This window comes from Leucoraja erinacea, chromosome 31 (genome assembly GCF_028641065.1).
Source record: "Leucoraja erinacea ecotype New England chromosome 31, Leri_hhj_1, whole genome shotgun sequence".
Classification (NCBI taxonomy): Eukaryota; Metazoa; Chordata; class Chondrichthyes; order Rajiformes; family Rajidae; genus Leucoraja; species Leucoraja erinaceus.
The window spans coordinates 11260992-11549349 of NC_073407.1; the positions used below are offsets into that span (position 1 = coordinate 11260992).

General features: G+C 47.1%; 2 protein-coding genes and 1 long non-coding RNA gene across 4 annotated transcripts; 2 read left to right on the forward strand and 1 right to left on the reverse strand.

Annotated features, from left to right (window-relative positions):
• Positions 1 to 361: 361 nt before the first annotated feature.
• Positions 362 to 150278, forward strand: LOC129711912 (multiple epidermal growth factor-like domains protein 9). The gene is made up of 6 exons (XM_055659937.1): positions 362 to 748; positions 51687 to 51888; positions 95755 to 95894; positions 120164 to 120313; positions 140866 to 141129; positions 146291 to 150278. Exons 1-6 carry the CDS (start codon positions 397 to 399, stop codon positions 146737 to 146739), a joined length of 1557 nt encoding a protein of 518 aa, XP_055515912.1. The 5' UTR covers positions 362 to 396; the 3' UTR covers positions 146740 to 150278.
• On the reverse strand, positions 79338 to 83611 carry LOC129711913 (uncharacterized). The gene is made up of 3 exons (XR_008725952.1): positions 83301 to 83611; positions 80058 to 80134; positions 79338 to 79878 (listed from the first exon to the last, which is right to left on the reverse strand). It is a non-coding gene; the product is annotated as an uncharacterized LOC129711913 (long non-coding RNA).
• Positions 150279 to 273864: 123586 nt separating the features above from the next.
• LOC129711914 (tumor necrosis factor ligand superfamily member 15-like) lies at positions 273865 to 282564 on the forward strand. Of its 2 annotated transcripts, XM_055659941.1 has the most exons (4): positions 273868 to 274816; positions 275075 to 275105; positions 275202 to 275246; positions 278514 to 282564. In XM_055659941.1, exons 1-4 carry the CDS (start codon positions 274364 to 274366, stop codon positions 278912 to 278914), a joined length of 930 nt encoding a protein of 309 aa, XP_055515916.1. In that variant the 5' UTR covers positions 273868 to 274363; the 3' UTR covers positions 278915 to 282564. The 2 variants fall into 2 exon arrangements, with proteins under 2 accessions (XP_055515915.1, XP_055515916.1); XM_055659940.1 differs by having other exon boundaries at positions 273865 to 274816; positions 275075 to 275246.
• Positions 282565 to 288358: the final 5794 nt, after the last annotated feature.

The window sequence follows — 288358 nt, forward strand, 5'->3', positions numbered from 1 at the left end:
GCCTTAAATATATCCACTGACTTGACCTCCACAGCATTCAGTGGCAAATAATTCCACAGATTCACCACCCCTGGTTTAAGCCAGCATCTGCAGTTCCTTGTTACACATCAGGTAAGACTTTCATTGTAACAAATAAAACTCTTCCAAGCCAAAGCCTGGGTAAAATGCATTGTCCCGGTGCTGATGACAAATACAACACTTGAAACTCCTGCAAGCCAATGCACTGCACGTCTCCACCTAACTTGTTAGGTGACAAACCTGCTGGATGTCCGGTAGGGATTGGCGGGCGGGGCGGGCCGGCGTGCTGTGGTTGGTTGATCGGTCCGTCAGTCAGCGGGTTAGGTCCCGCCCCCCGGTTCCCGGGCCCGGCCCGGCTGTCACTCAGGACGGGTGTGAATGCGGCTGCAGCGGGCGGGCTGCGGGCAGCGGACAGAGGCGGCGGGGCAGCCGGGCACCATGCAGCCGGCAGCGGGCAGGCTGCCCCTCACCACCACCCTCACCATCACCATCACCATCTGTATCTGCATGGCGTCGCCGGGGCTCGGGCAGGAAAACGGCACGGCGGACTGGAACAGCACCGAGGGATACGGCAGCGCCAGCGGCAGCAGCACCGGCACTAGCAGCAGCAGCACCGATGCCCAGCTGCTGCCCACGGCCACTGCCAGCACCACTGCCAATGCTACAGCTGTGATACCCACCACCGCCAGCGCTGCCCCCAACACCGGCTCGACTGCCGAGCCCGTGCAAGGTGAGTGTTGTTTTGCATGTGTCAGGTTGCAGCTGACTCGCACCGCTTCCATCGGCCGGCTACTCCCCGGCATTAACACCCGGGCTTTTGACGTTTGCAAAGGAGCTGGGGATGCTTGCAATGGTTGCAAACATCCCCAGATGTTGCAATGCAATATATATATATGTATTTTAAAGCGGCTTCTCGGGAGAAAATGAGCATGAAGCAAACAAACAGTGTGGGCGACGGCTTTTGCGGATCTGCCTGCTTGTTATCAAGTAACCGGGATTTAAAGGAGGAGGATAGAGCAGTTCCTTTGCAGCACATCGAGATGCCCCAATTCCCTTCAAAACAATAGGCAGTGGCCGGCCTCAGCCTCAGCCTCTGGAGAATAAATAGGCTGATGTGTGTGTGTGTGTTATGGCTCAGTCTCTCTCCCGCCTCCAGTTCCCCTTCTCTCTGCCATCAGCCACACTTGCAGAGGAGGTAAACACAGTCTGTGGCCATCACAATGTGGCTTGGACCCGGCGTTGCTTAACGTTTGGCATTCACTGTCACATTGACATATGGGCCTGACTCACATCATCCACACACAATGAATAAATTAATCGCATTATGAGGAAACACTTGTTTATGGTTGTGTGAAGGCTAAACATGCGTGCCTCAATATTTCCTTTTTAACTTTTGCTTGAAGGATGTTTTAGTTTATTGAGGGGGGGGGGGGGGGGACGGAACAGTGTCATCGTTTTAATTCAGTGGCTGCTTGTAAATCAGCAAAAGGCCGTTGAAATGTCGCCAAAAAGTTGTGACCGACCTATTGAACGAAACTGAAGTCAGGTTCAGGTATTGTCACTTCCTTGTTGAAGTCAAGTTTCGAATGACATCATGGATTGTGGCTCTGGTCTTGGAGTGACTGCATTGACAACTGTGGAGAGAGAAGGGCATTGCACACAGCTTGTGTTCAATGCTCTGTGGGTCATTGTACGAGGGAAATTGATGTAAAACAGTGCTCATTAAATTTGTGTAGGAAGGAACTGGCGGTGTGTAAGAAAGAACTGCAGATGCCAGTTTAAACCGAAGGTAGACACAAAAGGCTGGAGTAACTCAGCGGGTCAGGCAGCATCTCTGGAGGAAAAGGAATATGTGACGTTTCGGATCAAGACCCTTCCTCATTAAATTTGTCAGACTTTCTAGGCGTTTATAACATCACTGTGGAAGTATCGTCTTGCAGTCCACTTTCAGGCAGGTCGTGTGTTTACACTGCAGCTGTAATGTTATTGTGATATCTTAGCCAGGTGAAATGTGAAACGGTCTCAACATAAAGCAAAGGCATTGTCGTTAGCCTGATGAATTACTCCTTGTGAATAAATTCAAGAACAGGGTAGCGGAGAGCGCTGTCGGTCAGAATGAGCCAGGACCTATGGTCATACAGCACGTACACAGGCCATTTGGCCTAACATGTCCATGCCGACCAAGATACCTCATCCACACAAGTCCCACCTGTCTACATTAGACCCACATCCCCCTAAACCTTCCTTAATCTCCTGTCAAAATGTCTTTTAAATGTAGTATCTGCCTCAACGACCTCCTCCGATAACCTATTCCATATACCCACCACTCTATGTGTGAAAGGTTTGCCCCTTGGGGGCAAAAATAAGTCTTTTGTATCGGTATTTAGGTGATAAGCATTTTTCAGGGTTAAAAGCAGGATAATGCTTGACTGCAAAACATAAAATGCTGGAAATACTCAGCAGGTCAATCAGTGCCGTTGGAGAGAGACGTAGATGGGGTGGGGGTGAATGCACACAGTCGTATTCCCAGGGTACTGGAATTAAGAACTGGAGCACATAGGTTTAAGGTGAGAGGAGGAAGATTTAATAGGAACCAGTGGGGCATTTTTTCACTCGGATGTTGCTGGATATGTGGGACAACATGCTTGAGGAAAAGGTTGAGATACCATAAGATGACAAGGAGCAGAATTAGGACAGGCGGCCCATTGAGCTATGTTCCGACAATCAATTATGGCTGATCTATTTACCCATCTTAACCCCATTCCCCTGCCTTCTCCTCACAATCTTTGACATCCTTACTAATCCAGAACCTATCAATCTCTGCTTTAAAAATACCCAAATTACTTGGCCTCCACAGCCATCTGTGGCAATGAATTCCACATATTCGGAACCCTCTGGCTAAAGAAATTCTTCACCTCCTTTCTAAAGGTATGTCCTTTTATTCTTAGGCTGTGGACGCTGGTCTTCCCACTACTGGAAACATCCTCCACATGCCCTCTACATGCCCACATCTAGGTACAATAACAAAATATTAGGACAGGTACATGGATAGGAAAGGTTCAGAAGGCCAAACAGGAGGGAATGGGACGAGCTTAGATGAGGCATCTTGGTTGGCATAGACGAGTTTGCCAAAAGTCCTGTTTCCGTGCTGTACGACTCGAAACTGAGTTAGTGAAGGGTCTCGACCCGAAATGTCACCCATTCCTTCTTTCCAGAGATGCTGCCTGTGCCGCTGAGTTACTCCAGCATTTTGTGTGTAATGTCCCAGGTTGATGGACCTCTTGGATTGGCTGTGTTGACCATGACCCATCGCGAGGCCTATCAGCACTCACTGTCTCTCTTTAAAGTTGAAGTACAAAGAGCTATTGCAGCATTTGTCTTGAGTCATTAGTGTTTAATTGTCATATGTATTGAGAACGGAACAGTGAAATTCTTACTTGCAGCAGCAGAACAGGCCTGTGAGCACATTCTTGTCGATAACATTTAATAAACAAAGAATCGATAAATTAATAGCCCGGTGCTATTAATAGTCCTTAATGCAACCAAAGACAGTCCACAGTTCATAGTTTAGTTAGTGCTGTGTTGCAGAGTTGTACATCGTGGAAACAGGCCCTTCAGTCCAACCTGCCCATGCTGACCAAGATGCCCCATCTGCACTAGTCCCACCTGCCTGCGTTTGGCCCATACCCCTCTAAACCTTTCTTAACCGTGTTGTGTTCAAGAGATGGTTGTTGGGAAGTAGCTATTCTTCAACCTGGTAATCATGGTCTTCAGACTCCTGTACATTCTTCCCGATGGCAGGAGCGAGATAAGAGCGTGGCCAGGATGGTGCGGGTCTTTGATGATGCTGGCTGCCTTTTTGAGGCAGCATCTCCAGCTATTTCTACTTCCACTTGGAGGTTTAAAAAAAAAAAAATGATGTTTAAAGCTGCCACAGGTGAGAATTAAAAGCTTCTTAAGGATGTGTTCTTTGACAGTGTGAGAAGGATACAAAGCTGAAGGCTGTGGGAATAAGGGGAGGGACATCAGAGCTGGGCTATGAGTAGCAAGCGGGAGAGATGGGGATTGGGAGACTGGTACCAGGTTGTGTTGGTGAGTAGGTGACTATACTGAGACAACATTGTAATGCTGGGTAATTGTCAGACGGAGAATGACACATACTTGATTGGTAAGGGTGTCAAGGGTTATTGGGGAAAAGGCAGGAGAAGGGGGTTGAGAGGGAAAGATGGATCAGCCATGATTGAATGGCAGAGTAGACTTGATGGGCCGAATGGCCTACTTCTGCTCCTATGACTTATGAACTTATGGTATGACAGTGTCTTTGTGGGGGTGCCAATGATGGGTGCCCTAGGACCATGTTGTCCAAGCTTCTCCCCTTAATCCAAATGGATGATATCATGTCCGGTACTAAGGGAATCATTTCAGGGCATCAACTTGGCATGTGCCGCAACTGTCCTGTTGAATTCATGTGAAGCAGCCTGGAATTGGATGTTCGCATGTTTTACTCTCGAAAAAAGTGGTGCTTATATAATGGTGATAAAACAGTGTTATCCAATTACATCTCCAGTTCAAATCGTTTGCCTTTATAATCACTGGTTGTATCTGCAACATAACTTTGCATGCCTTATGCATAAGGACACAAGGATCCCTTTGTTTTTAATTTGCTTTGAAACAACTGGAGTACACCAATGGAATAAATGATTAGCAGATGCAATTTTAAAGTTATTTTCAACTTCAGACAACAAAATTGATTTCTGGTGACATTAGTTATCTTCTATATTACTAAATCTCTGTTCTTGACCGCTTTTGGCCTTCTGTGCTGCGATTTCCGAGAGAACGCCGCCACCTACGGCCGTCATTTTTGGCCACCTCGCTCAGAGCCCCCCTCCGCATGTGTGCCGAGGATTTTTCCCGTCGATGAAAAATGACAGAGATATCAATGTTTTTACAAAATTCCCCATTCTCTCCACTGCCCCTGCTGGAGGGAGGGGGAGGGACTATAAAACCAGGAAGTGGTGTGCCTCAATCAGTCTCTGCAAGTGGTGTGCCTCAATCAGAGCTCTGAATAACACTGAACAATTGTCTCCACAGCTGTGAGTACCCATAATGTGGTTTGAAAATGAAAATATGGTTAGTTTGAGGAAAAAAAGCACTGCCTGCAAATGATTGTTTGGGTTGAAGTAAAAAGGCACCCTCTCTCTCTCTCTCCCCACCCTCTCTCTCTCTCTCTCTCTCTCTCTCTCTCTCTCTCTCTCCACTCTCTCTCTCCCCCCCCCTCTCTCTCTCCTCCCTCCCTCCCTCTCCCCCTCTCTCTCCCTCTCTCTCTCTCCCTCCTCCCCCTGTCTCTCTCCCCCTCTCCCCCTCTCTCTCCCCCTCCCTCTCTCCCCCTCCCCCCCCCCCCCCCCCCCCCCCCCCCCCCCTCCCTCTGGTCGGCGTGGAGTTGGTGGGCCAAAGGGTCCGTGTTCTGCGCTGTATCTCCAAACTAAACTAAACTAAAAGCCATCCTTTGTTTGGAAATCAGAGGATCTCACCGTACCCCCCCCTAAACCCCCTCCCCTCCCCACACCCCTACCCCCTTTCCCTCCACCCTCCCTCCCCCCCTGCTCCCCACCTCTCCCCTTCCCCTCACCTCCCCCCCCCTCTCAGCATACCCCTCTCCCCCTCCTCCCCCCTCTCTCCCCCCTCCCCCTCTCCCTCCCCTCACTCCCCTCCCCCCTCTCTAAACCCCCTCCCCTCCACAAAAGGGACCCTCATTGGGGTCACCTGCTCGCTCAGCATGACTCTCCGTAAAGCTAACTCTCTCGCCCTTGTTCCCTCAGTATCATTAATGTTCTTGTATTGAAATTGTTATATTCTTCAGTTAGTGATATTTTTAGGTCATTAACCACCCCCTCCCCTGCAACTGCAGAAGATGCAACACCTGTCACTATACCTCCTCCCTCGACTCTGTCAAGGGACCCCGACTGTCCTTTCAGGTTAGGCAGAGGTTCACTTGCACCTCCTTCAACCTCATCTACTGTATCGGTTGTTCAAGATGTGGACTCGTACATCGGCGAGACCAAACACAGACCGGGTGATTGTTTCGCGGAACACCTTCGGTCAGTCCGCCGGAGCCTACCTGATCTCCCCTTTGCAGGACACTTTAATTCTCCTTCCCATTCCTACACAGACCTTCTTCAAATGAACCCTCGTCAGAGCGAGGAGGATAACCTACTGACCTACATACAATATGCAATACTGTATACAATACAATACCTACTGACCTACATACACACAATACATTAAGATACAAACCTACTGACTCCCACAGCTATCTTGACTACACTTCTTCCCACCCTGCTTCCTGTACGGGGGATTCTCCTCTTCCATTATAGATGAGGGTCTCACTGGGGTCTCCTCGATATCCCGCAGCTCCGCTCTTACTCCCCCACCCCCATTCGTAACAAGGACAGGGTCCTCCCTTGTCCTCACCTTCCATCCCATCAGCCGTCGCACACAGCATACACTCCTCCAACATTTTTGCCACCTCCCATAGGATCCCACTGTTATGCCACCTAGATTGGGTAGACAGTCAGATGTGGGCAGTGAGCAGCCAAGAAATGACCCTGGCCATAAGTGCATAGACTTGGAGTTAACCTTGTTGTACAGGTTGACACTTGACTAGGAGAACGCTGTTGGAGGTTGGCATTGAAATAATCATGACCAATTTATGGAGCTTCAGTTTTTTGTCCAAGGCGAACTTGTGTGAATGGAGTGAAGTTTGTGGATGAGGAAAGGCCAGATATGTGCAGAGAATACAATTGAGAGTATCAGAGCAAGCAATCGTTCTGTGGATGGTGACGGGGATGTTACGGAATGTCAAAGAATCATTGAATGAGTGGAACTGACCGACATTTCATACAATATGGATTCAAACCCCCCCCCCCCCCCCCCCCTGAATCCAGGAAACGGAAATCAGAACATTTAGTGACTGTGCACAGGCAGAAGGCTTTTCGCATCCAAATGCACTTTAATAACCTGGGGCTCTGTTGGAATAAATGAAAAACAGGGAAAATGTCAGCTTCTTTCTCCAAGGGCCTGGAGTACGAAAAGAAGGAACGTCATGGAGGCGCTGGGTTAGAGTTGCTGCTTTACAGCGCTGTAGACCCAGGTTTGATCCCGGTTACGGGCGCTGTCTGTATGGAGTCCATGTGGGTTTTCTCCGAGATCTTCTGTTTCCTCCCACCCCCCAATGACGTACAGGTTTGTAGGTTAATTGGCTCGGTATAAGTGTAAATGGTCCCTAATGTGTGTAGGATGGTGTTAATGTGCAGGGATCGGTGTGGACACGGTGGGCCGAAGGGCTTGTTTCCGCGCTGAATCTCAAAAACTAAAATTAAAACTAAAGACTGAATGAAGATGTGCTTCAGTTACATACAACCTTAGTTGGATACCAGTTGGAGCACTGTTTTCACGTTTGGATGGTACATAGACACAAAATGCTGGAGTAACTCAGCGGGTCAGGCAGCATCTCTGGAGAAAAGAAATGGGTGACGTCTCGGGTCGAGACCCTTCTTCAGTATGAAGAACTTCACCCATTCCATCTCTCCAGAGATGTTGCCTGTCCCGCTGAGTTACTCCAGCATTTTGTGTCTACCTTCCGTTTAGACCAGCATCTGCAGTTCCTTTCTACACTGTTTCTCCTCAATTGACAGTCTCAGTGAAAATTTTGTGAATGAAAAGATTATTTTAAGAAAATGGGTAATTTCAGAAAGTATCATCTAATGTAGGGAGATAAAACAAATGTAACGTGTAATTTTAAAGAGGTCCATTTGGCAGTGGGCCATTGCATGGATGAAAAAAATGCCAGTGCTGCAGAGTTGTTTAAATGTAAATAAACTGAATAACTTTCCTTTATAATTTAGACATAGTCATACTGCAAGGAAACAGGCCCTTCGGCCCAACTTCTCTACGCCAACCATCTATGCTGCCCCATCTATACTGATCACACTTACCTGCATTTTTACCCATATCCCTCTAAACCTTTCCTATCCATGTACCAGTCTGAATGCCTTTTAAATGCCTTTATAATCCAGCTCGTTCCTTCACTGGATTAGCAATTGGAACTGTTGTTGCACTGAGGCACAATTTCTTTCTCTCAGAAGGTCATGAGTCATAGAACATAGAACATAGTATGGGCACAGACCTTTCATCGCATGATATCTATGCTGAACAAGATTCCAAATTAAACTAATCTGCATGTAATTGTCTTCCCACGATACCTCATTCAAACTAGGCCCATTTGCCCACACCTTGCCCAGATCCCTCGAAATCTTGAACTCGCTCATTGATTTGGAGAGGGTTGTTTAAAGGAAAAAGAAAAGAAAGGGTGGCGGGTGTATGGAACGTGCCGCCGGAGGAGGTAGTTGAGGCAGGTACTAACTATTACCACGTTTGAGAAACACTTAGATGGCTACATGGATAGAACAGGTCTAGAGGGATATGGGCCAAATGCATGCAGGTGGGACAAGTGTAGATGGGGCAGGTTGGTAGGCATGAGCAAGTTGGGCTGGGGGGGGCTGTTTCTATGCTGTATCGCTCTGTATAGGTTGACAGCCCAGAACAGAACTGCTTGTTTGAACAGAGGATTGTAAATTATTCAGTTCGTTCCTAATCAGTCAAATGCTTCCCACTTAGTGACTCTCTCGTTTCAGTTTTTACTCCTTCGGGATGGGAGATGCAGCTGGAGAGAAAAGCTGAATGTTACCACAAAGCTGTGTTTAGATAAAATGTGTGGGAAGGAACTGCAAATGCTGCTTTATACCGAAGATAGACGCAAAAAGCTGGAGTAACTCAGCGGGTCAGGTAGCATCTCCAAAGGAATAGGTGACGTTTCGGGTCGAGACCCTTCTTCAGACTGAGAGCTGGTTTAAACCGAAGAACGACACAAAAATCTGCATGAGTTACTCCAGCTTTTTTTGTGTCTGTCTACAGTACAAACCACCATCTGCAGTTCCTTCCAGCACATTTTTCCACTCCACTGCAAAATCTCCTCAAGGTATGCCTACTTTGAAAATGTTCTCCTGCTCTCTCCGACGAGAGGTCTGGACCCCCTCTGTGCTCTCTACATCACCGTCTATATCTCGTTTCCCTTTCCCCTGACTCTCAGTCTGAAGAAGGGTCTCAACCGGAAACGTCACCAATTCCTTTCGCTGTCTGACCCGCTGAGTTACTCCAGCTTTTTGTGTCTATCTCGGATTAGTCATTTGTATGACTGACTTGGCAAATGAAATTCCTCGTATGTTGCAAAACATACTTGGCTAATAAAGTATTATTGTATTGCATTGTATTGAATAAAGAGCATCACTTGTTCATGCCAGACCACCAGCCAGTTGGCTGCGGACGGATGTTAAGGTTGTGGTTAGTGGTTACAGAAGTTACTGGGAGTTACTGGGAACTTGGCGGCTCAACGGTAAATAGTCCAAAATGTCTGCTTGTTTCTTGTTCATGAAAGCATGAAGTGTGGGCGTGTGTTGGATGGTGTTGAGAGTTAAAGTGCTGTGACCAGGGAGGATCAGAGCATGAGAGCTGGCTTGTGCTGAACATAGATCAGTCCTAGTCATAGTCATGCATATGTGGGAACAGGCACTTCAGCCCAACTTGCCTACACCGACGAACATGCCCCAGTCAACACAAGTCCCATCAAGACCTGTCCTATCCATGTACCTATCTAATAGTTGCTTAAACATTGCGATAGAACCAGCCTCAACCAACTCCTCCAATCAGCTCATTCCATACACCCACCACCCTTTGTGTGAAAAAGGTTCCTATCAAATCTTTCCCCCTTCACCTTAAACCTTTGTCCTCTGGTTCTCAATCAGGCGTGCAGCTCTGGGTCAGGGCTTAGGGAATGTTTATTCCATGTGGAGGCTGAGGTGACAGAGTGCTGTTCACCCAACTAGTCATAAACGAAAGTGCACCCAGATATAGGAAGTACATGCTGGGTCCCTGTGAACCGTGAGGAGGTGAGAGCGCAGTCATACAGCTTAACAGATGATTTACTGTAACTTATTATTAACAAGGGAAGCACAGGGGCGCAGCGGGTAGCATTGCTGCCTCACAGCGCCAGACACCCGGGTTCCATCCTAACCTTGGGCGCTGTCTGTGTGGGGTTTGCACATTCACCCTGTGACTGTGTCGGTTCTGCGGTTGCCCACCGAGCAAACCCCACTGAGATGTGCGGGTTTGTAGGTTAATTGGCCCTCTGCAAAATTACCCCCAGCGTGTAGGAAGTGGATGGGAAAGTGGGAATAACCGATACTAGTGCGAACAGTGGTCAGCGTGGACTCGGTGGGCAGGAAGGCCTGTTTCCATGCTGTATCTCCAAACCTAACTAAACGAAACATGTAAACAAGCAAAGTTAAACCAGCCTGTTTCACCATCTGTATTAGAATCATATAACCATATAACAATTACAGCACGGAAACAGGCCATCTGAACCCTTCTAGTCCGTGCCGAACACATAATCTCCCCTAGTCCCATATACCTGCGTTCAGACCATAACCCTCCATTCCCTTCTCATCCATATGCCTATCCAATTTATTTTTAAATGATACCAATGAAGCCTCCACCACTTCCACAGCTCATTCCACACCGACTCTCTGCGGCCAAGAAGCTTCTGTCCCTTAATCTGAATCATTGAAACATTGAAATTTAGGACACAGTGAGAGGCCATTCAGCTCATCATTCCCATACTGGATAACCAGGAACTATTTGGATGAAGCTCCCGTTCACATCTGACTCTGTGACCCGTGGGTTCTGACCTGTCGATGGTTTTGTTCTCCATCACCCTGTTCCTCTTTGGTCTTCAAGTCCTTCCCGTGTTATGTTTACTCACAACTGTGCATGTTGTTCCGGTTCCAGTCTTGTTGGTGCTTTGACTCTGTTTTGCCCTCTCGACCATTGTATTTCACTGCCTCTCGTTAAAGGCAAGTATCAGCATACCTTCTTTAAACACCTCGTCCAGGTGTCCTTTCATGAGGCCTCTTGACTTTAGATTTTATAGATACAAGTGCAGTAACAGACCCTTTGGCCCACCAAGTCTGCACGGACCAGTGATCTCCCCATACACCAGCACTATCGCACACACTAGGGTCAGGTCTTTCAACTGAAATTGGAACTAAAATCAGTCTGAGGAAGGGTCTCAACCCGAAACGTCGCCCATTCCTTCTCTCCGGCGATGCTGCCTGTCCTGCTGAGTTACTCCAGCATTTTGGTTATAGCTTCGATTTAAACCAGCATTTGCAGTTCCTTCCCACACAATTTTACGACGTGCTGAATCCAGTTAACCTACACACTTGTATGTCATGGGAGTGTGGGAGGAAACCGAAGCACCCGGAGAAAATCCTCGCTGTCCCAGGGAGAACGTATAAACTCCGTACTGGCTGCAGCCGTAGTCAGGGTTGAACCCGGGTCTCTGGTGCTGTGAGGCAGCAACTCTACCGCTGAGCCACTGTCGCATATACCCCACATGTAGCTCTCCGTTGAGCTCCTCTCCTTGCCCCCACAGCACCAGGTAGGAGGCCCATAAGCCGCACCCAGTGGAGGTCAAGTTCCCTCTCCAAAGCACTGCGGTGAACTTAGTAGTTTTTCTGACATATTGTTTCTCTGGGTCATTATTTATACTGACTTTGTATCTTAGAGTGTAGTTCAGTCAATTCAACTCCCGCCTGTAGTGGTGGGATTCGAACTCATGTGGTGCAGATCAATGGGTCCAGCTACCAATTCTCTAACCACTCTCCAGTTCCGGTCTAGCTGCGATATTATCCTGCTTTGCCTCTCTGCCCTTGTGTGTTTTTGCCTCTCAATAAAGGAAATTATCTTCATGGCTTCTTAAAACACCTCGTCCAGCTTTCCTGCTGTAGGTGAGTATTTTAGACGTCCACTCCCAAGATCTCCCATCCTCCCATTTTCCATGTGTTCCCTCACCTGTACAGCCCAGGTGAGGGAACACCTCAGTGTTTCTCAGCAAGCCGGGCAGCATCTCTGGAGAGCGTGGATAGTTGACGTTTCCCGGTCGAGATCCTACGATCAGTCTGAAGATGGGCCCCGACCCGAATAGTCACCTATCCATGTTCTCCAGAGACGCTGCCTGACCTGCTGAGGCACTCCAGCACTGTGTGTCATCGTGTATTAACCAGCATCCGCAGTTCTTTGTTCCTGCCTCAATGGTTCCCATTGGTCACGAGTTCTGCCCTTGCTCCGGTAGCTCACCAAGGCTGCAGCTGGCTTGCTTATCTTGTGCCAATATTAGCTCACGATTCCAGCGCATTACAAAATGGCCTTTCTCAAGGCAAAAGATGCCGGAATAACTTGGGGTTACTTTGCCCATCGTGTGTTTCCCACAGCCCAAGCGATTGTTGCAAAAGGCTGATTAATGCACAGTCACCCCACGGAGCGGTGAATGTGTCCGATGTGGCTGTCCCTCCTACAGCAGTACAAACCCACTTGAGAAATCAATTTAAGGCAACTTAATTACAATGCTAAAACCAGTTAGAGGAGGGAATAATGTGGAATTCTTCCAAACCAGCTTGATTGCCGTTGCTATTAACTAAAAACCAAAAGCTGTAGGAGCACAATTAGGCCATTCGGCCCATCGAGTCTACTCCACCATTCGATCATGGCTGATTTCTTGTCAACCTTATTGTCCTATCTACTCCCCGCCCAAGCTAATTAAGAACCTATCAATCCCCACGTTAAAAATACCCAATGTCTCAGCCTCCACGGACGTTTGTGGCTATTAATTCCACAGATTTGCCGCCCTCTGGCTAAAGAAATTCCTCCTCATCCCCATTTTATATATTTATACTGAGGCTGTGCCACAGAGACTCTACCATTACTGGAAATAGCGTCTTCACGTCCACTCTTTCTAGGATTTTCATTGTACGGTGGGTATCTATGAGATCCTCCCTCATCCTTCTAAATCCCAGTGAGCGCAGGCCCAGAGCCATCAAACACTCCTCATGCATTAACCCAATCATTTCCGGGATCATTCTCGGAAACCTCCTTTGGATCCTCTCCAACGCCAGCACATCCTTCCTCAGATAAGGAGCCGAAAATCGCTTTACCGCATATGCTTTATGTGTAACTCTCCTCGTGCCCAGTAATTCTTTGAGTAACCCTTTCTTGATTGGGGAAAAGATTCAGTAGTCTCTGTCTCCTTAACTCTTTCATTAGCAGGCGTCTTTTACGTAAATTGATGTTGTTTGCACAATTGACAGTTTCCTGACAGTCATATTCCCAACTCAGTGGTTGATGCAATATTACTGGTAATTATTTTGTAAACATAATGTGTTTAAGTTATATCCTTCCAGTATACTATTGGGGCAGCCTCTTACTCTGTGATCATTAGACCAGGATATGCTCATCATGACTTGCGATATTCACCGTGACTGTCTACATATAACCATATAACCATATAACAATTACAGCACGGAAACAGGCCATCTCGGCCCTACAAGTCCATGCCGAACAAAATTTGTTTCCCCTTAGTCCCACCTGCCTGCACTCGTACCATAACCCTCCATTCCCTTCTCATCCATATGCCTATCCAATTTATTTTTAAATGATACCAATGAACCTGCCTCCACCACTTCCACTGGGAGCTCATTCCACACCGCCACCACTCTCTGCGTAAAGAAGTTCCCCCTCATATTACCCATAAACTTCTGTCCCTTAATTCTGCAGTCATGTCCTCTTGTTTGAATCTTCCCTATTCTCAAAGGGAAAAGCTTGTCCACATTAGCTCTGTCTATCCCTCTCATCATTTTTAAGACCTCTATCAGGTCCCCCCTGTACCTTCTGCGCTCCAGAGAATAAAGACCTAACTTATTCAACCTATCTCTAACTTAGTTGTTGAAACCCAGGCAACATTCTAGTAAATCTCCTCTGTACTCTCTCTGTTTTGTTGACATCCTTCCTATAATTTGGCGACCAAAATTGTACACCATACTCCAGATTTGGTCTCACCAATGCCTTGTACAATTTTAACATTACATCCCAGCTTCTATACTCGTATATATATATATATATATATATATAATTAACTTACTTTATTTGTCGTGACAATTTTGTGCTATCATATTTTGACTTCCGTAAGTTAAAAGCCAATGAACGGAAAAATCAATACAATTCCAAAAAATTTGGCATAATTGCAATTCTTGCATTGGCTCCAATTTCATGATTCGGTGCCAATTTAACGAGAGGAGTTTGCTCGAGCAAGAAATATTTGGATCAGATCTAAGCTTGGGTTTGTTCAGTCAACCTATCTTTCATCACGGATTCAGTTAACATATACAAGGATGAAAAGGATGTAAACATTTTGGCTGGAAAACTGAGAGCACACACACACACACACACCTTGTGGCCACAGTAAGATGCATATCAAACACAGCTCAGTATAACCAAAGCTATAATTAGATTGCTCAAATGATTAACCAATAAACGTTGGCACAAAGCGCTGGAGTAAGTCAGTGGGTCGGTCAGCATCTCTAGAGAACATGAACAGGTGATGTTCTGGGTCAGGACCCTTCTTCAGACTGAAAGCAAACCCAGTTATGTAATAAAAAGGAACTACAGATGCTGCTTTATACCAAAGCTAGACACAGAAAAAGCTGGAGTAACTCATGCAGATTTTTGTGTCTATGTATAATATAATGCATGTAACGAGTAAAAACGAAGCATTATCTGTAAATCATTTTCACAGATTTGTTGTCCTAAGTTTGAACCCCAGGGATATGCAGCAACTCTTTCTTTCAACCATTTTTGACTCCTAAAATGTTGTCTTGACATCAGACAACGTTGACTCCTTCAGTTTTCTCACTGCCAGCCATTCTTTAGGGATATGTCCATTGAGCCTTAGTAGTACCGTCGCCCCAGACTTGACGGTCCCACCTCACTCAAAGCATCATACGCATCTAGCAAGGGTCTCGCACAAAGGAAGTCAAATTCTTTAACGGCAGGGCTGGCCGTGGAGAATCCAAGAGCAAAGATCAATGAAGGAGAAGAGAAGGTGAATCCACAGTTAGACTTGGCAGGGACGTGGAACACAAGCTGTCCTCACGATATAGACAGAGTCTGAAGAAGGGTCTTGACCCGAAATGTCACCAATTCCTTCTCTCCATAGACGCTGCCTCACCCGCTGAGTTTCTCCAGTATTTTTTGTCTACCTCAGGGTATATTCATTCTGTACCTACTGTGAAGAGGGAGTATGAAAATCGAACCAGAACCTTGATGTAGGACAGACATTTAGATATCAGCTACAAGGAGAGCTTGGTTCAATGGGACTTAATGTACTGAGGTGCAGTGACATTATTTTTTGCATACAATTCAACCAACCTCATTGTGGGCCTTGCACTTTTTTTTAACCTACGCTTTCACAGTGAGTGTAATTATACTGTTGCAATGATATATTCTGCACTCTGGTACTTTTCTCTCTGCGCTACCTGTTGTACATGTGTGCGGCTTGACCGTATGGTCTGATTTGACTAGGGCTAACACACAAAGTTTATCATTGCACCTCACTACACAAGACATTAATAAACCACTACCAAGGCCAATAATTTATTACATGGGAATAATGACATGTTATAAAAAATAGGTGCAGGAGGAGGCAATTCGGCCCTTCGAGCCTACACCGCCATTCATTGTGATCATGGCTGATCGTCCCCAATCAATAACCCGTGCCTGCCTTCTCCCCATATCCCTTGAATCCACTTGCCCCTAGAGCTCTATCTAACTCTCTCTTAAATCCATCCAGTGACCACTGCCCTCTGTGGTAGGGAATTCCACAAATTCACAAATCTCTGGGTGAAAACATTTTTTCTCACCTCAGTCTTAAATGACTTCCCCTTTATTCTAAGACTGTGGCCCCTGGTTCTGGACTCGCCCAACATTGGGAACATTTTTCCTGAATCTAGCTTGTCCAGTCCTTTTATAATTGTATTCAGGAAGGAACTGCAGATGGTACACAAATCGAAGGTACACAAAAATGCTGGAGAAACTCAGCGGGTGCAGCAGTATCTATGGAGCGAAGGAAATAGGTGACGTTTCGGGCCGAAGTCGTTTCGGCCCGAAACGTCACCCATTTCCTTCGAAGAAGGGTTTCTCCAGCATTTTTGTGTACCTTTTATAATTGTATATGTTTCTATAAGATCTGCCCCTCATCCTTCTAAACTCCAGTGCATACAAGCCTAGTCTTTTCAATCTTTCCTCATATGACAGTCCCGCCATCCCAGGGATCAATCTCGTGAACCTACGCTGCACTGCCTCAATCACAAGGATGTCCTTCCTCAAATTAGGAGACCAAAACTGGACACAATACTCCGGATGTGGTCTCACCAGAGCCCTATACAACTGCAGAAGAACCTATGTACTCCTATACTGAAATCCTCTTGTTATGAAGGACAACAATCCATTAGCTTTCTTCACTGCCTGCTGTACCTGCACTCCAACTTTCAGTGACTGGTGCACTTGATCTGGATAGTGTTCCGTATAAATGAAGTCTGGCATTCAGTTAAAGCATGGATGGAGTTGTGTTGCATTTTTGCAAAGACTGGAGCTTATCATCTTTCAACCCAGGTGGAGCTTGTGAGGACCGTGACTGTATAGTTCAGACGGTGAAACCCACTTGCTCATAAAACTTTAGGAGGCAGACACAGAGTTATTTTTTGCTCAACAGAGTTTTATTCTATACAGTAAGTGGATCTCTGTAATGTGGCAAACCTTTTATTTAGGCACTTTGTTATTCAGTGATTTATGTTGAAATTTGTTGTTTTTTTTTGTCCTATTAGTCTGTGAACATCAAAGGCAAGGGCTTACATTTCCACGGAAGATTTTACAACCATCAGTGTATACTTAATGCTTTACAGTTAATTAAATTCTTAAGATGTTATTGTAATGTTGGGAACACAGCAGCCAATTCCTGTACAGCAAATTCCAACAAATTGCAGTATGATACAAGCCAGTGTCTGCTTCATAATGATCTTAGTTTTGGAGGATGATAGACACAAAAAGCTGGAGTACCTCAGCGGGACAGGCAGCATCTCTGGAAGAGGGAATGGGTGAGGTTTCGGGTCGAGACCCTTCTTCAGACTAATTTTAGAAGACTTTAGTGAGGCGGCATTGGGGTATTGTGTGCAGTTCTGATCGGCCCCATTACAGGAAGGATGTGGAGGCTTTGGAGGTGGTGCAGAAGAGGTTTACCAGAATGCTATCTGGATTAGTAGCTATAGGGAGAAGTTGGACAGACTTTAATTGTTTTCTCTGTAGTGTCAGAGGCCGGGTGAGTTAGAAGTAAATAAAATTATGAGAGATAGAATCTTTTCCCCGGGATTGAAATATCAAGGACTCGAGGGCACAGCTTTAAGGTGAGAGGTGAAATTTTAAAGGGGCCATGCAGGGCAAGTATTTTTTAACACCGAGAGTGGAGAGTGCCTCGAACGTGCTGCCGAGCGTGAAGCTGGAAACAGACTCTAGTGGTGTGTAAGAGTGTTCCAAGCACATCTATATTTAAGCTTCAGTTGGTTATTGCCACATGTACCAGGGCGCAGTGAAAAGCTTTGTTTTGTTTGCAATCCAAACAGATCAAATAAAACTATACATAAATACAATCGTCAAACACTCGTATAATAGAGAGAGCAAGTAGGACGATACAGAATGCAGAATATAGTTCTCAGCATTGTAGCGCATCAGTTCCATAGACCGTCCAATGGCCACAATGGGGTAGAGGTGAAGCAGACAGTGGCCCAGGTTATGGATATGCAGGGTATGGAGGCATATGTACAACATGCAGGCAGAGACAATTAACAGCATTGTGTCAGGCACAGACATTGTGAGCCAGAGGCCCTGATCCTGTGTTATGCTGTTCAGTGTAGCCAGGCGATCTCAGGGAGAACGTGCAAACTCCACACAGACAGCATCTCAGGGCAGGAGGGAACCCGGGTCTCTGGCACTGTGAGGCAGCAGCCGCTGTGTTGCCTTGTATTTTGCTCCTGTTCTCTTGTTGGTCTCGTGTTTGGCTTGGAATACCTTGGAATTTTACCTATGGTCCTGACCTACCATCTTTCTCATTGGAGGTTCTGGGACTATCTTTAATCAGACTTTCCTGGACTTTATCTTGCACTAAACGTTATTCCCTTTATCCCGTATCTGTACGTGGAGGACGGATTGATTGTAATCGGGTATAGTCTTTCTGTTGACTGGATAGCACGCAGCAAAAAAGCTTTTCACTTTTCACTAAACTGAAGTAAACAATCCTAGGGATATTTACACCCTGTGATGGACAGTGCTGGGATCCATCTACATTTTGTAGAGGGGAACTGCAGATGAACTCCAGACTCCTGAGTTGTTGGAACTAATTGTTTCATTTAGTTTACTTTAAGTTGCAGATACAGCATGGAAACAGGCCCTTCGGCCCACCGCGACCTCACTAGTTCTATGTTATCCTGACCAACATTTAACTTTGCCTCAACATTACTTGAAGCAAACTATCTTGTCATATTGTTTTGGGAGGAACTGCGGGTGCTGGTTTAAACCTAAGACGGGCACAAAATGCTGGAGTAACTCAGCGGGTCAGGCAGCATCTCTGTAGAAAAGGAGAGGTGACATTTCGGATCGAGACCCTTCTTCAGTCTGAAGAAGCCTCTTGACCCGAAACTTGACCTATTCCTTTTCTTCAGAGATGCTACTCCAGCCCTTTGTGTCTGTCGCACACACTGTAGATCTGTAGAGTGGACTGATGTTATTGTGTGAGTGTTGTGTCAGAGGCCTTTCCTTTATGTGACTTACATTGAGAGTGTTGCATCATTACCAGTAACCAAACTTGCTGACAGAGAAACAATTCACAGTTGTTATTACCAAGATGTTCGTGCTTCAGAAGGTGGTGGTGTGATAGTGCACATTATCTTTTGTAACTATTTCTACATTTCCCTTTTTGAAACTTCCTGTTGAATCTCTCTCACTGATCTATCAGGCAAGGCACCCAGATCACAGACACTCCCTGGGTAAACGCATTCTCCTCTTCTTTTGCCAAATCTTTTTCCTCTCTTTATCTGTAGGAAGGAACTGCAGATGCTGGTTTAAATCGAAAATGCTGGAGTAACTCAGTGGGACAAGCAGCATCACTGGAGAAAAGGAATGGGTGACGTTTCGGGTCGAGACCCTTCTTCAGACTGATGTCAGGGGAGTGGGCGGGACAGTGATAGAATGTAGTCGGAGGTTGGAGGCGGTGCAAGTGAACCTCTGCCTCACCTGAAAAGACTGGGGGTCCTTGGATGGAGTCGAGGGGGGAGATAAAGGGACAGGTGTTGCATCTCCTGCGGTTGCAGGGGAAAGTTCCTGGGGAGGGGGTGGTTTGGGTGGGAAGGGACGAGTTGACCAGGGAGTTGCGTTGGGGACGGTCTCTGCGGAAACCACCCCTTCCCCAGGTACTTTCTCCTGCAACCGCAGGAGATGCAACACCTGTCCCTTTACCTCCCCCCTCGACTCCATCCAAGGACCCAAACTGTCTTTTCAGGTGAGGCAGAGTTTCACTTGCACCTCCTCCAACCTCTGACTACATTCTATCTCTGACCCGCCCACTCCCCTGACATTGGTCTGAAGAAGGGTCTCGACCTGAAACGTCACCCATTCCTTCTCACCAGAGATGCTGCTTGTCCCGCTGAGTTACTCCAGCATTTTGTGTCTATCCTCTCTTGGGTCTATCTGCCAGTCTCATGTCGAGGTACTCTCCAGTAATGTGGGTTCTGAGCTGAAGATGAAGCCAGTGTGGGAAATTACAGGTCCTCAGCAGGTCGGGCAGCATCTATGGAGGGAATGAACACACAATGTCTCGTGTTGGGGCCCTTCTTCAGAAGAAGGGTCCCGACCCCAAACGTTGTCATCAGTCGGGAGAAGGGGATTGACATGCAATGTTGACCTCCATTCCCCCCACAGATGCTGCCTGACCAATTGAGTTACTCCGGCACCTCGTGTTCTGCACAGATTCCAGCATCTGCAGTTCCTTGTGTCTACACCATGAGCTTTGTTCCAGTTTTAAGATTTGGTCTTCAAACACCCATTTCCCCAGCTGGCCAAAGGCTGTGTTGGTGCAGGGAAGGTGAAGGTAAAGGTGAATTTAATAATTGATGTCTCCTTTAGTTTAAGAGTTGCTGAGGGATGGAACATTCTCTCTCTTTGCTTTCCAGAGTCTCACCTTGAATGTTTACTTGGCAAGGCGATGTGGTGTGACAGGGCCAGGTTAATGGATGGCATTTTTTTGCGGATGTGGCACTTCAGGCATGACTGCTGAAATGCTTCAGTCAATGTAACTATGATGCCTTGGAGCTTGGCCTCCCAAGCACTGTCTGCACTTTGCCGCTCGATGGTCGAGGTTAGGTTGACCTTGGTTCTGGAGTGGAGGATGAACAATTTCCCGAAGATAGACACAAAATGCTGGAGTAACTCAGTGGGACAGGCAGCATTTGTTGGGGAAATGGGTAAGACCAGTATCTGTCTTCAGATTCGATTCCCTCCAGAGATGCTTCCTGACCCACCAAGTTACTCCAGCACTTTGTGCTTTACCGTTGACAATGTAAGTCCGTGCCCTCTGTCTACTCTGAGGTAGAATCCCTCCATTACAACCTCTCCTTTAACATTGTCTGCTTCAAGATCAGCCTGCAACTGGAGTCCTTCATTCCTGGCACCAACTTTTTAAATCTTGTTCTGATCCAGGATCTTTTGTGGTGATGAGATGGAGTATTTTGTTCCTCTGTTTTTGATCCAGGGCAGTGCGGTGTGTTCCCATTCAGAAATAAGAGGCGCCATAGAGTCATAGAGCGATACAGTGTGGAAGCAGGCCCTTCGGCCCAACTTGCTCATACTGCCCACATGTCCCAGCTACGCTAGTCCCACGTGCCTGCATTTGGTCTATATCCCTCCAAACCTGTCCTACCCATGCACCTTAAATGTTGGGATAGTCCCAGCCGCAACTCCCTCCTCGGGAAGCTTGTTCCATATCCTCACCACCCCTTTGTGTGACAGTGTTTCACCCCTTTGTGTATTTCAGTGTGGCTGTTTCTTTAACTGGTGAAAACTTTCTGCTGATGGTTCTTTCAGCAATTAAATTACAGATAGAAATGTGGAAAATGCCAGGTTTTAGCTGAGTAAAAATGTTTAATGCCCAACAGCTTTCACATTCAATAAAGCATGGAGTGCAGAATATAATTTGTGCTGCTTTCTGCTGGCAGCAGGGAATCTCTTTATTGGAGATTGAGCAAATTAAAAAACTAGATCCTCATCAAGAAGAAACTTTCACTTTTACTCAGTAAAGAAAGGGCAGAAGCTATAGGTTGACCATATTATACTGTTTAGTTTAACGTGGTTATAGTGTGGAGTCAGGCCCTTCGGCCCATCTAGCCTGCACTGACCACCGATCACCTGTTCACATTTGTTCTACATTATCCCACTATCTCCCTACTCACTAGGGGAAATTTACCAAGTCTTTGAGATGTGGGAGGAAAACGGGAGCTCCCAGAGAAAACCCATGCAGAAACAGGCCCTTCAGCCCACCAAGTCCACACCAACCAGCGATCAGCCATACACTACTTCTATCCTACACACTAGGGACAATTTACAGAGGCCAATTTACCTACCAACCTGCACGCCTTTGGAGTGTGGGAGGAAAACGGAGCATCCGGAGAAAACGCATGCGGTCACAGGGAGAATGTGCAAACTTCACATGGACAGCACCCGTAGTCAGGATCGAACCTGGGTCTCTGGCGTTGTAAGGCAGCAGCTCTACCACTGCAACACTGTGGCGTCCATTGTTCTGACAGATGGTGTTCTACCAACAGCAGTTGATGAGTTGGGGTAAGAATTGGACCGCTCATTATTGAACTATTTATCAAAGTGGCGTGAACAGTTGTTGAAGCAGTGGTAGAACCGCTGCCTCACAGCGCCAGAGACCCGGGCTCCATCCTAACCTCCTCGTGCACAGTTTGCACGTTCTCCTTGTGACCGCGTGGGTTTCCTCCGGGTGTTTCGGCTTTCTCCCGCATCCCAAAGACGTGTGGTTTTGTAGATCAATTGGCCTCCGTTAAAATTGCACCATTGTGTGTAGGGAGTGGATGAGAAAGTGGAATGACACAGAATTCGTGATAGTGGTTGATTGATGGTTGGTGTAGACTCGGTGGACCTGCTTCCATGCTGTTTCTCTAAACTATACTAAATCATCAGAGCAGCATTGTGCATATTTTAGCGTTAAACAGCATTTTCCCACCGACTCCTCTACATATATATGTTTCCCAATCGTATAAGTGCTGTAGCAATCCCGTGCATTGATCAATGGATTTATTCCCTCGATGCCCAGAAAAATATCTTGCTCCCTGTCCTTGCTTTAACCTTTCCAATTGATTTTCATCAGCAAGAAGCATTCAATCTTCCATAGCAGTCTGATCGGTTCTTTGTAAGCCATCCGTGTGCCTTGTTACTGTGCTAAAGTCATTGTGACGTAAGGATTTTACTGTACATGGGGGACAAGTATTCCTTCTCATCGATAGTCTGTCAAATAGACCCCAGTATTAACGGTGGCAGATCTGCATGGCCGAATGCTTATAATAACTGGCTAGTAATGAGAGGCCGTGCTAGTGCATGGCTGTACACATGTTGTGATCCAACATGTCACTGTACCGCTGAGAAATGAGAATGTAATGGGGAGTTAAGTATATCAAACCCAGTAACGAGTGGGAAGGTTAAGCGTGGGCCCTGTGACTTATGCCCCTGTCCTACTTATGAAACCTGAACGGAAACTTCTGGAGACTTTGCGCCCCACCGAAGGTTTCCGTGCGGTTCCCGGAGGTTGCAGGTAGTGGAAGCAGGTGGGGAGACTGACAAAAACCTCTGGGAACCGCAGAGAAACCTTGGGTGGGGCGCAAAGTCTCCAGAGGTTTCCGTTCAGGTTTCCTAAGTGGGACAGGGGCATTAGCTTACCCAAGGAGAGTTTGAAATTCGGGCCTGTGATGTAGCTATCCCTGGGTGAGTTTAGTGTTAAAGTTAGGCCCTGTGATTTAGCTATCTCTGGCTGAGTGATTTAGCTGTTCCCGGGTGAGCTCTGAGTTAAGGTTAAGTCCTGTGATTTAGCCATTCCTTCAGTGGGTTTCAGGTTAAGGTTAGGGCCTGTGAGTTAGTTGAGGCTTTGTTACATTAGGGTTAAGGTTAGGCCCCGTGATTTAGCCATTCTGGGTGAATTGATGGTGAAGGTTAGCCTTGTGATTCAGCCGTTTTGAGTATTTTACAGCTGATTCTACACATAAGTACCGCTACTAACCTGCAGCTTCGGGCAACTCAGACCAGGCTGGGTGGGAAAGAGAAGGGGACACAGAGTTTACAGGATGCAAGGAGTCAAATTGTTTAGGTTTAGGTATATTATTATCACACGTACCGAGATACAGTGAAAAGCTTTGGTTAGCAGACTATCAAAGCAGTTCAGATATATCACATAAATATAATCGTCAAACTCAAGTGTAATGACTTGAGCAAAGGAAAGGATGCAGCGCGCAGAAGTTCTCAGCATTGCAGCGCACCAGTTCCATCCTCTGCAATTGTGTAGAGATTAATTAGGCAGTATATACAAGGACCGTTCAGAAGCTTGATAACGGTTGCTGAGTCTGGTAGTGCGCGCTTTCAAGCTTCTGTACCCTCTGCTTGATGGGAGCGTGGATAAGAACGAGCCAAAACATGATACCTACTCTTATCTGCCTTTCTGTGATCCATATCCCTGTATTCCCTGCATATCCATGTGCTGATCCAAACATCGTTTATTTATCTACAATCCCACCTGCATAGATCCAAAAGACACAAAGTGCTGGAGTAACTCAGCAGGTTCAGGCAGCATCTCTGGAGAACATGGAGAGGTGACGTTTTGGGTCGGGACCCTTCTTCAGACACTGAAGAAGGTGTCTGTAGAAGGGTCACGACTCGGAAGGTGACCTGTCCGTGCTCGCTAAGGATGCTGCCTGACCCGCTCAGTTACTCCAGCACTTTGTGTCTTGTTTATTGTGAACCAGCACCTGCAGTTCCTTGGAGGAGTTGCACTCCCTGACATGGAACAGCTCCGCTATGAACATGAGCATCTGAGAGAGAGTTGCTGCAGTTTAACCGAGTCTGGATACGTGAAGCATCAGCCGAGAGGCTCTGGCCCACGGCACAGATGAATCAGCAAACCTGCAGCTGGATAATGCTGCCGTCTAAAAATAGCTCTGGGCCTCGTGAACTCTAACCCCACCCCACCGCTTATTGACGACTTGGTCCCCGGGTTCTTAATGATTAATTAAAAAGTAGCAGGTCAGGCAGGAGGGTTGCAGATATTGATGTGAGCTCAGGCTGTGAGGCAGTTGGGGGCAATACAGTGGCTCACAGCACACTTTCATCAAGGGATGGGGCACTCCCTCCCCACCACACATACAGGCACTCTCTCTCTCCCTCTCTCTCTCTCCCTCTCCCTCTCTCTCTCTCTCTCTCTCTCTCTCTCCCTCTCTCTCTCACTCTCTCTCTCTCTCTCACTCTCTCTCTCTCTCTCTCTCTCTCTCTCTCTCTCTCTCTCTCTCTCTCTCTCTCTCTCTCTCTCTCTCTCTCTCTCTCTCTCTCTCTCTCTCTCTCTCTCTCTCCCTCTCTCTGTCTCTCTCTCTCTCTCTCTCTCTCTCTCTCTCTCTCTCTCTCTCTCTCTCTCTCTCTCTCTCTCTCTCTCTCTCACTCTCTCTCTTTCTCACCTGCACTCTCACTCTCTCTCTCACACACATTCTCTCTCACGCACTCTCTCTCACACTCTCTCACACACATACTCTCTCCCCCTCTTACACACACTCTTACACACACTCTTACTCACTCTCTCTCACACACTCTCTCACACACACACACTCTCTCACACACACTCTCACACACACACACTCTCACACACACACACACACACACTCACACACACTCTCACACACACTCTCACACACACTCTCACACACACTCACACACTCACACTCACACACTCACACACACACACACACACTCACACACACTCTCACACACACACTCACACACACACACACACTACACACACACACTCTCACACACCCTCTCACACACACTCTCACACACATCACACACACACTCTCACACAGTCACTCACACACACACACTCACCCTCTCACTCACACACTCACACACTCACTCTCCCTCTCACACTCACTCTCACACACACTCTCACACACACTGTCACACACTCTTTAGATTGTACTTTAGAGATACAGCGTGGAAACCTGCTGACCAGAGATCACCCAGTCTACTGGCACTGACCTGCACGCCAGGGACAATTTACAGTGTACAGAAACTAATTAACGATCAATGCTGCGCGTCTTTGGAGTGTGGGAGGAAAACGGAGAACCAGGAGAAAACCCTCTCAGCCTGCCAATGTGAAGGGAGCCCAGTTGTTCCTGCTCTTTGGTTTCTGCCTGTTAGCCAGGTCTCAGTGCACTCCAGTCTAACACCCCCAACTTCATGAGCCCAGCCTTGTTCAGCAACCTGTGCGGAAAGAACTCAAAAACCTTGTGAAAATTAAATGCACTGCGTCCACTGGTGCTCTCCAGTGTGAATGGGTGATCGATGGAAGGTGTGGACTCGGTGGGCCAAAGGGGCTGTTTCCATGCTGTTTCTCTACACTGAACATGAAGTCTGTAGGTTATCGTGGGGTGAAGCACAAGGCCGTGATCAGGCTCCAATCTGCAGGAATCGGCGGGAAGGATCAAGGGAGAAGTCTTTATTGTGAATGTCTTTGTCGGACTGTAGGTCTCCGCTAGTAACGTAATGTGATGGATTTCACAATCTCATATCTATCTCATATTTATAAAAGCTAAAACAGCTTCTCCCTCCTTCTTATCAGATTACTGAACACTCATACACTAGGGTGCAGTCCCGATCTTCCAATCCACCTCATTGTGGACTTTGGACTTTTTCTCTGGAACTTGCGAGTTAATTGGCCTTAGTAAATCACCCCAAATGTGTTGGGAGTGGAATTAGTGTGAACGGGTGATCGATGGCCGGCACCCATCCAATTTCCGTTTCCTTCCATGAGCAGACTGGGCAGATGCTATTAGGAAACTGCACACTCACTTATCAAAGTCGGTTTCAGTCTTGGCTCTGTTTATAATCGATGTTCGTGGTCCCGCTGTCTGGCCAGCTGGAGTCAGATTGACGGGGAGCTGGTTGTGTCCGTCCGGCCTCTGCAGAAAGAAGCAGCTGGAATCCAGAGATAAAACTCAACAATACACATTGGTGCGGGCTTAGACGGAAGACATGTAATGCATTTCGTGGACTGTAAGATGGTGCTGAGGGGTCACAGAGTCACACGACACGGAAACATGGCCTTCTGCCCAGCTTGCCCACACCGACCAAAGTGCCCCATGTACGCCAGACCCACCTGCCCGCATTTGGCCCATATCCCTCTAATCCTTTATCATCCACCTACCTGTCCAAATATATTTTAATTGCTGTTATAGTACCTGCCTCAACTATCTCCTCTGGCAGCTCGCTCCATATACCCACCACCCTCTGTGTGAAAAGGTGGAACCTCAGGTTCCCATTCGATCTTTCCCCTCTCACCGTAAGCCTATGTCCCCTGGTTCTTGATGACCTATCCAGGGTAAAAGGCTCTATGCATTCCCCCTATCTCTACCCCTCATGACCTTATACACTGGTTGCCGTTGTAATGTGGCTGAGACTGGCTATGGGCTGGAGGTGCAGTCACATTATAGGTCGGTCAGTGTGATGCAACTGGACAATTTGTGATCTATGCCAATTGATTCCACTTCACTAACGCGATGCACTTTTAGTTTTAACTGTCAAAGACGTGCAGGTTTGTAGGCTAATTGGCTTGGTAAATGTAAAAATTGTCCTTTATGGGTGTAGGATAGTGTTAATGTGCTGGAATCGCTGGTCGGTGCGGACTCGGTGGGCTGAAGGCCCTGTTTCCATGCAGTATCTCTAAACTAAACTGTTGATTTGTGAAGACACATTGGTGCGGGCACAGACGGAAGACGTGTAATTGCTGAGTATATCAGCAACTCGCATTCAGCGGGGCAGGTGGCCCGCTGCGTACTGCTACACGATTGATCTGTGTACACGGAAACTGGCCCTTCGGCCCATCGAGTCCATACCAACCCTTTCACGGTAATTCTATGTTAACAGGCCAATTAACCTGCACAAACCCGCACGTCTTTGGGAAGTAGACGCAAACCGGAGCAACCGGAGGAAACCCACGCGGTCACAGGGAGAACACGCAAACTTCGCACAGACAGCACCCAAGGTCTAGATCGAACCGGGGGTCTCTGGCTCTGTGAGGCAGCGACTCTACCAGCTGTGCCACTGTGCCGCCCCATGCCTCAGCCGAACTGTATATAAATACTGCTGGCAGCTCTGCATCGTCCCATTGGAAACACGTAGTGGATGACGTGAAACATTTGTTTTGGAAAAGCCAGTTTGACGGCATTGCCAGCCTAACCTTTTGCATTCAAACTTTGAACAAAATTAGCAGCTGCTGCCTTGGGTACCGATTCAAAGGAATTCAATTCAGAGAAATCGCCACTACTCCAACTGGCAAAGGAAAGCATATTTCTGTAAAAACAGGCTTCATAAGAACCATGTGTAGGAAAGAACTGCAGATGGTATCTGAACGAGGGTCTCGACCCGAAACGTCACCCGTTCCTTCACTCCAGATATGCTGCCTGTCCTGCTGAGTTACTCCAGCATTAAGTGCCTACCTTCATAAGAACCAAGCATCTGTTAGAACACTCACGCTGTTTCAATGGGTCGAGCTTCACAATATGCCCCAAGCAATTTTGTTCAATTTGGATCAGATGCAAGGTCTAGTGAATGTTTAGAAAAATGGTTTGAATTACATTTAATTTGAAAAGAACAAAATCATCGAGCTGACTTCGGATACATTTCCCCACTTAAGCATTTTAAGTGCATTGACTAAAATAACATGAATAAAATATCCTGTGGCGTCTTAAACACTTTTTCTCTTGCTTTTTGTATGAGAGTCGTCAGTTTCTATCCAATTGACAACTCAGCGCTATTGATAGACACAAAGTGTTGCAGTAACACAGCGGGTCAGGCAGCATCTCTGGAGACAAAGGATGAGTGATATTTTGTGTCTGAATCCGCCTGAAAAAGTGGTCACCTATCCCTGTTCTCCAGAGATGCTGCCTGACCGGCTGAGTTGCTCCAGCACTATGTGTCAATCGCCAGCATAAACCAGCATCTGCAGTTTGTTTCTACACATTTTCACTGTTATTGATGTTGGTATCATTGTGTTGTGGGGATTCATTAGTCCTCTGGTTGTCACCAGTCTGTGTACAGGGATGAGCGAGAGGATGAATGCTTTGTGGAATTCCTATTCTGCACTGATTTGTAGCTCTGGGCGTGTAAAAATACGGAATGCTTGTCCTGCTGTCGATGCTTCTGGGTGACCTGTTTCCTGCTTTATATTTAGAGATGATCTTTGTGTTTGGGCAGGGTGAATGGGATAACCGTTCATTTAGATATGGGTCAGATTTTGATAGACATGGTCCACACCCCTGGGCTGGGTTTGCTCCAGTGATAATTCTGTTTCCTTTTTATATCTCACTCGCATCTGTTTCCTGAAGTGATGTTAGCCCACATCATGTCTCCCGCCCGCCCTTCCCAGTAGGCAGACCTGACACACTAACCCGATCAGTTCGTGGGCGGCATGGTGGCACAGCGGTGAAGTTGCTGCCACACAGCGCCAGAGACCTGGACTTCGATCCTGACTGACGGGTGCTGTCCGTACGGAGTTTGTACCTTCTCCCTGTGACCGTCTGGTTTCCTCCCACGCTCCATAGACGTGCAAGTTTGCAGGTTAATTGGCTTCGGTAAAAATTGTAAATTGTCCCTCGTGTGTAGCGTAAGTCGGCGCGGACTCAGTGGGCCGAAGGGCCTGTTTTCGTGCAGTATCTCTAAAACCTAAAGTCAGTTCAGCTGTGTTTAGTTTGCCAGAGCCCTGGGTCACCGACTTAGACATTAATATTTCAGAAGGAGATGAATCTCTAGGAGCAAAGCATCGAAGGGAGACAGTGGGATATGTGGCGATTGAGATGGAGGATCCTTCTAAATATTTCCTATAGAAACATAGAAATTAGGTGCAGGAGTAGGCCATTCGGCCCTTCGAGCCTGCACCGCCATTCAATATCATCATGGCTGATCATCCAACTCAGTATCCCGTACCTGCCTTCTCTCCATACCCCCTGATCCCCTTAGCCACAAGGGCCACATCTAACTCCCTCTTAAATATAGCCAATGAACTGGCCTCAACTACCCTCTGTGGCAGTGAATTCCAGAGATTCACCACTCTCTGTGTGAAAAAAGTTCTTCTCATCTCGGTTTTAAAGGATTTCCCCCTTATCCTTAAGCTGTGACCCCTTGTCCTGGACTTCCCTAACATCGGGAACAATCTTCCTGCATCTAGCCTGTCCAACCCTTTAAGAATTTTGTAAGTTTCTATAAGATCCCCTCTCAATCTCCTAAATTCTAGAGAGTATAAACCAAGTCTATCCAGTCTTTCTTGATAAGACAGTCCTGACATCCCAGGAATCAGTCTGGTGAACCGGGAATCAGTCTGGTGAATCTGTCTATGTATCTGTCCAAGTGTCTTTTAAAAACTGTTATGGTACCTACCCCCTCAAATACCTCCTCCGGCAGATCATTCCATATACCCACCACCCTCTGTGTGAAATAGTTGTCCCCCGGATTCATTCGGATTAAATCTTGCCGCTCTCACCTAAACATTGATTCTCCGACCTTGAGTATTCACCCTATGTATTCCCCTTGTGATATTGTACACCTCTATATGATCAGCCCCTGAGCCTTCTGCATGCCCTGCTTTAGTTTAGAGATACAGCAGGTCTTTCGGCCCACCGATCCACGCCGACCAGCGATCTCATCTACACTAGCACTACCCTACACATTAGGCACATTTTTTTTAACGGAAGTTAATTAGCCTACAAAACTGTACATCTTTGGAATGTGGGACGAAACCGGAGCTCCCGGAGAAAACCCACGCGGTCACGGGGAGAACGTACAAACTCCGTCAGACAGCCACCGTAGTTAGGATCATACCTGGGTCTCTGGCGCTGTAAGGCAGCAACTCTACCACTGAGCCACTGCGCCGTCCCATGTATCAGCTGAACTTTTGCTGCTTCAGCATATTACACGTCCCGCTCTGGTCTGACCTTGGACGACTATGGCCAATAATTAATGACTGAGTCTGACTGAATCTCAATTCCCAGTCGACCACTCTTGCACTCAACATCCTGCCTTGGAGCAGAATTTGGATGCATCGAGATCTGAGAATGGAACGGCCCAGGACCCAAAGGATCGTAACCTGAAGTGATGCAGAGATCCATTGTTGACGGGAAAGGGGCTTAAACCAGGGTTGAGAATGTAAACCTTACCACACTGAAGGAGAATGACACGACTGCTTCCTTTTACACAAAACGTCCCTCTGCAGGGAAAGACATGAGCATTGCAAGACATTACCAAATGGTGCAACACTGTTACAGTAAACATTTATACAAACTGACTTCTCAGTTTTGATTTTAGTATAATCTAGACTGGTTAGGAATGGACTTTATATAAACTTTGGACTTTGTATATATTACATTATCTTCAAACGCAGTCATCCTAGGATGCAACTTAAAGCACACGGTATTGGGGGTTCAGTATTGATGTGGATAGAGAACTGGCTGGCAGACAGGAAGCAAAGAGTAGGAGTAAACGGGTCCTTTTCACAATGGCAGGCAGTGACTAGTGGGGTACCGCAAGGCTCAGTTCTGGGACCCCAGCTATTTACGATATATATTAATGATTTGGACGAGGGAATTGAATGCAACATCTCCAAGTTTGCGGATGACACGAAGCTGGGGGGCAGTGTTAGCTGTGAGGAGGATGCTAGGAGGCTGCAAGGTGACTTGGATAGGCTGGGTGAGTGGGCAAATGCATGGCAGATGCAGTATAATGTGGATAAATGTGAAGTTATCCACTTTGGTGTAAAAAACAGGAAAGTAGATTATTATCTGAATGGTGGCCGATTAGGAAAGGGGGAGATGCAACGAGACCTGGGTGTCATGGTACACCAGTCATTAAAAGTAGGCATGCAGGTGCAGCAGGCAGTGAAGAAGGCGAATGGTATGTTAGCATTCATAGCAAAAGGATTTGAGTATAGGAGCAGGGAGGTTCTACTGCAGTTGTACAGGGTCTTGGTGAGACCACACCTGGAGTATTGCGTACAGTTTTGGTCTCCTAATCTGTGGAAAGACATTCTTGCCATAGAGGGAGTACAGAGAAAGTTCACCAGACTGATTCCTGGGATGTCAGGACTTTCATATGAAGAAAGACTGGATAGACTCGGTTTGTACTCGCTAGAATTTAGAAGATTGAGGGGGGATCTTATAGAAACTTACAAAATTCTTAAGGGGTTGGACAGGCTAGATGCAGGAAGATTGTTCCCGATGTTGGGGAAGTCCAGGTCAAGGGGTCACAGTTTAAGGATAAGGGGGAAATCTTTTAGGACCGAGATGAGGAAAGCTTTTTCACACAGAGAGTGGTGAATCTCTGGAATTCTCTCCCGCAGAAGGTAGTTGAGGCCAGTTCATTGGCTATATTTAAGAGGGAGTTAGATGTGGCCCTTGAGCCTAAAGGGATCAGGGGGTATGGAGAGAAGGCAGGTACAGGATACTGAGTTGGATGATCAGCCATGATCATATTGAATGGCGGTGCAGGCTCGAAGGGCCGAATGGCCTACTCCTGCACCTATTTTCTATGTTTCTATGTTGAACAAGGGCTCGGGCCAGTCTAGTTACACAGACCAAGTCCCTCCTAAGAATTTAAAACCAGTGTGACCACAATATCAAAGAAAGATACAAAGTGCTGGAGTAACTCTAAGGGTCAGGTAGCATCTCTGGAGAACATGGATAGGTAACATTTCGGGTCTGAAGAAGGGTCCCGACCCGAAACGTCATCTATCCATGTTCTCCAGAGATGCTGCCTGACCCCCTGAGTTACTCCAGCACTATGTGTTTATCTTTGGTATAAACCAGAATCTGCAGTTCATTCTATTACATTGTGGCCATAATGTTGGTCCAAGGGGGTGAAGTAAGTCAGATAGCTGTGTGTCGTGACTGGTGGTGTGTCATTGGGGAGCGGGGCGAGGGGAACTCCACAGATAAATAAAATAAACACTGACTGATAGATATAATCATCAGTTGCATTTCTCAAACAGTTTCACCCAGTCAACCTCCGTGGTGATGTATGTCGTGACTCATGTAGTATTTAACTGTGCCAACTAAGCGATGCCAAAAATAGAACTGGGAGGAGATGGTTTGTGATCTCCAGCAGCATGGCTGGTGTTCCATCACGGCCCGATTTACACCATTCATTCCAGTTGCAAACAAATGTTCCCCCGCGGTAGAGTTGCTACCTTACACGCGCTTACGCCGCCCGAGACCCGGGTTTGATCCCGACCAGGAGTTTGATCCTCTGTTCCCCCCGTGACTGCGTGGGTTTTCTCCGAGATCTTCGGTTTCCTCCCACACTCCAAAGACGTACAGGTATGTAGGTTCATAGGCTTGGTGTATGTTGTAAATTGTCCCTAGTGTGTGCAGGATGGTGTTAGTGTGCGGGGATCGCTGGTCGGTGCGGACTCTGTGGGCAGCACTGTATCTCTAAACTAAAGTAAATTTTCACTTCATTTGCTGTCTTGCACTAGCACTCCTTTATCCTCCGGCCCTTCTGTTGTTACAAAGCTTACACAGAGGGCAGTGAGTGCCTGGAAGACACTGCAAGGGGTGGTGGTGGAGGCAGATATGTTAGAGGCATTTAAGAGACATTTGGATAGGCACATGCAAGGAATGGAGAATATACTGGAGATTATGTGCAGGCAGACAAGAGTTGGTCTTGGCATCATCTTCAGCACAGACATTGTGGGCTGAAGGGCCTGTTCCTGTCCTGTACTCATCTGTGTGGATTTACTCAACGATACTGAAAGACGTGGGATTAAATTAAAATACCTTCAGGAGGGGCTTTTAATCAATTATAAAATAACGATACAATCTGACCTCCTAATGCAATGAAATATGCTTTGCCCGCTCAAACAATCAGCCTGAAACTGATCACACGCTCGTAACAAAAGCTGTGTGATTAGCCCTTTGGCCCAATTTCCCCAACACTGGAGACACAAAAAAAAAACCCTTCCTCATGCACTGCCCCTGCCTCACTCCCTCACTCCCTGTCTCCCCCGCTCACTCCCTGTCTCCCCCTCGCTCCCTCCCTCACTCCCCGACCACCCCCCCTCACTCCCTCCCTCACTCCCCCCCAACCACCCCCTTCACTCCCTGTGTCCCCATTGCTCACTCCCTGCCCCCCTCCCTCACTCCCCCCATGCTCCTTGACCTCCCCTTGGTCCCTGACCCCTCCCCCTCTCACTCCCTGCCCTCCCAGTCTCCCTCTCTCACTCCTCGTTTCTCCTCTTGCTCCCTCCCCGCTCGCTCCCTGTCGTCCCCCCTCACTCCCTCACGCCCCTTCAGACTTCTGCATAAAACTGGAATCGGCACAAATGATCGCTTGCCTCTGTGTGTGGTCAGGTGGTCTTCTCAGTGGGACGGGAAGGAACAGTATTTGCCCTTCAAAATATCAGAGCGCATCTTATTTGAAAATGTTCCTCGGCACCGTGCCCAGTCCACAATGAGCGAAGGATCACTCGTCAGGACTAATGAGCTGTGGCTTTGTGAGCAGCCGGCTGCTGTGGGCAGGTTTCCACAACAGCCCTCGGTCCCATGGACTACTTCTGCAAGCGCGGGCTGGGCCACCCATTCCTTCCCTCCCTCCAGAGACGCTGCCTGTCCCACTGAGTTACTCCAGCAGTTTGTGTCTATCTGGGCCAGACTACGCTCCCTGCCCCCCAAACTAAACTAAAATAAATAGGTGGACATAAAAAGCTGGAGTAACTCAGCGGGCCAGACAGCATCTCTGAAGAGTAGGAATAGGTGACATTTTGGGGTCATAAGGCCATGTGATAGATGTAGAATTAGGCCCATCAAGTCTACTCTGCCATTCAATCATGGTTGATCTATATCTCCCTCCTAACCCCATTCTCCTGCCTTCCCCCCCATAACCTCTGACACCTGTAAGATTGAGACCCTTCTTCAGACTCGACCCGAAACTTCACCTATTCCTGTTCTCCAGAGATGCTTTCTGACTGATGCTTTCAGTTACTCCAACTTTTTTTTGTCTTTCATTGCTTTAGACCAGCATCTGCAGTTCCTTCCTACTAAAATAAATAGGTGATGTTTCGGGTCGGGACCCTTCTTCAGACTCATTAAACGGCTTAATCAGTTTAGAGGACAATAATTCACCATAGACCCCAACGGCAAGGAATGATATAGGTACCAGTAACCTTTTGTCTTCAGGTTGGTGGGTGACAATCTAGTGGGCTGATAGGCACAAAGTGCTGGAGTAACTCAGCGGGTCAGGCAGCATCTCTGGTGAACAAGGATGGGTGACGTTTTGGGTCGGAACCCTTCAGGCTGAAAGTAGAGGGTGGAAGGGGAGCTGGGGGTAGGAAATGGCAGGAACAAATCAGAGCCAGCAACAGATGACCAAGGAAGGGTGGAGCTCATAATGCTGGAGGAACTCAGCAGGACATGCAGCATCTCTGGAGAGAAGAAATGGCTGCGTTTCGGGTTGAGACCCTTCTTCAGTCAGAAAGAAAGGGAATGCAGGGGTAAGTTAGAGAAATCAATGTTTTCTGGGTTGTAAGCTGTAAACTCATGATGACCTTGCAAAGTATGAGTTGCTGTTCCTCCAATTAGTGCTGTGACAATGAGAGTCCCAGGACAGAAAGGTCACTCTGGGAATGGGAAGGCAGCCAGTAGATCAGCAAGTGGATTTAATTTAGTTTAGAGATACAGCGCGGAAACAGGCCCTTTGGCCCACCGAGTCCGCACCGACCAGCGACCCCCGCACATTACCACCATCCTACACCAGCGACAATTTTTACATTTGTACGTCTTACATTTGACAAACCTGTATGTTTTTGGAGTGTGGGAGGAAACCAAAGCTCTTGGAGAAAACCCTTACAGGTCACGGGGAGAACGTAGAAACTCCATACGGGCAACATCCGTAGCAGGGATCGAACCCGGTTCTCTGGTGCTGTGAGCGCTGTGAGGCAGTAACTCTACCGCTGCGCCACTTAGAGGGCTGCGTTGTCCTTGAAGGCCTTGAGTTTATTGAGTGTTGTTGGAGCTGCACTCATCCAGACTTGTGTCCTGTGGGGGATGGCAAGGCCCAAGGGCATTGGGGGAGCGGAGGGGGGGGGGGGGGGGGGGGGGGGGGGTGAGTCGCTCGTTGCAGGAGTCTCCTTCTACGACACGTTTGATGTTTAGCCGTCCATCTGGTTTAGTTCCTTCACTGTTTTATTCACAGCAGCCACGAGGCCCCTGAATGCACCATTTCAGACAGCATTTAAGAGTCGACCACTATGGTCGCCTGGTCCTACGTGGGTCAGTCTGGATGAGGGCGACACATTTCCTCCCCTGAAGACCATTTAACAAACCAGATGAGCATTTACAACAATCTGGTAGTTTTATAGCCATCATTATTGGCGACTGGAAGCTAAAGACTGTTGGCGACTGAGAGGCTGCTTCCTCAGCACACCAGGCCATCGCCTCAGGGTAAAGGAACGACAATTTAATGCAGAAACAAAGAACTGCAGTAGATGGTTTATGCTAAAGTTAGACCCAAAGTGCTGGAGTAACTCAGTGGGTCAGGCAGCATCTCTGGAGAAAATGGATGGGTCAGGACCCTTCTTCAGGCTGAAAGGAGGGGGTTAAGGGAGGGGGGGGGGGGGGGGGGGGGGGGGGGCGGGGGAAGGGGGGGTGTAGAAGAGCACGATGTGAGAAAAGATCAGGACGAATTTGGGCTGGCAACAAATGAACTCAGGCAGGATCCATCGTTAGAGTGAGGGAAGGTGCGTTCTCAAGAGAAACAATATGCAAACTGGTAAAATCACTAGGGTGGAGGAAGGGGGCAAGGAGGGTGTGGGGTGTGTAGGATTAAGATTTAAAATTAGCGAATTCAGTGCTCATACCGCTGGGTTTTAAGCTACGTCAGATGCTGTACATTGATGATAGTGCACTCCTGTACATCAGCGAGCTCAAACAGACACGGCGACCATTTCATTGAACACTTACGCTCAGTCTGCCGCAGCCTAGGGGATCTCCCGGTTGCCATCCACTTCAACTCCCCTTCGCAATCCCACACTGACCTCTCTGTCCTGGGCCTCCTCCATCTTTGCAGAAGGGTCTCCACCCGAAACGTCACCCATTCCTTCGCTCCATAGATGCTGCCTGTCCCGCCGAGTTACTCCAGCATTTTGTGTCTGCCTTCGATTTAAACCAGCATCTGCAGTTCCTTCCTGCACCTGTTCACACTAGTTCTATGTTATATCATTTTCTCATTCACTCCTCCACACTAAGGGCAATTTACAGAGGCCAGTTAACCTATAAACCCGCGCACGTCTTTGGGATGTGCAAACCGGAGCACCCGGAGCAATCCCACGCAGTCACAGGGAGAACGTCCAAACTCCACGCAGACCGTGTGGAACCGAGGTCCCTGGGTGATTGAACCCGTGTCTCTGGCGCTACGAGACAGCTGCTCTACCCGCTGCGCCACTGTGCCGCCCATTGGTTCAGCCCTGGGAGGGCTGTGGATGCACAGTCATTGAGGGTCCTTCACCCATTGAGGGTGTCAGGGGTTATGAGGAGAAGGCAGGAGAATGGGGTTGAGAGGGAGAGATAGATCAGCCATGATTGAATGGTGGGGTAGACTTAATGGGCCGAATGGCCTAATTCTGCTTCTACAACTGGTGAACATAAAATGAGAGCACAAGGGCAGCATGGTGGCGCAGCGGTAAAGTTGTTGTCTTACAGCGTCAGCGACTCGGGTTCGATCTGACTACAGGTGCTGTCTGTACGGAGTTTTACGTTCCCCCTGTGACCTGTGTGGGTTTTCTCCGGGTGCTCCGGTTTCCTCCCCCATTTTAAAGACGTGCAGGTTTATAGGTAAAAAAAATGTTGATTGTCAGTGTGTGGCATATTGCTAGTCTACGGGGTGATTGTTGATCGGCATGGACCCGATGGACCAAAGGGCCTGTTTTCACACTGTATCGCTAAACATAGAAACATAGAAATTAGGTGCAGGAGTAGGCCATTCGGCCCTTCGAGCCTGCACCGCCATTCAATATGATCATGGCTGATCATCCAACTCAGTATCCCGTACCTGCCTTCTCTCCATACCCTCTGATCCCCTTGGCCACAAGGGCCACATCTAACTCCCTCTTAAATATAGCCAATGAACTGGCCTCAACTACCCTCTGTGGCAGAGAGTTCCAGAGATTCACCACTCTCTGTGTAAAAAAAGTTCTCCTCATCTCGGTTTTAAAGGATTTCCCCCTTATCCTTAAGCTGTGACCCCTTGTCCTGGACTTCCCCAACATCGGGAACAATCTTCCTGCATCTAGCCTGTCCAACCCCTTAAGAATTTTGTAACTTTCTATAAGATCCCCTCTCAATCTCCTAAATTCTAGAGAGTATAAACCAAGTCTATCCAGTCTTTCTTCATAAGACAGTCCTGACATCCCAGGAATCAGTCTGGTGAACCTTCTCTGCACTCCCTCTATGGCAATAATGTCCTTCCTCAGATTTGGAGACTAAAACTGCACGCAATACTCCAGGTGTGGTCTCACCAAGACCCTGTACAACTGCAGTAGAACCTCCCTGCTCACACTAGGGACAATGTTTACATTTATCAAGCCAATTTACAGAAGATCTCGGAAAAACCCCGCGCAGTTATGGGGAGAACGTGTAAACTCCGTACAGACAGCACGCGTAGTCAGGATCGAACCCGGGTCTCAGGCGCTGTAGCAACTCTACCGCTGCGCCACCGTGCGACAGGTGGTGGAGTTGCCAGGCAGATTAGAAGTGAATCCTTGCTGGGGAAGGGATGAGCAGGACAATGACAAGACAGGGAGTTTTATCTGCTCTCCAGGAGCAGACTGATCAGAGTACAACATATAACCTGGTTGAACATGTCCTCGATTGATCCTGGGTTGATTAATATTGACGTAGGGTAATCTGCCACTTTCAGATCGCCTGTGATTTTCACAAATAGCATCTGACTTCCAGGTTTCACATCCCATCTTTGTGATGAGAATGGAAACTGAACTGAAAGAAAATAAATCAATATTTAATGAACAAAGAGTCAAAGCTTGTGCAGGAAGGAACTGCAGATGCCGGTTTACACCCAAGATAGACACAAATGGTGGAGTAACTTAGCGGGTCAGACAGCATCTCTAGAGAAAAGGAGTATGCGACATTTCGGGTTGAGACCCTTCTTCAGTCTGTCTGAAGACGGGACTTGACCCAAAACGTCACTGATTCCTTTTCTCCAGAGATGTTGCCTGACACGCTGAGTTACTCCAGCATAAAGCCAGAGTAACTTGTTTTTCACCAGTTCAGGTTATCTCTGGGTTGGTTTTATATTGGAGTAATGGAAGGAGCTGTACAAATGTTTAGTCAATCAATTTGTCGCTTATTACTTAGTTTTGAATATAAATTGTGATGAGGCAATTCGACATCAGCAGCTGAACGTGTTAATATAACTGAGAGCAGCCGTTGCAGTGAACATAAACTTTAAAATGAGAGCACAAGGGCGGCACGGTGGCACAGCGGTAGAGGTGAAGCCTTACGGCGCCAGAGACCCGGGTTCGATCCTGACTACGGTCAATGCACAAGAGTACCACTTTTTAGATGCCATCTTGCACTTTACTTTATACTTTATGGATTAAAGGCCGATAAATCCCCAGGGCCAGATAGGCTGCATCCCAGAGTACTTAAGGAAGTAGCTCCAGAAATAGTGGATGCATTAGTAATAATCTTTCAAAACTCTTTAGATTCTGGAGTAGTTCCAGAGGATTGGCGGGTAGCAAACGTAACCCCACTTTTTAAGAAGGGAGGGAGAGAGAAAACGGGGAATTACAGACCAGTTAGTCTAACATCGGTAGTGGGGAAACTGCTAGAGTCAGTTATTAAAGATGGGATAGCAGCACATTTGGAAAGTGGTGAAATCATTGGACAAAGTCAGCATGGATTTACGAAAGGTAAATCATGTCTGACGAATCTTATAGAATTTTTCGAGGATGTAACTAGTAGCGTGGATAGGGGAGAACCAGTGGATGTGGTGTATCTGGACTTCCAGAAGGCTTTCGACAAGGTCCCACATAAGAGATTAGTATACAAACTTAAAGCACATGGCATTGGGGGTTCAGTATTAATGTGGATAGAGAACTGGCTTGCAAACAGGAAGCAAAGAGTAGGAGTAAAAGGGTCCTTTTCACAATGGCAGGCAGTGACTAGTGGGGTACCGCAAGGCTCAGTACTGGGACCCCAGCTATTTACAATATATATTAATGATCTGGATGAGGGAATTGAAGGCAATATCTCCAAGTTTGTGGATGACACTAAGCTGGGGGGCAGTGTTAGCTGTGAGGAGGATGCTAGGAGACTGCAAGATGACTTGGATAGGCTGGGTGTGTGGGCAAATGTTTGGCAGATGCAGGATAATGTGGATAAATGTGAGGCTATCCATTTTGGTGGCAAAAACGGGAAAGCAGATTATTATCTAAATGGTGGCCGATTGGGAAAGGGGGAGATGCAGCGAGACCTGGGTGTCATGGTACACCAGTCATTGAAGGTAGGCATGCAGGTGCAGCAGGCAGTAAAGAAAGCGAATGGTATGTTGGCTTTCATAACAAGAGGATTTGAGTATAGGAGCAGGGAGGTTCTACTGCAGTTGTGTAGGATAGTGTTAATGTGCATGGATCGCTGGTGGACGTGGACTTGGTGGACCGAAGGGTCTGTTTCCACGCTGTATCTCAAAATAAAACTAAACAAAACTCAGAGCCCATCACTGACTGGTCAGCATGGTCGTCGGGCCGAAGGGCCTGTTTCCATGCTTCGTGCCTCTGTGAATGATGTGTAGTGCTCTGTTCTGTGGAGCTGGACGCTGGTCCTCCCCGGGTGATGAAGGGGTTCTGTTTCTACAGACATCCGCAAGTTAATCGTGTCCATAAGTGGTAAAATATACAAAAACCGTGCAACATCTCTGCTGTAATGTCGTGAACTCCATGAATGGGTCATAAGACCAACACCAAAGAACGATGACTAAGAGTGGAGCGAGAAAGTAAATGAGCTCTGCTGTTTGAGTGAACGAGTGTATGTACGCACACATGGGGCTTTTGAAATTAATAAGATTATGGGAGCTCACGCGTATGTAGCCATGTTGAAAAGTTGCACTTCGTAACCTTGGATGTGGGCGCTAATTTTCCCTACAGTTTCACTCTCGGTGTGTTTGGCATTTGAGCTAAACTTGTGCAACCACATTCCTCGAGGATATAAACACACCTATCTATATATATTGAGTCCTGACGCAGTAAAGCAGATACTACATATCCAGGGTAGACAAAAATGTTGGAGAAACTCAACGGGTGAGTCAGCATCTATGGGGAGAAGGAAATAGGCAAACCCTTCTTCAGATTGATGTGAGGTGGGGGGGGGGGGGGGAGAAGAAAGGAAGAGGTGGAGCCAGTGGGTTGAGGGAGAGCTGAGACTGATTACTACATATCCAGGTCTTGGTTTTATAAAAGGGAATACAAGTTCAATGCAAGTTAATTCTCGGAAATTCTAATTTTCATTAAGCAATTAACTTATTTTGCAGTAAAATGACAGGCAGTGTGTAGTGCCCACTCCATGGCCAATCTTCTCTGTACCAACAAGGAATGCAGATGCTCTCCCCATCTACACTAATCCCATTTCTCTGTATTAGATCCATATCCTTCTATGCCTTGTAGAAACAGGAAACTGCTGATGCTGGGTTACACAAAAGGACACAAAGTGCTGGAGTAACTCAGCGGGCCAGACAATATCTCTGGAGAACATGGATAGGTGATGTTCAGGGTCCGGCACTTCCTCAGACTCTGAAACGTCACCATTCCATGTTCTCCAGAGATGCTGCTTGACCCATTGCCTGACCCACTGGACCCACTCCAGCACTTTGTGTGCCTACCTTTTCTGAATCACTGGCCCAAGGTCCTGAACACTCTGGTTTGGACCAACTGCCCCACTCTATCGCTCTGTCAATCCCCTTAATTACTTCATATTGCTCAACGGTCACTCACCTCTCCTCACTCCAAAATCCATGTCAGGACAGAGCTTCATTAATCTTCATGGAGCAACTCCAAACCTGGGCAGGACTTGCAGAGTAAAAGACAGGGGCGTGCCGTGAAACAGTGGGACTTAGGGGTGGGATACAAGGTTCCATCAGAGTGGCAACACAGAAACATAGAAAATAGGTGCAGGAGGAGGTATTCGGCCCTTCGAGTCAGCACCGCCATTCATTGTGATCATTGGTGATCATCTTCTCCCCATATCCCTTGACTCCACTAGCCCCGAGAGCTCTCACTTAAATCCATCCAGTGACTTGGCCTCCACTGCCCTCTGTGGCAGCGAAATCCACAAATTCACAACTCTCTGGGTGAAAAAGTTTTTTCTCACCTCAGTCTTAAATGGCTACCCCTTTATTCTAAGGCTGTGGCCCCAGTTCTGGACTCGCCCAACATTGGGAACATTTTTCCTGCATCCAGCTTGTCCAGTCCAGCTACACAGCTACGCAGGATTGTAAAAATGATGTTTCATTCGCCAACGTACATCGGTCAAGATCTTGAGCATAGGAGTTGGGATATCATGTTACACCTCTACAAGATGTTGGTGCGACCACATTTGGAGTACGTTGGAGGTGATGGTCACTCTGCTTGAGGAAGGATTCATTAAACTGGAAAGGACGGCACAGTCGTGCAGCGGTAGAGTTGCTGTTGCCTTACAGCGCAGGGAACCTGCGTACAATCCGGACTACATAGAAACATAGAAATTAGGTGCAGGAGTAGGCCATTCGGCCCTTCGAGCCTGCACCGCCATTCAATATGATCATGGCTGATCATCCAACTCAGTATCCCGTACCTGCCTTCTCTCCATACCCTCTGATCCCCTTAGCCACAAGGGCCACATCTAACTCCCTCTTAAATATAGCCAATGAACTTGCCTCGACTACCCTCTGCGGCAGAGAGTTCCAGAGACTCACCACTCTCTGTGTGTAAAAAGTCGGTTTTCTCGTCTCGGTTTTAAAGGATTTCCCCCTTATCCTTAAGCTGTGACCCCTTGTCCTGGACTTCCCCAACATCGGGAGCAATCTTCCTGCATCTAGCCTGTCCAACCCCTTAAGAATTTTGTAAGTTTCTATAAGATCCCCTCTCAATCTCCTAAATTCTAGAGAGTATAAACCAAATCTATCCAGTCTTTCTTCATAAGACAGTCCTGACATCCCAAGAATCAGTATGGTGAACCTTCTCTGCGCTCCCTCTATGGCAATAATGTCCTTCCTCAGATTTGGAGACCAAAACTGTACGCAATACTCCAGGTGTGGTCTCACCAAGACCCTGTTCAACTGCAGTAGAACCTCCCTGCTCCTATACTCAAATCCTTTTGCTATGAAAGCTAACATACCATACTACGAGTTTGTACGTTTTCCCTGTGATCACATGTGTTCTCTCCAGGTGTTCTGGTTCCACCCCAGAGACGTACAGGTTTGTGGGTTGATTGGCTTCGGGGAAAATTTGTAAGTTGTCCCTGTTGTGTAGGATAGTGCTAGTGTACAGGGTGATTGCTGGTTGGCGCGGGCTCGGTGGGCTGAAGGGCCTGCTTCCGCGGTGTATCTGTATCTAAAGTCTAAAGAAAGGATACAAAAATAATTTGCAAGGTTGTCACTGGGTCTGCAGCGTTCTATGGAGTTCCATGAAGAGGCTGGATCAGCAGTGATTTTCTCTCCAGCTCAGGAGGCTGATGGCTGACCTTATGATGGTTCATAAAATCATGAAGAGCATAAGGAAAGTGAATAGCCACGATCTATTCAGGGTAATGGAGTCTAGAACTAGAGGGCACAGGTTTATGATGAGAAGGAAAAGATTTAAAAGTGACCTGGGGGGCAAGTTTTTCGCGGAAGGTGGTGGATTCACGGAACCCGCTGACAGAGGAAGTTTAGAAGGCAGGTATAATTATGACATATAAAAGACTCATGGACAGGTGCAATGGCAGGAAATGCCAACCACAGGCAAGTGGGTGCATGGAACAAGCTGCCAGCGGAGGTAGTTGAGGCAGGTACTATCACAATGTTTAAGAAACATTTAAATAGATATATGGATAGGACAGGTTTGGAGGGATATGGGCCGAACCCAGGCAGCTGGGACTTGTGTCGATGGGACATGTTGGTCGGTGTGGGCAGGTTGGGCCGAAGGGCCTGTTTCCATGCTGTATCACTCTACGATTGTATCTCAGAAATCAAACAGCTGGTAGCGCAAAAGTATCCCAACGTTGGAAAAAGAAATGAAAGCAGAGCCTGCCCAGTGCCCATTCACTGACGGGGCTGTACTGTGCACGTTACTCAAGTGCGTCAACATAGCTTTATTATCATATGTCCCGAAACGGAATAATGGATCTCCTACTCTCATGGTAGCATATAGGTGGTCTCCTCATGTGTCTGGTGTGAGAGGGCCCCTCGTCAGCTTCCTGTGTAAATAATCATTTTGGCAGCCAGAAATCAAATATTGTATTAGTGGTGTCGTTGTTGTGGTGGTGTTGTGGGTAGTTATTTGCTCGCGTTTCTGCTGCTCAAACCCAGCCTTCATTCTTGAACGTTGCGTCAATAGCAACTGTTGTACGCACTGCTTTAAGCTGCAGCTTAGCCCGAACCATCTCTGCAGCCACCGGCTAAAGCTTTATTAGCTTCAGAGGCAGAGGGTCAGAACTCTGACCTCCCCGTCTCACTGCAAAGTCTGGACAGAACCATCTGTTCCTCGATTGTAGAAGGTTCTTGTTACTACCTGCGAACAGCTTAACCTGTTTGAAAACCTGAGGAATTGAACCAGTTGAACTATTTTGCAACCTTTTTACAGAAATATGCCTGGCGTGAACATTCAAGATCAAATAGAGTCTTAGAGTCTGACAGAGTGGAAACAGACCCTTCGGCCCAACTTGCCCACATCAATCAACATGTCACCAACACTAGTCCCACTTGGCCCATATCCCTCTTAACCTGTCCTATCTATGTAACTGCCCAAATGTTTCTTAAATATTGCAATAGTACCTGCCTCAACTACCTCCTCTAGCAGCTCGTTCCATATATTGACCACCCTTTGTGTGAAAAAGTTACAACTCAGATTCCTATTAAATCTAACCCCCCTCACCTTAAACCTACGTCCTCTGGTTCTCGATTCTCCTGCTCTGGGTAAGAGACTCAGTCTGTCTACCCGATCTATTCCTCAGATGATGGTGATATGAAATTAGAAATGAGGAATAGGGTTATTTCACTTGTGAGACTTTTTGCATAATGCTGAACTATCAACCTTACAGCGAGTGCAAGGCCAGAGGCCCGGGTTCGATCCCGACTACGGGTGCTGTCTGTTTGTTTGTTCTCCCCATAACCTGCGTGAGTTTTCTCGAGATCTTCACTTTCTTCCCACACTCCAAAGACGTACAGGTTTTTTTGGTTAATTGGCTTGGTAAATGTAAAAGTTGTCCCTAGTGGGTGTAGGATAGTGTTAATGTGCGGGGATCGCTGGTCAGCACGGGTCCGGTGGGCCGAAGGGCCTGTTTTCGTGCTGTATCTCCAAACTAAACTATTGGTTTCTCTGATTTTAAGTCACCTGAGCATTCCCTCTCTCTCCGACCCTCCTCAAGCCGAGACGTCCGGCTCGGTTACCTGTTCCTCTCCCTTTGTTATCGCCTCCTCCACAGCCAACAATGGACCGTTGTGGGCTCCCTTAGCCATCAGTGCCGGCTCTGATTTGTTATGTACCGTTTCATACCTCGAGTTTCCCCTCTCCCCCGACTCTCAATCTGAAGAAGGGTCTCGACCCGAAACGCCACCCATTCCTTTTCTCCAGGGATGCTGCCTGACCCGACATTTTGTGTACACCTGTTGCTTGCCAGACTATATCCCGCCCCCCAACCTCTTTTCCAGCTTTCTCGCTGTAGTGCAATCAGTCCGAAGAAGGGTCCCGACCTGACCTGCTGAGTTACACTTTGTGCGTTTTTCTTTTGTAAACCAGCTTCTGCAGTTCCTTGTTTAAGAAAGAACTGCAGATGCTGGAAAAATCGAAGGTAGACAAAAATGCTGGAGAAACTCAGCGGGTGAGGCAGCATCTATGGAGCGAAGGAAATAGGTGACGTTTCGGAGACCCGAAACGTCACCTATTCCTTCGCTCCATAGATGCTGCCTCACCCGCTGAGTTTCTTCTGCAGTTCCTTGTGCCAGAGTCGAACTAATCCAGTTACTTAGCGCCAGTGGCTGGTGGCTGGGGGAATCTTTGTCACACTCTCAGCGATGCTGTATGAAATCTAGAAACATCTGTGAACCCAGCTGCGAAAATAAATCCAGCTGCACATTGCTTTATAATCCTGGTTTAATTTGTGGGTAGTTTGGAGCTCGTGGGATGTTAGTGAGCTGGGGAAGGGCAGAGGGAGAGACAAACGCACGGCAATTTGGATTTGAAGAACCGGCTTAAAAGATTTAAATTTCCAATCAAGTTAATGAACTTCACTGGATTAGCCTTTGGAACTATTGTTTCATCCGGGAAAATTTTCTTTCCCTTTCAGGAACATCTCGAAGCATTTGTTCAGAAACTTGCGTGTAAGAAACATTTAGACGGGTACATGGACAGGATAGGGTTAAAGGGGACAGAATGTGCAGGAAGGAACTGCTGGTTTACACCGAAGATAAACACAAAATGCTGGAGTTACTCAGCGGGTCAGGCAGCGTCTCTGGAGAAACGGAATGGATGACGTTTCGGGTCGAGACTCCACTTCAAACTGAGAGTAATGCCCCTGTCCCACTTAGGAAACCTGAACGGAAACCTCTGGAGACTTTGCGCCCACCCAAGGTTTCCGTGCCGTTCCCGGAGGTTGCAGATGGTTGCCGGAGGTTGCAGGTAGTGGAAGCAGGTAGGGAGACTGACAAAAACCTCCAGGAATTGCATGGAAACCTTGGGTGGGGCACAAAGTCTCCAGAGGTTTCCGTTCAGGTTTCCTAAATGGGACAGGGGCGTTAGGGGAGAGGGAAACTAAAGGTAACCAGAGGGATATGGGCCTGAAGAAGGCTGGTGGGACTAATGTAGGTGGAACATGTTGGTCGGCGAGGGTAAGTTGGGCTGCTGGGCCTGTTTCCACGCTCTATAGGGTGATTTCACGAAAGGTCACTGGATCATAGATCCTCACCCACGTGACCGCAAAATCCAACTGGGGTACAAACGTCACTTCCAGTACATGTTATTGATGCTAAAAACGCGAACTTTCACACCCGTTAAAAACCGCGTAAACGGTTAGTTTTTGAGCTGTAAATAACTGTGCCAGTCGGGGTGACCGCGAGGCACAGCTATCTTACTTTAGCGTCCAGAAGATAAAGAAAAACAAAGGTAAAGACAAGAGAGCGTTGAAGGGAAAATAACAGCGGAAGTTGTTGGCCGTGCAGATATAAAGATCGAAAATATCGGGAATTATCACGTTTGCTCACTGCACTGCATCAAAACTAAGGCATTATTGATGTTTTGATGAAATGCAGTGAGCAAACCCCCACCTCGGGGAAAAACGTACATTCACACAGAGGGTAGTGGGTATATAGAATGGCCTGCCAGAGATAAGGAACTGCAGATGCAGGTTTACACAAAGGAACACAAAGTGCTGCAGTAACTCAGCTGGTTAGGCAGCATCTTTGGAGATCATAGAGAGGTGACGTTTCGTATTGGGACCTTTCTTCAGACTTGATCTTCTGAAGATGTGTCTGAAGATGGGCCTCATCCCGAAACTTCACCCATCCATGTTCTCCAGAGATGCCGCCTGACCCATTGAGAGTGAGACAAAGCCTGCCGAGTGATAGGTGGAACTCCGTCCACATTGCGGCCTTAACAACGTCGGGCTGCCGGTCTCTTTGTTAGGAATCGACATTGGGAGTTCCAACTGTGGGAGCTTCGACCGCCCCGATCGCGGGAGCCTCAATCTCCCCGATGCAGGGGACCAATCGCCCCGACTACCCCGGGAGAAAAGGACGAAAGAAGGTACAAGTTATTTGCCTTCCATCACAGTGGGGAATGTGAGGTTGCTGAAAAACAAGATGGGTGTGCTGTCTGCACTGGTGAGGGCTCGCAGTGAGTGTCGTGAGTGCAGTGATCTCAGTGTTTGCGGGGACATCATTCCTTGAGGACATCCCGGAGTCTAATGTGAGTGTGGACGGCTTTCTGACTGTTCGGGCGGACAGGAACTGCAGTGAGAGTGACAGCGGTCGGTATAACTCTGGTCACATCGGGGTGAAGGAGCGTGTGTGTGGCCCGGACATTGAACTGATGGCTGTGGGTCTTCGCTTATGCTGTGTGCCCTGGGGATTCTAACACGCTGCTATGGTGGCTGCTTAAGTCCATGTTGAATCTTTACGTAGTTATGTATCTTGCTGCTTTGCTTTATGTAGGACTGTATGACAGATGAAATGTCACTGTACCTCGGTACACGCCACAATAAAGGACCATAGACCATTGAAACATTTCATAAATCTGGTCAACTGACGCGCCGAAAGTTTCATTTTCCATTTATCTCTTTTCCCTGCTTGTTTCTGACCCGTAATTAATTGCTTTTTATCTGATAAACAAGTGATTTTTATCAGGAATGCTAATCTGTTGTTTAAGCCAGTCCACCATGCACCATTTAGCACGGAATGCTGACACGTTGGTGGGAACGTTTCTTGGCTCAAGTGGCCTGTAATTTGAAATATTATTACGCATTCTCTGCGGCAATTCACCAGCCGGTGCCGTGCCTGAGAGATGACGGGCTTTATTAGCGTGTTGTAGATAACCCAGCACTGCACACAGTGGCGCAGCGGTAGAGTTGCTGCCTAACAGCGCCAGAGATCCGGGATCGATCCTGACTGCGGGTGCTGTCTGTACAGAGTTAACGGCCTGTCCCACTTTCACGACTTAATTCACGACCTCTGCCGAGTTTGCCCTTGACTCATACACGCAGTATGGTCGTCACGGGGTCGTAGGAGGTCGTGATGCTCGTCGTAGATACTTGTGGCATCAAGTAGGTCGGGGCGTTTTTTTCTAGCGTGATGAAAAATGTCCATGAGTTAAAAAAAGGTCATGAATTAGGTTGTGAAAGTGGGACAGGCCCTTTAGAACGTTTGCGCTGTGACCACCCGGGTTTTCTCCAGGTGCTCCGGTTTCCTCCCACATTCCAATGACGTGTAGGTTTGTACCTAGTGTGTCCCTAGTGTGTAGGATAGTGCTAGTGTACGGGTTTATTTAAAAACTTCCAACAAAAACAGGTTTGAGCGAGGCTTTGGGGCAAACCTTTAAGTAACAGCTGCAAGTAACAATCACCAATATACATTAGTTCTATGTTATCCAACTTTCTCATCCAGCCCCTGTACGGTAGGAGCAATTTACTGTGGTCAGCTAATCCATGGTCAGCCTGGATGAGATGAATGAAAGCTCAGTGTATTCCTATGACTCAAACTCCTCCACGATTTCTTGGGGAGTGGAGCTTTGATCTTCACCATCCAAACCAACCATCTTCGTTGGTGTGAGGAGTGACGACTAACACTGGAGTATTTTACCCTTCGCGCCCGCTGGCTTCAGCCACTCTCAGTCCAAGGCCGTAGTGATATCAAGGGCGATGGCTCTCACCTCTCCTCCAGAGTCCAGCTCTTTGTGGAGCGAGTGTTCTGATCACACAGGAGGCTGGGCGGGCTGTGAGTGTGAAAGCAGCCCGGGCGGGCGTACAATCTGACTGCACATCTAGACTCGCGGGACTTCACCAGCGGGACTTATCGTCATTCACCATGAGGGCCTGGCTGAGAAAAGTCCTGGAACTGCTCCCCAGACATGTTGCACCTGATGCTTGTGCAGTACATCACCTGGACATGTCTGTAAGGCAATGGAGCAGAATTATGCCATTCGGCCCATCGAATCCGCTCCGCCATTTGATCATCGCTGATCTATCTTTCCCTCTTAACCCCATCTCCTGCCTTCTCCCCATATCCTGTGACGCTCTTACCCCATCAAGAACCTATCAATTTCCGTTTAAAAAATAACCATTGACGGCAATAAATTCCACAGATTCACCACCCTCTGAGCAATGACATTTCTCCTCATACAATAGACAATAGACAATAGGTGCAGGAGTAGGCCATTCGGCCCTTTAAGCCAGCACCGCCATTCAATGTGATCATGGCTGATCACCCCCAATCAGTACCCCGTTCCTGCCTTCTCCCCATATTGCCTGACTCCGCTATCTTTAAGAGCCCTATCTAGCTCTCTCTTGAAAGTATCCAGAGAACCTTTGGGACAACGTTTTCACAGAGAGGGTGATGGGCATATGGAACAAACTGCAGAGGAAGTAGTTGAGGCAGGTACATAACAAATTTAAAAGTCTCTTGGACGGGTATATGGAAAGGAAATGTCAAGTGGGACATGGGCCAAATGCAGGCGATTGGGACTAACTTAGATGATGCATCTTGGTCGGCATGGATGAATTGGGTCGAAGTGCCGGTTTCCATTCTATATAGCTATAACTATCAAGTGCTTTACAGTCGGGGCATATGCAGGCACACGCTGTAACACTCTGTACTCGCTTGAATAAGCAGACTGCCAACAGGGCTGCGACTGTGGTGATAAAAATGTTTCACTCCATCGAACCGCATCAGCGGTGAAGTGCAGTATTGAGTTTTGGTTTACACGGTGTTCATTGTGAGGTGGTGAATGCACCCCGCACGCTGTTACGGATTTTCCCCTGCAATAGAAGCGTCCAGAGAGAGACACACGTTCCCTTGGGCTGCTCCAGGGCTGCTGTGTCAGGATGATTTCCTGCCGCCAGTTTAAGGTGGTGCTGAGACTTTGTTTTGCCGTTGAATCAGGGCTGAAGCGGCACAATGCAGCAATACTCAAGGGGCCAATTATTTTGGGCAGAGCTGCTAAATTTACACACAATTTTTTTTTGTGCAAGGGCACAACCTTTGCAAAACGGCTGATCAGGAAGAAGATAAAACAGGACTTCCTCTTCTGGACCAGGATTTCCCCATTGAATTTATTTTGCAGGGATGATGTGTTGGGAATTGGGAAGGCGCAGTATTACTGGGTACAAGTGCCGTATTCACTGGAGGGATTACTCACGTACTCGTTCACAAGTTCACTAGTTAATGGAGTAGAATTAGGCCATTCGGCTAACGAAGTCTACTCCACCATACAATCATGGCTAATCGTCTGAAGAAAGGTTTCGGACCGAAACGTTGCCTATTTCTTTCGCTCCATAGATGCTGCTGCACCCGCTGAGTTTCTCCAGCTTTTTTGTGTACAATCATGGCTAATCTCTGCCTCCTAATCGCATTTTCCTGCCTTCTCCCCATAACCGTTGACACCCTTTGTAACCTTGTAATCAAGAATTTATCTATTTCTGCCATAAAAATATCCACTGACTTGGCCTCCACATGGTCGGTGATTGTTATAAGTCAGCCAAACTCACTACAAAGCAGGGAGCAAACACAAGCAGCTATAGTTTAGTTTAGCTATGAGTCTGAAGAAGGATCTCGACCTGAAACGTCACCCATTCCTTCTCTCCAGAGATGCTGCCTGACCCGCTGAGTTACTCCAGCATTTTGTGTCTATCTTCGGTTTAAACCAGCATGTGCAATCCCGACACAATAGTTCAGCCTAGTGTAGCTCAGTTTTGCTCAGTTCAGTTTAGTTTAGTTCAGTTTTGTTCAGTTTGTCACATCTACCGAGTTACAGTGAAAAGCTTTTTTGTTGCATGCTAACCAGTCAGCGGAAAGACTATACATCATTACAATCAAGCCGTCAACAGTGTAGGGATACACTGTACAGGGAATAACGTTTACTGCAAGATAAAGTCCAGTCAAGTTTGATTAAAGATAGTCTGAGTGCAACCAATGAGGCAGGTGGCAGGTCAGAACCGCTCTCTAGTTGGTGATAAGATGGTTCAGTTGCCTGATAACAAGTGGGAAGGTAGAACAAGTGCATCACCCTTTGACTATTTGCCAAACTCAGAACAACCCCTCTCTACCCAAATGATTTAACTGACGGCCAATTCTCAATTGTTTAAGAAGGAACTGCAGATGCTGGAACCATCGAAGGTAGACAGAAATGCTGGAGAAACTCCAGCAGGTGAGGCAGCATCTATTGAGCGAAGGAATGGGTGACGTTTCGGGACCCGAAACGTCACCCATTCCTTCGCTCCATAGATGCTGCCTCACCTGCTGGAGTTTCTCCAGCATTTTTTGTCTTCCGCCAATCCTCAGTTGTTGCATTGTATTATATCTACAGCAGACAAAATGAATATAACAACCTCTTAATCTCCTTCTTCCCTTCGCAGCGCTCCGGTGTAACTGCAGCGTGGTGGGGAGCGTCAATGAAACGACATGCAACGCGTCGTCGGGACAGTGCGAGTGTCTCGCCGGGTACTCTGGCCTGCGGTGCGGTGACTGTGCAGAGGAGTTTTACCACGATGGCACCAGTGGACTGTGCACCGCGTGCGAATGCCACGACCTAGGAGCAACAAGCGCCCAGTGTACCAGGTAAGCAGTTTACCTTCTGTCCAGCGAGACGGAGCAAGGGGTCAGGAGCCGCATTATTTGGCTAAACGTTTAGTTTGGTTTAGAGAGATACAGCATTAGAGATTACAAACATGTCCGAGACACTACATCTGGACAATGTTAGACTTGTCTTGGCAGAAAAACCAGATCAATCTTTCAAGACATGGACATCCTTCACCGAATTCTTACAATGATAGTATGGCACAACACAGCTTTGGATTTAAACCCAACTAAGGGTTGGGTGAGGTGGGTCGGGGAAGGACGAGAGGCAGGTATATCACCACAATTTTTCCTCTCGTTTTCTTTTTTTTCTTTTTTTTCCTTCCTTTCTCTCATCCACTCTTTGGCGACACTACTTTGGTAGTCTGGGGGTTCGATCTTTGCACCTCTCACTTTTAGTCTCTCTCTAGTTCTCTCTCTGTTCTTTTCCTGTTCTTTTCCTTTATTTCCTTTATATAAAGGAAAAGAACAGTTAAAAAGTTAAAATTGAAGCTGTACATTAACTGTATAATTTTTATATGCCGACTGTTTCATTCTTGTACAATTGCTTCTAATAAATAAATAAATTGATAGATAGACAGATAAATAAATAAATAAATAAATAGACAGATAAATAAATAAATAAATAAATATAGATAGATAGATAGATAAATAAATAAAGAGATTCAGCTTGAGAACAGGCCCTTCGGCCCATTGAAGCCGTGCCGACCAACTATTGCCCCGTACACCAGCTCGACCGCCGACCACCCGTTCACCAGTTTGATGTTATCCCAGCTTAGCATCCTTCACACAAGGGGCAATTAACAGAAGCCAATGAACCTACAAACCTGAGATAGATACATAAAGCTGGAGTCAGTCAGCAGGTCAGGCAGCAACTTAAGAGGCTTTTAGATAGGACCATGGATAAGCAGGGAATGGAGGGATATGGATCACATTTCGGCAGAGAAGGAGGCTGAAGGGTCGTTCCTGTATTGTGCTGTTCTAAACACTGTCCTTGGCTGGTGCCGATTAGGCTCAATGTCATCTCGTCTGTGCACGAAGACTCCGGCCACTTCTTTCGGACCCAAGCTGTTCTGATTTTAAGTGCATGTCTCCAGAGCCCTCGCTAATGGTTTCTGGGTTTGTTAAATGTTCCCTGTTCTTCCTCTGGGAGCCAATTCCACTAGCTTGTACAACCACTCAGTAAACCAAGCAGCTCCCCTCTGCTTCCAGCCAACAGGCCCTGGTTCCACTTTGCACACAGCAGTGGTCCGTGTCCGGGTGTGGCTTTGCTGAAATCTCCATTGGAGAAGGAGACTATAACGGCAATTGGATTAGATTTACAAGTTGTTCCTTGACGTTTCACGTCTGCCGGGCACAGTCTGCTCCGCACATGGTGCGAATCTCGCCTACAAATAATTGGGGGAGTCAGCAGCTTGTTAAGTCTTTGGAAATGGTGGCAATCACCCAATTACCAGGTGTGAGCTCCCAGACGCAGATGACTGGATAATATTCAGGAGCAGACTGCAGCCACGTCATTCCTCACCCCGCAAGGCTTATCCAAGCCGGCTTGCGGCACCTGTAACCACGGAGGATCTGGAGATTGCACCACTTTAGAGCTGAATTCAGTCCTGTTGACGTAAGAAGCATCCCAGAAATAGCTGTGAATCAGGAATCAGATGTAAATCAGGTACACTCACCAGGTTAGTGAGATGCATGCACTTCGCCATAGGATGGGTCGGCACGGAGGCGCAGCGGTAGAGTTACTGCCTTACAGTGCAAGCAACCCAGGTTCAATCCTGACCACAGGTGCTGTCTGAACGGAGTTTGTATGTTCTCCATGTGGATCCCTCCGGGTGCTCCGGTTTCATCCCACAATACAAAGACGTACAGGTTTTTGCCATAGGTTAATTGGTCTCTGTAAATTGTCCCTAGTGTGCAGGGTAGGACTAGTGTACAGGGTGATTGTAGGTCAGATTCAGATTCAGATTCAGAATCAATTTAATTGTCATTGTCAGTGTACAGTACAGAGACAACGAAATGCATTACAACAAAATGCTAGGTCGGGGCAGACTTGGTGGACCGAAGGACCAGTTTCTACGTAGTATCTCTAAACTAAACTTAACTAAACAGTTAATGCACATGGTTTTAATTTTTCCGACATTTCTTACTTGTGGACTAGGTTCAAAAAATAGAAAATGTAATTGCTTTATTCAAAAGACATGGAGGAAAAAAGTCAGAAATATGTCCAGTTATTTGCATGTCTTTTGGTGATATTCCTCAAATAGTGGACCAGTTTTGCACTAGTTTCTGACCAGATTGGAGATGTCCGTTTTACTTTCCATTGTTCGGACAATATGGTTGTTGCTCCAGTCCTGGACGCTGTGTACAGCCGGGGTCTAACCCCTTTCCTTTATCAACCCTGGAACTCCACAACCAGGGAGCAGTCTTGAACTACTATCTACCTCTTTGGTGACCCTCGGACTATCCTTTATCGGACTTTGCTGACTTTACCTTGCACTAAACGTTATTCCCATATTATGTGTCTGTACACTGTGCATGGCTCGATTGTGAGCATGTGTTGTCTTTCTGCTGAGTGGATAGCACGCAAGAAAAGCTTTGCACTGTACCTCAGTACACGTGGCAATAAACGGAACTGAACTAAAATAGAAACTCCTAGTATCTCCATGCTGGTTGGACATTAATGTTGAGGGTTTAAATTCAGCTGCTTCACTCCACAGGGGGAGTACATTGGTTGTTTGGGCCCAAGGTGGACAAGAAAGACTCGCCCAGTGTAATCCGGCCCTGGGTCACAAGTTCACAAGTTATCGGAGTGGAATTCGGCCTATCGAGTCCACTCTGCCATTCAATCATGGCTGATCTCTGCCTCTTAATCCCATTTTCCTGCCTTCTCCCCATAACTCTTGACACCGGTTCTAATCAAGAATTTGCCTATCTCTGCCATAAACAATATCCACTGACTTGGCCTCCACAGCCCTCTGTGGCAATGAGTTCCACAGATTAACTAAAGATGTTCCTCCTCACCTCCTTTCTAAAAGAGTGCCCTTTAATTCTGAGGCTATGGCCTCTGGTCCTAGTCTCTCCCACCAGTGGAAACACATCCTTTCCGCATCCATTCGATCTATGCCTTTCATTATTCTGTAAGTTTATTCAGGGTCCACAGCCCTGACCCTCACAGCTCTGTCAGCAACAATGCAGGCACTGCGTAACTGAGCATTTCTGCACCCACTTCATTATCAATGAATAAAGTTTCATATCTGCTTGTCCCTCTTACCCCAAAATTATTGAGAGACTTTTGGACGGGCACATGGATCTGCAAGTAATGCAGGGATACGGATCACATACAGGCAGAGGAGATTAGCTTCACTTGGAATCCCGTTCAGCACTGACATTGTGAGCTGAGGGGGCTGTTCCTGTGCTGTACTGTTTATTTAAAATGTAGCAAGGACCATTGCAGCAGCAACAAGCTGCATTTTTAGGATCCCGGCTTGTTCTGGTTCTGGTTGATTACTGCGCAAACATCTGATCAGTGGTTTTCTCGCGCATGTCGGAGTGAGTGGATTAGCGATTAAATTTTGAAGTGGGTCTTTTTGACCAAGTTGAGGAGATCCAGTTGCTCAATCCCCTTTTTAAATGACAACATCGGGAGCAGCACGTGTGTTGGGTGGTAACATATCCCATTCCCTCATTGTCCTTGGGTAAAGGGAATATTGGAAGCAAAGTTTATTGAAATTTAGCGAGTTGATGATGTAGGAACCGTTATTTTGTCTTGTTTCATGGCAGTTGCTGCTCTGGGATGACGGGAGATTTGATGGCTTGATTTTGTGAATCTCCTTGCATTGTGACCAATCCACATTCTCCACAAAACCTGCCTGAGCCACTGAGTTACCCCAGCATTTCAAGTTGTTTTCCTCCAGAGTAAATTAGTTATTGTCCGGCTGTTCCTCCTGAAAGCCACGATAAAGTAGTCCACGAATAGCATCTGGAAGAGGCGATAAAAATCATGCAAAATTAATGGTAGTCTTGCCAGAGCCGCTGCTGCCTGATCCACTGTTACTCCAGCACGTTGTATGTTTTTGCAGCATTTTCATACTCCCGTTAACATTTAAACATTTAACGCTCAATCTAAGGTGAGGGACGCACGGTCCTGCACTGGTTTTTAAGCCTTCCCGCTGCTTTGTCCAGCTGACCACTCCATAACGTGTAGCCTGGTCTCTCAGACCCAGCTATGGATAGTATCTGGTCCACTGCCTAGGGGTGAGGGTTCCCAGCCGCCACATGCCCTTCATCGCTCACACCCCTAGCCGCTCTACAAGCAAATTCCCTTCCATTAGGAGAGCACTCCCCGACATCTCCAGTCCACGCTGACTGCTCCCGATCAGTGCACACCTCCTCCACCGCCCGCTTCTGTCGCTCCCTATCACGGAGTCTCAGCCGTATCTCGGCTGCGTGTGACAGTGAACTGATCTGGTGCGGCTCGTCAAACTCCAGGCTGTTCACAGGAAGCGTGGTTGCCGTGCGGAGAATGGCCAGTTTGGTCTTTGGTGTTTACTGATCTCTGTGTGAAGTTTTTCACAGCGCATCTGGTAGTTTCAGTTCTGTGCATCCTTTCACTGCTTGCATTGATGATCTTGTCAGCAGATTGCATTTTGTTCATCCATTTATCTGTCCATTTATGGATGGATATGAACTGGAGGTTCAGGCAAGCAGGTAAGAGTTGGACACAAAGCGCTGGAGTAACTAAGTGAGTCAGGCAGCTTCTCTGGAGAACATGGATAGGTGACGTTTAGAGTCAGGATCCTTTTTTGAACTCATTTTTGCACGGTCAGTCTGAAGAAGGGACCAGATCCGAAACGTCACCTATCCATGTTCTCCACAGATGCTGCCTGACCCGCTGAGTTGCTCCACTGCTTTGTGTAAACCAGCATCATCAGTTGCTTGTTTCTGCAGATAGGGCTTGGTCATGGCATCATGATCGACACAGACATTGTGGGCCGTTGGGACAGTCAGTTGCTGTGCTGTACCGTTCAATGTTTTATGTTCTATTGGTAAATAGTCCACTGTTCAATCAGTAACTCAGCGGGTCAGGTGACAGCTTTAGAGAACATGGAAAGGTGAAGTTTCCCAACCCCAAACTCCAGAGTTGCTGCCTGACCCGCTGAGTTACTCCAGCAATTCGTGCCTATCTTTGGTATAAAGCACCATCTGCAGTCTCTTTTTTCTTTACATAATAACACAGTGAATCATTGGCAAATTAAAGGTCTTAAAAATCAAGTCATCTCCTGGATGTATCCCGACAGGATAATGAGATGCAGCTCATATTAAACGTGTCAACCCCACATGAAGAACTTGGGGTTGGATGAAGGGCAGGAATATCTGAGTCCTTTCCAGCGCCGCAGCGGTAGAGTTGCTGCCTTATTGCGCCAGAGACCCGGGTTCGATCTGGACTACGGGTGCTTGTCTGTACGTGACCTGCGTGGGTTTTCTCCAAGATCTTCGGTTTCCTCCCACACTCCAAAAACGTCCAGGTTTGTAGGTTAATTTGCTTGGTGACAATGTAAATTGTCCCTAGTGTGTGTGTGGTGGATCACTGGTCAGTGCAGACTTGGTGGGCCAAAGGGCCTGTTTCCGTGCTGCATCTCTAAAACTAAGCTAAACGTGAAACATATTGCCTGTCCCTGATCGCCGACCTCTTGAACCTTCGGAGGTTAATGATGACCACCAGAATTTAACTTTACAGATTACAAGATTAACAAAAGTTCAGGTTTAATTCTAATTGAGTGAATCACGCAGCTTGTAAAGCGGAAGTTTTAGTTTGGAGATACACAAGGGGAACAGGCCCTTCGGCCCATCGAATCCACGCTGATAATCGATCACCCTTCCACACTAGTTTTAGGTTATCCCACTCTCATTCTCCTTCACTCCCTGCACACTTGGGTCAATTTACAGAGGGCCATTTAACCTACAGGCCCACACATCTTTGGTATGTGGGAGGAAACCGGAGCACCCGGAGGAAACCCACACTGTCACGGAGTGAACATGTAAACTCCCCACAGACAGCACCCGATGTCAGGATCGAACCCGGGTCTCTGGCCCTACCACTTTGCCACTGTGCCATCCAGAAACTGATACGTTCCTGCAGGAAGGACAAGTTCAATGTAGCTGAGGCAGGTAATATAACAACGGTTAAAAGACATTTGAATGATATGTGGACAGGAAAGTTGTAGAGGGATATGGGCCAAATGCAGGCAGGTGGGACTAGTGTAAATGCTGAGTGCTGAGCCCCCTCCTCTAATCCCTCTTCACCTATGACTGCACACCTGTACATGGTACTAACACCATCATCAAGTATGCAGATGATACAACGGTGATTGGCCTCATCAGCAACAACGATGAGCTGGCCTACAGGGAGGAGGTCCAGCACTTAGCAGCATGGTGCGCTGACAACAACCTGGCCCTTAACTCCAAGAAGACCAAGGAGCTCATTGTAGACTTCAGGAAGTCCAGAGGCGGCACGCACACCCCCATCCACATTAACGGGACGGAGGTGGAACGTGTTTCTAGCTTCAGGTTCCTGGGAGTCAACATCTCCGATGACCTCTCTTGGACCCACAATACCTCTACTCTGATCAAGAAGGCTCATCAGCGTCTCTTCTTCCTGAGAAGACTGAAGAAGGTCCATCTGTCTCCTCAGATCCTGGTGAACTTCTACCGCTGCACCATCGAGAGCACCCTTACCAACTGCATCACAGTATGGTATGGCAACTGCTCTGTCTCCGACCGGAAGGCATTGCAGAGGGTGGTGAAAATTGCCCAACGCATCACCGGTTCCACGCTCCCCTCCATTGAGTCTGTCCAAAGCAAGCGCTGTCTGCGGAGGGCGCTCAGCATCGCCAAGGACTGCTCTCACCCCAACCATGGACTGTTTACCCTCCTACCATCCGGGAGGCGCTACAGGTCTCTCCGTTGCCGAACCAGCAGGTCGAGGAACAGCTTCTTTCCGGCCGCTGTCAATCTACTAAACAACGTACCTCGGTGACTGCCAATCATCCCCCCCACGGACACTTATTATTTATTTTTTTAATTCAAAATCGTTTGCTATGTCGCTCTTCAAAGGAGATGCTAAATGCATTTCGTTGTCTCTGTATTGTACACTGACAATGACAAATTAAAATTGAATCTGAATCTGAATCTGAATCTGAAATGGCCGGCAGGGACAAGTGGGACTAAAGCTGTGTGATTCTATGACTGATCTGTGTGAATGCGCAGTCACCCATGCCACCAAGAATGCATGCTGCTGCAGTGAATGCGCTGAGCGGTGGGTGCAGGTAGTCTGCCCCACCATCCGTTACATACACCACCCCAGGGTGCAGGAAAAGAGGGCGAGCAGGAACACCATCCCTTGCAGTGTGACGTCTCTCACTCTTTGAAAGAGTTAACGGGATGACATTGCAGCAGCCGACATCCAGGGAACTGGGCAACGATCCAGAAGCTTTACTTCAAATCCCTCGGTAGCCGTGGAACGCAGATTCTGCCCGTGAAGAACGTAGAGTTAAATGAGTTGCACTAACAACAGTGTCTATGAAAAATGATAACAAGGAACCGCAGATGCCGGGTTAGAAAGGAAGACACAATGTGTTGGAGTAACTAAGTAGGTCACGCAACATCTCTGGAGGACAAGGAGAAGTGATGTTTCAAGTCGGGACTTTTCTTCAGACTGATTGTAGTGGAGGGGAGAAAACTGAGAACGGGGTTTATGTGAGACAAAGCCCGGCAAGTGATAGGTGGATACAGGTGAGGGTGGGGTGTACAACAGTGACTGAGATTCTGTCTGATAGGTCAAACATGTCCCCGCCTGGCTTCATATGTGGCTGGACCCCACCAATGTGTCTTGTGCCCCCTTAGCTTGCCCCAGCCGGAAGGATTAGTGCTAACACTGCCACTGGCACTCACATCCCAGGAAGGAATTAGACCATAAGACACAGGAATAGAATTAGGCCATTTGGCCCATCGAATCTCAATTACATGGATAGGACAGTTTTGGAGGGATATGGACCAAGCGCAGGCAGGTGGGACTAGTGTAGCTGGGACATGTTGGCCGGTGTTGGGCAAGTTGGGCCAAAGGGCCATTTTCCATTCGATGACTATGTGTTTAACAACCAGGTACAATGCTGGTCTCAGGAAGGTGACAGAGGGAGAGGGCTGAACTGCCTTCCTGGCCTATGTTCATGTTGGTATCTGACCCCCAGCCGGGGCAGTCAGAAGCCTCCATTGCTTCCTCCTGTGTTTAATGGTGACCCGGGTCCCAACCTGCAGAAATGCCTGACCAGCCCTCCCTTCTTGCCAAGCCTTGCAGGATCACATTGCGAGAGGCAATGAGAGAGCACGAAACATGTAGGTGATAGTTTATCTTCATTGACTAGTCCAGTGGGACGGCACAGGAGCAGGTCACTCAGTCCACCGAGCGTGGGGTAAGACAATGCAGTCAGTCGCCCCCCCCCACAACCCAACACGTTTTACCCTCTTCAACCAGTCTTCAGGTCCCTGATTGAGGCTTCTGTTGAATCCACTCAGGCAGCAAGGCCCAGGGGAACATATCTGCCCACCACCCCTCGGCCTTTCACTGACCCCCTTCCCTCACTGCCATTGATCACCACTGATCGATATTTTCCTCCCGCTACTGATCAATAGTTTCACCCCCCCCCATTCGCTGTCAAATGGCTTTGGAAACCCACTGCTCAGCCTGCCCTTAGCTCCAGGCTTGTGCGGGCAGCACAGTGGCACAGCTGGTGTCGCCGCTGCCTCGCAGCTTCAGAGACCCGGGTTCAATCTTGTCCGTGTGGAGTTTGCACGTTCTCCCTGTGACTGTGTGAGGTTTCCGCCGGGTGCTCCGGTTTCCTCCCACATCCTAAAGATGTGTGGGCTTGCAGGTTAATTTGGCCTCTGTAAATTGTCTCTAATGCGTAGGGAGTGGATGGGGAAGTGGTCGGGTTCGAACCCGGGTGTCTGGCGCTGTAAGGCAGCAACTCTATAACATAGAACTGGTGTGAGTGGTTGATCGATGGTCGGCGTGGGCTGAAGGGCCTGTTGCCATTCGGTATCTCTAAACTTGAACTAAACATTCCCGGTAAGTGGTGGCGGGCAGTAGAAGCCAGCCCTCTCTCAGCTCTCCCCTGTGTAGAGACAACAGCAAGTCTTTGACAAACGTCCAGACTGTGAGGCTGAGGCCAGCAGCTGGATGTCTGACCCTGGATTACGTGTCCACAACACTATCAGCTCCGTAATGGCCCAGGATCAGATTTCCCTCCAGCTGAAATGTTCCACAAGATGCGAGAGGCTTTCCCCCTGCAGCAGCGAACGCAAGCAAGGTTTAGAAATCTGCGGACGCACGCTCTCACCAACATGGTTCATCCTGTCTCAAAATGGAGCCACAGGTGCTGTCTGTGTGGAGTTTACACGTTCTCCCTGTGACTGCTCCAGTTTCCTCCCAAATCCCAAAGACATACAGGTTTGGAGATTAATTGTCTGTAACTTGCCCCTCAGTGTGTCGGGAGTGGATGAAAAAGTGAAATAATGTAGAATTATTGTGAACGGGTGATCGATGGTCGGCGTGGATACGGTGGGCCAAGGGGCCTGTTTCCGTGTGTATGAAGGAACTGTAGATGCTGGTTTAACCAAAGATAGACACAAAATGCTGGAGTAACTCAGCAGGACAGGCAGCATCTCTGGAGGGAATGAATGGGTGACGTTTCAGGTCGAGACCCTTCTTCAGATTTTGAGTCTTTCAGATTCTTCAGAATCTGAGGAAGAGTCTCGACCCGAAACGTTACCCATTCCTTCTCTCCAGAGATGCTGCCTGTCCCACTGAGTTACTCCAGCATTTAGTGTCTATCTTTGGGCCTGTTTCCATGCTGTATCTCTAAACTAAATTCTCTGAACTAAAATCTTTCTGTGTAGAATGAGACCACTGAGTCACAGTTGAACATTTTGTGGTCAGTTGGTACATCCGTTTTGTCTTGCAGAATGCCGTATTTGCAACCTGAATGATGAGAACATACTGCATTCCTATATTTGTTGGCCTATCACCATTCCTCCCACACCTCTCCCTGCTGCTTGTACACTGTGATCATCTGGAAAGGCTTGATGGAGGATACTGGAGTTTAGGCATGTTCTGTGGGATGACATTGGGAGGAGGTGCTCCATCTGGCAAGAGACAAGAGTGTTTAATTAAAATACAGTATGTACCGAGAGTTCTTACTGCAGTTCTTACTGCAGCAAATGCAGTACTTCGATAGATAACGTAGTAAAACAAACACAAATAAAAGTTCAATAAATAAACAAGAACAATATTAATGCAAAATAGTTCCGTTTCAAAGGGCTTTTATTGTCACATGTACCAATTAAGGTACCGTGATATGCAAATTACCATACAGCCATACTAAAAAACCAACAAGATACGCAACTACATAAAAGTTAACATAAACATCCACCACAGAGGATTCCCCACATTCCCCACTGTGATGGAAGGCTATCAAGTCTAATCTTCCTACCACATTTCTCTCCCGCGGCGGGGCGGTCGAAGCTCCTGCGGTTCCCAAAGTCGGTCTCTAACCAGAGACCGCGAGCTCTGCGATGTTAAAGTCTGCAGGCTCACATGGTGGAGCTCAGACGGCGATCCCTGGCAAAGGCATTGCGGGCTCCACGATGTTAAGCCCGCAGGCTCCTGAAGTGGAGCTCCCGGTCGGACTCCAGCAAAGGTCGGCAACTCCTCGATGTTAGGCCACAATGCGGACGGAGATACGATACGGAAAAAAATTGTAAGAGTTCAGAAAAAGTTTCCCCCAACCCCCTCCCCCACCCCTCCAATAGGAGTATATTAAGTTATAAAAGGCATAGAGATGGTAGACAGCCAGAACCTTTTTCCTAGGATGGAAATAACAAAGACTCGAGGGCATAGATTTCAGGTGAGAGGGTGAAAGATTGAAGGAGATGTGCAGGGCAATATTTTACATGGGGGATGGTGAGTGCCTGGAACTTGCTGCTGGGTTGGTGGTTGAGACAGAAACGATAATGGTGTTCCAGAGACTTTTGCTTCGGCACATGGAAGTGCAAGGAATGGGGGGATATGGAATATGTGAAGGCGGGTAAGAGTTGGTCGGCATCAGGGATATGGAGCGTCAAGGATCGCTTGCAGGCTGAGGATATTAACTTGGCGTCATGTTTGACACAGACACTGTGAGTGGAAGGGCTTGTTCCTGTGCTGTACTGTTCTATGTTCTTTGAATGGCGTGGATATAGTGTGCCAAACGTGAGGCCGTAAGACATTCCTTCTTCTGAGCCTCATCAGACGCATTCATTTTGCGAAACTGGCTTGCTCCTGGCGGAAAAATACCAGAGGGTTAGCGGCGAGATTGTGATCAACAGATTAGATAACAGCTGTTGTCCGAGCATCTGGCAAGTGACGCAAGCACTCACCTGCCCAGCCTGACGTCCCCTGCCTTGTTGGTGCAGGAGGCAGTGAATCTTGATCCCCGTCAGTCCCACCCCAGAACCCTCAGGCCAGAGTGGCCGCCAACCTCCCTCGATCCCCGGAGACTGCCTCAGGGTCACAGACAGATGAGGTGGTTGGTGAGCTCTGGGATGAGCAGAGGCATGAATCACATATGTCCAGGTGTTCTGCTCAATGTGCCGCGCCCCTCGCGGAAACACCCCCTCACTCTTCAACTCTGCTAGTTTTCATGAATTAGCCGTATCTCACGTTAAATAAGCTCGGTGTAAACATTAATGTAATCGACCTCTCGGGCCCAGAATAGGGACAGCTTAAAAAGAATGGAAAAGACACAAAGTACTGGAGTAACTAAGCAGGTCGGGCAGCATCTCTGGGTGATGTTTTGGGTCGCGATTCGAAACGTTACCCATTCCGTCTCCCCAGAGATGCTGCCTGGCCCACTGAGTTACTCCAGCTTTTTGTGTCTCTCTTTGATTTAAATCAACATTTGCAGTTCCTTCCTATATATATGTGTGTGTGTGTGTGTGTGTGTGTGTGTAAATATAATATACATATATACATACATACACACACACACCACACACACACACATACATATATAATGTGTGTATATGTGTATGGCCAGACAAAGATGGATTAGATGGGGAAAGACGAGGCAAGGGTGGGTCCAGCTAGCCTGGGGAATACAGGATAAAGATAGACCACCCTGATCCAGCCAAGTGACGTCAGACCAGCCATGTGAGGTTTGGCATCACCAGTATAGCTGATGAAGCTGAGTGACATCCTGTCCATTTCCTTCAGGCAGAAACACAAGCATTTTAGAGATTTCAAAATCAACATTTTAACCTTTGATTTCAGTTCTATTTACTTCACCATCTTTTTCTCTCTCTTGATCCAATCCATTTGCTTTTATTTTTCTTCTGCCTTATTTGGTTCTAATTCCCCTCCCCCTGTTTCTTTCTCATTGCATACTAAAATAACAATTATGAAACAGCATCACACTAAAACAGAGTGGCTTTAACCTTTGACTCCTGCAATAAGACATACTGTTTATTGAACTATGGATGCCGGTGGAATATCACTATCTTTGGACTTTGAAAGTCACTCTTGCATCACCCTCCACCATCAGGGCAACACACTTCCACCCACTGTGTAAACAAAGCTTATCCCGCTCACTTTAAACTGCACCACTCTCACCTTAAACTAATGCCCCCTGGTATTTGATATTTCCATCCTGGGGAAAATGGTTCTGACTGTCTACCCTATCCATGCCTCTCATAATTTAACATATTCTCATACTCTTATCTGCTTAAACAGATCGTTCCCAACAGTCTGAAGAAGGGTCTCGTCTCGAAACATCACCTATTCTTTTTCTCCAGAGATGCTGTCTGACCCGCTGAGATACTCCAGCATTTTGTGTCTATCTTCTTTTCCACCTTATTCAAGTGCACAAGAGCACATATGCTAGAATCAAAGTGCTGGAGAAACCCAGCAAGTCTGGCAGCATCCGTGGAGGGAAATGGGCAGGTGATGTTTCGGGTTGGGACCCTTCGTAGGAATAGAATAGACTATTTTCCAACTTCCCCACGTTTCAAGCATCCCACAACATTGTAAGGTCAATTAATAACCTCTTCTCCCGGCAGATGTATCCACGTAGGAATTAGATAATAATAATAATAATAATAATAATTTTATTTATAGAGCACTTTAAAAACAAACATAGCTGCAACAAAGTGCTGTACATCACTAATCATTGACAAAAAAGTTAATACACACCAAAAATAACAATCAAAAGAAATAGTAATGTAAAAAGACATGTAAAATAAAGAAACATCAAAAACACCACAAACAGAAGCAAAGCCTCAGGCATGGTCAAAAGCCAGGGAGTACAAATGCGTTTTAACACTGGATTTGAAGATGGACAGTGAGGGGGCCTGTCTGATGTGCAACGGCAGGGTGTTCCAGAGTGCCGGAGCAGCAACAGAGAAGGCTCTATCCCCTGTCATCTTTTACAAGAACGATGCCAGGAATGACTGGGTTAACATATGATGAGCGTTTGGCGGCACTGGGCCTGTACTCGCTGGAGTTTCGAAGGATGAGGGGAGACATCATTGAAACTTAGTGAATAGTGAAAGACTTGGATAGAGTGGACGTGGAGAGGATGTTTCCACTAGTGGGAGAGTCTAGGACCAGAAGTCATAGCCTCAGAATGAAAGGAAGTTCGTTTAAGAAGGAGATGAGGAGGAATCTATTTTGTCACAGGTTGGTGAATCTGTGGAATTATTTGCCATAGAAGGCTGAGGAGGCCAAGTCAATGGATATTTTTAAGGCAGAGATGGATTTGTGATTAGTACGGGTGTCAGGGATTATGGGGAGAAGACAGGAGAATGGGGTTAGGGGGGGAGAGGTACTATAAGTCAGCCATGATTGAATGGCGGAGTAGACTTGATGGCCTGAATGGCCTAAATCTGCTCCTATCACTTATGACCATCTGATTTTATCTTTCTGAAGAGACGTGGAGTGATCTTTTTGTCCACATTGTATGTCAAGAATTAATCTGAACCTTTGCTGTTGTTGTAATAGATAGAAATAGATTGAATAAATGCATAGAATCTTTTGCCCAGAGTAGAGGAATCGACGACCAGAGTACATAGGTTTATAGTGAGGGATAAAGATTTAATAGGAAACTGAGGGGTAACTTTTTTACACAAAGGGTGATAGGTAAATGGAAAGAACTGCCAGAGGAGGTAGTAGAGGCAGATACTATACTCACATTTTTAAGAGACATTTGGACAAGCACGTGGATAGTACAGGTTTAGAAGGATATGGACCAAGCGCAGGCAGGTGGGACTAGTGTAGATGGGGCATGTTGGTCGGTGTGGACAATGTGGGCCGAAGGGCGTGTTTCCCCGCTGTTATCACTCTATGACGGTAAAGGATTATTAATCAGTTAATGAGCCATTATGTGTATGGTCACGGTCAGTTGTGTTGTATTGAACGTTGGCCAAGTTTGTAGTTAATTTTGTACAAACATGTCTGAGAAACAAGTCTGCATTGTTTGCAAGTGTGGGTCTGGCCATTGAGGTGCTGGGAGTGCCTATTAAACAGTCACACTTCAAGCTTAAAAATAGCAAATGCTATTTAAATTGACAAAATCTCTGCTTGAACTTAATCTATGTTTTTTTCCCCCCCTCTGCAACTGTTTCCTGTCTACTCTTGCTTGATGGGATCCAGTTTTATCTGAAGTATTTTAAAACAGAGCTGCAGTTAAATCTCGGATAGAATTCTGGCTCAGTTAGGATTATTCATAGAATTCCCATGGGGTGTGTGCTGGCTTTCAGCTGGGCTGCTCACCCCCCCCCCCCCCCCCCCCCCCCCCCCCCCCCCCCCCCCCCCCCCTACCCCCCTTTCTTTGTAATAGAAACATAGAAAATAGGTGCAGGAAGAGGCCATTCGGCCCCTCGAGCCAGCACCGCCATTCATTGTGATCATGGCTGATCATCCTCTATCAATAACCCGTGCCTGCCTTCTCCCCATATCCCTTGACTCCACTAGCCCCTGGAGCTGTATCTAACTCTCTCTTAAATCCATCCAGTGACTTGGCCTCCACTGCCCTCTGTGGCAGGGAATTCCATAAATTCACAACTCTCTGGGTGAAAAAGTTTTTTTCTCACCTCAGTCTTAAATGACCTCCCCTCTATTCTAAGACTGTGGCCCCTGGTTCTGGACTCGCCCAACATTGGGAACATTTTTCTGCATCTAGCTTGTCCAGTCCTTTTATAATTGTATATGTTTCTATAAGATATCCCCTCATCCTTCTAAACTTGAGATGCAAGGAGCCGCAGATGATGTTGTACAAGAAATGTCACACAGTGCCGGAGTAACTCAGCAGGTCAGGCAGCATCTCTGAGAACATGGATAGGTTGATTGTTTGATTAGTACTTTATTCTCACGCAATGGCCCCCCCTTTGTTCTCGGCGCTCCCCCACACACCGGGTCCCTACTTGTTCTGGGCGACGTGTTCCCGACTGACAGATACGGACGAGTGGGCTTTTGATCGGCAGATGGTTCGGCCAAAGTCCAGGGATGAAAAGGCGAAAACCTTGTGTGATAAAGAGATAAGGAGAGAAGAGGAGTGAAAATGTGAAGCCAGAGGAAGGAATGTAGGTGGAAGGTGATGAGGGGTAAGGGGAACCCTTTCTTTATTTCCCTGAGCCCCAGCAAATAATTCCCCCTTCCCTGCCCATCAACTCCATTTGGAATATTTTGCTATCCGCCTGGACAAGTAACACCAGTCATTTAACCGGCATGTCTTTGGGACGTGGCTGGAAACCGGCGCACCCAGGGGAAACCCACGCGGTCACAGGGAGAATGTGCCGGGAGCACCTGACGTCAGGATCGAACCTGGGGTGGGGGTTCATAAGATCATAAGATCCTAAGTGACAGGAGCAGAATTAGGCCATTCGGCCTATTAAGTCTACTCCGCCATTCAATCATGGCTGGTCTATCTCTCCCTCCTAACCCCATTCTCCTGCCTTCTCCCCATAACCTCTGACATCGGTACTAATCAAAGTTGTTGGAGCTCAGCGGCACTACCTGCTGCACTACTACGCCGTCGGTGATGTTAATCACTTAGTGCCAGTGTTCAGAATGATGCGCTAACAATGTGGAAACTAACTTTGAGGGCCAGTGAGGCATAGTGTGCATTGAACACAGGTGGGTGAACACTGCCCGGTCCATCACACGTACTCACCTCCCCACCTTCACAGGGACCTATAGGAGGGGCTCCCTCAGAAAGGCAGCCAGCATCATCAAGAACTCACACCACCCAGGCCACGCTCAAATTTAGCTCCTATCCTCGGGAAGAAGGTACAGGAGTCTGAAAACAGTGAGCTCCAGGTGCAGGAACAGCCTCTTCCCAACAACCACCAGGCTCTTGAACACTACAAACACCAACTCAACTTCGAACTATGAACTGTCTCGGTTGCATGTGGATTTAGGGCTTTAGTTTTTTTTATTCCACACTGATATTGGGTATGGTTTGTTTCATCGTGCTATTTATGAGTAGTCGCAGACCTGATGTAAAGCTGCAAGTAAGAATTGTCTTCATTGTCTTGTTTCATCACATATGATAATTAAACCCTCTCGACTCTTTCAATGCAATCTCTGGGAAGTATAATCTTCATCAGAGCCTGCCGCACTTGCACAGAGAGACAGTCAGGAGCAGCAGCATATCAGCCCGATCTCTCTCCGCGATGTACGTACACCATGACATAATCCCCTATTAACTCCCCTTCCAAGAACAGTCTCCCAACAGCTCCAGCAGTCATAAATTGTAAATGTGTAAGCACTTTAGTACCTCGAAACCATTCAAAGCGTACGGAGCAGCAATAGAGAAACATTTTAATTGATGGCAACAAGTAACTGCAGATTTAGAAACGCAAGACTGCAGACCCTGGTTTATACCAAATATAGACACAAAATGCTGGAGTAACTCAGCGGGTCAGGCAGCATCTCTGGGGGAATAAGGACGGGTGACGTTTCAGGTCGGGACCCTTCCTCAGACGCTGGTTTATACCAAAGATAGACACAAAATGTTGGAGTAACTCAGCGGTCTGAAAAGGGGTTCTGACCCGAAACGTTAAGTTTAGTTTTGTTTATTAATGTCACATGCAGCTTCTATTTGTCTGCTACCCTTTCAAAGAATAGATTACACATGAATGTAATCAAGATTCCCACAGTGCACAGATAACAGATAAGAGATACAACGTTTAGTGCAATAATATAACATTGAAGTCCAATAAAGTCCAATGAGGTCCGGTTCAAAGGTCTCTAATGAGGTGGATGGGAGCGCTCTAGCTGGTGAGAGGGCGGTTCAGTTGCCTGATAACAGCTGGGAAGAAACTGTCCCTGAATGTGGAGGTGTGTATTTTCAACTTCTGTACTTCTTAGCCGGATGGGGAGGCGAGAAGAGAGAGTGACTGGGGTGAGACAGATCCTTGATTATGCTCATGTCATGTGAGAGGAGCAGAATTAGGCCATTCTGCCCATCAAGATTACTCCGCCATTCAATCATGGCTGATCCATCTCTCCCTCCTAACTACATTCTCCTGCCTTCTCTCCATAACCCCTGACTCCCATACTGATCAACCGTGCTGGTGGCCTTGCCGAGGCAACGTGAAGTGCAGCTGAAGTCAATGGAAGGTAGATAGACACAAAAAAGCTGGAGTAACAGTGGGACAGGCAGCATCTCTGGAGAGAATGAATGGGTGACGTTTCAGGTCGGCAGCATTCCTCAACGGAAGGTGGGTTGGTTTGCATGATGGTCTGACCCTGCTGAGTTACTCCAGCATTTTGTGGTCCTTCTTCATTGATGGTGTTGGGTTGAATCCCACCCGTCCAGCAGTAAGGACTGTGCTCCCCCTCCTCTGGATCGGATCACGACGAGAGGCTTGACAGGAGAGCGGGCTGGTGCCTCGCCACCTTGCCACTTTCCAGTAAACACGCACACACACTCACACGCACACGCACACTCACACGCACTATATAATGAAACACGTTCCATGTGCCGGCTGCGAAAAGCTCCTTTGTCTTTGTTCCCAGCTGGTGGCAGCGCAGCCAAGCAGCTTGTAACACTGAACAGGCACCTGATTAAGCGGAAGGGAAGGGAGGGAGAGGTTATGTTTCATGAAAGCCGGCCTGCCTTGGGCAACGGAGGGGTTGCTTTGACACAGAATTCCCTCGGTCCACAGACAGACAGACAGACAGTGAGAGGTGAACGACAGACAGGGAGGGGGCTGGGACCAAGTGACCAAGGCTTTGTCCCGTGGGGTTTAAATGCTCCACTGTGTATCTCACCCAGTTATACTCTGATGCGACTGTACACTCAGGCACAACCAACCCTGTCAGGCACAGAACTGGCAGGCGGACATGCTGTTAAAATTTACTCTGCAAGGACCGTGTTAGTTAAACGAACAAGTCAAAAGGTTATCACCAACGCAGCTTCAAAGGGCAAAACTGCTGCTGATTCCCGAGATACTGTTGTTTGGTTATAACGGGAGAGAGTTCCGCGGGGATAGTGGGAATGTGGGGGCTCTGAAACAACACAGCAGCAACCCACGTACAGAGGCAGGCGGCAACTTACACTCACCATCCACAACTCATCGTCCACAAGTGGACACTGCCAAACGTGTGTGTAAGGGTATGTGGATATGTGTGCGTGTGTGTGTATGTATGTGGGTGTGTGTATGCATGTGGGTGTGTGTATGTATGTGGGTCTGTGTATGTATGTGGGTGTATGTATGTAGGTCTGTGTATGTATGTGGGTCTGTGTATGTATGTATGTGTGTGCATGTGGGTGTGTGTATGTGGGTGTGTGTATGTATGTGAGGGTGTGTGTGAAGGGGTATGTGTGTGCGTGTTTGTTTGTGTGAGGCTGTGTGTAGGGTATGTGTGTGTATATGTGAGTGTGAGTGTGTATATGTGTGAGTGTGTATATGTGTGAGAGTGTGGTGTATGTGTGTATGTGTGAGTGTGTATATGTGTGAGAGTGGATATGTGCGAGTGGATGTGTGCATGTGTATGTGTGTGAGGGTGTGAGAGTGTGGGGAGTGTGTGCATGTGTGTGTGTATGCGTGTGGGGTGGTGTGTATGTGTGTGTGTGTAATGTGTGTGAGGGTGTGTGTACACTCAGTGTGATCTGTATGAGAGAAAGACAAGCTTCATGTGCTTGCAAGCAGCTGGGGACCGTCACAGTAACAGTGGAGTGAAGATAATTTTCCTGTCAGAAGTGCGATGTATTTTGGTTTAGCAGCGCTGGGGCCGAGCTCTGTGCTGGATGAGGAAATGTGGAAGCTGTCCAAACACAAGTGGAACCGACCAGACTCAAACCAAACAGCAAGCGGGTGGTTTTGATTAAACAGCGGGCTGCGCACAGTTCACCAAGGGATTTCAGCAGAGAGTGAGTAATAGTGCAACTCAACGCAGATACAGAGGCTGGACACAGAGTGCTGGAGTAACCCAGCGGGCTCGGCAGCATCTCTGGAGAAAAAGGATAGGTGACGTTTCAGGTCGGGACCCTTCTTTGGAGTGGGAGTGGGTGGGGGATGGGGGAGGGCAGTAACTGATGACCAAGGAAGGGTGGAGCCCATAATGGCCCATTGTTGGCTTGGGGAAGAAGTGATAACAAAGGGAACAAGGGTGCGGACAGTGGAACTAGTAAGGTGGTGGGGAAGTGGAACGAGTATCCATGGGTATTTGAGGCAGGTACTATTACAACGTTTAATAAAAATTTAGACAGCTACATGGATTGGATAGGTTTAGAGTGATATGGGCCAAATGTAGGCAGGTGGGACTAGTGTAGATGGGACATGTTGGTCGGTGTGGGCAAGCAGGGCCGAAGGGCTTGTTTCAACGCTGTCTGTCTCCACGACTCTATAAGTCCATTATTGTGTGGGTTTACTGTACTTCTTCCAGCTTATTCTGCTTTTGCTTCAGTTTGGAGCGGTGCCTTAACAGGGATTGCCATCCTCGCTGTTACCGTGTGCGTACACTGCACTGTGAATGGAGACAAGCCCCTGGCACCGGGACAGAGTACGTTTGAAGCATAATGCCTGACATGGATTTGACAGCAACACTTGAATTTGGTGGCTAATCTCATCACTTCTCTTGAGTCCTTTGTCACTTTGATAGAGGACTGAAGAGCAGCTTTTCATTCTAAATCCTTCCCGTGGAGTTCTGCTATTAAGTGCACACTTGCCTGGTGGTTTAGATCGATTGGGTTGCTGAGGGTACGACCAGCCTTTCTAATACAGCGATGCTTCCCCCCCCCCCCCCCCCGTGCATCGAACACATCTGTATCTGAAACCTCAGGGCAAAATGAAGTAATTTTGGAAGGGGATTTGCTTTAGGATTTGACCTTCAAATGAACCCCGGGAACAAGCGACTTGTCCCATTTGCAGAGTGGATCGTGACATCAAAGTGCCTGGCACACCGTCCTGCAGGGATTATGAAGTCCTGTTTGATTTTTTTTATTGCAAGTGAAATCAGATGGTTAATATTACACTGTGCACTTGATTGCCCCTGGAAACATGTGGCAGGAAAGATAGGGGGCTTAGACGCTCAGATCAAAAGTGACCTGAAGGATCTCGAGAAAATCTCTGGTCGAGCAACTTCGCAAAGTAAAATAAAAATCACTTGAATTGCAATAGAAAACTGATAACATGACCTCTGTATTTTGAGGGAGCAAGACTGGCATATGTAATTCTCTGGAAACATAGAAACATAGAAAATAGGTGCAGGAGTAGGCCATTCAGCCCTTCGAGCCTGCACTGCCATTCAATATGATCGTGGCTGATCATCCAAAGTACCCCATTCCTGCTTTTTCCCCATATCTCTTGATTCCGTTAGCCCTAAGAGCTAAATCTAACTCCCTCTTGAAAACATCCAGTGAATTGGCCTCCACTGCCTTCTGTGGCAGAGAATTCCACAGATTCGCAACTCCCTGGGTGAAAACGTTTTTCCTCATCGCAGTCCTGAATGGCCTACCCCTTATTCCCCTTCCCCTTGAATAAAAGAAGGATGTAATATTCGCTCAAGTTATTCATGTCAAATCAATGTTCCAGCAACTCTCGGATCAACAGCGTGACCTGCTGCTGTATGCGGTTGCGTAGATTATATTTCCGCTGTGATATTTGAGAGATCAAGAAATCAAAAGGTTAGAGTCTGCTGGAGCCAAGGAGGGTTGATGCTGCTGGCTACCCTTCCACAGACGGGCCATGCTCCCTCACTGAGAGTCGGGGACTGTGAGGAATAATGGGTTCAGCCCGAGTGAAACCCGAGAATAACTCGGCATCCAGCGAAAACTCAGTGTTGGAACCCCAGTGTGTAAGAAGGAACTGCAGTTGCTGGTTTACACCAAAGAGAGACACAAAATGCTGGAGCAACTCAGCGGGTCAGGCAGCATCTCTGGGGAAAAGGAATAGGGGTCCGACCCAAAATGTCACCTGACTGCAGTGTCTACCTGCTGCTAATCCCTTCACATGCGTGCTATTGACGTTCGTGCCAGCCAGCGGGGACTCTGATGTTGGGAAGAATCCCGGATTGATGAGCATAGGTTTATTACTCTTCTTTGTGGGAGGTAGGACTTTACTCCATGTGCCCTGCGACCAATCTTACCAGGATTGCATGGTACCACACTCCCGCGTTGGTTGGAGAAATCACCCCCACCGCTCACCCTTCCCCATCACTCTCCCTCACCCTCACCTCTATCCCCCATTTCTCATCCCTCCCCTTCTGCCCCTCACCTCACCTGTACTCACCCCTCTTCTCACTCTCCCCTCCCTCACTCTGCCTTCTCCCTCATTGGGTGTTATTCAAGAATGAGAAGCTGCAAATGTCTTTGTATTTACGAACATTTCCATGAGCGCAGAGTGCCAAGAAGATTTACAAGGATGTTGCCGGGACTCGAGGGCCTGAGCTATTGGGAGAGGTTGGGCAGGCTAGGACATTCATTCTTGGAGCGCTGGAGGCATAGGGACGACCATATTGAGGTGTATAAAACCATGAGGGGAATAGATAGGGTGAATGCACAGAGTCTATTATCCTGAGTAGGGGAATCAAGAACCAGAGTACATAGGTTTAAGGTGAGAGGGGAAAGACTGAACGGGAGCACGAGGGGCAACTTTGTCACTGGGGGTGTGTGTATGGAACGAGCTGCTGAAGCAGGTACATGGATAGGAACGGTGAAGAGGGAGTATTGGCCAGGCATGGGCAGGTGGGAGTAGCTTGAACGGGGTATCTTGGTTGTCGTGGACATGTTGGGCTGTAGGGACCTGTTTCCGTGCTGTATGACTTTGTGAGTCACGACGTTAATGACTGCACCACTCCGGTGGTTCTCCTGTAATTGCGTGGGCCTGCTCCGGATGCCGGGCTTGGTGGCAGGGGTGCCAAACTACCGTCACTCTGCAGATACACACTGCCAGGGCCATTGCTGCTGAGGAATCATTCTGCTTTTCATTTTATTTTTAACTCGGTTCCCGGACTTACACTAACCTAAATACGCGAGCCCAGATGTGCTGTCCGCCCAGATGAAAAGCAGACATAGCGGGGGAATGAGGGGAGCTGGGACTCGCATCCACGACAAGGATGCCTCTGTGCAGTCGGGGGGCATGAGACCAGGTGGAAGGGCATTCGGGGCCGTACGAGTCCTTGCCAACAATGTCTTTATATAACCTCAATACGCCGACTGATGAAGGCCAATGTGCCAAAAGCCTTTTTGACCACCCTATCTACCTGTGTCCTTACAGCTTTAGAGGCCATTGTTGGGAGAGGCACCAACACAGTTTGAAGAGTGGCTGGGGAGAACAGGTTGCCCCAGTGAAGGAGCCTGCTCCATCCCTGGGCGTTGCTGAGACAATTGGGGAGAGACGTTTTTGTTGTACGTTTTCAATCTTTTCCATTTGTAAGTTCTGCTCTACTCAGGGATCTTCTGAGGTTGAGTCACTCCCGTGTCACTCTTTGCCAATTGAAGGGCCTGCCAGGTGGGTTGCACCACCCAATCTCGCTCTGATCAATGAGCTGGGCTTGGCAGTGACACAAAGTGCTGCAGTAACTCAGCGCGTCAGGCAGCATCTCTGGAGAACATGACATGGACAGGCGACGTTTGGGGTTGGGACCATTCTTCAGACTGATTGCAGTAGGGGGTGGAAAAGTGGGAGAGAGGTGGGGGACTGGCTATGGGAGATCTCGCTAACTGTTGTCTTTTCACCTCTGGCCTTTGTCCACCCATCTGGCCATCAAGCCCAACTCTCCTGTATCCAACTATCACTCACCAGGCTTTGCCCCCGCCTCTCTTCCAGCTCTCTGCCCCCTACTACAATCAGTCATGACCTGAAACACCACAAACAGTCTGAAGAAGGGTCCCAACCCGAAATATCGCCTGTCCATGTGCTCCAGAGATGTTGCCTGACCCGCTGAGTTACTCCAGCATCTTGTGTCTCTTTCTTTACAAACCAGCACCAGCAGTTCCTTGCGTCTATATCTAACCTTCGCAGTCAGCTGGCACTCTGTAGTGGAGACCACTGTCAATTGTATGTTGTAGCCGGGTCTTTGAAAGGACTATCTTTGTGATCGTTGAATGAACTGCATGCCGCATTCCTCTTGAGCAAAGGGACCAGTGAACACTGAGCTGTTTGTAACGTCCACAGGATGTGCCCTGGACTGCAGTCGCATTGAAACAGTGACATAGACCCGCTCTGTAATACAGGCCAAAAGCAGCTCGCATCCAACGCGCAACTTAAGGACAGCTTGCTTTGAAAGCTTTTGTTCTTGCGAGTGGTTGCTATTCAGGGAAATCTGAGTAAATGAATACTGTTAAGTGTGTGACATTTGGAGGGATTCGTGTTTGGCTTGCAGTCTTTATGCCTTTGACAGTGCCCACTGTGTAACCTAGCGTGGGCTCGCTGTGGAGAAAGCTTTGGGCAGTGGCGCGATCCAGCTGCATTCACTCTAGAGTCGGTGCTCCAACGTGGCATGTTATCTGCTCGCTTCCCTTCAATGGAAGAGGCTGCAGCCATTTTAAACCACATCACTCGAGAGGCCGAGAACAGGCCGAGGATTTGTTCAGCTATTGGCATCGCAGGAAAGAAAGTCTTGCAATTTTACAGGAACTTTGTAGAAGAACGCTCGACGGCACTGGGCCTCTACTCGCTGAGTTTAGAAGGTTGAGGGGGGGACCTCATTTAAACTTACAGAATAATGAATAGAGTAGATGTGGAAAGGATGTTTCCACTGGTGGGAGAGTCGAAGACCAGAGGCCATAGCCTCAGAATTAAAGGCCGCTCTTTTAGAAAGGAGGTGAGGAGGATCTTCTTTAGTCAGAGGGTAGTTGTTAATCTGTTGAACTCATTGCCACAGAGGGCTGTGGAGGACAAGTCAGTGGATTTTTTTTAATGGCAGAGATAGACAAATTCTTGATTAGAAAGGATGTCAAGGGTTATGGGGAGAAGGCAGGAAAATGGAATTAGGAGGCAGAGATCAGCCACGATTGAATGGCAGAGTAGACTCGATGGGCCGAATGGCATAATTCTACTCCCGTAACTTGTGAACAACCGCAGGAAGCCCCAAAGGGTTTTCAGCCAACACAACCCTTTTAGAAGTGCAGCTACAATTGTACCTTAGGAGAAGCAGTGGTTGATTTATACACTGCAAGCCTTGCAGAAGGGCAGCACAGTGGCATAGTTGGTAGTTGCTGCCGCACAGCCCCAGAGACCCGGATTTGATCCTGACCACGGGTGAACTGTCTGCGTAGAGTTTGCACGTCCTCCCTGTGACCGTGTGAGTTTCCTCTGGGTGCTCCAGTTTCCTCCCACATCCCAAAGACGAGCGGGCTGTTAGGTTAATTGGCCCCCGTAAATTGCCCGTATTATGTGGATTCTCGGGGAGTTGATAGAAATGTGGGGAGAAAATAATGTGAGTTCACTGAGTCACGTGAGTTCCTCATGGTCCTCAGGAAAGTGCCTGATCAATGCTGTGTGTCCTAGTGACTCTAAGCTTGTGCTCTAGGCTTTAGCGATACAGCACGGAAACGGGCCCTTTGGCCCACCGAGTCTACACCGACCAGCGATCACCCCACACTCTGACACGACCCTACACACCAAGGATTATTTACAATTTTACCCAAGCCAATTAACCTACAAACCTGCGTGTCTTCGAAGGGTGGGAGGAAACCAGGGATCCCGGGGAAAATCCACGCAGAGAACGTAAAACTCGTTACAGACATCACCAGAAGTCAGGATGGAATCGGGGTCTCTGGCGCTGTAAGGCAGCACCGCCATCTTTCCACCCTTGTGCTTGTAATGGATCCGTGTTGAAGTGCAGAGTGAGAGGCTGCTGACAGCTGTTGTTGATACCGGATTCAGTGGCAGCGGCGTTCACCTGATTTATAGGAACACCAGGCCCGTTGTAATCCTGTCACTGTGGTGGGGAACTCTGCCTCTGGGATGAGATATTGCCTGGTAAACACCCTTCCACACCCACCCACAGCAAGGAGGACAGCGATGAGCTCTGTAGACACAGTGGACAGACACAAAAAGCTGGAGTAACGCAGCCGGTCAGACAGCATCTCTGGAGAAAAGGAATAGGTGACGTTTCGGGTCGAGATTCTTCTCCAGACTAGCGGTCTGAAACAGGACCTGGAATCCAGGTGAGTTGATGGCTCCAGCCTGGTCTCGACCCAAAATGTCACCTGTACCTTTTCTCCAGAGATGCTGCCCGACCTCCAGCTTTTTGTGTCTATCTTTGGTTTGAACCAGCATCTGCAGTTCCTTCTCACAAATGTTGTCTCCAAAACTCAGCGCGGGGTTCAAAGCTGTCTCGGCAGCCACACGCCTCACGACAGGCTCAGCTCTGCCAAGGTGCTCTCCACACACTTATGCAAACTCCCTGGCTTCAATATGGGAGGGCCATAGAGGGAAGGAGAGCTGCTGTTCAAGCAACAGCGTCCCAGGTCGTGGTGTTGAGCGCATTGCTGTAGCAGCCCGCGCAAGGTCACGTCCAGCAGCAAACCCTGCCCCAGTGCCCACGACTCCAGCTCTCTGCATGGTTGCTGGCATCCACCTGGCTTTCCATACAGGGTCTAAAGCCAACCTCACCCTCACGCCTCTCCCATCTCTCGACCCCTACACTCTCACCCTCCCATCCTGGGTGTCAGGCCCCCTCATCCCACATCTCATCCACCCCTTATTCCCCAATCCCACCCCCACCCCATCCACATCCCCCCCCTTATCCCCATCCCTTCTCACTCTCGCCCCATCTGTCCCATCACCCCCTCCCCTCGCCCCCCCCCACCTCATTCACACCCTTCACCCCATCCATGCCCCCCACCCCATCTACTCCCCACTCCACACCCTCACCCCATCCACCCCCCACCCCACCCCCACCCACCCCACCCCACCCTCACCCCTTAGACTGCTGTGGTCCTGGCCCTACTGCGTAGCCCAGGCAATACAGAGGGGAGGAAGGGGAAAGGAGGAATGGGGTGCAGGTGACCCCTGTGTGGGCAAAGGTGGCAGTAGCCCAGCGCTCTCCTGCACCCAGCTCGGGCCGATAATGCGAGCTGCGAGCTGGGGGGGGGGAGTTCAGTCCAGGCCCAGGTTGACCATCATGACGCCGCTGGCTGGTCTGAAGGCTGTTCCCAACCAGTCTGTGCAACGTGAACCATTGCCGCAGAGGGAGGGGAGCCTCCTCCCGTTTCAGGGCCCGTTGCCGTGGGGAACGGTGAACCGCTGCAAGCACCATGGCATTGCAGCGCCCTTTATAAAACAGCCGGGACAACAAGGAACCGTGACCCCAAGAAAAGCAAGATCCCCCCTCCCCTCCCTCCCCCCCACACACACACACACACACAAAATAAAATTAATCACTCCAATCTCCTGGAAGTAATCTGAAGTCTTTCTCCACCTATTACTTTAATTAGTGTACAGAATGTTGATTGCTAATCACTGCAGTAATGAGGTTTTGTCCAGCAGTGCGGGATCTACTGAGGCATCGCTGGGCCCAGAGGAGCGGGTGTAAGATTAGACAGATCAGTGGCTGAAGTGCACCAGCTAATTTATTTAATTTGCGACACGTCAGCAACTTATCAGCATCTCTGTGGAACTTTGATAATCACCATTTAGTGGTTTGACCAGAGGGAGAGAGGTGGCGTAAACACAGGATGAATCTGCACGCTCACCTACCATCCCCGAGTTACGTATTTCCCCTTTATTCCTCCTCAGTTCCCTACACACCAATCCCCTTCCACCCACATCCCTCCCTCCAGCTTTACATTTCACAGTAGGAACGAGAAACTGCAGATGCTGGTTTACACAAAAGGACACAAAGTGCTGGAGTAATTCAGTGGGTCAGGCAGCATCTCTGGATAGGTGACGTTTCGGATCGAGACCCTTCTTCAGACTGAGCCCCAAACACTCTCCCAGATTTTCCCCCTTATTATCACAATCAGTCTGAAGAAGGGTCCTGACCCCAAATATCACCTATCCATGTTCTCCAGAGAGGCTTCCTGACCCATTGAGTTACTCCAGCACTTTGTGTCTTCCTTGACCCGGCATCTTCTGGTCCTTGTTATAATTCTTCACAGACACTGTTGTGAGTGCAACTCTTTTAACTCTACGTCCTTCATGAGCAGAACCTGTTTACTGGTTATTTACTGGTGCTCCAGGGATGCAGCACACCTCCAGCACTTGGTGTTGTGGGCAATTGGGCAAGCTTGCTTGGTGTAGGCAGTTGCATCTTCCGCTTTGTGTGTGTGTTGGACACAGCCTGCTTCATGTGTCTCGTTTGTGTCACCGTTTAGCAGAACCGTAAGCAGATTCACGGCTCAGTTAAGCTGCTTCCTGCTGCCGATCTTTCCACATTGGCTGGTCGTCCCTCGAGCGGCCCAGATAAATCAGCCTGGCTGGAATCTATCCACACGCAGAAAGGGAAATGTCAAATCCCCAAAACTCAGCAAGTCACGGAGACATTCAAGATGTACGCGAGCAGGCTACTGTGTTGTCTGTGGACAGCCCATGTATCTCCCAAGACACACACACACACACACACACATTCACAGATGTTTTAGGATTTATGTATAAGCACTTACTAGAAACAAGATTAAAATCCATTATTTCTGGAAACAGCCTTTCCCCGTCTGCCAAGAACTTCCAAACATTGATGTCACTGGAACAAGAACAAAATGCTGAGATTTGCCTGTGAGCAACCTCCCACAATGTGGGAGAGGTGAGAAGACAGAAGTATCCTTGAAATGACTCTGCCGTCATTAATGCAGCCACATACCACAGTGGAGGTGTAGAGAACACTGAGCTGACGCTGCCAGGGCAGCCCATAGACTCATACAGCATGGAAACAGGCCCTTCGGCCCAACTCTGTTCAGTTTTGTTTATTGTCACGTGTACCGAGGTACAGTGAAAAGCTCTTGTTGTGTGCTAACCAGTCAGGGGAAAGACAATACATGATTGCATTCGAGCCGTCCACAGTGTACAGATACAGGAAAAGGGAATAACGTTTAGTGGAAAGTAAAGCCAGTAAAGTCCGATCAAAGATAGTCCGAGCCAAAGACCACCTTCCCCCTCCCCTGAACACCAGCAAACATTCTACTTTCCTTCCAGTCTCAGCTTTTCCATGCAGACCCCAATGTCTTGTCGAGTTTTTACCTGTCATATGTAGCAACAACGGAACTATTAGATTCTTACTTGCTGCAACTTCACAGGCTTGTAAACACGAGAACACACACAGTTAATGCATAAAAATCAGAAAGGCAATAAATTAACAACTGCAATGCAAGTAACCAGAATAGTGCAAAACCAAAGCCCGTGCAGCACCCAAGGACACAGTCCATAGAAGATTGTAATGGCTGAGGGTTGTGCTGTGTGGTGTTCAAGGTGGTTCTGTGCAAGAGCAGCAAAGAATTTAGACTTTAGACTGTCCCCCCCTCCCATTCCAAATCCAACCTTTCTGTCCTGGGTCTCCTCCATGGCCAAAGCGAACACCACTGGAATTGGAGGAGCAGCACCTCATATTCCGCTTGGGCAGTCTGTACCCTAGCGGCATGAACATTGACTTCTCCAATTTCCTGTAGCCCTTGCTGTCTCCTCCCCTTCTCAGCTCTCCCTCAGCCCTCTGGCTCTTCCTCTTCCTTTCATCTTCCCGCCTCCCCCACCCTACATCTGTCTGAAGAAGGGTTTTGGCCCGAAACGTTGCCTATTTCCTTCGCTCCATAGATGCTGCTGCACCTGCTGAGTTTCTCCAGCATTTTTGTCTACCCTCGATTTTCCAGCATCTGCAGTTCCTTCTTAGACTTTAGACTTTACAGATACAGCGTGGAAACAGGCCGTTCGGCCCACCGAGTCAATGCCGACCAGCGATCACCCAATACACCAGTACTACTAGGGGCATCATTAATACCATCACTAATGCAGCTGTGTACCACTGTGGCAGTGTAGAGAGCACTGGGCTGACGGTGCGAGTACTGTACTACCTACACTAGTACTACGTACTAGGGGCAATTCACAATTTTACCGAAACCATTTAACCTACAAACCTGCTCGTTTTTGGATTGTTGGAGGGAACCGGAGCACCCGGAGAAAACCCACACGGTCACGGGGAGAACGTGCAAACTCCGGCCAGACAACACCAGTAGTCAGGATCGAACCGGGGTCTCTGGCGCTGTAAGGAGGCAACAACTCTACCACTGCACCAGGGTGGAGTGGGAAGCTGGAGGTGGAAGCTACAATTACTTTACCGGTTACCAGGTAGGTTACCCGGTACAACCAGACAACCAAAGACAGTCCATGGAAGATCGTAATTGCTGAGAGTAGTGTTACGTCATATTCAAGAGCTTCTTTGCTCGGTGCAAGAGAAACAAAGATGTTTCTGGTGCTCTGTACTCCATGGGAAATAACCTTCTTGTAAGTGTATGCTCACCACCACATCTGGAGCTCTGTCCTCCAGATGTGGAGGTGCTGAGAGGACCAAGGATAAATAACAAACAGAACATCCATCAGACATGAAGCTGGTTCTACTTAGAGTATTTCAAAACTCTTAGCCTGTCTACCTCTGCACTGGCTTTCTGCCAGTTCTAAAGGTGACTGCTTTCAACGCAGTTTGTCAACTCCAGAGCAAGCAAGTCGAGGAGTTCTTGGAAACTTTGGCTGCAAAATATTACACACTGTGCAATAGATTATACTTTACAGTTTAAAAACAAACTGGGTCAAGACATAAAGAAGACAAAGTCAGGAGGATTAATCAGAAGTAAAAATCGTTTATAGCCACATGTTCTGGTTTATTTCAACTGTAAACTGAACATCAGATCAGGATGGCACAGTGGCACAGCGGTAGAGTTCCAGGTTCGATCCTGACTATGGGTGTTGTTTGTACGGAGTTTGCATGTTCTCCCTGTGACTGCGTGGGTTTTCTCCGGGTGCTCCGGTTTCCTCTCACAAACAAGCAAAGACGAGCGGATTTGTAGATTAATTGGCCCTCTGTAATTTGCCCTAGGAGTGGATGAGAAAGTGGGATAACATTGGAACTAGTGTGAACGGGTGGAATAAAAATGAACTGCAGAGGCTGGTTTATACCAATGAAAGACACAAAATGCTCAGCAGGTCAGGCAGCGTCTCTAGTGAGAATAGGTAGGCAACGTATCAGGTCAGGACCCTTCTTCAGACTGAAGAAGAGTCTTGATCAGAAACGTCACCTGTTCATTTTGCTGCCTGATCCAGTGATTTGCTCCAGCATTTTGTGCCTATCTTCTGTGTGAACAGGTGACTGATGGTCGGTGTGAATGAACTCAGTGGGCTGAAGGGCCCGTTTCCAGGCGGTATCTCTAAAATGAACTATACACGGGGCCATCATGAACGCAGTCTCGGTGGCATTCCCTCTCGCTGCGGGAGGTCAAATAAAGAAGTGAAAAGTGGTGTGAGCATTCTTGAGCCGTTCCGAATTGTGGTTTAACAATATTGACAGTGTAAATCCATTGGAACTATAGTCGTACAGCATGGAAACAGGCCCTTCGGCCCAACTTGCTCACACTGACCAACATGTGCCATCCACTTTAGTCCCACCTGCATGCCCATATATCCCTCTAAATCTGTCGTATCCATGTGCCTGCCTAAATGTTATTGTTAACTACCTCCCCTGGCAGCCTGTTCCGTACACCCTCCAGCCTTTGTGTGGAAAAAGTTAGCCCTCAGGTTAGTAGTAATATCCTTCGGGTAATATCTTTTGCTCCTTACCTTCACTTCACCTATTTGATTAAAGTTGTGTTTAAAAATACTGCATGCATGCATGCACACAGCTGGGCTAGACAGGTAAAGTGTGTACGTACCTGGAACCTGCAGGTGGACGCCCACACCACCACACACCACCAGCTGGTTTCCCATCAGCTGCAGGAAGAATACAGGCAGGCCAGAATTAGACACAACCCAGACAGTAATCTGATGACTCCTGCACGCCTGCATTATTGAAACCCAATTTATGTTATGCACTTCAGTCGACGCTTTAGATATTGTGGATGTGAAACCACTTTTAAATGTGGTAATCTCGCTGTTGGGAGCACTCTCTGCTAATGGAAAACTACCTGCGAAAGTCCTGCTAGATTTTGCCAGATGCCTTAATGTGCGCCACTCGCGCCAGCCCTGCTCGAGTTTGTGGGTTGTTAGTCAAAGATCAAAGCCCCCCTACAAGGCAGCGCTGGGCGGGAGAACTCGGAGGGTGCGTGTATCCGAAGGGGAAAGTAGTGCGCGGAAGAACACCTGTTGTAAATTCTGTTTCCTGACAAATTCAAGTAGAAACACATTGTTCAAAAGGGACACAAAGTGCTGGAGCACCTCAGTAGTCCAGGCAGAATGTCTGGGGTACATGGGTAGGTGACGTTTCTGGATGGGGCCCTTGTTTCTACAACAAAAGAAACACATTGTACCCGTTAGCAACTATCAATGTCAGTCTCACACAGAAAAATTGATCGACAGGCACAGCATGGAAACAGGCCCTTCAGCCCACCGGGTCCATGCCGACCATCGATCATCCATTCATATTAGTTCTCTGTTATCCCACTTTCCTATCCGTTCCCTACACACTAGGGACAAACTTACAGAGGCCGATTAACTTGCAAACCGCACGTCTTTGGGATGTGGGAGGAAACCGGAGCACCCGGAGGAAACTCACGCGGTCACAGGGAGAGCATGCAAACTCCACACGGACAACACCTGAGGTCTCTGGTGCTGTGAGGCAGCAACCCTACCAGCTGTGCCACTGTGCCAGTCTGAAATCAGTTGTAGTTTTCCCTTGCGATGGTCAAGAGTATAAAATGTTCATATGTAGCGGCAACTGAACGATGAAATCCTTACTTGCTGCAGCGTTACAGGCCCATAAATGCAGCAACACGCAGATACATATATAATAATTGTAACATAATAAATTACTAGGTAACTGTAATTGTGCAAAATAATATGAAGTGTTCTCTTCACATCAAACTGCACTGATAAATAGAGCCCTCCATGACAGCCCTCCTGAGTTTGAATCACAAATAGTTGAAGTATGGTCCTGACCTGAAACCTCACCTATCCATGTCCTCCAGAGATGCTGCCTGACCTGCTGCGTTACTCCAGCACTTTGTGTTCTATTCAAGTAGAAGCTAATTTTCATGTAAATCGCAAGAGTAAAATGACCACATGCTGATTGCTTCTTGCAGTCTCCTCTCAGCATTGTGGGAGAGAGAATGTCATGTCCAGCTCAGGGCCTCGAATCCTGGCAACGTCCCCGTGAATCTTCCCACCACTCTTTCCAGCTTAATGGCATCAAGGGAGCATTCATCTGTTTAATCAGTGATTTTGTTATTCCATGCAGATTGAATGTTAAGCAGAAAGTTTTCACCTGCTGAACAGCTCGGAGGTTCCCCTCGAAGCTTACACATCATCTTGTGCTTGAAATATTGTCACCGCGTCTGACTCCTGGACTCTCTCTCCCCCCCCCCCACACCACCATCTGTATCCCTCTGACTACAGTCAGTTCAAGAAGGCCAGCTCACCCCCCCCCCCCCCCCACCTTTTGAAAGGATGTTTCAACTTTAAGTTAGCGGGCAGCACAGTGGCACAGCGGCAGGGCTGCCTCCTCACAGCGCCAGAGACCCAGGGTCAATCCTGACCTCGGGGTGCAGTCTGCATGGAGTTTGTCCATTCCCCCTACGAGTCTGAAGAAGGGTCTCGACCCGAAACGTCACCCATTTCTTCTCTCCAGTCTGTCCTGCTAAGTAGCTCCAGATTTTTGTGTCTCCCTTTGATCACATTGGTTTCCTCCGGGTGCTCCCGTTTCCCCCCCACCCTCCAAAGAAGTACAGATTTGTAAGTTAATTGTCTTCTGTAAATTGCCCCTCAGGATGTAGGATGCACAAAGTGGGATAACATAGAACTAGTGATCGATGGTCGGCGTGGATTCGGTGGGACGAAGGGCATGTATCCACCCTGTATCTCTAGACTCTAAATAAATGCCAGTCGCAGGCAGATGGGACGTGTCGATGGGACATGTTGGCTGGTGTGGGCAAGTTGGGCCGAAGGGTCTGTTTCCGCGTTGTAAGATTCTATGCCTCTCTAAATGTTGGCCATGCACCGAGATCCCATGTTTCAATGAAAGAAACATCTGGATCTAGTCCAGTCTAACACAGAACTGTAGCCAGCACGCAGTGGGGAGAGAGAGAGGGAAAGAGAGAGAGAGAGAGAGAGAGAGACGGGTGATTAGCTGTGGATCTTCTATGTTGCATGCTGCTCAATGGGAGTTCCAGTAACTGAAGTCAGTTCACAAGAAAGTAAGATGAAAATAACGATTTATCTTCTGGAAATGCAAATGGGATCTTCAAAAGCTAAAGCAGTGACCAAGGAACACAGGTTTACGGTGAAGGGGAAAAGATTTAATAGGAATCTGAGGGGTAACTTTTTCACAAAAATGGTGGTGGGTGTGTGGAGCGAGCTGTCAGAGGAGGTAGTTGAGGCTGGGGCTATCCTAACGTTTAAGAAAAAGTTAGACAGGTACATGGATAGGACAGGTTTGGAGGGATATGGGCCAAATGCGGGCATTTGGCCCATATCCCTCCAAACCTGTCCTATCCATGTACTAGTGGGACGAGTGTAGCATGACCCTGGGACTAGTGTAGCAGGGACATGTTGGCTGGTGTGGGCCGAAGGGCCTGTTTCCAGGCTGTATGACTCTGGGTGCAGGCTCCTGTGCAACGTCTAACCTTGGATTGCAAGGACGGCATGTGAGTGCGGCACTCTAATCTCAGAGCTCGGCCCAGCAACTCCTGACCTTGGGAATCTTCCACTTGAACAATAACCACAACCTCGCCTCTCACCTTGCACCAGATTAGTGGGGAGCCTGTTGGCATGGAAACAAACCTGCTTTTATTGCCAGCACTTCCAAGATTAGACGAGGAACACTTTAATCCTGGGTTTGATCCCTATTGTGTTTTTCCGCTTGCCCTCCACATCATGTGATCATCAACCACCGCCCAAGTGAATCTTATTGAACACAGAACTGTACAGCACAGGAAGAGGCCCTTCGGCCCACAATGTCTGTGCCGAACACGATGCCTCGAATTTAGATGATTGAGGGGGGATCTTATAGAAACTTACAAAATTCTTAAGGGGTTGGACAGGCTAGATGCAGGAAGATTGTTCCCGATGTTGGGGAAGTCCAGAACAAGGGGTCACATTAAGGATAAGGGGGAAATCTTCTAGGACCGAGATGAGGAAAACATTTTTCACACAGAGAGTGGGGAATCTGTGGAATTCTCTGCCACAGAAGGTAGCTGAGGCCAGTTCATTGGCTATATTTAAGAGGGAGTTAGATGTGGCCCTTGTGGCTAAAGGGATCAGGGGGTATGGAGAGAAGGCAGGTACAGGATACTGAGTTGGATGATCAGCCATGATCATATTGAATGGCGGTGAAGGGCCGAATGGCCTACTACTGCACCTATTTTCCGTGTTTCTATGATAAACTGATCTCCTCTGCCTGCACATGACCCATACCCCTCTCTCTGTAAAGAAACTTGCCCCATAAATCTTCTTTAAACTTTTCCCCTATCTATATTTCTCTCCAAATGTCCTTTGAAAGCCGTAATTGTTTCTGTAGCTTCCACTGACAGCTCATTCCAGATCCGAACTACCCTCTGAGTGAAAGAGTTTCCCCCGAGCTCCCTGTTCAACCTCTCCTCTCTCACCTCAAGCCTATGCCCTCTATCCTGGGGATAAAGACTGTGAGCGTTCACTTCATCTGTGCTTCCTCGTGATCTTGTACACCTCAATACACGGCACAATGGTGCAGCGGTAGAGTTGCTGCCTTATAGCGCCAGAGACCCGGGTTCGATCCTGACCTCGGGTGCAGACTGTACCGAGTTTGTACATTCCACCTGTGAACGTGTGTGTTTTCCCCGGGCCTCTACTCACACTCCAAAGAGGTGCGGGTTTGTAGGTTAATTGTCTTCAGTAAAGACTGTAAATTGTCCCTAGCGTGTGTGATAGTGCTGGTGTACGGGGTGATCGCTGGTCGGCACGGACTCGGTGGGCCGAAGGGCCTGTTTCCGCGCGGTATCTCTAAACAAAACTCTTACAGCCTGGGTGGAAAGACGCATTTATTAATAATGTATTGTGTCCCTATTGCCAGACAACATGACAGACAGAGAATGGCATAGATAGGGAATGTATCCGTGCACATACACCAGTGCGGTTCCACCTGGGACTGAGCTATGCATTGAGGGCTTCTGCTCTTACTGTTGTCATAGCAATGCTCGAAGTAGGCAGCTCGTGAATAAATTAAGTCTTTTGTAGAATTAAGAGCATATTTATCAGCCCTGACAAATCGTTGCCAGACAGTGGACTTCAATGGGGCATTCTGAAGGATATGTTCGATGATTAGCAAACAGACAAAGATTTAATATTGGTCTTTAAGGAAACAATCTCGGCCTCAGCTCTGCATTTACAGCAGCTCCAGAACTCAAGCAGCGGAACACAACCGCTGATGCGGAAGTGACCTTGACCTCAGGGTTCAGTTTGAGTTTGCAGTTCTTTTTCTCTTTTTTTATAGAGGAAACTTAGCTTGGTTTAGTTTAGTTCAGTTTGTTGCCACGTTTACCGAGGTACAGTGAAAAGCTTTTTTGTTGCATGCTACCCAATCAGCAGAAACACTAAACATGATTACAATGTAGAGTTTAGATCAGACTCTAGACTTACAGCGCAGAAACAGGAACTTTGGCTCGCCGAGTCCGCACCCACCAGCGATCCCTGTACACAGTCACTAATCTATACACTAGGGACAATACAGCGCAGAAATAGGCTCTTCGGCCCACCGAGTCCTCGCTGACCAGCGATCACCCTGTATACTGGCTCTATCCTACAGGCTAAGGGCAATGTACCTCTACCACTTTGGAGGGTGGGAGGAAATGGGAGCACCCGGGGAAAACCTACAAGGTCAAGGGTAGAACGTATAAACTTCATACGGACAGCACCCGTAGTCAGGATCAAACCCTCTGCCGCTGCAACTTTACCACTGCACCATTGTGCCGCTCTCATTGACGTTATTTTTAAGTGTGTATTAGGGGGCAGTTATGGCTGTCAGTGGAGTGTCATGCCCCTCGTGTCAAATGTGGGAAACCACGGAACGGTCATATGTTCCTGACGACCGTGTCTGCTGGAAGTGTGTGAGAGGGGCAAGATTTAATAGGACTCTGAGGAGTAACGTTTTCACTCAGGGAGTGGTGGGTATGTGGAACACGCTGCCAGAGGAGGTAGTTGAGGCAGATATTATAACAACATTGAAAGACACTTGTGTAGGAAGGAACTGGAGATGCTGGTTTACACCAAAGATTGACAGAAAATGCTGGAGCATCTCTGGAAAAAAGGAATAAGCGATGTTTTGAGTCACTTTCTTCAGACTCTTGGAGAGTTGCATGATTAGGAAAGGGGATATGGAATATTTCCGTGCTCTACGACTCTGTGACAAAGCATCTTGTCAGAATTCTTGAGATATTGATTCAAGTGGTTTGGCACAAATTTGTTGGGGGAAGAAAACTGAAACTTCAATCTTTTTATTTGTAGGATATCCATTCGCCCCTCACCTCCACCCCTTAGAGCCTGTCGCTTCTTCCCTGGTCAGGTGTTTGAGCAACCCCAGCCTCATTCACCAGGCTGAACTCATCCTCATTTTGACCTCTTCTCCGTCAACTCCTAAGGGCCTGAACCACTTGGGCGTCATTTGCGCGTCATTTACGTGTCACGACGCAAGCATGGAGCGTGGTGACGTAGGCAGTGACGCGTGGTAGCTTGCGGAGCCCCAGGATTTTGGGATGTACAAAATCTTTGCGCGCCATCTGCGTGATGCGCAAATGACGTCCAAGTGGGACAGGCCCTTTACTCGGAGGCAGGCACAATTATAATTTAAAGACATGCAGATGGTTAGGAAAGGTTTTGAGCAACATGGGCAAAATGTAGGCAAAGGGGACTAGCACAGGTAGACAACCTGGTCGGCATGGAGAGGTTGTGCTGCATGGACCTAATCTACGACTATGAAAATCAAACCTAATTCATAAAACTCTAAAGGCAAACTTCAGTCTTTGTTCTATGATGCTGACCGAGAGACCTCCTGTTTGTGGCTTGCCGGTACATTTCCACCTTGCAGTGAGTACGTTTTGCCCAGGGAGCTTGCCTCCGGTTTCATAGAAGTTCCAGCCTGCAATCTGCGTGGTGCTTCACCTGCTTACTAATGCAGAACAGACGATTCGGAACCAAGGAGGATTGGCTGCTAATGATAACCAGAGCTTCGAATAAAGGATGAAACACTCGAGGCTGCAAATTCAACTACTGTATGTTAAACAGCTGACGTTGAGTTTCTCGAGAGCAAAACCCAATTTCTGTGTTGGGATGCAGGCAATGAATGCTATGTCTGCTTGCACTGGGTGCTGTGAGGAAATCTGCACAATAACACTACAGCGGGTTGCACGGAAGCACAGCAATAGAGTTGCTGCCTTACAGCGCCAGAGACCCGGGTTCGATCATGACTACAGGTTCTGTCTGTGTGGAGTTTGCATGTTCTACCTGTAACTCTGTGGCTTTTCTCTTCTCCGTCTTGCAGGTTTGTAGGTTAATTGGCTTTGTGTAAATTGTCACTAGTGTGTAGGATAGAACTAGTGTATAGGATAGAACAAACTATCTGTGTTGGTCCTGTTTGTCGACATTTGGCATAATTTTCCTTAATGACGCTGTGAGTCTGTTCAAACCAACAACTCCGTATCAATTTAAGATAAGCAACACCCTAGAGCAAGATGGTGAAACGCATTAGTGAATGCCTTGTGGTTATTCTAAACTTTGTACACACCAAGGCTTGGCACAAGGTCACGGGATCTGCTTCCGTGAGCCCTTCTGCTGGTGGGCCTGCAGAATATAGCATTTGATTTATTGAATTGGTGGCCTTTAAACAGCAGCAGTTGTCAGCTAGATGTTGCAGGTACCAATAGTAGCCCAGTGCTTTAGTTCTAATCGTAACTTTCAGCAATCTCACAAGCACAAAGCCATTCATAAAAACCTCAAGGACTCTTCAGCTGAGGGTTGTTGACTTTGAAGTTTACAGTGTGTGAGTCTCACATGGTCCCTGCCATTTTATCTCCAGACATTTCACTTTGGGTTATGATATGGATTTTAGCTGCACAAATAGTCCATGGATGCCCATGTTAAAATTCATCAGATAGACGGAAAATGCTGGAGTAAAAGCCCTGTCCCACTGTACGAGTTCATTCAAGACTTCTCCCCGAGTTTGCCCTGATTTGAACTCGGAGATTTACGGTAATGGCCGCTAGTAAGCACTCGTGGCTCTTGTGGACATTTTTCAACACGTCGAAAAATCTTCATGAGTCTTTCCGAGCTTACCTGCCGTTAGCGAGTCTTCCCGAGTACTTGCCGTTAGCGGTACATGCCGCTAAGAGACGTCCCCGAGCTCCGGCGTACCCGCTACGTTCATTCTACGTGCTTACCACGCGTTTGATTTTTTTTTTAACTCGGGAGAGCTCTTGAATGAACTCGTACAGTGGGACAGGGCCATAACTCAGCAGGTCAGGCAGCATCTCTGTAGAGAAAGGAATGGGTGACGTTACAGGTCGAGACCCTTCTTCAGACTGACAGTGGATCTGAAGAAGGGTCTTGACCCGAAACATTACCCATTCGTTCTCTCCAGAGATGCTGCCTGTCCCGCTGAGTTACTCCAGCATTTTTTTGTCTATCTTTAATTTAAACCAGCATCTGCAGTTCTTTCCTACTTAAAATTCACCAGAACTACTTAAAAAGCCCTTCACAAGTTATTAACTTTTAACAACATAGACACAAAGAACTGCAGTTGCTGTTTTATACCAAAGATGGAGTAACTCAGCGCGCCAGACAGTGTCTCTGGAGAAAAATGATGGGTAATGTTTCTGGTCAGGCTCTTCATATTCTTCAGAAAACTAACAATTACTGGTGCTAATAAAAAAGGAACTACAGATGCTGTTTTATACCAAAGAGAGACATAAAATGCTGGAGTAACTCAGCAGGTCAGACAGCATCTCTGGAGAAAAAGGAATAGGTGGGTGATATTTCGGATCGGGACCCTTCTTTCAGTCCGAAACGTCACCGATCCTTTTTCTCCAGAGATGCTGCATGACCCGCTGAGTTACTCAAGCACTTTGTGTCTATCTTTATTAACTTTTAAATTGTGTTGGAACTTCTGGGAGTCCTTAGATTTTGTAATGTGGAGGCGTTGTGGTATTGTGGTCTTAAGTGCCACTGTGGAAACAGATAGCAAGGCGTATTTACAACGTGGCTATGGATACAACCAAAGAATTATTATTCCAACCCAGAACTAATGGCACTCTGGAGGATGGTGCAATACCATTAGCGCTGCTCTTAATACCATGTTTCCTCACTATGGCATGAGTTATTGCCGAAAGCAGTTGAACCAAGAAACTAATTTAATCTTGGAAGTAGCTGTTTATGAGTGAAAAGAAGTACATTGGTCTTTGGAGAAATTCAATGCCAAACTTCCAAATGGAGCAGTAAATCAGCCCTCGGAGCCTATTAGCCACAGGAGCTCCTGAGCGATTTTCTAAAGAACTGCTCAGAGATTTTCCCATCCATTGTCTCAGATACAGTGAAGGTATCAGTCATTGAATCTACAGTGGGAATCTTTGGGGAAAGTTGTGTGCAGTTTCTAAACACTTTGAATAAGCTTTGCATTCTCTTTATTGATGTCCTGAGTCAAGAGTATTTAACTATCGCCAAAGGCAGCAAAGTGCTGGAGTAACTCAGCTGGTCAGGCAGCAAAGTGCTGGAGTAACTCAGCTGGTCAGGCAGCAAAGTGCCGGACTAACTCAGCTGGTCAGGCAGCATCTCTGGAAAAACGGGCTCGATGACGTTTCGAATCGGGACCTTCTTTCAGATTGTTATGGGGGGGGGGGGGGGGGGGGGGGGGGGGGGGAGGGGGGGGATGGGGGAAGAAAGCTGGGAGACACAAGAGAGGCAGGACAAAGCACGGTGGGTGATGTGTGGACACAGGTGAGGGGATTATGATAGGTAGACAAAATTGCTGGAGAAACTCAGCAGGTGAGGCAGCATCTTTCGAGTGAAGATGGATGCTGCCTCACCCGCTGAGTTTCTCCAGCAATTTTGTCTACCTTCGATTTTCCAGCATCTGCAGCTCCTTCTGAAACAGGGGATTATGATAGATAGATAGATATAGATATGCCATTTATTGTCACTATACATGTACAATGAAATTAAAAGCTGCTCGTACTCAGTGCATACATATAATTTAGTACAAAAAAACAAGAAACCGAAAACAAAAACAAAAGGGAGAAGGGGGGGGGGGGGGGGGGTAGGTGCACAATTCTGCAGCGCTATATACATATCTATAAAGGCAAAATGGTGAAGGAGATGTTTAAAGATTATATTAAATATTAAAAATGTTTTTTTTTTTAATGTTAAAAATTACAGTTACAATACACATTACAGTTCCAAATTTCATTACGTGGATATAATAGATGGAAGTCCGGGTGTTGGGCTGTATGATAGGTGGATTGTTGGAACGAAGGCCAGAAATTAAAACTGTAGGTGTGAGACAAAAGGATTGGAGAGTTACAAATTGTGAAGCCAGAGGAAGGAATGAGGGTGGAGGGGGTGAAGAAGAAAATAAACAAGTGCGAGTCCAGCTGAGGTACAGGGGTTGAGGGGGAGAAAGAAAGGGTGCAGGGGAGATGGGATTCTGTATTTAATTGTCATCTGCATTATGAACAGAACACTGACATTCTGAACATGTAGTAACAACTCGAGAGATGCAAAGCAAACATTTTCAGGGAATGTTTGGTGAACTAGTAAACGATTTCCCTGTGATGCGTGAAGCATGAATATTTATAACCTTTGAAAACCACATCTGGTAGTTCCAAAGTCTTATGAATAGATCTAAATTCTGGTTGTGTGTTATTCATTGATGCTGTTGGTAGAATTTGCAAACCCTGTGTTAGCGACAGATGACAAGACATTGATGACACCACAAAGTGCTCTCGGGACAAGAGTCTAGTGTGTATAATTGTCATATGTACCGGCAATGGAATAATGAAATTGTTACTTGTAGCACTTGATAGACCTATTAATGCCAGAACACAACAAATAAATATACAATAATGAATAATACAATAAATTAATAGCTGGAATGCTAGAGGACAAGGGGTCACAGTTTAATCCAGAACAAGGGGTCACAGTTTAATCCAGAACAAGGGGTCACATTTTAAGGAAAGGGGGAATCTTTTAGGACCGAGATGAGAAAAACATTTTTCACACAGAGAGTGGTGAATCTGTGGAATTCTCTGCCACAGAAGGTAGTTGAGGCCAGTTCATTGGCTATATTTATTTAAGAGGGAGTTAGATGTGGCCCTTGTGGCTAAAGGGATCAGGGGGTATGGAGAGAAGGCAGGTACAGGATACTGAGTTGGATGATCAGCCATGATCATATTGAATGGCGGTGCAGGCTCGAAGGGCCGAATGGCCTACTCCTGCACCTATTTTCTATGTTTCTATGGGACCATAATAGTGCAAAACTGAGATCAATAGTGTAACCAAAGACACAGTCTAACAAAGGTTGCTGAAGTTGGTGTTGTGTAGTTTTCGAGAGCCTGATCGTTGCTTGGATGAAGCTGTTCTTGACCTGGTTGAGCAAATGTTTGCGATTGTCTCGTTAGCATTTGGTTTAGGTTTATCATTGTCATGTGTACCAAGGTACACTGAAAAGCTTTGTCCTGCACAGTCATCCAGACAGATCAGATAACACTATGCATACTGTAAATACAATCAAGTCAAACTCAAGTACAATAGCGAGACCTCACAGGGAAGATACAGTGCAGAGTGTAGTTCTCAGCATTGAAGTGCATCAGTTCCAATTTTAGAACATATTCAACATTGCACTTTACCAAACTTTATAGAGGAACCTTTAAGTAAGTGCTGAGTCCTTTTCATTGCATCTCTCCTGTGTTCAGAGGACAGAACAGGTGACATGTTTTTTAATGCTCTGGAGGTTGAAGGGAGACCTGATAGAAGGATATCATAATTGTGAGAGGCATAGATAGGGTAGACAGTCAGAACCTTTTCCCCAGGGTGGAAATGTCACATAATTGTGTACATAACTTTATCGTGAGAAGGATAAATTTTAAAGGAGATGTGCAGGGCAAGTTGTATACACAGGGTGATCAAAGTGCCTGGGGTGATGGTGGAAGCAAATGCAATTGTGACATTTAAGAAACTTTGGAAAGGCACATGGATATGCAGGGAATGGAGGGACATGAATTATGTGTAGGTAGATAAGAGTTGGCATCATGTTCGGTACAGACATTGTGGGCCGAAGGGCCTGTTCTCCTGTGGTACTGTTCTATGTTCTATGTTCTGAAAGTGCGGTATCCAAGGATTAGGGAACTATTCTTAAATTGTACACTAACATCATTTCCTTGAAATTTAGTTTACTAAGTGAGCCAACAGAGTTCCCGAAACAAGTGTGTGAGCACTCAACAACTGTACAGACATAATGATAAAGCCGTGTGTGTAGCTGGATACAATTGGCATTGAATCAAATGGAGAACATTTTGAGCTCTGCACACCATTGAAATGACTTTTTACGATGAACTTAAATTTCTGCAAAGACCCACCTATCTTATCTATCGTTATTAAGGAAGAAGGGTCTGAAGAAGGGCCCTGACATGAAATGTCATCTATCCGTGCTCTCCAGGGATGCTGCCTGATCCGCTGAGTTACTCCAGCACTTTGTGTCTCTTTTTGTAAAACAGCATCTGCAGTTCCTAGTTCAGTCTCGATTTTCAAAGATACAGCATGGGAGCAGGCCATTCAGCCCACTAAGCCCACATTGACCATTGACCGCCCCTTCGCACTAGTTCTGTGGTTTCTCATCCACTCCCGACACAATTACAACGCAATTTACAGGCTAATTAAAGCTGCAAACCCGCACGTCTTTGGGGAGGAAACCCACGCAGTCCCGAGGAGAACGTGCAAACTCCACGCAGACAGCACCCGAGGTTATGATCGAACCCGGGTCTCTGGTGCTGTGAGGCAGTGGCTGTACCAGCTGTGCCACTGCGCCGCCCTTAAAGGGATTAAAAGTAGTTCCTTATGTCTCGGGTCAATATTACGGAGTGAGACCCTTGGTGCTGTGTGGTGGGGCAGAATCTCCATGCTCTGACATGTTTTTGCATGTGTTTTTTTTATCTACAGCACTGGAAGATGCAGCTGCAAACCAGGGGTGACCGGCCTCAAATGTAGCAGTTGTCAGGTCCTGCATTATGAGCTCAGTGAAACTGGATGCCGTCCCTGCCAGTGTAACGGCCTGGCCCTGGCCTGCGACCAACAGACAGGTAAGATCTTGATTAGAACGGGCAGCAAGGGTTATGGGGAGAAGGCAAGAGCAAGGCAAGGCAAGATTGGGTGGCAGAGATCAGCCACGATTGAATGGCGGAGTAGATTCGAATGGCCGAGTTCTACTCCTATAACTCTGTGAACATGTGCCTGAGTCTTCCACGGGTAACACCATGCCAATCGCCATGGGCACAGATTGCCATCAAGTCAACATAATCAAGGACCATGGACGTCCGGATCACTCCCTCTTCTCCCCTCTCCCGTCAACAACAAGGTACAAAAGTGCAAAGATAGATACGAAATGATGGAGTAACTCAGCGGGACTGGCCATCAGCTCTGAATGGAAGGAATGGGTGACGTCAAGAAGTAGGGTCTCGACCAGAAACATCACCCATTCCTTCTCTCCAGAGATGCTGCCTGCCACGCTGAGTTACTACAGCATTTTGTGTCTGTCATCGGTGTAAACTAGCATCTGCAGTTCCTTCCTACAGTACATGCCACCAGATTCAGTAACAGCTTCTTTCTCGCTGTTATCAGACTATTGAACGGACCTCCGAAAAGCTACGGGTGTAGTCTCGATCTTCCAACCTACCTCTTTGTGGACCTCACACTTTTTACTGTAACTAACGTGTAACTTACAGTGCTGTGACACGGTATTCTACACTCCCTGTCGCACATGTGTATGGCTTGACTGTACTCATGTATAGTATGATTCGACGTCACCCATACGTGTTGTCCGGAGATGCTGCCCGACCCGCTGAGTTACCCCAGCACTTTGTGTCTTTTTCTGTGTAAACAGACATTGTCCTACAGTTCACCGGCTTCAGAGCAGAGAAAGTCTGTGCAATGTTCTCTGTCAGTTCTTGATTACAAACCAGAGCATAAAAATATCGATGTCAATCCCCTTCCAAGTCATTGTAATTCCAGTAACATCACTGGTATGTCGTATGTGGAAATCTTGTCAGTTACCAGGGAGAGAAGTTCAACTGACGAGATAATGAGGGACTGGAGTACATTGGCCAAGTACATTGTTTACAGAGCAGAGACTCTCCAATTTAAGTCTCCTTTTCGACAAGAGCCTATATTTGTCTTGCAGGGTTGCGATGGGTGATGCAAAGTTTGCTCAGAGACATGTTTTTTGCATTGTGGAGCTTTGTCAGAAGAATGTTAATTGAAAAAGTGGAGGGTATGAATCTCAAAGATGTATTTAAATATTAGGCCTTCTCCACAAACCAGGCTGCCAAAAGCCAGTCTAACTGCCAGAGTGGATGCTGGTGACTTTACCTGCCTCTGCCAAAGCCACCAGGCTTTGGGATCTCGGATCGAGCTGCCTTCGTGGTGTGAAACAAAACACTCTGTGATCATCTGAGAGAACAACAGAGCAGGGAGGAACTGCAGATGCTGGTTTACACCAAAGATAGACACAAAATGCTGGAGTAATTCAGTGGGTCAGGCAGCATCTCTGGAGAGAAGGAATGGGTGACATTTCGGGTCGAGACTCTAATTTAGCCTTGGGAAATGGCATTGGCTGAATCATTGACTGGAGAAGAAGTTAACTTGACACCCACCCTAGTGAGTGGTGAACTCAAGCCTCAGTCAGGAACATCAGGGCAAGATTGGTGGAGGTACAGAAGCTTGAAAGTGCCCACTACCAGACTCAGGAACAGCTTCCTCCCCCCTGTTATCAGGCTTCTGCTGCGCTACAATGCTAAGAACTATATTCTGCACTCTGTATCTTCCCATTTGCTCTATCGATTGTGCTTTAGTTTGACTTGATTGTATTTACGTATAATATTAGCTCTGAAGAAGGGACTTGACCCGAAACGTTGCCTATTCTGTCTCTCCAGAGATGCTGCCTGTCCCGCTCCAGCATTTTGTGTCTACCTTCGATGTAAACCAGCATCTGCAGTTCCTTCCTACACATGTTATCTAGTCTGTTTGGTTAGCATGCAAAACAAAGATTGTTACTATAGCTCAGTACATGCGACAATAATAAATCTAAACTTGAACAGTCCTTCCATGAGCAAGGGTACTGTCTGATTCATCTCTCCCTTATTGTGGACACTGGATTTTGTAACTGATAAACTACAATACAGAGAACTATTTGTTTAAGAAAGAACTGCAGATGCTGGAAAAATTGAAGGTAGACAAAAATGCTGGAGAAACTCAGCGGGTGAGGCAGCATCTATGGAGAGAAGGAATAGGCGACGTTTCAGGTCAAGACCCTTCTTTAGACTGATGTCGGGGGGGTGGGGGGGGGGGGGGCGGCAAAAAGAAAGGAAGAAGCCGAGACAGTAGGCTTGTGGGAGAGCTGGGAAGGGGAGAGGAAGGAGGGAAAAGCAAGGACTACCTGAAATTGGAGAAGTCAATGTTCATACCACTGGGGTGTAAACTACCCAAGCGAAATATGAAAGGTAGACAAAAATGCTGGAGAATCTCAGTGGGTGAGACAGCATCTATGGAGCGAAGATGCTGCCTCACCCGCTGAGCTTCTTCAGCATTTTTGTCTACCTTCGATTTTTCCCAGCATCTGCAGTTCCTTCTTAAACAAGCAAAATATGAGGTGCTGTTCCTCCAATTTGCACTGGGCCTCACTCTGCCAATGGTGGAGGCCCAGGACAGAAAGGTCAGATTTTGGAATGGGAGGGGGAGTTGAAGTGCTGAGCCACTGCGAGATCAGGTTGGTTATTGTGAACTGAGCGGAGGTGTTGGGCGAAGCGATCGCCAAGCCTGCGCTTGGTCTCACCGATGTAGAGAAGTTGACACCTTGAACAGCGGATGCAGCAGATGAGGTTGGTTGGAGGAGGTGCAGGTGAACCTCTGCCTCATTACAGGGAACTCTATTCTGCACTGTGTATCTCCCCATTTGCTCTATCTATTGTACTTGAGTTTGACATGGCATTTATGCATCGTGTTATATGATCTGTTTAAGAGGAAACTGCAGATGCTGGAGAATCGAAGGTTACACAAAAAAAGCTGGAGAAACTCAGCGGGTGCAGCAGCATCTATGGAGCGAAGGAAATAGGCAACGTTTCGGGCCGAAACCCAAGGGTTTCGGCCCGAAACGTTGCCTATTTCCTTCGCTCCATAGATGCTGCTGCACCCGCTGTGTTATATGATCTCTTTGGTTAGCATGCAAAACAGAGCTTTTCACTGTACCTCAGTACATGTGACAATAATTTACATGAATCTGAGCAAGACTGTGATCAATGTTACAAGCAAACTGAGAAGCTTAGCTCAGGGAGGACTGGATACAAAGCTGTTGGTTTTCTGCCTTATACTGCCCCCAGTCCCCCAGATAACCAAGTGTGGTAAACTAAGTGATGTGCCTGCAGAAGTGGGGTTTGCTACAGTTTGCAGCATCAACACAGACCGGACACACGTGGAGGGTCATGGGGCAGGTGTCCACGCTATAGGAGCAGTACATATAGAACATAGTTCAGTACAGCACAGGAACAGGCCCTTCGGCCCACAATGTCCATGCCAAACACGATGCCAAGTCAAGCAGAGCTCACCTGCCCGTACATGATCCATTTCCCCCGATCCCTGCACTTTCATTTGCTCACTACTATTGTATCTGCCTCCGCCACCACCCCTGCTTCAGGTCCCCAATACCAGAGTTACAGCGCCAGAGACCCGGGTTCGATCCCGACTATGGGTGCTGTCTGTACGAAGTTTGTACATTCTCCCTGTGGCCGTGTGGATTTTCTCCGGGTGCTACAGTTTCTTCCCAAACTCCAGAGACATGCAGGTTTGTTGGTTAATTGGCTTTGGTAAAATTGTAAATTGCCCCTAGTGTGTAGGATAGTGTCAGTGTACGGGGTGATCGCTGGTCAGCAGGGGCTTGGTGGACCGAAGGGTCTGTTTCCAGGCTGTATCTCTGAACTAAACTCAATTAAAATGGAATATTGAAAGAATAAGGCTGAGGGTCCTCCACCTAAGTTATCAGACTGGCTTACAGCACGACAGGCAGATGCTCACACTCACAGTGAATGTCTAATGTCAGAGCTAACTGCACTGGAACAGGCTGAAGTCATGAGATTAGTAATACACACAGTGGCTCAGCTCTCAGCTTGGGGCAGGGTATGTTGTGTTGAAGGTGCCATTGCTGCTGTACATAAACACCCAGTCCTGGGGTAAGCAAGTCTTGTCTAAGCAACAGTCCAATTTACATTTTTAAATCCTTCTCCGTCAACACCCCATTCTAACTCCACCGTAACCTGACCAGTTAATATATCACTCAACTTAAAAAAGCCAATGATCTCCCAGGAGCGGCTGGAAGTCACGTGAAGTTCACTGCATTTGGCAACCGTTCTGCTGGAGTTTAGAAGAGAGATTCTTACCAAATGGTGCACTCGGAGCAGTTTCAGCATTGACCGAGATACGTGCAGGGAACATAACCTGGCAGGCTTGCCAGAACTGGAGGGAGAGGTTGAGCAGGCAAGGACTCTACTCCTTGGAGTGCAGGAGGATGAGGGGTGATCATGTAGATGGGTACAAGATCATGAGAGGCATAGATTGGATAAATGCACAGTCTTTTACCCAGAGTAAGAGAATCGAGAAACGGAGGACAAAGGTTTAAGGTGAAAGATTTAATGAGGACGTGAAGGGTAACCTTCTTACACAAAGGGTGGTGGGTGTACGGAACGAGCTGCCAGAGGAGGTCATTGAGGCAGGTGCTATCTCAACGTTGAAGGTACATGGATAGGATATGTTTAGAGGGTTTTGGGTCAAGCGCAGCCAGATGGGACTAGTGTAGATGCGGCATATTGTTCAATGGGAGCAAGTTGGGCCAAAGGGCCTATTTCCATGCTGTATGAGTCTATAACTCTACATCTAAGCATCGTTGTAATGCAGACTTCCAGAATGACTGTTTACAGGATCAACAATGCAACCAAAGTAAGGAGGGGGGAGGGGAAGGGAGGGGAGGGGGGGGGGAGGGGTGGGGTGGGGAGGTGGGGTGGGGAGGTGGGGAAGGGATGAGGGGAGGGCAGGGAAGGGGGGTAGGGTTGGGAGGGAAGTGGTGGGGGGCGGAGGAGGGGTGGGGAGGAGGGGGGGTGGGGAGGGGAGTAGGGGTGGGGGGTGGGGAGGAGGGGATGTGAGGAAGGGAGGGGATGGGATGAAAGGAGGGCAGAGGAGTGGTTGGGAGGGGATGAGGGGTTGGCAGGGGAGGGAGGGGGGCAGGGAGGGGAGGGGGAGGAGGGGTGAGGAGGATGTCAGCAGCTCAAGTACGTGCGGAGGAGGGAATTAGAGCTCCATTGCCTGAATTTGTCGACTGTCACTCAGTGTTACAAACACCAGATTTTAAAATAAATGGCTCAGAAATGTTTTTAAAGCATTAAAAATGTATGAAGGCAGCAGAATCAAGATCAGTGTCCCTGCCTCTTCACTGTTTGTCTCTCAAGTTTAGTGGCAACTCCAGTCAGCTTTTTCCAAGAAATTAAATCTCAAAAGCCAGGAATCACACAGGAGAACTTGAGGGTTCCTGGATTCAGAATTGACGGGAACAATTCATTTCCACGTGATATTTTTCCGAGAACGTTGTAATGCGGCGGACACACGTTTTAATACTTTTTAGCCTCAACGATCACGCATGGAGTTAAGGGCCTGACCCACTTTCACGACCTAATTCACCACCTTTTTTACCTGTGGACATTTTTCATCAGGCTAGAAAAACGTCACGACCTACTTGATGCCACGAGTACCTACGACTAGCATCACGACCTACCTACGACCTTGTGACAACCATGCTGCAAGTATGAGTCAAGGGCAAACTCGGCAGAGGTCGTGAATTAGGTCGTGAAAGTGGGACAGGCCCTTTTTAGTGCTCGGAAATAGGTTGTTTAAGAAGGAACTGCAGATGCTGGAAAATCGAAGTCTGAAGAAGGGTTTCGGCCCGAAACGTTGCCTATTTCCTTTGCTCCATAGATGCTGCTGCACCCGCTGAGTTTCTCCAGCACTTTTGTCTACCTCGGAAATAGGTCTTCGGCCTAATTCGTCCATGCCAACCAAGGTGCGTTCCTGAGCTCGACTCTACAGCTTGCATTTGCCCGTACCACTGCAAACCCACTAACGTACCTGTCCACATTTCTTTCCAATGTTGTTATTGTACCTGCCTCTACCATTTCCTCTGGCAGCTCGTTCCATATACGTATCACCCTCTGTGTGAATAACATGCCCTTCAAATGCCCTTCGAATTCAGAGACACTTTCTTCCCAGCTGTTATCAGGCAACTGAACCATCCTATCAACAACGACAGAGTGGCCCTGAGCAGCTAGCTACCTCAATGAAGACCCTTGGACTATCTTTAATCGGCCTTTACTAGACTTTATCTTGCACTAAACGTTATCCCTTTACTATGTATCATGTACACTGTGGATGGCTCGATTGTAATCATGTATAGTCTTTTGGCTGACTGGATAGCATGCAACAAAAAGCTTTTCACTGTACCTTGGTGCACGTGCCAATAAACTAAACTAAATCTTTCCCCTCTCATCTTAAATCTGTACCTTCTAGATTTTGACTTGTGTACCCTGGGAAATGGAAAGTGTCAAGATTTTATAAATCTTCATAATCTCAATTTTGTTTCCCCCCTGGGAAAATATAGTATTTTTAACGACTGGATGTTTCCACTAGTCGGAGAGTCAAGGACCAGAGGCCAATGCCTCAGAATAGAAAGGACATAACTTTAGAAAGGAGATGAGGAGGAATTTCTTTAGGCAGAGGGTGGTGAATCTTTGGAATTCATTGCCACTGAAGGCCGTGGAGGTCAAGTCAATGGATATTTTTAACGCGGAGATTGATAGATTCTTGGTTAGTGCGGGTGTCAGGGGTTATGCAGAGAAGGCAGGAGAATGGGGTTGAGTGGGAAAGTTAGATCAGCCATGATTGAATGGCAGAGTAGACTTGATGGACCAAATGGCCTAATTCTGCTTCTATAAGTAATGAACTTATGAACAGCACTCCAGATGTGGTCTCATAGATCATACCTGGAACTTAGAGCAAGCAGTACAGGAACTGGCCCTTTGGCCCAGAATGTCTTGTGCCGTACAGTACAGGATCCAGCCCTTCGGCCCAGAATGTCCCGTGCCGAACATCTTACCAAGTTATACTAATCTCCTTTACCTGCACGTGAGCCGTTTCACTGCATATCCATTTGCCTGTACTAAAGCCTCTTGAGTGTCACTAGTCGGGGGAGATAGCTGGAAGAGAGGTGGGGCTGGTAGAAGTCTGGTTAGTGATAGGAGTCTGAAGAAGGGTCCCAACCCAAACCATCACGTATCCATGTATCACGTTCTCCAGTGATGCTGCCTGACCCGCTGAGTTACTCCAGAACTCTGTATCCTTAAGTGACAGGTAGATACAGGTGAGGGGGAGAGAGAGGGGGGGGGGGGGGGGGGGGGGGTAGACGTTTAGACAAAGGCCAGAGATGAAAAGACAAGAGAGTGGGGAAAAGGGAGATAAAGAGATAAGGATGGAAGCGGCATGAAACGTGAAGCCAGGGAAGGGATGTAGGTGGAAGGGGACAGGGGGTGAAGGGGAAAGGGAGAAATGGGTGTGCATACAGGTGGGGAACAGGGAAGAGAGGGGGGAAAGGGTAAAAAGTAAACAGCTAATGTTTTCCCTCACATCCAGCCACAACCCATGGTGCTACCTCCAGTCTATGACAAATGTCCAGTCCTGGTCACATCTTCTTTCTCTTACAATAGTGAGTGGAAACTTTGGTTAGAGTCATACATCATGGGAACAGGCCCTTCGGCCCAACTTGCCCATACCGGCCAACATGTCCCATCTACACCAGTCCCACCTGCCTCCGTCTTGCCCATATCCCTCTAAACCTGTCCTAGCCATGCACCTGTCTAAATGTTTCTTAAATGTTGTGATAGTACTTGCTTCAATGTCCTCCTCTGGCAGCTCGTTCCATACACCCACCACCCTTTGTGTGAAAAAGTTACCCCTCGGGTTCCTATTGAATCTTTCCCCACTCACCTTAAACCTATGTCCTCTGGTTCTCGATTCCCCTACTCTGGGCAAGAGACTCTGTGTGTTTACCCGATCTATTCCTCTCATGATTTTGTACACCTCTATAAGATACCCCCTCATCCTCCTGCACTCCAAGGAATAGAGTCCTGGCCTGCTCAACCTCTCCCTGTAGCTCAGGCCCTCGAGCCCAGGCAACATCTTTGAAAATCTTCTCTGCACCCTTCCTGGTTTAACAATGTCTATCCTCTAACATGGTGCCCATAACTGAACACAATACTCTGAGTGTGGCCTCACTAATGTCTTATATAACTGCCACACGACCTCCCAACTTCTATACTCTTTCTGATCATTTTCTATTCACTCAGTCACAACAAAGACCAGCTGGAGTTGGACAGAAAACAAGCTGAAGAAAGCAGCCAAAGCCAGTTTATAGTCGGCATTTAGTGAACAGGAAAGAGAAGGTTTATGTTCAGATTTCAGACTCTGGTAACTCCGGAGAATGCCACAATTCATGCTGGGCTGATGCCTGATCAAAGGGTCAGTAAAGTCCATGGAAACATGACTCTGCAGCGCTGTACTCTGCCTGTGTCTCATCCTTCCCTCATTACATTTCTCTTTCTTGCATTAAAGTCAGATTTGATCTGTTAACGCTCCGCTCCATGCTGCAGAATCAAGTTTATTTTTTTATATTCATTTCAAAGACATTGTTTGTTGACAAGTGTGCATTCTAATGAAAGATATTAATCACCCAATTGTCACCAGGTTGTAGACATCACTGACAAAGACAAGCGTAGAAGGATACAGCCCTGACCTGAGCTTATAACATTAGTATAGATGGACAGAAATCGGCTTCTCTGCTGCATCCAAACGGTTTAGGTTTGTCATTGTCACGTACCGAGATGTCGTGAAAAGCTTTGTTTTGCATGACTGCCCAATCAGATCAGATAATGCTATACATTAAAAACAATCGAGTCAAACTCAAGTAGCATAGGTGGAGCAAAGGGGATGAAACAGAGTGCAGAGTATAGTTCTCAGCATTGTAGCACATCAGATCCATACCCAAAGTCTAATGTCCGCAATGGGGTAGAGGAGAATCGGACAGTCCCCTGGCTTATGGCAGGATCGTTCAGAAGCCTGATAACAGAGGGGAAGAAGCTGTTCCTGAGTCTGGTGGCGCACCCTTCCAGGCTTCTGTACCTTCTGTGGGACGGGAGTGGGGAGAAGGAATGATAGGGGTGGGATTTTGTTGGTTGCTTCTCCAAGGCTTGGTGCATAAAACGGATCGCTGCTCGGCCGCAGATGTGGTGGGCCGAAGGGCCTGTTTCCGCCCTGATGTATCTCTGAAGTCTAAAGTTAGATGAATGGACAGATTGTGTGTCAGAGTGGCACCTCAGCCCAGGAGATTGAGCCAGGAATTCTGTCTTTGGGTCCGTGAGGTTTAGAGATACAGCATGGAAACAGACCCTTCAGCCCACCACGCTGACCAGCTATCACCCATTCACATTAGTTCTACCTTATTCCACTTTCACGAGATGTCCCATCTAGTCCCATCTGCCTGTGTTTGGTTCATATCCCTCTATCCCTTTCCTATCCATGTACCTGTGCAAATTTAACCCTTTAAATGTTGTTCTAGTACCTGCCTCGACTACCTTCTCTGGCAGCTCGTTCATATACCGACTGCTCTGTGTGTGAAACAGTTGCACCTCAGGTTCCTATTAGTTTACACTCCCAATGTCAGTCAGCATCTATCTGTCTGGTAACTGACTTGAATATTTGTAACATGAAATAGCATTTGGTAGCTAGCATTAATCAAGATAATCTTGGACCTAAATGATGTTCAGTGGTGAGTTTTGAACGTGAGGAAACGCGAGCTTGTGAATTTGAAAGGATCACGCACTCAGCTCACTGCAACAGGAGGGCAAATCACGCAAGCTACAGATACACACACCCCCCCCCCCAGGAAAGTCCGTTCTCATAAAGGCAAATGTTAAAATGATTCCCACCACCAAAACACCGGTCAGATCCTCACTTTCAGAAGATGTGCAAGAAACGGAAAATCACCAGAACTCAAGGCAGAGGTTTGTTGTATTTTTCTTGTGAGTTGCAAGAAAATTTACATAACGCTGAGACGGTTTGAAAAGCACATCAAGAAATGAAATGGAAATGAAATGAAATGAAATGGAAAGCGGAAACTAAGTATGGTAATTTATTTAAAGCTTGAGATTAAATGATTTGAAGTATATTGAAGTTCTTCCATCAACTATATCTAAATACTTAACGTCAGGATCAGGGCAGCCACTGAATAGCTTAATACTGTCCCATATGATTTGACGGCAATGCATTTGAGGCTTGCCTTAATCTTGTTTGCTTCTTCTAATAGCTTCAACGTGCCTGCTTTGCATGCTGCTGTCCATTGTGGTTTGAACCCTGCAAGGTTTCTATAGCCCAAAGGCTTTAGTCCCTGGACAACCCAGTCACGTCACCAACTGTTCATCCCGTTGTGTAGGAAGGCAACCAGTGACACCGCGGCAATGAGTGACACCCTAGATCTCAGACTAGTTTCATTGTCCTGATTAATTTTACTGGTGTTTTACTGATTGTATGCCTAGTTGTCATCTTCCCCTCAGCTAACAATGAAACATTCTACATTTCCTTGATTATCGTCTGCTTTGATCTGTTGCTTTCACTCCTAACCCTTCCATATCTCTGGGCTCCTTCTCCCCTGACTCTCAGTCTGAAGAAGGTTCTCGACCCGAAATGTCACCCATTCCTTCTCTCCAGAGTTGCTGCCTGTCACGCTGCATTACTCCAGCATTTTGTGTCTGTGTTCATCCCACTGTGTCTGTTAGGTAAATCATGTGGCACAGTGGCGCAGCAGTAGAGTTGTTGCCTTACAGCACTTACAGCGCCAGAGACCCAGGTTCGAGCCTGTCTATGGGTGCTGTCTGTGCGGAGTTTATATGTTCTCCCCGTGACAGCGTGGGTTTTCTCCGAGATCTTCGGTTTCCTCCCACAATCCAAAGACGTACAGGTTTGTAGGTTAATTGGCTTGGTGTATGTGTAAATTATCCGTAGTCTTTGTTAGATCGTGTTAAAGTCGGGGATCGCTGGTTGGTGTGGACTCGCTGGGCTGAAGGGCCTGTTTCCACACTGTATCTCTAAACTAAACTAAACGTTCATATATGTCGATGCACGCTGTGTCCCCATGCAGAAGCAGTGTTGATGATTAGATTATCCAAACATTGAGCAGGGAGTGGGTGGGATCAGACGGTTTACGAGCATTGCTAAGGAAGCAAGTCAAAATCAATGCTTCTGTTTCTGGTCAGTAAGCAGTGCCAAAGGCAAATGGACATAAACTAAAGTATACACTGTGCAGTCCAACAACAAAGACCCATCCCAATCGAGGATTAGATCCTGCCATCCCGGTCAATACTTAACACGTGGCGTGAGAACACGAAATTGGAAATCAATAAATCTGTCCTCCAGCTTTTATATGTGTGAAAAAGAATGGAACCAATTAAGTGAGGAGCTAGCTATTGAGAATACAAGGACATTGGAAGCCGGACTTTAGGACTCATTTGTCACGCCAGCATGATCATAGCCACCTGAAAATTGTGACTTACGACAAGGTTTTGAAACTTGGAAATTGAAAATAGCAAATCTTAAGCTGCCACTGAATTTTTAATGCAAAGAACTTTATGGAATTTGAACACCAGTTGACCCACAGTACCTCAAATAACTTTTCAATGTAATATATTCCACAATGCCTTTGAGAGAACATTTCAGGGAATTTAAAGAACCACTTGCCTTACGTGGTCTGGCTCGTCATAAAATGGCGGACAATGAGGTCCAAGAGGCAGTTGGCCAATGAAAGTACCCTTGTCCATGTCTGGATTGGTAGGAGTCTCCCGCTGGAGGTGGCTTGTGTGTTTGAATCAGATGGGACAGTGGCACAGGAGTAGAGGTGCTGCCTTACAGCGCCAGAGACTCAGGTTCAATCCTGACCACGGGTGCTGTCTGTAGAGAGTTTGTACATTCAACCTGTGACCACGTGGGTTTTCTGTGGGTGCTCCGGTTTCCTCCCACACCCCAAAGACGTACAGGTTTGTTGGTTAATTGGCTTTGGTTAAAAAATCAAAAATTGGACCTAGTGTGCAGGATAGTACTAGTGTACGGGGAAAGCTGGTCGATGCGGACTCGTTGGGCTGAACGGCATTATTCTGCACTGAACCAAAGGGAAACACTTGATATTTGTATTGTGAATCAAGCTCCAAGCTTGTACTTGAAACAGCAGAGTGGCTGAAGAAGTGTACCGACCCGAAACGTTACCTATCCATGTTTTAGACCTTAGACTTCAGACTTTACAGATACAGCGTGGAAACAGGCCCCTCGGCCCAACAAGTCTGTGCCGACCAGCAATCATCTCCTACACTAGCACTAACTTACACACTGGGGCCAATTTACAATTTACTGAAGCCAATGAACCTACAATCCATTACACTTTAGAATGTGTGAGGAAACCCATGCGATCACAGTGAGAACGTACCAGGCAACACCCCCAGTCAGGATCGGCGCTGTAAGGCAGTCGCCCCCCCCCCCATGTTCTCCAGAGATGCTGCCTGACCTGCTGTGTTACTCCAACATTTTGTGTCTATCTTCTATCAATTGTACTTGAGTTTGAACTAATTGTATCTATGTATGGGATATCTGTTCAGACAGCATTGCAAGGCAAAAATGTTCACTGTACCTCAGTACATGTAACAATAATAGACCTAAACCTGAACACAGGAATTCTGGAAACACTCAGCAGTTCAGGCAGCATCCATGGAGGGGAAGACATGGTTAACATTCAGATGTGTGAACTGTGTTTCTCTTTCTACATAAGCTGCCTGACCTGCTGAGTGTTTTGAGTAAATTTCTGTACCTGTAACTCGTGGAGGTGATGGTTACAGCTGTGTTGGAGAGAACGAGCCCCTTCCCATGTTAAGTTTCTGTGCAGAATCTGTAGTAAGAGTGATCTGAGTGAGAGTTGGCAATGAGCTTGCTCCAGTTTCCTCATCACCAGGCGAGACTCTGAATTAAACCCTCTCCCCCCCTCCTCCCTTCCCTTCCCTTCCAGCTGACACTTGTACTAATTTGCACGGATATCTTCATTTAATTTTGTGACCCTCTGGCCCTCCTTTCGCCTTCGACCCCCTTCTCTTCCGCGCCAATTTTACATTGACGGCCTCTTCAAAGGGTTTTTGCACAGCCCGTGGACCGGGCAGGGATTGGAGAACAAAGCGACGAGGTTGTGCTGAGATCCGTGACTGAGGGGCTGATACGTACGAGGCCCAAGGGCTGCCCAGTATCCGGGTGACCTTCGGCTTTGGAGTTGAGCCTGGCTTGCTTGAAATAGTCAAGCAGGATGTGTGTGACTTCTGAGTGTAATTTGAACCAGTGTTGACCTGCTCCATCGCATCTCTGCATGTTCCTGGCTCCATGTCCCTGCTGCAACCCCCAGTCACGGCCACATGGTCCGCACTCGATGAACTACTGTGTTTAGTCAGGGGGTCGACACCGGTGGCCAGTGTCACGGTCTTGGCGACTCCCCACACAGGAACACGGTCACACAGGCCCTTCAGCCCAACTTACCCATGCCGACCAAGATTCCCCATCTACACTACTCCACCTCCCCGCGTTTGGCCCATATCCCTCTAAACCTATTACCCCATCCTTTTTCTCCAGAGGTGCTGCCCAACCCGCTGAGTTACTCCAACGCTTTGTGTCTATCTTCTCTCTAAACCTTTCCTGTCCATGCACCTGTCCAAATGCCTTTTCAATGTTGTTATAGTCCCAGCCTCATCTACCTCCTCTGGCAGCTCGCTCCATATATCCACCACCCTCTGTGTGGAAAAAAAAATGCCCCTCAGATTCCTAATAAATCTTGCCCCTCTCATCTTAACCCTATGGTTCTTCATTCCCCTACTCTGGGTAAAAGACTCTGTGCATTCACCTTATCTATTCCCCTCATGGTTTCATGCACCTCTATAACATCACCCCCATAAATAGTCTGCCCAACCTCTCAGTCCTGGCTCTTCACGAGAGTAACAAGCAAAAGCCTGGCTTTTGGGCTGGTATTTTGGGGGTGGAATGGTAGTAGGAAGGTATCAAAAATTGGGGATGGGGGAGTCAGGCTTGGGCAAGGGTGCTTCAGGAGATCCACAGGGAGCGGCATGGTGGGGTGAAGGTATCTCTTGATTAGTAAGGGCATCAAAGGTTACGGGAAATCAATGGGGAGAAGGCAGGAGAATGGGGTTGAGAGGAAAACTAGATCAGCCATGATTGAATGGTGAAGTCGACACGGATGGCCTCATGGCCTAAAGCTGCTCCTTTGTCCTACGGCCTTATATGTGTGAGTGCATCATGTTTCCCGAGTGTACGAGGTATCACACTTGTTGAGCATTAGGTGCATAGTTGCATGCACCCTGAGTGTGTAGTGTTGAGCGTGCATGGTTTCACACTCACTGAGTGTGTTTCACACTGACTGGGTGTGCAGTCTCACAACTGTTGAGCGTGTAAGGTTTCACACTCACTGAGTGTGCGGTGCCTCGCAGCTGTTGAGCGTGTAAAGTTTCTGACCCACTCCCTGCTTGGGTTGGAACTGAGCTGATCTTCTACTTGCGTATTGCGTGCACAGCCTAAAGTTGCAGGTCAACTTGTTCTGTTTGATCTTGTTTGTGCACGTCGGGTTGATTGCATTAGTCGAAACAGGGTGGACCACGTGAAGGTTGCAATGCCCCACCCCACTGAGCTGGTGAGTGGAGCCAAGCCTGGGGGACCAAGGAGCGTTGCCGACAGCATTTAACAAGGGCATTAGAGTACTTCGGCCCACCGAGTCCATGCCGACCACCGATCACCCGTTCACACTGGTTCGACATTATCCACCTTTCTCATCTATTCCTTCAGCATGTGGGGGGAATTTACAGAGGCCCAATTAACCTACACACCCACACGTCTTTTTTGACGTGGGAGGAAGCTATAGCACCCGGAGGAAACCCATGCAGTCACAGGGAGAACGTGCATACTCCACACACACAGACAGTGCCCAAGGTCAGGATCGAACCCGGGTCTCCAGTGCTGTGAGGCAGCAGCTCTACCAGCAGCACATCTGTGCCGCCGATAGATAGACACAAAATGCTGGAGTAACTCAGCGGATCAGGCGGGAATAGGTGACGTTTCGGTTTGAGACCCTTCGTCAGACATCGGTCTTGACCCGAAATGTCACCTCTTCCTTTTCTACAGAGATGCTACCTGACCCACTGAGTCACTCCAGCATTTTGTGTCTGCCTTCGCTGTAAACCAGCATCTGCAGTTCCTTCTTGCACGTCTGTGCCGCCCTTTGGTTACAAGATTCAATGCTGTTTGTGAGATGTGTTTTGTTGTGGTTTCTGAGGCAGGAATGGTAGCGTGGAAAGGCAGGCCCCTGGACACCCATCACATCCAACGCAGACAGCAGGCCCCTGCAAGCAGACTAGCATCTTCAGCATAGATTCCATCTGACGTTACCATGGTTACAGGGTTCCCTAAATTTAAAAAAAATGGTCCAAAATCACTGAAAACTCATGTCTGGTTAAATTTGGGAATTTTGAATTGCTTGTCAGGAATATTTGTTTTCTTGTGGAAGGTGAAAATATAAGCATATTTGAACCCAGGGTTGTGGTGAGCACATTGTGGACGATATAACCTCAATAGTTTAGTTTTGAAGCCAGACGTTGCAACGTCGACAATTAGCCAAAGACACAAGAGGATTGTTTACTTCTGGCTGAAGATTGATTATCACAGGGATACCCAAAATTGGGCAAAAGGGCTTTGCAATCTTGCTTCAGTAATGGTACAGTAACACTCCATACATCTGCGGTTGCCGTGGTGACGGATTGATGGGCTGAGCTTTATTTCTGTTCCTTCGCTCTCGCTTGCTGGAAGAAATGCTGCAATTAGAATTTAATTTCTTTCCTGTTCATTAAAACTTCCCAATTGATCACTCAACGCCACTCAGTTGGAAAAATCAGTTTATCTTGTTGCAGTTAAATGGAGTGAATCCATTGCCTTAATTTCACTGGAGCCCGGCCCGTCACACAGACAGGACATTGTGAATACATGGAGGGTAATGGTCCATGCGGGGATAGATACACCTTCCCACTGTGGAAGCTAAAGATATCAGCCTTCAACAGAAATACTTAGCCTCCCCTGTGGACTTAGTTTAGTTTAGAGATACAGCATGGAAACAGGCCCTTCGGCCCACCGAGTCCACGCTGACCAGCGATCACACGTTCACACTAGTTCTATGTTATCCCAGCTACACTCTAGGGGCCATTTACAGAGACCAGGGGTTGATTCTGACCTCACTCCACTCTCTGTGTGGAGTTGGTACGTTCTCCCTGTGACTACGTGGGTTTTCTCTGGGTGCTCCGGTTCCTCCCACATTCCAAAGAGGTGCAGGTTCACAGGTTACTTGTCCTCTGTAAATCGTCCCTAGTGGGTAGGATAGAACTCGTTGGGCCGAAGGGCCTGTCTCCACGCTGTATTTCTACAAACTAAAACAAAAACTAAAGTTCCTTGTTTCTCGTCGTGTGATTGATGGGTTCAAACACTAGATAGAAGAGGATTGAGTGAAGATTTACCCAAGAGGGGCTCGGATGACACAGAGTTGTTTCCAGGGAAGTTTTCTTTGTCTCTCGCCTGTTTGGTTTTTTGGAACATGTACCCCAAAGGAATGCTGGGTTTTGTTATTGTTGAGTTTCAGAGTTCACTGACAACGCGCAGTCTGCTCCGCAGGCTGGTTCCTGTTAAATCATCCTCACAGCGGAGGCTTCTGTGCTGTTGTACATTGAGCCAGACTTCCCAGAGCATAACTCATGGTGCATTGCACGGGGATCGGCGGCGGGGGAGATCGTGCAGCGATCGATCCCATGAGTGCTGAACTATCCCCAGTGAAACCCGCTGCACGTTACTGTACTTGGCTCTCTTGGGTTGTGAAATCTGTTCGTCATTAAGTCAGGAGTAATGCATCTCTCCCGACCGTCATCTTTTTGTAACATCGAACTAACATCGGATCAAATTGCAGAGAGTTGTGGATGTTGCCCAGACCATCAGGCAGACCAATCTCCCTTCCATTGTCTCCATCTACGCTTCACGCTGCCTCGGCAAGGCCACCAGCATAATCAAGAACAAAGTCTGATGTCAAGACCAACTGTTATGTTTAATTAACTTGATGAGTACGAGCGTCAGAGGTTATGGGGAGAAGGCAGGAGAATGGGGTTCGGAGAGAGAGATGGATCAGCCGTGATTGAGTGGCGGAGTAGACTTGATGGGCCGAATGGCCCAATTCTGCTCCTATCTCCCTTACCACCTTATCTGCGGGAGCATAATCCAGATCCCTCCGTTCCCTGCATATCCAAGTGCCTATCCAAAACTCTCTTAAATGCCACGATTGTACCTGCCTCCACCGTCAAGAAAGAGAAGGAGGTGTCTGTCAGATAGAGGCAGCTGGGATCAGTCACATCCCTTGGGGGAGTATTAGAGATGTAGGAGGCCCAACACTTAAGAGGGAAATCAGGAGGACATGAGATAGTTGTGGCAAATAAAGGAAAGGACAAACCAAAGAGATTCCACGTGTAACGAGGAAAAGGGTAACTGGGGAGAGAATCCCCTTGAGGATCACCGGGGAGCCACAGGAGATGGATGATGTGTAAAATGAATATTTCTCAGCTGTATTTACCGTTGTGAGCGTCATGGAAGCTCAGGAATTAGGAAATTAATAGTAATGTTTTGGAAACTATCCACATCACAAAGGAAGAGATGGTGGCAGCCTCGAGGCTTATTACAGGGCGCGATCAAGTGTATCCTAGGATGCGAGGGAAGAAACTGCTTGGGCCCTGGCAGAGATATTTGTGTCATCTTTAGCTGCAGGAAGATACCAGAATACTGGAGACTTGTTAATACTGTGCCTTTGTTTATGGAGGGCTGCAGGGACAAGCATTGGAACTAGAGGTCGATGAACGTAATGTCAATGGTGGGGATTCTGTGGGTCAGGGTTTAATTGTATTTGGAAAGGCAAGACTGATTAATGACAGTCAGCATGGCTGTGTGAATGGGAAACCGTGTCTCGTCAATTTGATTGAGATTTTTGAAGGGGTGATGTAGAACGCCGATGAGGACAGGCGGTAGTTGTGGATTACGTGAGTTCCAACTGCGGGAGCCTGCAGGACTTAACATCGTAGAGCTCGCGGTCCTTGGTTAGAGACCGACTTCAGGAGCTCCAGGCTGCAGGAGCTTCGATCGCCCCAACACGGGGGCTTCGACCGCCATCTGCGGCGCTCCGATCGTCCCGACCGCGGGAGAATAAATGAGGAGGAAGATTGGACTTTATTGACTTCTAACACAGTGGGGAATGTGGGGAATCTGCTGTGGTGGATGTTTATTTTAACTTTCATGTAGTTGTGTGTCTTGTTGCCTATTTTTACTATGGCTGTATGGTAATATGAATATCACTGTAACTTAATTGGTACATGTGACAATAAACTGACCTTTGAACCTTTGAACATGGAGTTGACAAGGATCTGCACACTAGACTGGCTTGGTTGTATGAGTCAGAGGGTGGTTGAAACGATTGGAGGCGTGTGAGCAGTGGTGAGCTGTGGGATCAGTGCTGGGTCCACTATTGTAGGGCATCTGCATTAACAATTTGGATGACAATGTTGCGAACAAGGTGAGTAAGTTTGCAGATGACACCAAACTTGGTGGTGTAGTGGACAGTGAATAAGGTTATCTAACATTAAGTCTGCTTGAATTTAGTTTAGTTTAGAGATACAGCGTGGAGACAGGCTCTTTGTCCCACCGAGTCCACGCCGACCATCGATCACCCCTACACAAGTTCTATGTTATGCCATTTTCGCATCCTACACACTAGGGGGCAATTTACAGAAGCCAATTAACGCACAAACCTGCCTGTCTTTGGGATGTGGGAGGAAACCGGAGCACCAGGAGAAAACCCACGCGGTCATAAGGGGAACTTACAAATTCGGCTCAGGCAGCACCCGTAGTCAGGATCGAACCCGGGTCTCTGGCGATGTGAGGCAGCAACTCTACCGCTGCACCACTCGGTTGCCCCCATTAAAGTTATTTTTCATGTGTGATTTAAGAGAGCAGTAAAGGCAGTCAGCAGATTAGCCTTCCGCCTTGTGTCAGATGTAAGAGACCAGGGAGTGGTCATATGTCCCTGACAACCAGGAAGTGTGTCCAGCTACAGCCCATCCCAGACTCCATGGTTGGTTGGGCCAGCAGTTGGAGTCAATGAGGAGCATGCATATAGAGACAGTGAGGGTTACAGACAGTAGCTTCAGGGAGGGGGGTCACTTCAGAGTTTCAACCCAATTTGCTATGTGTATCCACGAGGGTCTCTTGAAACCGTAAGTGGAAAGTCCAATTCAGGAAGGAACCATAGTGGAGCTTGTATTGGGGAACAAGCCTGGCCAGGTGACTGAAAAAGGGTCTCGACACGAAACGTCACCTATGCCTTTTCTCCAGAGATGCTGCCTGACCCGCTGAGTGACGACAGCATTGTGTGTCTGCCTTCTGGCCAGGTGACTGGGGTTTCAATGGAAGAGCATTTAGAGCACAGTGATCACAACTCCTTAAGTTTTAAGATCGTTATGAATAAAAATAAGTCTGGACCTTGGGGGAAAGTACTAAATTGGGGTTAGGCTGATGACAACATCACTAGCCAGTGGCCAGGAAGAGTGAAATAGGAACAGCTGGTATTGGGTAAGACCATATCTGACATGTGGGAATCATTTAAAGAACAGTTGATTAGACGGGCTCAGGACCGGCATGTTCCAGTGAGGAGGAAGGACAGAGAGGGCAAGGTAACGGAACCTTGGATGACAAGAGAGGTTGTAAATATGATCAAAACATAAAAGGAAGCAAAAGATGAAATCAGGCAGGGCCTTTGAGGAATATAAAGCAAGCAGGAAAGAACTTAAGCAGGGAATTAGGAGGGCCAAAGTAGACGAAGAAATGTTCTTGGCAAGTAGGATTAAAGAGAATCCAAAGGCTTTTTTTGTATGTACATTAAAAACAAGACGGTAACCAGGGAGAGGGTGGGACTGCTCACGGATAGATTACGCTTGCAGTCGCACTGTTATAGCAGGGATATCGTTAAGCTGGGAAGAGTAGAGAAAAGATTCACAAGGCTGTTGCCAGGAATGCACAGTTTCAGTGATAAGGCTGGACGGGCGAGGACTTTACCTTGGAGGTTACCTAAGTGGTTGAGAGCCGACCTTGTGGAGGCACATGAAATGATGTGAAGAACCTGGATAAGGTGAATGGTCCCAGGGTCGGAGAGGCTAAAATAAGTGGGTCTGGGTTTATGGTGAGAGACAAACGATTTAACGGGGACCTAAAGGGCAACACTGTCACTCTGAGGGTGGTGGATATATGGAACGAACTGTAGAGGCAGGTACAATTAATATTACAACGTCTGAAAGACATTTGGACCGATCGAGGTGCTGTTCCTCCAGTTCATGCTGGGCCTCACTCTGACAGTGGAGGAGGCCCAGGACAGAAAGGTTTGGCAACCGTGTGATCGTGTAGGCCAAGGCAGACTGAGCGAAGGTGTTCAGCAGCAGGATCGGCCCGTCTGCGCTTGGTCTCGCTGCCGTAGCTTTGTGTAGCACAATGTTGTTCTCTCCTCTGGACATAGTGGCTCTGATCTGGCCCTCACTGGGCTGCAGCAGAGAGGAGAGCTCTGACATTCCCTGGTGAATGACCACTCAAAGTTCTCTCATAGTGAAGTCGACCGAGCACTGCCTGGGGCAACCGCACGGGGCGGCGGTGGAAGCAGCCGACGGCATCGTGCATGGCCAGGCCGCACCCTACACCATCGCTCCAGCGGCGCCAGGCCACCCAGCCTTGAAGTGAGAAGAAAAGAAACACTTTTCTCCTTGGAATAAGATTGGACGATACTTTCAGAGTCTTGAGATCTGAAAGTTGCAAAATGGCCCCAGAACATGGCGACTCTTTGCATGCTGACCCAGAAGAGGAACTACCATTATCCGCTCTAATCATTCCACTCTCTTACTGGTGTGTGATTGGCCTCATGTCGAGTATGATTTGAGGATGGATACAAAATACTGGATTTACCCAATGGGACAGGCAGCATCTCTGGAGAGAAGGAATAGGTGACGTTTCGGGCCGTAATGTCACCCATTCCTTCTCTCCTGAGATGCTGCCTGTCCTGCTGAGTTACTCCAGTATTTTGTGTCTCTGCGATTTAAATTAGCATCTGCAGTTCCTTCCTACACATAGAGTATGACTGGATAGCATGCAACATTTTTTCACTGTACCTTGATACACACAAGTATAAATAAACTAAACCCATGCTTCTTAGGTCGGCACCTTGACTATAAGAGTCAGGAAGTCCAGATACAGCTCTATCCCAATGCAGCAAGGACGTGGAGGTGTTGAACAGGGTGTGGAAGAGGTTCACCAGAATGCTGTCTGGATTAGAGGGTTTTAGCCACAAGGAGAGGCTTGATAGTGTTCTCTGGAACGCCGGAGGTTGAGAGGAGACCTGATAGAAGTTTATAAAATTATGAGAAGAGTAGATTGGGTAGACATTCAAAACCTTTTTCCCAGTGTGGGAATGTCAAAGACTAGAGGACGCAGGTTTAAGGTGAGAAGGGCAAACTTTGGAGATGTGCGGGGCAGATTTTTTACACAGAGGGTGGTGAGTGCCTGGAACGCTCTGCCAAGGGCAGTAGTGAAGGTAGATACTACAGTGGCATTTAAGAGGCTTTTGGAAAGGCACATGGATATGGAGGGCTATAGATCATGTGCAGGTAGAGGAGATTAGTTTATTTTGGCATTGTGTTTGGCAGGGAAATTGTGGGCCGAATTACCTATTGCTGTGTTGTGTGTTAGAACCTAAAGACCAAAGATCCTCTATAATCTTTGCTAAGGACAGTGTTCCCTGTGAGTAGGCAGCAGGGACAGTGTCTGTCAAAGTGCAAAGTGTGGGATGAAAGTGGCCCTTTTCAATCATGTTGCGTTCAGAAATGAAAGGTGAGGTTTTGGGCAAAGAAAAGCAGCATTGTGCACCAGTTTCACTTTGTGTTTCTGCTGAATGTGCTCGATGGGAGCTATTCCTGGAAACATGAACTGTGGTGTCAGCAACATGGACTGCAGCGCTGCACAGATTCCACTCACTCCAGCGCCTCGCCAGTGGTACCGTGGCCAGATTCCCCGACCAGGCTCCGCGTTCCAGCCGGCACGGTCCCACAGCAGGAAACCCCATCCCACATCAGCAATCCTGATCCAAGCACAGCCATTTCCCAACGTCACAAAGATTTTCTTTGGAGACTCTTAAAGTTGCGTTTGAAGTGAAAAGTTCACTTCCTCCTCACGTCCGTCCACAGATGCGCAAGACAGACACAAAAAGCTGGAGTAACTTACCGGGTAAGACAGCGTCTCTGGACAAAAGGAATAGGTGACGTTTCTGGTTGAGACCCTTCTTCTGACTGAGAGTCAGGGGCTGACCCGCTGAGTTACTCCAGCTTTTTGTGTCTGCAGTTTAAACCAGCATCTGCAGTTTCTTCCTACACATGCCCAAGCTATTTATCTTTGACCTATCAAAGACCACGGGCGGCAAGACCCAGCGGCTCAGTCTGGTGGCGTTGGTTCAATGTGTTGTCAGCGATGTTAAAAAGGAAGCAGTTTTCGCTGAATTAAATTCATAAACAGAGTGATGAGTCAAGGTCATGTTTACTAGAATCTGCCGTGATTGTTCACAGCAGTGGGAAGACGATAAGAGTCATACAGCACATAAACGGGCCCTTCGGCCCAACTTGCCCACGCCGACCAACATGCCCCATCTACACCACTAGCCCCACCTGCCCTCATTTGGATCATTATAAGTTCATAAACGATAGGAGCAGAATTAGGCCATTTGACCCATCAAGTCTACTCCACCATTTAATCATGGCTGATCTATCTATCCCTCTTAACCCCATTCCCCTGCCTTCTCCCCATAACCCCTGACACCTGTTCTATCCCTCTGAACATTTGTAAGCCATAAAAGGGACATTTAGGGGGGGACAACATTCTTACATTCTGAACCTTTGTTAAACTTTGATGTGGGCTAATAGTTTCTAAGCTTCAGTTGATCATTCTATGATTAAACATTCCAGAGGTGCTGCCTGACCCGCTGAGTTACTCCAGCACTTTGTGTCTTTTTTTTATATTAGTAAAAGCATGTTGTTGGTTATGACATTATTAACTTTCCCTGAAGCTATTGCATGAGTTTAACTATGGATTCAGGATGGTGAGAGGGCACTGTGAGCCACATAGCATGCTACAACTCTCCCTCCCAGCCTTGCCACACCCTCCTCCCACCCAGCAATCAGTCTGAAGAAGGGTCCTGACCCAAGACGTCACCTATCCAATGTTCTCCAGAGATGCTGAGCACTTTGTGTCCTTTTGTGTGGGCCAGCATCTGCAGTTCCTTGTTTTTACATTCTATATTCACCTGGTCTGTAGTTGCTGAACAGAAGTGCTGGGTTTACAGCTTAGCAGTTGGGTCTTCTCAGGGAAAGCCTTGACCTTGTTAAAACCTCAACAGTTCTCTGGATCTCCTTGAGAGTTTGGGGTTTCAAAGCACGACGAAGAAATGTCATTGTTCAATCAATGAACTCGGATTAGGCAAACGGGGTGACAACGTGGGGAGATGCGATATGGTCCATTTCAGCAAGAAAAGTAGCAAAGCACGTTATCTGGTGGTGGTGGTGCCTTTATTGTCACGTGAGCGACGTGCAGACACACAGTGGAATGATTTTCTCAGTCCAGTAGAGTGTTGCCATACCTAAGCACATCCCTGATTAGCAAGTGTACAGAAATAGTGTACAGAAACGATTGAGTGTGTGAGCTCTCATCAGCTCCAAACAGCAAGACAAATACGTCTCAATATTCGATAAATAGAGGCAACTCCAGGAGAAGATTCATCGCAGATGTTGCTGCTAATTGTGTCCATGTGTGTGTGCTCTGTGTACAGCTGCTGCCACTGGCTGCATGTCTGACCATCTACGACTGCCTTTGATCATATCTCTGCCGTTAATTGATTGCCAGTTAAGTTAACTGAGTTAAAACCGCCCTCCTCTCGACAGTTCATGCAGCCAGGGCCACTGTCAAAAATCTGCGTCCAGTCCTGTTTGGAGCGCTCTCCTGATATGTTCTGTTTTCATTTGTCTAGGGTTCTGCTGGAACTGCACTGGAAACACGAAGGGACATCACTGCGAGAATTGCACGGAGACTTTTTACAGGAAACCCCAGGTTGGCTTGACAGCTGAGTGTGAGCGCTGCCCTTGCTCAGTGGTGACATCTAGTGGAAGCTGCCACTTAGGTAAGGCTTCAAGCTGCCTCGTGTGAGGAATGTGAGTCTGAAGAAGGGTCTCGACCCGAAACGTCACCCATTCCTTCCCTCCAGAGATGCTGCCTGTCCCGCATTTTGTGTCTATCTTCGTGAGCCGAACAGAATCCCTTGTCCAGAGCTGGGGAATCTGAGAACCAGAGGAGATAGGTTGAAGGTGAGGGGGGAAAGATGGAATAGGAACCTGAGGGGTAACTTTCTTACACAAAGGGTGGTGGGTGTATGGAAAAAACTACCAGAGGACGTAGTTGAGGCAGGGATATTGCAACGTTTAAGAAACATTTAGACAGGTACATGTATAGGATAGGTGCAGAGGGATAGGGGCCAAACACAGGCAGGTGGGACCAGGGTAGATTGGACATGTTGGTCGGCGTGGGCAAGTTGGGCTGAAGGGCCTGTTTCCACGCCGTATGACTATGACTCACGGTTACAAAAGGCAAACGAGAGAATGATTGAAAGGGCGCCAATCTCACTCTGATATCGAGATGAGTGGTTTCTCAGTCACTATTTCTGTCTGAGATCCATTAAACGGAGAGAACTTTCTCTTGCGGAATGAATAAAAGTATGCGACCGGGTCAAAGCAATAGCGGAGATAGGAGCGGAAGGAAATGGCAGCGATTGAATGGGGAGATTAAATGATAAGCGTATCACATGAGATACGGGTGAGAAAGAGGAAATGAATCCCAAAGAGTAGAGCACATACAAAAACAATGAAGGTGAACGTTATTATTATTTGCTGTATCAGGAACTGGATTTATGATTTTCCATGTGTTCGTGGGTAGAGAATGTATCATTGACCAGTGGTAATATTGCTGAACTTACTCAGAGTCTGAAGAAAGGTCTCGTACCAAAACGTCACCCATTCCTTCTCTCCAGAGATGCTGCCCGGCCCGCTGAGTTACCATGGCATTTTGCGTCTATTTTGGATTTTTTAAGCAACATGTGGGAAAGATAAATCTCATTTTGATTTCTAAGGATGTGTTATTTGTTGGCAGTGATGTGCCACCATCAGTTACTTTGCGTTTTACTTTTGAGATACAGCGTGGAAACATGCCCATCGGCCCACAGAGTCCTCACCGACCATCGATCGCCCCGTACACTAACACTAACCTACACACCAGGGGCAATTTACAATCTTTCCTAAAGCCAATTAACCTACAAACTTGCACCTCTTTGGAGTGTGGGAGAAAACCGGAGCGCCCAGAGAAAACCCACGTGGTCACGGGGAGAACGTACAAACTCCACACAGACAGCACCCGTCGTCAGGATCGAACCCCGGTCTCTGGCACTGTAAGGCAGCAACTCTACCGCTGCGCCACCATGCCGCCCCTTGTGCTTGTCATAACAAGCAAGCACATATTAGGCTCACTGCTCATTGAGGCTTGATGTCTGGCAGCTTGTGAAGGGAGCTGGATCTTCCATTTGTCCAACCTGATCCTCAACTGCAGGCTCATTCACGTTTAGATATGAATAGGACGACGGGACATCGGAACCGGCAGATGATGGGTATCATCAGCTACAACTCCGCTGGACTGTAGGGTCGAGGGGCTGAATGATCTGCTAGTGCTGTGGTGTTGCCAGGACTCGAGGACATGAGCTACAGGGAGAGGTTGGACAGACTAGGACTTAATTCCTTGGAGCGCAGGAGGATGATGGATGATTTTATAAAATCGCAAGGGGAATAGATAAGGCAAAATGTTCAGAGTCTTTACCCAGAGTTGGGGAATCAAGAACTATGGGACATAGGCTTGAGGTGAGAAGGGTGGAGGGTAAATGGAACGAACTGTCAGAGGAGATGGACACAAAATGCTGGAGTAGCTCAGCGGGACAGGCATCATCTCTGGAGGGAAGGAATGGGTGATGTTTCGGGTCAAGACCTTTCTTCAGACACATTTCCTGCACATTTTGTCAGAGGAGGTGGTTGAGGTAGAAAATATAATAACATTTGAAAGGCATTTAGATGTGTACATGGATAGGAAAGGTTCAGAGGGATATGGGCCAAACGTGGGCGGGTACGACCCATGTTAATGAGGCATCATGGGCAGCACGGACCAACTGGGCCGAAGGGTCTGTTTCCATGACGAATGACTCTACGTACCCCAAAATCTAGCCTCTCTAATGCCCACCAGGCTCTGGTGAAACTGCCTGCTTCAAAGGGCCGAGGCGGTCTCAAGCAATCCACTGTTCGCATCCAATGATCAGCAGATTTTTCTTCATTTTCCTCTGGTGTTCAAATTTTTTTTTTTTTGTCATTTTTAAGCGCTTCTCCATCTTGAGTGCACATATTTAACGTTTAAAAATAGATCACCTTCAGAGCCATGACCCCACACTCTGAGGGAAGCAGGGCGCACGTCAAATGGCTCATCTGTTCATCACAAGCTGAAGGGCTTTACCCATGAATCTAAGGAGAACTCACAAAGGATGCCAATTAAAAATCCACAACAGAAAAGTCACCTTCAGTCTCCATGGCGTTGTAGGCTGAGCGGGTTTAAAGCACAGATGGAGAGGACACAGTAAGCTCAGAGTCGGAACAAGAACGTAAGATTGTGTTCAGTTTAGGTCGGAGATACATCATGGAAACAGGACTTCGGCCCACCGAGTCCGCACCGACCAGCGATCCCCTCACACCAGCCCCATCCTACACACTAGGGACAATTTCCAATCTTACCAAAGCCAATTGACCTACAAACCTGTAGATCTTTGGAGTCTGGGAGGAAACCGGAGCACCCGGAGAAAACCCACGCAGTCACATGGAGAACGTATAAACTCCGTACAGACAGCACCCGTAGTCAGGATCGAACCCGGGTCTCTGGAGCTGCAAGGCAGCAACTCTACTGCTGCGCCACTGTGCCTCCCTGTGTTTAATATAAAGCAGATATCACCTGTTCAGTGTCTCCCTCCTCTTCTCCGGTCTATATGGACTTCAGCCTGAAGGGGAGATGTGTCTGGTTCGAACCTACAGCTCTTGGCCAATGGACTAGTGCTGATATTCCTCCTCCCCGTGGCTCTTGTCACCACACTTCAGTACAGCCTGCCAGCGTATCCTTCCACAGCCTTCCTCCCCATGCACTCATTCCACTCCAGTGATCAAATGCCTGTCGCTTATCCATGTGGCAGAGTGGAACTCAAATGAAAAATGTTTAGATAGCAGTTAGCAGGGTGAGGAAAGCAAGGAGGCAATTCAAGGGAGCAAAAGCAGGAGGTTAAATAGAGACGGCGTTAATGCTAGCCCATCTACATGCGGATAAATGCAGGTTATCACTGGTAATTGCGTGAATCAGGCTGCTTTTGTGTTTATGGGGATATGCTTCAATATCTAGTGGACACCTAAATTACAGTTCTTCCCCACTCACTGACACCATCAGCACTCTGCTGCCAGCATAGCATTCTATATTTACTCCTTTAATGTAAAACGGTGATGTTTGTTCTCTACATGGAACAATCTTTCACAGACAGTGCAGTCTTCATTTAAGCAGCGACACATTTAACGCAGCCTGGGCGATGGGTGCCGGCTCTGATTTGTTCTATACCTTTTCATACCTCTAGTTCCCCTCTCCCCTGACTCTCGGTCTGAAGAAGGGTCCCAGCCTGAGAGGTCACCTAGTCCTTCTCTCCAGAGATGCTGCGCGACCCACTGAGTTACCCCAGCATCTTTTGTCTACCTTCATTATGAAGACCGCAATGTGTAAAAGGTTGTTCCTTGCAGAGCAGGAAAACAGGGAGTTGGCTGAGATAATGCTCGCTGGCTTGTCAAAATTGTTGTTTGCTTTCCAAAGAACTCAGCGAAAAGAATCCTGTTGAGGGCTCTCTCTCTGTATGTGTTTGGTGTGAGTGCTTCAGTGCACCAGTGAATCCTCAATGCCTGACTGACTGGAGAACTCTGTAAATCCCAGTTGCACTTTGCACATTCAGGAGGTGTACTGGGTCACCTTAATTGGCTCCTAACAACATCGATGGCAGACAGCTTAATCTGCGGCTAATTATTGGGTAGCAAAGGAAGGATTCACACTTCCAACCGCACGGTCGCTTCCAGTCCCAGCTAAGAGGAGAACACTGCAGGAACAAAGACGGGCTGTGCTCAGGGCTGGATTTTGTTGTAGGCAAATAATAAATGGTCTATGTATGGTAAGCTGCCCGGTTGCATCGGGATTGGTTCGGCAACCTGAGAATCCAGGAGCGGAAAAGGATGCAAAAAATTGTAAACACTGTCCAGTCCATCATCGGCTCTGACCTCCCTACCATCGAGGGGATCTATAGCAGTCGCTGCCTCAAAAAGGCCACCAGCATCATTAAAGTCCCACACCATCCTGGCCACACACTCATCTCCCCGCTGCCATCAGGTAAAAGGTACAGGAGCCTGAAATCTGCAACATCCAGGTTCAGGAACAGCTTCTTCCCCACAGCCATCAGACTATTAAACACAACTTCAAACAAACTCTGAACTATAACAGCCTATTGCACTTTATTTGTTTATTTGTGTGTGTGTGTGTGTGTGTATGTGTGTGTGTTTTTATATGTGTGTGTTTGTGTATATTTGTGTGTGTATGTGTGTGTGTGTGTATAATATATATATATATATATATATATGATATATATATATGTGTGTGTTCTATGGTATATGGATACACTGATCTGATCTGTTTTTATGCCTATAATATTCTGTTGTGCTGCAGCAAGCAAGAATTTCATTGTACTATCTGGCACACATGACAATGAACTCTCTTGACTTGACATGGTATATGGATTGTAATCATGTATAGTCTTTCCACTGACTCAATAGCGTGCAACATAAATAAATATATTTTCACTGCACCACTGAATTGCAGATTCAGGACCAGTTTCTTCCCAACTGTTATTAGGCACTGAACCATCCTACCAACAACTAGAAAGTGGTCCTCCGATACCATCCACCTCATTGGAGACCCTCAGGCTATCTTTGATCAGACTTTATTAGACTTTATTTTGCACTAAACAATATTCACGTTATTCCCTTTATCATATATTTGTACACTGGATGGCTGGGGAAGGAGGGAAAAAGGGAGGGGGGGGGGGGGGGGGGGGGGGGGGGGGGGGGGGGGGGGGGGGGGGGGGGGGTTGGTGATAGGTTGATGGTTGGACAAGAGAGATGGATAAACAGAAGCTGTGAGAGAAGGATTGAAGAGTTGCAAGTTGTGAATCCAGAGCAGGGAATTGAGGTGGAGGGGAGAGGAGAAATAGGTGTGGGTCCAGGTGGGACACATGGGTGGGAGAAGTAAGGGGAAGGAAGGGTTATTGTGGGTGGAGAATTGGAGAATTCAATGTTCATACGGTTGAGTTGTAAGCTTTGGTTCCTCTGGGTAAACCTAATGCTATCTTTAATTTGGACACAAGATCGACAGGTTAGATAGAGCACCTTCTAAACAGAGAGGAGAGGTCAAAGCAGGCTCGAAATACCGAAATGCTGCTTGGATTAGAGAGCATTTGCTATAAAGAGTGGTAGGACTCGCTTCCCCTCTGTTATCAGCCTTCCATAAGGTGTTCCAAATGCCATGTACCCCATTGTAGGCGTTGTACTTTGTCTCTAGAACTGGTGCGCTACAATGCTGAGCACCATTTACTGCACTCTGTATCTTCCCCCTTTGCTTTACCAATTGTACTTGAGTTTGGCTTGATTGTATTTATGTATCGTATTATCCAAGCTGTTTGATTATCTCTGCTGGGATGTTCCGCTGACATGTTTTATATCGTGCTTTCTTGCTGAAGGATCGTTGTAATAAAACAAAAGTCGTCCATTTGCCAGCGAAGGTTGCTATTAATATTCTGTGATATCCGCAGTTCGCAAGTAAGAATTGAATTGCAAGTGAGAAGTGCTGCTGCAAGTAAGAATTTTCAATGTTCTGTTTGGGACATATGATAGTAAAACACTCTTGAATCTTGATTCTTGACATATCCCTCTTGGGGACCACGCCGTCCCTAGCCACCAATTAGCCCATCGGGGAACTACCCTGACTGATGTCATCTTTTGCAGGACCTGATTTTTCCTGGGCTTTTCCTGCTTCCAGTTCCCCTCCACCACTCCGGTCTGAAGAAGGGTCCTGACCCGAAATGCCACCTATCCATGTCCTCCAGTGGTGCCCCCTGACCCGCTGAGTTACTCCAGCACTTTGCGTCTATATTTAATTCCCTGGTGTTTGTGATGAGGATTTGAACTCCTTCCTCTGGCTGCGGCTTCACACTGGGGTAGATGAAAACCTCCGCGTGCTTCCTCGTCCAGAAAAACAGGAGCTCCAGGCAATTAATTGTATTGTGCTGCCACCGTTTGCCGTTGCCAGTTCCACGGGCGCTGGGTTTGCCTCCAGCAGCCGCTCCTTTCTCGGCACTCTGCTGAGGGTCAGGTACACCAAACCCTTCCTGCAACAGGGACAGACCTCCACTTGATCCAATGTGCCTTCTCCTGGACCAGCCTACCACTGGAGACCTTGCCAAATGTCGTAGTGAAATCCATGGGGACCATGTCCACCAGCTGAAAACCTGTACTTGTTTGTCATTTACTGGTACTTGTTTGACCCTCCGATAGTCTAGTGGCAAAGAGAACCCCCTTTAACATGACATGCCGCTGCAGAGTTAAACGCGGCACAGTGCCGGCTCTTGCATGAATGCTCCTTAAGTGCTTGCCGGCCAGTTTTTGCTGACGGTAGTTTCTTGATCTATGAGCGGTTCTGCTGTGATGGAAGTGATGTATTTGCAGCACCTGTTCCTGAAGGTTAGCAGTAGTGACCTGCTGATCATGCCATTGTAGTCAGAGGGAAGGGTGAGTGTATTCATGCCTGATCTGTATCAGAGCAAGCTGAAGCTGAAGCAGCTTCTTCCCTACAGCCATCAGGCTATTAAACACTACAACCTCCAAATAAGCTCTGAACTACATAGACGAGGGCATTGGTTTTGTCTTTTTGCACTATTATTGCTTGTTTGTTTTTTATGTGTACGTATGTGTGTGTGTTTATGTATATATATATATATGTATTGGGATATTATGGGATATATATTGGGATATACATACTGGGGTATTATAGATGTATAATATGTATTATTTTTAGTGCCTTCCCTCACAGTGAATTCTGCTGTGGGGGGACGTTTCATGTTGATTTCTATAGTGTACTGTTTCTGTGTCTTTTTTCTTTTTCTCTTTTTTTGATTTGTATGGATTTATTGCATTGATCTGTTCAATTAATTTAATCAATCTCTGTAAAGCACTTTGGTTCAAATACTGGTTTTGTTGAAAAGTGCTATATAAATAAACATTATTATTATTATTATTATTATATACTAGACTGTGGGACCCGTTGGGTCCCAGCATCACACGGGAAGGCTATTCACCAACGCAATAATCCACCTCTCCACCAATTCCAATATTGCTCGCCAGTGGGGAGACTGTCTGTTGAGCTAATATGGGTGTTGCGGGCCGAAGGTACTGGTTTCCAGAGGGCTAGTATAGACATTGTGGGCCGAATGGATTCTTGGGCTGGCATCCAAATGTTGCACCGATTTTAAAAGCCAAGCCAAGGCAGACAATTGGGCTGCAACCACCTGACAACCAAAATTCATTTTGTGAACCCAAACTTGTTAAAAAGGCGAGGCAAACAATTGGGCTGCAGGCCACCCGACAACCAAAATTCATTTTGTGAACACGCATCGAGGGGACTCACCGTGGAGTAGACGTGCGCTCAGTGTTATTCGCAGCTCAGAGAGCCGTGACCCTCTCGCTTCCTGGGTGTGGCAGAGACTGAGTGAGGCACTACACTTCTGGGTTTTATAGTCCCTCCTTCTGCTGCCATAGGGGGCAGCAGAGAGAATGGGGATTTTTTAAAAAACATTAATATCTCTCTGATTTTTCATTGATGGGAAAAATCCTCTGGTACCGGAAGGCGGAGGAGGGCTCTGAGCGAGGTGGCCAAAAATGACGGCCATTGGTGGAGGCGTTATCTCGGAAATCGCAGCACAGTGGGCCAAAAGCGAACAAGATCAGACTTTTAGTAATATAGATATATATAAAATACATATTGTACATACACGTGTGCGTGTGTGTATGTATGTATGTGTGTGAGTATGTGTATATATACACACGATGAACTTTTTGCTCTTTTTTATTATATTGTTTACAGTGTACTATCTTTACATATTCTGTTGTGCTGCTGCAAGTAAGAATTCCATTGTTCTATCTGGGATATAGGACAATAAAACTCTTGATTCTTGAAAGTATATTTCCATCTGGTAGTTGTTTCTTACATGGGCTTCACTAAGACATTTGACAAGGTCTCCAGCGGTAGGCTGGTCCAAATGATTAATGCATAGGGGATTGAAAGCGAGCTGGATGATTGGATCCAACGTTGCCTTGATGATAGGAGGGTGGTGGTGGAAGGATGGTTTTCCAATCGGAAGTCTCCGGTAGTGTGCCGCAGGGATCGATGAGGATGGGACACTTGATTCTCCATCCTGCCATCTGGGAAGAGGTACAGGAGCAATAGCTGCAAAACCAGCAGGATGCTCCTCAGCTTCTTCCCGCAGGCTATAAGACTGATAAACGGACTTTGCCCCCTGCCAAAGTATCGCGCACCAACCACCAACCTGGACACACTGCAGAAGAGCCACTGTCGTGCCGCTGCCGATCGGAATGCCTGTTGATGTTTAGTGGAGAGTAGAGTGTTTAATTTGTTCATGATATATGTATTTTTATTTCTATTTATTTTTTACTGCACACTGAATGGGCACTGCTTGAGCAACGTTTTTTTTGTTTCCTCTGGGTATGTGAGTACTCAGGAAAATGACAATAAAGATATGCTACTATACTACTATTTGATGTTTACAGTTAGATAGAGCTCTAAGGAGTTAGATAGAGCTCTAGGGGCTAGTGGAATCAATGGATATGGGGAAAAGGCAGGCACGGGTTATTGATTGGGGACGATCAGCCATGATCACAATGAATGGTGGTGCTGGCTCGAAGGGCTAAATGGCCTCCTCCTGCACCTATTTTCTATGTTTATATCAACTACAATGATGTGAATGTAGAAGGTATGGGTGCTATGTCTGTGGATGACACAAGAGTTGGTGGTGTTGTGGGCGGTGAGGAAGGTTGTCTAAGGCTAAAGCACAATATAGATCAGACGGCAAATTGGATGGAATGTCGGCAGATGGAATTTAAGTCCAAGTGCAAGATGATGCAGTTACGTTGGTACATTACAAAGAAAGATGGCGGTCCTAGTGCACAGTGTCCTGAAATTGGCAACATAAATAAACACACGTTTGGTGAAGAAGGATATGACATGGTTGCCTTCACAGGTTGAGGCGCAGAATATAAAAGTTGTTTCGTTATGACACCAGAGGAGTTGATGGAATCAGATACAATCACCATGTTACAGACATTTAGACAGTGATAAATAGGGAAGGATTCAGAGTTAGTGCAAGCAAATGGGATTCAAGAAGATGTGCAACACAGTGTGCCTGGATTTGGTGGGCTGAAGGGCCTGTATCTGTCCTGTACAACCAACCTTGCGGTTGAAGGAAGTTGCAGTCTGAATGCCATTTTGATTTCACCTGTACTGCACAATGTGAATGGTTACATTGAACATAGAACAGTACAGCACAAGAATGAGCCCTTCGGCCCACAATATCTGCCGGATATGGTACCATGACCATCTCTTATCGACTTGGGCATAATCCATTTCCCTCTATTCTCTGCTTATCTATGTACCTTTCTAAAAGCTGCTGAAAAGCCACTATCGTATATCTACCTCCAACACGAAGCCAAGTGCATCTACCTTATACCAAGTCCATTAACCTACGATCAGTCTGAAGAAGGGTTTCGGCCCGAAACGTTGCCTATCTCATTCGCTCCATAGATGCTGCTGCACCCGCTGAGTTCCTCCAGCATTTTTGCGTACCTTCGATTTGCCAGCATCTGCAGTTCCTTCTTAAACAACCGATCTTTGGAGTGTGGGAGGAAACCGAAGATCTCGGAGAAAACCCACGCAGGTCACGGGGAGAACGTACAAACTCCGCACATACAAGCACCCGTAGTCAGAGTCGAACCCGGGTCTCTGGCGCCGTAAGGCAGCAACTCTACCGCTGCCCCACCGTGTCGCCTTGATGGTTGATGGGACTGATTGCTGTTTTACTGGCGTGAACAATTTCAGCCCCTGTAAATCTGCAGAGAAGCTCTGATCCTTTGTGACTGATGCTCGTGCAGCAAATAACCTCGTCAGCGAGCGGCGGCTTCTCGCTGAGCTCCTAACATTCACTTGGCACGGACCTCACAAGACAACTTCTCTTTGTCCTCACTGCCACTCAGATAAACATCTTCATTAAGCTTCTGACCTCCCGACTGAACAGATTAAACAGCCGACTCCTTGAACCCGGTGTCTCGGCTGCAGCTGCTGTGCTGGATTTCTGCCGATTAGCTCAACTAGCAACGTGTAGGAAAGAACTGCAGATGCTGGTTTAAATCGAAGGTAGACACAAAATGCTGGAGTAACTCAGCGGGACAGGCAGCATCTCTGGAGAGAAGGAATGGGTTTGAAGAAGGATCTCGACCCGAAATGTCACCCATTCCTTCTCTCTAGAGATGCTGCCTGTCCCGCTGAGCTCAACTATCAACCCTCCCCAGCTCTGCAGAGGAACGGATCTGAAATCACTCTTTAGTTTAGTTTAGAGTGCAAAACAGGCCCCAACCAGCAATCCCCACACATTAACACCCTCCTACACACACCAGGGACAATTTTGTACATTTATACCAAGCCAACTAACCTACAAACCTGCATGTTTTTGGAGTGTGGGAGGAAACCGAAGTTCTCGGAGTAAACTCACGGGGAGAGGGTACAAACCCCGTACAGACAGCACCCATACTCAAGATCGAACCCGGGACTCTGGCACTGTAAGGCAGCAACTCTACCGCTGTGCCACTGTGCTTCATATCCAGAACAGAACAATTCCATACTGTGGACTTATTAGACTGTGGAGATTAGACATCAACATTCTCCTACAAATAGAACACAAAGTACTGGAGCAACTCGGCGAGTCAGGCAGCATCTCTGGAGGACCTGTATAGGCAACTCTTATTTTTATCTCCACAAATGCTGCCTGACCTGCTGAGGATTTCCAGTGCTTTCTAATTATATTTCAGAATTCCAACAAAGGCAACATTTGCTTGAATAAAGTCTGTTGAAGGATCTTGACCAAAAATATCACACATCCCTTATACCCAGAGATGCTGCCTGTCCCGCTGAGTTACTCCGGCACTTTGTGTCTATCTTCGCTGTAAACCAGCATCGCAGTTCCTTCCTACACATTTGCTTTTAGTTTGATGTTCCTAGTTTTGTACCAAGATATAGATGCACCAGTCTAAACATCAAGACGCACACAGATAATGTATTGAATGTGTGTCGGCATTGATATTTCCCATTGATTTTCCCCAGCGATAAATCAGTGAGGTTGGAAATGGATGTACTGGGTTGGAGACTTGGTTAAAGTTGCCAGACTCCAGGGGGGCAGGAGGAGACAGCAATGGCAATTATGGGTTTGCTTATTTAAGCAACGGAAAAGTTATAGTGTAATTAGTTCAGTCACTATTTAACTGATAATTACATCTCTTAATAAGCATTTGTGAGATCTTAACATTACCTTAGCTGCAAAGAAAATAGTTTTTTATACTATTAATGTTTCATTGTTCCGACCTTCCTTGCATCACAGGGCGTTTGCACTTAGCAACGTGCAAACTATGTGGTCCTGAGGTTAAAATTCACTTTTTGTTCCAGTTTTTAGTTTGGAGTTACAGATCACCCCATGCACCAGTTCTATCCCACACACTGAGGTTCATTTACAGAAGCCAAACTTACAAACCTGCACGTCTTTGGATTGTGGGAGGAATCCGGAGCATCCGGAGAAAACCCACACAGTCACATGGAGAACGTACAAACTCCGCACAGACTGTACCCGTAGTCAGGATTGACCCCGGGGTCTCTGGCGCTGTAAGGGAGCAACTCTTCCGCTCCCTCCTTCCTCCCCTCTCTTCACTCCTATCTCTTTCCACCTCTGTTGCAATGATCCTTGTCCTCACTAGGCTCCCTGTAGGATTTTTGCAAACACTTTACTGTGCTGCAAACAAATCACCAGCCAATACTGCCCAATAACTATCAATAACTGGCCAATCCTGTCATCAAAACTCCCTAATACTGTCTAATAGCCGACAATGACAAGCCATTATTGCCCACTGACTGCCTAAAATGCATCTATGCTGTCCAATGACTGTCAATAACAGTTTAATAACTGCCAATAACCAGACAATATTGCCACTTAACAAGCCACGAGCCATGATCTTTTGGCTGAGAAGCTGGGATTATCTGGAGACTCGATCTGTGCAGAGACTGTGGGCATCTCGTCAGCTGTGACCACTTCACAGCTGAAGAAGGGTCTCAAACCGAAACGTCACCCATTCCTTTTCTCGAGAGATGCTGTCTGACCCGCTGAGTTACTCTAGCTTTTTGTGTCTTATCTTCGACCACTACACAGTTTCCTGGTCTCGATTGCAAAGGGGGCTTTCTTTCCATATCCATCTTGCTAACAAAGGGGGAGTCGCGTTAAATTTCCAACCACTTCAGCAGTATTGAAATGACTGGCCATGAAATGTGCTGTTTATTCCATTGTGCTCCATTGACAATAGCCTCCACCAAAGTTAAGGGTGATTATGTTCATTCCCAGAGCATTTGCCTGGAGCTGGCTGTCTAATACATGTGGATTCAGCTTCAGAAGTGCATCAGTAAAGTCTTTCCCATGAGACACACCTCTCGGAACATTCCGGAGAAAACACTCCCGACTTGCCCTGGAACCGACTGTAACTGAGGTTCACTGGAAAAATAGACACAAAGTGGACTCTTCAGTCTGAAGAAGGGTCTCGTCCTGAAACGGCACCCATTGCTTCTATCCAGAGATGCTGCCTGTCGCACTGAGTTACTCCAGCATTTAGTGGCTGGAGGACAAATGGCTTCCGATAAACCAGGTTGCTTGGCTCTCCCTGAATGGGACGTGGGGCTGCTTGTTTGAATGCCTGTCATCCCATCGAGACACCAGGCATTTCCAGGCCACACGATAAACAATCAAATCAATAGAGCTTTCAGGATAACACCACTTACCCAAAGACTGTTCAACGTCTAGTGTGGCCCAGGCATAGATAGGATATAAAACAGCTTCAGTGTTACTATGACACTAACAGGCTACTCAGCAAAATAGGACTCGAGGATAACAGAGCAATGATACTCCCTGCTGTGCAGCTAATGGCAGTGTGTAATTATCTCTGGTTGTTCAATTCATTCTTTGATTAAATTCTTTTGACATCTTTGCCCCTGCCCCCACATGCATCAGATTTGGGCGAAGAGATGAAATAATCTCATTGACATATGAAAGCCTGGGGGATTTTAGCTGCTCCACAACTGGCAGATTGCTGCCAATGTGACTATCCCTCACCAAAGGATTTTCCTAGAAAGATGGATTCGAATCGATAAGAGCAGGTCAAAGAGCTTCTTCCCAACCAATTTCTCTTTCCTCCAAAAATAATTTTGTGCAGCGCCCAAAAACGTTGTGACCTGTGGCAATAGTCTCCTAGTGCAGGGACTAAGTGGGTCGGCAGCATTTGTGGAGGGAATGACATATCATGAACAAAGCACGTAGACCCTTCATTGGATTCGAAACGAAGAACTGCAGGTGTTGGTTAATACACAAAGGGACAGCGCTGGAGTAACTCAACGGGTCAGGCAGCATCTCTGGAGAAGATGGATAGGCGACTTTTCAGAGACCCTTCTTTCTGACCACGGGTCTCGACTCAAAAATGCCACTTTTCCATGTACTCCAGAGGTGAGCAAGATGCAGTCTAAATTGCTGACTTACTCCAGCACTCTGTGTCTTTGTTTTCTGGCAAGTGATAGGTGGATATCGGTGAGGGGGGGGGTTTGTTTGGAAGATAGATAAGTGTTTTGTGATTTGGTGTGCAGACATAGTCAGCCACGTTAAGGCAATTTCCTTCTTACCTGGTGTCGTGGGTGAAGATGCGGGAATTCAGTCCAGGAGGTCAGGCAGAGTTGTGGGTCATTGATCCACTGACAGGATTTCAACGCAACGGTTCATTCAAATTAAAGCAATGAAGTGAATCTGGAATGGATGAAAAGCACCGTCTCAGTAACAATGACCCTGAAACAACTGGATTGTGAAGAAACCCACCTGGTTTACAACTGTCCCTCAGAGCAGGAGGGCCAGGAGAGGCAATGGGCGGCACAGTAGTGCAGCGGTAGAGGTGCTGCCTCATAGCACCAGAGACCCGGGTTCGATCCTGACCACGGGTGCGGTCTGTACGAAGTTTGTTCGTTCTTTCCCTGTGACAGTGTGGGTTTTCTCTGGCTTCCTCCCACACTCCAAAGACATACAGGTTTGTAGTTTAATTGGCTTCTGTAAATTGTGAATTGTCCCTAGTGTGTAGGATAGTGCTAGAGTACAGTGTGATCGCTGGTCGGCATGGATTTGGTGGGCTGAAAGGCCTGCTTCAGCGCTGTCTCTCTAAAGTCTAATTTGCTGAATGATGATAATTATACCTGGTATTTGGCCAGGCATTGCTTGATCTGACTGCTCTGTCAGAGTTTCTGGATTTCCATCCAAGCAGTGTGCTTTACTCGTGATAATCCTGGTATCTGTTTGAAACAGACTGGACAAGGCTGCATGCTCGGAGATTATTTTCCAATTTTAAAACATACCTTTCCAGACTTTAGTTAAAGACTAAAGGGCAGCACGGTGGCGCAGCGGTAAAGTTGCTGCCTTACAGCGCTTACAGCGCCGGCGACCCGGGTTCGATCCCAACTACGGGCGCTGTCTGTACGGAGTTTGGACGCTCTCCTCGTGACCGCGTGGTTTTTTTTCTCCGGGATCTTCGGTTTCCTCCCACAGTCCAAAGACGTACAGGTTTGTAGGTAAATTGGCTTGGTCTAAGTGTAAACTGTCCCAAGTGTGTGTAGGACAGTGTTAATGTGCGGGGATCGCTGGTCGGTGCGGGCTCAGTATCACCTTTAAAATAAATTACTGTAAAATAACTTGTTCCCTTTGGCACAGCATGCTGTTCAAGAGCTGTGTGGTAGATTATGTGGTGTCAGTCCGATAACATTCACGACTGATGCAGTCCTCAATGCTGTGTGTAATGAACTGTTAATCTAATCTACCAGTGCTGTCTTTAGCTGAGATCCGTCACCTTACACTAGTAAGCCCCAAATGCAGAATTATTTATCACAAGGACAATAGATTTGCCGCCCAAGATTAATTGGAGTGGATTTTAGTATGTGAATTAAAAAAAAAATGTAAAGCTTGCAGAACTGGTATTTTGAAAATTTCTTCCACATAACAATGTTGAAAAGCAAGGCCTCAACACCCACAACTTAAGGGTGGCACGGCGGTAGAGTTGCTGCCTCACAGCACCAGAGGCCCGGGTTTGATCCTGACAACAAAAAAACCCAAAAGGGAAAAAGAAAAAAAGAAAAAAGTGGAGATATATCGGACTTTACTGGACTTTATCTTACACTAAATGTTATTTATCGTGTATCTGTACACTGTGGATGGCATGATTGTAATCATGTATAGTCTTTCCGATGACTGGATAGCATGCAACACAAAAACTTTCACTCTACCTCGGAACACGTGACAATAAGAAACTAAGCTAAATTAATCTCCAATTAACCTTAAAGATCTGGTGATTCATCTTGAACTTAGTAAATTTGCAGGTGACACCACTACTGGTGGTATCGTGGACGTTGAAGAGGATATCTATGTGTACGAAAGGAATCAGGATCAAGCAGGGAAGTGGGCCAAGGATTGGCAGATGGAATTTAAACGAGACCTGAGGGGCAATCTCTTCACACCGAGGGTTGATGTGTACGTAGAACAAGCTGCCAGAGAAAGCTGTCAAGGCAAACAAACACACTGGTGGTGGTTAAAAGTCATTTAGACAGGTACATGGATAGGAAAGGTTTGGAGGGACAAGTCCAAGTGCAAGGGAATGGTTCCAGTTCACCTGTAAAAACTAGCATGGAGGTGGTGGGCCGAAGGGACTGTATGACTCTGAGTCAATAATCTGGCATCGTGCACTGCCACTTTGTGAAAAACAGCAATGAACTGTAATATTGTTCTTCCCACGCCCAAAACACAAGGGACATTATTTGGCGTTATTTAGTAACCACGCGAAAAACAAGATTAACTGTGCTCACTGAACACAGCTCTCAGTTTTAAACTCGTCAAAAGCTTTGGAGAGCAATCCTTTGAAAGTTGCTCTTTGACAGTTTAATGTCAGTGCACTCGCCAAGAAAAGTAATTCAAGTGGAAAATTGCGAAATAGCAGTAGATATCAGGATAAAATATATACTGTTACCGAACTTTGAAAAAAATCTTTGATATATTTGAGGTGAATTGTTTTATAGCAGTACTTTTTTTTGTAAACAAAGAGGTGTTGGTTTGCATATCCTCCTTGCTGTTGGTGTCAATGGCAGGTTGTTGGCCTACAAGATGTTTAAAAGTCCCGACTGCCTAACTTAATTAATACATTTGATATTTTTAAACTGCAGTCATCTCTGGAGGTAGAAAGGCGCAGCGGTAGAATTGCTGCCTCATAGCACCAGAGACCCGGGTTCCATCCTGACTATGGGTTGCTGTCTGTACGGAGTTTGTACGTTATGCCCGTGATCGCATGGGTTTTCTCCGGGTGCTCCGGTTTCCTCCCACACTCCAAAGATCTACAGGTTTGTAGGTAAACTGGCCTTGGTAAATTGTCCCTAGCGTGTAGGATAGAACTAGTGTATGGGTGATGGCTGGTCGGCGGGGAGTCAGTGGACTGAATTGCCTGCTTCCATGCTACATCTCTAAAACTTAAATTTCTGTAAATAAGGAGAGAATGTAGATTGACACAAAATGCTGGAGTAACTCAGCAGGTCAGGCAACATCTCTGGAGAAAAATAATAGATACGGTTTCGGTTTGGAACCCTTCTTCAGACTGAAAGTGGAGATCGGAGGAGGTGGGGTGGAATAAACTGGCTGTGAGAAAAGACCAGAAGGATAGACTATGTGGGATAAAGGAGGTGTGAAAGGTGACCAGAAGGTTAGGACACATGGGATCCATGGTGTTTCTGTATAATTGGATCCAAAATTGGAACCAAAAGTAATTGAGGCAGTGAGTAGCGAGGTGCAGAGATACAGCGCAGAAACAGGCCCTTCACCCCACCGAGTCCACGCTGACCAGTGATCCCTGCATACTAACATTATTCTACACACACTGGGGACAATTTACTATTTTTACCAAGCCAGTTAACCCCACGTCTTTAGAGTGTGGGAGAAAACCGGAGCTCCCGGGGAAAACCCACGCAGGTCACAGGGAGAACGTGCAAACTCTGTACAGACAGCATCCGTAGTCAGGATCGAACCCAGGACTCTGTCGCTGTAAGGCAGCAAATCTTCCACTGCACCACTGTGCCGCCCCATGGAGTTGTGGAGCCAGTTTCGATGGTAGTGTTAACCAGGGAGTTAGAGAGGGATCTAGGGGGAATAATCCACATGGCTGGTGGGGGAGTGAGCTGATGGTGGATTGTAGGATTTCATTTCCAGAGAACCAGTACACACGCAGAGGGCCAAATGGCCTCCTTCCCTGCTGTAACGATTCTGTGGGCTAAAATCTGTGATTACCGTTCTCCTTCTGTGGCCAACCCTGCAGTAATTAGTGCTGGCAAACTGACTACCAGCAGCCAGCCCAGCGTTATAACACGGCAGACGGGTCTCAACTCCCACAGACGTCTGGTGCCACAGTGGGTTTCACACTGAATCTGAGGCACAGCAGCGACTGCCATGCTGGCGAGAGTGCCGCAGGAAAATCAACCCACACGTCCGCTTCAAAAACACAACTCAATGACAAGGGAGAGGATTGGCCACAATGTCACACAACATGCAAACACCGGCACTCTTTATTTTCCTTACAAGGATTTGATTCAGTAATTGCAATTTACAGTGTACCAGAAGGTGCAAAGGCTTTCAATAGTCACATTACATTCGGCAATCATTACAACACAATAGTGACATCTTTATCTACAAATCACCCTCCCCGCAGCAACTAGTGGTCACGGAGGGTCTAGAGAGTCCCAGTGGACACCGCTTGATCCCTCTCCAGGGACACGCGAGCACGGACTTAGGCACGGAGGAGGGGTAGGCAGCCGACTCTGGTGTGAACATCGACCGGCCGCTGCCTGGACCATCTTTTTTTGTGTTTTTTTTTTTTGTATTAATATTTATTCAATTATTAAAAAATAATATTTACACCACAATAAAACAAGCCAGAACCCACCACCATAAATACAATACAAACATATATCCATAATAAACTATTATACAATTATGATACAATCCTTATTGAGGATACATTCAACACCCTGCGGAGCCCAGCGGTCCCGGAACTCCCTCAGGGTGCCCACAGACAGGGCGTATTCCCTTTCTAATCCCACCCTGGCACGGACGTAACCCCGGAAAAGCGGCAGGCAGCTGGCCCGGGTAGAGCCCTCCGCCGCCTGGCGCTGTGACTCGCGGATGGCCAGCTTGGCCAGGCCCAGGAGCAACCCAACCAGGACATCTTCAGCCCTACCCTCTCCCCTACGCACAGGGTGTCCAAAGATGAGGATGGTGGGTGAAAAATGCAGCCAGAGCCTGGACCATCTTGGACCATCAGGAGCAAACTGACAGGGAAACACCACCCTCCCCGATCGAACTTGGAGTAGCCCCTTCAGAACACTGGCACTCTGTGTGTGTGATTGAGCTGTGTGTGTGTGATGCAAGTGTGTGTGTGTGTGATGTAAGTGTGTGTGTGTGTGTGTGTGTGATGTGTGTGTGTGTGTGTGTGTGTGTGTATGTATGTGGGTGTGTGTGTGTTGGGCCTGTCCCACTTAGATGACATTTAAGGCGACTGCAGGAGACTATGCAGCCACATGTTCGGAGAGTGGTTGCCGGGGAGTCGCCTTCATGGCCGTGAGGAGTTCCCGCATTCTTGGAACTAGTCGCGGCCTCATTATGGTTGCCGAGAATTTTTCTACATGTTGAAAAATTAGCGGCGACTCGAATGAAGCTGCCGTGGAGAGTGGTGAGAATTCTCGAGCCGTAGGTGGGTCGCCAGGAGGTCAAAGGTTCTCAGAGGTTCTTGTTGGTTGCAGCCGGTGCTGACCAGTGAATTTCATTGGCTCATTGGGGGAAAAAAACGTAAGCAGTCGTTTTCAGAACCAAGGATAACCGACCGTTAATGTTAAATGTCCGCCGAGCTTTACAGCCGTGTATTAAGGCTTCTTAAAAGTTGTCTCTCCACTCCTTCTCCCTCTTTCTCTCCCCCCCCCCCCCTCTTTTAATGGACTTACCGTACACTGTGCTAGCCGTCTTAACTACAGCGGCAACCTTCCTGTTCATTGCGGTGTGTGTCTGTATCACCTTGCACCGTGTGAATTTCAGACAGCGCTCCCCCCGCTTGCCCTGGTCCCTGCCTTTGCGATGTGTGTGTGTGTGTGTGTTCCACTCTGACAGTCGCCGTTCCAGTTGCTGGTTTTTCAGGCGACTGCCGGCAACTTGACAATCGCCGGCAGGCGCCTGAAAAATCACCTAAGTGGGACAGGCCCATGTGTGTGATGGAGGTATCTGTGTGTGTGTGTGTGTGTGTGTGTGTGTATCTACCTGTGTGTGTGTGTGTGTGTGTATGTGTGTGTGTGTAGGTGTGTGTAGGTGTGTGTGTGTGTGTGTGTGTGTGTGTGTGTGTGTGTGTGTGTGTGTATCTACCTGTGTGTGTGTGTGTGTGTGTGTGTGTGTGTGTGTGTGTGTGTGTGTGTGTGTGTGTGTGTGTGTGTGTGTGGGGGGGTGTGTGTGTGTATGTGTGTGTGTGTGTATATCTGTAATTGTGGGTGTGTGTGTGTGATGGAGGCGTGTGCGTGTATCTGACTGTGGGTGTGTGTGTATATGTGTGTGTGATGGAGGTGTGTGTGTGTGTATCTATCTATGTGGGTGGGTGTGTATATGTGTGTGTGTTTGTATGTGTGTGATGAAGGTGTGTGTGTGTATGCGTGTGTGTGTATGTGTGTGTGATGGAGGTGTGTGTGTGTGTATCTGTCTGTCTGTGTGTGTGTGTATGCGTGTGTGTGTGTATATGTGTGCGGGTGTGTGGGGGTGGGGGTGGGGGTGTCTAGGGTGGAGTGGACTGGGCTGGGATAACCAAGTGCTGTGCCTGGGATCTGTGTGTGGGGAGGGGCTCTGTGTTCCTGGGGAACGGTGAATGGCCCCAGCTCCCTCTCCTCCACTCTCCACAGTGTTGGGCGAGGCGGTGTGTGACGGGTGGTCGGGAGCAGCCTTGTGGAGTTGTGAATGGGCCTGAGTTCAGTGTGGGGTTGGAGCCACGGTGAGGTCTGTGTCCCTGGGTAACGGTGAATGACCCCGTCTCTCTCTCTCTCCTCTCTCCACAGTGCTGGGCGAGGCGGTGTGTGACGGGTGCCTGCTGGGCTACTTTGGGACGCACTGCGATGAGTGTGCGGACGGCTACCACAACTCGGACAGCATCTGCGTGCGCTGCCACTGCAGCGGCAACAGTGACCCGCAGAGCAAACTGCCCATCTGCGACTCCGAATCGGGCCGCTGCCTCAGCTGCAGCGCCAACACCACCGGCTTCAACTGCGACCAGTGCGCCGAGGGTTACCGCGGCGACGCAGCGGCACACAACTGCAGCCTGGGTAAGGATCCACACACCGCGGCTGCTGATCGGCACGTCTGCCCGCTAGAGCATTCACATCACGGTTACGGGGAGTAGTCAGGAGAATGGGAGGGAGAGATAGATCAGCCATGATCAACTGTATGGGAAGGAACTACAGATGCTGGTTTATACCGAAGATAGACACAAAAAGGCCCGTCTGAAGAAGGGTCTCCACCCGAAACGTCACCCATTCCTTCTCTCCAGAGATGCTGCCTCTCCCGCTGAGTTACTCCAGCATTTTGTGTCTAGCCATGATTGACTGTCGGAGTAGACTTGATGGGCCGAATGGATCCTATCACTTATGATCTTATGCACCCCCTGTACACGTGGCAATAAACTAAAATAAACTAAACCCTCACACTCTGTCCACAAACGTCCTGTCCACTTGAAGCACATTCTAATAGCAGTCCAGCGTGCCTGAGACGTTTAGTTTAGAGATACAGCATGGAAATAGGCCCTTCGGCCCACCGAGTCCCTCCGACCAGCGATCACCCATTCAGACTAGTTCCTGTTGTCCCACACACTCCCTCCACACTGAGGGGCGATTTACAGAGGGCCAATTCATCGACAAACCCGCACGTGTTTTGTGATGTGGGAGGAAACCGGAGCACCAACAAACTCCACACAGACAGCACCCGAGGTCAGGATCGAACCCGGGTCTCTGGCGCTATGAGGCAGCAGCACTACCAGCCTTGCCACTGTGCCGCCCTGCGTCTACGCTGGACTCTGGCACAAAGTTAGTGCCTCACCCTGACCCTGTCCCTAGCCACACATGCTGATAGATGCCGAGACACAAGAGACTGCAGGTGCTGGAATCCTGAGCAAAGTACAAGGTGCTGCTCCTGTGCTCCTGTAGGGCCTGTTTACATGTTGTATCCTCTGATCCAGCCCACAACGTACTGGCAGTGCCCTTTCACCCTACTCACAGCCATAGAATGATACAGCATGGAAACAGGCCCTACAGCCCAACTTGCCCACAACGGCCAACATGTCCCAGCTACACTAGTCCCACGTGCAACATTTGGCCCATATCTCTCCAAACCTGTCCTATCCATATACCTCTCTAATTGTTTCTTAAACATTGGGATAGTCCCTGCCTCAACTACCTCCTCTCGCAGCTTGTTCCATACACCCATCACCCTTTGTGTGAAAGGGTAACCCCTCAGATTCCTATTGTCTTTTCCCGATCAACTTAACCCTATGTCCTTTGGTCCTCGATTCACACACTCTGGGCAAGAGACGCGGCTCATTGAAACTGCCCACAGTCAGTGACCTCTGATGCTGCCCACACCGCACTGGCAGTGCCCTCCCCGACCCTACCCACAGTCCACTGGTGTAACCTATAACACTGCCCTTGTGGCCCCAGCACCCACACCACCCGCTCCCCACCTGCCTAGAGTGTGGCCCTGGGGAAAATCATGCCAGGAGCGGGAGGTGCATTGAAAACTCCTGAAGATTAGTTTAGAGATACAGCACGGAAACAGGCCCATTGGACAATCGAACCATCGTACAACGCACTACCCTACAGGCTACGGACAGTTTACTGTTCTTCTTTTACTGAAGCCAATTAACTGACAAACCTGCACGTCTTTGTAGTGTGGGAGGAAATTGGAGCACCCGGAGAAAACGGCAGGGAGCCACAGTACAAACTCTGCACAGACAGCACCCATAGTCAGGACTGAACCCTGGGACTCTGGCGCTGCTGTGTCACCGTGCTACCCACAAGGTATTGAACAGAAGCGGTGAGGAACTGCTCTTCACTGCAGCCCTGCCCCCCCCACCTCAACCCAACCCCAGCATACCATTGTTTACCACCAAACACTGGGCGCAGGCTGCATGCTGTGTGAACACGGCTGACATTTGCTCAGGGCCATCGGGGAATACTTCAAAGATGCTGCAGCGAGCGGCTCTTCATGCCAGCAACTGTCCTGCCACTGTCTGGCACTTTGTGTTCAGTGGAATAATCTCAGCGAGGTTAGTGTGGAGATCCCTGTTGTAGCAGTCCGCACAGCGCAGTCCTTGCTGGGGTGACTGTCAGGGTCAGCTCACCCAGTAATCACCACCCATGTTATATCGTTCAATCCCTGCAACCCACATGCCATTACTTGTCAAATTGCACTAGTCCCCAGCCCACACTGATATATTCAAGAGACAGTTAGATGTACCTTTTTGGGCTAACGGAATCAAGGGATATGGGTAGCAAGCAGGAACAGGGTACTGATTTTGGATGATCAGGGCTCGAAGGGCCGATTGGCCTATTTTCTATGTTTCTAACTGTTTCTTAAATGTTGGGACAGTCCTTGCCTCCTCTGGCAGCTTGTCCCATACACCCACCACCCTTTGTGTGAAAAAGGTCCCCTCGGATTCCTATTAAATCTTTTCCCCTTCACCTTGAACCTATGCCCTCTGGCCCTTGATTCACCTACTCTGGGCAAGAGTCTCTGTGCATCTACCTGATCTACAGTACTTCTCGCATGATTTTATACATCTCGATAAGATAGCCCCTCATCCTCCTGCGCTCCAAGGAATAGAGTCCCAGCCTACGCAACCTCTCCCTATAGCTCAGACCCTCTAGTCCTGGCAACATCGTTGTAAATCGTCTCTGTAGCCTTTCCAGCTTGACAACACATTTTCTATAAGACGGTGCCCAGAACTGGACACAATACTCTAAATGCGGCCTCACCAATGTCTGATACAACTGCAACATGACCTCCCAACTTCGATGCTATAAGTCCAATGTTAGAGGGAGGTTGTGTACAGGAGAACTGAAGTGTAAGTACAAAGAGTAGTCGGTTTCAGAATGAATGAGTCGGTATCCAGTCGGTTTCAGTTGGCAGGAACAGTAACAACATTTAATGGGTATCAGGACAAGGATTGGAATGATCAGGGTACGGAGCGGTGTGGAATTAATACAGGCAAGTGGGATTAATATAGATAGGCATGATGGTCGGCATAGATGCTGTGGGACAAAGGGTCTGTTTCTATGATTCTTTCACTTTGGAGAGGCAGAGGAGATTAGTTTAAAATAGCATCATATTCGGCATGTACCCAACTGTTCTATGTTCTATGTTGATTTCACCCTCTGTCACTACATGGTGAATACAGGAGGTCGGGAACCAGAACTCAGTCACAGTACTTCAATTTGTGTCATGGGCTTTCTCAGCATGATAAAGTACGACACTCTCACTGGTGTAGACTGTTCTGAGGGGAGTCGACAGAGTGACTAAATGACCACATTACAGTCGGGCGGGCAGAGTGCAGGTCACCAGCAAGGAGACAGCTATCACATCTGGCGTTGATTTGGAGAACCATCTCTCTGCAAAGGTATCTGTTGTTCAGATTAACTGCTGCACAGACTGGGGCAAAGTCATTCACAATTAGTTTAAAAATACAGCTCAGAAACAAGTCCTTCGGCCCCCGCCAACTAGCGATCCCCGCACACTAACACTGTCCTATGCACACTAGTAGGGACAATTCACAATTTTTTCCAAGCCAATTCGCCCGCAAACCTGTACGTCTTTGGAGTGTGGGAGGAAACCGGAGCACCCAGAGAAAACCCACGCGATCATGGGGAGAACGTACAAACTCCGTAGAGACAGCGTCCATAGTCAGGATCGAACCTGGGTCTGTAACGCTGTGAGGCAGCAACTCTACCGCTGCGCCACTGTGCCGTGTTGTATTATCAATGAACATGTTATATTTTAATCCAATTACTGTCCAGTAGTCTTTAACTGTGAGCTGACTATAAAGAATAATAGTCTCATTTAGAGGACATTGGCCGATTTCAAGTGGATGGTGGATTTAATTTTATGCTTTTAAAAGCCTGGTAAAGTCATGGCTCATCACAAATTCACTCCCGATATCGCAAAATCAACACGGCCCCATCCATCCTTTGTGTTTCTGTTTCAAATGTCAGCACAAAGTATTTTTAATAGCTGCATGAAATTGCTAAATGATCGTCACTATAATGATGTGCTATTCACGGGACTGTATTTGTTATTTCTCTTGTGACCTTGGTGAAGTGAGATAATTTGGAGCGAGGCCTGGTTTAACTGGCCCTGCAGCTTTTATTGCACAATGAACAGCTAGTGAAGGAGCCTGCAGGTCCCAACCCTTCTGCAGCAAGAGTCACAGAGCGCATTGGCCAGATATTGCTTGCAGGTCCCTTAGGTAATTCGCATTTAATTCATGTTAGTGCTCACCTGCTTCAGAGGGCACAGTGCCGCAGTGGTAGAGTTACTGCCTTGCAGTGACAGAGACCTGGGTTTAATCCTGACTACAGGTGCTGTCTGTGTGGAGTTTGTACGTTATCCCCGTGACTACATGGGTTTTCTTCGGGAGCTCTGGTTTCCTCCCACATTCCAAAGACGTACAGATTTGTAGGCTGATTGGCTAGGTATAATTGTAAATTGTAAATTGTCCTGATAATGTTAGTGTGCGGGGATCGCTGGTCGGCGCGGACTCAGTGGGCAGAAGCGCCTATTTCCTCGCTGTATCTCTAAACTAAAACTAAACTAAATGTGATGTTCACTTTATTTTTTGTTTAGAGATACAGGGCAGAAACAGGCCCTTCGGCCCATCGAGTCCTCGCCGACCAGCAATCCCCGTTACACTAGCACATGCTACACATTAGGGGCATTTACATTTTTACCGAAGCCAATTAACCCACAAACCTGCACGTCTTTGGACTGTGGGAGGAAACCGGAGCACCCGGAGAAAACCCAGGCAGTCACGGGAAAGGGCACAAACTCCGTACGGACAGCACCCGTATTCAGGATCGAACCCGGGTCCGTGATTATATTGTATTGTTTCATAAACGTCCTGTTTTTAAATGTTCATCCATTATTCATAATGAATAGGCAATGCTGCTAACAGCCTGTGATCTGTGAGATAACAGGCTGTGTAGTTGATGTGATAGTGGTGAGGACTGACACAAATGCTTGGGCCCCTCAGGGCCACTGTAGCATTAGGATACAGGTAGGCATTTTATCATTGTTTAATAGTTTTATTTCAATCATTCGATCATGGCTGCTCTATCTCTCCCTCCTAACCCCATTCTCCTGCCTTCTCCGCAAGGCCCTGACACCCTCTGCTCCTACTGCGTTTATTAACCCATTGTGCTTCTTGTGCTTCCGCGGCAGAGTTAACCACAGTGCTTCCCACGAGCTCCACGGAGACGGGTAGCAGCACCAGCCCGCCGGTCACCGCGGTGACAAACAGCAGCGAGCAGCCGGTACAGCTGACGGCACAGAGCACGGTCCAGAGCCGAGAGAGCACGGCAGCCCCGGCAGCCCCGGAAATCTCCTGGACCCGCTTCAACATCGTGGTGCTGGTGGTCATCATTGCCGTGGTGGTCCTCCTCATGGGCTTCGTGGCGGGCGTCTACGTTTACCGCGAGTACCGCAACCGAAAGCTCAACGCCCCCTTCTGGACCATCGAGCTGAAGGAAGACAACATCAGTTTCAGCAGTTACCACGACAGCATCCCCAACGCCGACGTGTCGGGCCTGCTGGAGGACGACGGCAACGAGGTGGTCCCCAACGGACAGCTGACTCTCTCGGCCCCCATCACCTCCTCCTACAAGATATAAAGCCAAGTTACGCGGGCCACGACAAGTGTGTAGGACCGGAGGGCGGACTGACTGCACCCCGTTGGTATATTGCACCAGCCGCGCGCTCTGTGACATGAGAGCAGTGCAGAGATGGTGCGAGGCTTCACCGAGCTGAATGACGCCCCCACCCCACCCCCACCCCAGACGGAAGCCCGCAGCAAATGAATGGGGTCCTGCTTACACCATTCACTGGTGTAAAAACACCCCCAAAAATGAGTTTCTATTTTTGTACAAAGCTAAGATTCAATGATGTCCAGGTTCAAGCCGTCTCCCAGTGCGGAGATGAGGGACCATTAATCAATGGACATCCCCTTCCCAGGACAGCAAGCAGGTCTCGGGCATTGCAATGCAACTGGAAAGACTTCAAATTCCTGTAAGGAAATAATTTTATAAAGACTATGACTGGAATGTACATTGAGGGCAAAGATTTCACAAGATGAGAAGCTCTTGTATTTTTTGTTTGTTTGTAAACTACAGACAGTTTCTAATGATTGCTGAGGGGAAAATGGCAATAATCGTGTTTACGGCCGATGTGCTTCCAGTATTGAATGCATTGGGTCACGCAAGTGTGGTCCAGCCTCCTGCCCCACTCACAGTGAACGTGGGAAGGAACTGCAGATGCTGGTTTGCACCGAAGATAGACACAAGGTGCTGGAGTAACGCAGCGGGTCAGGCAGCATCTCTGGAGGCAAAGGATGGGTGATGTTTCGGGCCGGGGCCCTTCATCAGTGTCTTATCTCCGGGAGAGGAGGAGCTATTGCTGAATCCCAAGGCTAATGCTGAATGAATGGACGCTTTTAACAGGCTCACACCTGGTGAGGCCAGCTATCCAACTAACAGTAGATTCCTTAGCAAGAGCTAAGATCCAGGAATGCCGATTATAAACAGAAGCCTTAAAAAGTCCCCCTAACACGAGAGTTGTAAGCACAGATAGGGCCACAAAATACTTTGGTGCAATTGAATTTGCTGCAAAGAAACCTACAAGCTAGTCTCCTGAACAGTTTCTTTGAGTTAACATATGAAGAAGACCTTTCTCAAGCAGCAGCACACTGTTCAAATACTCATGTCACATTCAGTCCCATTCCCTATCACTAGCCCCTGCGCCAGTCGTAAATCAAAGGTGGAACACGTGCAGGAAAGAACTGGAGATGTTGGTTTAAAGCGAAGATAGACACAAAATGCTGGACTAACTCAGCGGGACAGGCAGCATCTCTGGAGAGAAGGAACGGGTGACGTTTTGGGGTCGAGGCCCTTCCTCAGACGAAGGTGGAACACGGTCTGGGTGTGAGTATTCACGCTGCAGCCCGTTTCCTATCAGTCTGCCGGCACAAAATGAAGGGAGTATTCTCCCGACCGAGCCTCGGCGGGAAGAAGTGATGGAGCGGAGATGCTCTGTCCTGAGGTTGTGCACAAGGAGAATGTGGTCAAAGGCCCCGTGTGGGCAGCGCTAACCCACGGCCCTGCCCCTCTAAGACTATGTTGTAGGCCCCTCACTATCTGCACAGGTTCACGGGTACCCACAGCATTGAGGTGACTGTCGCGGCCAACAGAACGTTTAGCGATTCCAATTTCCCACCTTTCGTTTGGTGTTCCCTTGGGAACCGACACCTCCGGTTTGTTTGCTTCCTCCTCTCTGCTGAGGCCCGGAGGTCTGGCCACCTCTCACTGCTGACGTTGGAGCCCACGTTTTCCGTCGGATGCCCCGCGCACGTGAAGAGCGATAGGTCCCGTCAGTGGGTGAGCACGGACCATTCACTGTGGTAACGATGTCATCGGTGGTCTTCTCAATGGCTGGCGTTGACATTGTCTGGTGGTTTCTGCCCATGCTCTTTAAAGATGCGTTCTCCCCAGAGCTGGTTTAGATCCGGTGGTTTTGGCCATGTCCACTTGTAATCCTTACACTGCAGATATGGCCCAGCTGGTAGAGCCCCTGCCTCACAGCACCAGAGTCCCTGGGTTCAATCCTGACCTCTGGTTGTGTCCGTGTCATGTTTTCCATGTTCCCCGGTTTCCTCCTACCACCCAATGACATGTTGGCTAATTGACCTCAATAAGTTGCTCCTAATATGTAGGAAGTAGATATGAGAGTGGTATATCATAGAGCACGCGCAGTGGGTGACCGGTGGTTGGCGTGGTCTCGAAGGGTCTCTTTCCTTGATGTTTCAATCAGTTCATTCAATGAATGTTTCCGTTGAGCTTTCAGAACCCACAGGGTGATCGCCAGGTGGTTTCCTGCCCCACACAACCTGGCCTCAGAAGTTAGAGGCATCACAGCTTCCTCACATTGTGGCTGGATTTTTTTCCACCCCTCTCTCCACCACCACCAGCCTTCAGGGGCGTTAGGCTCTCAGGGTAACGTCCCTCGGCTCCCCTCCCCGCACGGTGCCTCCACACGCACCTCTTCTGATCACCGCGCCCCACACAGGCCACGCCACCCAGCGGGTGCCCGTACACACCTCCACCACATGCCCAGCCCCACGTGAGACTGCTCGCCCCGTAACGTTGTTCCCTTCAGGTCATTCTCCAGTCCCCATCAACTCTGTTCCCAACAACCACTCAAGCACAGACACTCACTCACCAAATAAATCTCCTCGTTCTCCCCTCACTCCAGGTGCCACTGGGAACGGTTTCATGTTCAGAAGTTCGAGGAACAAAATTAGGCCATTCGGCCCATCAAGTCTACTCCGCCATTCAATCATGGCTGATCTATCTTTTCCTCTCAACCCCATTCTCTTGCCTTCTCCATAATTAAAACTCTCCCAGACTTTAAAAACCCTCATTAAATCCCTCCATCCTTCTCTCCTGTGACTGGAAGAAAGCCATTCTCTCCAATCTCACCACAGGATGAGGCAGCACGCTGTTGGTATTTCAGAAACAACAAGCAGGCAAATCTCCGTCTTACAAACCCTCCTTGAGGTTAGACTCGGCCTTCTCTGCCATCTCCCCATCCCAGTGAAACGGACCAACCTTCAGCCTTCTGTCTCCCACAGACCTCTGCTTCAGTTGGCCAATGGTGCCGATGTGAATGGAGGTGAAGAACATGAAGGACATTCAGGCTACTCGGATCTCTGGCACCCTCGCTCCCTTGGAGTGGAAGGACCAACCTGCATTTCTATAGCACCTTTCACATCTCCAGGGCAGCCCAACGCCCATTAAAACACCAAAAGTATTTTTTTTTAAAGTGTGGTCAGTGTTAGAAAAGAAGATGGACACAAAGTGCTGGAGTAACTCGGCAGGTCAGGCAGCAGCTCTGCAGAAAAGGAATAGGTGACATTTCTGATCGGAACCCTTATTCAGACTCAATTCTTCAGATTCAGGGTCTGAGGAAGGGTTCCGACCCGAAACGTCACCTATCCATTTTCTCCAGAGTTGCTGCCTGACCCGCTGAGTTCTGCGGTTTCTTCCTCAACATTTAGAAAATGCGATGTTGAGGTTGGAGAGGGAACATTGATATGGAACTGGAGAAACTCAGCGGGTGCAGCAGCATCTATGGAGCGAAGGAAATAGGCAACGTTTCGGCCTGAAACGTTGCCTATTTCCTTCGCTCCATAGATGCTGCTGCACCCGCTGAGTTTCTCCAGCTTTTTTGTGTAACCTTCGATTGTCCAGCATCTGCAGTTCCCTCTTCAACATTGATATGGAACTTGTTCTTGCTCAAATCCCCAGTAGATCATGGGGGGACTGTTCCCGATCCCGATCTCACTGAAGCAGCTTAAACTAGTGGAGTCAAATTGACTCCATCCACTCCCTTTCTTCGTGTTGCCCCGCCCATCGTCTGCAGTTCAACCAGAATACACCCAACTTGGAGTGATTTGATGCTGGCCCTCACAGTGACCTTGGGAGAGGAAGCCCTGTGAGTATTGTGTAGCGTTTACACGTGGCTATTCTACGTTCCCCATCTTCCATCCTTCCCCATTTCCCCCAGAGTCACAATCCCAAATTCGCCCACCCCCCTCCTTTGCCCCCTGGTCCACTGCCTGTTCTTAGATGCAGGAGGATATCTACACTTGCAGATCCAACCTTCACAGCATGAAAAGGGACAAGACAGACACAGGGTGATTTCAACCAAATGTTCAGGATACTCTGTCTCCAAGATGGTTGTTTGGTACCCAGTGGGTGAAGGAACCAGACCATAGCAAACAAAATGTGTAGGAAGGAATTGCAGATGCTGTTTAAACCAAAGAAAGGCACAAAAAGCTGGAGTAATTCAGCGGGACAGGCAGCATCTCTGGAGAGAAGGAATGGGTGTCGTTTCGGGTGGAGACCGTTCATAAGACTGAAGGAGGGTCTCGACCCGAAACATCACCCATTCACTCTCTCCAGAGATGCTGCCTGTCCCGCTGAGTTATTCCAGCACTTTGTGTCTATCTTCAAAGGGTAGCGGATGCCAGATCATTTGGCCATTCCATGTCCATTTTGTGGCTCAGATGTGTTTGGGTGGGGACTGGTCACCTCTCACTTGCTCACCGTGGGTTGGGGCTGAGGTTTCCCTGTCTGTCGACAGACCTGGTCTTTCCAGTTGCCACGTTTGGAGATGATTAAACGAGAAGCATGAATGTCCTTCATGTTCTTCACCTCCATGGACATCGGCACCATCACCCAACAGAAGCTTCAGCCACGATATTAATTAACTACGGGATCTGTCATAAAATGACCACACAAAAAATAACATCGACTTCTCGATTAGGGAGGGAAGTTGCAAAAGATGCACTACACTAAAGAACAGGGTATTGGATATAAAATACACAAGTCAGAACCTCAACGCACAAGATAAGCTGCAATAACTCTCTTCAGTGTTCCAAAGCCTGATAACACACACACACACACACACACAGGAGATGTTTGATCACGTTCAGATGCCTTAGTTTCAATATTTTTCAGACTGTTAACATTTACAGTGACAGATTTGGACACCCACAGTTTGGCGGTATCAATTCATTTGTGTTTAAGCATTAGTTACTGGAGTTGGTTCAACAAAAGGTTCCCATATTTCCAGTTGAAGAAGATACAACAGTTCCAGCACTTGGTTTTAATGGATAATAGTTTGTGGAAACCTGGTTGTTCACTATAAGGCAACTTTATTTTAAAGAAAAGATTACAAATGAAAATTGTAAATACTTGTATTTAGAAAAGAGTGTGTTTAAAGATGTTTATGACTGAGTACATACTTCTTTCCCTAAATGTTAATTGTTTGTATTTATGTATAAAATGTCTAGAAGCTGCAAAATGTTGCTGAGTTTGCAACACTAACTTAACGCGTTGCTACGTTTCAGTGAAGAGCTGAGAGCGAGGAGATGGGTAAATGCTGCTTCCAGTACTGCGCTGGCAATCGGGAAGGGCCAGTGTGAACAATGTAACTGATCTGTAAAGATGTGCAAATCCAGGCATTTCACACCCATTCCTGCGGTGTCGCAGTGAGTCGACGGCAATGGTGGGGCGAGGAGCCCTGCAGCTGGCAGTCTGCATCCGTCACCACCCGTAACCTGGTGGAGTGGGTGCGCCATAATCATCCAATCATTGGCCCTGTGTGTGAGTTCAGAGCAATGTGGTACAGATTTGGGGGGGGGGGGGGGGGGGGGGGGGTATAATGACATCTCAAGCACGATCGCTGCTTAATTGTTCAAACTGTGACCGACAAAAACATGTTTGACAAAGCTGGCCAGTAATAAACACGCATATGCCATCATGACATTCCTGATTCAACACATATTTCAAACCCAGTGGAGTTTCTGTGCGTGGGTTTGAATACCTAATTATTCACACCGCATTCCAGAATTAAATAGTTTTTGATGTGTTGCTAATTCATAAACAGAATGTACCCATAACAATCCCTTTTAATATTCTCATCAAATGGTATTAACACAGAAGCCATAGCTGACAAGTCTCAATTAGTATTTGTAGTTTAATTGGCCTCTGTAAATTTCCCCGAGCATGTAGGGCGTGGATGAGAATGTGGGATAACACGGAACTGGTTCGAATGGGTGATCGATGGTCGGCATGGACTCGGTGGGCCGAAGGGCCTGTTTCCATGCTGTATCTCTAAACTAAACTAAACTATTATCAGCCAGGGTGATGGGCTGTAACCAGTGTGTGTGTGCCAGTGGTTCTATTCCCAGGCAACAAGGGTATATTTCCACTCTGTTGTGCCGCAAAAGTTAGTTCTATAAGTATTGGCATTAAGTTGGTAGCGAGACGATTAACGGCAGATACTGGGCTTGATTATTGCTCCACACCTTGACCACGTTGCTGGCCAATTTCACCACGTCGTTGGCAGACGTGATGAGCATCAGACAGCAGAGATGGGTGTGCAATGTCAGGTATTGCCACCGCACTGTTATGGTAACTCCCACTAAAACGGTCTGGTGGGCACGTACATATTGACAGGAGTTTCAAAATCCCAACCTCGTATACCTTTGTATTCCCTTATTCTTATTTTGAGTTTACAACGTACTGAAACATGACTGGTGAACAAATAAAAAAAAGTTTCAATAATACCGCTTGACTGTCATGGCATTTTTGTCACCAGGCTCCTAGCCAGTCGGAACGGACGGTGCAATGGAGAAACCATTCGGGAAATGGCAAACGGCTGGAATTGGTGGCGGGAAACCGCCTTGCTGCCAAGGTGGAAAATGCTGAGTTATTTTCAATGAATGTTGACGGAGAAGCCTCACTGTGGTAGTTTGAATGAGTTCAGTGGTTATACTGGGCCTGTGCCCATCGAATGGCATCACAATGGGGTGATAGAATTGTACAGGGCAAGTGTGGAGAGATGCTGGAAATGGACACAAAATGCTGGAGTAACTCAGCGGGACAGGCAGCATCTCTGGAGAGAAGGAATGGGTGATGTTTCAGGTTGAGACCCTTCAGTCTGACGTCAGGGAGGTGGGAGATAGATAAGGAAGTGTGAAGGTGTGAAATCACGGCAAAGGGAATGGAGATCAAGGAAAATGTCGAATGGATCATTGTTAGTTGGCAGAAGGCAACAACAAAGCAAACAGATAAAATGTAGTCGGAGACAGTAAGACTGGCTGGAGAACTGGGAAGGGGAGGGATGGAGAGAGAGGGAAAGCAAGGGTTACTTGAAGTCAATGTTCATACAAGTGTGGAGAGACAGGTATTGTCACCGCGATGGAGCCCAAGGCCACTAAGTGCGTAGCTTTAAGGTGAATGGGGCAAAGCTTAATGGAGATGTGCGGGGCATTTTCAGAGGGTGGTGAGTGTCTGGAACCCACTGCCGGGATCGGTGGTTGAGGCAGATATAATACAGGTCCACCATCGATATTCTGGCACCCCTGATTCCAGAGCCTTGCTGGATTATCCATCTTGCTGGACCAGCAGAGGTCACGTAATAATAATTCAACAACACACCTCTGACCCACTAATTATACCCCTCCCGTCTCTCTAAGGCACCACGGACTGCTGGCAACTTAAATAAAGAATGAACAAATAAGTTACCAATTAACTCTTTCAGGTGGAGGCACACATCCTGTGTGGGGGGGAGCGCTGCACACAATGCTCTCATGATTATATCCGGGTTAAAGGAGGTGTCGAACCATCAGTTGCCGGAAAATCGGTGGTGTTCCTGTAGTGGCATTTAAGAGGCTTTTGGGTTGGCACATGAATATACAGAGGGATATAGATTCTGCGCAGGCAGATAGGAGATGGTCTTGGCATCATGTTCGGCACAGACATTGTGGGCCGAAGGGCCTGTTCTTGTGCTGCACTGTTCTATGTTCCGCATGATTAGTCGCGGGGTCTGGTGCGTCCTGTGGTGCTCTAGCTCAACACACAGTGCTCATGCAAACCTTCGCTCCAAACCAGGGGCACAAAGCCACTCCAGCCGGACATGAGGTGGTGTGATAGAGAGCAGACTCTCCACACCCGAATCCATGCTCCAAACACCTCCCCTCAGCAAGAAATGGCCGGCTTTGAGAACAAATGACGCAGCCATGGCAGTGTTGGCAAGCTGGCATTAAACTGGAAGGTAGGCTGAGAAACTTTACAAGGATTTTGCCAGGACTCGAGGGTCTGAGCTCTAGGAGGTTGGGCAGGCTAGGACTTTATTCCTTGGAGCCCAGGAGGCTGAGGGGTGATCTTACAGCGGTGTATAAAATCACGAGGGGAATAGATAACGTCAATGCACAGAGTATTTTACTCAGAGTAGGGGAATCGTGAACCAGAGTCATGGATTTAAGGTGAGAGGGAAAGATTTAATAGCAGTCTGAGAGGCAATCTTTTTGCCCAGAGGGTGGTTGGTGTATGGAACGAGCTTCCAGAGGAGGTAGTTGAGGCAGGTACTATAACAACGTTAAAAAGATACTTGGACAGGTATAGGAAAGGACCATGTTTCCTTGGACATGGATAGGAAAAGTTTACAGGGATATGGGCCAAATTCAGACAATTGGGATTAGCGTGGATGGGACATCTGGGTCGGCATGGACGAGTTGGGCCGATTGGCCTGTTCCCTTGCCGCCGTGTCTCTCTCTATGAGTTGCCCTCCCTATAGTTTTGTCGGCAGTGTCAGATGAGTCCAATTGGTGGCAGTCTCCTCCTCTGAGTCAGAGCTTTGTGGTGTAACCCACACTGCAAGTCTGGGCCGACGACACAGCTTTTAGTGCAGACTGAAGGAGGTGGTGCTCGCGTTGCGAATGATCCACAGAAACCTTCCACCCCAGGCAGCAGCTGACCAAGGACGTGCCAGCCATTTCTTAGCTGTCACCTATGAATGACTAATTAAACGCATTTGTGCTTCAAAAGTGATCTGTTGACCTGCGATTTGCTTTGGGATGGAGGATCTGAACTGTGGTAAGATGGCTATATGGGTTCAGCCACGGCACTAATCAGAAATGTTCACATCATTTAATATGATCACCACTTGACTCGCTATCCTATCCATGTTTGTCGACCATTTGCTGAACCAGGAACTTTGGCCATTAACCAGTGTAGAAACATAGTACATAGGTGCAGGAACAGGCCATTCAGCCCTTTGATTCAATACGATCATGGCTGGCCATCCAACATCAGTTCGGACTTTTTCCCCATATCCCTTGATTCCGTTAGCCCCAAGAGCTAAATCTAACTCTCACTTGAAAACATCCAGTGCATTGGCCTCCTCTGTCGCAGAGAATCCCACAGACTCACAACTCTCTGCATGAAAAAGCTTTTCCTCATCTCAGTCTTAAATGGCCTACCCCTTATTCTTATACTGTGACCCCTGATTCTGGACTCCCCCATCATCAGGAAATTTGTTTTCCTGCTTCTAAAGTGATCTGTTCCTCTGCGAATTGCTTTGTTTCTATTAGATCCCCTCTCAACTGTTCTAAATGGCCAATGAATTCAAGCCACGGCAACCCTAATTTCATCATACATCAGTTCACCATCCTGGGAATTACCTGTATGAACCTATTCCTTCACTAGCAAGAATTCCTTCCACATTAGGTCGACCAAAATTTGCAATGCTCCAGGTGTGGTCTCACCAGAGCCCTGTACAACTGCAGTGTAATGCCCCTTTTAAAATGTCTCAAAGTTTACCCATGTCTTTAAGGAAAATCAGGACATTAGAGGAATATTGATTCACCTCCAACGTATCATGGCTGTGAAACCAGTATAGATCGGACTTTGTACACAGAATAGGCCCTTCGGCCCAGCCCATCTGTGCCCCATTTGAGCTCTTCATCTTAACTCTCACATTTCATGCCCATCCTTCAATTGTGCTTCTACAACTTGCTCTTTGCAGTAATCTAATCCCAATTTTCCGGTAGGCGGCGCGGCTCTGGCCAGCAGCGGCCTCTGCAGTCTGTCCGCGTTTTCATTATTCTTAAATGGCCTACCCCTTATTCTTATACTGTGAGCCCTGATTCTGGGGGGGGGGGGGGTGGGGGGGGGGGGGGGGAGGGGGGGGAAACTTTTTTCTCCTGCACTGGAGACCCGACCTTCCTCGTCGGGTTTCCGTTTTCGTTGAGGCCCCTCTCAGGAGCTAAATTCCAATGAATACAAGCCGGTCAAACCCATGGTGCTTTCATCGTCGCCGTCGCGGAGCTGGCCCAGTCCGGAGCGAATGGACCGGTGGACCTATTCCCTGATGCTGCTGCTGCTGTGCTTACCGGAGGCTCCAAGCAGACTGTGGACGGCGGCCCGGGAGCCCGCGGCTCCCTGGAGACCGCTTTTCGGGGGGCTCCTCAACCGATTCTCCCCTGTACAACTGGGTGTGAAATGCCCTGGAGCGGGGCCTTACATCACCGCCTCGCGCGGCTGGAATGGCCCGGGGACTTTGCGAGCGGGCACGCCGGGGGCTCCAACACCAAGACCCGGTGTGCGACCTCGCTCCACCCGGCGTGGCTTTAATGGCCGCGGGACAATCGCCATCGCCAGCCGGGGGGCTTTGACTTTAGACTCTGACATCGGGGGGGGTTTCAGTGATTGGAGAGATAAGTTTTTTTGGCCCCATCACAGCATCTGTGATGGACATTGTAAAATGCTCTTCATGTTGTGCCTGGGGTCTATTTGTGTGTAATGTATGGCTGCAGAAACGGCATTTCGTTTGGACCTCCCGGGGTCCAAATGACAATTAAATTGACTCTTGACTCTTGACTCTTGCATCAATAGCTCCCTGTGAGATGCGAGATCCATGTTCCCACTACTCTTGTGCAGGAAGGAACTGCAGATGATGGTTTAATCTAAAGATAGACACAAAATGCAGGATGAACTCAGCGGGACAGGCAGCACCTCTGGAGAGAAGAAATGGGTGACGTTTCGGGTCGAGACCCATCTTAGTCTGAAGAAGGGTCTCGACCCGAATCGTCGGCCATTCCTTCTATCCAGAGATGCTGCCTGACCCGCTGAGTTACTCCAGCATTTTGTGTCTATATGTGGGTGGATAATAACTGCTGGTGACTCCTCAACTCCCCCACATCTTCTAAATAAATGACAAATATTGACATTACAACACACGCCTTCAGAAAGCCCTATAAATCTAGCAACTGATTTTAATTATCTGGCTAATTGTCAGACTACAACTCGACCAGCTAAGCAATTAGGTTTCATTGTTGAATCTATGCTCATGATGAGCAGACCCCACTGTGTCTGAGAAGGGTCTCGACCCGAAACATCACCTATTCCTTTTCTCCAGGGATGGTGTCTGTGTTAAGGGCCTGTCCCACGAGCATGCGACCTGCATGCGGCAAGCGCGACCAAACCGGAAGCGGGGGCCGCGCGGAGGTCGAGTGATCCCCGTACAGGGCCGGTCCCACGAGCATGCGACTGCATGCGGCAAGCGTGACCAAACCGGAAGCGGGGGCCGCGCGGAGGTCGAGTGAGTGACGTGAAGTTCGAGCGAAGTCCGCGGGAAGTTCGCGCGTGACGTACGACGTCAAGACGTGCGTCCGGCGTCGAGATGCTGCGCACGCCCGTCGAGGCGGTGTGTATGTTGTCGAGGCAGCTGCGGGCCGTTGCCGCGCGGAATTTTTGAACACGGACAGTTTTTCGGAGCCCCGCGCGATGTTCGGACCAGCTCCGCACAACTCCATACGGCTCCGGCGATCGAAGTGGGACCGGCCCCGCGAGGCCGTACGGCTCAAACGACCACGTTAGGTCGCGCTTGCCGCATGGAGTCACATGCTCGTGGGACAGGCCCTTTACTCCAGCTTTTTGTGTCTGTCTTCAGTTTAAACCAGCATCTGTGGTTCCTTCCTACACCACAGAGTCCAGCCACATGATTGAGATCGAGATAGGTTACTGATCGAGTACAAATTGGTCCAATAAGTGCACTGATTTAAATAAAACCAGTGGATCTTGATAGTGATATCTACTGTTTCCTGAAAACCGAGGATCTGATGTTTGCAAATGAGTTGAGTTTAGTTTATTGTTAATGCAGATTATCATCAAGCATTGTTCTGGCCACCGCTCCAAATGTCTGTGAGCCCCCCTGGTTGAAACGTTACCAATTCATGTCCTCTAGAGATGCTGCCTGAACTGCTGAGTTACTCCAGCATATTGTATCTTTTTTTGTAAATCAGCATCTGCACTTCCTTGCGTCTCCAATGTTCTCTGAGTTACGTTGAGAATCCCAGACACCAAATCGTCCAAATGCTTATGAATCACATTGTGTAAAATGCATCCACTACTTTACACTTTAGAGATACAGCGTGGAAACAGGCCCATCAGCCCATCAACCCACTCGGTCACGGGGAGAACGAACAAACATCATACAGACAGCGCCCGTAGTCAGGATCGAACCCGGGTCTCTGGTGCTGAAAGGCAGCAACTCTACTGCTGCGCCACCATGCCGCCAGCTTTTCCAGAACCATTTTGTACATCATGGCAGGCCCAGAATTCATTGAGATGGGGTCGGAGAGGGACAAATGTAAGACCTCTCCTGAGGATCGACTGTCCTGCATCCTAAAAAGGTCGGGGTGGATGTTAAAACCACAACAGAGGTGAGGGCTGGGGTGAGCAGGGGGGCAGAGGGGAGGTATTGCGGGGGGATGATGTGGGCTGAGCGGGGGTGTGAGGGCTATACAACCTATCACTTGTCGGTAAACACAAGGAACTGCAAACGCAGGAATAGTGACCAAAAACACAAAGTGCTGGAGGAACTCAAAGGTTTCATTGTGATGTGTACCAATTAAGGTACAGTGATAGGCGAATTACCATACAGCCATACGAAAAAAAAGCAACAAGACACACAACTACATAAAAGTTAACATAAACATCCACCACAGCAGATTCACCCCATTCCCCACTGTGATGGAAGGCAAAAAATCCAACCTTCTTCCTCTTAATTCTCCCGCTATCGGAGCAGTCGAACCATCCGTCGAGGCGATTGAAGATCCCGCGTTGGGGCAGTGGAAACTCCCGCGGCTTAGAGTTCCTGAAGTCGGTCTCTGACAAGAGACCGTGGGCTCCGTGATGTTAAAGTCCGCAAGCACCCACGGTTGGAGCTCGAGGTCAATCCCCAGCAAAGGGACCGCGGACTCCGCGATGTTAAAGTCCCATAGGCTCCCTGCGGTAGATCTCTCGAAATCGGTCTCCAGCAAAGGCCGCCAACTCCTTGATGTTAGGCCGCAGTGCGGTCGGAGATACGATATGGAAAAAAATGACATCTCCATCGAGGTAAGAGATTAGAAAGAGTCCCCCCCCCCCCCCCCCCCAAATAAAACAAGATAAAGAATACTAAAAACGTACATTTAACACATACTATTAAAACACAACAAAGGAAAGGACAGACAGACTGTTGGCGAGGCAGCCAACGGGTCAGGCAGCATCTCTACAGAGTGAACACAAGGAACTGCAGATGCTGGTTTACAAAAATGGCACATTGTGTTGGAGTAACTCAGCGGGTCAGGCAGCATCTCTGGAGAACATGGATAGATGATGCTTTGTGTCAGGATCCCACCCCCATCTCTCTTGTCCGGTCCCCAACTCTTCCTCTTATCCTATTGGTCTGAAGAAGACAGACACAAAACGCTGGAGTAACTCAGTGGGACAGGCAGCATCGCTGGACAGGAGGAATGGGTGACGTTTCAGGTCGCGACCCTTCAGACTGAGAGTCCCCTGCCTGAGTCACTTCAGCATTTTGTGCCTATTTTTGGTGTAAACCAGCATCTGCAGTTCCTTCCTACACAGTCTGAAGAAGTGCTGGAGGAACTCAGGAGACCAGGCAGCATCTGTGGAGGGAATGGACAGGCAACATGTCATGTCGGGACCCTTCTTCAGACTATTGAATAAGGTGTGCTCATTCATCATCTGTGGAGCAGATTTAATGCTGCTTTGAGACTTTAGGGCTTATTGATCCATCTGCAGTAAAGCCAGCTTTAAATGCTTAATATATCAACAGTGTTTATGCAGCCTTGCACTTGCAGGAGTATGGAGGAGCCTCAATAATCCTTCTGTCAGCAGCTCTTTGGGCAGCAGATGGACAGAGTAAAAATGCCCAACACTGTCCACACTAACACCCAGCTGGGTTCCCTGCAAAAGGTTCATGGATTTAGCTAAAAATAAGTCAAAGGTAACACTGTGTGTTTGGCGCAGAGTAAATTGTGATGAGATGGGACTTCCGTAGTCCCTTCCCAGCACATTGGAAGCTGCATGAGAAACCCAAACCAATGTGTTCTTGCTTGGTTTGTGTTCCACGCCAAACCAATGTGTTCTTCTTGGGAAGAATGTCCAACTTTAAAAGGACCTTTGCCCCAGGATATAGAAACATAGAAAATAGGTTCAGGTGTAGGCCATTCAGCCCCTCGAGCCAGCACCGCCATTCAATATGATCATGGCAGATCAGCCAAAATCAGTACCCTGGTCCTGCTTTTTTCCCCATGTCCCTTGATTCCTTTAGCCCTAAGAGCTAAATCTAACTCTCTTGAAAATGTATAAAACGTACACATCTGTATAAAAGGTTGTCACAGGGTTGAGGGAAACAGGAGGGATGGGGAAGGGCGTCCCAGGGTCTCCAAAGAGGTAGGTGGTAGATCAGGACTGCTCTCTGGTTGGTGATGGGATGGTTTAGTTGCCTGATAACAGCTGGGTAGAAACTTCTACAGGTGCACCATAGAAAGCATTCTGTCAGTTTGCATCGCAGTTTGGTTTGGGAACAGCTCGGCTCAAAGGCTCATGAAATTGCACAGAGTTGTAGATGCAACCTAGTCCATCACATAGACCAGAATTCATTCCATTTGGCATTTCAACACTCCATTCAACACTCATTCGGATAAACAGCCGACATAATCAAAGACTTGTTCCACCCTGGTCATTCCTCCCTCTCTCTGCTTCCATCCAGCAGTAGAAACAGAAGTTTAAAAGCGCGCGCCACCACATTCTGGAACAGCTTCCCCTCTGTTATCAGGCTTCTGGATGATCTTTCCATAGGCTTGGGTACTGATCAATTCAACTCTATTCCAAAGCGGACGTTGGACTTTGTCTATGTAGCTGAAAGGTGCTATTCTGAGAACTATAGTCTGCACTCTGTATCTTTCCCTTTGCCCCATCTATTGTACATGAGTTTGATTGGATTGTGTCATAGAATCATCAAGTGATACAGTGTAGAAACAGGCCCTTCGGCCCAACGTGCCCACAGTGGCCAACATGTCCTAGCTACACCAGTCCCACCCGCCAGCATTTGGTCCATAACCCTCCAAACTGGTCCGATCCATGTACCTGCCTAACTGCTTCTTAAATGTTGGGATAGTTCCTGCCTCAACGACCTCCTCTGGCAGCTTGTTCCATACACCCACCACCTTTTGCGTGATTGTATTTATGCATAGTATTACCTGATCCATTTGGGATAGCATGGAAAACAAAGCTGTTCACCGTACCTCGATACAGGTGGCATTAATAATGGGAATAGCAGAGGCCATTTCCAATGAATTGACTTTGCCCATCATTAATCCCTATTGAGGTCTCACTCGGATTAAATAATTGTTATGCATATTATTGGCATGAACACAGCACACAGATGGATGCTGAGTCTCAGCTTGTGTGTCGATACAAGGGTTCATATTTAATAATAATAATAATAATAATATCTTTTATTGCCATTGCACATAAGCACAACGAGATTTGGTATGCAGCTTCCAACCGATATCATAACATAAATCTATCTATCTTTAAAACTGTGTGGCTGTCGCCTGCCTTCCGACGTCCGTCCGGCTGCCTTTCTGCCTTTTGATTCGTTCCATCGTGTGATGTCACAATGCCCCATGCTCGCAGATGTCCAATCGGAATAGATCCATTTACATATGCCTTTGCACCAGCCCCAGCCCCAGCCAGATTCCCACCCCGCAACCGTGCTTTGGAGGAACAGACCCAATAGACCCAGGTGGTTAGGGTGTTGCCGCACCCCACCCCCGCAGCCTGTGTCGAAGCGCGTCATCACGTGTGTGGGAATAGAGAGAAAGAGGATTGGAGGTGAAAGGGAATGGGGAACAGATGGACTGTTTCTACCCCTCCTCCTTCCACTCTCCCTCCCCACTATTTCCCCCCTCTCCCCCCCCTACCTCTCTCCCCTCCCTCCTCCCCCACACCTCTCTTCTTCTCTCCCTCCCCTACCCCACATCTCTCCTCCCCCCCCATCTCCCTCTCCCTCCTCCCGTCCCCACCCCCCTCCCCCCCCCTCTCTAACTACCCTCTCCTCACTCCACACCTCTCCTCCTACCCCTCTGTCCCCACTCCCCCCTTCCCCCCCCCCCACCCCCCCCCCTCCCTCCCCTCTATCTCCCCCTCCCTTCCCTCTCTTCCCCCACTCCCTCCCCTCTTCCACCACTCCCCCATCCCTCCGCTACCCCTCTCCCCTCTCCCCTCCCCCCCCTCCCTCCCCCACTCTTCCCCTCTCCCTGACTCCCCCCACCCCCTCCCCCTCCCATCCCATTTCTTCCCCCCCCCACCCACCCTCCCCCTCCCCTCCCCTCCCCCCCCCCCCCCCTCCCCCTCCCCCCCTCCGCCCACCTGTGTGTTTGGGGGGTGGTTAGTGTGAGTGTGATGCCGCAGCTCCTCCCTCCCCCAACGGGTCTGCACTTGGTCTAGTTATTATATAAAACTCTGCGCCTGCCTTTCTTCCTTTTGATTAGTTTCCATCGTGTGATGTCACAATGCCCAATGCTCACAGATGTCCAATCGGGATGGATTCATTTACATATGCCTTTGCAGGAGCCCCAGCACCTGGTGAACGTTCCATCGTGTGATGTCACAAAGCCCAATGCTCAAAGACATTCTTGCCACAGAGGGAGTACAGAGAAGGTTCACCAGACTGATTCCTGGGATGTCAGGACTTTCATATGAAGAAAGACTAGATAGACTCGGTTTGTACTCGCTAGATTTCAGAAGATTGAGGGGGGATCTTATAGAAACTTACAAAATTCTTAAGGGGTTGGACAGGCTAGATGCAGGAAAATTGTTCCAGATGTTGGGGAAGTCCAGAACAAGGGGTCACAGTTTAAGGATAAAGAGGGAAATCTTTTAGTACCGAGATGAGAAAAACATTTTTCACACAGAGAGTGGTGAATCTCTGGAATTCTCTGCCACAGAAGGTAGTACCCCTACCCCACTCTACTTTCCCTCCAAAATCTCTCCAGTTTCCTCCTCCTCCTCTCCCCTCCCTCCCCTCTTCTCACCCTCCCATCTCCCCACCCCCTCTCCCTCCTTCCCCCCACCTGTGTGTTTGGGGGGTGGTTAGTGTGAGTGTAATGCCGCAGCCCCCCCCCCCCACAAATGCGCATTGGGAAAACAGACCCAACGGGTCTGCACTTGGTCTAGTAACTAATAAAATTTGGATTTAGATATTCCGAGAACATGGATTGTAAAAAGAACAGTAAAACAGCCAAAATAGACTAAAGTGCAGATGTGTCTTAAACTTTTCTGCAGTGTATCACTTCCTAGGTACAGGCCTTCAATATGAACCACTTTAGAAATGAAAGCGAGCACCTCCTCTATTTCCAAGTGTGCTCCACTGCTCTCTGCACTGACAACTTTGTAACCCAAGTGACCCGACACAGGATTTTGGGCAGGGTTGGTTTGTGAAGGGTGAGTGCAAGTCTCTGCTATTTCCCAGCAGTGGTGCACCCTGAAGAAGGTTTCCTGGCAGTCAAATTATGTCACCACCAAATGCGGTAACTCACGTGAGCCTTGCTCCGGGTTGAGAAGATGCGCGTTGTGCACATCACAGCATGCAACGCAGCAAAGCAACCTGCTGCATGCATTGTGATCCCTTCACCTCTCCACACCTGGAGAACTGCTCCACCACCAATGCGGCCAAACGCACAGGGCAGGAAACACCTCGATACCTAGAGCAAAGTCCTCTCATCACTCAGTCTTTCTGTTTTAAAAAAAAGTAAACAACAGCAGAGAATGCGTAGGAAAGAACTGCAGGTGCTGGTTTACGTCTAAAATAGACACAAAATGCTGGAGTAATTCACCGGGTCAGGCAGCATCACTGGATAAAAAGGAATAGGTGATGTTTCTGGTCGAGACTGCCTCTGCCAGTCTACAGATGGAAAGCAGAGTATGGTGGAAATACTCAGTGGTTCAGGCAGCATCTGTGCAGACAGAAGCAGGGTTGTATGTTCTGGTCCTAGAGGCTATGAAATTCCATGTTTCCAGATGCCTCCAAGACTGACATCCCAGATGCCTGCAAAAACATTTCCATCTCCAGGGCACCCCTGTCCAATCGAGGTCCCTGAAATCAACTGCGGGGATGCTCAGTTACTCCATCACTTTGTGTCTTTTATGCAAACCAACATCTGCAGCTCCTTGTGTCTACACCAGACATGATGATATGTCTACGTTGACCAGTTCATGGACTTGCAGCACACAAACAGGTTGGGAGCTTCGTCAATAAATGGTCCCGGGTGTGATCCACAGAAGAAAGATGAACCTCAGCAATTTGCAAGAAGCTGTGGACAGGACTGATAGTCTGTGCTCATGAGAGCAGCAGCTTCACAAATGATCACCAAACAAGTTATATTTGAAACCTTACGGAGTTAGCAAGAGCTACACATGTGAGTGATGTTGAAATTTAAAGATCAGTGTGCTGGGGAACTGCAAACAATGCTGGAGGCCACCTGTAGAGACAGGCAGAGAGTAGTGCGTTCGGCCAAACGCACTATGGGAACTTCACTCACCCCACTGCAGGAACTATACAACAGGAGGTGCAACTCCAGAGCAAATAAAATAATGGGAGACCCCTTCCACCCCTGCAACGGACTGTTCCAGCTGCTACGGTCAGGAAAACGCCTCCGTTGCCATGCGGTGAGAACGGAGAGGTTGAGAAGGAGTTTCTTCCCAGAGGCAATTCGGACTGTAAACGCCTATCTCACCAGGGACTAACTCTACAGAACGTTTTTCCTTCCATTATTTATTATGTAAAAGAATATGTGTGTTATGATTGTGTTTATAATTTGTTTGGTTGTTTTGTTGTTTGTCTTTTGCACAAAAGTCCGCGAGCATTGCCACTTTCATTTCACTGCACATCTCGTATGTGTATGTGACAAATAAACTTGACTTGACTTGACTTGACTTGAGGGACAGGCTCTTCGATTGACTGCTGGAGTGAGTTGGGTTCAGAGACAAAATCAGAGCGATACCAGTCTGAAGAAGGGTCTCGGCCCAAAACGTCACCTAATCCTTTTCTCCAGAGATGCTGCCCTGACCCCTTGAGCTATGGAGTCCCACCATGTGGAAACAGGCCCTACGGCCCAACTTGCCAAAACTGGCAACATGTCCCAGCTACACTCGTCCCACCTGCCTGTGTTTGGTCCATATCCCTCCAAACCTGTTCGATCCATGTACCTGTCTAACTGTTTCTTAAATGTTGGGATAGACCCAGCCTCAACTACCTCCTCTGGCAGCTTGTTCCATACATTCACCACCCTTTGTGTGAAAAGGTTACCCGTCAGAATCCTATTACTTTTTTTCCCCTTCACCTTAAACCTACGTCCTCTGTGTAGGAAAGAACTGCAGATGCTGGTTTAAATCAGAGGGAGGCACAAAATGCTGGAGTAACTCAGCGGGTCAGGCAGCATCTCTGGCGAGAAGGAATGGGTGACGTTTCGAGCCGTCCCTTCTTCAGAATGTTCAAGGGTCTCGGCCCGAAATGTCACCCATTCCATCTCTCCAGAGATGCTGCCTGACCCAGGTTCAGGTTCAAGTTCAAGTTCAAGTTCAAGTGAGTTTATTGTCATGTGTCCCTGATAGGACAAAGAAATTCTTGCTTTGCTTCAGCACACAGAACATAGTAGGCATTTACTACAAAAACAGATCAGTGTGGCCATATACTATAATATAAATATACACACACATGAATAAATAAAATGATAAAATGCAAATAAGAGATAATTGGTTATTATTAATCAAAATTTTGTCCGAGCCAGGTTTAATAGCCTGATGAGTTACTCCAGCATTTTGTGTCTACCTATGTCCTCTGGTCCTCGATTCACCGACCCTGGGCAAGAGACTCTGTGCATCTACCTGATCTATTCCTCTCATGATTTTATACACCTCCAAAAGATCAGAGGGCAAGATGGAGAGTTACTCCAGCACTTTGTGTCCGGCCTCAGAGAGATACTGTGCATTGAAGTCACAATTAGGGTTAATGCTGTGTAATATTGCCGGGGTGCAGAAGATCATTGAAGTTCATTGTCTTTCCCCACATTCATCCATTCGGCGGCAGGTTGTCATAAGTCGCCCGCTTCCTACACAGTGCTCCCAGAGGTGGTGGAGTACCCGGGGAAAGGTGGGGTCACTGGCCATGGAAGGGGTTGGTGGATGATGATCTGTCTGGAGGAGCAGACCTGTCCTGGACCTCCCGGCCCGGGATGTCCCCCTACCCATGAGCAGATGCAAAAATGGGATAACATGCAGTTATCAGGCAACTGAACCATCCCACCACAACGAGAGTTTCTTCATTGAGAGTGGTGAATCTCTGGAACTCTCTGCCACAGAAGGTAGTTGAGGCCAGTTCATTGGCTATATTTAAGAGCGAGTTAGATGTGGCCCTTGTGGCTAAGGGGATCAGGGGGTATGGAGAGAAGACAGGTACGGGATACTGAGTTGGATGATCAGCCATGATCATATTGAATGGCGGTGCAGGCTCGAAGGGCCGAATGGCCTACTCCTGCACCTAATTTCTATGTTTCTATGTTTCTATGAGAGAGCAGTCCTGAACTACTACCTTACCGCATTGGAGACCCTTGGACTATATTTGATTGGACTTTACTGGACTTATCTTGCACTAAACATTATTCACGTTATTTCCTTTCTCATGTGTCTGTACACTGTACGTGGCTCGATCGTAATCATGTATAGTCTTTCCGCTGACTGGTTAGCACGCAACAAAAGCTTTTCACTGTACCTCGGTACACGTGACAATAAACTAAACTCAAACTTGTAGCAGAAACAAGGAACTGCAGGGGCTGGTTTAATCCTGGAGACCTTGAGAAGATTTCACAGTGACAGTCTGAAGAAGGGTCCCGACTCGAAATGTTACCTATCCTTGTTCTCTAGGGATGCCGCCTGACCCACTGAGTTACTCCATTCACTCTGTGTCTATCATAGAACCGGTGGTGCCAATGGTTGATCAATGGTCGGTGTGGACTCGGTGAGCCGAAGAGCCTGTTTCCATGCGCCATCTGTTCATCAATCAATCTTACACACCAGGGCTTCTCATGAAGCGAGCCTCCTGGGCAGTAATGTCCACCAGCTCCCTCTGCAGAGATACAGCTGGATGCACAGGGCAGCAGTGATGTTGGAAGGGAATTGGTGGCTCTTGTTGTTAATCAATTGAGATCTTAAACACTATGCACTGACGCACCAGATCTTGCCAGTACTTGCTGCCAAGGGACCGTGGCCCGCAGGCACAGTGAGTTGGGGTCAGAGACATCATCAGGGAGATGCATGTCTGAAGAAGATCCTTGGCCCGAACGTCACCTGTTCCTTTTCTTCAGAGATACTGCCTGGCTCGCTGAGTTACTCCAGCATTTTGTGTCTGTCTTCAGAGAGACACATGTGCATTGAAGTCCCAATTATGGTGAATGATGAGCAATGTTCCTGGGAAGCAGAAGTCCAACTATGGACCAGCCCCAGAGGTGGCCACAGAGGCAGTTTTGACCAGTTTTGAATGTTTTGTTGCTTGAGACAAAGGCTGTGTTTTGACCACTTTGTGGCTGATGGTCAGAGCCTTAGAGGCAGCACCTGGACTTGGAAACGTTCCCAAAGCATGTGAATTGTCCACCCATTTTATTCTGAAGCCTTTATCACGAAAGCTGGCAAATGCCCCTTGAATGCCTTCGATTTTCACGTGTGGTGGGAAGTCATAAATTTCAATGATATGTCCAAAATCCACCATCTCATTTCACCCTGCACCAACCCTTTGTTTTGAATGGAAAACACTATTAAAAGTGAAGGAAAATCTGACCACAACTGACTGATTGCAGAAACCAATCAACAGCTCAAAAACCTTGGCTGATGCAAATAGAAGTATTTTTAAAAAATAAAATAAAAAAGCAGATTAGCAAAAAATTGTAAAAATTCTGGGACTTCCCAAGGCCTGGAGAGTGAGCAAAACTGCTGAACGGCAAAAGTGTAGTTTCCTCTCCTTCTCACGATCTCACAGGCAAAGCACATCACTGATCACCACCGACACAACTCACTCACACTGTGGCCCTAACGGCAGGCTCCTCGGACCCGTTACAATGGCAGTGAAGACTTCACCAGGAACACACGTGGCGACAAGGTAAAATCAAGATCGATGTCGTGGGCAGTAGCAAGGATGGTTGGAGATAAGTGATAGGAGCAGAATTAGGCCATTTGGACCATCAAGTCTACTCCACCATTCAATCATGGCTGATCTATCTCTCCCTCCTAACCCCATTCTCCTGCCTTCTCCCCAACGCCACTGACACCCATACTTTCAAAAATCTATCTATCTCTGCCTTGAAAATATCCACTGACTTGGCCTCCACTGCCCACTGTGGCGAAGAATTCCACAGATTCACCATCCTCTGACTAAAAGAATTCCTCCGCTTCTCCTTCCTAAAAGAAGGTCCTTTTATTCTGAGGCTGCGGCCTCTGGTCCTATACTCTCCCGCGACTGGTGATGTCTGTGGTCAGGGACAAGTTGAAGAGTTTCTGCCCCAGGGAGTGAGTGTGATGCGATTACACTCCTGTCACAAGCACTCAGGCAGGGCCACTTGGAAGAGGAGCATGGCTTCACACCTCAGTCACATTCTGCTGACTGTGCACTTGTGCGGGTGAGACATCAGCCGCCTGTGTCCCTAGCTTCAGGGAACGTGGCTGGAATTTTCCCCTCCCTTGTAGCACGATCGGAAACTCTGACCCTTTCAGCACAACGATGACTAACCCTTTGGTGCTGATTTGGGTGAATTTGCTTTCAAAACAAGTCCATTAATGAAAAAGAGATTTTCCATGGTATTATTTAGAGTACAGTTGCATTGAGTGAATTATGGCACGAGATACTAATTATGGTAGAAGATATTAGTTTATGTTTTAGTGTAGTTTATTATTGTCATGTGTAAAGAGGTACAGTGAAAAGCGTTTGTTGCATGCTATCCTGTCAGCAAAAAGACTATATATGATTACAATACAATCAGTGCATAGATCAATGATAATGGGAATAACGTTTAGTGCAACTCAAGTCCAGTGAAGTCGAATTAAAGATAGTCCTGGGATCTCCAATGAGATAGAAGGTAGATGAGGAAGGGTCTCAACCCGAAACGTCACCTATTCATTTTCTTCAGAGATGCTGCCTGAACTGCCGAGTTACTCCAGCACTTTGTGTCTATCCTAGAGGTAGGTCAAGACAGTACTCTAGTTGGTTAAGGTAGTGTGAGAATTGAATGGGGATTTTCTTTAAAGTCCAATATTTGACATGTGTGGTGGTGCTGGTACATTGCTGGCCTGACATCTCCAAGCTGGTTGAGACCTTTTGGGAAGGTTTTTATTTGTTCCTGGCACGTGGGTGTTTCTGGATAGGTCAGCAGTTATCGCCCATCCTTAACTACCCTTGAATTGAGTATCTCTGGTTCAATCACATTGGTGCATGGTAAGTGTTGCTGGTGAGTTGGCTGTGGCTTTGGTGAATGCTGTCTGTTTCGTTACTATTCCCCTCGGAAAACATGATCCAAGTGATCCAAGTGTTCCTCCCTCTTCTGCCGAATGTCATTTGAATACTGATTCATCCTGGGTCAAAAAACTTTCTATTTTCTCAGGTTAGTCTTGCTTGAAGTTTGGAAAATAATCTTTTCTCAATGTTATATTTTATTCTGACAGTGAGATATCTGAAAACGTAAACCCTTCATTCTAAACAAAAGCTTTCTTAAGGGGTTGGACAGGCTAGATGCAGGAATATTGTTCCCGATGTTGGGGAAGTCCAGAACAGAGGGTCACAGTTTAAGGATAAGGGGGAAATCTTTTAGGACCGAGATGAGAAAAACATTTTTCACACAGAGAATGGTGAATCTCTGGAAATCTCTGCCACAGAAGGTAGTTGAGGCCAGTTCATTGGCTATATTTAAGAGGGAGTTAGATGTGGCCCTTGTGGCTAAAGGGATCAGGGGTATGGAGAGAAGGCAGGTACAGGATACTGAGTTGGATGATCAGCCATGATCATATTGAATGGCGGTGCAGGTTCGAAGGGCCGAATGGCCTACTCCTGCGCCTATTTTCTATGTTTCTATATTTCTATGTTTTGTCAATGATAATCTATGTTCTAATCCCACAATACAATATTATTGGATCCTTTGGATTTAATTGCTCATTTTGCAGCCATATTTTAAAATTCACTTCTGCAAAGATCACAAACCTGTTGAAGTAAATAGAAATCTGTTGAAGTAAATAAATAACACTGTGCAAGAACGAATGAGATTTTATCAACAGACAACACACCGACAGGACTGAGAATCACAGCAGGTCTGGCAGATTCACAAGTTGACAACTGTTTGCAGCAGTCGCGCCATTCGTTGAAATTCCTCTGAGGTGTTTTATCCTTGTTGCGCAAAAAAGATTTCTCAGTCTGAAATATGTAATTGCGATGAAACAGTCGAATGAAAAATGCCATTGAGATATGGACTTGGTGATGTGCTGTGCATGTGTTGGTTACAAAAGGGGCCTCGATAATCTCATGTAAAAGTGAAACCATATGAATGAATGAATGAATGAATGAATCTCTTTATTGTCATTGCACATGGTACAACGAAATTTAAAAGCCAATCCCACGGTGCGATTCACAAGAGCAATTTTAAATATATAAGAAAAGGTAAAAATATATACATATTAAAAAAAATTACAGATAAATAACAATAGCAGCTGAGGTAGAACCATTCAGTTGAATGTGAGTGTTATTTCTTATTTTGCATTGTTAAGTTCACGTATGGCCCAGGAACCTGAAGTCTGAGACCCTTTCCACACAGTCCCCATTGATGAATAGGGGTTTGGGGGCTGCACTGTTCTTACGGAAGTCTATGATCATTTCCTTTGTTTTTGTGGTGTTTAGGATGAGGTTGTTGTCTGAACACCACGCTGCCAGTTTTTGGACTTCCTCCCTGTAGGCTGTCTCATCTCCTCCTGAGATACGTCCAACCACAGTCGTGTCGTCCGCAAACTTGACGATGGTGTTGGTGGAGTGGGCGGGGGCACAATCGTGGGTGTAGAGGGCGTAGAGGAGGGGGCTCAACACACAGCCCTGTGGGGAGCCGGTGCTGAGTGTGATGGGGGTGGAGAGGTGATGGCCCAGTCTGACGGTCTGGGGGCGGTTAGACAGAAAGTCCTTGATCCAGAGGCAGATGGGTTGGGAGAGTCCTAAATCCATGAGTTTGGTGACCAGTCTACTGGGGATGATGGTATTGAAGGCCAAGCTAAAGTCAATGAAAAGCATCCTCACATAGCTCCCCTGGTGTTCGAGGTGGGTCAGTGCAGTGTGAAGAGCAGTGGCGATGGCATCCTCAGTGGACCTATTTGCTCTGTAGGCAAATTGGTGTGGATCGAAGGTGGGCGGGAGGCTGGCTTTGATGATTCAGTGAGTGTAGTGAAGACAAAGTTGACTGGTGCTGATTAGCCAGATGTGGCAGGCGGTGATAGTGCGGCCACTGTTTCTGACTAGGAGGAGACGTGGTGTTCGTTCAGCTCTTCCTCCTTAACTTCCACCCCTTGCCTCGTTTGAAGGGGGTGCTGTTCGACTGACTGAGTTCTTCCAGCATATCTGCCTCTGATTTTGTTCCACTCATTCTGAACTGGTCCAGATGTTGCGATGCCCACGGCAACCGCACACAGCTGCAGGTTGCAGCTGGAGTCAGAGTTCCCTGCCTCGGATTGACTCACGGGACGTGAAGGTGAATCAGAGGCTTTGCAAAAATAATCCAAGGTTTAGTTTAGGTTAGTTTAGTTTAGTTGACTTGACTTGGGTTTGGGTTGGGTTGGGTTGGGTTGGGTTGGGTGTGATTGGTTTGGGTTGGGTTGGGTTGAGGCTGGGTTGGGTTGGATTGGTTTGAGTTGGGTTGAGGTTGGGTTGGGTTGGGTTGGGTTGGGTTGGGTTGGGTTGAGTTGGGTTGGGTTGGGTTGGGGAGTTGGGTTGGGTTGGGTTGGGTTGGGTTGGGTTGGGTTGGGTTGGGTTGGGTTGGGTTGGGTTGGGTTGGGTTGGGTTGGGTTGGAAACAGTCCCTTCGGCCCTCCGAGTCCATGCTGACCCTCAATCATTCATTCACTCTCCATCTGTTATCTCACTTGTTCCTTCATTCCCTACACATTAGGGGATTTTTTTTTTACAGTAGACAATTAACCTGCAAACCCACGTGCCTTTAAAATGTGGGAGGAAACCAGAGCACCCGGAGGAAACCCACCTGGTCACGGGCAGAATGTGCAAACATCACACAAACAGCGCCTGAGGTGAGGATCGAACCTGGGGTCCCTGGTACTGTGAGACAGCAGCTCTACCAGCTGTGCCACTGTGCCACCCACTGCTCCAGGAACTATTCAAACATACTTGATTCAAGATTCAAGAGTGGGATCAAAGATTAGCGAAGTAAGAGTGATTAACGCCAGAATATAAGAATTAAGAGCATTAGGAGTTAGACCATTCCTTAATTTGCTGCACCTTTCAACCACAGCATGGCTGATCACCCGCCACACAGTTTCCCTGCTATATTCCACATACCGAATCCCTCCATGATTTCCCTCGAGTTTGATGTGAACTTCGTGACTGAGGCTCCACATCGTCTGGGTGAGAGAGTTCCACTGTTCACTGCTCTCAGAGTGTGGACAGCTATTCTCACCTCAGTCCTCTATTCAGAGGGTGCTACCCTTGACTCCACATCGAAGATAGACACAAAATGCTGGAGTAGCTCAGCGGGTCACACAGCATCTCTGGAGAAAAGGAATAGGTGATGTTTCCAGTCGAGACCCTTCGTTAGACTGAAGAAGGATCTTCACCTGAAGCATCGCCACCTACTCCTTCTCTCCAGAGATGCTGCGTGACCCGCTGAGCTACTCCAGCATTTTGTGTCCATCTTTGGTGTAAACCAGCATCTGCAGCTCCATCCTGCACACCTTAGTTCCACACTCCAGGATTCTCCAGGCCAAGCAACCACACCTGCCGAACAATTATGCCCGCAAAGAATGTGGTACTTTTCAATGACGTGACCTCTCATTCCTTGAAGCTCCAATTGAGCAACAACCAGAGAGTGGTCCTGAGCTACCATCAACCTCATTGAAGACCTCTGGACTATTCTCTGGATTTTATCTCGCACTTAGCATCATTCCCTTCCCTTTATCCTGTATCTGGACACTGTGGACGGCTCGATTGTAATCATGCACAGTCTTTCCACTGACTGGTTAGCGCGTAACAAAAAGCTTTTCACCGTACCTCAGTGCGCATGACAATAAACTAAATTAAACTACACTAACAGATCATTGGTCTACACAGTGTTTAGTTTAGTTTTATTGTCACGTGTACCACCGAGGTGTAATGGAAAGCTTTTTTGTTGCCTGCTAACCTGTCGGCGAATGTCTATACATGATTACAATCGGGCCGTCCACAGTATACAGGTACAGGGTAAATGGAATAGTGATTAGAGCCTCATGTAATAGACTTGTCCTCCCTTAGCAGTCTGATGAATCTTCGAGGAAGATTTTCTTTCCCTGTGGGGAATGATCCGTGATGATGTCCAGTTATGGTCCCACCAATGCCCCAGATAGCTGTAGTAATTACTCTTGAAGGACTCTGCATGGCCTCATCTCAATGGCCAAAATTAGTCATTGAGATCTGTAAAAACACCAAGGATGGCTTCCCCCTTACTGAATGATGAGGAGCTGACAGAACCTTCCAGTCTATGCTTGCTCTTCGAAAGACATGTCAAATCTGTTGATACACTGAAGATAGACACAAAATGCTGGAGTAACTCAGCGGGTCAGGCAGCATTTCCGGAGAAAAGGAATAGGTGATGTTTCCGGCTGATGAAGGGTCTCCAGCACTTTGTGTCTATCCTCGGTGTAAACCAGCATCTGCAGTTCTTTCTTACACACGACACTGTTGATACTTTGCTCAATTTCAAGAAATCAGCATTAAATGTGGTTCTGTGGCTGTTTATTAAAAACTAAAGCTTGTAATGAGCCAACCCAGAAGGATTTGCAAGTTGCACTTGCAGTATTAAATGAGCCGCAATTCACAACAGATTATTCATTTCAGAACAGTCCATTTCCTTTACACTGACGAAGATTTACTGGATGACAGTGTTTTAGAACCATAGAATGTTCTGTGGTAGTTGGAAATCCCCACAGTTTTAGCAAAGGATTGCAGAGTCTTTTCCATTTTCCAAGATTATTTGTTCAATAGTTGTTTGCGGTGGTTAAACAATGAATGTTCCATCTGTGGGGAGGGGGGTGGGGGGGGTGGAAGGAGCAGACCCAGTCTAAGATAGACGCAAAGTGATGGAGTAAATCAGCAGAACAGGCAGCTTCTCTGGAGAGAAGGAATGGGTGATGTTTTGGGTTGAGACCCTTCTTTAGACCCAGTCTAACCCCACACCACTGCAAAGGGGGTTTGTTATTACTGCATCCGTTATTCATTCACAATGATTCATTATGGTCCCAGCATCATTGGAGAATTGCTAACGAGAGTGTTTTGACAAGATACACCTGAAGAAGGGTCCCAAACCAAAACGTTGCCCATCCATGTTCTCCAGGGATGCTGCCTGACCCGCTGAGTTACTCCAGCACTTTGTTTCCTAGTGTAGTGAGTTGGTGTATGTGTAAATTGTCCATATTGGGTGTAGGATAGTGTAGATGTGCGGGGATCGCTGGTCGGTGGGCCAAAGGGCCTGTTTCCACGCTGTATCTCAAAGCTAACCTAAAGGGGGTAGTGGAGTCAGATACAATCACTACATTTCAGGGTCACTTAGACAAGCACTGACATAGGCAAAGCTTTGAAGGATCCTGTCCTAATGCAGGCAAATGGGATTAGTGTAGATGGGAGTCTGTAGAAGGGATTCGTCTCCACAGATGCTGCCGCACCCGCTGAGTTTCTCCAGCACTTTTGTCTACCTTAGTGTAGATGGGGTGGATGTGGTGGGTGGATGGGCCTGTTTCATGCGCTGTATCACTCTCTCACTCTGTAACTAAAGGGTTGCAGACCTGAAACATTCACTGTTTCCGCCCAGCAGAGGTGTTTACTCAGCATTTTCGGTTCTTATTTCAGATTTCCAGCATGTATAGTTTTTTCAAGTTTCATTAACCGGGGAATAGTTTAATAGTTTGAGTGGGCGTGCAGCCAACGAGGCCCGGAATTTGAAGTGACATCGAAGGGAGATTTTGTGGCTCATTCCTCGTCTTTTGCTGTCAGTGGTCCTGGTTAAAACGTCGCTCGCCGCTGCGAGGGAAACTCACACTGAGTGTAATTTGAATTGAAGTCACAGACTGGCACGGTGGCGCAATGGTAGAGTAGCTGCCTTACAGCGACAGAGACCCGGGTTCGACCCTGACTACGGGTGCTGTCTGTACCGCGTTTGTACGTTCTCCTCGTGACCGCGTGGGTTTTCTACAGGTACTCTGGTTTCCTCCAACAATCCAAAGACATACATGTTTGTAGGTTACACAAAAAAGCTGGAGAAACTCAGCGGGTGCAGCAGCATCTATGGAGCGAAGGAAATGGGCAACGTTTCGGGCCGAAACCCTTCTTCAGGCTGATCGGGGACGGGGGTGGGCGGGGACAAGAAAGGGAAAAGGAGGAGGAGCCCGAAGGCTGGGGGATGGGAAGAGACAGCAGGGGGGCTGAGGAGGGGGAGGAGACAGCAAGGACTAACAAAATTGGGAGAATTCGATGTTCATGCCCCCGGGATGCAGACTCCCCAAACGGAATATGAGGTGCTGTTCCTCAAATTTCCGGTGCTGCTCGCTGTGGCCATGGAGGAGACCCAGGACACAGAGGTCGGAGACGGAGTGGGAGGGGGGTTGAAGTGCTGAGCCACCGGGAGGTCAGCTTGGTTATTGCGGACCGAGCGGAGGTGTTCGGTTTGTAGGTTAATTGGCTTCGGTAGCAATTGTAAATTGGCCCATTATCCTTCTAAACCCTTCACATCCATTCTTGACTTGCTTCATTCAAATTAACAAAGAATTGGGCAGAGAAATTTGCTTTAACGTGGATGGATCTGATAAGAATATACGCTCAGTAAAACAGTGTTCCCCACACACAGGCTAGAGGCAGGAGTCCTGTACACAGAGATTTGGGCAGGGAGATGACAGTGTGAGCAAATCCAACTCCCCATGGAGATGGGTACAGGGATTTGTCCGTTATTAACAGCAGTTTTTTTTTTCCCCAAACAAGGAGCTTTCAGTTTTTCAAAACTGCTATTCATGCAGTTTGCAAACATCGACCATCTGATGGGCAACATTGCCGGCCGTGTACACGAAACACTCAAGCCCCCGCGGTGACCAGCGTTCACAGAAGGAACCCACAGTCCTCGTGTTCCTTCTCCAGAGAAGTTGTTAACAACAAAAAATGACAGACATTGTAATGGATTAAAATTTAATTCTGTAGATAAATGGGCGACACACTGGTGCAGTGGTAGAGTTGCTGCCTCGCCGACTGGCACAGTGGCGCAGTGGTACTGCAACGTTGCTGCCTCACAGACTGGCACAGTGGCGCAGTGGTACTGCAACGTTGCTGCCTCACAGACTGGCACACTGGCGCAGCAGTAGAGTTGCTGCCTTACAGCGTCAGAGACCCGAGTTCAATTCTGACGACAAGTGCTCTCTGTACGGAGTTTGTACGTTCTCCCTGTGACCGCATGGGTTTCCTCTGGGTGCTCCGGTTTCCTCCCACACTCCAAAGACGTACAGGTTTGCAGGTTAATTGACTTCTGTAAAATTGTATGTTGTCCCTAGTGTGTAGGATAGTGCTAGTGTATGGGGATCGCTGGTCGGCGTGGACTCTGTGGGCGGGAGGGCCTGTTTCCGCGCTGTATCTCTTAAAGTCTAAAGTCTTCTTTCACGTGTATCAACGTGCATCTGGAGATAAAACTAAGAGTGCGGAGAGGGGAAGAGGGTGATATCAGTGGTCTTCAGAGAGACTTACTTTAGTGCTGAAGATCACATTGAATCTCATCCAAAGTCATGAATCAGATGGAGTGCTTCACCAGCGATGCAGATAGCTCTTCCAACCGGGATGGGGATGGTGGCAGTGAGGCAGGTACAATAGTGGCACCTAAGAGATTTTTAGATAGGCACTTAAATATGGAGGGATATGGATCAAGTGCAGACAGATAAGAGTTGGTCTTTTTTTTTTAAATCAAAATCTTTTTAATTTAGTTTTCAGGACATAACAAAGTGCAAAGTTGTCTATTTGTTACAGACAGAGTGTAAAAGAATAAATAAAAAACAACTTATGCTAACATATAACAAGCCAACAACAATAAAAGAAAAATGAGATTCCAAATATAATCCCTCCCCAGTCACTGCCAGTGAGCATATGCAAATATCAGCCTGTCACAACAAAAATCCACGATAAATGAATGGGTAGACTGTTAAGCTGTTAAACTGTGCTTGATGATACTGCGTTTATAAAGTCTGGAATGCATTTAAAGAAGGTCCCCGTGCTTTCTGAAACCTTCCATTTGAATGTTGAAGTGAGTACCTGATTTTCTCGAGCTTTCAGCCATTGAGTATGAGAGGGCGGGGTAGGTTCCATCCACCTGAGCAGTTGGTTTTGGCATCATGTTCGGCACAGACATTGCGGGGCCTGTGCTGTATTTTTCTTTGTTAAATCATTATATCGATCTTCAGTGTGTGCAACATCCATCCAAATCCTGCCAGGAGATTTGGTTCTCTCCTTTGCATAGAGACTGAGGGATGAAGAAGGGTCTGATTAAAAATTCTGACCCAATACGTCACCTGTGCAGAGTTGCTCTCCATCACGCTGAGTTACTCCAGCGCTCTATGTTTTCTGATTATGGGATCATGTTGGTTTCTCTGCTGGGCACAGATCTACGGAAGAGCTCTCTGTTATCATAAAGCACAGATATCTGGAGCTAATGCTTCTATTATTAGTGGTGAGCTCAGTGACTTTCAATGGGTTAACACCTCAGCCGAATTAGTCAGAAAAGGAATTTCAAATCAACATGATGAATATTTACTTGTCTGCGGTCAACGAGAAGGGCAAAAAGAGAGGGTCTTCTCTGACTGACCACCTCACTTCTAGTGATACAGAAGGAAGCCATTCAGCCCTGCAGGTCCATGCTAGGTCCTTGCCGAGCTGCAAAGAGCAATCTCAAAATCGGACTCCTTCTCTCCACATTTCCCTCTGAACCCCACACCTCTCTCTCTCTCTCTCTCTCTCTCTCTCTCACATCTATCTCTCTCTCTCTCTCTCTCTCTCTCTCTCTCTCTCTCTCTCTCTCTCTCTCTCTCTCTCTCTCCCTCTCTCTCGCTCGCTCTCTCTCTCTCTCTCTCTCTCTCTCTCTCTCTCTCTCTCTCCCTCCCTCTCTCTCTCTCTCTTTCTCTCTCTCTCTCTCTCTCTCTCTCTCCCTCTTTACTCTTCTCTCTCTCTCTCTCGCTCTCTCTCCCTCCCTTCCGTCTCTCTCTCTTTCTCTCTCTCTCCTTCCCTTTCCCTCTCCATTTCCCTCTCTCTCTCTCATTCTCTCTTTCTCCCCCCTCCCTCTCTTTCTCTCTCTCTCTCTCTCGCCCAGCAATTCCCTGCCGACTCGAGGGGCAATTCTCAGCGGGCCAATGAATCCGCCGCTGTACCTTTGGGATGTGGAAGGAAGGCAGAACTCCAGAGAACCAGGGACATGGTGCAAACTCCACACAGACAGCACCAGAGGTCAGGATCGAAGCAGGTTCGCTGGAGCAGCAGGCCTTATGCACTACCTGCTGCACCGCCAATGAAAAGAGTTCTAAATAACAATGAGAAAATGTTTGAGTAGGTGGACGGAGAGGGTTATACCCTTCTGATATAAATTGTTAAAACAGCATTGTCATCTTTTCGTATTCTGGAGTCATCGATGAGTCAGTCACAACAGAGGCCGATACAGAGTGAAACCTCTGCACTTTGCAGTTTCACAGCTAATGTCAGCAGTGACGTTTGTCTGTTTTACAGTGACTCCAGGCATTTCTGGGTCATTAACTGAACCCCTCATGTAACTTTAAAGATGGATCTCATTGGTTCTCCCATTGGATTTACATCCGCTCTCAGCTCAATCCTATTTATTTCCCCGGTAGAAACATCGAAATGAAGATATTAAATGAATGGAGATATTAGATTGTTAGTGCCAGGGTGAAAGTTCAGCCAAGATGGAATTAAATGTTAGAGCAGGTTTGAAGGGCTGAATGGCCTACTTCTGTCCTAGTGCTAATGATCTCATTGTGATTTTGAGTTCCCACTTTATTCATACTCTAACACCATGCTGAGGTTTAGTTTAGTTTATTATTGTCACGTATATTGAAGTACAGTGAAAAGGTACAATCAGTTCAAGTGCAATAGACAAAGGGGAAGATACAGAGTGGAGGATATAGTTATTGGCTTTGTAGTGCACCTGTTCCATAGATTCAAAGGTTCAATGGTTCGTTGACTCAATCATTCAATGGTTCAAAGGCATTTCATTTGGGTTCATCTTGTCCCCATGTTCACAATGATTGAGAGCAGCAAAATTCTATTGGTCACCTGAGCACAGTTGACTAGGGCAGGCAGTCCCACCTTGCAGATAGATAATAGTGCTGTAGTAACTCAGCGAGACAGGCAGCATCTCCGGAGAGAAGGAATGGGTGATGTTTCGGGTCGAGACCCTTCTTCAGACTTTCCTTCCGACACAAGCCTCACATTGCCCCTGATTTGTGCGGCACCAGATATTAGGGTGCAGAGATTCACCCTCCCATACCAAGGTGTTCCAGAAATCATCCACCTCCCTCAGTTTCAGTTTAAAGCCAAGTTCAAGTTCAAGTTCAAGTGAGTTTATTGTCATGTGTCCCTGTATAGGACAATGAAATTCTTGCTTTGCTTAAGCACACAGAAAATAGTAGTCATTTACTACAAAACAGATCAGTGTGTCCATAAACCATGATATAAATATATACACACATGAATAAATAAACTGGTAAAGTGCAAATAACAGAAAGTAGTTATTAATAATCAGAGTTTTGTCCGTGCCAGGTTTAATAGCCTGATGGCTGTGGGGAAGTAGCTATTCCTGAACCTGGTTGCAGTCTTCAGGCTCCTGTATCTTCTACCTGAAGGTAGCAGGGAGATGAGTGTGTGGCCAGGATGGTGTGGGTCTTTGATGATACTGCCAGCCTTTTTGAGGCAGCGACTGCGATAAATCCCCTCGAAGGAAGGAAGGTCAGAGCCGATGATGGACTGGGCAGTGCTTACTACTTTTTGTAGTCTTTTCCTCTCCAGGGCGCTCAAGTTGCCGAACCAAGCCACGATGCAACCGGGCAGTATGCTCCCCACTGTGCACCTGTAGAAGTTAGAGAGAGTCTTCCCTGACAATCCGACTCTCCGTAATCTTCTCAGGAAGTAGAGGCGCTGATGAGCTTTTTTGATAATTGCGTTAGTGTTCTCGGACCAGGAAAGATCTTCAGAGATGTGCACGCCCAGAAATTTGAAGTTCTTGACCCTTTCAACCATCGACCCATTGATATATATGGGGCTGTGGGTCCCCCTCCTAATCCTTCCAAAGTCCACAATCAGTTCCTTGGTTTTGCTGGTGTTGAGGGCCAGGTTATTGCGCTGGCACCATATGGACAGTTGCTCGATCTCTCTTCTGTATTCTGACTCATCCCCATCAGTGATACGTCCCACAATAGTGGTGTCGTCTGCGAACTTGATGATGGAGTTCGCACTGTGGTTCGCTACGCAGTCATGGGTATAGAGTGAGTACAGCAGGGGGCTGAGCACGCAGCCTTGAGGTGCTCCCGTGCTGATTGTTATCGAGGCTGACACATTTCCACCAATACGAACAGACTGTAGTCTGTGGATGAGGAAGTCGAGGATCCAGTTGCAGAGGGATTCGCAGAGACCCAGTTCTGGGAGTTTGGTAACCAGTTTGGAGGGGATGATTGTGTTAAATGCCAAGCTGTAATCAATGAATAACAGCCTGACATATGAGTTTTTGTTGTCCAAGTGGTCCAGAGCGGAGTGGAGGGCCAGCGAGATCGCATCCACCATTGATCTGTTGTGGCGGTAAGCGAACTGCAGTGGGTCCAGGTTTTTGTCGAGGTAGGAGTTGATTTGCTCCATGATCAACCTCTCAAAGCACTTCATCACCACCGGCGTTAGTGCCACTGGTCGATAGTCATTGAGGCACGTCACCTTACTCTTCTTGGGCACCGGTATAATTGATGCCCTTTTAAAGCAGGTGGGGACCTCAGACCTCAGAAGTGAGAGGTTGAAAATGTCCGTAAAAACTCCCGCCAGTTGGTCCGCACAGGTTTTTAGAACACGACCGGGTATACCATCAGGACCAGGTGCTTTTCGGGGGTTCACCCCTCTGAAGGATTTCCTGATATCGGCCTCTGTGACTGAGACTGAAATGCCATCACAGCGAATGGGGGATCGGGAAGGCACATCAGTATTCTCCCTGTCAAAGTGTGCGTAAAACGCATTGAGCTCGTCAGGGAGTGATGTTATACCGGCATTCGAGCTGCCTCCTGGTTTTGCCTTGTAGGAGGTGATTGCATTCAGACCCTGCCACAGCTGCCGAACATCTGCCTCGTCCTCCAGTTTGGAGCAGAAGTCCCTTTTGGCCTTTTTGATGGCCAAATAGTCAATAGACAATAGATGCAGGGGTAGGCCATTTGGCCCTTCGAGCTATTCACTGTGATCATGGCTGATCATCTGCTGGTATCAGGCAACCGATCCATCCTAGAGAGCAGTCCTGAACTACTATCTACCTCATTGGAGACCCTTGGACTATGATTGGACTTTGCTAGTTTTATCTTGCACTAACCATTATTCACGTCATTCCCGTTGTCATATGAATTGCTCGATTATAATCACGTATTGTCTTTCATGTGTCTGACTAATTATCCCGCAACAAGAACGTGCCTTTTACCTTGTAACCTGCAACCACTGCTGTACCTTGGTACATGTGACAATAAAATAAAATTGAGAAGGGTCTCGACCTGAAACATCACCTATTCCTTTTCTCCAGAGATGCTGCCTGACCCGTTGAACTGCTCCAGCGTTTTGTGTCTATCTTTGGTGTAAACCCGCATCTGCTGCTCCTTCCTACACATCCATCTATTGAATCAGTTTTATGTCCGGGACTCAGATAAAATCTCGGCATCTGAATCCTCCGACATTTTAAAAATCACCTTACCATCCGAACGGAAGGACGAGGAATTTCACAGAGAGGGCTGATTGTACAGCAGGAAAACACTCTGAATGGTCAATGCATGTCACATACTGCCACCTTGTGCATTGAGAATAAATTCAGCAAAAGAACTCTGAATGTAACTGGAGGGATTTCAATTCACTGCAGGTTCTATCTGTAGAGAGCCTTTAAATGTTCCGTTTAAGAAAGAACTGCAGATGCTGGAAAAATGCTGGAGAAACTCAGCAAGTGAGGCAGCATCTATGGAGCGAAGGAATAGGCGAGGTTTCGGGTCGACAGGAAGGGTCTGAAGAAGGGTCTCGACCCAAAATGTCGCCTATTCCTTCGCTCCATAGATGCTGCCTCACCCGCTGAGTTTCTCCAGCAATTTTGTCTACCTTTAAATGTTCCGAGTCATTTACAGGAATATCAGCATCAATGCCGTGGCACTTTAGAAGATACGGGAGCAAGTCGTAGAGGATGTATTTCGCTCGGTAGTTCGGTTTAGTTTATTGTCACCTGTACCAAGGTTCAGTCAAAAGCTTTTGTTGCATGCAGCGGAAAGAATATACATGATTACAATCGAGCCATTCACAGTGTAAAGATACATGAGGGTTTGAGGGGTTCTATAAAGGACAAGTGAGCTGGAAGAGGGGAGCGAATGAGGGAAGATATTCCAGAGTTGGTGCCAGCTAGTGAAGGCAGTGGTGGTTTGATTAAAGCCAGTGACGATTGAGCAGGCACGATTATGGAATTGCAGAGACAGGGCATGAGCTACTCATAACAACTCCAGGCTGGCAGTCCCCGATTCACTTGTGCCCTCCGAAATGAGGTTTACACTGCACAGTAGGTTGCATCGTGGCTTGGTTCGGCAACCTGAGCGCCCAGGAGCGGAAAAGACTGCAAAAAATTTTGGAAACACTGCCCAGTCCATCATCGGCTCTGACCTCCCTACCATCGCGGGGATCTACCACAGTCGCTGCCTCAAAAAGTCTGGCAGCATCATCAAGGATGCACACCATCCTGGCCGCCCACTCATCTCTCTGCTGCCTTCAGGTAGAAGGTACAGGAGCCTGAAATCTGCAACAACCAGGTTCAGGAATAGCTACTTCCCCACAGCCATCAGACTATTAAACTCAACTCAAACAAAATCTGAACTTTAATTAGCCTACTGCACTTAATATTTTTATTTATGTGTGTGTGTGTGTATATATATATTCAATGGTATATGGACACACTGATCTGTTCTGTATTATTTGTGCCTGCAATATTCTGTTGTGCTGAAGCAAAGCAAGAATTTCATTGTCTGGGACACATGACAATAAGCTTTCTTGAATCTCTTGAATCTTGAATCCTCAAAACGGAGTCCTGCACCGTGATGATTGGTGCAGCTCGGGGACCTATTACCTCATAGTGTCCGAGACCCTGACCTTCAATCCTGGATCAATAGGGAGGTGGATGATCTCAGGGGCACATTTTGTCCTCTTGGTATGGGAGGGTGAATCTCTGCTGCCTGAAGCCCAGAACAAGTTTAAAAGCCTGAAATCAGGAACCGCACATTTCAGGGGAAATGGGAAACTCCACGTTTCCCCCCCCCCCGACATATTCCTTTTGCCGGATCTTTGTCCACAAATGTAACCTGGCTATGTCTCCTTATATCCACCTCACCGCTTATTTCATTATTTACCTTCATATCAACAGCAACTTTATCAGCAAGTTTACACTGCTCCTTGAAGCATTATGCCATCCAATCAAATCAGATAACACTGCACATAAATACAATCAAGCCAAACTCAAGTACAATAGGTGGAAGGGGAAGACACAGAGTGCAGAATATAGTTCTCAGTGCACTTGTGCCTCCTGGTCCAGGATAAGTCAGCCAGGGAAACGTCAGCCCTGTATCTCCGTCTCAAGCCCGAGAAGAATGTTCTATGTTACAACAAGATCAGAAGTGATAGGAGTAGAATTAGGCCATTCGGCCCATCAAGTCTACTCCCCCATTTAATCATGGCTGATCTATCCCTCCTTCCTAAACCCATTCTCCTGCCTTCTCCCCATAACCTCTGACACCCGTACTAATCAATAATCTATCTATCTCTGCCTTAAATATATGCACTGACTTGGCCTCCACAGCCTTCTATGGCAAAGAATTCCACAGATTCACCACCCTCTGACTAAAGAAATTCCTCCTCATCTCCTTCCTAAAGGAACGTCCTTTAATTCTGAGGCTATGATCTCTAGTCCTAGACTCTCCAACTAGTGGAAACATCCTCACCACATCCACTCTATCCAAGCCTTTCACTATTTTGTACGTTTCAATGAGGTTCCCCCCTCATTCTTCTAAACTCCAGTGAGTTCAGGCCCAGTGCCGTCAAACGCTCATCATAGGTTAAAGAGATCACCTCTCTTTCTGTCATCTAACCTCAACAGACTAATGTCCTCGTCCACTTAATGTCTTCTCAAAGCGCAAATCCCCATGGATTTATGATTTAATTTGTAATAGGAACATAAAAAGTAGGTGTAGGAGTAGGCCATTCGGCCCTTCAAGCCAGCACCGCCATTCAATATGATCATGGCTCCAGAATCAGTACCCTGTTCCTGCTTTTTCCCCATATTCCTTGATTCCATTAGCCCTTAGAGCAGAGAACACTCTGTGGCAGAGAATTCCACAGATTCACAACTCTCTGGGTGAAATTGTTTTCCTCAACTCAGTCCTAAATAGCCTACCCCTTATTCTTAAACTATGACCCTTGGGTCCCCAACATGGGGAACATTTCTCCTGCATCTAGCCTGTCCAATACCTTAAGAATTTTATGTTTCTATAAGATTTCCTCTCATCCTTCTAAATTCCAGTGAATATAAGCCCAGTTGATCCATTCTTTCATCATATGTCAGTCCCATTTTTTATAATATCTATAAATGACATCCAAGTCATTTATTTATTTCACAAACACCACTCGGCACAGATCCCTGCAAGAACTTTATTCTTGCTATTGAGGGAGTGCAGCGTTGGTTTACAAGGTTAATTCCCGGGATGGCGGGACTGTCATATGCTGAGAGAATGGAGTGGCTGGGCTTGTATACTCTGGAATTTAGAAGGACGAGAGGGAATCTTATTGAAACATATAAGATTATAAAGAGTTTGGACACACTAGAGGCAGGAAACATGTTCCCGATGTTGGGGGAGTCCAGAACCAGGGGCCACAGTTTAAGAATAAGGAGTAAGCCATTTAGAACAGAGATGAGGAAACACTTTTTCACACAGAGAGTTGTGAGTCTGTGGAATTCTCTGCCTCGCAGGGCGATGGAGGCAGGTTCTCTGGATACTTTCAAGAGAGAGCTCGATAGGGCTCTTAAAGATAGCGGAGTCAGGGGATATGGGGAGAAGGCAGGAACGGGCTACTGATTGGGGATGATCAGCCATGATCACATTGAATGGCGGTGTTGGCTCGAAGGGCCGAATGACCTACTCCTGTACCTATTGTCTATTGGTCATAGATCCCCAGTGTGAATATTCTCCTTCTTCTGTCTTCTATCAGTAAGACAGTTCTGAATCCAAGTCACTGTCAATCTTGTGCTTCTTAATCTTCTGGATCAGCCTACCATAGGGGACATTATCAAATGCCGACTAAGTCCATGTAGACAACATCCACCATCGATCACCTCCTGAAAAAATTAAATCAAATTAGCAAGCTAAACCTGCCGCCTACAAAGCTATGTTGACTGTCCCTAATTAACCCATTCTGCCCCCTACAAAGCTACATTGACTGTCCCTAATTAACCCATTCTCTTCACAATGGGACTAAGTCCTATCCAGAAGAATTCTCTCCAATAGTTTCACTATCATTGACCTGAGTCTCACCCGTTTATAATTCTCTGGATTTATCCTATTTCCCTTCTTAAACAAAGAAGCAACATTAACTACTCTTCAGTTTTCCGGGAGTACCTCTACGCAAGGGCAAAGCTTTCAGGTGGGAGAGGCAAAGTTTAAAAGAAATATGCAGGGCAGGTTTGTTTACAAGAGGGTGGTGAGTGCCTAGAACATGCTTTCGGGGGTGGAGGTTGAGGCGTTTAAGAGACCTTTGGATATGCACAGATAGAGGAAGATAAGAGGTGGTCTTGGCATCCTGTTCCTGTGCAGCACTGTTCTATCTTCTAACTTATGGAAAGACCCTTCTGATAACAGAGGGGAAGAAGCTGTTCCTGAGCCTGGCAGTGCGCGCTTTCACAAACAAACCCTCTCCTCCCCCAGTCCCACCACAGCGTAACTTGGTTTCTCTTCCCACAGATGCTGCCTGACATTCTGAGTGTTTCCAGCGTTTTCTGTTTCTATTTTAGATTTCCTGCGTTTGCAGTTTTATTTTTTGATTCTCACTTCAGCTCATCAGTGAGTTGAACCATGAGGTTGCACTTCATTCCAACAACCGGCAGCACCACCGCACTGCCTCACTGCCTCTCAGCCCCCTCGATGATAACATAATGTGAGCAAAGGCTCGGCGACGAGGTGGGTTTCAGTGAGTTCCGTCGCCCACTGTTGCCGGGGTTAGTTAACTTGACAGGAAAATGGCTCAAAATATCCAATCTAGAGATGACTGCGGTGCCGTGCAGGTTTCCTCCGTGATACATAATGAGAAAGAGAAATCATTGGCAGTGTGGAAATTCACATCAGGCTCACCACTGTCTTTCCACCAACAACTCTAATTTTTTCAACTCAGCTGGGCAAAGAATATAAACAATTTTAAAGTGGTGGAGTCATACAGCACGGAAACATGCCCTTCAAACCCGGCTCAGAGAATATAGACACACAAAGCTGGAGTGACTCAACCATGTCAGGTCGAGACCCTTCTACAAACTGAGAAGATTCAAGATTCAATAGAGTTGGTCATGTGTCCCAGATAGGACAATGAAATTCTTGCTTTGCTTTCAGCACAACAGAATATGAATGAATGGATGAATGAATGAATGGATGAATAGTTAATATTGCAGAATTGTTAATATTTACCTGTCTGCACATCTGGATGCCCGCAGCGACTGCTGCGGAGGGTTGAGGTCCCACCACGAGGGGAAATGAAGGAGGACTGGTCAATTTCTGTGCCTTCCTCCACAGTGATGAATGCTGTGGTGGATGTTTGTGTTCATTTTTTATTGTGTATTGTGTGTTCTTTATCATTGTACTGCTGCTGACAAATTCATTTCACTTGTGATGAATACAACCGTATTGTATATTGTATTGTATAGGCATAAATAATACAGAACAGATCAGTGTGTCCATATACCATGGAATATATATATACACACATAAATAAACATATACCTGAAGATAGCGGAGAGATGAGTGTGTGGCCAGGATGGTGTGGGTCCTTGATGATGCTGGCAGCCTTTTTGAGGCAGCGACTGTGGTAGATCCCCTCGATGGTGGGGAGATCCGAACCGATGATGGACTGGGCAGTGTTTACAACTTTTTTGCAGTCTTTTCCACTCCTTGCAGTATACTTGCAGTGAGCATAAAAGTAGATTCTAAAAACGTCCTCAATTTAGGTTAGGTTAGTTTAGTTTAGTTCATTGTCACGTGTACCAAGGTACAGTGAAAATCTTTTGTTGTGTGCTAATCAGTCAGCAGAAAGACTATACATGATTACAATCGAACCATCCCCAGTGTACAGATACATAATAAGGGAATAACGTTTAGTGCAAATAAAGTCCAGTAAGATAGTCCAAGGGTCTGCAACGAAGTAGATAGTCACTCAGGACTGAAGATAGTAGCTCTAGTTGTTGATAGAATGGCTCAGTTGCCTGATAACTGCTGGGAAGAAACTGTCCCTGAATCGAGAGATGCGCGTTTTCACACTTCTGTACCTCTTGCCTGATGGGAGAGGGGAGAAGTCCTATAAATCTGTTGACTTCCTGACTCTTGCACTTAATGCCCCTTACACTTAGTATACCATTTGCCTTCTTTACCACTCTATCTACTTGTGTTGCCACTCTCAGGGAGTTATGGACTTGGACCCCAAGCTCCCACTGTGCATATGTTACCTTTCCTTACGTTACATATCCGTACCTAAAATGTGAGCATTGCCTATAATGAAGTTTCCTAGTCACTCATAGTCAACTCAGTCATCTCTTCATAACCTCCTTTGTCCAGATGTGGGACCTTCGATTTGGAAATGTTTCATCTTCTGGAGTGGAACCAGTCCAACAGGAACCCTTTGTTTCTCAATGCTCCGTCTGGGATAGAGTGTTTCTAGTTGCCTGTTCACCATACTGGTCGGAAACCCCATCCCATGCTGAAAGTGGTGCTGGGGAAATGACAGAAAGTCACTAAATCCCCCTGGCCAGGGACTCCGCACTTCAGGGTATGGAAGGAGAAAGCCATGGGGATATCAGATGGTGACCAGACTCAGAGCTGGGCTGCACAGTGGCACAGCGACAAGAGTTGCCGCTTACAGCACCAGAGTGCAGCATCAAGGAGTGCAGCATCACGTTCGGACTGCGGGTGCTGTCTATATGGAGCTGGCACGCTCTCCCAGTGACCGCGTCAGTTTTCTACGGGTGCTCCAGTTTCCTCCAACATTCCAAAGGCGTTGGCCGGCATGGACTCGGTGGGCCGAAGGGCCTGTTTCTACATTGTGTTTCTCAACCTAGAGTTCTACAGCTCATGCAAGTCATCCTGTCAGACTGGTGGCCAACGTTACTCCCCGATTTAAACAAGAAAGAGAGAGAAGGCAGCAAACCACAGACCAATTAGCCCGACAACAAGTCGCTTAAGAAAAGGAATAGGCGATATTTCGGGTCACCTATTCCTTTTCCCCAGAGATGCTGGGTGACCCTCTGAGTTACTCCAGCTTTTTGTGTCTGTCTTCGATTTAAACCAGCATCTGCAGTTCCTCCCTACACATCAAGTCAATGAATATATTTAATAAGGGGATAGATAGGATTCTGTATACAATCAGAGTGACTAGGGAGAGAGCTGGTGTACAGTATGGGGATGGAGGATCAGCCAACATTGCATTGAGTGGTACAGCAGGGCTAGAAGGGCTGAGTGGCCTCCTCCTGCTATGATTTGCTGCTCTCACTGTTAGAAGGACCAGACCCTTCCATCCCTGTTCGATGAACAACGCCACATCTGTAATTTCCCAAGTCCCGGCCCCTGCCTTGTATCTAAGCAAGATTGTGACCAGAACCATCACTCCATCCATCCACACTGCCTCTAGGATCCTGTGATTCTGCCGGGCTAAACCCAGTGTTCTCAGCTCTTCCACTGTCAACCCAGCACCGCAGCAGCCTCCTGATCTCTCACTGTTACTTAACCCGTTCTGCACTCTGCATTCATCTAATCAAACACCATCTGACGTGACACCATACGAAACAGGGTCTGATAATGTCTGAACGTGAGATATATGGCAATGATGCTACATTTTGTTCACAATAAGCACGCCACCGTCAGGGCAGCTTTAGAAGGTGGACGTGTAGGAAGGAACCGCAGGTGCTGGTTTAAACCAAAGATAGACACAAAATGCTGGAGTACTCAGAAGTAGTAGATGATGTTTCACGTCGAGACCAATCTTCAGACCTGAAGAAAGATCGCGACCCAAAACATCACCTTTTCCTTTTCTCCAGAGATGCTGCCTGGCCCGCTGAGTTACTTCAGCTTTTTGTGTCTATTTTAGAAAGTAGGTACATATTGATAGAGTCAGAGATGTACAGCATTGAAACAGGCCCTTCAGCCCATCATGTACATTTTACCCATCAGCACAGCCTAATTGCCTGCATTAGGGCTGTATCCTAATTTGCCTTATTTATTTAAGTGGCTGGCTAGGTGCCTCTTAAACATAGCGATTGTCCCACCTCCACCACCTCCTCTGGCAGTGAGGTCCAGATCCAGAATTTTAAAAACATTTCTGCTCGAATCCTCTTTAAATCTCCTCACACTCACCTTAAACCTCTTGATGTTGATATCCCTGCCATGAGAAAAAGATCTTGCCTCTCGTAATCAGGTGGCCCTTCAGCCTCAGGCAGCATCTCTGGAGAAAAGGTATTGGTGGCGTTTCGGGTTGAGACCCTTCATCTGACGGAGAGTCAGGGGAGAGGTAAACTCCAGCGCTGCCATGGGCCTCCACTGGCGACTCTGCCGAGCCTCACCCTTCCCCAGTGGGCCGCAGCTGTTGCCTCACCTGAGTTCCAGGCTCAGCTCCAGGCCCAAGGCCTCCACCATGCAGACTCCAATACCAAGCGGAGTTGTCGGAGGAGATCCGCGGGGGGGGGGGGGGGGGGGGGGGGGGGGGGGGGGAGGGGAGGAAGGCAGGGAGTACAGTCTCCCTCTCCCTGGACTCTTCAGTCTGACGAAGGGTCTCGACCCGAAACGTCACCGGTTCCCTTTCTCCAGAGATGCTGCCTGACCCGCTGAGTTACTCCAGCATTTTGTGTCTATCTTCGGTGTAAACGCAACAGAGTGACCTCAGAAAGGGTGGAGTCTATAATGGACCACTGATATAGATAATAGACAATAGGTGCAGGAGTAGGCCATTTGGCCCTTCGAGCCAGCACCGCCATTCAATGTGATCATGGCTGATCATCCCCCAACCAGTACCCCGTTCCTGCCTTCTCCCCATATCCCCTGACTCCACTATTTTTAAGAGCCCTATATAGCTCTCTCTTGAAAGCATCCAGAAAACTGGGGAAGATGTTGGCTGGGGAAGATGTGCTGATGCCAGGGATACAAGGATGTGAACAGGGGAACTGGTAGGACAACTAGGATGGGGAAGCAGGGGAGGGGGAGTGGTAGTGAAACGAATGCAAGATTTACTTGAAATCAGAGAGATCAAGTTCAAGTTCAAGTGAGTTTATTGTCATGTGTCCCTGTATAGGATAATGAAATTCTTGCTTTGTTTCAGCACACAGAACATAGTAGGCATTTACTACAAAACAGATAAGTGTGTCCATATACCATAATATAAATGTATACACACATGAATAAATAAACTGATAGAGTGCAAATAACACAAAATGGGTTCATAATATACTGCAACATACTGCATCCCAAGTGAAATACGAGGAGATGTTCCTAATATTCGAGTATGGCCTCACCCTGACAGTGGAGGAGGTCCAGGACAGAGAGGCTCAATGTGGGAATGGGAAGGGGAGTTAAAACGTTTAGGAAGGGTCCGCAGATGCTGGTTTAAACTGAAGATAGACACAAAATGCTGGAGCAACTCAGCGGGACAGGCAGCATTTCTGGAGAGAAAGAATGGGTGAAGAAGGGTCTCGACCCGAAACGTCGCCCAGGGGAGTTAAAATGTTCGGCAACCGGGAGATCCCATAGACAAAGGAAGACTGAGCATAAGTGTGGCGAAGGCTGACCGAGGGGGTTGGGTTTAGTTGATCAGTTTGAGCTGCTTATTTACCAAAGAGGGTGATAATGAGGTAGGCAAAATTTGTGGCTTTACAAATGAGGCACAGATGCAAGCCAGCGGAATTAGAAAGTTTTTACCACAGTTTCATACACATGGTTAAGAGACCAAGGTAGCACTTTTCATTAAATCTCAGATTATGCACAGATTTTGTAAGGTTATTGATTCAACCTCTTTGCTGAGTGAGTGTTTCCCCTTCTGCTGTCTGTCTTTCACTGTTATACATCTACCATTGGCACATTCTCAGCACTCATTTTCGTAAAACGTGCAGCTCACATTTCACGTGATATTTAGACACAAGGAACTTCAGATGCTGGTTTACAAAACTAAGCCACAGAAAGCTGGGCACAAAAGGCACATTAAGTGCCGGAGTATCTCAGTGGATCAAGCAGGCTCTATAGAAAGGTCCCGGCCCGATGCCTGACCTATCCATGTTCTCCTGAGATGCTGCCTGGCCCACAGAGTTTCCGCCAGTTTGTGCCCACATGTGTAAACCAACCAGCATCTGCAGTTCCTTGTTTCTGCAAGCCGCAAGTTCAGTCTGAAGAAGGTTCCCATCCAAACGTCACCTATCCGTGTCCTCCAGAGATGCTGACCAATCCATTGAGTTGCTCCAGCACTTTGTGTCTTTTTCCATTCACTGTTTGCCTTGGCTCCGTCAAGAGCAAGAACATCCTGCTCAGGCTTTGTACAGCACTGGCTAAGCCCAAACTGCAAGGCCCCGAGCCTGCCCGCGCTCCCCATTATACTCACTCCAGTCCCAACTTCATCAGTTCCAAAGTGAGAGGAGCAGAATTAGGCCATTAAGACCATCAAGTCTAAACCACCATACAATCATGGCTGATCTATCTCTCCCTCCTAACCCCATTGTCCTGCCTTTTCCCCATAACCCCTGACACCCCAGTCCCAGGGCCTTGGTCCTCAGAGTCTGGCTCAACCATCTTCAGTGACCTTTCTTCCATCACAAGGTCAGAAGTGGGAATGTTCGCTGACGACTCCACAAAGTCCAATTCCATCCTTAGCACAAAGTACAATTCCATTCACAACTCCACAGCTAATCAATCCCCCAATGCCAGCAGGTGGCAAGACCTAAGCGACATTCAGACATACAAGTTCACAAATTATAGCAGTAGAATTAGGCCATTCGGCCCATCGAGTCCACTCCGCCATTCAATCATGGCTGATCTCTGCCTCCTAATCCCATTTTCCTACTTGTGCAGAAAGGAACTGCGGATGCTGGTTTATACCGAAGTTAGACACAAGTGCTGGAGCAACTCAGCGGATGAGGCAGCATCTCATGAAAAAAAGGATTGGTGACGTTTCGGGTCGGGACCCTTCTTCAGACTGAAAGTGCAGGGGAGGGAGCTGGGAGTAAGTAACAAACCAGGTCCAGGCTAACTCCAACAAAGAGAGTCCCACCATCCGTGCATGACATTCAAGGGCATTACCTTTGTCGAGTTGAATGTTGTGGGCTGCTCCTGGACCTCAACTAAGCTAACCACATGAATACCATGACAGCAACAGTAGTTCGGGAGGTGAGTGACTCGCCTCTTGATACCGTCTACATGGCATGTCAGCAGTGTAATGGAACACTCTACACTTGCATGGGTGAGTGCAACCTCACCAACCCTCAAGAGGCTTGGCACCATGACGGAGAGATCAGCTCACCTGTTTGACAGCCATCAACCCCTTATACTACTCTAGAATTTCCCTGCAGAGTGAGAGGGGATCTTATAGTTACAAAATTCTTAAGGGGTTGGACAGGCTAGACCACAGGAAGATTGTTCCCTGTTAGGGAAGTTTGGACAGGGGTCCCAGCTTAAGGATAAGGCGGAAATCCTTTAAAACTGAGATGAGGAGTACTTTTTTCACGCAGAGAGTGGGGAATCTCTGGAACTCTCTGCCACAGAGGTAGTTGAGGCCAGTTCATTGGCTATATTTAAGAGGGAGTTAGATGTGGCCCTTGTGGCTAAGGGGATCAGGGTGTATGGAGAGAAGGCAGGTATGGTATGCTGAGTTGTGTGATCAGCCATGATCATATTGAATGGTACTCGAAGGGCCTGTTGGCCGCTCCTGCACCATTTCTATGTTTCTATGTAACTACACTACTGTATACCAAACAATGCAGTGGCTGCGGTGTGAACCATCTACTATTTAATGCAGCAATCCTCTGGAGAGAGTAGGTGGACGGCAATGGTTACAAATAATAAGTATTAATCAGAAATGCCGAGAGAGAGCGAACCTGTCATTGAAACCGAAATCTTGTTTCTCTGCAAATGCATCAACACATTGACAAACAATGTAGTAAGCATGGAGAATCTACTTTCTCCAGATCAACAGAGACACAGCCACAGACTCACGCCCAGCGCATGGAAATTCACACATCAACAACGCAAATAACAGCCTCGTCACCGTGCGCTTGCAGTGAAATAACGTTTGCAGGGGAGGGGTAGGGGGTTATTTTGCGCTTTTGTTTTTTTGTGCAATGATACCCTGGCTGGGAAGCCACGCTGCCGGACAAGGCTGCGGCTGGCTTTCCAGCAATTCCCTACCAGTCCGTCTACAGCCAGCTCTTCACATCAGCGGCCCCGCTCAGCCGTGACATTTCAGCTGGGTGACATTTCCACTCTTATCGACAGCCCGAGTGCTGTGGTTTAACGAGACGCGGCTGTGACTGTGAAGAATGGGTGGTTTTGTGTTGTGGTCAGAGCCAAGGTTTCTTGGAAACCCGATCCACACGGCGTGATGTCAATTCACTTGTAGCCCTGGCAACCTGACATCATGCACGGCGGCCGGGGGAAGAGTCGTGACGAAGGCATGTGATGCCAAGTGCAAGAAGCGGAGCGTTTCTCCAAGCGGAAAAATAACAAAATGTTTACAGAAAATAACAAAACACCGGGACGTTAGAACTTCTACCCGTCGTGAAAACCTCACCGTGGGTCTGAGTGCGGATCAGTCATGCACTGGTTTGCCGCGATACTTGTGTGCATCTCTTTCAGTGGGTACACGGTACACTGGTGTGGCGAGCAAGCTAAAAACAGAAGGGAAAGTGAGGTCACTAGAAAGAAAATGAAATGGCCCTTTTGTAAACATCAAGAGTGTTTGATTGTCAACAGAACAATGACATTCTTATCTAAGCCTGCAGTAATAACACGCGCATAACACACAGATAAATATATGATAAATTAAATAAATGTAAATGTACATTTAATGTATTATAAGGTACTCGTGGACACTACAAACACCAACTTTTTGGCACCAATATTGTTTTTTTTATTTACTAAACTTTTTTTAGTTTGATTATTATGTAATCTATGAGTACTGTGTTTACCTGCCCGCCATTGTCCTGTTTTCTGATCATTTAACACTCTTGATTTTTAACCATAATAATAAATACCCATAACAGGGCAAAAAACTGAAGACCATTGTAGCAATGTTACAACATTTTGAGATTTTTAAAATCAAGTCTGCAATTTATCCCATCAGATAAAGCATAAAAAGAAGTTTAATTTGACACCTAATTCACTTTCATATCTTCAGTATTAAAAAGGTTATGGCCATTTTCATACTCGGAAATTAGCAACTTGTTCCCTATTGCTTTTCCATTGACTTAACACAAAAGCTGTGATCGAGGACAGTCAAAAGCCCATAACTTTCTTAAAAATTAAGAGAACTGAAAGAAATTTTCAGTTATTATAGATTGAAGCATTCTGAAACAAATATGAAACAATCTTACTTTGATGACCTGAAATTAAATCATATAATTAGTTAGTTACCTAATTGTAGCTAATTACATAATTCAATTACTAGATCTAAACATCTATCCATTTCTTAAGAAAACGTTTTTAAATAGCCTAAGTATCCAAATAACATATACACAAGAATTCACAATATAACATGATTTTTAAATCTCATTGTCATGGATTTATAGGCCAAATGGAAGGAATTTAGTGTTTAATACCTGCAAATTAATGGCCATTTAAATCATCTTGCGAGTGGGTTTTTCTGGAACGCGATCATTTGGAACGTTGCGGTTGCGGTGAATTTAAACCTCATATCGGCAGGAAAAATACTGCCTGTTCGTATGGGGAAAAAATCACCGTTTCGCAATTTAAAATGTGAATTAAATGCATCTTAAGGAGCACTTTTATACATAAAATAAACTGCTTTCCTTTACCTGTCCCGTACGTGAAATCCGTCCCCGTTGTCGGCATTGACGGCTTTAGAAGCTGATTTTTAAATTACTCCTGCGCTGAACTTGTTGGGCGATTAAAAAAAAATTAACAGAACGCCCGTGGGAACAATTCTTCAGCAAAAGCTTGCACTCCGAGAAAATTTAATCCAGGACAGGTAGGTGAAAACCACATTTTAACCCCCCCCCCCCCTCAAAGGCGCCAAAATTGCGCACACGGCCAGTGGCAGAACTGCAGCGCTGCTGAAGGTAAGTTTTGTAACATACCTACATAGTGCAACAACCTAAAGACACAGTCCACAGAAGATCATAGTTGTTGAGGTTAGTGTTGTGTAGGAAGGAACTGCAGATGCTGGTTTAATCCGAAGATAAACGCTGGAATATCTCAGCGGGACAGGCAACATCTCCAGAGAGAAGGAATGGGTGATGTTTCGGGTCAAGACCCTTCTTCAGACCAGTAAGGGAAAAGGGAAACAAGAGATATTGACGATGATGTAGAGAGATAAGGAACAATGAATGAAAGATATGGAAAAAAGTAACGGTGATAAAGGAAACAGGCCATTGTGAGCTGTTTGTTGGATGACAATGAGAAGCTGGTGCAACGTGGGTGGGGGAGGGATAGAGGGAGAGGGAATGCCAGGGTTATTTGAAGTGAGGGAAATCAATATTCATATCACTGGGCTGTAAGCTGCTCTACCAATTTGCGTTTAGCCTCAACCTGCCAATGGAGGAAATCTAGGACAGAAAGGTCTGTGTAGGAATGGGGAGGAGAATTAAAGTCGGGTTGCTGAGCTTGATGGTTTCTGGGGAGAAAGTGTTCTTGAAGTTGAGGGTCATGGTTTCCAAGCGTGATGAGTAACTGGTTAGAGATGCAGTTGCCTAATACACAGGCATGTTTGCAGGCAGAGCCATGGCTCCAGGGTTCACCACCCGAGGCAGGCAACACTCCAAACACGCCCAGTTGTCGGGGAACACAGGGAGATTGAGGAAATGCAAAACGGAACAACTACAGGCACATCATCTCAAGCCAACGCGGCCACTGATTCAGGGAGCTGGCTCCCAGTGGCCCATGGTGGAGCAGCCGGCACTCAGTGAACACGCTGCTCTCTGGGAAGGTCGATACCTGCTCCGTCTTTATGGCCATGTGCCCATGATGCCCGTCTCTACGGAGCCAGGCCAAACTTTTCCTCACTTCAGCTTCCAGCACATAACTGCAGCATGGAAACAGGCCTGATCTTCGGCCCCCTGAATCCAGGCCGATCATCGATCACCTGTTCACGCTGTTTCTATGTCATCCCACTTTCGCATCCACTCCCTACACACGAGGAAGGGGATTGCAGCAGCCAATTACCCTGCAACCCGCACGTCTTAGGGATTTGGGAGGAAACCGGAGGACCTGGAGCAAACCCACGCAGTCACAGGGAGAAGTGCAAACACCGCCCAGGGAACGCCCATAGTCAGGATCGAACCTGGATCTCTGGCGCTGTGAGGCAGCAAATCTACCGCTGGGCCACTGTGGCATCCCCTCCCCCCCCTTCCCATCTCTGCTCTTTCTCAGTGTAATCAGCAGGGATCTCCCCCTCCCCCTCCCCTGAGGGAAGGTGACGGATTTTGGTTTGTTTGGTCTCATGTGACTGACAACAATCTCCACTGCACAGTTATCTTTTGTGGTCGGGTCTGTGGGCCTTGAAGGGCCTTGGTCCTCCTGACTCACGGGCATGCCAGCTCGCCACAGAGCTACCGCTGACATAACCAGGGCACATCCTCCCAGACACATGAAGAACACATGCTCAACCCCATCGGGCAAGAGGTACAGAAATGTGAAAAAAAACACCTCCAGATCCAGGGACAGTTTCTTCCTAGCTGTTATCAGGCAACTGAACCATCCTACCACAACTAGTGTAGGAAGGAATTGCAGATAATGGTTTAAACCAAAGATAGACACAAAAAGCTGGAGTAACTGCCTCTCTGGATGAGTTGGAGTAACTCATCTTATTGTGTCTACCAACAACTAGAGTGATGTTCTGAGCTACTATCGAACTCATTGGCGACCTATGGACCATCTTACATCGGACTTTATGAAACATTATTCACGTTATTCCATTTATCAAGTATCTGTGCACTGTGGATGGCTCGACTGTAACCATGTATAGTCTTTCCACTAATTGGTTAGCATGCAACAAAACCTTTACACTGCACTTCGGTACACGTGATAATAAACTAAACTAGACTAAACTAAACTAAACTGGTTGTGCATCATGGAGTCAGAATTCATGAAGATTGAAATTCCTGTCTCCCCTAATCCCATTTGTGAATGAGGTGAGAAAAACTTTTTCACCCAGAGAGTTGTGAATTTATGGAATTCCCTGCCACAGAGGACAGTGGAGGCCAAATCACTGTATGGATTTAAGAGAGAGTTAGATAGAGCTCTAGGAGCTATTGGAGTCAAGGGATATGGGGAGAAGGCAGGCATGAGTTATTGATAGGGGACGATCAGCCATGATCACAATGTATGGCGGTGCTGGCTCGAAGGGTCGAATGGCCTTCCCCTGCACCTATTTTCTATGTTTCTAAGTTTCTATGCTTGCATCCGGCCTGTATCTACATCTTTCTCATTGAAGTGTCTTTTGCCAAACTGCTTTTCAACCATTGCACTTTATGTGCCTCCAATGCTTCCTCTGTCAGCTCTTTCCAGATACCCACCATCCTCTGTGTGAAAAACCTACTCCGAGAACCTCGTTTACATTTCTTCCCATCCACCTTTAACCTGAGCTTGAAGATAGACACTCTCACCTTAGAAACATAGATAGACATAGAAACATAGAAAATAGGTAGAGGAGGAGGCCATTCGGCCCTTCGAGCCTGCATCGTCATTCATTGTGATCATGGCTGATCGTCCCCAATCAATAACCCGTGCCTGCCTTCTCCCCATATCCCTTGATTCCACTAGCCCCTAGAGCTCTATCTAACTCTCTCTTAAATCCATCCAGTGATTTGGCCTCCACTGTCTCTGTGGCAGGGAATTCCACAAATTCACAACTCTCTGGGTGAAAACGTTTTTTTCTCACCTCAGTCTTAAGTGACCTCCCCTTTATTCTAAGACTGTGGACCCTGGTTCTGGACTTGCCCAACATAGGGAACATTTTTCCTGCATCTAGCTTGTCCAGTTCTTTGGTTAATTTTAAAATCTTTCCTCTCTCACAATAATCTTCCCCCTCACCCTAAAATCTTTCCCCTCTCACTTCAATAACTTGTCCCCTCGCTCCTCAATCTTTCATCTCTCTCCGTAATCTTTCTCCTCTCACCTTTAACGCACGACAACAAAATTGGAACGCTCCAGGGCAGGGAGAGGTTAGCCTGCAGAGAGCAATTACAGCTTTGTTCTGCAGAGTTGCTGTCAGACTCAACGGCCACATGCTGTTTTGCACATAATATTGAGACACTGGCACATGCAAGGTGAAAAAGAAACTCCTGACCTTTGTCTAGAAACATAGAAACATAGAAAATAGGTGCAGGAGTAGGCATTCGGCCCTTTGAGCCTGCACCGCCATTCAATATGATCATGGCTAATCATCCAACTCAGTATTCCATCCCTGCCTTCTCTCCATACCCCCTGATCCTTTTAGCCACAAGGGCCACATCTAACTCCCTCTAAAATATAGCCAATGTGGCCTCAACTACCTTCTGTGGCAGAGAGTTCCACAGATTAACCACTCTCTGTGTAAAAAATGATTTTCTCATCTCGGTCCTAAAAGACTTCCCTCTTATCCTTAAACTGTGACCCCTAGTTCTGGACTTCCCCAACATCGGGAACAATCTTCCTGCATCTAGCCTGTCCAACCCCTGAAGAATTTTGTAAGTTTCTATAAGATCCCCCCTCAATCTTCTAAATTCTAGCGTGTACAAGTCGAGTCTAGTTCTAGGTCTGGTTACCTTGGCGAGGCCACCATCATAATCAAGGACCAGTCTCACCCCGGCCACTCCCTTTTCTTCCCATTCATCAGGCAAGTGTAACAATACACACACCTCCAGATTCCGGGACAATTTCTTCCCAGCTGTTATCAGGCAACTGTATCATCCTATCACCAACTAGAGAACGGTCCTGAGCAACTATCTACCTCTCTGGATACCCTCAGACTATCTTTAATCGGACACGACTGGACTTTATCTTTCACAAAACGTTATTCCCTTTATCCTGTATCTGTACGTTGCGGGGGGTGGAGGGGGGGCTTCTGAATGTATCTCAGTACACGTGACAATAAGCTTAACTAAACCAAACAAGCATTGCAGTTATATATTTAATGTCTTATTAATTGCTGTATATTTATCAGTGTGCTATTGTGTTTATGAGCCTGTTAAGCTGAGGCAATAAGGAATTTCATTGTTCCATTGGAGTGGAGTGGAATACTTTTTTGTCACATGCGACAAGACACAGTGAAATTCTTTGCTTGTATTCCCAGGATATGCAAATAGCTGCCACATAAAGGGTGCGGGCAAAGTTCCAAAGTAACCCTGCCGGCTCCTCCTGGTTCTCCCCCCCCCAAAGCCGGGTTCCCACTGTCCATTGTTCTTTCCCCCGCGCCCTCATCGACCGCCAACCGCGCATCGACCCGCTACAGAGGGCGGCAACTGAACGGCTTGGAAAACGTTGACTAAAATGCACTGGTGCAGGCAACAATCGACACCTCGCTCGAATCGTAAACATGCTCAAAAGGAAGATCAAAATTTGGATCAAACTAAGAATATAGAAACAAAGAGCTTTTCAATGCTGGTTAATACCGAAGATAGACACAAAGAGTAACTCAGAGGGTCACGCAGCATCTCTGGAGAGAAAGGATGGGTGACGTTTCAGGGTCGGGACCCTTCCTCCGACTCTTCAGATGCGTCAGAAAACTAAGAATTATTGGTGCTACTAAAAAGGAACTGCAGATGCTGGTTTACACCACAGATAGACACAAAATGCACAGTGGGGGAGCTCTCTTTTTTTTAGGTAACTTCTACATACACTCCGCTCCCCCCTTCTCATCCCCCCCCCCCCCCCCCCCCCCCCCCCCCCCCCCCCCCCCCCCCCCCTCCACACCCTCCCCCCCCCCCACCCCTGTTCCTCAACTAAAAGTCAGTTCCACAGTTCACAATGATGTATCACTCTCAGGATCACACCGTCCTGAGCCAACACGTGGCCTATCATATTGAATGCCATGATCATATTGAATGGCGGTGCAGGCTCAAAGGGCCGAATGGCCTACCCCTGCACCTATTTTCTATGTTTCTATGGTTCTATGTTTCTATCAGGGGACCTCCCTGCCTGTTACTGGCCCTGATTTGTCCTGGTCTTTTCCTGCTTCCAGTCCCCCCCCCCACCCTTACAATGTTTGAAGAAGGCTCCCGACCCAAAACATCACCTATCCATTTTCTCCAGGGATGCTGCCTGACCCACTGAGTTACTCCAGTACTTAGTGTCTCTAACTATTATCTCAGATCCCTTGCCATCATATGCTGAGAGAATGGAGCGGCTGGGCTTGTACACTCTGGAGTTTAGAAGGATTAGAGGGTATCTTATTGTAACATATAAGATTGTTAAGGGTTTGAACACGCTAGAGGCAGGAAACATGTTCCCGGTGTTGGGGAAGTCCAGAACCAGGGGCCACAGTTTAAGAATAAGGGGTAAGCCATTTAGAACGGAGACGAGGAAACACTTTTTCTCACAGAGAGCTGTGAGTCTGTGGAATTCTCTGCCTCAGAGGGTGGTGGAGGCCGGTTCTCTGGATACTTTCAAGAGAGAGCTAGATAGGGCACTTAATGATAGCAGAGTCAGGGGATATGGGGAGAAGGCAGGGTCAGGGTACTGATTGGGGATGATCACCCATGATCACATTGAATGGCGGTGCTGGCTCGCAGGGCCGAATGGCCTACTCCTGCACCTATTGTCTATTGTCTATATCAGTGTAAGGCGACTCCATAATCAACAAACTGTTTGTTGCTCGACTGTCAGGCAACAAAATGAAATCAAAGCAGATTCAATTTAAATCTACAGATGATCTGGACTATGCTGCCACTAAACTCAACATATTCACTCAAATTTAATGCGTAAGCAATGAAAAGGCTCAAATGCGCGATTCCAGATATATCCTTATCTCAAAATCAGCAATTACTCACTGCAGTTAACATCTATTTTTAGCTGCTGCCGTTGAAAAACACATATCTATGAGATTATAAGAAAAAACTCAATTCACATTTAGATCACCGTAGTGAAGCTGATAGAGCTGCTGCCTCACAGCACCAGAGGCACAGGTTTGATCCTGATCTCCGGTGCCGTCTGCATAGAGTTTGCATATTCTCCATGTGACCGCGTGGGTTTTCTCAGGGTGCTCCAATTACATAGAAACATAGAAAATACGTGCAGGACGAGGCCATTCGGCCCTACGCGCCAGCACCGCTGATCATGGCTGATCATCCAAAATCAGTGCCCTGTTCCTGCTTTTTCCATCCATATCCCTTGATTCCGTTTGCCGTTTCTTCCCACACTCCAAAGACATACAGCTTTGTAGGTTAATTGGCTTAGGTAAAATGTATCCATTTTCCCTTGTGTGTAGGTTGGAACTAGTGTACGGGGTGATCACAGGTCAGCGCGCACTCAGTGGGCTGAAGGGCCTGTTTCCGCACAATATCTCTATGTGTAGTTTTAATTGGACTCAGCACATTGCCCCAAGTGAGGAGGGAGTGAATGAGGTAATGGGATAACGCAGCAGAGACCGGGAATCTCCTCGGCAAAATACCCCTGAGATACGCCGTGCTGGTGGGTAAATACCTGGGGTCAGGGGGCAAATAACCTGGGTCAGGGGGCAAATACTGGGGTCATGAGTTAAATACCCGGGGTCAGGGGGCAAATACCCAGGGTCAGGGGGGAAAACACTGGGGTCAGGGGGCAAATACTGGGGTCAGGGGGCAAATACTGGGGTCAGGGGGAAAATACTGGGGTCAAGGGGTAAAATGGGGTCAGGGGCAAATCTGGGGTCAAGGGGTAAAAACTGGGGTCAGGTACATACTGGGGTCAGGTGGTCAATACAGGGGGTAAATACTGGGGTCGTGAGGTAAATACTGGGGTTCAGGGGGTAAAATACTGGGGTCAAGGGGTAAATTCTGGGGTCAGGGAAATAATGGGGTCAGGGAGATAATGGGGGCAGGTGGTAAATACAGGTCAAGGGGTAAATATTGAGTTCATGAGGTAAATACTGGGATCAGGGGGTAAATACTGGGGTCAAGGGGTAAATATGCAGGGGTCATGTCAAGCAAATACTGGGGTCAAGGGGTAAATACTGGGGTCAGGGGGTAAATACTGGGGTCAAGGGGTAAATACTGGGGCCAAGGGGTAAACACTGGGGTCAGGTAAATACTGGGGTTAGGGGCAAATACTGGGGTCAGGTAAATACTGGGGTCAGGTGGTAAATACAGGTCAAGGGGTAAATATTGAGTTTGTGAGGTAAATACTGGGATCAGGGGGTAAATACTGGGGTCAAGGGGTAAATGCAGGGGTCAGGGGGTAAATACTGGGGTCAAGGGGTAAATACTGGGGTCAGGAGGTAAATGCAGGGGTCAGGGGGTAAATACTGGGGTCAAGGGGTAAATACTGGGGTCAGCAGGTAAATGCTGGGGTCAGGGTGTAAATACTGGAGTCAGGAGGTAAATGCTGGGGTCATGAGTTAAATACTTGTTTGTGGTAAATGCTCAGGGTCAGGGGGCAAATACATTTAGGGTAACTACCCACGGACAAGTGGTGAATACCAGGGATCGTGGGATAAATACCAGGGGTCATGGATGGAGTAGAACCTTTTCCCCAATATAGAATACCGAATATTAGAGGGCGTAGCTATAGGTTGAGAGGGGCTAAGTTTAAAGGAGATGTGCGGGGCATGTTTTTACATAAAGGGTGGTGGGTGCCTGGAACGTGCTGCTGGAGGTGATGGTGGAGGCAGATACTATAGTGGCAATGATGAAGCTCAGGGATATGCAGGGATATGGATTATGTGCAGGTAGATGTGAGTTGGTCTTGGGATCGTGCTTGGACAAACATGGTGGGCTGAAGGGCCTGCTTCTGTGCTGCACTGTTCTATGGTCTTTGACGGCACAGTGGCGCAGCGATAGAGTTGCTGCCTTGTAGCTCCAGAGACCCGGGTTCAATCCCGACTACGGATGCTTTCTTTACGGAGTTTGTGCGCTCTTCCCGTGACCTGGGTGGGTTTTCTCCGAAAACCGAGTTTCAAGAGAGAATTAGATATAGCTCTTCGGGCCAAAGGAATCAAGGGATATGCAGGGGAAAAGCAGGAATGGGGTACTGATTTTGGATGATCAGCCATGTTCATATTGAATGTCAGTACTGGCTCGAAGGGCTGAATGGCCTATTCCTGCACCCATTTTTCTATGTCTTGTGGAACTAGTGTGAAGGCATGATCGATGGTCAGCGTGGTCACGGTGGGCCAAAGGGCCTGTTTCCATGCTGGATCCTTAAACTAAAAAAGAACAAAGTGCTGGAAGATCCCAGCGGCTCAGGCAGCATTCGTAGAGGGAACGGACAGAGGACGTATCTGATTGGGAATTCCAGAGGGAGGGATATGGGTGAAAGGAGCGGGGGGGGGGGGGGAGGGGGGGGGGGAGAGGGGAAAGGGTGGGGGTGGTGAAAGAGAGGGGGATACCTCCATCCTGGTGTGCGCACATTTCTCCCACCATCCCCCTGACGCCCTGTTCCTTTCCCCTCCTCTATACACTTATCTCCTATCCCAGAGTCCCATATTTCCCTGTGATGCTCCCCTTTTCCCACCGCCCATTTCCCCCCCATCCATATCACCCTCACTGACTTTACATTTCTGAACCATCCTACCACAACTAGAGCTACTATCTCCCTCACTGGAGCCCCTCGGACTATCTTTGATCAGATTTTACAGGCTTTATCTTGCAATAAACATTATGTACCTTATTCCTTTCATCATGTATCTGTACGCTGTGGACGGCTCGATTGCAATCTTGTATGGTCTTTCCGCTGACTAGTTAGCACCCAACAAAAGCTTTTCATTTCACCTCAGCACACGTGACAATAAACTCAAAGTCAAACTCACACATTTCACCCCTCCTCTTTTCTCCAACACCCTTGCGTCTCCTCTTCATGCCAACTCTTTGTCACTTACTCCACCCATCTACGAATCAACCGCCCCCGCTCCTCACCTATATCCACCTATCACTTGCCGGACTTTGCCCAGCCCCACCTCTCTTCGCCAGCTTTCTCCCTCAAAATGATAATGGATACCAGCCGGAAACATCAGCTGCCCATTCCCTCCACAGATGCTGCCTGACCTGCCCAGTTCCTCCAGCACTTTGTGTTTTTGCTCAGCACTCCAGCAACTGCAGTTTTTTTGCCTCTCTGTTTAGATGAGTGTGTGATGAGAAAATGTTCTTCAGGAAATGTCACCTCCCACTGCCACAGAAAGTAAACTTGATCGGTGTTAGTGAGGTGGAGGTGGTTCTCACTAGACTGAAAGTTAATGAATTTAATGGAAATATGGCTACTATCCAATGTTTAGTGGTATGAAGGAGGATAAGGTTTCAGAGTGGAAAGTTTCCTTGTAGAAATTTGGGGGCGTCAGGTGCCACACGATACCTGTGAAATGATTAGGAAGGAATTGCAGATGCTGCTTTATTGTCAAGGATACACACGGACTGCTGGAGTAACTCAACGGGTCAGGCAGCATCTCTGGAGTAAATGAATAAGTGCCGTTTTGGGTCAGAGTCTGAAGAAGGGTTCCAACCCAAAAAACGTCCCCTACCAATGTTCTCCGGAGACACTGCCTGACCTGTTGAGTTACTCCAGCACTGTGTGTCTACCTGTGACATGATGGCTGGTGAAATCCTGGCACCATCACACAGTGAACTGATAACACCAAGGCACAACTTCATTCCTATTGCATAGAACATCGAACATGAACAGTGCACGGAACAGCACATGGAACAGACCCCAGGGCCCACAATGGCTGTGGCAAACATAATGCCAAGTTAATTACCTCTGCCTGCACATGGTCCAGATCCTCCATTCCCTGCATATCCATGTACCCATTTAAAAGCCTCTTAAATACCACTGTCTTATCTGCCTTTGCAACCATCCCCGCAAATATGTTCCAGGCACTGATTACCCTTTGTGCAGAAAACCTACCCGATACATCTCCTTTAACCTTGAGCTGCCCATCTGCCTCGTTGGAGACCCTTGGACTATCTTTAATCGGACTTTATTGGACTTTATCTTCCACTAAACGTTATTCCCTTTACCTTGTATCTGTACACTATGGGCGGTTTGATTGTAACAATGTATGGTCTTTCCGCTAACTGGATAGCACGCACAAAGCTATGCCCTCTAGTCTTTGACATTTCCATCATGGGAAAAGGTTCACTCTCCCCCATATCGATGACTCTCATAGTTTTACATAAGTCTATCTCCCCCTTAGTCCAGAAAGGGGGGGGTGGGTGGAAACAAGGGAGGGTTGTGTAGTTACCTAATATTGGCGAATTCAATGTTCTTCAGTCTGAAGAAGGGTCTCGACCCATGATTTGTGTCTATATTTGGTATAAATCAGCATCTGCAGTTCTTTGTTTCTACTGCATCTGTCTTGTTGGAGACCTTTGAACCATCTTTACTGGGATGGTATCCTGTATTCCTACCATTGGGTTGTCCGCTAAGATGAAAATGATGTGGTGATCCTTCACTTGCTGCCTCCCTCTAGAAATGGCGGGGGGCCAGGACAGAAAGATCAGCATGGGAACTCCAGTGAATACCGGTCCAGTGCTCCTAAACGCTCCTAATGTTGCTACTAATTGCAAAATAATTTTTAAAAAAACACAGGTATCTACAGACTTACGCAGAGACAACTCATCAGACATTGTGTTCTGGTGTATTTTCTGCCTTGCTATGTTGAACTCCCACTATTTCAGCTTACATTAACAGTTGCCACTCTGACGAAGTTATTCACGATCTATGCCAACAAACCCTTCTCACTCGTAGCCGCTCCAGTCGCCCCTCCACACAAACAACCCTTAGCCCCCTTGACCATCCCCCCTGTCATCTCCATCCCTTCGACAAGGTCACCACACTGTGATTTTTCACCCTGGTTGATAAAAACCTCAAGATGTTGATGGAAGTGAGAGAAGGAACTGTAGATGCTGGTTTACATCGAAGATAGACAGAAATTTGAGAAAAGGAATCGGTGACGTTTCGGGTCAAGGAACCTTCACCAGACTGGTTTCAGACTAATAGATGTTGCCAGGTTACACATTTCTGCTTGCACCTCAGATTTTCTTTGCAGCCCAGATAGTTTGACAGGATACTACCACAAAGTTCTGAGAAATGCATTGAAAAACTGCACTTAAAGTAAGGCCAGATATCTACATATATAATCTCATCACGCCAACTTCTCATTAAATGATTGCAGTGCATCACACTTATAAGCCATCAAACAATGATCATCCAAATTGAATTATAGAGCTAGAAAGCGGTACAGATCCAAATAACTGTTTTGAACCACTCTGCATAAAGCTTTGATATCAGCCAAATTTGTCATTTTTACTCCAAATTATTTTTGCTTCTTGTAAGATTAAGTTGTGACTGACTGTGTTAGGATGGTGTAATAAAGGTTCTCGGCTGAAATGATGTTATTAAGGTAATGGATATGTTGAATCTCTCAACCCCAACCTCGTTCACCTCTACCATTGTGGTCATTGGACGTTGTCTCTGGAACTGGTGCGCTACGATGCTGAGAACTATATTATGTTCTCTGCATCTTTCCCATTGCTCTACCTATTGTGCTTGCATTTGGCTTGACTGTATGTATGTGTAGTATTATCTGATTTGAATGGAAAGATGCAAAGAACAGAGTTTTTCACTGTACACCGGACAATAATAAACCTTTATCTAAATACGAATGTTCTTCCTTTAACTTGGTCTGGTCAAGGGCCAAAGGAAAGACACAAAGAGCTGGAGCAACTTAGCAGGACAGGTAGCATCTCTGGAGAGAAAGAATTGGTGACGTTTCGGGGTCGAGACCCTTCTTCAGACCCTTCTTAGCCAAGGGCTAAGGGTTGTTTATGTAGGGGGGCATCTAAGGCAGGAAGGAGTGAGAGGGTTTTACTCATGCTGACCGTGAATGACTTGATAATCGAGTCTGCTGATGACTAGGGACAGATAAAATTACTAAATGTTTCCTATTTTCTAACATAGGAAATAAAAATCATATTGAAATTTGCGGTTGCATTTTCCCGGTCAGATGAGTGTTACAGTAACCTCATATCACACCTGATAGTCAATCCTCGTAATTTGAGGTTGCTTCATTCTTACAATGCTCACAGTTATTTCACTTTAATTGTACAATTCTATAGATTACAGCAATGTTTCAACTAGTTCTGAAATAAAGACGTTCGCAATAAAGAGCAAGCGTTCTACGCTGCAGAAATCTTACAGCAATAAGTATACTATAATGTGTAAACAAAGGAATATGTAAATACTTGTATTAAAAGAACAGCAAGAGAAAAAGGCAAATCTCAAGCAGTCGTCTCATTGTATTTCCAATATCATTAAATAATTTTTTTGTGACATTTTATAACAGTTCCTCTCTCTAATTATTAATATTTGTAGGTTTATTATTGCACATGTACCAGGGCACAGCTTTGGTTTAAATGCTATCCAATCAGATCAGATAATGCCATACATAAATACAATCAACTCAAACTCAATTGCAATAGGAAAACCAAAGGAGGAGATACATAATTCTCAGCGTTGTGGTGTACCAGCTCTCTAGTCCAAGCCCAATGTCTGCAATGGTTAATCGGACGGTACCCTAGCTTATTCAGGAGCATTCAGAAGGCTGATAACAAAGGGGAAGAAGCTGTTCCTGAGTCTGGTGGTGACTGACTTCAAGCTCCTGTACCTTCTGCTGGATGGGAGGAGGGAGAAGAAAGAATGACCAGGGGTGGATCAAGCCTTTGATTATGTTGGCTGCTTTTCTGAGGCAGCATGACGTGTGGATGGATTCAGTTGTGGGAAGTGTGGTCCATGTGACGGACTGGGCTACATTCCACAACTCTCTGAATGTATTGTGGTCTTGGGCAGAGCTGTTCCAAAACCAAGATGTGACACAACCAAACAGTACGGCATCACATTCAACCAACAAAATATTAATTATCATACATACGTTTGCATATGTTCCCCATTTACGCATATCCCTGACAGTCATCATATACAGTCCAAGCCACATATGCATCCATCAGCTCTATATATCACCCTGGACAGATAGATGGTTGCTCTGTAGATAAGTATCCATTTTGGTAATGAAATAAAAATATTAGGAGTTTGCATTCAAAATGAATCGCCTCTGAGATCAAGAATTCAATAAAATGTAAAATGAATGTTGATGTTAGAGCATTTAAAACCAAGTAGAAAGTACCCAATAATTTGGAATCTCTGTACTTTTAAATAATTTCTTGAAGTCATGGACACATTTAAAAACAGCTGTCTGAAGAAGGGTCCTGACTTGAAACGTCACCTATTCACAGTAACACTGTTACCACAGCATTTTGTGTCCTTTTTTTTCACAAACAACTAAAGGCATTTAAAAGATATATATTTCCATTCATTACACCATAGTCAACGCCCACAGTGTATATCCTCCTCAATGGAGAAACCAGAAGCTGACTGCGTAACCCATTTGCAGAACTTCTCTGTTCATTCCACACGAGCAACCTTTGTCACTTTAATCCCCATCCATCCACTCTATTGCAACCTCTCTGCCTGTGACCTCCCACAATGATTCAACGTTCCAAGGTTCAAAGACTAATGCTTCATTTTCTTATCAAGTACGTTTCAACTTTTAACACTGAGTGTGAAACACTCAACAGTCCCATGGTAGACCCAAAATGCTGGAGTAACTCAGCGGGACAAGCAGCATCTCTGGAGAGAAGGAATATGTGACATTGGTCGACTGACCCAGGGTGGAAATATCAAAGATGAGAGAAGGTGTGAGGGGGAAAGTTAAAAGGAGGTAAGCTGGGCGTGATTTTCACACAGGATGGTGAGTGCCTGGAACACGCTGCCAGAGGTGGAGGTGGGAGTGATGTTTAAGAGGTTTTTAGATAGACACATGGATATGCAGGGAATGAAGGGATATGGATCACATACAGGCAGAGGAGATTAGTTTAGCTTGGCATCATGCTCGGTACAGACATTGTGGGCCAAGGGTCCTGTTCCTGAGCTGCAGATGGCATCCATCAGCTTGATAGCTGACCCAGGACAAATGTGGGTAAGTATCCATTTTGGTAATGTAATCAAAATATTAGGAGTTTGCATTCAAAATGCAAACTGATGACCAAAATTAGGTCTCTCAACCACTAACATATGATATATATGATATTTTCATAAACAAAGAGCTGCAGATGCTTGTTTATACCAAGGATGAACACAAAGTGCTGGAGTAACTCCGTGGGTCAGGCAACATATCTGGAGAAAAAGGATGGGTGATGTTTTGGGTGGAGACCCTTCTTCAGAGATCACACCTTCCCCAGCCATCAATGGAGCTGCCTGAGGTCATTTGGTGGCTGGCCCAGATTGGTCCTGGTCTTTTCTTGCCTCCAGTTCTTCACCTTCCCCCCCCCCCCCCCCCCCCCCCCCCCCCCCCCCCCCCACCACCCACGACTTTCAGCTGAAGAAGGGTCCCGACCCGAATCAACACCTAGCCTTGTTCTCCAGAGATGCTGCCTGACCTGCTGAGTTACTCCAGCACTTGGTGTCTATCTTTTGTATCTATGTTATAGTTTTAGTTTTTCCACTTTCTCCCCTCCTGCTTTTTCACAATTCATGCACCGTCCAACAACCAAGCTGGAGACGGAAGAGGGAAGCACTCAGCATTGGGTAATAAGACCTTAAGACTATAAGACATAGGAACAGAATTAGACCATTCAGCCCATCATGTCTACTCTGCAATTCAATCATGGCTGATCTATGTTTCCCTCTCAACCCCATTCTCCTGCCTTCTCCCTGTAATCTAAGAATCCCTTACTGATCAAGAGAGTGTCCATCTCTGCTTGAAAAATACCCATGTCTTGGCCTCCACAGCCAGCTGTGGCAATGAATTCCACAGATTCACTACTCTCCGGCGAAATAAATTCCTCCTCATGTCCGTTCTAAATGTCGGCGGACTGTGCAGTGGGCTGGGGCCAGGAGCCAGGCGTTTGGGATGAAACCAGAGAGGGAATGCATTTGCGGTGGTGCAGCAGGTGAAGCAAATGAGGACTAGAGTTCATGTCTATTCTTCCTCAAAGGTGCCATGACTGGTTAATAGGTGTTAAGATGGCAGACGGAATGCTCCCTTGGTCAGCGGTGCCATGGGGCATAAGCAGAGGGAAGTTAGATTTCTGTACAACACCAGTCGCAACATTATATTCAGGTCAGAGCCTGAGCACTCCACGCAGTTTAAAGTTAAGGAGATACAGCATGGGGGAAAAAGTTGTTCGGCCCACTGAGTCCAGGCCAACCATCGATCACCCGTGCACTAGTTGGATGACATCCCACTTTCTCATTCACTCCCTACATACCAGGGGCAAGTTAATGAAGCCAATTAACCTACAAACCCGCACGTCTTTGGAACATGGATGGAAACCGCAGCACCTGGAGAAAACTCATGCGGTCAGTGGGAGAACATACAAACTCCGTACAGATAGCACTCGTAGTCAGGTTCGAACCTGAACCTCTGGCGCTGAAAGGCAGCAATTCTACCACTGTGCCACTGTGCCACCCATCTCCTTCTTCTATCTATCTCCTCTCCTAGCTCTCTTTCTCCTTCCTGCACTGTGTCTCCTCATTATTGAGATCTGGCCCAATGTGGTGGTGCCATCTGCAAACCTGTTAAAGGCGGTGGAGCAGAATTTGACCACATAGGCGTGAAGGTATAGGGAGTATTGGAAAGGGATTCAAAAAGGCGTCCTTGCAGGGCATAATGTTGAGAGTTATTGTGTATATTATGGAAACGGCGTGGGTTTTCTCTGGGTGCTCTGGTTTCCTCCCACACTCCAAAAAACGTACAGGTTTGCAGGTTAATTGGCTTTCATTAAAAAAATGTAAATTGTCCCTAGTGTGTAGGATGTTGCTAGTGTACGGGGTGATCGCTGGTCACTTGAATTGAATTAAATTAAAAAATGCAGCATGGTAACAGTCCATTCAACCCATCGAGTCCATGCTAGCCACTGATCACCCTGGTTCCTTGATATCCCACTGTTGCATCCACTCTCTGTACATTAGTTCAATTTACAATTAACCTGCAAAGCCGCACGTGTTTAGGATGTGGGAGAAAGCCACACCCGGGGTAAAGCCATGCAGTCATGGTGAGAACGCACATATTCCACACACAGAGTACCTAAGGTTATGTTTGAAACCGGGTCTCTAGTGATATAGGATAGCAGCTCCACCAGCTGTTCCACAGTAGCATCTTTGTTGGTCCATCTTCATTCCCAGTCAGCCCATGCTTCCATCCTAGTTGAAGTTGAAGGATTTGAGTATAGGAGCAGGGAGGTTCTACTGCAGTTGTACAGGGTCTTGGTGAGACCACACCTGGAGTATTGCGTACAGTTTTGATCTCCAAATCTGAGGAAGGACATTATTGCCATAGAGGGAGTGCAGAGAAGGTTCACCAGACTGATTCCTGGGATGTCAGGACTGTCTTATGAAGAAAGACTGGATAGACTTGGTTTATACTCTCTAGAATTGAGGAGATTGAGAGGGGATCTTATAGAAACTTACAACATTCTTAAGGGGTTGGACAGGCTAGATGCAGGGAGATTGCTCCCGATGTTGGGGAAGTCCAGAACAAGGGGTCGCAGCTTAAGGATAAGGGGGAAATCCTTTAAAACCGAGATGAGAACTTTTTTTCACACAGAGAGTGGTGAATCTCTGGAACTCTCTGCCACAGAGGGTAGTTGAGGCCTGTTCATTGGCTATATTTAAGAGGGAGTTAGATGTGGCCCTTGTGGCTAAGGGGATCAGAGGGTATAGAGAGAAGGCAGGTACGGGATACTGAGTTGGATGATCAGCCATGATCATATTGAATGGCGGTGCAGGCTCGAAGGGCCGAATGGCCTACTCCTGCACCTAATTTCTATGTTTCTATGTTTCTATGAAGTTCTCCTCAGTTGATGTCCCTAAGTTACATGCCCTAAGTTATATTTTGCTGTAGTTGATGCTCTCCCAGTCCACAATTATATACAATGTATAAAAGGTCATGGCTCAGTTCAATAACAACGTTTAATTCAGGGTAACAAGGGGCCGTGCTGTCATCTCTGAGCTCATGGAAAACATTTGGTGCAGGACCACAATAATCCTCTCAAACTAACCATTGGGCCATCTCGGCGACACAGAGGAAAAGCACAGATTGAGGGCCCCATGCTCAGCCCCTCCTGGTATGCAAATGTACAAATTCCACACAGATTTCCACACCAAATCCCTCTGCATTTTTTTGTTGGATCATTGAGAGTGACCCTGGTTACGTGTGCAGATGGGGCGATTATGTGGAGCAAACAATTGTCATCGTTGAGGCAGGTATCATAACAGCATTTAAAAGGCATTTGGACAGGTACATGGTTAGGAAAGGTTTAGAGGGATATGGGCCAAAGGCAGGCAGGTGGGACCTGTGTAGATGGGGCATATTGGCTGGTGTGGACAAGTTGGCCAAAGGGCCTGTTTCAATGTTGCATGACTATTACTCGCCCAGCCATGAGTGGTGTGACTTTCCAAAGTGGAAAGCTCCCTTTGGTTCAACAGACAGATGCTCGGGATCAGAACGGGATCTGAAAGATAAATCAGTAGGTTAAGATGCAGTTTTCAGCTCTGATGTCTAGAAAGGACCTGCAGATACCAATTTATACCAAAGATAGACACAAAGTGCTGTAGTAACTCGGCGGGTCAGGCAGCATCTCTGGAGGAAGATGGGTGATGTTTCGGGTCTGGACACTTCTTCAGAAACATCAGAGATGCTGCCTGACCGGCTGAGTTACCCGCGCACTTTGCGTCTATCTTTGGCAGCTTTGATGGTGTACATGTGGCGTGCCAGTATGTAAAAAAATGTCAAGGGGAACAAACGGTGAAAGTCTCGGATTTTTGTGAAGAGCACCTGATGTCTTGCTCTGATAAGCTGCTCACGGCTTTTCGGAAATTGCTGGTGCTGAAATGCAAAAACGTGCATCAATTCAGGAAAACAATGCGTTTGTAGTTGGAAACGATTGCCGTCACAAGCCGCGGAACATTTCTGGAGGCAGAACTGCATACACACACACTGTGTTGATTAGCCTCAGCCTGATGAGGGCAGATTATAATCGCTGTTGTGTTTGAGTGCTGTGTACTTTCCATGATGAAGTAGGTTTGCCAGAGGTTGTTGCTGAGTTTGCACTGCTGTGCTTCAAAGCTGATCAAGCTGGTGAGGTTTGGGTTGAGATTGGAGAGGGGTCCAGATGTTGACAGTGACACAGCACTTGGAGGTCCCAGAGTGCACAATATCACTCGGAGCGTTCAATGATTGTAGACCTTGTAGTGGAGGCAGAGAGGGGGGGACTATGTTTCCCCATTGATCCTGCAGACCTCGAGGATGGGTCGGAGCCTAGAACGGAGTCAGGGCGAGGACGGGGTCTTGAGGTCAGGCCGAGGTTGATGGGCCACGCTGCTGGGAACCAAGGGGGACCCGGTGTGGTGGGCCACCGAGAATTAAGAGTGGGGGAGGGGGGGGGGTGGATGGTGAAGAAGGGTTGAGCACTTTTTGTAACTCTGCCGGTGCCCTTGTGGCACCTCGTTTGTGCACATCCTACGCAAAAGCAAAGATTTCCACTGTACCTAGCTAGGTGTAAGTGACAATAGAATATCATCATCATCACCATCACATCTGCTCCACCCTGGCACCGAGCTTGATGGAGTTGAGACGTGGCCATACAATTGAGGGAAGGACAGATTGATGAAGCTGTCTCTCTTGATCACATCCTGCATTGAGCCCGCTGCTCAGAATCACAGCACACATGCCATCACGTGGCTGATGTAGAAAGAAACAAGTCGGTCAGGCTTACTAAATTTGGGAAGGTAGAAAGGAGGAACTGCAGATGCTGCTTTACACAAAAGGGCACAAAGTGCTGCAGTGATTCAGCGGGACAGGCAGCATCTCTGGAGAACATGGATAGCTGACATCACCTATTCATGTTCTCCAGGTTGCCTGACCCATCGAGTTATTCCAGCACTTTGTGTCATTTTTTTTTAAATTAGGGAAGGATTCTCCACAGTCCATGGCAGATAGACTTTAGTGGGGTCAAAGAAAGCCAGGTGTGCTCTGTCTGGTTTTGTTCAGGAGCACTCAGTAATGGGAGAACAATTCTTACACTGAACTTTGCAATATGAAGTTCCTCTGCTACTCTGCCACTATTACCAACCAGTCCATTTTAGGTCACCATCAGAGGGGGCATTTGGTCTGTGGGAATGGCTGGTTCCCACCCTGTCACAGTGGATGTTGGGGGTCTTGTGGGTTGGGAGTGATTCCAACTGGGCTGACCCCACCAAGGGTACATTACTAATGATATGTTTCCAACATGTTCATTTCTTTCTATAGTTAATTAACTATGCAAACTATGACCTGAGTAGAAGTCAGTAATCTGCCACAGGCCTCTGCTGGAACTGTATGTTCAGAGGTAGTTGTGACAGAGGAGCAGGCAATACCATAGGGTCATGGTGTTGGACCGGCCTTCGACCCAACCCTTCCATGCCGACCATTTTACCCACCTGCACTAATCCCACATTGCCAGATTTAAACTCTATCCTTCTATTCCTGGCCCCTTTCTAGTTAGTTAGTTAGTTAGTTAGTCGGTCGGTCGGTCGGTCGGTCGGTCGGTCGGTCGGTCGGTCGGTCAGTCAGTTAGTCAGTCAGTTAGTTAGTTAGTTGTGTAGTTAGTTGTGTAGTTAGTTAGTTGGTTGGTTGGTTGGTTAGTTAGTTAGTTAGTTAGTCAGTCAGTCAGTCAGTCAGTCAGTCAGTCAGTCAGTCAGTCAGTCAGTCAGTCAGTCAGTCAGTTAGTTAGTTAGTTAGTTAGTTAGTTAGTTAGTTAGTTAGTTAGTAGTTAGTTAGTTAGTTAGTTAGTTGGTTAGTTAGTTAGTTAGTTAGTTAGTTAGTTAGTTAGTTAGTTAGTTAGTCAGTTAGTCAGTTAGTCAGTCAGTTAGTCAGTCAGTCAGTCAGTCAGTTAGTTGGTCAGGTTGGTTAGTTGGTTAGTTAGTCGGTCAGTCGGTCAGTCGGTCGGTCGGTCAGTCAGTCAGTCAGTCAGTTAGTTAGTCAGTTAGTTAGTCAGTTAGTTAGTTAGTTAGTTAGTTAGTTAGTTAGTTAGTTAGTTAGGTCGGTCGGTCGGTCGGTCGGTCGGTCGGTCGGTCGGTCGGTCGGTCGGTCGGTCGGTCGGTCGGTCGGTCGGTCGGTCGGTCGGTCGGTCGGTCGGTCGGTCGGTCGGTCGGTCGGTCAGTCAGTCAGTCAGTCAGTCAGTCAGTCAGTCAGTCAGTTAGTTAGTTAGTTAGTTAGTTAGTTAGTTAGTTAGTTAGTAAGTACAAAATGCTGGAGAAACTTAGCAGGTGAGGCAGCATCTATGGAGCGAAGGAAATAGGCAACGTTTCGGGTCGAAACCCTTCTTCAGATTCAGCCTAGAAAGAGGCCTTTTGGTCCACCGAATCCGCACCGACCACTGATCACCCCATACCCTTGCACTATTCTACACACTAGGGACAATTTTACAGGTCAATCAACCTACATACTTGCACTTCTGTCAAGTTTGGGACAAACCAGAGCACCCGGAGAAAACCCAAGTGGTCACGGGGAGAATGTACAAACTCCGTACAGATAACAACCCATAATCAGGATTGAACCCGAGTCTCTGGAGCTGTAAGGCAGCAACTATACTGCTGCTCCACTGTGCCACCCAAACTCCCACCTTAAACCTATGCCCCCTGTTTTAAGGAGAGAGGGGAAAGATTTAATAGGAACCTGAGGGACAACTTTTTTCACAGAGGGTGGTCGGTGTATGGAGGAGTTGAGCCAGGTACTATAACAGCCTTTAGAAGATGCTTGGACAGGCACATGGATAGGAATGATTTAGAGGGATACGGGCCAACATGAGCAAATGGGACAAGGCATCTTGGTCAGCATGGATGTGTTGGGCCTACTTCCAACCTGGATGACTCTATGACTATACAACATATTAACCTATGCCTCTGGGCACCAACTGGTAGTGTACATCAAGAGTTAGTTTACATGTCCATGCAACCAAGGCAGGATAGCAAACATTGCAGTGAAAATATTACTAATTCCCTCTGCGGTTTAAGGTATATTTTCATTATCAAGGAATTTCTGTGGAAAATGATATTAGGCTGCAAAGTTAACATCACAGTAGTTTCACAGATGATAAGATTGTACTAAAGATATATCAAACCCAGTGTGAAATAAATGGAGAATAAATGTAGGGGGCTCCCCTTTGGATTGCAACCTTGTCGTGGTCGGGGATCTTGTGTGTCTCAGTGACCCCTAGAGCTATGCCAGCGGGAGGTTCGTCTCCTGTTAGGGTCTCCCATGCTGGACAGGTCGAAGGGTAGAGGCGAGACGAAGAGCGATCCACTGGTCCTCCAGGTTGGAGGTTGAGCACAGGGCTAACAACCCTGTCTCATAAAACAAATATGTTACGGAAACAGCAACTGAAGGAATCAACACTACTGGGCGTGATGGACCTCCAGGGCTATCGACAGATGCTAGGATGAATGTCAATGTCAATGTCAATGGTGAAAGACCAGGCAGCATCCCAAGAGTAGCCCTGCACTGGACACCGGAAGGGAAAAGCAAAAGAGGGAGACCCAAAACCACCTGGCGTCGAACTGTAGAGGAGGAAATGAAAACAGTGGACCTGACCGGGGGTAGTGTCCAGAAGCTAGCCCAGAACAGACAAGAGTGGAGAACCTTCGTTGCTGCCCTACATGCCAGGAGGCATAATAGGCAGTAAGTACGTAAGTAATGTAGGAGGATGTGAAGTCAGGTATTGAGGGGGGTGGTTCTCGGAAGCCAGAACTAACTGTCGAGCCTTCCTGAGGTGTTGTGGGCCTAACTCAACGAAACACCAGTGAAGGGAGGTGCCCATTTGATGACCCCAATTATATACTTGCATCTAGACTGTCATTTTTTTTTGTTAACATGTACAGTAGGTAGCTTATTATTCAATATGGAGTTAGTTATTGTCATTGGCATAAGCTGGTATAACTAGTTTACTTTGGCTTTGGGCTTGGTTTTCTCGGTTGAGCACTTAACCTGGCGTTATAGCACACGTACTTTGTGTTTCAATGGTAATCTACAAAGGATAAATCAAACGCAGTGAAATAAATGGAGAATAGATTTAGGAGAATGTGAAGTCGTCAATTTTGGGCAAAATTATAAAAAGATTCTCTGAACAGCGAAAGATTGCAGGACTCAGAGTCATTGGGAATTGGTTCAAGAAGGAACTGCAGATGTTGGAAAATCGAAGGTAGACAAAAGTGCTGGAGAAACTCAGCGGGTGCAGCAGCATCTATGGAGCGAAGGAAATAGTTGAAACGTTGCCTATAGCCTTCGCTCCATAGATGATGCTGCTCCCGCTGAGTTTCTCCAGCATTTTTGTCCACTGGGAATTTGTTACCTGATCGCCAATAACGAGATCGAGAAAGTGATGTGGAAACCTAACAGAATGTTATTGCTTGTGGTGAGGGGAATTACAAATGTTGTAGGTTACGTTTCTGTGAATTGGAGCAATGTTACCAAGTTCAGCATGTACATGTGGGCCGAAGGGCCTGGTTCCGTATTGTACCTTTAAACCTGACTAAAGACCAGCATGTAGAAACAAAGAACTGCAGATGCTGTAAAAAAAATAACAAAATGCTGGAGTAACTCAGCGGGTCAGGCAGCATCTATGGAAAATACAGATTGGTGAGGTTTCGAGTCGAGACCCTTCTTCAGACTGGACTGACGGAGGGTCTTGATCCAAAATGCCACCCATCCATGTTCTCCTGGGATGCTGCCAAACCTGATTTATTCCAGAATTTTGTGAGTCTGAAGAAAGGTCTCGACCCAAATCGTCACCTATCCATGATCTCCAGGGATGCTGCCTGACTTGCTCAGTTGCTCCAGCATCCTGATCACTGTGTATGTATGGACCAAAGGGCCTGATTCTGTGCTGTATGATTCTGTACAGAACTGTGCATAGTATCAGTCTCCTTATTAAATGCATCATATAAAGAAATTACGCACTCTTAATAAGAATCCTGATCTGAAAAATCACCAATCCATGTTCGCCAGAGATGCTGCCTGACTCATTGAGTTACTCCAGCACATTGTGTCTTTTTTTTGTAATCCAGCATCTACAGTTCCTTGCGTCTACGTTAATACACTAGAAACAGTTTAGGGAAGGTTTTCATATTTATGTACAAGATGGAAAGAGGTAGTTTGACTCATCCAGTCAAAGTTGGCTCCCGGAGTAATACCTTCAATCCCATTCTTTCACTTATTTTCATGTAACCTTTTCACCTTCATATCCTTTCTTTCAACTAATTTGCACCAGGGCCAATTAATTGACAGCGCCCAATTAACCTGGCTGCAGTATGTCTTTGGGACTTGGGAAGAAACTGGAGCTCCCAAAGGAAACCCCATGTGGTCACTGAGAGAACATGCAATCTCCACACAAACAGCGTTGGAGGTCACGTTTGAATTGAGGTCACTGAACTTGTGGAGCGACAGCATTATTTGTTTCACCATTGTTGCATTCTTTGGTTTTAATTTTAGTTTTAGAGATACAGCGTGGAAACGGGCCCACTGAGTCCACGCTGACCATCGGTCACCCCTGCCTACACTCGTTCTATCCTACACACACGTGACAATTTACAAATGCCAAACTTGCACATCTTTGGAATGTGGAAGGAAACCGGAGCACCCGGAGAAAACCCACGTGGTCACGAGCTGTGTTTAGTTTAGTTTAGTTTAGTTTAGTTTAGTTTAGTTTAGTTTAGTTTAGTTTAGTTTGGTTTAGTTCAGTTCAGTTTAGAGATACAGCATGGAACCAGACCTTCGACCCACCAAGACCATGCCTCCATTCATCACCATTGATCACCCATTGATCACCGGGTGGGGTGGGCCGCTGGAGACCCTGCAGCAGCCTGAGACTCGGCTGGATCAGGCACCGCACCAAGAGGCCGAGAACGCAGACCAGACGCGACCTGCAGCTGCAAGGAATAGTGGAAGACACCAACAGCGACACTTGGCCAGGCTGTCCCTGCAACGCCTCCAGGGCAATGGGCCCTCGTGGCAAGGTTGAGAACTCTGCACTTATAACAACTGGGACTTGAAAAAGGTACCAAATGACTCTTGTATGCTCCCTCAGTGAACATTTGTACTGACTCAAGGGTGTGTTTAATTATAGTAATACTCTTACTGAACTTTATGCAAAAAATAATTTCACTGTATCTCGGTACATGTGAAAATCAAATACCATTGAACGATTGACACTAGTTTGACAGTGTGTAACTACAGTGGGCCCACCAGTTGCTGCCGCCTCTGTGATGATGACTCATTCCTTGCGACCTAAACCACCCCCTCGCCAGGTACTTTCCCCTGCAACCACAGGAGTTGCAACACGTCTCCCAATACCTCCTCCCTCACCTCCATCCAGGTACCCCAGCAGTCTTTCAGTGTTCCCACACTGACCTTTCTGTCCTGGGTCTCCTCCATTGCCAGAGTCAGACCACATGCAAACTGAAGGAACAGCACCTCATATTCTGCTTGGATAGCTTACAACCCAAAGGGATAAACATTGAATTCTCCAATTTTAGGTAATTACAACACCCTTCCCAAGATTTAGCGAGTCCCTCAGCACGTACTCCTGCAATCTGAAATGGGCCAGTCGGCTACATTCCCTGATGGACTCCTCGCTCTGCTGGGAGGTCAACAACTTTTGGGCAGACCAAAGCGCTGATCGTTGTCCAACAGCACTTGATGTCCATCTCTGAGTGAATCCCTGGGGAACAGCCCTTAGACCAGAGACTCTGTTAGGCATCTGCTCAGGATAAATCGCGACAGGGACCATTGCAGCTTTCTCCAGACCCTCTGTGACCCCCTTGCAAGTTGAGCAACCATGGGGAGCAATAGATCAGAATAAAGCACATAGTCTCTTTCCCAGAGTAGAGGAATCGAGAACCAGATAAAGCATAGCTACAAGGTGTGCGGGGGGGGGGGGGGGGAGGTTTACTGTAATAGGGATCAGAGGCTTAATATTATCACACAAAGGGTGGTACATGTATGGAACGAGCTGCCAGAGGAGGGAATTAAGGCAGGGACTATCACAACATTTACCAAACAACTTGACAGGTTTGGAAGTTTATAGGCCATACGCAGGCAGGTGGGACTAGTGTAGCTGGGACGTGTTGGTTGGCATGGGTAATTTGGGCCGAAGGGCCTGTTTTCCATGCTGTATGACTGCATGACATGCATATGTGTAGGAAGGAACTGCAGATGCTGGTTTACCCCAAAGATAGATGCAAAATGCTGGAGTAACTCAGCAGTATCTCTGGAGAGGAATGGGTGACCTGTTAGGTTTGAAGAAGGGTCTCGACCTGAATCGTCACCCATTCCTTTTCTCCAGAGGTGCTGCCTGGCCCGCCGAGTTACTCCAGCATTTTGTGACTATCTTCTATGACCCCACAACCAGTTCCGCATGGTTTCACTATACCCTGGGCTGGATGGGTTATTTCCTGTGGATTAATGTCATGTGGAATAGAATTCTGTGGACAGGTCTGGTGCTCCACGTCCCAGAGTGCAAGGAACCCCAGAGACCAACAGAAGGGTGAAGTTTGCAAGTGACTTGTGGATAGGGGGCAGGTGAACCTGCCGCAGGCAGTCAGTCACACATCCTGCCCATTACTGTACGCAGCGATGATACACACAGATAACCTGTATGAGATTTAAAGTCGAGAACACCCCTCCCCCAACTTGTATGCACTGATGTCACTTGTAAGTAGCGCACCCCTCGAGAAATCCCTGCCCTCAACTCTCTCCGCCTTCCCCGCTCACTTTCCACCGGCATTTAAACATCAGAGGGGGGCGGGAGAAAGGAAGGGAATAACCCGATGAATGGTGAGAAGGCTGCTGAAGATGTTTCGATAAGATGTAGGTGGCCGTATATAAGGAGCGCGGCGCGCTGCTCCCCCGCCTGTTGTTGACATGAGTTCCCGGGAGGACGTGAGGCTGCCTGCCCACCGACAGGCGTCCCGGGCCGGGCTGCACAGGAGCCTCAGCCCGGTCAACGTCATCTGCCTGCTACTGGGGGTAGTCTCCACCGCTATCTCCCTGGGGAGCCTGCTCGGCCAGCGGAGTGTGAGTACCGCCTGCACCTGCACTGTGAGGATTGGGGACAGTGGGGGTGGGTGGGGGTTGTTGGGGGGGGGGGGGGGGGTCGGGGGGGGTCGGGGTGGGGGTCCGGACAGTGAGTGCCGCCGTCTCCCCTCTGGCGCCTGCATCACATAGAGGGGGTGGTACACAAAAATGTTGGAGAAACTCAGCGGGTGCAGCAGCATCTATGGAGCGAAGGAAATAGGTGACGTTTCGGGACGAAACGTCACCTATTTCCTTCGCTCCATAGATGCTGCTGCACCCGCTGAGTTTCACCAGCATTTTTGTGTACCTTCGATCTTCCAGCATCTGCAGTTCCTTCTTGATCACATAGAGGGGTCAGTGGCGTGATGGACCGGTCTGGGGGATGGCGACTCTGACCCTGGGGGTCAGGACACTGAGGGTGGGAGTCCGGACAGTGCGTGATCGGTCTATCGTTGGTCGGCCGGGACTTTGGACCAGGTAAAATGTAGAAACAAAGACGTGCCGATGCTGGTTTATAGCAAAGATAGACACAAAGTGCTGACCTGGAGTAACTCAGTGGGTCAGGCAGGAGACAGCATCGCTTTCTCCAGAGCCGCTGCCTGACTCACTGAGTTACTCCAACACTTTGAGTCTATCCGGATTTTTGGGGCCGGTGTCAGTGAGGCGGTTCTGCAGATTTCTGAGACACTGCCCGGACCTCCGGCCACAGTGTCCAGCCCCACCCTCACTGTCGTTGCGGGACAGATGTTTGGAGCCGGGGCCCGAGATCCGCGGCGTACCCGCGTGGGGAGAGGCGGAGAGAGTGTCGAGGCAGGGGGAGAGATGGAGCAGGAGGGAGAGGGAGAGAGTAGCAGGGGGAGAGAGGGGTCGCGGGGGTAAAAGGAGAGAGGGAACAGGAGAGCAAGAAAGGGATGGGGGGAGAGGGGAGAGCAGGGGAGAGAAGGGAAGGGGGGAGACGCAGGGGACAGGATAGGGGCCCGGGGGTAGAGTGAGGGGTAGAAGGGGGGGGGGGCAGAGAGGGGGCAGGATGAGAGGGTCGGGGGGGAGAGGGGGGGGGGGGGGGCAGAGAGAGACGGGTGATGAAGGAGAGGGGAGGACAGGGGAGAGAGAGATGGGGGGGGGGGGGAGATGAGGGATTGAGAGAGGCGGGCGGGGGGAGAGTGGGGGGGGGGGAGGAGGCGGGATATTGGTCGGGAGGCTGTTACAGTGTGTGCCGGGGTACACAGGGTGGGAGAGGGGCGGTGGCTGTGGCCCATGAGGAGGTCTAGTCCCTTTGCTGCAGTGAAATGCAGACACTCCATGCCCTGTCCCTGTCCCTGACCCTGACCACGGGCCGGAGCCTGGTACCGACTCTTGACCCAAGCCACTGCCCTGACCTTGACCTGATCCACCCCATGGCCAGGCGTTCGGGCTGGGAATGTTACCGGGAATGATGCTGGAGACAGGTGTGTGAGAGAGCGGGATCGCTCCTACACCATCTCCCCCGAAGTCCTCATGGGACAGAGGCTGCAGACAAGAGCTCTCAGCTGCCCGTCAGCCACCAAGCAAAATGTGTTGCGTGGAACCGCTGATGCTGCTTTAGACCGAAGGCAGACGCAACAAGCTGGAGTAACAATGCGGGCCAGGTAACATCTCTGGAGAACGTGGATAGGTGACGTTTCGGGCAAGGGCTCGTCTTCTGAAGAAGGATCTCGACCCGAAAAGTCACCTATTCCTTCTCTCCAGAGTTGCTGCCTGACCCGCCAAGTTACTCCAGCATGTTGTGTTGGGCATCAGACAAACCTCGTCCAGCCGTTCTGCTCGTTTTCCAGATCGGCTAATTTTCTCCCCCTGATTACTCCACCCCATCTCCTCACTTCTACCTCAGTTGAAGCATTAACTTATCACAAAAGGTCACAAAGTGTTGGAATAACTCAACTGGTCAGGCAGCGATCTCCCCGTGACCTGATACAGTGTGGAAACAGGCCCTTCGGCCCATGCTGAACACAATCACCCGTGCACTAGTTCTATCCTACACACTGGGGGGGGAATTTACAGACGACAATTAACATACAAACCTGCACGTCTTTTGAATGTGGGAGGAAACTGGAGCAACCCGGAAAACAATCTATGTGGTCACTGGGAGAACGTGCAAACTCCGTACGGACAGCACCGGTCGTCAGGATTGAACCCGGGTCTCTGGCGCTGTGAGGCAGCATCTCTGCCGCTGCGCCGCCAATATGACATCCCGAATTCCGCGGTTAGCTGAGAGTAAGTTCTAATAACCAGCGCTAGTTAACCACTTAACTAACCGGAACTGGCAGACAACTCAGCCTGCTAGTGAAACTACAGGTTGCGGTGGAGGAATGGCAACAGCAAACCATTACCAAACCATACAGTTTTAGAATGAAGTTAGCCGCTTACAAATTCCCATTCTCTGCCCAGCGTGGAGAACCTTGAATTGCCAATACACAGGGCACTCTAGATGTTGGTTCCTTTCTTTAAAATCACGAATTGAGAGTTATCTATTCAAGAATAATGTAGTGTGGTGCGTTGGATTTGTCCATGCTCAACTTAAAATTGTCCATACTCTAACTTAAAGCATTTTTAAAGCATTTAGTGGAACTACAGATGGTACCGAGTGTGTTCTGTCCAGGTTATACATTAGTAGTTCTCTTCCACTTTGGGACGGTTCTGTGATGTGAGTGAGTAGGAAGTGGCTTAGGTCAACAGTGAGTATCAGTGCAAGAGAAACACACACCCATTGCCTTCATTTCCAGGGCTAACCCGCTTTCACCTATGCCACAGCCAACAATGGCCTTGCTCCCCTGACCATCGATAAATGTTTGTGTATCACATCTCTCTATATCACCGCCAACATATCTCTATTTCTCTTTCCCCTATCTCTCAGTCTGAAGAAGGGTCTCGACCCGAAACGTCGCCTATTCCTTTTCTCTGGAGATGCTGTCTGACCCTCTGAGTTACTCCAGCTTTTTCTTTGCGTCTGCCTTCAGTTTAAAGCAGCGTCTGCTGTTCCTTCCTAAACACTACTCGCTTGAGTTGAAGGGTGCAGGCGAAGTGAATGTCAAGAGCTAACCAGTGGAGGCCGAACATCAGATGAAAGTTGGCGATAAGCTTATCTTTTGGTTCAGATAAACCACATGGATATCTGTGAGTGGGGATTGAAATTTCCCCATGATACAATGGAAAGTTGTGCAGAAGCACGTGTGTACCTCTGAGGCCCACGCAGAGATAACTATAAACTGGCCCAAGGCAAAATTGTAGCCAAACACTCTCTCTGCTGCCGAAGGCCACATCATTCGAGATTAAACAGAAACAAAATCATGCAGATGTCGAATGTCTGGACAAAGAACCTGAAGTAGCCGGAGGTGCTCAGCAGGTCAGGCAGCATCTAAGTTTAGTTTAGTTTAGTTTAGTTTAGAGATACAGCGTGGAAACAGGCCCTTCGGCCCACCGGGTCCGCGCGGACCAGCGACCCCCGCACATTAACACCATCCTACACGCACTAGGGACATTTGTTTTTTTAACATTTACCAAGTCAAATAACCTACACACCTGTACGTCTTTGGAATGTGGGAGGAAACCGAAGATCTCGGAGAAACCCCACGCAGATCACGGGGAGAACGTACAAACTCCGCACAGACAGCGCCCGCAGTCGGGATCGAACCCGGGTCTCCGGCGCTGCATTCGCTGTAAGGCAGCAACGCCACTGTGGAGAGAGCAGCGTTTGACGCTTCAGGTCGTTCATCGCCTGATGAATATTTCCGTTTGGTTTCACTCTTTTTTTAAAAGACTGGCAGCGTCAGCAGGGCGAGATTTCAGAACTTGTGTGGAAATGTCACACTTTATTCTGAATCATTTCACTCAGGGGGGAGGGGGGGGGGGCAACTCTGACGGGTCTTCTCTTTGGGAGGGGATGGACTTGGGAAAGGAAAGAGTGTTGAGAGCGGGTTGTCGAGGAAGCCCTTCAGATTGGATTCTACGTATGTCAAAGACGAGGACGGAGATTCTATTGCAGAGACTGCAAAGGATGCGTTTGGCCTTCCTGCTACTCTGCTCCAGTTATTTTCTGCTCACTTTATAAACCTCAAAGGTCCTGTCCGATTACATCTTTCTAAACCTTCTTTTCCCTCTGCACAAATGGACAACCCCTCTCGTCACCCAAGGTTCCCCCGCCTTGCTATCGTCATCCTTCTTCCTCACCTGAACGTGTGGGTCCTGATGCTGATCAATTAAATCATTCCCACGTGTCAGATGTGGAATTACGCAATCCCAATTTACTCTCTCGAGCTCCTGCTCATGGATGTTGTAATTTGCTTTCCCCCAACACGGTCCACACCTATCATTCTTAACTTTCTTCAGGAAGTACGATGGCTGTCCTCGAAATGCTCTTCCACTGTCACCTGGTCAGGCTTGTTTCCCCACACCAGGTCCTGTATAGTCCATCCTTGCAGTGGGCTGTCCACATACTGTTTCAAGAAACGCTCTAGGATACGCCTAACAAATTCTGCTCTACCTAAGCCTTTGGCACTGAGGAAGTCTTGGTCAACACTGGGGAGGCTAAGACCATCCAATACGACAGCCCTGTTGCTTTTAGACCTTTGCATAAACTCTCTGTTCCTCTCTCCTACTGACTATCGTGGGGTCCATAGGACAACCCCATGAAAGTAATTGCAACTCTCTTATTTTTTAGCTCGACACATAGTTGATGAACCCTCCAGTATGTCCTCTCTGACATTTGCTGTGACATTCTCCCTGATGCCTTCCCATCAGTTGCCTGGTACTCACCCTGTTGAGTACCATTAGCGAAGGATATTGTTTTCATTCCAGAACAGGTGCAACCCACCTCGGCCCCAGAAGGAATACCAATGTACCATGACTATCACTACGTCTAAATGGTATATAGACTGACACTTAAATGGGCAAGGCATGGAAAGATACACCCCTAATGCGAGCTAATTGGATTCATGTGGATAGTTATGGAAGGGCTGTTTCTGTGCTGTTCCACCTTTTGACCCTGTCAAAGACTCCGTGAAAGAAAACCCTTTTCGTCACTATTTGCACCAAAATAATATCGTGTTGTGAAATAAATTGCAGAAATCAGGAATGAGGGCGGCACAGTGGTGCAGCGGTAGAGTTGCTGCAACAGAGATCCCGGTTCGATCCTGACCACGGGTGCTGTCCGTGCGGAGTTTGTATGTTCTCCCTGTGACCGCATGGGTTTTCTCCGGGTGCTCCAGTTTGCTCCCACTGCCCCTAGCGTGTAGGATAGTGCTAGTGTATGGACCGATCGCTGGTTGGTGAGGACTCAGTGGGCCAAAGGGGCTATTTCCACGCTGTATCTCTAAAGTCTCAAGTGAAGTCTAATGGGAGGATTTCCTTGCTGACTGTTGGCTTGGACTTTACGACATTACAACGGTTAATATACCTCAAAAGCATTCTGAGGCACTTTGAGACATTAAAATGTACTATCCAGGTTCAAGAACTTGCTTTGCATTCTTCATGGGGTCTTCAAATCTACAATAATCAAATTAATATTTGTAGCCAAAGTAATTTTTGAATGTTTCGGCCCAAAACGTCGCCTATTTCCTTCGCTCCATAGATGCTGCTGCACCCGCTGAGTTTCTCCAGCATTTTTGTGTACCTTCGATTTTCCAGCATCTGCAGTTCCTTCTTAAATAAGTTTTGAATTAATGGTTTCGGGTCAACTCGTCCTCTCTGGAGTTTTGTCCATTAAAAATAAAACCTTTTTAAGGTTTTAAAATAAAAGTTCTCTCTTTTTGATCACTTTTTCACAACATCTTGATTTTTTTCTCACTTTCTTTACTTTCTTTACTTTTCTCTCTTTTTAAAACTTAAAAAATGAAGTGGTACAATAAATGTAATAAGTTATACTTGCCTTGTATTATTGTAATGTACTGTACTTCTAATAAATACATTTTTTTTTTTAAATAATAAAATAAAAATAAAACCTTTTCTTCTTCTCTCTCTTCTCAGGGTCCAAGTCACGCTGCCTCGGCAGAAGAGGTAATACAACCATTCCCAGGTGTGTACTAACAGTGGCCGTCTTGATTTGTAAACAAACCTCTGCTGGGTCTGAGAAAGTGAAAAGTGCCGTTAAAGCAAGTAGATTCGATAGATTAGTTGTTGCTCCATTGGTGTCAGTAATTGCAGGGTTCAAACCCCGTGCACATGGAACTCCACAGAGTAAGATGCGCAGGTTCTGCAATGGAGATCGTCATAGAGTCATACAGTGTGGAAAAAGGTCGTTTGGCCCAACTTGCCCACACCAGCCAACATGTCCCAGCTACACTAGTCCCACCCGCCTGCATTTGGCCCATATCCCTCTAAACCTGTCCTATCCATGTACCTGTCTAAATGCTTCTTAAATGTTGCCATAGTATCTGCCTCATCGACCTTCATTCCATGCAGCTCATTCAATACACCCACCACCCATTGTGTGCCAAAGTTACCCCTTATTTATTAACGGGGTAACGAAAGTTTCCGATTAAATCTATCCCCCCTCATCTTAAATCTATTGTTCTAATTTCCCCTACTCTGGGCAAGAAACTCTGTGCGTCTACCCGATCTATTCCTCTCATGACTTTGCACACCTCTATAAGATCTCCCCTCATCCTCCTGATCTCCAAGGAATAGATTCCTAACCTGCTCAACCTCTCACTTTAGCTCCGGGGCCTTGAGTCCTGGCACCATCCTCATAAATCTTCTCTGCATCCTTTCCAGCTTGACGCCATCAGATGAAGATGGAGAATGTTGTGTTAGACAGGGTAGAAGGGCAATGGGCAGCAGCATCAGCAGTAGGTTCTTGCCCACCCTCCACCACCATGTCACGGTCTCTGCACATCCAGGGCCTCGTTCACATAGGGCACAGATTGTCAGGAACATTTGCAAACTGCAGAATGACCCAGCGGACTGGCAGGTCACGGGGACATCGTGCAAACTCTGCACCGACAGGGCTCATTGGCAGGATCGAACTCTGGTCTTTGGCGTTGTAAGGCAGTAACTACCGCTGTGCCACAGAGCCGCCCATTGTTCCTGAAAATTGTGTCATTTTTATCATTGGAAGAACTGGATAGATTGGTTGCAGTTTTGGAGAATTACAACTCTTAAATTGTTGAAGGGGGTGAAGATCTATAATATTGAAATATCTCCATGTGAGAGTGTTCATGAGATGAGTGAGCTCTTGTCAGTCCCTTTGATGAACATGGTTATCACACTTCTATTTATTGCCACATTTGAGACTCATTTCGAAACTATCATTTATCAAGATCAAAGCAGTGGAAGAATTGATTGAAACCTCAGTGTTCCCAGAAGGTGCATGGAAAGGGTTCATTTTACCCTGGTTTCCTGCGTGTCATGTATTTTGATCGCAGAGAATAAATTTATTGTCGAGATAGTTTGTTCTGAAATTATTGCACTTCCACCTTGAAGATGGTATCAGTCAACTTGCTGCCTGTGCCCCCGTGTTCCTCGGATGGAGGGTCCTGACCAGAAACGTCACCTATCCAATACTTCCGCAGATGCGTACCACCCCCCCCCCCCCCCCCCCCCCCCCCCCCCCCCCCCCCCCCCCCCCCCCCCCCCCCCCAGATAAATTGACAACATGGGGAGAGGCATCTGTAGAGAGAGAAAGACAGAGCTCACATTTCAGGTCAATGATGTTTCAGCAGTTCATCAGACTCGAACGTTATCTCTCACTCTCGCTCTCTCTTTACCTCTCTCTCTATCTCTATCCCTTTTTTCTCAATCTCTTTATCTGTCTTACTCTCATTTTCACTATGTATCTCGATATAAATCTTTCCCTCTCTGTATATGTCGCCTTGCCCAATGTACATGTCCTCTTTTTCACGGTATGTCCCTAATCCCTCTGCACATGTCCTCTATCCCTCTGTATACGTCCTCTGTCCCTCTTTCCCTCTTCTATGTCCTCTCCTCCCTCCACAGGCACCGACTGACCTGCAGAATGCTGTAGGAAGGAATTGCAGGTGCTGGTTTAAACCAAAGATAGACACAAAAAAGCTGGAGTAACTCAGCGGGACAGGCAGCATCTCTGGAGTCATGTCTGGCGAAAAGGAATGGGTGACGTTTCGGGTCGAGACCCATTCCTTCTCTCCAGAGATGCTGCCTGTTCCGCTGAGTTACTCCAGCATTTGTTTCTCTCTGCAGAATGCTGCACTTACTGTCCTTATCCCTCTCTCAGTGGTCTCCTCAAGACTCAATCCCAACCCCCACCCCATTTTTATCAACCTCTCTCCTCAACATCCTCAAACCTCATCCTCTGGGTCCCTTACAGTCCAGAAAGGACCAAGACGTTTAGATGAACAGAATCAGTACAAAGCTTTAAACACAACACCACAATACAGTGGTTTCACCATTTGCTCTTTTCATCACAGTAGATGGCGAACAGGAACTATCAAGAAAAGTCCGATTTTTCCAAGGTAAGGTCACACTGTATAGATTATTTTAAAAAGCTGTTGTGAATCATATTCAAGATTCAAGATTCAAGAGAGTTTATTGCCATGTGTCCCTGATAGGACAATGAAATTCTTGCTTTGGTTCAGTACAACAGAACATAGTAGGCATTGACTACAAAACAGATCAGTGTGTCCATATACCATTATATACGTATATACACACATGAATAAATAAACTGATAAAGTGCAAATAACAGATAATGGGCTATTAATGTTCAGAGTTTTGTCCGAGCCAAGTTTAATAGCCTGATGGCTGTGGGGAAGTAGCTATTACTGAACCTGATTGTTGCAGTCTTCAGGCATCTGTACTGAACCCAGTACAGGAGCCTGAACTCAGCAGATTAATGTGGAGCACGCTTCCTTTCCCGCGTGGGCAATTCTTTGAGTAATCAGAATTCTAGATCAATTTGTGTTCAGATGGAGAATATTCACATAGAAAGAGACATCTGCCCACGTTTGTTGCTGATATAGTGTCACAGCGTTAAACAGCATAGGACCAGGCCCTTCGGCCCACTGCCCCTATGCTGACTGTCTTGCATAGACTGTGGGGATGGAGGGAAGCCGCTGCTACTTTTAATTAAAATATATCTCTCGGAGGTGCCTTGAAATAATTTTAATATTGAAAAGCAATGAACGCTGCGTACTATGTAACGTTAGAATTAATTTTGATAATCGCCCATTTTCTGTTTGCAAATATTTTGATTTGACATTTTTATTACAAGGTATTTTAATGTGCGAACATATAATCTTTGAGTGTTTCACGAAGGATGACCCTATCCACAATGCACACCTCCAGATTCTGGAACAGTTACTTCCTAGCTGTTATCAGGCAAATGAATCATCCTACCATAACCAGAGCACAGTTCCGAGCATCTATCTACCTCTTTGATGTACCTCGGACTAAATCGGCCTTACCTTGCACTAAACATTATTCCCTTATATATCTACTCACTGTAAATGGCTCGATTGTAATCTTGTATTGTCTTTCTGCTGACTGGCTAGCACGCAACATAAGCTTTTCACTGTACCTTGGTGCAAGTGACAGTAAACTAAACTGTCCAACTGTTCACTGAGACATATAAGGAAGACATTAGGACCAAACACTTGGTGAAAGTAGGAAGTTTTGAAGGATAGTCTTGCTAGAGGACAGAGAAATGAAGGGGCAGTGATATTAGGGGAAGGAATCCCAGAGTTCGGGTGTAGACACCTGAAGGAATATTAGTGAATGATTAAATAAGGGAACCGTGTTACAGACTGGCTGCTGTTCCTTGCATTCACAGACTTGCTGATTAATGCAGGAAATCTCAGCGAGGCCAGTTCAGTTCTAATGTACTGAATTTACTGAGACTGCTGTTGTTGTTCTAACATTTGCACACTGCCTCACATGATGATAAAACAACATGAAACAAAGCTTAAAATGCCGTGGCAGAAGTGAAACTTGTCATGAGTAATTCATGAACGCAATTAACTACAGATATACAAGAACTCAACTCCCAAAGTTGGTTGATATGTTTAGTTTAATGTTGAGATACAGCACGTGTGGCAACAGTTCAGGAACAAGCCCTTTAGCCCACAATGTTTGGGCTGAACATGATGCCAAGACCAACTCTTATCTGACTGCAAGTCTTGCTTGTAAGCTTGTAAGGAGGGACGAAACAAGGACTTTAAGACTTTTGCCTTCCATAACAGTGAGGTGGACTCACTGTGGTGGATGTTAAACTGTGTTAAGTGTGTGTTTTGTTATTTTATTCTATGTTATGACTGCATGGTATACAATTTGGTTCAGACTGAAATGTCTGAATGACAATAAAGGATACTTTACTTACTTTACTGATGGTCCTAAAGTTTAATTCAGATTAGTTCAGATTAGTTCTGATTTGTTCATAGAAACATAGAAACATAGAACATAGGTGCAGGAGTAGGGCATTCGGCCCTTCGAGCCTGCACCGCCATTCAATATGATCATGGCTGATCATCCAACTCAGTATCCTGTACCTGCCTTCTCCCCATATCCCCTGATCCCTTTAGCCACAAGGGCCACATCGAACTCCCTCTTAAATATAGCCAATGAACTGGCCTCAACTACCTTCTGTGGCAGAGAGTTCCAGAGATTCACCACTCTCAGTTCAGTTTAGTTTAGTTTAGTTTAGTTTTTTAGTTTAATTTAGTTTTTAATTTAGTGACACAGCTTGGAAACTGGCCCTTCGACCCATCAACCGTTGCCCAGACTAGTTCGATGTTATCCCACTTTCACGACCCCTACCGACACACTAGTGGCAATTTACAGACGCCAAGTAACCAAAAAACCCGCACATCTTCGGGATGTGGGAGGAAACCGCAGCACCCAGAGGAAAGCCACAGGATCACTGGGAGAACGTGCAAACTCCGCGCCGACAGCTCCTGAGGTCAGGATCAAACCCGGGTCTCTGGCGCGGTGAGGCAGCAGCTCTACCAGCTGCGCCACTGTGGTGCCAATATCTGAAACATTTCCACCGAGCTGTAGCAACCTGTATAAAATCTTGAGGGGAATAGATTGTCGTTAACCCAGGAAAATTATAAATCACTCATTTGTCATTTGTATTACAATACAACAGTGGTGTTTATGTGGCTTTTGAATAAGCACATGGATATGCAGGGAATGGTGGGATATTGGTTATGTGTAGGTGGAGAAGAAGAGTTTAACTTAGCATCATAGAAACATAGGTGCAGGAGTAAACCATTCGGCCCTTCGAGCCAGCACCGCCATTCAATATGATCATGGCTGATCATCCAAGATCAGTACCCCGTTCCTGCTTTCTCCCCATATCCCTAAGAGCTAAATCTAACTCTCCCTTGAAAACATCCAGTGATTTGGCCTCCACTGCCTTCTGTGTCAGAGAATTTCACAGATTCACAACGCTCTGGGTGAAAAAGTTTTTTCCTCATCTCAGTCCTAAATGTTTGGCACAGACATTGTGGGCTGAAGGGCCTCCTCCCCTGCTGTGCTGTTCTATGTTCTATGTTGGAGGTGCAGATGCTGCCTGAACAGCTGGTGTTCCGAGCATTCCTGCTCCTCCTATGGCCTTCCATCAGATGTTTGCTTTTCTAATCTGTTCCACTCTGTGAAAGAAATGCAGGGACGTTAGGTTCAGTGCAGTTTATTGTCACAGGCACCAGGGTTCAGTGGAAAGCTTTTGTTGCGTGCTAGCCAGTCAGCAGAAAGACAATACATGATTGCAATCGAGCCATTCACAATGTACAGATACGTGATAAAGGGAATAACGTTCAGTGCAAGATAAAGCTAGTAAAGTCAGATCAATAAATAGTCGGAGGGTCACCAATGGGGTAGATAGTCGTTCCGGACTGCTCTCTATTTGTGGTTGGATGGTTCAGTTGCCTGATAACAGCTGGGAAGAAGCTGTCCCTGTATCTGGAGATGTGGGTTTTCACAGGTCTGTACCTTTTGCCGGATGGGAGAGGGGAGAAGAGATTCAAGATTCAAGATTCAAGAGAGTTTATTGTCATGTGTCCCAGATAGGAGAATGAAATTCTTGCTTTGCTTCAGCGCAACAGAATATAGAAGGCATGAATGTAGAATAGATCAGTGTGTTCATATACCATTGTATAAACATATACACACATGAATAAATAAAACAGATAATGGGCAAATAAACAGATAATGGGCTATTAATGTTCAGAGTTTTGTTTGAGTTGAGTTCAATAGCCTGATGGCTGTGGGGAAGAAGCTGTTTCTGAACCTGGACGTTGCAGTCTTCAGGCTCCTGATACTGCCAGCTTTTTTGAGGTAGCGACTGCGATAAATCCCCTCGATGGTAAGGAGGTCAGAGCCGATGATTTTTACTACTTTTTGCAGTCTTTTTCGCTCCTGGGCACACACGTTGCCGAACCAAGCCACGATGCAACCGGTCAGCATGCTCTCTACTGTGCACCTGTAGAAGTTAGAGAGAGTCCTCCTTGACATACAGAGAGTGGGAATGAGGGAAAAGCTGCAGGTGTGTAAAAGGAGGGTGGCAGGTTTGATGACAGGTTGGTGGAGTTTCCTGGGCAGTGTGTGAACTGAGATGTCTGCTGCTGGTGCCTCAGTGATTGCCGACCCTCTGGAGTTAAGTGTCGGCACATCACGCATTGAAAGTGGCCGCTGTATAGAGTGGAGGGTTTTCACATCAACCACATGATTTCTAACCACACCAGCGCCATGCACTGCACGTTTCCTTCCAATTTCTTGTAAAAGTTTATTTGTATACTTCCTGTATATTGAGTAGAGCCTTTGTGTGTTGTGTGTTTACTATGAAGCTGTCATCTGAAAACACTGGCAGGACTCGCTGATGACAATAATCTGCCTCAGATTACAATCACTGGAGAATTTTGCAGACCCACAACACTCACTCTTTGCTGATATCGATTGTGTGAAGAGAGACAGTACCGTGTGGAGAGAGGGGCGGCATGTTGGCACAGCACTAGAGTTGCTGCCTGATGCCCCTGTCCCACTTAGGAAACGTGAACGGAAACCTCTGGAGACTTTGCGCCCCACCCAAGGTTTCCGTGCAGTTCCCGGAGGTTTTTGTCAGTCTCCCTACCTGCTTCCACTACCTGCAACCTCCGGCAACCACCTGCAACCTCCGGGAACCGCAAAAAAACCTTGGGTGGGGCGCAAAGTCTCCAGAGGTTTCCGTTCAGGTTTCCTAAGTGGGACAGGGGCTTTGCAGCGCCAGAGACCCGGGTGCAATCCTGACTACGGGTGCTGTCTATACAGAGTTTGTGCATTCTCCCTGTGACCGCATGGGTTCCTCCCACGTGCGGGTTTGTAGGGTAATGGCTTCTGTGAATTGTCCCCAGTTTAGGGCACCGCCATTCAATATGATCATGGCTGATCATCCAACTCAGTATCCTGTACCTGCCTTCTCTCCATACCCCCTGATCCCTTTAGCCACAAGGGCCACATCTAACTCCCTCTTAAATATAGCCAATGAACTGGCCTCAACTACCTTCTGTGGCAGAGAATTCCAGAGATTCACCACTCTCTGTGTGAAAAATATTTTTCTCATCTCGGTCCTAAAAGATTTCCCCCTTAACCTTGAGCTGTGACCTCTTGTTCTGGACTTCCCCAACATCGGGAACAATCTTCCTGCATCTTCCTGCCTGTCCAACCCCTTAAGAATTTTGTAAGTTTCTAAAAGATGTTCGATGACGTTGTCGCATTGCTAGGGAATGGTGCTGACTCTCCTCACTGACGTCGAGACTAACCTGAACCTGATTCTCTTCTCAGGGTTGAAGCCGCTGCCGAAAGACAACAAGAAGCTCGTCTGGCGAGGAGACCCAGAGGATGGGAGCTCGCATACCATCGCGGAGAAAGGAGGTTACAACGTTTATGCCCAGATCACTTTCCATGGGGATTGCAGCGACACGGACATCTTGCTGACAATCACTTTGTGCAAGAAGGAACGGAGGGCGATGGAGAAAGAATTGCTAATGACCAGCGTGTCTGTGTGTGAAAGCAAAATGGACATAAAGTGGACCAGAACCCTCTCCCAAGCAGCCATCTTCTACTTCGAGGAGGAGGACGAGATCTATATCAACACCACAAGCATGGGATATGTTGACTTTAATCACAGCTACAGCAATATCTTTGGCATTTATAGAATTTAACACTAGGAAAGGCAGTGGGTGAACGGAGTCTGGCCTCAATTTCTGCACTTTTTCTATTTGATTTGCCAAGCATTTGGTTATCTATATCTCACTGCCTACCTCCCTATTTATCTATTTATACCGTCAGTGATTTAAAAAAAAATTCAAGTAATTTTATTATGTGGCATACTCTATTATTTTTTAATTCTGCAGCCCGCTAACATCATGGTAGGAACAGAAACCTGCAGATAGATGTTGGTTGATGTACAACAAGGACACAAGTTGCTGGAGGAACTCAGCGGGTCAGGCAGCGTCTCTGGAGATCATGGATGGGTAGAAATGTGAAATCAAGGAACTGCAGACGCTAGCTTACACAAAAGGACACAAAGCGCTAGAGTTACTCAGCGGGTCAGACAGCGTCTCTGGAGATCATGGACAGGCGATGTTTCGGGTCGAGACCCTTTTTCATTCTGCATCTCAGTTGGTAGTGAGTGGGTGGATGTGCAGCAAGTACACGGAGTGCCACATTGCAGCTGCCAACACTCCACAGGGCAGTGCCCACTGCCCCCTCAGTGAAAGGAGGAGATGGCTTCTGCAGAAAAAGTCGGGGCCTTGCACTTTCCGCTTCACATTCAGAATAACTTCAATGTTAACCTTAGATCCCATCCCTGTCTTCGCTGTTGGGTGGGTGATGCGGGCCATTTACTGGTCTTGTGGAGCTGATCAGAGCTGGGTTTACCTTAGCCGTTTACTGCTGGTCACTGCCTGGATGCTGCACTGTGTGGCAGTCATTGCTCTTATAGAACACGGAAACAGGCCATTAGGCCATCACTGGGCTGGGAGCCAGAGGAAAAGGTACAAAGTGCTGGAGTAACAGCGGGTCAGGCGACATTGCTGCAGTAGGTGGATTGGTGACGTTTCGGGTAGGGACCCTTCAAACCTGATGTCTGGAGAACATGGACAGGTGACATTTTGGGTCTGCAGGCTTGAAGATGGGTCCCGACCCGAAACGTCACCGATCCATGTTCTCCAGGGATCCATGTTCTCCAGCCTAACATGTACCTCTGCATATGCAGATCCGTATGCAGATCAGTATGCAGATCCGTATGCAGATCTGTATGCAGATCCCTATGCAGATCCTAATGCAGAGCCTTGTACTAAGGCATCTTAACATGGGGTTATGAATCACACAACCTATCCTCTTTGGTGCCATCTCCTGGTACATGATCAGATTGCAGCTCTCCGACCCGTTATTAAAAGGCAGCGTTCTCCATGGACTATTCGGAGCAGTGCCCTCAAACCCGCCCGTTATCCCCAGCCTGGGATCCCTGGGGCTCCAGACCGTTTGTCACCAGAAGCGTCGGAGTGGGCGGAAAGCTCAGAGGAGGATGGGAAAGTCGAAGAGATGACACGCTGTCAGGGGGAGTGTTTGTGAACAGGGGATGGAAGGAGATGAGATATCCGAGTTTTGGAAGGGAGTCCTAAAGGGAAGGAAGAGGCTTATGGGCCAAATGGGGGAAGGGTCTGAGAATGAGGAGCAGAATTGTTTTCACTGAGGGCGGTGGGTGTGTGAAGCAAGCTACCAGAGGAGGTAGTTAAGGCAGGCAGTATAAGAACATTTATACTGTACTTGGAAACAGGCCTATCTGCCCAACATGACCAATTTACATTAGTCCATCCTGCCTGCGTTTGCCCCATATCCTTCTAAACATATCCTGTCCATGCAACCTGTCTAAATGTTTCTTAAATGTTGTGATAGTACTTGCCTCAACGTCCTCCTCTGACAGCTCGTTCCACACACCCACCACCCTTTGTGTAAAAAGGTTCCTATTAAATCTTTCCCCCTTCACCTTAAACCTAAGTCCTCTGGTTCTCAATTCCCCCCCCACTGGGTGAAAAGAGTGCATTTAACCTATTTATCCCTTTCATGGTCTTGTACACGGCCCACAATATCATTGCTGAACATGATGCCAAGCCCACTGGTATCTGTCTGCATGTGACCCCATATCCTTCCATTCCCTGCATACCCATGTCCATCTCCAAAATCCTCTGACATGCCACTATGGTATCTGCCTCCACCACCCATGGTCAAGAAACTTCCGTTAAACGTTGCCCCTCTCATCTGCAAGTGTTCTAGGTGACTATTGTTCAAGGCTTGGGCAGATTTCATTCCATTGCATTCAAATGCCTAAAATGGTTGAATTGTGAAATAAGCTATGAAGTTGAATTAGGAACACGTCTCCGAGCGCGGTGTAAACGCCACTTTGTCCACAGCTTAAAGAAAGGAGCACTCTCTGTCCCCGGGCGCTGCCTCCTGTTTTACCCGGTCACTGCATGTGTCCTGGGAGGCCAGTGTGTGTGTGTGAATTGTGTTGGGTCCACACCGCGTGGCACAGCAGAGGGGAGATCAGACCTGCAGAGATATCACCAGTGTAGCTGGACTCTCTCCACCCAGTGCTGTCTCGGCGGTACAATCACTACAATGTCCCTCTCTGAGGAGCAGATAAACCTTCTCTTCGAGTTTCAACACAGTGACCTTTCTACCCGGACAGTTATTCTCCCTGAAACGAAAAATCACTCGCACTTTGAATTATATATTTTTCCTTTGATCGTCTGACCTCCGAACTAAATTTGGTACTGACGCCTGTGGCTGCAATTCCTGTCACTGTCTTACCCAGGGCTGGAGAAGCGAGTCAATGTATATCCACTGGAGGGGATACAGTAACAAGAGGGATTTTACGTCGATGACTTTTACGTGTATTTAATTGATTTAAAACAGGTTTTTAACTTTTTTGCTTTGGTCATCTTGTAAAAATGGTTGGATTCATTGTTAGTAGTTCTGAATGTTTCTGGATTTTAAAAGATATTCGTGATTTTTATAAGTGGGGCGAGTGACTGTGTCTGCTGCCGGTGTTTGGCGTTGAGTGTGTGTGAAGGCTGCGGTGCGCCGCTACTTCCACGGGAGGGCGGTGGCGAGCCGGCTGATCCCACTCCCTGAGGCTGCAGATAGGGACTTGGTTCAGGACAGCAGAAAAGGCCATTCTACCCATCAATCCCTGCTGGCCACTCCATGCTCATGGCCACTACACCCATCGTTCCCTGCCCACTCCAAGTTCAACAAGAAGGAAATAATATAATGGCTGGAAGGACAATAGACAATATACAATAAACTACAACTGATCCACGTCCAATCAACTAGTGATGAGCTCCTCAGTGGCTGTTCATAGAAACATAGAATATAGGTGCAGGAGTAGGCCATTTGGCCCTTCGAGCCAGCACCGCCATTCATTGTGATCATGGCTGATCATCCCCAATCAGTACCCCGTTCCGGCCTTCTCCCCATATTCCCTGACTCCGCTATTTTTAATAGCCCTATCTAGCTCTGAAAGCATCCAGAGAACCTGCCTCCACTGCCCTCTGAGGCAGAGAATTCCACAGACGAGAAAAAGTGTTTCCTCATCTCCGTTCTAAATTCTTAAACTGTGGTCCCTGGTTCTGGACTCCCCCAACATCGGGAACATGTTTCCTGCCTCTAGCGGGTCCAAGCCCTTAACAACCTTATATGTTTCAATGAGATCCCCTCTCATCCTTCTAAACTCCAGAGTGTATAAGCCCAGCTGCTCCATTCTCTCAGCATATGACAGTCCCGCCATCCCAGGAACTAACCTTGTAAACCTACGCTGCACTCCCTCAATAGCAAGAATGTCCTTCTTCAAATTAGGGGACCAAAACTGCACACATTACTCCAGGTGTGGTCTCACTAGGGCTCTGTACAACTGCAGAAGGACCTCTTTGCTCCTACATTCGATTCCTCTTGATATAAATTCAGATTCAGATTCAGATTCAAACTTTATTGTCATTGTGCAGTGTACAGTACAGAGACAACGAAATGCAGTTAGCATCTCCCAAGAAGAGCGACATAGAATATGAGCTATAAATAAATATATTTACGTGCATACAGTCATAGTCGAGCAATTTTTTTTTTCTTGGTGGAAGGAGTGTCCGGGGGTGGGGTGGGGTGGGGGTGATTGGCAATCATCGAGGTAAAGTGATGAGTAATGTAACAGCCGCAGGGAAGAAGCTGTTCCTGGACCTGCCATTCGCTTTCTTCACTGCCTGCTGTACCTGCATGCTTACTTTCATAGATTGATGTACAAGGACCCCCAGATTTCATTGTACTTCCCCTTTTCCCAACTTGATGCTATTTAGATAGTAATCTGCCTTCCTGTTTTTGCTACCAAAGTGGATAACCTCACATTTATCCGCATTAAACTTAATCTGCCATGCATCTGCCCACTCCCCCAACCTGTCCAAACCACCCTGCATTCTCATAGCATCCTCCTCACAGTTCACACTGCCACCCAGCTGTGTGTCACCTGCAAATTTGCTAATGTTACTTTGAATCTCATCATCTAAATCATTGATGTATATTGTAAATAGCTGCGGTCCCAGCACCGAGCCTTGCGGTACCCCACTAATCACTGCCTGCCATTCTGACAGGGACCCGTTAATCATGTGCCCTAATTTTGCCCACTAATCTCCTATGTGGGATCTTATCAAATGCTTTCTGAAAGTCCAGGTACACTACATCCACTTGCTCTCCCTTGTACATTTTCCTAGTTACATCTTCAAAAAATTCCAGAAGATTAGTCAAGCGTGATTTCCCCTTCGTAAATCCATGCTGACTCGGACCGATCCTGTTACTGCTGTCCAGTAAGGAGGAGACTTTATCACTGGGGATAGACACAGGAAACTGGAGTAACTCAGCGGGACAGGCAGTAAGTATCTCTGGAGAGAAGGAATGGGTGCGTTTCAGGTCGAGACCCTTCCTCAAACTGGAAGCTAATTGATATACTTTTTGAATCAATAGTGTAATACAAAAGTGAATGTAATCAGTCCAAAGTCTCAATTTATTCCCATGGTGCAGAGAGCAGTTAGATACTATTTCTGACTCCAGAGTAATTAAACAGCCAGAAGGCAGGAACCTCAAGGGCTGATTAAAAAATAAATATTATTCTGCATTTGCAAATTGTTAAGAAGTTTGCCACATTCCCGACAAGCTTTGAGTGTCTTTCTTGTTAGACAACGGACAAAGTTGTGATGCACTCATTACTTTGGGAAGCTCTGGCTCATTTTCTTTCATTGTTTGTGCAAATGCAGCATATATTAAAGGTTATATTTGTACAATTTTATAAATTATTTAGGCCGTGCATGACTCTGAAGTAATTGTTTGTATGAAATAAAGAGATGATCAAGTTCTGGTTGTTTGGACTGCAACTTCATTCCACAAGTGGTTTTCACCAGATCCAGTGAGATGTGGCTTGCCACTTACACTGGAGATACAAGGCATTGCACATGCTCAAGTCTGGAGCGAAAGCCTCCCCACTGCAGCCCAGACCATCTTTACCCATGTAACCTGTTGTTGTATGCAGGTCCTTGTGAAGAGATGCTGACGCACAAGGTCCCTTTGACCTTCTTGTACCTTGCCAATTTCCCTCAGGCCCCAATCTCACCCACCCACTCAACTCTCCCTCTCATTCTCCCCATTACTCTTTTTCTATCGACTGTCTGCTTCCCTCCAACCCACATATGTCCCAACTCTCCACCTCCCCCTCCCCGACCTAGAACTATTTGCCAATCATTCCTCACCCATCTCCTCTCCTTATCTCCGGACCAAGAAGATGTCACGACTTAATTGAGTCAATGTGAGCCTAATCTTTCTTTTTTAACCAGTGCTTGGTACACGAAAGTCCTATTCTCAATGACATTACGTGGATCATGACAGAAGTCTCCTCTTGGCGATCCCCGGAAACGACGACACGATGCACCCTGTGATGCGTTGGCCGACCAATTCTGTCAACATGTTGGACCACGACAGAAGCCAACAGCGAGCTCCACCGTCTGACACACGAGCGAATGAATCTCATTACGGGTCAGAAATGTTTATTTAGATGGTAGTGGACAAATGCCCTTATATTGATACACAATAAGCCTTTTATTCACAATACCACCAGGTGGCGCCGGCAGCGATGGAAGCCTCGCCTACAGTCTTTTTGTTGTTATTTTTAGATGTTTAACAAGTTTGTGTTAATGTTCTCTGGTTTGTTTTATGTGGGGGGGAGGGGGGGGGAAACTTATTTTCAATCTCTTACCTTGCCGGCCGGAGATGCGATTGTTGTCCAGGTCGTATCTCCGGTCGCTCTGCGGACTAACATGGTGGAGCTGCAGGCCTTGCTCGGGACTGACTTTGAGCCCCACCGCGGGGCCGTGGACTTGCCATCGGAGCAGATTCCTTGCCTAGGATTTGACGCTGAATCCGCGGCCTGCGGACTTTAACATCAGGAGCTCGCAGTCTCGGGTAAGAGACCGATGTCGGGAGCTCCAAAAGCCGCACGACGTTCGACATGCCCCGACCCAGGGTCGGATCGCCCGGCGCGGGGGAGCTGACATCCCCCCCCGATACAGGACATCCCCCCCGATACGTTCATAAGTGATAGGCCCATCAAGTCTACTCTGCCATTCAATTATGGCTGATCTATCTCTCCCTCCCAACCCCCGTTCTCCTGCTGTCTCCCCATAACCCCTGACACCCGTGCTAATCTAGAATCTATCTACAGTATCTCTGCCTTAAAAATATCCATTGGCTTGGCCTCCAAAGCCTTCTGTGGCAAAGAATTCCACAGGTTCACCACCCTCTGACTAAAGAAATGTCTTCTCATCCCCCTTCTAAAGGAACGTCCTTTAATTCTGAGGCTACGACCTCTAGTCTTAGATTCTCCCACTAGTGGAAACACCTTCTCCATATCCACACTATCCAAGCCTTTCAATATTTAGTAAGTTTCAATGAGGTCCCCCCTCATCATTTTAAACTCCAGCGAGTACAGGTCCAGTGCCATCAAATGCTCATCATATGTTAACCCACTCATTCCTGGGATCATTATTGTAAACTTCCTCTGACTGACTCCGTGGTGTATAAGGCACTCTGGCGCTGAAATGCCCCTGTCCCACTTAGGAAACCTGAACGGAAATCTCTGGAGACTTTGCGCCCCACCCAAGGTTTCCGTGCTTGATCGCCCCAACGAGGAGACCAGCCTCCGGCTACGGGAGTAAGATCGTCCCGTCAACGGAAGGTTAGAGAACTCCGACCCCGACCGCTGGAGGACAAAGAAGGGAAGAGATTGAACTTTTTATCGACTTCCATCACAGTGAGGAAGGTGGAGGAGTCACTGTGGTGGATGTTCATGTTCAAACATATTTTGTGTGTTCTGTTGCTTTTTATTAGTATGATTGTGAGGCAAATCAATTTCCTCTTATGTTGCAAAACATACTTGGCTAATAAAGTATGATTAGGATTATGATTGAATCTGGGTCAAAGTGCCTTGAACACAAAGTGCTGGAGTAACTCAGCATGTCAGGCAGCATCTCTGGAAGACATGGATAAGTGACGTTTTAGGTCAGGATCCTTCTTCACTCTGAAGGACGGCCTCAACCCAAAACGCTGCTCATCTATGGCCTGCAGAGATGCTGCCTGATCCACTTTTTTTTTTAACCAAAGATACTTATAATAATAATAATATTTTAATATAATAATAAAAATAATAAAAATAAAATTCAAATTCAAATTCAAAATTCAATTTAATGACTGATCCACTTTTTTTTAACCAAAGATACTTTTAATAATTATTTTTAAAATAATATAATAATAATAATAATATTTTAATATAATAATAAAAATAATAAAAATAAAATTCAAAATCAAAATTCAATTTAATTAATTATTTACAAAAATACACACAAAAACACAAACAAACCCACCACCATAATACAAAATAAACAAAATAAAAAAAATAAAAAAAGATGCTGGATTCTTGGAACAGAACACAAATTAATATATTTATGTTTGTTTTCAAAAGTCAGATTCCAATCCTTTCCAATATTTTGCAAATCCCGCCCTGAAGTTTTGTTTGTCCGGTCCAGCATTGGTGGTGATGCATTAGTAATCTTTTAGTTTTGTTTATTGTCATGTGAAAAGCATTTTTGTTGCATGCTAACTAGTCAACAGAAAGACTATAGTTTAGTTTTAGTTTAGAGATACAGCAGCGCGGAAACAGGCCCTTCGACCCACCGAGCCTGCACTGACCAGCGAACCCCGGACATTCACCCCCTACACACCCTGCGGACAACTTTTACATTTACACCAAGCCGATTATCCAACAAACCTTTCCAACATTGGTGTGTGAGAGAAAAAAACAATGATCTCGGAGAAAACCCACGCAGGTCACGGGGAGAACATATAAACCCCGTACAGACAGCACCCGTACTCGGGATCGAACTTGGGTTGGTCAGTCAGCAGCTGCGGCTGGGTACTTTTCCCACAGGTTGTGTAGTTGGGGACGCTGCAGGCTTCCCCTGTTGTCCCACCTCCTGCAGGAGGAGCGCAGCATTGTCCTGTCTGGACACACCAAGCCTGAAGAGAGAAGTGAAAATAAACAAATATTCTTAAATATTAAATAGCAATTTCCCCATCCTTATTGAGGATCCATTCCACATCCCGGGGTCTGGGAAATCCTCCGTGGACTGCGCATAGTCCCTCTCAAGTAACATCCAGGCGCGGACATAACACCGGAAAGGGGGCTGGCAGCCGGATCGGGCAGAGCACTCTTATGCCTGGTGCCGTGACTCGTGGATGGCCAGCTTGGCCAGGAGCAACCCGACCAGGACATCTTCAGCCCTACACCTCTCCCCAACAGGGTGTCCAAAGATGAGGATGGTGGGTGGACTCGGCTTGTACACGCTAGAATTTAGAAGATTGAGGGGGGATCTTATAGAAACTTACAAAATTCTTAAGGGGTTGGACAGGCTAGATGCAGGAAGATTATTCCCGGTGTTGGGGAAGTCCAGAGCTAGGGGTCACAGTTTAAGGATAAGAGGGAAGTCTTTTAGGACCGAGATGAGAAAATCATTTTTTACACAGAGAGTGGTGAATCTGTGAAATTCTCTGCCACAGAAGGTAGTTGAGGCCACAGTTCATTGCCTATATTTAAGAGGGAGTTAGATGTGGCCCTTGTGGCTAAAGGGATCAGGGGGTATGGAGAGAAGGCAGGGATGGGATACTGAGTTGGATGATCAGCCATGATCATATTGAATGGCGGTGCAGGCTCGAAGGGCCGAATGGCCTACTCCTGCACCTATTTTCCATGTTTTTATGTTTCTATGTGTGAAGTTCAGCCAGAAGGCAAGGAGCAGCCCCTTTAGATATTGGAACAGGGGCTGCAACCTCACACACTCCATATACACATGGAATACAGACTGTTCCAGCCCGCAAAAGTAGCAGGCGGCTGGCGAGTTTGTGAACCGTGAGAGAAACTGGTTGCAAGGCACTGCTCGGTGCAATGGCCTCCACCAGAGACCCTCCACCCCAGATCCCCGATGTAGAGGAGGAGAATCCCTGTGATGCCTGACCCGTTGAGTTACTCCAGCATTTTGCATTCTATGGAAGATTCTAGAACCTACTTTTTCTTGTGGCTACATTCAACTGCTGCGCTAGGCTTAGAAATCGTTGATTAGTAATAAGCCGTTTGAACCCGAATATCCATCTCATCTGAATTCAGTTTTTGGACCAAAGGCAGAAGTGAGTGGTCCAAACCATGGATCAATTAGTGCTTCTGGCCACACCTTCCAACTGTGTGGTGTTTAGTTTGGAGCTACAGTGTGGACACAGGTCCTTCGGCCCACCGAGTCCGTGCCAATCAGCAATCGCCCCATACACTAGTTCTATCCCACACACCAGGGGCAATTTACAGAAGCTACAGTCATTAACCTACAGACCCGCACATCTTTGCAATTGATTGATTGATCATGCCAACCATCACTCCCACTTTCTCATCCACTCCCTACACACTAGGACCAATTAACCTACAAAACCCCATGTCTTTGAGGTTGGGAGGGGCACCTGGAGAAACCCACACAGTTGCAGAGAGAATGTGCAAACTCCACATGGACAGCGGCAGAGGTCGGGATTGAGCCCGGGTGGCTGGAGCTGTGAGGCAGTAGCTCTACCATCTGCGCCACTGTGCCGCCCACGATGAGAAAAAATCCAGGTGCCTCACGAGTGGCACTTGGCCAACAGACTGGGCAGGGGGTAAATGACTGGGCTGAAGGAAGGAAGGATCTTCCATACTCCCACTTGTCTGAAGAGTCTGGAAGCTTCTTTGCATATTTTCGCGACTCTCAATCCCACTCTGTCGCGTGTTGGCACTCGTTGAACTGTTTAGTTCCTCAAGGATAAATGTTAATGAGTCAGGTCTCAGAACTCTCATCAGAGAACGCCTTCACAGTAGGCAAGCTTTGAGCAGACTTTGAAGTGGAGCAGTCAAACGGAAACACGAGGAACTCCGAATGCTGGATTCTTGGAAAAGAACACAAATTAAAAATATTTATGTTTGTTTTCAAATGTCAGATTCCAAGCCCTTCCAATATTCTGCAAATCCCATCCTGAAGGATTGTTTGTCTGGTCCAGCATTGGTGGTGATGTATTAGTAATCTTTTAGTTTTGTTTATTGTCATGTGAAAAGCTTTTTTGTTGCATGCTAATTAGTCAACAGAAAGACTATAGTTTAGTTTTAGTTTAGAGATACAGCGCGGAAACCGGCCCTTCGACCCACTGAGCCTGCACCGACCAGCGACCCCCGGACATTCACCCCCTACACACCCTGCGGACAACTTTTACATTTGCACCAAGCCGATTATCCAACAAACCTTTCCAACATTGGTGTGTGGGAGAAAAAAACAATGATCTCGGAGAAAACCCACGCAGGTCACGGTGAGAACATATAAACTCCGTACAGACAGCACCCGTACTCGGGATCGAACTTGGGTTGGTCAGTCAGCAGCTGCGGCTGGGTACTTTTCCCACAGGTTGAGTGGTTGAGGACGCTGCACGTTTTTGTCAGTCTCCCTACCTGCTTCCACTACCTGCAACCTCCGGCAACCACCCGCAACCTCTGGGAACCGCATGGAAACCTTGGGTGGGGCGCAAAGTCTCCAGAGGTTTCCGTTCAGGTTTCCTAAGTGGGAACAGGGGCATAAGGCAGTAGCTCTAATGCTACACCACCATGCCGGTCTTTATATACTTTCTTATGCTTTTAGAAACCCTCCTCGGAATGAATAGAACTGTGTTTCAACTGCTTTGTTTGCTGGAAGTATCTCCTCCTTGGTTGCGAGGGAGGCACGCCACTTGAAATGGTGAACATTGACAGCTGAAGCCCTTCAGAAAAGTGTTGTTTAGTTTGGTTTCATTTATTATTTCCATGTGCACCGTCACTGGTGACTGACTACAATTCATAAACCAAAGCCTCAATGGGTTTCCTGGAAGGAATTTAAGACACCCACAAAATACTTAATTGAGTTCAACATATTTCATAATCTAAAAAATGCTTTAACAATTAGAAGTGATTTGACGTAACAATCTCCTTTCTTCTCTTTCAAAATCTTTGGATGGTTTTGGAGAGTGTCACAGCCATTAGACTTTAGACATTGGAGATACAGCGTGGAACCAGGCCCCTCTGCCCACCGAGTCCACGCCGACCAGCTATACTATACAGTACACTGGCTCTATCCTACGCATTGGGGACAATTTACAATTGGACCAAGCCAACTAATCTAACAAAGTCTTTGGAGTGTGGGAGGAAACCAGAGCACCCGGAGAAAACTCACACGGTCACAGGGAGAACATACAGGTTCTATACAAACAGCTCCCGTAGTCAGGATCGAACCCAGGTCTCTGGCACTGTGAGGCAGCAACTCTACCGCTGCGTCACCGTGACCGCCCCTGCACCATGGTAGGAAGTAATATCAGAGGCGATGTGCTCCATATTGGCTCCTGGCCTAGCATGAGCAAGCACCTTCAGACTATTCTTGAGTCTAAAGGGCGCTCCAAGCCAGGCAGTGCCCAGTTGGTCAGTCAGCAGCTGCAGCTCGGTGCTTTTCCCCCAGGTTGAGTAGCTGGGGACGCTGCAGGCTTCCCCTGTTGTCCCCACCTCCTGCAGGAGGAGAACAGCATTGTCCTGTCTGGACACACCAAGCCTGAAGAGAAAAGTGAAAAAAGCTGACCCATCCTCACCTCGACCTCCGCTCAGCCTCCTCGCCGAAGCCTCGTAAAGAAGGGTCTCGACCCAAAACATAGAAACATAGAAAATAGGTGCAGGAGTAGGCCATTCGGCCCTTCGAGCCTGCACCACCATTCGATATGATCATGGCCGATCATCCAACTCAGTATCCCATCCCTGCCGTCTCTCCATACCCCCTGATCCGTTTAGCCACAAGGGCCACATCTAACTCCCTCTTAAATATAGCCAATGAACTGGCCTCAACTATCTTCTGTGGCAGAGAATTCCACAGATTCACCACTCTCTGTGTAAAAAATGATTTTCTCATCTCGGACCTAAAAGACTGCCCTCTTATCCTTAAACTGTGACCCCTAGTTCTGGATTTCCCCAACATCGGGAATAATCTTCCTGCATTCCTGTCCAACTCCTTAAGAATTTTGTAAGTTTCTATAAGATCCCCCCTCAATCTTCTAAATTCTAGCGTGTACAAGCCGAGTCTATCCAGTCTTTCTTCATATGAAAGTCCTGACATCCCAGGAATCAGTCTGGTGATCATCACCTATTCCTTCTCTCCAGAGATGCTGCCTGTCCCGAGTTACTCCAGCTTTTTGTTGCTATCCTCGTAAACCAAAGCCTCAGCACTTACCCCACGAACACTGTACCCAGAACCCATGCACTGCCACTCACACTGCCTGGTCCCCTCAACTCCAGCACCTTTTAATGACCCACCCTCTCTACGTATACCTGTTGTGATAGAACGCTGTAGGAATGAACTGCAGATGTTGGTTTAAATCGAGGATAGACACGAAATGCTGGAGTATGTCAGGTGGCATCTCTGGAGAGAAGGAATGGGTGTCATTTCGGGTCGGGACCCTTCTTCAGACTGAAGTCAGGGGAGAGGGAGCTACATAGATAAGGAAATGTATAGATAAGGAAGTGTAAGGTGTGAAAACTGGATAGAGGGACCGGTGGTCAAGGAAAATGTAGAATAGATCATTGTTAGTTGGCAGAACGTGGGAAAAACTAAGGAGATGGTGGTTGACTTCAGGAGGGCGGGGAAACAACACCATACACCTCTGCACATCGACGGAGCTGATGTGGAAAGGGTCAGCAGCATGAACTTCTTAGGACTACATCTGTCTGATGACCTGACGTCCACGGCCAACACCACAGCTCTGGTCAAGAGAGCCCAGCAGCGACTTCACCCTCTCCGAAGACTACGTAAAGCAGGCCTCCCCACCACACACCTACGGACTTTTTATAGGGGGACTGTCGAGAGCACACTGACATACGGCATCACTTCCTGGTTCGGGAGCTGCAAGGCGTACGAACGGCACCAACTGGACAGGATAGTGAAGACCGCAAGCAGGATTATTGGTGCTCCACTCCCCTTCCTGCTGGACATATACAGGAAGAGATGTATCAACAGAGCCATCTCCATCATCAAAGACCCTTACCACCCATCGCATGACATTTTCTCCATCCTCCCATCTGGGAAGAGGTACAGGAGCATTAGCTGCAAAACCAGCAGGATGCTCCTCAGCTTCTTCCCACAGGCTATAAGACTGTTAAATGGACTTTGCCCCCTGCCAAGTATCGCGCACAAACCCCCACACTGCAGCAGAGCCACTGTTGTGCCGCTGCCGGTCGGAACGGCTGTTGAATGTTTAGTAGAGAGTTAAATTTGTTCATGACATGTATTTTTTATTTTTATTTCTATTTATTTTTTCATGTACACTGAATGGACACTGGTTGAGCAACGTTTTTTTGTTTCCTCTGGGTATGCGAATACTCAGGAAATGACAATAAAGATATACATACATACATACAGAATGTAACAACAAAGCAAACAGAGATAAAATGTAGTCGGAGACAGTAAGACTGGTCAGAGAACTGGGAAGGGGGATGGATGGGGAAAGAGAGGGAAAGCAAGAGTTACTTGATAGAAAGCTACCCTCTTGTTTTGAATGTGTGTAAAATGCGTCAAGATTCTCTTAATCCTGATTACCCAGGGCATTTAATGCTGCCTTTTGGCTTTCCTAATTCCCTGCTTGATTTAATTCCTGCTTTCTTTATATTTATCAAAGTACTTTGTTTTTCTAGTTGACAAGTCCGATCAAGTGTTTCCAACTTGCTTGTGGTGAAATGGTTTTGAAGAGATTTTCAAGGCGTTTTGCAATAAAGAACCAAGTCAAGTCAAGTCAAGTTTATTTGCTACATACATTGGTCTCTGAATGAACCAAATGAATGGCTGAATTCTTAAAGTCTCACCAGTCATATGGTGTGATTCCTTATGCAGAAAGGTCAGACAAGGAGGAACACTTTATCATGGGACATTTCTCCAGCCCATGAAGTCATTACAGGCAGGTTGAAACAGGATCATTTCAACGCCTCAAAACCAACGCATGACAAATCCAGTGCCCTTTACCGTCCAGTCTGAAGAAGGGCGCAGACAAGAAACGTCACCCATCCTTTTTCTTCAGAAATACTGATTCCTCAACTGATTCCTCAGCACTTTTGTCTATCTTTGGTACTTACCAGCATTTACAGTTCCTTACCACACAGTTCTCTTTAGCTCTTTTGAAATAGAAGCTTATTTACATTGTGGCTTTCTGCACAGCGTCCACCACAGTACTCCCATATTTCTTGGAATACGCACATCTATTGGAGTCGAGAGTGCACGCTGCTCCTGTGGTGACCAACCCTCACAGGCATGGACTACCCTCAATACAGAACGAGGTAGCCATCAATTCAGAAGTCATGGTCTACTCTACCATTCTATCATGGTTGATCTATTTTTCCTCTCAAACCCATTCTCCTGCCTTCTCTCCTTAACCTTTGACGTCCATAAGGGCCTGTCCTACTTGGCCGTCATTTGCGTGTCACGCAAGATTTCGTACATCACAAAATCCTGCGACACCACGCGTCACTGCCTATGTCATCGCGCACCATGCGTGTCACGTCGTGATGCGTAAATGATGTCACGTAAATTACGCACAAACGACGGCCAAGTTGGGACAGGCCCTTACTAATAAAGAACCAATCTGAAGAAAGGTCTCACCCCGAAACATCACCCATTCCTTCTCTCCAGAGATGCTCCAATTGAGTTACTCCAGCATTTTTTTTGTCTTTCTTCAGTTTAAACCAGCATCTGCAGTTCCTTCCTACAACCAATCGCTGGTTGTTAATCAGTCTGAAGGAAGGTCCTGACCCGTATTGTCACCTATCCATGTTCTCCAGAGATGCTGCTTAAACAAGGGTGTCTGAAGAAGGGTTTCAGCCCGAAACGTTGCCTATTTCCTTCGCTCCATAGATGCTGCTGCACCCGCTGAGTTTCTCCAGCATTTTTGTGTACCTTCGATTTTCCAGCATCTACAGTTCCTTCTTAAACACAAAGATGCTGCTTAAACCGCTGAGTTACTCCAGCACTTTGTAATCTGCTTATGTCTCTTTATCTGACAATTTTTTGTCTTCTTTTCACATCCTGTCTTTGTCACTTACTCCACCCATCTGCTAAATGAAGCCGCTGATTGTGTTCATCTATCACTTGTCAGGCTCTGTCCTCCCCCCACCTCTCTTTTTATGCCTGTCCTTCCTTACTCCATCAGTCAGAAGGAGGATCCCGATCCAAAATGTCATTTGTCCATTCACTCCACAGATGCCACCTGACCCGCTGAGTTCCTCCAGCACATCAAAGTTAACTAAAAGCAGAAAACACAGAGAAATATTTAAGAACATTAAACTGGGCCAAACGTGGCACTGGTAGAACATTCCTTAAAAGGAGACAGATACCCGGCCAGGTCTGATCCTGACCTCGAGTGCTGGCCGTGGAGTTTGCATGTTCTCTATGACTGTGTGGATTTTCTCGGATGCTCCAGTTTCCTCCCACATCCCAAAGACGTGCGGGTTTTTTAGGCTGATTGCCCCTCCGTACATTGCCCCTAGAGCGTAGGGAGTGGATGAGAAAGTGGGATAACATAGAACTATTGTGTGAAGGGGTGATGGAAGGCCAGTGTGCACTCAGTGGACCAAAGGGGATGCTACCAGGCGGTATCATTAAACTGAACTAAACAAATGCAAGTAAATGGGACCAGCCTAGCTGGGGCAACTTGGTCATCATGGACTAGTTGGACTGAAGGGTTTGTTTCTGCCCTGTGTGACTCTGTGTGACTTTATATTTAAATACAAGCAAAATGATTTAGGAAGTTTCAATGAGAATGTCTCAGGAAAAGATTTAATTGCAAAAAGTTGCTTAAAGCGGCTTAAATTAGGTTGAAGTTGATGGACTGTAATGAGTAAAGTGAAACCTGCATTTTTCTGATTTTGTTTTCATGTTAAAAGGTCCCCAAGATTAATGCACCATAATTTGGCTTTAAATTGTACCCATTCCTTCACGTATCGGTTCAAAGACTTTTTATCTTCAGATTTACATATACTTTGCATACCATGCATTCGACTAAGTGAGAGCTATGGCACCTTGATGCCGAATCTTTAATCCAAAAGGAAATCAGTGAATTTAAACTGTATTCTTTGTTACTTATCAAATAATTGGATTGTGATTTAAAACCCTCCCATTAAGACAAATGGCATTTTAAGGCAGTTGATAAATCCGCCTCCAAATTCCATTTACTGATTGGGGCTCATGCTTAATAATGGAATGACCAAGTTATTTGGATATGACTTACCTTTTTAAGTCACATTAATAGTAAGATTAAACGAGAACTTAACAGGTTGATCTGTATTTTATGAGGAGTTACGATGAGGGATTACGTGAAGAACCCGTCCAGCACGCATGCGCGGCATACTTCAAAGCAGCGGTGTGGAATCACAGGAAAAACACAATAATTGAAATAAACATAGTAAAGAAAAGGAGAACTAAGTTACCATTGATCTCTATAATTGAGGGCGGGAGCTGAGGGCACGTAATCCCTCATCGTAACTCCTCATAAAATACAGATCAAACTTCAAACTGGTAAGTTCTCGTTTAATCTTACTATTTTACTTCGGAGTCACGTGAGTGACTACGTGATGATTTTAAAGCTCTGTGATTTCAAACCATGTAACATTTCATACTTCACTCGCTGCCGAAGTCATTCGAGGGAGGAAGTATGTTATCGTAATCAACCATGAATCTGTTTGTAAAACAATAATGGTGTTATTAACAATAACAAGACCAAAATGCTCCCCCGGGCTTAAATTATATATTTCCAGATTCTAATACTTTTTCTGCAAACGATACAGGTTCTGCCAGCGGCTTGTTATGAAAGTTTGGAACGTATACTCCCTAGACCACCCCGCTGTAGCCAAGATGTGGTCCATAGGCACGCCCATCCTCTTATAACAGTTTTGGCTCATATTTAGCCATTGTCATAGAGACATGCCATGACGATATGTTCCTTAATAGTGTCAGGGCTGGTTTGAATATCTTGGAAACAGTTTTGGCTCATATTTAGCCATTGTCAATAATTTATACTGCGATAGTTACCCCATCCAGGTAAATTGTGTTATCTCCGAAGATCTTTTCTGAATGGGTACTGAATAGTATGCATCTTTTAAGTCAAAGTCTACCATAAAGTATCCTAGGAAATCCACGGTTAGCAGTTACAAGTTTCTATAAAGTGTGTATACCTGGTGAAAATGCTCAAGTGGTTAAGTCAATGATGGTGCGACATTCACCATCTTTGGGTTTTTTGGTACCAAAGGTTCATATTAGACTTCTTTATGACCCCTTTGTATATCTTCTCCAGTTAGCTAGTCCCTCATGTTCTTTTTTAGTGAGAGGGTAGACCCCTTTTGGGGTGCATGCTGAACTGGTGGCAAGTTTCTTAATTCAATTTTTTATCCTTGAATACTTTTGGTATATAACTACCAAGTGTGATAGATCTTCATGCTTCCAACCCAGGTGTGATTCCCCACCCACCCCCCTCTCCCTGTCAGTACAAACCCTTCACCTTTTATGTGATGGTAGGAACCATACTCATCTGCCTTCACTGTTGTTTAGTGGTGTGTTCATTTCTTCGGTTTCTGGTTCCTTGTCTGTAGGGATGGTGTTGTTGGGGGTGGCGCATTTTCCATGGGGCCCGCTCTGGACCCTGGCCTGAAAAGGCTTACGGGGGCTGGCATGCGGGCCCCGAGCTTTCACCAGTACTATTAAGTAGACGCCTACTGGTGGATGCATGGAGGTACTGCTGTCTGGTTTTGTGTGGTTTGCTCATTCCAGGCCCTGCCCTCTTGATGCCGAATATCTTGGACACTTCGTCCAGTTTTTTAGGCTTGGTTTGGTAACTTTGCCAGATAGCAGGATCTGTGGTTGTGAGGTCGGCATTCTCACAGTCCTGTGAATTTTTTTAGGTTGAGGGCAGGTTTTATGACTTCCTTTGAGAAGTTGCAGAGCATACTGTGTTGAACAGTAGGGTCAGGCGTTTTGCCATACTACTCTGCCCCTCTGGAATGAACATGCAAAAATGATAGCCAACGTCAGGGGTATCAAATGCAATTTAAGATATTTGGGTTTTTAAATGCCCTGCTCAATGTACCCCCAATAATGGTGGGCACTTTGAGTAAATGCAATTTTGGGGAGGTGTGATAAAATCCAACGCCTCATGACAGGTAGTCTTGGAGAGGTTTTTTGGAAAAAACAGGTAGTAAGCTGGCCGTCAGTTTAGACTGAAAAGGCCATCTCGTCGTGGTGTAGCCACGTAACGGGATCTCACACCCAGCAGCTCTTCCTGATCCTGTACCTCAAGCATACTCCCGATGTTGTTCAGCCAGTGACCCCTCTTCTTGACCAGCCCAGCCCTGGTCGCCATCGATCCCTCGATAAGGGAGATGGCCAGTGCTGGTTAGTGCATTGGAGCGGGAGTGTTATGCTCACTTGGTGAGCTTGCCCCAGCTCCCGAGGCAAGTCTCACTGGAGTTTTTTACTCCATGACCTTACTCTAGGCTTGGAAAACAGACACTTACTTGCTCTCGGGCGGTAGTTTGAAGTGCCGGTTCCATCTTCCGTGTCTGTCTCCAGCCCGAGGTTTGGTTGCTGACTTTGCTCTAGAGACTGCCTGTCGTTTTCGGGCGGCATTTCTGTGGTTCTCAGGCGGCTAGTCTCCTTGTCGGGAGTATGCAGGGGTTACCGGCCGGTTTTTGAGTTTCCCTCCAGTCCGCTGCTGTTAGCGGACTGGGCATCGGCTCAGTGCCCTGACTGTGGACCGCAGCGTGTGCGGTCCAGGTGCCGCCTCTCCCCCCTCCACTGACGGAACGTTCCTTCCCTGGACTCGAACGGGGGCCGCTTCCCTCTGCTGCTTTGCTCTCTCCAGTTCCCCTGGAGCAACAAAGAGGAGCAAAGTTGTAAATCGAACCTGTGGGTAAGTACTTACCTAACGGTCCGTACCTTCAGGCTTGTAGCGGGAGCGCCCGTACTCCCGTTCGTCGCTGTTGCATCTGGGTGAACGCTCATGTCGCGCATGCGTGCTGGACGGGTTCTTCACGTAGTCACTCACGTGACTCCGAAGTAAAATGTAAGGGGATTACATTCATGTTCTGAATTTTTCTTTGAGAATTTTAAAGCAGCAAAGGTGTGACAGAATTTAAAAAACCTCTTTATTTAAAGAGGGACTTTTTTCCCCCCCACTCCACTTTATTCTATGAAAAAGAAATTCTGGAGAAGTAAGTTCATAATATGATTTATTAGATTTAAAATTCAATACTTGTGCGATTCACCTAAATATTTAACTCACAAATATTCACGCAAATATTTCAATCACGTGAGTCACAGAAACTGATTTTTTTTGTGTTGACTTATTCCCATTGCTCAAAATGATGTTCAAAACACTTTGAGAGACAACAGATATCAAAGAACGTTTCCTCCATTGATAGGGACAAGCCGAGAAATGTGGATCTTGCAGCGTTTATTATCTGGATGCTATGTGGTCCGCTTTCAATTTTACCCAAAAGAGTTTGCACCAGAGATCAATGCCAGGTGAATCTCCCCAAATACAAAGCTGAACCAAGCGTTTACATTTATTATTATTAGCAGGATCGGCCATGTACTGCAAGTTACTATTTGCATAACTTGCGTTTTTGCCCATCACAGTATAAATTGGAGCATTGTTATTTTTTATTATTAAGAAGTAATTTATTGTCTTTGGGAGACCTGGTTGAGAACCTTCAGAGTGACTGCTAAAAATTACAGGGAGTGTTTTTTTTAAGCAGTTAACGGATGTGTTACTCATTCAAGCGACACCTCCTTGATGACATTGCTGACCACACTAAGATTATTGGAAGCAATATTATGTGAATAAACTCAAAAATGCCCATGCATTGAGCCTTCAGAGTTCCATATTTTCCCTGGACCTTCCTGATGAATAATGTATTCACAGATTAGTTTAGTTCAGAGATACAGCGTGGAAACAGACCCTTTCGGCCCACCGTGTCCGCGCCGACCAGCGATCCCCGCACATTAACACTATCCTACACACACTAGGGGCAATTTTTTTTTTACATTTACCAAGCCAATTAACCTGCATACCTGTACGTCTTTGGAGTGTGGGAGGAAACCGAAGATCTCGGACAAAACCCACGCAAGGTCACGGGGAGAACGTACAAACTCCGTACAGACAGCACCCGTAGGCAGGATCGAACTCGGGTCTCCGGCGCTGCATTTGCTTTCAGGCAGCGACTCTACCGCTGCGCCACCAGGCTTAGAGATTCCAGGTCTAATGGTATCATTGAGATACATAATACATTGAAGGTCAGTTTTCAGTTCTACTCTTGAGCCTAGGATGTTTTTCCATGGAGGTAAAGGCCCCATTGACATTCAACTTCCTAGTAGCTACAGCAGGCCACATTGTCTCCCATTATGCTCACCACTGCTTCTGAGACCAATATGCCTACAAAGATTTCAGTGAGGAACAGATTGAATCATAATTATAATAATAATAACAACTTTATTTATACAGAACTGTTCATACAATTGAATGCAACCCAAAATGCTTTCCACAAAAAACACAGGTCTAAACAAAAATAAAATGTAAAACATTAAGGACATAGGTAGCTAATAGCATCATAAAAAGCACATAATTATATAAAAATATAAAATTGAGAGTGTAAAGGAAATAAAGTCAGTTAACAAAAGCTTGATTAAAGGGGTAAGTATTTAGCAGCCGTTTAAAAATGTCAACTGAGTGAGCATCTCTCATCCACCTGGGCGTTCTACAGCTTGGGGGCGTAAGTGAAAAACATCTCAGATGCCAGGACTTACCAGCATTGCTGGCTTCCCACAAGTGTCAACAATGAGCTCAGAAGTGGGAATGTTCGCTGACAACTGCACGAAGTCCAATTCCATTCACAACTCCTCAGCTAATGAAGTCACCAATGCTGCAGGTGGCAAGACCTAAGCAAGACCATTCAGACATATAAGTTCACAAATTATAGCAGTAGAATTAGGCCATTCGGCCCATCGAGTCCACTCCGCCATTCAATCATGGCTGATCTCTGCCTCCTAATCCCATTTTCCTACGTGTGTAGAAAGGAACTGCATATGCTGGTTTAAACCGAAGATAGACACAAAATGCTGGAGTAACTCAGTGGGACGGAATGTGTCCCTGGGCAGAAGAAATGGGCGACATTCTGGGTTTCGGGTCTGAGGAAGGATTTCGGCCCAAGACGTCACCCATTCCTTCTCTCCAGAGGTGCTACCTGTCCCGCTGAGTTGCTCCAGCAGACATGCATTAAGGTCCCCTTAATAGTCTAGCCTGTGCTATGCACAGGAAATACCGTCACTTCTTCTATGCATTGGTCAATGTCGATCACATGAAGAATTTCCTGGTGAGTAAATGCTATATTTCCATGAAGCTCAGTGAGAGAGTGCGTGTACACAGCTAACAGTGTGTGGAAGATAGGATCCTGTGGGACAATGATTTTACTTCGGAGTCACGTGAGTGACTACGTGAAGACCCCGCCAGCACGCGTGCGCGACATAGCGTCTCACGCAGTACCAACAGCGACGGGCGGGGGACCTACAAGGAAAGGGAAATTGAAGTTGTATTCTTCCCCTTGCTGTGCTTTATGTTACAGTACGTTGGACAAGGGGAAGAAAAAACGGACCTGGACCGCAGGCTGCCGCGGGGAACCAGGTAGTTCTCAGCAGCCGGAAGCCGTGTGCGACCGGCATAGGCTGAGCCCAGCACGGCGAGCTGTATACCTGGAAACAACACAACGGGCTGTAGGCAGGCAGGAGTCGGTCCGGCCGATAGACTCAGGGAGTCCGGCCAGGAGGACGCACTGCCCAAGGGCAGTGAAAGTGACCGTTGGCGCGGTTAGTAAGGTCCACTTACCGACTCCAAGTTGAATCCAGCGCCATGAGTCGTACAGCTCCAAGCAGCGCAGCAGGCTGGAAGCAAAGCCCAGCAGGATTCAGCCTGGCTGATCATACTCATCTGAGTCCGGCCAAAGGGGCGCGCTGCCCAAGTGCAGCAGAGGTCCGCCCGTGACTTACTCCGGGAGATGTAACAAGCTTACTATGGGAGTCTTCGCACTCCCACAACAGCACCTTATCGAGGGCTGTAAAACAATGCATCTCCCTCGATAGAGGAGAATGTTGTGGACCAGGGCTGGGCTGGTCCAGGAAGAAGGGGACGTGGCTGAAGAAAACAGCAGTGTGCAGGGGGTGCAGAATCCTAAGGAGCTACTGGGAGTGATCACCAAAATTACGGATCAACGAAAAGTACCATTACACACCAAGCTGGCGGCCAGCATCGACTACCTGTACTTCCATCTTCTGCAGGAACGGGCAACGAAATTACGCAGAAGTATAGGCCTCCTGTGAACTTTACTTCATTAAAATGCCTGCAGCAAACAATGCGATCTGGGGGTACAGTGGGACTGGCACAAAAACCCAGGAGGTCAAACTACAGAAGATGTCAAAACTTCTGACAGCGGGCATATCATTGGTTGCTCGCCCAGACGATGGTACAGAGATGACAGCAGGATTGACATTGCTCCGCAATACCCACTATGAGATCAATTGCTTGCGAGAGCACAGGAAACCTGCACTAAACCCCAAATTTGCAAGGTTGTGCGAAATAGCTGCAACACAACCAGGGGGGAAACTTGTTTAAACAAGTAAAAAAGCTCGACGAAAAGATTAAAGCCATCGGGCTCATAACAGCGTCATCAGCAACGACAGCACCCCTATGCATCCACCAGCAGGTATAAACACCAGGACGCTGGTGAACGCATAAGGGCCGCGCAGCACCACAAAGGTCCTTTTTAGGCCCAGAGCAACCCTCATGGAAAACGTGCCAAGGAGGTAGGTGGATCTGGTTCCTTCCAGAACACAAAGGTGTATGACCTGTACTAACAGGGGGAATATTACACTTGTTTTGGGAGACATGGAGGGATCATTGTCAATACCTAAAATTTACCTGGATGGGGCAACCATGGCAGAGTATAGCGTTGCCTAATGGGCTAACTTCAGCCCCAAGACTTTTCACCAAGATATTAAAATGGGTCTTGTCAATATTAGAAACAAAAACATATTGTCATGGCATATCTTGATGATATCAATAATGGGTGAAACTCTGGGGGTCATCTCCATCCAGATAAATCTAAGTTGACGGCATCCACAACTGGACTTTCTGGGATTTACAATTAACGTTATCCATATGTCTGTAACATTGCCAAAGAGTAAAGCAGACTTGGTGGAAGCCTATAACAAAATTAATTATTACAAAATAACCCATCATTAGCAATCATCATTACTAAAAACACTGGTGTTGGGTGCGTTTTATGGGCTAAAAGCCTACTGCAAACAATGCACCATCTGCATGTCCGCCTACAAATTGATAATATCACAGTGGTGGCATATATTAATCATATGGGAGAAAAGATCGATATCATATGTCAATCTGGGCAATATATTTGGCTATGGTGTGTTAACATACATATTTGGCTATCTGCAAACTTACCTACCAGGTAAGCTCAATACTGAGGCACACACCAGGTCATGAAAATTCAATGACAGCACCGAATGGCTATTAGACCACAAAAAAAGGTGCTGATATTACCAAAAGAGGGACACCAGATATCGATCCATTTGCATCTAGACCCAATCACCAGTTACCAACATATGCCGCTTGTGAACCACACTTGGGGCAGCAGCAATGGACGTCACTCACTGATTGGGGAATAATTGTTTACAATGTTTTTTCCCTCCTGCCTCATCAGTCGGATCCGAAGCAAAAACACATATGGACTCAGCATCAAGCGTCTTGAAAGTACCTGATTGGCCAACACAGCCATGAATCCCTGTGATCTCGGACATAGTCTCTGAACCATAGTCCACCATGCTAGATCCGGGCTGGCGGACAGGACCATGAGCATGATCACGGCGGCCTATCAAGAATCAACAAGGACTGGTGTAGCGTATAATACAGCTACAACCACCAACGTCCTGGGAATTCCTGTCCAGCCTTCATGTAGATGAAGGACTGAGCTGCAGCACTATAATTGTGCAGGAGTGCCCTGTCAGCTTGCTGGTGGCAGGCGCCACGACAACTCTCCATGGGATCTCACCCTCTAGTTGCCAAACTTATGAGGATTATTTTTAACACTAACCCTCCTAGAGGGAGGTACTCCCAGATATGGGACGTCAGTGTTGTACTAACATTGCTAGGGGCACCAGCAATGTCCCTGTCCCTGGGTGGGGGGGAAACTGACATTTAAAAACAGCATGCTGATAGTACTGGTCTCAGCTCTAGGGGTCCAGTTTCTACATAAACTGAGACTGGAAAAAATGATGGCATCTCCAGAAAAGATAACTTCGCATAATAGAGCTTGTTAAACAAGATAGACCAGGAACATCAGGACAAAATTTGGAATTCCAGGTATACCCAACTGACACCCGACACACCTTCTATTACACCTTAAAACTACTAAAACCTAAGAGGAAGTAAATTGGCACTATGGGCATAAACAGCCTAATGGCCGGGTATCAGCACAAACCATCGCTAGATGGCTCAGACAGGCTTGGGAGCTGCTGGGTTGGATACTGACATCGTAAGTTTCTATCCATAAGGGCAACAGCAACACCGGCAGCCAGAGACAATGAAGTCCCTATGGACCATATCCTGGCAACAGCAGGATGGTCTACGAGAAGACCTTCCAATTCTTTATAATAAGCCAATAACCAAACCTGCGGTATTGCAGAATCAAGTTTGAATTCTGTAATATATTTAGCTCTAGGAGGATTATTTTGTTAATATAAATTGTTATTGCCTGAATTGGATGCGTCTGAATACAATAACATATCCTCCCTTGAATGACTTCGGCAGTGAGTGAAGGATGGACTGTTCCACGGCTTGAAATCACAGAGCTTTAAAATCTTCACGTAGTCACTCACGTGACTCCAAAGTAAAATAGTAAGATTAAACGAGAATTTACCAGTTTGAAGTTTAATCTTTATTTTATGAGGTGTTACGATGAGGGATTACGTGCCCTCCGCTCCCGCCCTCAATTATAAAGGTCAACTGGTATCTTAGTTCTCCTTGTCTTTACTATGTTTACTTCAATTACTATTTTCTGTGATTCCACACCGCTGCTTTGAAGAATGTCGCGCATGCGTGCTGGCGGGGTCTTCACGTAATCCCTCATCGTAACTCCTCATAAAATAAAGATCAAACTTCAAACTGGTAAGTTCTCATTTAATCTTACTATTATCCTCGACTTCCCTGGCTCCTCACCCAGTGCACTTTCTAACCTTCCTAGCTGAGCAGAAATGCACCAAGTTACTAGAATGATTGTAGAAAATGCCTTTGGTCTTCTGACAGCGAGATTTTCCTTTGCTTGTTAAAGCCCTGCAGCGCACGCAGAGACTTCATCTTCCACGCCTCTCTCCTCCCTTTCTCTACCTCTTACGGACATTGAAGACGTTCTTCCTGACATATATCATATTGGCTTTTATGTTCCGTAGTGTTGTTGTCATGGGAATTCTCTCCCATTCCACTCCCCCATGCACCCATGCAATTGTTGGGACTGTGCCTTTAAAGACTGAGGCCATTTTATTAATGCTGTGTTGTAAACTATGAGCAAGTGTACAACGTTGAGGTCTCATCAGGAATTGTGCAGATTTCTGGTGCTTGTTATTGCGCATTCCTTCCCTGGCATGAAACTCGCATTTCATTTTACAAATGTCACACATGGCATGTTTTTTCTGTTTACACAAACCACTCCGTCACATCATGTAATTGGTAAGGAACTACACCGAAAAAGGAACACAGTCATGGGATTCCTAATGTCTTATGCCCAAGCAGAAAAATGTCATGTGTGTTGCATCAGATAGGAATCCCATTTAGATAACTATTTACAACAAGCTCGAAAAGAATGTCAAGAAGTGAAGAGTTAGTTTAGTTTAGAAATACAGTGTGGAAACAGGTTCTTTAGCCCACCGAGTCTACGCATCCTACAGAAGCCAATTAATCTACAAAATTCTCCAATCATTCTGACTGTCCCTCTGTTCAAAGTTTATCTCAGTTTGCTTCTTTGTCACCTTCTCCCAGATAACAATGATCTATTCTAATTTACATTGACACCTTCCCCATGTCTCATTTTCCTTATCACTGTGTCTCCCTCTCCCCGACTCTGTCTGAAGAAAGGTCTAAACCCATTCCCTCTGTCCACAGGTGTTGTCTGTCCCGCTGAGTTACTCCAGCATTTTGTGTCTATCTTCGGTGTAAACCAGCAACTGCAGTTCTTTCCGACACAATCTACAAACCAACACGTCTTTGGAATGTGGCAAGAAACCGGAGCACCCGGAGAAAACCCACGCGGTCACAGGGTGAATGTACAAGCTCCGCACAGACTGCACCTGTAGCCAGGATTGAACTTGGGTCTTTGCGCTGTGAGGCAGCAGCTCCACCACTGTGGCACCGTGCCGCCCTAGACATGAGAATAGGGAAGGGAAGGGAGCAGACTATTCTGCTCATTGAATCTGCCCACCTCTCTCCAAGGTCGTGGCTGATCTACCAAAGCAGCATTGTACTGCCATTGATTTTCCTTACCATCAAAAAATCTGGTGACCTCTGCTTTGAACAAGCCCAGTGACTGTGTAAATAGCTCATTCTAAGCTTCCGCCCAGTCTATTTTCAGTCAATAAAATACTGAGTCAAGTGCTTGCGCATCTAAACTTTATGTCGGAAAATCACAACAGTTCCCACTACTATACCTAACCACCGGGGGTTCAATCCTCATATCTGCCTGGCCAAGCTCTCTTAGCCTCGTTCAAGCAGAGATACTCCTGAAGGTCATGCAGCCCCAAGCGTTCTCCCAGAGGATCGACACAGAACCTCTTGGGAGTGGCCTTTTATGGGTTCCTGAACCTTGAGGGGCCGAACCAAATGGGGGTGGTCTCTTTACAGTCCAATAACAGGTATCGATTAGTGTGTTTGCCCAATTGGGTTGGCTTTTTAAAGGGCTTTCAGCAAATGTGTTTTGTTGGCTTGCAAAGTGTTTTTGTCCAATTGGCTTGGCTTTTAAAGGGCTTGCTTGCAACAGTTTTCGGATGGATAAAGCGTGAATAAATATTTTATTAGATCAGGACTGTGTTTAATTTGAAAATTGGCACTCATTCTATGATTTTTGCTTAGTTGCAAGATGGCGCCGATGATGTCATTTCCGGATAGCACCATGCTGGCGCTGAGTGCGTCATTTCCAGCTCGTGGCAAGAAGCGAGAGGGTGATGTCAAGATGGCAAAGAGTGCAGGCGCCGTTGAATAATTCAAGAGAGCTGACTGCTCTGTCTATGGTGAGTGTGTTTGTTGGATGTTATTTAAAGCACGTTTTTGCTTCAGCACCAGCAGCCTCTACAGGAGGCTTCAAACATTCGTTTTGCACCGATATTCAACACGTTCTGAAGTTACTTGGCATTTTAGTATTGGGTGAGTGTGTGCGAGTGAATGATGTGTGTGTGTGTGTGTGTGTGTGTGTGTGTGTGTGTGTGTGTGTGAGTGTGAATGAGTGTGTGTGTGTGTGAGTGAATGAGTCTGTGTGAATGAGTCTGTGTGTGTGTGTGTGTGCGCGTGTGTGAATGAGTCTGTGAGTGAGTCTGTGTGTGTGTGTGTGTGTGTGTGTGTGTGTGAGAGAGAGAGAGAGAGTGTGTGTGAGATGGAGGGTGTGTGTTATCAACAAATAACAAATAGTACAAACTAGCGCAACAGAAAGCCCCCCCACTCCCACTGGCCAGCAATATTGGAATAGGTGGAATATTGCGTTGGGTGACCAGCCCTCCCATGTGATGCTGGGACCCAACGGGTCCCGCTTAGTCTAGTTTCTTATAAAATTCTAATGGGTAGCCATCAGGGCCCGGGGTTTTACCACTCTGCATCACCATAATGGCATTATTAATCTCTTCCTGCGCAAGGGCTTAGTCTAGATCATCTGCCTCTTCTAATTCCAGTGGGTATTTCCAAATCGTCTAAGAATATTCCATATTCATTGTATATAAGAAGAATTCTGAGGTGTAAAGAGAAGAATAAAAGGCTGTGAAAGTATTGTTTATTTCTTTTGGATTGCTTGTTATGTCTTGGTGTGTGTCTCTTATCTGAGGGATAAGTCGTGACATGATTGATGCTTCAGTTGGTGAGTCATAAGCCGGCTCGCCTTATCACCGTATTCATAATAAAGACCACGAGTCCTGAGATTTAGTTGTTTTGTTTGATTAGTAGATAGAAGATTGAATTTTGTTTGTAAACGCACGGCTTTTATATAATTGGGTGGTGGGTGCTTCAGAATATTGCCTATCCAGAGCCAAGATGGATTGTAACAGGGATTTCTTTTTTGCTTTCTTTATTGGCGTATGAAGTATAAGATAAGATTTGACCTCTCAAGTAGGCTTTTAAAGTTTCCCAAAGTAAAGAGCAGGATACGAACTCGGTTTTATTAGTCTCGAGGAATGTGTCTATGTTAGCTGATACAAATCTGCAAAGTTTTTCATTGGAAAGCAAAAGGGGGTTGAGTTTCCTGAGAGGTCGTTCTCTAATGTTTAAAGAAAAGCCTAGGTCCAGTATCACAGGTGAGTGATCTGATGTTACTATAGCAGTATATTCAATTTTCTTAACCCTAGGAATGAAGGGGCTGTCTATAAAAAATTAGTCTATTCTGGAAAAAGAACAGTGAACATGAGAAAAAAAAGAGAATTGTCGAGCAGTTGGGTTCAGGAATCTCCAGGGGTCCACATAGCCATTTTGTTGCATAAACAGTGAGAAGGTCTTTGCCATACCAGAAGGTGTCCCCTTAGGACTAGACCTGTCTAGCAGTGGATCAATAGCACAGTTCAGGTCTCCCGAAAAAAATAGCTGGTGCGTGTTCAGATCGGGTATTAATGACAAAACCTTATTTGCAAAGTGAACATCATCCCAATTAGGGGCATAAACATTCACTAAAATGACAGGTTTTTGAAAAAGACACCCAGAAACTACAATGAACTGGCCATTAGGGTCACTCACTACGTCGGACGGTGTTTAGTTTCTTTTGGCGATTAATATTGCCATACCCCGGACCTGCTATTAAATCTGGAATGAAAGATCTGACTAACCCACGTTTTACGCAGTCTATTATGATCTTGCAGTCTTAAGCGAGTTTCTTGTAAAAGTAGTATATCTGTTTTTAGTTGTTTTAGATGAGAAAAAAACTTTAGCTCTTTTAACAGGACCATTATGCCCCTTTACATTCCAAGATATAAACCTCACAGGATAGTCTCCGTCAATATCACCATTAGCCATATTTCAAAATATGTTTCAAAAATACATACAGGGTCTGCCATCCAAAACCACGCGAAGGCTGCATGTGAGAGTCCACAATGGGGGAAAAAAGAGAAAAATAAAGGATGTCCAGTGCATTTGTAACAATCAAAGAATAAGCTGCCATTACCCAAAAACCTTTCCCTCATCCCCTTACAATAACAAAAAAAAAACATTTAACCCCCAAAAACCTAGATCTTCTTCCCCAACTGAGGACGATCGCAGGCATTACAAAACAAAAAACTTCCAAAGTATTCCCTAACTAAAATTTTAGATCAAATTGAGGCTGGCTCCCTTCTTTGAAAGTTGTACAGTCGTTTGTTCTACTTTTAAGATACACTAGACCAAGTGCAGACCCGTTGGGTCTGTTCCTCCAACATGTGGTTGTGGGGGAGGGGGGCTGGGGCGGAATGCGGCATCACACACACTAACTACATACGTGGCAGTTTGGTGACAAATTTTAGCAAATATCTCTGAAAATACTCGTTTCTGTGAATCGGAGAGCAGTTAGAGAACAGACAGGTGATCTGGAATCTCTGAATGTACCAGCTGTTTTATTTGCAATAAAAGGCTTTCATCTTCTTGAAGAATTCTCCGTGTCTGTGTCATCTTATCTAACTTTAAGTCTCTAAACCACGACAAAATATGATAGGCTAAAGATAACCCTGGACAAGCAAAGCATTACGAGAAAGAAGGAAGTAAAAAATTGTATCCCAGAGAGCAATTATAGACATTTACATTTTTGCTGGTCATCCTCGACTCACTACTCAAATTCTGTGGCATGGCAATTCAGCTCAGTCGAGTTCCACAAATTAAACTGAAGAATGAACAAATCTTACAAAGATTAACAGTTTACTGCTACAGGAGGCCGTGCCAATGCCGCATCAATATCCTAAAAGGTCATTGTTCTTCATGGCCGTCACCTCCCCAGCGCGAGTAGTAAAACGTTTGGCAGCCTCTGGTGTATCGAAGTAGTTCTTTTTACCTTCATGAGTGACCTGGATCCGGGCAGGATCCAGGAGGCCAAACCGAACCCCTTTCTCATAGAGCAGGGATTTTATTTCCCTAAAAGTTGTACGTTTCCTCCCCAGCTCCTCGGTGAAATCCTCATGAAAAAGCACCCGGTGACCTCGGAAGGACAATTCCTGCCTCCGTTTGGTGATGATACGATGTTTATCATGAAAGTAATGAAAGAGAACCAGGAACACTCTTGGCTTAGATGGCTTGATATTCAGGACGTTCGTTGGTGTAAGGTCCAATTCGGCGGGCAAGCGAAAGCATAAGAGGTCTTGGGAAGAAATCAGCCCCCAGCACTTCTTCAAAAAACTCAGTCATAAATTTAACAGGGTCCGAACCTTCCAACTTTTCGGGAATCCCGACCACCCTTAAGTTGGATCTCCGCGACCGGCTCTCGAGGTCATCTAGCTTCACTTTCAGGAGTGCGTTTTCACTCTGTAATGTAGCTATGACACAGTCTGTCACTGTGGTCATTCAGGCCATCTTCAACCTTGCGAATGCGTTCATCATGCATTTCGTAATAGGATTTAACTTGCTCCAGACTGGTGTTCACCAGCGACAAAGCCTCTTCAAGTTCTCTTTTTAGGACAGAGTTCACCGCTTGTGTCATATCGGCAAGGAGTGCTGAACAAAGCCTCTCGAGATCCTCTGGTAAGTTCAAGCCCAGCTTCAGGCAGTGGTGACAAAGCTGTAGCACTCTTGCTTGAGACTTCACTGTCTTTTCCCCCGGTTTTAGCTCGACGGCTCAATTTACTTATTGTTTCAGGTGCTTAATACTGCCTCGAGTCCTCCATAGTGTTTAATAGTGGGTTATCGCAAGAATATACAAAGATAGACAAGCAGAAATCAGAAGCTCACACACAGCTGTTCATTCCATGTTCAACCCGGAAGTGCCCAAAAGAGCACAAACATGACAAAAAGGAAACAAATACGTTTAGGAACTTGGTGATGGTCCAAGTGTTAACTCCAACAACTTCCTACTTGACTTCTGGCACGTGCAGCAGGAGGAAACCGCAAATGAAACTGTTTGTAAGTAGGAAGAAGAATTGGCCTTGCATTAGCACATTTTAAATGATGATGGTAATGGCAAATTTGAATAACTTTTCAAGAAAACTGGCTGGCCAAACATTTTGAGAGCTCATGAACTTGCCTGCTCTCGCAGTTTAGAGAAAAACAGCAGCAGTTCAGAAATGATCCCAGCAATTGTTGAACAAGGACTTTGCACAAAACCTGTATTTCAAAGCTACTCAGGTCACCAGAGTCTATCCGCGACATAAATGTATTAGTCTTATCGGCCAGCTCCCTCCACCCCTTTCCCATCGCCACCTCTCCCCACCCCACCACCACTTTCAGTGACTGGTGCACCCCCACCCTCCCACTGCTCCTGATCCTTCAATCCCCATCATCTCTCCCCAGTCTGTATGATTCACCTCACTTCTCAGCATTGAACTTCACATGCCATGTGTCTGCTCATTCCACCAGCCTGCTTCTACAATCCTGCAATATCTTAAAGCCCTGTCCCACTGTACGAGTTCATTCAAGAGTTCTCCCCGAGTTTGCCCTGATTCGAACTCAGAGATTTACGATAATGGCTGCTCGCAGGTACTCGGGGCTCTCGTGGCCATTTTATCAACATGTTGAAAAATCTTCACGTGTCTTCCCGAGCTTACTGCTGTTAGCGAGTCTTCCCGAGTACCTGCCGTTAGCGAGTCTTCCCGAGTACCTGCCGTTAGCGTTACGAGCCGCTAAAAGACGTCCCCGAGCTCCAACGTACCCGCCACGTTCATTCTACTTGCTCACCACGAGTTTGATTTTTTTTTTTTTTAAACTCGGGAGAGCTCTTGAATGAACTCACACCATGGGACAGGGCCATTATTACTCAACCAAGCTTTGTATCATCTGCTAAATTAGTAACTGTGGCTTCCACACTCAAACCTGGGTCAGTGGTGTAGTCCAAACAAAAAAGCACCAGGCCTGACACTGAGCATCACGTGATTCGTCTGCCTCTGGTTCGAGGACAATCCATTCACCATGATCTCTGCTGTCTGTTACTCGGCCAGCTTGGTCTCTATGCTGTCCCTGTACATCGATATCAGGTCCTAGAGTCACACAGCATGGAAACAGGCCCTTCAAATCGGATCGCGTGTGAAGAAGGGTTGCGGCCCGAAACGTCACCCATCCTTTTTCTCCAGAGATGCTGCCGGACCCGCTGCATCACTCCAGCACTTTTCGTCTATCCTCTGTATAAACCAGCATCTGCGGTTCCTACATACCTCCTTGGAGACCTTTGAACTATCTTTAATCTGACTTTATCTTGCATTATACATTGTACCCATCATCCTGTTACCTGCGCAGACTGCGCAGACCAGCTGGCTGGAGTCTTTATAAGGATTTTTAACCAGTCTCTGGCCCAGTCCACTGTCCCACCCTGTCTGAAGTCCTCCACCATAGTCCCCTTGCCCAAAAAAACCAACATCTCCAGCCTCAACGACTACCGGCCAGTCGCACTCACACCAGTGGTGATGAAGTGTTTTGAAAAACTGGTCCGGGGTCATATCACATCACTTCTGCCCCGAAGCTTTGACCCCCACCAGTTTGCGTACAGAGCAAATAGATCTACAGAGGACGCTGTAGCCACAGCTCTCCATGCTGCACTGTCTCACCTGGAGCAGCGGGGGAGCTACGTGCGGATGCTCTTTGTGGACTACAGCTCTGCTTTTAATACCATCCTTCCCCACAAACTGGTGGACAAACTGGGGGACTTGGGACTTCCACACTGCACCTGTACGTGGATAAATAGCTTCCTGTCGGGTCGCAGCCAGAGAGTCAGAGTGGGCCATCATACATCCACGGCCCTCAGCCTCAGTACCGGCTCTCCACAGGGCTGCGTACTGAGCCCCCTGCTCTACACCATCTACACACATGACTGCACCCCCGCCCACCACAGCAACACCATTGTCAAATTTGCGGATGACACTACGGTGGTGGGACTCATCTCACGAGTACGCCTACCGGGATGAGGTGGAGCAGCTGACAGTGTGGTGTGAAGAAAATAACCTGCTCCTCAACACCTTAAAGACAAAGGAAGTAATAATAGACTTCAGGAAGAACAAAACGGACACGGTACCATTGACTATCAGAGGGGACTGTGTAGAGAGGGTGGCGGATTTCCGCTTCCTGGGAATCCATATTGAGGAGGACCTGACGTGGAGCGTGAACACCACTGCGCTGCTGAAAAAGGTCCAGCAGAGACTGCACTTCCTGAGGGTGCTCAGGAAGAATAACATCACGCAGAGACTGCTGCTGTCCTTTTATCGGTGCTCCATTGAGAGCATACTAACATACTGTGTATGCGTGTGGTACACCAGCTGCACAGCGGCTCAGAGGAAAGCGCTCCAGAGGGCCATTGACAACGCCCAGAGGATTGTCGGCTGCCCTCTCCTTACCTTGGAGGACTTACACAGTTCCCGCTGCACCAGAAAATCCCAGAATATCATAAAGGACATTTCCCACCCCGGACACTCCCTGTTTGAACTGTTGCCGTCAGGCAGACGGTACAAATCTACAAGGACAAGGACAAATAGACTAAAAAACAGTTTTTACCCCACTGCTATAAAAGCACTAAATGTAGCCGCCAAGGAACGCAGGGGCGATACAGACTAAGGGACTGTGGTAACTGTGGAATCGACAGAAGGATGGAGGGTTGGGTGTGTATGCGTGCTTTGTCCGTGATATTTATTTAGTTGTTTATCTTTAATATTTTACCTTGTATGTATCATTAGCTTTTAGAAATGTTTGAATGCTGCACTGACTGGCTGACATTTTAAATTTCGTTGTATATGGTTCATGTTACAATGACAATAAAGAAACTATTCTATCTGTTCGCTGTGGACGGCTTGATTGCAATCATGCTTAGCCTTTCCTACAACAGAATAGCACGCAATCAAATGCTTTTCACGATACCTTGCTATACATGACAATAGTAAACTACTTATGACAGTTAGGCACTCTTGAGTCTGGTCATCAACTCCCCCTCTGTGCCCGTGCCCCATCATGTGCTGGCAACGCCCTCAGCACCCACGCGCCAGTTGCGATGTTTGTTACTAATAGGCCCAACCCTTCATTCACTCACTTTCACTCTGCCCGTCCAATGCTCTTGGATTGATACTTATTTGGGCAAGGAATCTTTTTCTCATAGATAGACACAAAAAGCTGGAGTAACTCAGCGGGACAGGCAGCATCTCTGGAGAGAAGGAATGGGCCATCTTCTATCCAGAGATGCTGCCTGTCCCGATGAGTTACTCCAGCATTTTGTGTCTATCTTCAGTTTAAACCAACATCTGCAGTTCCTTCCTACACATCTTTTTTTCATGGACGTGCCCTTTTATTTATTAGTTTCTCACTTCCTCCTTGGTGATCAGACTAGATCACTTTGGTATTTAAAACTTGGCACTATACATACTTGCCCCCTCTCCTCCTCTCTCTCACTTTCATTTACCAGGAAGTTCTGTCTTGGACTGTCCGAGAAGCTACTGGAATTACGGCTCAACACCCCTTGTGTGCCTGGGTTCTGGACTTTCTCACCACCAGGCCCCAGGTAGTCAAGATGGGAGAGAATACATCGAAGTCCCTTACCCTGAGCACAGGATCGCCCCAGGGCTGCGTCCTCAGCCCCCTATTGTACTCCCTGTACACACATGGCTGTGTGGCTAGGTTTAGCTCCAACTCGATAATCAAGTTTGCTGATGACACTGTGGTGGTGGGCCTGATCTCAGACAACGACGAGAAGGCCTACCGGGAGGAGGTGGCTGATCTGGCACTCTGGTGTCAGGACAACAGCCTCCTCTTGAACATCAAAAAAACTAAGGAGCTGATCATGGACTTTAGGAGGGCACATCATCTGAGGACGTACACTCCCTTGAGGATAAATGGGGATCCTGTGGATAGGGTGAACTATTTTAAATATCTGGGAGTCCACATCTCCGAGGATATGACATGGGCATCACACGCATCAGCACTCGTGAGTAAGGCAAGGCAGCGCCTTTACCACCTCAGGCAATTGAGGAAATTCAGAGTGTCTCCGAGGATCCTCCAGTGCTTCTACTCAGCGGCTGTGGAAAGCATCTTGTCCGGAAATATTACAATCCGGTTTGGGAATTGCTCTGCCCAGGACAAGAAGGCTCTGCAGAGAGTGGTGCGTTTGGCTGAACGCACTATGGGAACTTCACTCGCCCCTCTGCAGGAACTATACATCAGGAGGTGCAACTCCAGAGCCAATAAGTTCATGGGAGACCCCTTTCACCCCTGCAACGGATCCAGCTGCTACGTTCAGGCAAACGCCTCCGTTGCCATGCTGTGCGGAATACACGAAGCTGGGGGGCAGTGTTAGCTGTGTGGAGGATGCTAGGAGGCTGCAAGGTGACTTGGGTAGGCTGGGTGAGTGGGCAAATGCATGGCAGATGCAGTATAATGTGGATAAATGTGAGGTTATCCATTTTGGTGGCAAAAACAGGAAAGTAGACTATAATCTGAATGGTGGCCGATTAGGAAAGGGGGAGATGCAACGAGACCTGGGTGTCATGGTACACCAGTCATTAAAAGTAGGCATTGCGGTGCAGCAGGCAGTGAAGAAGGCGAATGGTATGTTAGCATTCATAGCAAAAGGATTTGAATATAGGAGCAGGGAGGTTCTACTGCAGTTGTACAGGGTCTTGGTGAGACCACACGTTGAGTATTTCATACAGTTTTGGTCTCCTAATCTGAGGAAAGACATTCTTGCCATAGAGGGAGTACAGAGAAGGTTCACCAGACTGATTCCTGGGATGTCAGGACTTTCATATGAAGAAAGACTGGATAGACTCGGTTTGTACTCGCTAGACTTTAGAAGATTGAGGGGGGATCTTATAGAAACTTACAAAATTCTTAAGGGGTTGGACAGGCTAGATGCAGGAAAATTGTTCCCGATGTTGGGGAAGTCCAGGACAAGGGGTCACAGTTTAAGGATAAGGGGGAAATCTTTTAGGACCGAGATGAGGAAAACATTTTTCACACAGAGAGTGGTGAATCTGTGGAATTCTCTGCCACAGAAGGTAGTTGAGGCCAGTTCATCGGCTATATTTAAGAGGGAGTTAGATGTGGCCCTTGTGGCTAAAGGGATCAGGGGGTATGGAGAGAAGGCAGGTACAGGATACTGTTGGATGATCAGCCATGATCATATTGAATGGCAGTGCAGGCTCAAGGGCCAAATGGCCTACTCCTGCACCTATTTTCTATGTTTCTATGTGAGAATGGAGAGGTTGAGAAGGAGTTTCTTCCCAGAGGGGGGTCTGTCGGGGTGGAGATGGGAGACGAGTTCCCTGGAGGTGGGTTGGGGATTCCCTGCGGTCGGAGGCGGGGGCTGTTCTCGCTCCGACAGCCGGCAGTTCCAGCGGCGTGGGCGGCCCGGAGTTGCTTAAATGTGTCGGGCGGCTGTGGCTGCGGCAACAGAGCCGGCTTGAGGATGGCTGGGAGCGGGGTGGATGCGAGCCTGGTGCTGGTGGCCGGGGAGAAGCCCCGGGTTGGCGGCGGCGGCGGCGGCGGCCGGGAGCGGGAGCGCTGGGCGGCCAGAGTCACCGCGTTGATGTTCACCGTCCTCGCCGTCTACCTGTTGCTGCAGCACCTGCCGGCGCTGCCGGTGAGCTCAACCCGCCCGCCCCAATCCCGCTCCCCACCTGCCCCAATCCCGCTCCCCACCTGCCCCAATCCCGCACCCCCCCATCCCGCATCCTACCTGCCCCAATCCCGCTCCAATCCCGTACCGGACCCGCTCTCCAGCCCGGGTGCCCCGTTCCTCGCTGCCTGCGGTTTGCGGTCGCGCCCGCAACCCGTGTTAACACAACTCAGTGGGTGAGTGTAGCGAGCAGCAGCTGACACAGTGTACTCTTTATTGCAGGGCGGAGTCCACAACAACAGCAGCACACAGGGTAAGTCTGTCTGTCTCCGTGCGCGTTGTACACTCCTCTATCTCTCTGACTTTCCGCCCGCTACCGACGCTGACGGTTCCTCTTCTCTCCCCGCAGCTGAGCAGCGCCGCGCCCCCGACAAACCCCGGGCACATCTGACAGGTGAGTCCCCTTCAACTCGCGGGGCCGGGACACGGTGGTGGGACAGAGGCGGTGCGCTGGGGTGGGGGGGAGAACGGAGTCAGGAACAGTTCTTCTCCTGAGTTGGAATAGGGCGATCCCGGTGTGAATAGTGAAAGGTGGATGTGGAGTGGAGTGAATAGAGTGGATGTGGAGAGGATGTTTCCACTAGTGGCGGAGTCTAGGACTAGAGGGCATAGCCTCAAAATTAAAGGACGTTCCTTTAGGGAGATGAGGAGGAATTTCTTTAGTCAGAGGGTGGTCAATCTGCGGAATTCTTTGCCACACAAGGCTGTGGAGGCCGTCAGTGGATATTTTTAAGGCAGACATAGATAGATTCTTGATTTTTATGCGTGTCAAGGGATATGGGGAGAAGGTAGGAGAATGGGGTGAGTAGGGAGAGATAAATCAGTCATGATTGAATGGTGGAATAGACTTCATGGGCCGAATGGCCTAATTTTGCTCCTTTCACATGAGCTGTGAACTAATCCAGGGAGATTGGTTTCAGGCACTGCAAGATATAGCATATATATTATATCTTGATCTTCCTAGCTAACGAAGTGATGCACAAAAGGCAAGAGGTCTCGCTGAGGATAGACGCAAAACACTGGAGTGGCTGAGCGGGTCAGGCAGCAGCTCAGGAGAAAAGGAATAAGTGCCGCTTCGGGTGGTGACCCATGTTAAGGTTGTAGAGAGAAAACCTTTTTTGGGGGAAGGAATTGTAGGCAGAAAGAAGTTTCTTCAGAAGGGCCTCGACCCGAAACGTCGCCTATTACTCCAGCATTTTGTGTCTATCTTTGAGAGATAGAGATAGGCGGTGGGGCAGCGGTGGAGTTGCTGCCTTACAGTGAATGCAGCGCCGGGGACACGGGTTCGATCCCGACTACGGGTGCTGTCTGTACGGAGTTTGTACGTTGTCCCTGTGACCTGCGTGGGTTTTCTCCGAGATCTTCGGTTTCCTCCCACACTCCAAAGACGTACAGGTTTGTAGGTTAATTGGCTTGGTAGATGTAAAAATTGTCCCTAGTGGATGTGGGATAGTGTTAAAGTGCGGGGATCGCTGGTCGGCGCGGACCTGGTGGGCCAAAGGGCCTGTTTCTGTGTTGAATCTCTAAATTAAATTAAAGATAACACTTTAGCTCTCTGTATTCAAGGGAGAGCATAATGGTCTAGGAGTCATGATAAGATCACAATGAGAATAGATAGGGGGCGAACGGTGTACCAGGATGTTGCCAGGGTTTGAGGGCCTGAGCTATAGGGAGACATTAGGCAGACTGGGACTTCATTCCTTGGAGGGCAGGAGGCTGATCTTATAGGATGATTTCACCAAATGTCAAATGAGCGTAGATCCTCCCCTCACGTGACCGAAAATTTTAACTGGAGGACATATGTCAGTTCGGTACATGTTAGTGAATGGGGAAACACGCACTTTCACACCCGTTTGTCCGCTGAATTTCATCAAAAGTAAGGCATTATTAACTTACTTTTGATGAAATTCAGCGAGCAAACGCCATAATTCCCGATATTTTGGATCTTTAAATCTCCACGGCAAATGTCGGCTGTTCACTTCCGCTGTTTTCCACCTTCAGTTCCCTCTTGTAATTACCTTACTTTCTATCTTTTTTTTTGCCTGAAAATTTAGGTCCCTGTGCTTCACGGTCACCCCGACTAGCACAGAAAATGTCAGCTCAAAAATCGGCCGTTTTCCATGTTTTTAACGGGTGTGAAAGTGGGTGTTTCCCCATTCACTAACATGTACCGAAGTGACATATGTCCTCCAGTTAAATTTTTCGGTCACGTGAGGGGGGATCTACGCTCATTTGACCTTTGGTGAAATCACCCTATAGGGAGACGTCAGGCAGACTAGGACTTAATTCCTTGGAGGGCAGGAGGCTGAGCGGTGATCTTATAGAGGATAACGAAGGGAATAAATAGGGTCTTCTTCTTCTTCTTGCATACGGCGTGCACAGCCTAAAGTTGTAGGACAACTTGTTCAATTTGATGTTATTTGATTGTGCACGTCGGGTTGATTGCATTCGTCGAAACAGGGCGGACCACGTGCAGGTTGCAATCTTCCACCCCATCAATAGGGTAAATACACAAAGTCATTTACCCGAAGTGGGAGAAAAGTAGGTTTAAGGAGAGAGGAGAAGGATTTATCTGAAGGAAATAGGAACCTAAGAATCTACCCTATGTACAGAGGGTGGTGGATACATGGAACAAGCTGCCAGAGGAGATAGGTGGGGCAAGTACTACAACAACATCCACAAACCCCTACGGACCAGCTACGGACATTCTCCGAGTTCAAATCAGGGGAAAACTCGGGAGAACTCATGAATTACCTCGTACAGTGGGACAGGCCCTTTATTTAGACATGCCTTTAGAAAGTTCATAAGCCACCGAGGCAGAATTAGCCCATTAGACCCATCACATCTACTCCGCCATTCAATGATGCCTGATCTATCTCTCCCTCCTAACTCCATTCTCCTGCCTTCTCCCCCTAACCCCTGACACCCGTATTAATCAAGAATCTATCTATCTCTGCCTTAAAAATATTCATTCTTGGCCTCCACTACCGTTAATGGCAATTAATTCCGCAGATTCACCACCCACTTGACTAAAGAAATTCCTCCACATCTCCTCTCTCCAATAAAAACAGGAATGTTTTATCAGAAAATACTGATGCTTTATCAGGCGTAGATAAGGGACAGATAGATCAGCCATGATTGAATGGCAGAGTAGACTCGATGGGCTGAATGGCCTAATTCTGTTCCTCTGACCTAAGAACATTATATATTGTACTTACAGATGTTGACCAGAATTGTGATGATGTAATATTAATATTAGCAGGATATTTTGTATTGTTTGGGCAGCAACACAAACACAAGTAATTTACAGTATGGGAAACACGCATTGGTAAAAGAAAGGCACAAAGTGCTGGAGTAACTCAGCGGGTCAAGCAGGATCCCTGACGAACATGGATAGGTGAAGTTTCAGGTCCCTTCTTCAGACTGATGCCTTTGAGAAATATGTTTCGTTGTTCATCCATTAAACAAGAACCAGTCAGTTTAGTTTAGTTTACTGTCACGTGTTCCGATGTACAGTGTAAACCTTTTTTGTTGCAAGCTACCGTCAGTGGAAAGACTGTTATGTGCGGATATTTAGATTACAAGCATTACCTCGTGCAAAAATTGCTTGTAAATCAAAGAGTGTAATTTTAAGTGACCAATTTTTTAATTTTTTATTTAGCCAAAGAAACTCGTGGTGAACTCTCTATTCTCCAGTGGGAAGACAAAAATGGGCTGGCCTTTACAATAGGCGACATTAACTACAGGAACCGGTCTCTGGTAATTTCAACGGATGGAGACTACTTTGTATACTCTCAGGTTTCATTCAGAGGCATGGGAAGCAGCAAGTGTGAGTTCATCACCCACACTGTCATCAAGCATGAAACCTACCCGGAACCAACCTCCCTACTCACCTCCACCAAGTCCATCTGCGATGTCGAAAGTCCCTGGTTTGTGGCCAACTACTTGGGAGCCGTATTCCAACTGAAGAAAGGGGACAGATTGGTTGTGCAAGTCAGCAATGTGGCTCAGGTGGACTTTACCACTGAGCACAAAACATTCTTTGGCGCCTTCTTGCTGTGAATGCCCAGCGGGGCAGAGCTTAGTTTAGTTTAGTTTAGAGACACAGGGCAGAAGCAAGCCCTTCAGCCCAACGAGTCCCAGCCGACCAGCGATCATCCCCGTACACTAGCATTATCCTACACGCACTGGGGACAATTTACAATTCATACCTAAGCCAATTAACCTACATACCTGCACGTCTTTGGAGTGTGGGAGGAAACCGGAGCACCCGGAGAAAACCCACGTGGTCACAGGGAGAATATGCAAACTTCATATAGACAGCATCTGTAGTCGGGATCTAACGCGGGTCTCTGACGCTGTGAGGCAGCACCTCGACCGCTGCACCACCGTGTTGCCCTAAACATAATAAGAGAAGTTAAATGTACAATCAGAAGCCTCCATACCAATACTTGATTGAATCTGTGTCTATTCCCATCCAATAGAAATATTGGGAGTGTGATTTGGTCAACAGAGAGAAAGAGAGTGACTGACCACGTGATTTTGACGAGGTAACGGGCTCTCTGTCTTTGTGATAAGAATGGGAGAGCTATTGACCCAAGACCAAGACCAGTATTTAAAGTGCGTTGGTGTCTCAAAATTGACAGGATGGAAATTTGAGATATCATTAAAAAAATTAGCGATTATACAACACACCTCAAGAAATTTGAAGTCAGCTTTCAACGTGCCAAACATTGCCTGGCTGTTGAAGTGTTCGAACTGCACCATGGTGAGGAGTCTTTCATGTAAATTTAACTTCTCTTTTTACTGTAACTAACTGAGGGGGAATACAATCTAAATTTTATATTTTGTGTAACCCTTTGTAAGCCACGGTTCACATGCAGTGACAAGTGACACTAAGATGTAACAAAAGAGGAAAAAAAGTTTGCTCAAGACAAACGATAGATCACTTCCTTTGATCTATGAATCTACTGCATGCTAACCTTGATGCGACTTTTTTACTCGGCATATGTATCTTTCCAACTTAAAAATTCCAATTCTGAAGAAGGGTCTCAACCCGAAACTTCACCCATTTCTTCTGTCTAGGCATGTTGCCTGTACCGCTGTTACTCCAGTATTTTGTGTATTTTTCCAATGTAGGCTCTTGGTTGTATTTAATTGTTTTGCTATGCAATATTTATTTTTCACATTATTTATTCATTACCCACTGACAACGTGCACATTAGAAAGATGTAGAGCAGAAATAATGCAGTGCTCAGTTTGTGACGGTACTGATGGTCCCAGTTGTGGAAGACCCGACCAACTGAATCTTCCATGGCCATGTTCATAAGTGATAGGAGCAGAATTAGGCCATTCGGCCCATCGTCTACTCCACAATTTAATCATGGCTGATCTATCTCTCCCTCCTAACCCCATTCGCCTGCCTTCTCCCCATAACCCATGACACCGTTCGCACAAGTCTTTATATGCATTGAATATCGCAAAGTGGATGAGCATCCAAGCCTCCGATCTTCTGTAAATTGTTTTATATTAAAACCGCAACGATTTTATATGTCGTGGAACATTCTTTTAAATGACTAGCATTTATTCTGTTGAATCTTTTATCAAGATTCCTGATTTGTAATGGTCTGAACGCACTAACGAGATATAACTGTTCTCTTGCTGGTACATATTGGTTCCATGGTTTGTGGGATGTAACCAGCTAGTGGTCAAGACATCAGACATTGAAGACCCCGCTCTGAACAGTTACTGGCCCAGGTTAAGGGCAAGGGTGGTTGGGGTGATGTGGGATTCTGCTTCTGGTTCACCCCAGATACAAATTGGCATTCATTGGGTTCATTGAATGAGAACAGGACCAATGGTTACTGGAAAAGAAATGCAGTGACTGCAACACTAGACTGTACTTCTACTTGTTATTGAAGTGCTTTGTTATGTTTATAATCTTTGTAAGAGAGTTTACGTTTTATTAAATAAAAAAACTGTCATCAAGAATATTCTCGTAAGAATTTTATTTCTCTACTGAAACATTCCAATCTGTTCGCCTCATCGTTGTTAGTAAGTAAAGGATGGTGTGAGTTTAGGGAAGAGTTTTTTGACATTTTTCCTTGCATCGTTCTTCCATGTCCTCTCTTCCCGCTGTCCAGCAGGGTGCGGGCAGCATTGTCCAGTCGGAGAGAGAGATACCTCATGAAACCATTGAGAGATACAGCACAGGAACAGGCCCTTCGGCCCACTGAGCCCGTGCCATCCATCGACCATCCATTTATACTAATTGTACACAAAACCCATGGCTATCCTCCCCTTATTCCCATCAACCCATTCTACGCTCGCTGAGGCACAAGGGGCTATCAACAGCGGCCATTCAACATACCGACCCTCACCTCTTTGGGATGTAAGTTGAAAGAGGAGGACCAGGGGGAATTGCAGGTAGTCACACGCAAACTCTGAGCGCTGGTCTGGCCACATTTGGAGCATTGTGAGCAGTTTTGGGCCCCATATCTGAGGAAGGGTGTGCTGACATTGGACCAGAGGAGGATTACAAGAATGATCCCGGGAGTGATTGGGTTAACACAGGAGGTGCATCTGTTGGCTTTGGACACGTACTTGCTGGGGGTAAGAAACTTAAGGGGATCTCATTGAAATGTAACAGATACACCAGATATATCGCCCACTTTACTATGGGAATCCTTCAAAGCATTTATTAGAGGAGTCATTATCTCGTATCAAGCTTTTCGAAACAAAAAGAATAAGAATGAACAAAGACAATTAGAAGAACAAATCAGACAACTAGATATAGATAATGCTAAAGATCCAACTATGGATAAACATAATAAAATTTTTATACTGAAATTTAAGCTAAATAAATTATTGTCAGAGAAAGTTATAAGACTATTCCAAATTACAAAACAAGAACATTTCGAATTTGGGGATAAACCCCATAAACCTTTTGCACGCCAACTGAAAAAACGGGAAAAAGATCATGCAATTTTAAAGATTAAATCAGATAGAGGGGAATTATTAACACTACCTAATGATATCAATAAAAGATTTGCTCAATTTTACAAGAATTTATACACATCGAAAACGCTAATAGACAATAATAAAGTTTCAGAATTTCTGAATGCGGTGTAGAGGGAAAAATAGATCAGCCATGATCGAATGAGGGAGCAGACTTGGCGGGCGAATGGCCTAATTTTGCTCCTATGATTTATGGTGAAACTCCATACAAAGGTCAGGGTTGAACTTGGGTTTCTGGTTTCCTGAGGCAACTGCCCTATCAGCGGTCATGCCTTCTCTTCCCACGCCCATTCCTTGAGCTCTCTTACTTTCCAGACTTGATCTCTTCTATTTCACATCCACAAGATTGGGGAACATTGTGGACACTTGGTCTGTTTTGCCCACTCCCTACACTCTCAGGTGACCATTGCCGTGGACCCTGATGACACATTCAGTTTCCTGACCACTGACCCCTCCACCATCTCTAATAAATTCCCACCTATACGATACTGCCTGGCGCAGCCCAGTCACTATGGGCAGCACGGTGGCGCAGTGATACAGCTGCTGCCTCACAGTGCCAGAGACCCAGGTTCGATCCTGACTACGAATGCTGTCAGTGAGGAATTTGTACGACCACTTGGGTTTTCTCCGGGTGCTCCAGTTTCCTCCCCGCTCCAAAAACGTCCAGGTTTGTAGATGATTTAGCTTCTGTAAAATAAAATAATAAATTGTCTCTGGTGTGTAGGATAGTGCTAGTGTACAGGGTGATCGCTGGTTGGTGCCGACTCAGTGGGTCGAAGAGCCTGTTTCCGCGCTGTAATTTTAAAGTATGAAAGTCTAAATCCCTGCATCCGCTGGCCTGCTACTGAGGTCCTCCACCATCTCTGGACAATGATCTCCACCTGACCTGACACACCACACCCTACACAAGGCAGGTTCTGTTGCCTGTCCTAACAAGTGGATAGATTCGGCTTGTACTCGCTAGAATTTAGAAGATTGAGGGGGGATCTTATAGAAACTTACAAAATTCTTAAGGGGTGGGACAGGCAAGATGCAGGAAGATTATTCCCGATGTTGGGGAAGTCCAGAACAAGGGGTCACAGTTTAAGGATAAGAGGGAGGTCTTTTAGGACCGAGATGAGAAAATCATTTTTTACACAGAGAGTGGTGAATCTGTGGAGTTCTCTGTCACAGAAGGTAGTTGAGGCCAGTTCATTGGCTATATTTAAGAGGGAGTTAGATGTGGCCCTTGTGGCTAAAGGGATCAGGGGGTATGGAGAGAAGGCTGGTATGGAATACTGAATTGGATGATCAGCCATGATCATATTGAATGGCGGTGCAGGCTCGAGATGATGAGCGCACAGTCTGAGGGGATGGTGGAGTCGCACACTATCCTTACTTAGTTTTAGTTTATAGTTTCAGTTTTACTTTTAGATATCCAACGTGGAAGTTTGCCCTTCGGCCCATCAAGTCTGCCCCGACCAGCAATCACCCATGCACTAGTTCTATCCTACGCACTGGGGACAATTTATAGAAGCAAATGAATCTGCAAACCTGCAGGTCTTTGGAATGTGCGAGGCAGCTGGGCAGGTAGTCAAAGGTAAGACCTCCCTGTTGGAATATAAGCTCTTACCTTCCACCACCTCTAACCTCCGGCAACCACCTTCAACTAGCATTGCAACCGGCTTCTACTAAAAAATTACGAATTTTAAAACGGCAACCTATTTTTAGTCGTGGTCGGTTTTGAATTTTTTTGAAATAATCGCCGGAACATAGAAGAAGCGAAAACCACTTTCGACCATTAGGGGCGATAAATACCTCCGGGAACTGCACGGAAACGTTGGGTGGGGCGCAAAGTCTCCAGAGGTTTCCGTTCAGGTTTCCTAAGTGGGACAGGGGCATAAGGCAGCAAGTCTACCGCTGTTCCACTGGGCCGCCCAGTACCACAGCGCCACTGTGCACCCTTGTGTACTCTATACCTTAAGCCTCTTGAATGCAGTGGCAGCATAAGCCAAGGGGTGAGCACTAGGAAGTGGGATGCACCAGGATGATGAAGATGGGGACACAGCTTTACAGTATTGAGGGCAGACAGGGGAGGATGGGTCAGATTTTCCTGGAGTGGTGGAGGTTTAGAGGGAGCATGCCTGAGGGATATAAAATCACGAGGGAGTAAATAGGGTAGGCTGCAGTAAAATATCCCCCTCTCCAGAGATGAATCAACCCAGGAGACAAAGGTAAAGTTGTAAAATGTCTCTTATGTGTAGGACTAGTGTCGTAGTGTACAGTAGGATTAGTACAGTGGCGCAACGGTAGAGTTGCTGCCTTACAGCGCCAGAGACCAGGATTCGATCCTGACCACGGGTGCTGTCCGTACGGAGTTTGTACGTTCTCCCTGTGACCGCGTGGGTTTTCTCCGGGTGCTCGGCATGGTCATGGTGGGCCTCCCCCACTCCAAAGGCGTGCAGCTTTGTAGGTTAATTGACTTTGGTAAAATTGTAGTTCAGTTGTAGATAGAGCATGGAAACAGACCCTTCGACCCACTGAGTCCACACCAACCATCGATCATCCGTTCACACTAATTCCATATCATCCCATTTTCCAGCATCTGCAGTTCCTTCTTAAACATTTTACCTTAAATGTGGAAACAGATCCATTGGCCCAACTTGCCCACACCGGCCAGCATGTCCCAGCTACACTAGTCCCACCTGCCAGCATTTGGTCCATATCTCTCCAAACCTGTCCTATCCATGTAGCAAACCTTTCCTATCCATTTTTTATTAATTAAACATTTCTTCTCCCCAATTAATCCACATTAGAGTCCAGCTGTGCAGAAAGGAACTGTAGATGCTGGTTTATACCAAAGATAGACACAAAGTGCTGGAGTAACTCAGCGGGTCAGACTGCATCTCTCGAGAAAAAGGATGGGTGACGTTTTGGGTCGGGACCCTTCTTCAGACCCGACCCGAAACGTCACCGATCCTTTTTCTTCAGAGATGTTGCCTGACCCGCTGAGTTACTTCATCACTTTGTGTCTATCCTGGAGTCCAGTTTCTGACTGAAAATGCACCTAAAAGCTCCATAAAAAAACTCAAATGCTGTCATTTGTATTCTTTATCGCATTATGAATTGAATTGACACCATCCAGAAACAAGCAAGAAGCCCTTCTATAAAAAGTAGTAGAGATTGTATCTTGTAGTTGAGTGTTTAGCTACCATCAGTTACTGGTATGACATGTGGTTTTGTGTGACTGATTCTGTGCTCCCTGTGGCTGTGATATGTAAACTTAACTTTCTTCTAAATGAACAAACTGCAGAAATTCCTTTCATACGATACACGCCAGCTCAGGTTAAATCGTGTTAAGGCAAGTCAAGTGTATTTTCATCTGTGGCGCAGCGGAACAGTTCCTGCCTTACAGCGCCAGAGACCCGGGTTCGATTCTGACTACTGGTGCTGTCTGTATGGAGGTTGTACATTCTCCCCGTGACCATGTGGGTTTGCCCCGGGTGTTCCGGTTTCCTCTCACCTTCCAAACATGTACAGGTTTGTAGGGTAATTGGCTCTTCTGCAAAATTTGCTACCTGATCACTTCATTGTTAATACTTAGTGAAAATCACCACTTTCCCTCAAATGTGACGTGGCTCTTACGGAGGTAATCATCGAGATCTAACTTTGGCATATGTGTGGAGAGACATCTATCCACTAAAGAAGGGGAACTCCCCTTCCCATGTCGGCCCAACCCAGCAGTGAAAATGGAAGATCACCCTGATTTCCACCCCCGTCCCATCTCATCTGATGAATCAGTCTTCCTCCATGTGGTCAATGTATGGAAGGAGTTCCTAGAACAGCAAGGGCCTTGAAGGTGGCCTGGTAGATGACATCATGGTCCTTTGCCTAGTAGTTGGTGATGAACCAAGTTGGTTCACCACAGACTGAGCCATCTGTCAGGCTGGGTCTGTGGTAGTTGGTGAGTGAATCATCTTCTCCAGCTGATTACTCACAATCATGGGTCCATCTCAACGTTCTTGTGGAATTAAGTCTTTTACTTTAGACTTTAAACTTTAGAGATACAGCACAGAAACAGGCGTTTTGGCCCACCGACTCTGTGCCGACCAGCAACCACCCCTTGCAGACACTATCCGACACACTAGGAACAATTTACAATTTTTACCGAAGCCAATTAACCTACAAACCTGTACATCTTTGGAGTGTGGGAGGAAACCGAAGCAATTGGTGAAAACCCACGCGTCACAGCGAGAAGGTACTAACTACGTACAGATACCACTCGAGGTCAGGATCGAAGACGGGTCTCTGGCGCTGTGAGGCAGCAGCTCTACCGCTGCGCCACCGTGCCGCTCAAAGTGAGCGCTTCACACTGAGGACATCATTCATTGTGGCACTATCTGGTGCAACAGATCAAGCAGTTCACAGCGCTCTGGCATTCATGAGGTGCTGTGGCCAATAAGCAGTCGCTGATGTCTACTCCACAACGTCCTGGCCAAGTTAATCCAACTCTCAGTTTATCAACACCATCATGGGATGTGTCAGTCCATCTGATCCATGTACTTTATCCAGCCTAGAGTCAAACCAAGATCCTTGTGTTAGCAGCATCCCAGCTGATGTGTAAAAATATGAAAGTCATAAACAGACAGGTATTTACCACCAGAAGATAGACACAAAACATTGGGAGTAACTCAGCGGGACACCCATTCAAGATACAAGATACAAGATACAAGATACAAGATACAAGATACATTTAATTGTCATTTGGACCCCTTGAGGTCCAAACGAAATGCCATTCCTTCTCTCCAGCGATGGTGCCTGGCCCGCTGAGTTACTCCAACATTTTGTGTCTATCTTCAGTGTAAACCAGCATCTGTAGTTCCTTCCTAAACACTAGGAATTTACCAACTCCTGGTCCATGCACCAGGAGTGGGCAAGGGTCAAAATAGTTTAATTGCCATATGGAAATTTGCTGCTGTTTAACAGACCCATTAACACAAATTACTTAAATAAATATACAATAATAAATAGTACAATAAATTAATAATCAATAATACTGGGTAACCAGATCATATCAGTGCAAAAAACAAAGTCGGTAATACAATCAAAGACATAGTCCAGAGATGATCATAGTTGCTCAGAGTGTAGTGTGGTGTTGAACAAAGCCTGGTGATTGCTGAGAAGAAGCTGTTCTTGAACATGGATAGTCACAGTTTTCAGGCTCTTGTACCTTCATCCCAATGGTAGGAGCGAGATGAGATGAAGGCCTTTGATGATAATAATAGAAACATAGAAACATAGAAATTAGGTGCAGGAGTAGGCCATTCGGCCCTTCGAGCCTGCACCGCCATTCAATATGATCATGGCTGATCATCCAACTCAGTATCCCATACCTGCCTTCTCTCCATACCCTCTGATCCCCTTAGCCACAAGGGCCACATCTAACTCCCTCTTAAATATAGCCAATGAACTAGCCTCGACTACCCTCTGCGGCAGAGAGTTCCAGAGATTCACCACTCTCTGTGTGAAAAAAGTTCTTCTCATCTCGGTTTTAAAGGATTTCCCCCTTATCCTTAAGCTGTGACCCCTTGTCCTGGACTTCCCCAACATCGGGAGCAATCTTCCTGCATCTAGCCTGTCCAACCCCTTAAGAATTTTATAAGTTTCTATAAGATCCCCTCTCAATCTCCTAAATTCTAGAGAGTATAAACCAAGTCTATCCAGTCTTTCTTCATAAGACAGTCCTGACATCCCAGGAATCAGTCTGGTGAACCTTCTCTGCACTTCTTCTATGGCAATAATGTCCTTCCTCAGATTTGGAGACCAAAACTGTACGCAATACTCCAGGTGTGGTCTCACCAAGACCCTGTACAACTGCAGTAGAACCTCCCTGCTCCTATACTCAAATAGCTGCCTCTCTGAGACATTGCCTCCTGGAGATCCCCCCTGAAGGAATCACTCCCATCTTCAAGACGAAGGTGCCTCACGCTGTCCATGCATTCTCAGTGCAGGGTCAGCGAACCACGTGTGGAGATAGGACCAACAGTAGGAACAGCAACGTCACCTTGTCTTCAACCATTCAATGACACAATGGTTCCATCAATGGGTTCACTCTGTGGGCAGGATGAAGATGATGAGTGGTCCAGCTAAACCCACGTACGCACCACAGCTACCTCACCCTGACGTCAGGCCAGAGGATGAAGGTGCTGGAGTCATTACAATAGACTTCAACACAGCCAAACAAGCATGTGTGGAGTAACAAGGTACACAAAAATGCTGGAGAAACTCAGCGGGTGCAGCAGCATCTATGGAGCGAAGGAAATAGGCGACGTTTCGGGCCGAAACCCTTCTTCAGACTGATGGGGGGTGGGGGGAGAAGGAAGGAAAAAGGAAACAGCTCGAGGGTTAAGGAAGGGGAAGAGACAGCAAGGGTTAGCAAAATTGGGAGAATTCAACGTTCATGCCATCCGGATGCAAGCAACCCAGGCGGAATATGAGGTGCTGTTCCTC

What these genes read in the sequence shown, in the direction of transcription:
- LOC129711912 (XM_055659937.1), top strand. Translation starts at nt 397, where the DNA reads ATGCGGCTGCAGCGGGCGGGCTGCGGGCAGCGGACAGAGGCGGCGGGG. An exon ending in ACAAGCGCCCAGTGTACCAG is followed by an intron (nt 51,889 to 95,754) that starts GTAAGCAGTTTA and finishes TTTTATCTACAG; the next exon opens with CACTGGAAGATGCAGCTGCA. An exon ending in GGCCTGCGACCAACAGACAG is followed by an intron (nt 95,895 to 120,163) that starts GTAAGATCTTGA and finishes TCATTTGTCTAG; the next exon opens with GGTTCTGCTGGAACTGCACT.
- LOC129711914 (XM_055659940.1), top strand. Translation starts at nt 274,364, where the DNA reads ATGGCAGTGCAGGCTCAAGGGCCAAATGGCCTACTCCTGCACCTATTT. An exon ending in AGCACCTGCCGGCGCTGCCG is followed by an intron (nt 274,817 to 275,074) that starts GTGAGCTCAACC and finishes TCTTTATTGCAG; the next exon opens with GGCGGAGTCCACAACAACAG. An exon ending in ACCCCGGGCACATCTGACAG is followed by an intron (nt 275,247 to 278,513) that starts GTGAGTCCCCTT and finishes TTTTTTATTTAG; the next exon opens with CCAAAGAAACTCGTGGTGAA.